The sequence below is a fragment of the Tinamus guttatus genome, unplaced genomic scaffold (genome assembly GCF_059628265.1).
Source record: "Tinamus guttatus ecotype Peru unplaced genomic scaffold, ASM5962826v1 Tinamus_guttatus_pri_ptg000115l, whole genome shotgun sequence".
NCBI lineage: Eukaryota > Metazoa > Chordata > Aves > Tinamiformes > Tinamidae > Tinamus > Tinamus guttatus.
The window spans coordinates 3,667,096-3,955,453 of record NW_028288649.1 but is presented as its reverse complement, the minus strand read 5'-3'; the positions used below and the strand labels follow the sequence as shown (position 1 = coordinate 3,955,453).

Here is a 288,358-nt window from a genome sequence, read left to right as displayed (position 1 = left end):
TTAAATGACAGTTTTCAATGTTGTTAAACTACCATTCAATACTGGGACTGATTTCCTTCAGTGTTGCTTGAGACTATATTTGCTTGACTGTGTATTTTAATTCTTTGGAAATTGCTTAGAAAATGAGAAAATAATATCATTAATTTCATATGAATTTGCTATTTTATGAGAAAATGAATAAGGTTCAACTTGACTGTTCTGGATTTACAGGAAGGAGGGTTCATCTGGCTAGTAAGATTCCTAGAAATTGAGCTAGTCACAATTTCAGAGAGTGAATTTGCATTAGCTACTTTGCCAGGGAAAACATTTTATCCTTCAGTTGCTTTTATAAATAAACACAAAGTTTGATTCACCAGTCCACCTACTCTCTGTTTTGTCAATGGAGTTACAACAGAACAGAAGCAGTTTTATGAAGGGAGTTCATGCTCATTACAGACTGTTAAGTAATGCTTTTTTTTTTTCAGCCCTTCCGCCTAAGAAAATTATTTGTTAGAGTGTCTTATTCCTTCTCCTTACCCCCTTCACTCCAATATGCTCCCAATATCAGCTTGGGTAAGAGCTCTTGCTTGGTTTGCACCTTAACAAGAGCAGTGGGTCACACATCTCCCCAAATGCATTGGATTGGCTGAGACCCTCCCTGTGTGGGGAGCATCTGTATGGGCTGTTCAGGGTTTTGCCCCCAGCAGTGCAAGGAAATTCCCAGTGGGATGATGATACCATTTAAACTAATTAGGTGGCTAATTCTCACAGGTGTACAAAGAGTGCACTCTCTCTGCACTCACAACAGCTCAGTCTGTTTGGTGCTTATCTTCACTACCTTCTGCTAACCTGCTTGCTATGACTCTCACGATACCAAACCCCTCCTGGCATTTTGCATGGACCAGGCTTTCAAAGACCCTCTGTGAACATCAGCCAGAACAAAAAATGATTTGCATCACCCTTGGCTGTTTAACCTCTTTAGGTTAAACCTCGGAAACATTTTGTTTATGAGCTTTTAAAATTTATTTTACATAGTCCTTCAGTTAAACAACACACAACAGAATGAGAAATGATGGCAATTCTGGAGATTATGGATGAGGTTCCCCACTCTTCCCCACTGGTTGCAGCCCATGAGTCATATACTAATTGACTCAGCTAAAACTGACAATTACCAGACCTGTTCACTACTCTGTGTATTACTTCTGAATTTGCAGTTTTACAAAACATTACAAAGTTAACAAATGAGGTACCACTGTTTCGCTGAAATATTAGAATAAACTGCAATGCTGGTAGGTACTTTTTCTTTAAAGGATTTTTGTAAATGGAACTCAGTGGGTCTCCCAATTGCTTTTTCATTACAGATTATGGCTTTTAATGTAAATTTATCACTTACAGTTTAATGCTATGTATAACAAAAATCCCAAGGCTTTCCCTTGAAACTGCACACTCAGTTTATCTAAAAAGAGTTTACACTATTTTGTGTCTTTGAAGTCAGACAACGCAAATACTGGACATAACACAAATATTCCCCCTGTAAAGGGGTTCTCGGTTGGTACCTACAGCGAAATCCTCCTCAATGTACCTGGTGCAAGAGCACTCCTATGCTCAGTAACTTCCAACTGTTTGAGCAATGCCAACAAGTCCTGCTAGATCCTGTCCGTGAACACCTGCTCCTCCGTCGAAGGGATTAATGCTGTTCTTAGCTAGCAATGAGGTGAACAAATGCTTGGCCAGGACCACAGCTGGGTGAGCTACCACCAGAAGCAAGAGTAGCCTGTTCTTTAACTCCTTGGTATCTCTGCTGTGACAGCCAGGAAGGGTCCTGCTCATAAGAGACTGACACCTGCATGAGCTGGGCTCATGCCGTAAAGACTTGCAAAAAAATGACAGTTTCTGACAAGCTGTGGAAACTGCTGCCCTGAGGCAAGCTAGAGAAGGGGACCTATATAAATTGAGCCCAGGATGCAAGAAAAAGCCTTTTCTTTCTCTGGTAACTGGTGCACAGAAAGCTTTCTAGGGCCACTCTGAAACAAACAAGTAGCAGACAATAAACACATGAGCGAATAATAAAGGACGTAGGAGATTTCACACTCATTCAGAAACTCACCAGCTATTCAGTCCCAGGCCTTATAGGGACTTACAGGAGACTCAGTGATGCTCCTTAAACTGGGGGGAAAAGGGAATAAAGATGCCAAAGCCAAGAAATCCTATCTGATGTGCAACCTTGCTTCTTTTCTAGACAGATATAAACCAGTCAAATGCCCCATTTTTAGAAGGATGTTCTTTTCCTACAGAGAACACTCTAGTTGCATGGACATTATGTACCACATAGTATTGTATCTACTGTAAAAAGAAACATCTTCCTTGGTAGTATAAACAATGCACATCTGCACAGTCTGTTAAAGCTAAAGTCATCTCAGGAGCCAGTGACACTTCTAATTCCCAGAAGAATATCAAGTCCTGCAGCGCGATTTCCTCTTCTCTGTATGCTGCCATCTCCCTCTCAGCTTTGTATCTGTTTTCAAATGCTAAATCCCTGTTATTTATAGAGCAGAAATAGATGCAGTTACCTGGGAACACAGGCTGGGAAGATACCACATAGACTTGATTGTCATCATGCACAGCTCGGTCAGCTGAGTAAGCTCTGCGTTATAACTAGTAAGGATTTTAGACTCCATAGTTCAAGCCTGTTTGATGCCAGGCTTTATCCATGACCCTCTTAAGATCATTTTCTTTCCTAGTATATATTTCCTCACTTTCTAGTATTATTGTTAGAGAACAAGTTAACCTCCCTGGCAGGGTAAAACAGACCATGTTCTTCTGGATGTCAGCTTCTCAATTCCTTAGGCAGTCCTTGGAGCCCTTGTCTGTACCTGCATCCACTGAATTGCTTCTTCAATACTGGCAGTCAGAGCTATAAAAAAAATATTCCAGACTTACCTCACCCTACGGAAAACACCTGGAAGTTAAGTTTTGCTACAATGCACAAAATGTAAAGAAAAGCAAAAATTAACCAGAGCCAGGCATAATTTAGAAGCAAAACATAAGATGTCAGTTAATCTAGGTTCAAAACCTACAAATGTGACCTTTTTGATCTCAGCTAGCTCTTAACATCTGGGAAGAGATGTTTAGACATGTTTCTTATTTACTCAACTAAAATAGTTCTCAGTGTTAAAGCATCGTATTACACTTCCTTTGTGTGTATGTGTCTATAAATAGTGTATAATATACACACATTTAAATGCAGTAAAAGACGCATAGAGAATGTGCTTGTATAGACATGCAAGTGCATGTGTGTAAACACAGAAACTCTCTCTCTCTATATATATATACATATGCACCTAGGCATATACCATACCCGCATGAAGATAAATTTAAATATATACACACATGAATACTTCACAGTGGTGCTATTTTAAATGAAGCTGAGTATGCAAATAAGCACAGCCAGACAAAAACAAACAACAACAAAAAACCTTATTCTCTTATACTTAGAAATGAAATTGCAGAAGAAATTGTGTGCAGGGATCCCCCTGCCGCCATCCATCTCGCTTGTAACCTTGCCAAGGTGGTCAAGAGTGACACTGCAGTGACTTTGGCCAAAGTCACCAGCACCTGTACCTCCTGTCATGGCACTGGTGCCCAATCAGGTCATTGAGGGATTCCTTAATCCTCCTTCCCCAGGGGGAATTCTTCATTGCTACAGACTCGGCGCTTTACGCTCCTCACATGTGGTCTCAGCAGCCAAGACTGAAAAAAAAAAAAAGAAAAAAGACTTGCTTTACCTCTGCCTTTTCTGTGTCCTTTGTCAACCAGACTCTTACCACATTTAGCAGCGGGCCTCCATTTTTGCTAGCTTTCCTTATGCTCATGATGTCGCTGTACAGGCTTTTCCTGTTGCCTTCACGTGGCTCAGCAGATCCAAGTCCAGATGAGCTTTTGCCTTCTTAGCTCCCATGCTAAGGCATTGCCTCAATATGCTTCTGCAGGGATCCTCTGCACACATGTATGTGTCACTCTTGGAGTTACATACCTTATTCTTTGCTGAGGACTTAGATGTTAGGACCTAGCTTGTGTTCTACCTGCTCTTTTCCCAGGACTGGGACTGTTATGACTTTTTAAACTCCCTGTCCCTTTGCTCACAAGCAGGAAAAGCTGGTTCTTCATTTTTGGAGCAATTGCCTAGCTGAGGGCTCTGCGGGTGCTCCCTGTCCTCTACCCCAGCTGGCAGGCCCAGTTCTGCATCCAGGTTTGGTGATCGGCCTATGTCCCTCTCCCCTTTCTCTTTAAGCTGTTAAGTAACAGAGGACAAGGCCTACCTTGGTTTCTCATAAAGTCTCATAGCTCAGACAGAAAAAATCATTAGAAGGCCAACATATCTGTTCCATTAAAGTTGATATTTATGCACGGACCGTGAGTGTCATTTCACCTTAATCCACTCTGAGGGCATTTGTGAATCTGAGTCACCTTTCCCTCTCAGAGGTGGGACATGACAATCACTTTTTACAGGCTCAGTTGCTCTCACCTTCCTGCTGAGCACAACCCATGGGTGAAGGTGGTAGACAGGGACCTGATTACACCCCCCTCCCTCTCCATGAGCCAAACCTGTGCACAGCTTGAAGCTGCCAAGACGCCAAACAGCTGCTCAAACGTAGAGCACAAATAGATATTCTGGTCCCTCCTGACCAGAAATGGGCCCCTCTGTCAAGACAGAGCTTGACAGATCCTTGAACATGATGAATTCACAAGACTCATCTCATTTTGTGAATATCCCACTGAATACAGCCACCAAAATTGTGGGGACAGGAGGGCTACATTTCAGGTTAGCATTGTCTAGAGCAAGTTAAACTTTCACATTTTGTGGTCCAAAGGAACTGAGTGGTTTCCACAGCCAGGTAGAACCACATCCATTGCTATATTCTTAATTTTGAAACTTTTTTTTTTCATCTTTATTGGGCTGAGTAGTTGTGTCAGTTCCTTGAGAAATGCTGCTGATCCTGCCAGACTTGAAATGAGAGTGTGACCACACTCCAGGGTGAAAAATAAACCTTGATAAACACAGACTGATGACAGGAGGGAAGAAAAAAAATAATTTGGGGATTGTCATTTTTTTGAAATGGATACACTCAGAATCAGTCTCATACCCACAAGTGATCTAATGCATGAAGTTTGTGGCTGAGTTTGTGACTTAAAAAGAAAAATACTATTTATTTCAAAAAGCCCCAACTGTTATAATGGCCCACGGTAAAGGCCTCAGAAATAAAAACAAGCTTTTACTGAGTTCAGTGAAGGGAAGGCAAAAGCACTGATGGCTTCATGATGATGTTTTTTCGATTTGCCACAACAAATTTAAAGAAGCAATTAGTTTTACTCTGCAGGAGCAAAAGGCAGCCATTGATTGACACGGCTGCCTTACCGTGCACTCTCACTATGGTCAGAATTGCTTCCATTGTTAGTAACACTAATAAAAATCAAGGGTAGAAAGTAAGGACATAAAGATTGGTACCTTTTCTTTTCTTTAAGGAAGTAGACATGACAAGAAAGGTATGGAGAAAAAAAAATCTTACAGGATGGAGTTCAAAACTACCAGAAATAAATTACTATTTCAACTCCTGTAGAAAAACGTTATCATATTTGATGAAAAAGAATATCTTTTCAAAATTTGGGGATAAATACGCAATGCTGTTCAAGAGCATATCCTCAGTATAAGACTCTATATGGTAATTAAGAAACACCTGGAAGCATTAATGCTACCACCTTCACTGAAGTTTTGTGGATTAAAATGGCCTTTTAGTACTTTCCTATGCAATACGGCTTTCTAAGAACAGCCCTCCATACTAGTAGGTACAGGCCTGATTTTGTACCTCTTCAGGTGACCCTCTTCAGTAAAGTAAATTTCTCCCTATTTCTGACCTGAGAGTGTGAGTTCCTAAACCAGGGCTGTTAGAAGGACTGTTTTTTTTTTTTTTCAGTTCTCCTTTATCTGCACTTCCCCAGCTGACTATTCAATATGAATAAACACCAGCATTTGACCCCAAATCCTGTTTGTAAAAAAAAAAAAAAAAAAAAAGAAAAAGAAAAAGAGAGAGAGAGCAGAAGACTATTAAGCAGTGTCAGAAACACACAATCCCCTTCAGCGCTGTGTCTGTGCCAACACTGGCCCCATGCTTCCTCAGTGTCCCAATAACATTTAAATTACCCAGAGCTGCCATTGAAAAATGCAGCAAAATCAACCTCCTCACCAAAAGTGCCCAGTTTGACACAGCTAAGACACAAGGAAATATTAAACACAGCAGCAGCTTTGTAGCAGAGCAGATAGAAACCACTTTTTTTCTATTTTTGTTTTCTTTGCTCTGCTTGATTCTTTTCCATTGCTGCGTTTCACTAGGTAAAAGCATGTGTGTGAGGCCCATGCAATGGCTGCACACACCGGGACAGAGCCAGGCGTGGAGAGCTCTCATCTGTTGCTTTGCAGCGGCACCACATACGGAGCAGACCAGAAAGCCAAACTCTGCCAGAGCCACAAGTCTTGTGGCATTATGTCGACTGCTCACACATAAATCTTCCTCTTACCAGGGAGCTGCTAGTAAATTCCCTAGGGTTCATCCTCTGTTCCTGGCTGCAGTCACGTTCGGACCAACTTACTCTCTCAGTCGACTGGAAGCCTTTCCATTAACTTCAGGTGGATCTGAGGGGAGCCGCTGTCCTCAGCAGCTGCATCAGGCCCCAGCACAGAACTGGGTTTCCAGGGCACGACAACAGGTTGGAGCCCGGCTGTGCAGAAGGAGGGAAGGACAAGCGGGGTGAACACCGTGGGCTCGGGGTGGGCGGCGTGGGGCGGCGCGTCCCGCAGCTGGTGGAGGTCACGCACACCCCGCGCCCCACAGGCGCAGCAGAAGGAGCTCCTGACAGGCAGGAGGACAACCCAGAGCAATCGAGGCACTGACAGAAGGAACCAAACTTGGCAAGTTTGCAGGGTACCACAGCGAGCGTGTTATACTCCCAGGGAAGCTGTTTTTAAGAGAACAAGAGACTGAAGAGACAGTCACGGGTATTTCAGCACTGCATCGTAGCATCAGAGCAAACACGATTCAGAAAATGGATTATACCTGGCATTGTGCTTATAGCCATTTGTTTCCTGTGCTGCACCTTGGAAAGATTAGACCACTGCAAAAACAGAGGCATCATCAATGTGATCAAAGTGACTAATAAAAGTAAATTCAGGAAAGCATAATAGAAGCATTCTGTGACAGGTCCTGGGTGCTTCTTTGCGGCGCTCTGAGCTGACATGGTCAGAGCTCAGTGTTTCTCAGGCTGCTGCAGGAACACCTGAAAAACTTGCCTTCCTCTAGGCAAAACATACCGAGTTACAGAACCATTTGGCTTAGTGCAGGAGTTACTGAGTTTTTAGTAAATAAGATAACAGCAAATCTCAAATTCCAAACTCTGCTTTCTCCTCAGGGTTTACTATCCCTGTATGTTTCCCACTAAGATGTTTTCCCTTCTCTGGTTCCAGCTGTCTATGCCCAGAAAGATAATCCAGCCCAGCTCATATCTTGTCTGTGAGTCATAGCTCCACTTCTGTGGAACTACAGTAACTACTCCCAACCTTCATGTAGTCTTTGACATTGGAAGTGTCCATCATTTATGGTACAAAAATCTGCCATTCCGGTACATGATGGCAACACTTTTATTTTGGGACAAAAAGCCATGCTGCTGTCAGGATCGATAACCCAAGGTAGTGCAGAGCAGAAGAGATAAGTCATGCTCTTCACATGGCCAAAAAGAGCTCACAGAGTGTCTGCCTAGACTTCCTTCCCCTTGCTATTGTGAGCAGGGAAAGAAAGCTCCACCACATCTATCCATCTCTATCCCACACACCTTCACCAAGAAACCTCTGATTTATTCACATTCCTCCTCTCTACATTGCCAATTTTGCTTTTGCTGGTTAAATAAAGCAAGCATTACAATGCAAAAGGATCCTGCCTACCAGGGGTATGACTATCCTCCCTGAAATTGCATCTTAGTTCAGGTCATTCACAGATTTTGTAGCTCCCTCCCCATTGCTCTAGTTCTCTACCTAATGCCCTCGTGTCAGGTTTTCATTGAACCACACACAATTGCTTTGCATTTCCTTGGAGCTTCGTTTAGGCCCCATGTAATATTCAGAGAGCTGGGGCCCCTTCACCGTCCTCCATCTGGACTCCTCAGTAAGTACATTTTCCTGCAGGACTTCGTACTAAGTACATTTCTCAGCAGGACTTAAATGTTATTGCTATTTACAAAGCAACCACACTCTGGAGGGCTTTTACAAGCAGTTGAGGACAAAAATATACCTACCCTGAAGTGTTTACAAGATCAAGTAGGAAGAGAATAGCTTTGTGAAGAAATCACAAGCTGAGATTTTGCAGAGCGAAGTGATGCCCCCTGGGACAAGACTTGCTCCAGAGCAACAGGTGGACCACCATACTCAATTAACCCACGAGGGCCTTTATAACCACGTCTTCCCGGGCTACTCAGACATGCTCTACAAGACTGAAATCCCAGCCCACCCCTTGGCTGCTCCCGTCCTCACTTTGGGCGCTGCAGACACGCTACGGGAAGGAGGAATCGCTGCATGTCCAAGGGCTGCCTCCTGCCCCCATGCTTTGCAGAGCAGGTCTTTAGAAAGACATCAAAAACATTTTTGGTAAGGGCAGGCACAGCAAATGCTGGGACTTCTCTTTCTGCACCTCCCAATTCTAAGCCTGAATTGCACCTCGTTTCCCGCTCCTGCTCCTCTGAAAAGAAACCAAGCAATCATCTTAACAATGGCTCTCTCTATTTTTGATGAGCGTGTGGAGAAAGCTAAACTGCAGAACTAATGAAGAGCCAGCACCCAGTCAGAACAGCGCCTCTGCTTTTTTAATACAAGCCATATTCTGATTAATGCGAGTCAATCCATCCGCAGAACGACACAGGGGTGCTGAACCACACTGATCGAGCCAACGTGCAGCAGTGTCTTCCTGTTATTTTCACCTCTTCAAAGCCTCCCTCCCAGACACCCATTTGAACTCTGCTTAATTCGTGAATTTAAAAGAAAAAAAAAAAAGACTTGGATTGATGCTATAAATAATTCACAGACAGTTTGAACAAGGGCAAAAATCAGAGAGAGCAGATCTATCTCCAGTCTCCATATGTTAAACTGTCAGGGGAGAGTGAAGTCATTTTTGGGAGCAGGTAGGGAGGGGAGAGAATGAGGGTCCAGTGTGATGAAACCAGTTCACCCTGTACTAAAAATGGAGCAGTTCATGTCTGGGGCCAGAAACATTAAAAATATTTGAAAAGTCCTTAATCAATTCACATTGGACCAGACATCCATGCCCATGATGTGTAATAAAACAATTCTGTTGGGGATGGGTATCACACTGCCAAAATGGAAGGAAAACCAGCTGTGTTCTAGTGACAAAGAAGTTGGTGCTGTGGCTTGAAACGAGATGCTGGGAGACTGAACACAGCTTGGAGTCTGACAACTCAGAGCTAACAGGCGACCTAGGGACTGGCATGCAGGATTGTGCGTTATCAATAACTTTTTGGAGCCGTATCTCACAGGCTCTGGTAAAAATAAAAATACAACTGAGATACGATATTTGAATCAACCTAAACCTTGAAGAGGTGAACATCCTAAAACATGTGCAAAAACCCTCTGAAAAATGGTTGGACTGATAGTGGTTTCCAAGAAGAGACTGATTTTTTTTGTGTGTGTGTGTGTATGTGTGTGAGAGAGACTTCTACAGATGTAAAAAAATCTCTGTGAGATGCCCCAAGTTTCCTCACTGCCTGCAGGAGCCGGCCGCACTGGACTAGGTCACAGCCAGAACGCAGCTGAGGAAGGACGAGATGAACCACTGAGGATGGAGCCCACCAAACTATGCAGGTCAACCTAATTGCTGCTAAATATCACTGTCAAAAATAAAACTAACTTTAGCGGTGTTTTTGTTTGAAAACATTGTTACAGCCACATGGGTGGCCCTAGCAGGAAACAGCTAGTGACAAAACTATGACTATAGTCAGGAGCTGTGACATAGGCTTGCTGGGGATGTGAAACACACAGAAAGGATTTGGATCCTTCCTTCCCCCCCCCCCCCCGCCTTTTTTTTTTCTTAATTTTTTAAGTTCTTAGATCTAAATCTTAGGGCACCTAACTAATTAGCCAAATGCTTTGAAACATCTAACCATTTAAATCATTGGAAAATAAACAAAATTGAGTTTGGAAGACTAAACTTAGGTGCTAATTTTTTAAAATTTTGGTCATTACAGTGAGGATGTGAAATATAGCCAAGCTCTTCATTTTTACTTAAGCTCCCTTTCTGTTTCACATTGTCCAGTCTTTTTATCCTGTTGTTTTGTTTCATTGATTTTGAAGCTGATATCAGTTTAACTTGCCTCAGTTTCTTTGAGCCTCTTCTGACAAGAGATGTCGTAAATAATGACCTGTTGCCTAATGGGACACATACTCCTAATTGCATTCAAGAACATTTCCTGAGTTGCTAGCATTACAGACATCCCTTTCCATGTTCTAGTCCACTGTCCAAAGGGAATTCACTTACTGTCCATCATTCTTACACTGAGTGGCAATAGTAATAACAGGAAAAAATAATCTCCAGCCCTGGGAGGATGTCTGTTCAGCTTTGCATGTCTTTACTATAACTCTCTGATTTCTGAGCATATCAGAAGGAAGCAAAAGATGCACTCAAAGCAAGTGAGTGTAATAACATATCCTGCCTCCCTCTTATCTCCTCTCTTCATCCATGGCAGCATCTTTTCAGCCTTTGCCAGAGTTGGTGGCTTTGCACTTAACTACCAAGGAAAAGTCAGCCTTTTGGTAGGGGCTGCCAGCCGTGGGGGTCCTTCTTCCTGAAGAGCGTAGTTCAGATCAGGCCACTCATTAGAGCAAGGCTGGACTGACTATGAAGAGGGCTGCAAAGCCACTGTTTTCTCTCTTGCTGAGGTCATTAACTCTTCAAGGCAAGAGCCACCTCATGAGGACCACAACGATAGCAAAGGAGAGGACCACTTTGTTACTGGACCTTCCAAGAGCTTTGATAATATACACAATACTTACTTTGTTGTCAACATAGACATTATTAACAATAATAAGTAGAAATAAGAGCTCCTAAATATGAATTTCCAGACAAGTGCTTCAATAAACACTGAGCAGACAGATCACAATTAACTTCAAAGGTAGAAGTATCACCTTCTGTATAAGAAAGCTCATTCAACCTAAGCAACAAAAAACGTAAAAAGCAAACATCTGAAAGCACAAGGCCACCTAACTGGCCTTGTGCTGCACCTTAATTAGACAGTGACATGTGTGGGACTGAAAGAAAGTGCGGTCAACCCACAGTGAAGAGGGGTGACCCTTAAGATTTGTCATGACAACAAAACTGACAAACGGGACTTTTGTCTTGTTCTCTCACTTTCTTGGCATGGACACTTGAGGTGCTGCAAATCTAGGACTGAATGCAAGTTGCATTTAACAAGATATTTTGTACTCAATCTGGATTTTGCAACATTCATGTGAATGTGAGACTAATTAAAGACAGTAAAAAGCTGATAACTTTTTAAAAATAATGTAATTACTAAATTATTTTTGCTTTCTGGTTCTTTCAGCAGTCCAATAAATCTCCTCATACAGGCCTATGCTAGCTCCAACAATGCAGTTTCACTATGGCATCAACAAAAATCTATTCACTTCTCCTCTTGTAAATATGGAAGCATCCCTGACTGCTCCACTGAAGGCATTTGGGGTCCAAAGCACTAATACAGGCACCTTCACATGGGGTGAAATCTTTGTGCCCACGCACACAGAGAGCCCAGGGCCCCTCTTGGCCTGGATCTACCGAGTATCCTGAGGCACTATCCCTCTGTAGCCCAGATGCTGGTCAGTCCAGTGGGAAACCACGTGGCAATGACCAAAATGGTTTGGTTGCCTTATATCTGCATGCTCAGCGGATGCAGTGAATGAAACAATAGTTGGCTAGTGAGATTTCTCAGTGACTCTCCAGACAACCCATGTTTCCTGGGGTGCAAGGAATGCAAAATTGGGCTAAGCTCAGGGATGACTTTTCAGCATGGCTCAGCACTGCTCCGCTTTGGTTCCCTGTCAAGTCAATACCTGGCAGCAGCTTCACTGCACGGGCAGCACAGCTAAAACCACCTACTCTTAAGTCCCACCTGAATTAGCAAGTGCTACAGCACTGCGCGAGACAGCCAGTCTTGGAAAGCAACATTTAGGCAAGGCAATTTTTCCAGTAAGAACTTGGTTTCCTAATGCCACTGCCAGCAGTGGACACCCCATAATTAGATGGCCTGAATTTTTCACACTGAGGAATAATGCATTTTGGCTTACCTAATAGTAATTTGATGTCCCCTAAGACTCGCTTGCCTTGCTTTCTTTGCAATCTGTACTAGTGGGACTCATTCTAAAACTGCACTACAGCTCAGCTCACAAACGAGATCTGAAATAAATTTTATAAAATTTATTTATTTATAAAATGTTTACTTTATAAAAAGTATGCACATAAGATCTTCCTGCTTTTGCCATTAAGATAAGCAAGGCAAGTAAGTTTCTTCTTTCTTATGCAGAGCTGCATGATTTACAGGTGGAGCATCTTACAGAAAACCCAAGCACCTGAGCTCTCAGTTTGATTCAATACTTGCAGGTAGCTTGCAGGTTTTTTGCAGTTAATAGGTTGAAATAATAGGCAGGCATTGCCTTAGGGAGGTAGGAACCCACCCTGAGCAAGTTTGCAGGTGATACAAAATTGGGACGAGTGGCCGACACTGCCGAGGGCTGTGCTGCCATTCAGAGGGACCTAGACAGGATGGAGAGTTGGGCAAAGAGGAACCTTCTGAGGTTCAACAAGAACAAGTGCAGGGTCCTGCAGGAATAACCCCAGGCACCAGCACAGATTAGGGGTTGACCTGCTGGAAAGCAGCTCCACGGAGAGGGATTTGGGAGTCCTGGTTGACAACAGGTTAACCATGAGGCAGCAGTGTGCCCTCATGGCCAAGAAGGCCAATGGGATCCTGGCCTGCATCAGGAGGAGCGTTGCCAGCAGGTGGAGACCAGTGATCCTGCCCCTCTGCTCAGCTCTGGTGAGGCCGCACCTGGAGTATTGGGTGCAGGTCTGGGCTCCCCAGCACAAGAGGGACGTGGAGAGGCTTCTAGAGAGGGTCCAGCATGGAGTGACAAAGATACTTAAGGGACTGGAACATCTATCATACGAGGAAAGACTAAGCGAGCTGGGCCTGTTTAGTCTGGAGAAGAGAAGACTGAGAGGGGATCTGATCAACATGTTCAAGTACCTGAGGGGTGAATGTAGGAAGGATGGGGCCAAACTCCTCTCTGTCGTGGCCAGTGACAGGACAAGGTGTAATGCATACAAGTTGAAACACAGGAATTTCCACCTCCATGTGAGGAAGAACTGCTTGACTGTGAGGGTGACAGAGCCCTGGAACAGGCTGCCCAGGGAGGTTGTGGAGTCTCCTTCTCTGGAGATCTTCCAAACCTGTCTGGATGCCGCCCTGTGCCACGTGCTCTGGGTGTCCCTGCATGTGCAGGGGGGTTGGACTAGATGGTCTCTAGAGGTCCCTCCCAACCTTAAACATTCTGTGACTCTGTGAATCTATCAAAATTTTTAACACTTGTATTAGGTATTTTCCTGTACGCGAACAGCAGTGCTTTGTTTCTTCGTGTGTGTTTTTGTTTTGTTTTCTAGGCTGAATTTAACTGAGCTTCACTATTACTCATGCACTTTTTGGGGCATAATTAATGTCACTTAGGGAAGTGATTTCTCCAAGGCACTCGGCATCGGCACTGCGTTCCCATGGGAATTTCTGGAAGTTTCACCACCACACAGGAGTGGAACAGTGCTGAGACGTGGCACGCAGATATCCGTATCTCACATTTCATCTGCAAAATGAGTCCCCTCAGGTAAACCTACAAAACAGTAAACAAAGAAGAAGAGACAACAGCCTTCAACCTTGGAGTGAAACCAAACAGATGTTACACTAAATACTTTTACTTTAGCAGCAGGATATAGGGAGCTGCTGGGGAGCAAAATACAGATTTCTAAAACTCCATGTTATGTTCCCTAGTTTCACCACATTGGAAAAGCTTTCAGAGCATCTCAGGACAGAGTTAAACTGAAGTCCAAATGCCTCAGCGTGCTCTGATACCCCCAGAATACAAGGATATGGTAAAATATTTGAGCCAATGGGGCTCACCAAAAGCAGCAATGCAGGGCTGAGTTCCAAGGCTGCAGGAGAACCCTGTTGTGACCTCCCTGTGACAACCTCCTTGGTGGCGTGAGGGACACCCCGCTCTCCGGAGCCAGCAGCACGCCCTGTCCTACAGGCTGGCAACACCAGCAGTGCCCTGCGGCCCCTGCTTCCCTTGCTCCCTTGACCAAGCCTGCCCTCCACTCGGTGCTTTTGGTCACTCTGGAGATGGTTTCCCTGCGTTCACCCATTTTACACCGATTCCCTCAGGTCAGGCTTTGCAGACCAAGCAGAAAATGCATATTTCTAGATAGTGGAATGAAGAGGCCAAAAAAAAAAAAAAAGTTTTTGTATTGAGATGCTGTTCTATTAGAGAGTGTATCTACAAGGTCATTTTGGTTATTTAATCCATGAACCTGTAAAATTTGGAGCCAGGTTTTACAGAATGCTGCCTGGAAGCTAAATAGCCTTGGGGGGATTATAAAACTCTTTTTCGGATACTCCCACTCCCAAGAAAACCTGCCAGAGATTTTCAGGATTTACAGACCTGACTGGCAGTTACAGCAAAATACAAAAAAAAAAAAAAAAAAAAAAAAAAAGAGAGAGAAATAAAAAAAAAAAAAAAGAAAAAGCTTAGCTCTTATTAAGATGTTATCAGCTTCCTGGCACCTTTCAGGCTTTTGTCTGTCAACAGCACTCTGGAAATGTTCGCATAATCTCTCCTGCATAAAACCTGCCAGGAAGTCATAGATGTGATCAGCCACAGAGGCTGTCAGACATCTCTTAAAATCCAAGTGAAACTCCCAGACTGTCGAGTACAAAACCTGAGGCTGCTCAGACATCAAGCACCACACCAGCAGTGTAATTACACCTAGGCCTGATCATGCATTCCCTTCACACTTAAAGATTTCATTGCAGCTTATTTTGAGGTAAGTTCGAGATGCAGAATGAAGTTTTTCCTTCACCAGGTTCTCTCCACTTGACTTTTTCTGCCTTCACCCTACACTTCCCACCTCGTTTCACTATCCCTAGCGGGCTGCTATGCCAATCTATTGGCCTCAGCAAGGCAGCAGCAATTCAGTATATTATCAAAGCTGGACAGCATTTTTCTCTCCCAGCAGCTGAACTGCTACTCTGCAAACGCCTCTCCTGGGCACCTTGTGTGATACTCTCCTCACCAGGCCACAGGGCTCCTTCACTGATGGCCACATCGGGCCCCTGGTGCCCACGTTTCGGGCTTCCTTGCACAACTCTGCTCGCGGGCACAGCCCAGACCTCTCGCCAACCCTCGCTCCTCTCTCTTCTCGCCCTCGAGATTTCTGTCGCGCTGCCCTTGGAGCAGCACAACTGCAACAACCTCTGCGCAGTGATCAGCTGCCCCGTGTTCACACTCTGCTCCTTTCAACCTGTTTTTGAAACAGTCCCTGTTTCTGCAGTACCTCACTTGTCCTATGGCTTGGTTTATCTAAATTTGACAGGAGATAATCTTGCGGTTTACCTAGACACATGCTTTGTTAAAGCCATTCCTAGCCATTCCTTACCAGCATAAACTTAAACATTTACCAGTGCCTTCAAGAGCAAAGTTTGTGGCTGTAAAATGCTTCATAAACTAAGGACTGCGTGCTAATAATCCATTAGGTTTCTTAAATGTGAATAAACAGCTGCTTCTACATTTGTAAAACAGCAACTATTTTAACAGTGATGTTTAATAGCTATGAAAGTGTTTTGTTGAAATATTCCTTCCTGCTTGCAAACAAGCACTTATTTTCAATAATTGACAATAAATCTCATCAAGAGATTAAGGGAAAACGACCGCTTCAGCCATTAGCTTCAATGGGCACAGATGACAGCACTGATTATCCTTCCGACACGGGCTGCATTTCAGACTAGAGCAAGCGTCGTGTGCACGTCAAAGCAAACATTTTGGACATCAGCAAATGTGACAGATCTGACTGCCAGGGATGAGTAATAGGGGAGAAGGCCAGTGCTTTCCCTTACATGTCTACTCCGTTGATTCAAGACAACAATTCCCTTCCCTCCCTCCTCCAAGGGGGGAGGCTGCTTTGCCAAACGGAGCGGTTTCCCGGGGCTGGGAACAGGCGAGCCTGCAAAGCCGGTCACCGAAGGTCCCGTTGGAAGCAGCAGGCGCTGGATAACAGGCACCCACAAGCACAGAGCCTACGTGGCACCTGTGGCATCACTCGGCTGCTGACTTGGAGGTGGTGAAATAAACCTTCATCAGCCACTGTAGGTACAGGGAGAGCTTCACGGTTGTAAGGAGAGCTGCTGTACAAGGCACAAGGAAGCACATCTTGACTTCTCCTTAGCATGAAAAGGTAGCAACTCCCCCAAATTCCGCACTCTATCCCTGGCATGGGCTGGTGCCCCCTAAAACACTTTGGTGATTGCACCATAAAATTGTCAGTTTCATATGACAAAGCTTGAAGCCTGCTGCGCTGGTGATTGCTGCTCCTTTAGGCTGGTAGCCCTTGGGCTCGGGACTGTCCAAGCCTGGGTGGGAAAGCACAGCTGGGCATTTCACAGCATCTTTTCTGCAGGGGTGACACGGTAGTTTAGAAATCACATGGCAATTTCACAAAAAAAATGATTTTCTCTTTAAAGTGGCATCCAGGGAAAGAAGTTCTCTGGTGAGCTGTGATCAAAGGAAATGGATGATGACAGAGGAGAAATCAAACCTGCTTTTCCAATAGGCTATTTCTCCTTTATGCAGCTTTAAGCTTTCAGCTAAATAAAAGAAAATTTCAGGCTATCTCAAAGGACAACATGGGAGATCCACAGGAAAATCTTCCTGAGGATGCAGAGGAACTGCAGCATGAGGACCAACCAGCAGACAAATGTGGATCTCTTGGCAATTAACAGTCAAGTTAAACTATGTGCACCATGGGATAAATCTCTCACCACATCCTGCCAAATTCTCCAATGCATTTTTTCTGTGATGCTGGGCACATGCATTCAACTGAGGCACCAAAAACTGTAATTCATACTGTGAGCTCACTGCTGCACAGGGCAACACATGTTTTTTCAGGCAGGAATTGGCAAGAACCTGTGAAATAAATACTGCTTTCAGAGAGGTCATACACAGAAAAGCCTCTGCTTTCCATCCTGATCCTTTGGAAATGGGAGAAAAAAAATTGTAAACGGACTGTATCTGCCCTAGCATAGATGAATCATATTGCTTTTCAATAGAGCAGCAGGTTGCCAAGGGACACTCTTCAAGGTTATTGCTATGAGAACCTGAAAAAAAAAAAGACAAACAAAAAATCCCAAAACATCCCTGTTTAAAGATTTTCTACTACTTAGAAAGAAAATGAGGAGGGGGCTGAAAACAGACAGATGAAAACTTGACTTAGTTGTGTGTAGAATTGTATACACAGGGAAATACGAAGCAAATTACATAGCACAATATAAATTATATGAAATTGGTTTTAACAGAGTATTTGTTAACCTCTCCTTTCAACCCCATCCCCGCCCAAGCCCGGATTCACCCGAGGTTTCACTTCGGGATGAACAGCTTTTGCCAGAGGAGTTCAGCAGGAAGCACCACAGCGCAGGAGGCTGCACCTCCGCTGTGCACCCCAATTAGATTACAGCAAATAATGTAAGTCATTCTCTGCATCCTCACCGGAAACTAAATCCACTTTCTCAGCTGACTGCCTCATTCGGGCTCTGTTTTAATGCTCAGAGTGACGGCTGTGAAAGCACATGTTACTTAAAACAAACAAACAAACAAACAAAAAAAACCCCAAATTATTTACAAGCAGAGATTTTCAGTTCATCTCGGGGAATAGGAACTCTAATTCTACAAACAAGCCCTGGATGTTCAGGAAGAAATGAGTCTGCTGAAGCATGTCAACATTTCTACTTAACCCCTACACCCTTCCCTAAGTGAGGGGGTAGGTGCAAATAAAATAGTGACAGAAAGGCTGGGGACGGAATTGGTGGGATACAGGGGAGCAGACAGCCCCTTGTATCTGCACAACCACCTTCCACAACTCGTATCATCTGCATCTTTCTGGGTACCTCTTGGGAGGGGGAGGATTAGCAGACTGTATTAACTCAGAGACTATCAGTCTTATTGCACCCCTTTACTGCCCAACCCCACATCTGCTGCAAAGCCGCTTGCTTTGCTTTGTGTTGCACACTTTGTCACACTCCAAACACTGCAGAGCTCTCTAAATTGACAACAATCCTGTTACCCTGTGTTTTATTTGCATCACGAAGGCTATGGGTAATTCCCTCAGATTGTTCCCCCAGAAACTGCATGCTGTCTGCAGAACCAATAAATAACCAAGACCAAGGTCAGCATTTTTTGCATACATTTTTACAGCTGCTAAGTACTATCAGGTGTATTATATAAATAAATCACGTTCTGCTATGTGACTAACACTGTGGTGTGTAACAGTGCAGAACAACTCGCTCCAGGTGAGCAGTACTCATTAAATGCAATTAATACACAACATCTGTACACTGAAGGGCACAGGAGCTAATTATTAGAAGATACGGGTAGTGTTTATAATTGAGAAATAGAGGCATTAACACGTGAAAGTTCAAGGAGAAGTGGAAATGACACTAATCAGGAGAATGATCCAAGCCAAGCAACACAGCTACAATCACACAGCACTCAAAATGAACAAACGGCACCACTGCCCCCAGTTTTACTAGGGCAGGAAATAAACTGGAAATATGAAGCACCATCGGAACAGGCAGCAATTTCTTTTAAAAAATAGCTGCCTGTTTCATGTGACAGCCATGGGAAACGGTGCTCTAGAGCTCACAGATACGGGGTCAACCCCTCACTGATGCCTTCGGCTGCTTCTGCTGCTCCAAGGCAGCAGAAACCGCATTTCTCTGCTTGAGGATAGTAGGTTCAGTGCTTTTTTCTTAACTTTTTTCTTACAGCTGGATTGCACCCGGTCAGTGTTCCTCATGCTCTGCCTCATGTGTCAATCTGCCTCCCGCCACCTGAAGGCCTGATTCAGAGGAGCATGGTTTGCAATATTTGCCTGGCATATTACCTGGACAACTGTCCTCCTCATGCTGGGGGGGTTTTATACTACTGAAAAGGTTACTGGGGTTTTGTCACTCATTTCTCAGTCAATTCAACATTTTCTATTTGATTGTGCCATGATTTGCATTTCAGAGCTGCAGCTCACTATGCAACACTGCATCGGCACAAAGGTTGAGAGCCAACTAGCTAAAAAAATCAAATACAAAACGCATCACTGGGAAAAATTCGGCCCATGCCTGGCCAAAACAGGAAATCCACTTTAAGAGAAGATGGGGGAGGAAGCTGGAAGTCTATATAAAATCTGCTGTCGTTCCTTCATCTTTCTAGAATATTTGTTAAATGGTAACCAAATAAATCACATGTTTCCACATCAAGTCAAAACAGCAAAGGAAAATGTTTATCAGTCTCACATAATGCTAGAGCAGTGATGTTTAAAAGTAAAGATTCAAGGAAATAAACTCTCCTTGTTTATCATCAATGACAGCAATTAAGTTGTCAAGTGATGGATGAGTGTTTTGATTTCCTCTTCCTGCTGTCATTTTACGTTCAACTTATATTGTATGCCTGCCACTGTTTATTCCTCTACGGTTACACGGCCACTGAGACTGGTTATTAATCAAGAATATTTATGTTTCAAAGCAGTCATGCTGTGAAGGCATGGACATAGCTTACGCCTAACCTTACGTCATCCTCCAAGGCAGACTGTTAATGATGTTAAAAACAACTCTTTTCCCCAAACCAGAAGAGCCTGAGGAAGAGGTAACACATACTCTTAGATATGCAAGCCCTAGCTTAGCTTGTACCTTGCCCAGAGCACTTACATTCACAAAGATCTGCAAAAGAAAACAGGCTAAATATGAAAGAACTGCCTGGAGCTCACCTCACCATTCATTATGGGCAGCTTCAAGCACACTCAGATTCCTGGGGATGCACTGGTCTACGTTACTGTTTTGCCAGTGAACACAGTGCAAGAGCAGCTGCATGAAGTTTCCTGCAAAAAAAAAAAATGGTGATACAGGACACAAACTTACTTGCACTCAAAGTTTTAAAAGCATTCATGCTTTTTGCTAGATCTCTCACCACTTTTGAGCATCACAAAGAAAAATGCCTAATGCTAGACAAAATACAGGCCCTTTTCCAGAGTAAAGACGCAGACAGAGCTGAAAAGAGAAGCCCAATTTTGAAATATTATTTACTCCTGGAGGAGTGCAATGTGTTGTTTCCTCTCTGCATAGAAACAGCTACACAGTTCACAGCAGATCCCAACTCCTTTGAAAGTTTTGCCACTTGTAGCAGAGCTACCAGCAACTTCCTTTGGCTGTAAAATTGATGGGAGCATTAGGAATGATGCTGTCCTATGGGATTCAGACTCCTAATAACATGCTCAGCTCCCCCCTCCTTTAATCAGGGAGGAGTACCATGGGATAAAAGCTTCTTTGTTGCTGTGTGGACCTATACTCCTCAGCAGCTCTACAATTTCAACACGTGGGCATCACAACACAGTTAAGATAGATACCCATATGCAAGACAGGTTTTGGTTTATCCTCTGAGAGGAATGACCATATGCCATAAGGCAAGAAGTTGTAGGCCCATCGGAGACGAGGGAAATGGGTATTTGCCTGATTTTGTCTGCCTTTTTTTCCCCCTCCCCCTCAACTTTAGGCACTGTCCCAGCACCTCTAATTTTGAGAAGCCACAACCCACTTTAGCCATGCTGTGGGAACAAAGAATACTCAATTGCAGCACTTTTGCTAAGATCTAAAAAATACTTCTGCAAGCATCATTGGCATTTTCTAAGAGCAAACTTGTAGGTGGTCTTAAATCATCTGGCGTCATTACACTTGTGAAGAATTTCGCTCCTTGAAATATGTTCAGCCTGTCCTTCTCGCACAAAGTCCCTTCATTAGTCAGAAAAGCAGAGGAAAGAGAGACAAGGCATGCACAAAAAATTAGACATGAAATATTTTAAGTCTTCCAAAACCTGATGAAAGAACGGGTGTAATAAATACAAGTGAATCAGAGCAAGTTGCAGTACTCTGAACTCGCATCAACACATCTTATACATCTCACCCTGCATCAGCCCAACAGAATATATTCACCTTCTGGAAGGATGCAAGTCTTTAGCTAGAGCTAAGAAAAATTAGTATCTAAGAATTCTTGACAACCAAAGACAGAATAGGTTCACCTGTAAGAAAAAAAGGAGACCAATACCTACCTGGCAAGAAGAAAATAAAAATTGTAAGGGAAAAACAAAACAAAACATATGGCTCATATCCAGCAAGCATTTCAAAAATACAACTGCAAGGATTAGTCTGTGGCCTCCAATACGAATTTTAAAGTTAGACAAATGAAAGAAAAAATAACAATGAAGAGTTTTTTTTTTTCTTTTAGTGGATTTTGTTTTACATCTGTACCATCTGTACATTAATACAGTACATCTGTATATGGTAGTTCATATATGACTACAGTCATACTATTATAGCTGGTCACTGATAAAAGAAGTCAAGGTGCTGGTTCTGCAATAGCCAGCTGGAGGTTTCTTTTGCACAGGTTTAAAGTTAAAAACTTTCAATGGAGACTTCTTTCTTGAAGAATTAAAAAAAAAAAAAGAGAGAAATAAAAAGGGGGGGGCTTTTTAATCTCATTCCCCCTTTCACCTCAAATGAGCTAAATTCCTTCAACAGTTCTTCAAACTCAACCTTTTCCTTCATACAGGACTGAGTTTTTTGTACTTCCCTGGACATTGAAGCTAAGTAGTAATATTAACAGATCATTTGAAATCTTCGTTTGTACCAAAAGGGGGAAAGTTATTTTCTTACCACAGAAAGAAGGACTTGAACTAGGTTGTCAATTTTTCCCTTGAGCTGAAATAGCATTTGAAACAACATTAACTTGCACTTAATTTTTAAAATCTATGGTTCCCTGTGAGCTCATACCTGATTGCTAGTGTTTTGCACGTCATCCATTAAAAGCAAACCCAAAAGATAAATTTTAGGAGAGATTCCTGCAATCCCAGAACTTTCAGCTGAGAAACCAAGCAGGAGAAAGCCCATCTCTGCATAGTAATCTCCTACTTGATAAAGATCCTGGACTCTCATTGCAGTCAACAAAAAAAATAACAACAAAGCAATTAAAAGAAGGAAGCATTACCCTCTGAACAGTTATGAAACCACACACAGAGGTGCTAACAGGCTTTGGCTCTTGCCCCAAGCAAGTATCTCCATAACTTACCGGCCTTCTCCCAACAGCAGCAGCGCAAGTGCACGCTCTCCCACTCCACCTGCCCCCTGCTCCTGTAGGGGTGAGCCCCAGCGCTCGCCCTCTCGTCCTCGGGATATCATTTCTCTATGGGCAAGGAGCAGTGGCAGCTGCAGGGAAAGACAGAGGCAGCACAACCCACGCAGGCAGGAAGGAGTTTCTTCATGGGAAACACACTCTATGAAATTACCCCATAAACCAGAGGAGGGCAGCAGGGAGGCATTTGGGCATACCTGATTTGCACATGGTCAATAGCAAGGAAGCTTGAAATGTTATCACTGTTTGAAATCTATTGTGTATTCAGGCAAATGGGCACCAAAAGTCCTCTTTGGGAGATGGCAGTTATCCTGAACAGGTGACAACCTGCGCAGATTACCAATATCATGGCCAAAATACAGACACTGTGCTGCGGCACAGCATTCTGCTACACTCACTTAAATCACACTTCTAACTTGTCTGAAACTATCTAAAAGCATGCCCTGCAATGTAGATATTTATCAGTTCACATTTCCATACCAAGTTCTCTAATGATCTCTTCTAATATACTAAAACCATATATATATATATATATATATAGCAACTTTATACCTACACACACACATATATATATATTTAAGATGGCTTGTTTTTTCAAAGCTATTCCAAAAAAATTCAGAACATCTTCAGTGACTGAGAGACACCATGATAAGCACAAGGACATCACTTTAGAGGTAGATAACAGTAGTAAGCTCTTTGGAAACCTCTTCCTTGTTTTAGGTACTTGATGTCTTGCCATGAGGCCGCAAGAATGAGTAGACAACATCGTATTAAGGCTGGCTTAGGATATTCCAATTCCTTGCTTGAACTACTGCAGATGGCACTCTGGCAGCCATGCAGGCACTTGATTCTGTTTGTAAGTGGATTTACAGTGTTCAAAAGATTACACTTTTGAATAGCAAATAACATAGCATGAAAATAAAAGGAAGGTAGAGATTCCAACTCTTAATAAAAGGTAGAATAGAAGAAAAAGAGTTATTAGCATAAGGAAGAATACTTCACATCTGATTTTTTTCCTTGACAAAGCTCTCCTCCAACAGCATAAAAATCCAATACAGAGACAACTGTAGATAGTTTTTCCCCAGAACGCATGTGAGGGATCCTCTGTGAAGTTCAGCATGAGCTGGCAGCAAAGGCAACAAAAAGGGGGCCACCACAGTCTCAGTGCTTCTTTGCTAGAAAAATTTCCAACCTGAACACTCCCTCACACATACACTGTGAGAGCTCTCCGAAGACACAGAGAGTGGTTGGTACGATCTTTCCTCTAGAAAATTTGTTGGGTATCCACTATGTTATACTCAACACAATGTAAATGCAAAAGGAGAAAAAGAGCTCTGGTGGAAGGAAGGAAACAAGCCCATGTTTCTGCATTTTCCCGGCTTTATTTGGGGTTATTCTTGCATCTATTTACCTACCCACTCAGATGCCAAAACAGATTTTAAAATCTTTTTGATTGATCAAAGTTAGCCAGAATACTTTCCACAAAAGAGAAGTATAGAGTTTTGTAGCATTCAGAAAGTTAAATAGAACCATCTTCAATACAAAGAAATGTTCAGGATTTCACAACCTATGGCAAAGGACAAAAGATCACTGAAGACGGAGCACTTGATGCACTTTACAATCTGGCCCTCAGACTCACCTGCTGCTTTAAACATAGATTTGAAATTGACACTGGTAAATCTTATAACTTGGCCAAAATGGCAGTATCAAAATGTCCAGGTCACTTGACCAGATCACAATTTACAGGTTTACTCTTACACAGCAATGTAAAGTTCATGAAAGTAAGATAAAAACATATGTTTTCAAAGTTGTCAAGAACATTAAGCATATGTGACAGATGGATCTGTGAATTGGAAAACGTCCTCGTCATACAAGTCTTCTGGTAATTCTTCATCTCCATCAGCAAAATATGTGGGGAATGGAGGGTTCTTATTGCAGTCCTTGTAACCAGGCAATTTGGTATCTTTCACCTAAGAAAGTAGAGGAAAAAAAAGGAATTTATTAAATCTGTCTCACAGATAGTCATGCACTAGAGCTCAAAGAAATCACCTTGAATGCATGAGAGACAGTTTTCACACTACTCCCATATATCTGAAGAATTCCATGTCTAATCATCAGTCATTTTAATACCAACTCAACTACAGAATTCAGTATTTTGTACCCAAGTCATTGAAGAGCTTAAAAAAAAAAAAAACTAAAGAACCAATCCCCCATCCCCAACCCAGAATTCATCACTTGTGCCATACTGTGAGAAATCCAAGTTTACTGCTATGAATCCATGGCTCACTATTTCAATATGCTGCTAAAATAAATGTGTAAATAGTGCTGGGTTTAACTATGTTTATCTCATTTATTTTCCTACAGGACATATCAAGTTATATTACGCAGTGTAATCCCTTCAACAACCAAGACATCCTTTTTGCTACTTCTGGCCTGATTTTGCAAAGTGCTTAATTTCACGTGCTGTACCGAGCCGTTCTGACTACTGAGGAACTATTCAGTGAGTGCAAAGATAAGTACTAAGAATTCTTCATGGAACGAGCACCCCGGTTTGTAAAACATGTGCCTTTAAGAAAGCTAATTTCTAAGAAAGATAATGCCACGCAGAAATAACTTTCCTATACTGACCTTTCTACATGTCAAAAGATTTAAAAACTTGTCCTTGAAACTTCAATCTCTGAAGAAAATTAGTAGCTGGAATTATCAGCAAAAAGCAGATTGTCTGAGGTAGAAGATAGACAGCTGGTATCTCTGAGGAACGGAAAGCTACAAATTCTCAAATGATGAAATTTTATTTAAAACCAAATTTTTCATTTCCGAATTGTTACATATGATCTTTCTGTGGGAGCTGTAATAACTCCTTTCAGTCACCACTATATTCAACTGGATTTAAAAAAGTACAAATAGGTTAGGGAGGAAGAGTTTACTGCTCTCTCTCTCTCTTTTTTTTTTTTCCTTTGCTGCTTAAGTAAAGGAATCTTATTACTTTTTTTCGGAAAGAAACCCACCAAAGGCAACCATAATTTACAACAAAATTAAATAAAACAATTTTATGTCTGCTGACAGTTCTGTTCTAACAGCACTGTATTTACCAGATTCACATCTGTATTACTCAAGTCTCTACCAACATCTAAGAGAATTCTTGCAAATGTAGCACACAATATTAGACTTAAACTTCAGCTTATGAAGAAACTTCTATGTTCGATTCTTCCAAATGCAAGTTAAGTTCCAGTCCTGAAGCACGAACTTAGTGCATCAATACCAGTTTGAAAGACCATGTCTCTTTTCCTTCTAAGTTTCAAGACTGCATTATTATTCCTACAAAAGAGAATGAATTTCACTTTACCTCTGAAAGTTTTGATTAGCAACTCAAAAAGCTGTGCCACTTACCTGTCTGCAAGCAATTACTGAATGACTTTCTCTACCTCTATGAAGGACACTGCATACCCAAAGTTTTGCATATCTATTTCCTCATACTCGTATGCATATTTCACGATATTATAAATGAGATTAATAGTATGCACTCATCAAAGTGTACATACAAAGTGTATGCAGACAAGAAGTTTGAATGATCTGGTATGAGTTACACTCTCAGTAATCCTTCTAAAAGCATCTTAATAAGGTAAAGAAATCCCACTGAATGCCCTTTACCTTATTTCTCAGAGTAAAAACTGCAAGCCTGGAAAACAATGCTTCAGTGTAAAAAATTAAAAACTGTACTAAATACCATTTCACTTCCTTCCTTCCCAAACATAAGTTATTTACCTTTTCTTTTAATTTATACTGAAAGTGGCTGCTATATGCAATGGCCTTAGTAATTTTCCATAGTACAGCTGCAGACTCTAACAGATGTACGATTATGCGCAAATATTTAACATACAAATCTCTCAGCTGTTTTTGGACCCTGAGACAAAAATAATATCTATAACTCAAAATGATGGCCCTGACATTATTAAACTTTTTAAAAGTACTTTTCTGCAGGGTAGCATTGACCCATTTCAATATATTAGCATTCTCTTCTAAAGAGTTCTCAAAAAATAGGAGTCTCTATGAAGTCAGAACAAGACTTAACACTCAGTGTTACTAAAGCCCAGTGAATTTAGCTTTCACCCACGGAAGGAATTAGGCTGAGGGTCCAACTGGCTGTTACCATCCTGTAAACACTCATTGTTATAACTTTGTATAACACAATTATTTGGTGTGCGTAAGCACTATATTAATATTAGTATACATAATCTGTGAAGTTTTTAAATTGAGATAAATACTAGAGAATGCAGAAATTGGACTTGGTCATGATTTTGTTACTAAACCTTTAAAACACAGAAATGATTTAGCAGACACTCAGTAAACTGCACGTATTCATCTCCCATATGTTGACAGCTTAATAGTCAGGATAAACAAACACAATTTGAGAAATCTATCATCACAAAGTACTTAATACAGTCTTAAATAAGCATCAAATTTTGATGCTTAAGTCACAGCTCTCACACTTGCACTTTAACGAGGCTTCAGGCTATTCTAGCATCCACAGCAGCAGAATACCAACTCTTGACTAACAGAAAAATCTTTAAATAAATTATTTAAAAAAAAAATTCTTAAGTGCCATATTACCTACTTCAGCTTCTAAGCTACCTTAGAGGTCGTATATGAAATTGAATGCAAGAACTACACCCATTTCAGGCAAGTGTTATTTTGCCTTAAAAACAAAACCAAACAAAAACCCACCACCATTTTAACGTCATTAGTCCACACGTCAAGGCTGTACTTTATTAGATCTGAGCATAGATTCTTTTGAAGTGATGAAGTGAGCTTTTTTGATTAATTTTCCATCTAACTAGAAACATTACTTATGTCAGTTATTCGCTTGCACAGTTCAGTGTGCAATATCAAATGAAAACTGACTTCTAATTAAACCGGGAATCCATCCTAGCGCCCTGCAGTTTTTCTGCTGAAAATTAAACTTGAAGAACTCAAGTGCTTCATCTCAGCCCAGACACAGTGCTGATGCACTAAGTTTCTAAAAATACACAAAATACAGAAGACAAACACATACTTTAAGGGGCACTGTGGTTTTAATGGTTACCAAGCAACAAAGAGTGGGCACTGGACACAAATGCTTTGAGAGGCACAGAGTTAAAAAATATTACCATGATGTTCCACTTACAAGCACAGATAAAGACAGATAGCTCCACATTGCCTAGACATTAGCCCTACCTAATTGCAGGTGGATATTTAGTGGAATGAACAGTAATTATAAAAGCTGCTATCTCACAATTTCTCTCCTCAGCTTCAGGTTCAAACAGCTTTGACATCAATGTATAGAGTCAAAGGCTCTATGTAAATAACAAAATATCAGGGAGGAAGAGCAGTAAGACACAAGCTCAAAAACACCACAGAAAAATGCAGCAAACTGAGAAGAATCAGACATGGGAGACAAACATGCACAACATTGCATGATGTCTTTTTAAATAGTTTCCTCTGTTCTTCAGAAATGTATTTTAAAATGAAAATTCTTGATTCAATATCCAACTCATATGGCTATAACCCTCTCTTCCAATTACCAACTATGAGTGGAGCTGATTTTTTAAAATAATTTCAAACAGCATTGTGTCTTCATGTGAAAGCATAAGTTTATTTGTTACTAAAAATCCATGAACATTTAAAGGAGCTTTGACAAAGATGAGAGTCTTTCAAGTATTACACCATTTTAATCAAGCCGTTCTAAGGCACGAAATCCCTCTCCGCCTCCTCCTCCTCGTGGATCCTTAACCCTGTTTTCTAACAATGACAATAGCTACGACTCTGAAATGTGCTTCACATGCCCGAAAGCCTACTTCAAGATATCTGCACTTTTAAACTGCAGATAACTATGACATGAAATATTTTCAAACACAGGTAAACTGCAAATACAACTAACAGAATTTCTACATGTTAAAATTAACTTTACTTGAAAAAACAACAAAACTATTTTTACTTCTGTTCTTTGGATAAAATTCCAACTACTGCTCACAGTGAGTGAACTGAATGGAAATCACCAGCAAAGACGGCAGGCACTGGAATGGTGGCAGAGCAGAATGCCATTGCCATCAAAATCAGTTACCCTCTTCACATTTTGATGTCAAAGTTGTTTTACTGGATATGCTCTGATGCTTTGGCCCAGCAGTTTCCTATTAACAAGCTGCTTACAGCAATCCTGCTTCCTCAAGCCTCCTCAAGCCAACAGCAGAACTGCTTCCAGAGCAAACCCAGTAACAGGGGTGCTATGGATTCTAGTGAAAGTACTATCTTTGTGAAAAAAGCAAGAGGGGGAGCTGGCCCAATGATGAGAGAAGCACAGCACCCGTGCTGTAAATTATTCTGCCAGGAGAGGTGTACAATGTCTGATTCGCAAGCTGAAGACAGCTTGTTTAAATGAGATCTCCACAGCCTAAATACAAATGGGCAATACTAAGACACGTGACTTTGGTTTAAAAGCAAATAAAGCTACTTCATATTAGAGAATAAATGTCTGCGTTCTTAATCCACTTAAAAGCAGAACCCCCAAAATGAATGCTAAGTCTAGCTGTTAAATGAGCTGCACCTCAGCTGCTCTGTAAAAAAGTCAACTGATACTGAGTATGGCCATGAAATTGGGAATGCTTTCTATTACTTTTAAAGCAGTGCTAGCTGTGTATTTCTGCTCATGAATACAGCCCTTATGTAATATTCCAGAAATCTCACCAACAAGCTAGTGACTCAGATTACTGCTAAAAGAGGATGCCCTAGACCCAAGACACCTACCACGAATTTAGAGCAACTGTGCTGGCTTATCACAGGCTAGATAGGTACAGAACTGTAGTGCAAAGCTAAGAATGAGCTGTTTGGTGTGGGTGGTGATCCACTGTCCCCAGTAATCATTCATAATCTGAAGGTTGCATTCAACCAATGTTTCTCCTACTGTAAGGAGACAGCTGTAGAGATTAACAGTCACTAAATAAGCAATGAGTTAAAGCAAGCAAACGTACCTTCACCAGACAATTTTTGTGACCTGGAACAGACCCATTTACATAAATAATGTCATGTTTTGTGTTGATTCTCCACACCTAGGAGACAGAAAAAAAATACTGAGACTATCTTTAGACAATATTCTCAGCTTTATATGAGCTGGGAATACAAGCTATAATACAAGCTATATACAAGCTACAGTGAAGCACAAACTGATTGATTAAGGGCAGGTAGAACTCTAGGGAAAAAGAATGTTCTGCGTAGACCTAAACTTGCCACAAAACTCAAGTCACTTGCCATGCTAAGTGGATAGTGGTCTAATGCAGGAAAGCTATTAGTTAGCTTAAATGACTTATGATCAGGCTACATACGATAGCTCTTCACCCAGTATAATACCAATTTAAGCTCCCAAGTCTCTCTCTCTCTAACAGCAAGAGCTGTTGTAAAAATCACATGTGACAAATTAAGACAAATATACTCAAGAAAATGCTACTGCAAACATTTTTTTAACTTCTTAATTCTATGAGGTGCTCAACTGAACATGCACATTTTCTAGTTACAAAACATTAGTTTTGATTAGCAGAGAGCAGCAGCACACACTCGCGGGGTGTAGGTTAATATGCTTTGTGTGCAAACAGCAGATTGTGCCTGCAAAGACAGAGAGTGGTAGCAGAAACAGCCCAGGCAGTGCTGCAGGTGTGCACACATCAGAATCGAGGCAGAAACCATAACCCCCTTTTTGCACAGGAACCTGCAAGGCCATTGTAAAGCAGCGACATCAAAGAACACAGAGTTTGGCTGGATTTGAACAAGCAGAACAGGCACTAAGACCTAACTGAAGGGTCTCAATAAACCTGAGTACTTTCCTACTTCAAAGGCAGAGATCAAGGCACACAGTGACAAGCACATTATATGTGGCAGCGTCACCTGTGCCAAAGTACTGCACATATGCATAAGGCAGTTCAGGTGTCTTATTTTCCCCTTTGTAAGCCACAAAAAGGCAGGAGTGCATATTTGCCACTTAGGTCTTTTCAGCTTTCTTACTTAAAGATGCAGCTATGATCCCGAATTCTGAAGCTGACAGGGAATGGTGGATGGTACACCACCACCACCACCACATCCACTGCTTGTCTAGGTAGCCCCCTTTTATATTCTAGTAAACTCACCTTTAATCCAAAGGATGTTCTGTAAATGTTACCCATTTTACCAGGCATTTTCTTTCCACGGTAAACTTTGGAAGCTTTCTAGGTACAAAGAGAGCTCAAAGATTACAAAACTGCAAGACGTACATTTACAAAGCCAAGGGGAGAAGCAAAGAAAATATATTGGTATTTTCAACACTGAAAATATTTAATTAGCATTTTAAATACCTCCAAGTTAAGTATTAAACTATGCATTACCTGAAATATCTTCTTCAATAATAATGCTATAAAAATACTATATCAACCAATAGATATTAGCTTTGCTTGACTAAAATATTTGCAGATTCAGAGAAAAATTTTCACTCGTCATATTTTTACTTGGCAAAGGAATAAAGAGTATAGTTTTCTAAAATCCCTGTCAGCACAAGACTCGTGCCTTTAACATGGAAAGCAGTGACTTGCTAAAACTACATGTGGAGTCCATCACAGAGCTCCAGTGCAGCCCTGACTCAGAAGGCAGCCAAAATTAAGATAACTTGAGCTTCTCCTCTTCCTCCTCTTAAGTTTTATAACAACTTTGCTACAGATGCACACATTTTTGTTAAACATTTATTTTTCAGAATAGAATATAAAATGAAACTCTCTCCACTGCTCCAGTTTCTCTACCTCATTTTCATTTGGAAAACTTGGAGAACAAAGGTAGGGAAAAAAAGGCAGGAATAAGCGTAATAAAATTCACTTTGACAGCACTATCTAGTTACCTTGCCAAGCCAGTATCAGAATTGCCACAATTTAAAGCAGCTGGTAATCTTTTCCAATCCATAAATGCCATAATAAAGGAATTTTTAATTTGGTTTCAGATCACTATTTCACCTATACTGCCAAGTACCAAAATCTGCTCAGCTACATGTTTTACTTGCTACCAATACAGGATATTCATAAATTAAGATATAAGAGAGTAGCTGTCTGCACCATTTCTGCACTGTTCCTTGATTTCTGAACTTCCTCTCAGGAAACTGGTATTCTCTGCTAGCACAGAGTGGACAACACACTGGAAAGCCTGCTTGTCTGTGCTAAAAGGGACAGCTATTTTGAAATAATTAGTTTCAGTGAACATATCGGGGCGAAGTTTATAAACCAGGTTTAAAAAAAAAAAAAAAGGCAAGGAAAAAAGAAAGAAGAGTCCTCACATTGGTAGATATTGCTCCAGGACGCCTGTGAGTTTTAGTTTGGCCATGAGTAGCAGGCTGGCCTTTAAATCCCCATCTTTTCATAACACCTTGAAATCCTTTACCAATTCTGAAAAGAAAATTAAAAAAAAAAACAAATGGGTTAATCATACTTGAATATCCTAGCAACGAACAGTAACTTCAGCCAGACTCCTGATTTCTTGACGTGTAGCAAAGCTCAGCAGTCAGAAGAAAATATTTTAAAATCTATATTTTATATCACAAACATATTCTAGGGCACTGGTTAATGTTTAGAGAGTAAAAAGCACTGGAAGACAGTAAAATAAGCAAAAAGGCTAACAAAGCTCCTTGCTGTGATGCTCCTCAATACCAGTTACTATATTGAAGCTCTCACCAATGTTAAGATGACATATAAGAAAAACAAAATAAATAAGGAAAAACTGAATAATAACCCATACCAAAACTTAATAAAAGATGAAAAGATCTGTTGAAGATCAAGAGATGAAAATCAAGACTGCAAAGAGAAGCATCCAAATAAGCAAACTAGCATTTGTTTACCAAACTACAACAGATTTATCTCATAACAGCCAACTCTAGAAAACAGCTTTATATGTAGTGAAAATACATAAATCTTCTGATCTGGACTCATCTGACACATAAGGTCTAAAACAAAATTACAAATAAATGCTTCTTCAACATCCACACCTTAATCTTTGAGGCAAACGATAATATTACTGCCTTTGGAGTTCTGTGTTTACCGCAGGGACAGACTCAACAAGAAAATTGCCTTACTGTTACACAAAGAAAAAGCAGATTAAAGTATGTTTAAACCTGCAGCACTGTCAGTTTCCAAGAGAAAAAGTCTTTCCACAGGGATTATGGCTGCACCGATTATTTGATTAACTTAAACAAGATGATCCTTTTCCTTCAATTTACAGAAATCCTCTCATGGCTATGGCACAGTCCTGTTAGTTTAAACATTAGAACCTTCCAGCCAAGCCCAAGAAAACAGAACTGTGTGTGAGTATGCACTGCACAGGCTCTATAAATGGGCAACTTTTTGCTGACCCAACAACTTATTAAAGTAATACCATTAATAAGCGGAGAAAACTCCAGAATGCTGAAAACACCATTCCCCACTCTTTCCTCTTCCATTTGGACAGTTCTCCTCTAGAGGATTTGCTTTAGCCAACCAGCCAAACCAGAGTCAAAAGCAGACACAGAAAGAACCTTTAAAAGCAGTGAGACACCAGCAAAAGTGACTCGTACAACCCCAGTGTCTGCCTCCCAGCTCCCCTGTGCCCACATTTAAATCTGCCACAGAACTCCAGGGAAATCTGGCAGAGTAGGATACCTAGATTCATTTATCTGAAATCAAAATCTTTGGTTAGAGTACCTTTTTTTTTTTTCTCTCTCTCTCTCCTTTCTTCTTTTCTGTTCATCTCCTACAACTACAGAGATGCTATAGCACGGTCAAAAGTGTCACCTGTCCCTCTGGCCTGCCAGCCGGCCACTTGGCACACAAGCACCTGGCACGAGCAGCCGGAGCCCTTCCCAGACAGGAGACACTGGTGGATCAAGGGGACATGACAAGGATGGGGGTATGGCCAGGAACTGAGGGCACCTGGCGGAGGGAGGAGCAGGAATATCTGGGATCAGGAGTACAGGACAGAAATCCAAACGCAGTAAAGTTTCGTTACATCAACATCTCATAAATCAAGCTTACTCTAAAAGCTTGCAGTACTGAATAGGGAGAGGTGTAAAAAATGTAAAACAAGAAGTTGTTGGCAATATTATTTGAAAAATATTCGTGTTTTAAGAGTGGCTGAAACTCCATATTCTTCTGCATTTTTAGATTGCTGAGGCACTAGTAACTATAAAATACATAACAGCAACAAGACAGTACGAAAACTTTTATCTATTCTGCAAAAATAATATTTTTCTTTCTTGTTTTATCTACTATAGGCCATGTTTTTCAAACAGACTACTTCTGGCATCTCTAGTTGCAAGATGGAATTAAAAAACTCTCCCAAACCAAGTGCAAGTGGGTCACCCAGCAACAGCTGCGCAGCGGCCAGGGAGAGCAGACTGAGGGCATGATGAATTCCTTAGCTGCAGAGATGCACTTGCAATGCACAGAAAACCACACAAGCAGCTGAAGTGCCCGTTCCAAAAGAAAATAGTACTGTCAACTTTAATCAAGAACCAAATCCCTGATGCAATGAAACCACTTCAATACCTGATTCAGGTGGTCCATTTTTTAAACATGAATGATGCAACATGCTGTAAATTTGTACCTTTTGTAAAATATAATAAAAAACAACGCTCTATCTACTAAACTACAATGTGAAACAGCATCCAACATTGGAAATATTAAGGTCAAGAAAGAAGCAAAGAATTATTTTTTAACTTTTCTTAACATTAATTTTCTATTCAACTTGCAACTCACAATCATTGCTGTGATTTAATGTTCACCATAAGAAGCTACAGTTCTGTTTCATTTTTGTTTTTCAAAAGAAAAATCATACAAGTGTATTATATTATTTAAGCACATCCCAAGCTGAAAAACAATGATGTGGTTTTTCCTAACCTCATCCTTTCTCTTAAAGAAAGTTGGGAACAGTATTAAACTACAGGTTTATGTAAATCAGAAGTAAATTTTAAAATAAAATTAAGAGACTATTAGCACCAGTTTAAAATCAAGCTTTGTAAGAAGGAGTGTTCAGTTAGGCATTTACTAGTCCTGCCAGCATCTCTTATCATTCCAGCAGAGTATCATACCTCTAAACTAAGACCTTCCTGATGCAACTGTGAGCTGCTCTCAGAGAAGTGCTGGATTTCTGTACTATACTCAAAGAAAAACAATTATTATGAATATAAAATTTACCTTTATTTCTAACACAAGATTTTATATTCTTCCAACAACTGTACGAAACAAAATGTTTTTGAAGTCAATATTTATCATATATAAAGAAAGCAGAGGACCTAAGATGCTGGCTGTTTTTGGCAGAAGAAATAATACAGAAAGCCAGAAAGGAGTTTATATATTTTACATTTGTTGTAAACCTTCTGAAAATTAACTAGTACTTGTAAGAATATATTTATGTCAACTTTTGAATAGATGGCAGGTGTCATGTCTTAGTATCAGATTTCTTGATTTCAAAGAGTTTGTCTTTTTACTTTCCTTACATCACTAGAAGTTAATGTACACAGTATAACGGAGAGAAAAAAAAAAAAAAGAAAAAACAGCAATGGGCATAATTCTGCTAGCTCCATATAAACACTTTTCAAAAATATGAAGGCTTGTAAAACCAGGATCTTCATCCAGAACTATGTATTAAACAGAATTAAGATCTACATTTCACTCTGAGAAGGTCAAGTTATATGTGCAGTCTCTCTGATAATCTTATCATCGAAATGTGTTAAAAGTAGAAGGTTTGTCATCCCATTTATACTGTTGAGATTTTCGTATGCCATCTTCTGACTGTTGTCAGAACAAAAATAATCCTTGATTCAAGTCAAGATTTTAGGACAACAGTATTATTAAGCACAGCATCTGAATACGCAAGTTTGTATGAGACCTTAATTAGACTGGAGATATATATATTATCAGTCTTATGCCATACAGGGAATGTCATCCTATCAATCATCTCATTAAAGCATGCTTCCCTATATTCCATAAAGGAGTCATATAGGCAACAATTGGGAATATGCAAAACAATTTTAATGTAAAGGTTAAATGAAATGAAAATAATAGTTCTGGAGAATTAAAAATAGAATTTAATTAGAAACAGTTTTTCTAATCTCACCTGCAGGAAAGCAGCTGTTAAAGTCATTCACATAAGTTTGTATAGAACCTTATTTTCCAGGTTTGATTTAAGTGAAATGCCAGCACTTAATTAGTCAACATTTATTTAGAAAACTACTCGAATACAGCTCTCTAATTAAGCCATGATTTAGTTTGCTGCTAACTCTTCAAATCTAGCTGATTTAAAATACAATTATTTAGATGCTGCAAGGGAGAAGAATTACAGCTTTTTAGTCAAATAATTTTAGAAAATTGTAGAGTATATTTTCAGGCTTGGACTATACTGTTAACCTAGCAAAGGTTTAATAAGCTGCTAACTCTTCATAATCACCACTTACTTACGTTTCAAAGTAAATTACTATTTGCTTTTTCTTTGTATTGGCAGAATTTCTGATAGTCCAATGGCTTCCTGAAATGTCCATGAGACAGGTTAAACAGAGGCAGAAAAGGCAATTTTGCAAAACAACCTCTCATCTAGCAACTACGAAATGTAAGGACTGATCTTTTAAATGGCTTAAAATAGACATTAAGGAAAACATTTCCTGCTGAAGACAGACCACATGCAGGCTATCTACTGTCAGTGTCTAAAAGCTGCTCACACTGGGTTGAACAAATTACAAGACTTAGAATAAAAGCAAACTGCACACATCTTTAAGCCTTCTCGTTTCCATGACAGTGGTTTTCTCACTGAAGTATAAATGAATCAAAACATTTCAAACGAATTCAAAAATTTATTTTCAACGAGAGTTTAAAAGGGGACGATCGAAAAGGGATTCTGATAATCAAATGAAGATACTAACCAAGACTTTTCTGAAATGCAATGAACTAAGAACATCTTCCTAATTTTTGTAACAACCTACACAGGGATGAGGAACCTCTTGTTTTTATTAAACAGGTCCAATATTCTCCACAAAACAATTACTTGAATTATTCTATCCTTTTTGCCTTTCAAAGGAATACCTGCCTGTATTTTAAAAAGGCTGAATCATTTAAAGCAGTGCCATGCAAAGCATTGGGCAAAATGAAGATATTCTCTTAAAAGCTCTTCTGCAAAGGGAAAGCATTTAACTTGAGCAGGTGCAGAATAAACTGCGATGAATTAAAGGCTGCTCACTAAACACAGTTTAGAAGCTACACGAATAATATACCAGGTTCGAGTATTACATAAGCAAGTGTGACATAGAAAAATACTAATTCCAGTCAACGACTCATCTTCCTTAGATCGAAATTTTAGATAGAGTAGATAGATTTTTCAATAGGTTGCCCTCACAGAAGGCATATGAGAACTGGTGACTCTGCTACACTGATATGGTCAGCTTCCCTACATGTACACAGGAATAACAAGGGGAAACGTTTGAACTTTTTAAGTATTACACCAAAAAAGAAGATAATTACAATGCATGATATTTCAACAAAACCCATTAGGCATTATCTCCATTACACAAATAATTGAACAGCAAATGAAAAACGTCATTTTGGTATCATAATATAACAAAAATGTACTTCACTGTAACACTGAGATAACATTTTTGCATCCTCTTGGGCAGGGGAAATTATGCATGTAACAGACGAGGCATGACTAGTCTTTGCAGCAAGGTGCCAGCTATTATTTTGACATCCTCTACCACTTGAGCCCTAACTTGGTATTCACAGTATTCTGAGAGGAAAACATTCCCCCTCACATTAAAGAAAAAGATCATTAGTGGGTTGCTGGCAGAGGAGATGGACGCTAATCTGAGAGAAAGCCATATAGGATTGTGACAATTCTGTTGTCCTGCTAAACGTTTTCACTTTCTTGCTGCTTCTCATTCTGTCCACACACTTTCACCTCTTTCTGCATCTCTTTGCCAAATTAAAATCAAGGACCTCTTCTGAGAGCTGAGGCCTCTCAATATTTATCCCCTAGCTCGACCTACCACATGTGCAGCATTATACACCTCCTGGCCTGTGCTAGGCTTAAGCACCTTAGCTGTTTATCAAGGCTCTCGGTGTTAATCATATACTTGTTACAAGCAACACATGCTCGACCATAGCCCTAAGAGTAGTATTTGTCTAAACATTACTGCTCAAAATTAAAAGTAAGCTTCAGTGGAAAGGAGAATTTGGTATTTACAAACCAATAACTGAATGGACTTCTATTTTCTGCCACTCTCTTTACAACGAAATTTTGGCTTTTGTTAGCCATGAGTTCCAGCCAAGGATGGGAAGGGAAAGCAAGCCATTGGAAAGCGGCACCCTATGCATTTAAAGGGTTAGGAACCTACGTTTTTGCAGTTACATCCACGACCTGCCCTGGGCGGAAGTGAGCAGCATACAGAGGAGTTCCTTCAAGAGAAGAGGAGAGATCATGTTCAACTAAATGCTGAAAGCCACAAATCAGCATTAAATCATTATCTTACTTACAGGGCATGACATAGTCACAGGAAAGGAATGAAACTTCGTCTTGTATTCGTGTATTATTTGCTTCTATTCATAAACCTTCATTACTAATTCATGTGCTTTGTACTTGCTACTAAGCAAGTTTCTCAGTTGCCAGCCCAACTCCAGATGGATAGAAGGGACTTGGCAAGAACATAGAATATGTTCTACTTAAAACTACAAGCACCTGAAAAGTTGGAATGTATTTAAAAAACACATTCCTTAAAAACAGGGTGAAGCAAAAGTTTTGCCAAATCTTCACTCTGTTAAAATATGTCAGTCATATTTCTGAAGCAAAAAAAAAACCCCAAACCTCAGACTACAACTTTATGCCTCAGGAAACAATATTATGAAATTCTTCTCAGTGTCCCTCTCATAATGACTATCAGATAAAATAATGCATGCCATGTTACTTCCAACACTTCAGCCAAGTTTACTCAACGTTAAGACTAGCAAGCTTGGATAAAAACTAGTTTTCTAAGCAATGAAAACAGACTTTCTAGGAAAAAGGAAAAAACACGTTTCTTATCTTCTAAAAAGTGCAGGCTATTTCCTCCCCCCCCCCCCAAAAAAAAATGAAAAGGTTGTTTGTACTCAAAAATAAATAAGAATTCAACATTTTTGGTATAAAAAGAAACGAACATACATTTCCTGAGTTGGACTAAATTTACAAGTGGAGGACATCAAACAACCACGCATGTCGTATTCTGTAGCTCAGAAAGATTACCTGGTTTAATGATGGCATCATTTGTTACATTAAATGATGTAATTTTCTGCTTCCGTGGTACTCCAGCTTCTCTAAAAATTTTCATTTCAGACTCTGATCTCTATAAGGAAGAGTAACCATAGAAAGAAGTAATTTTAAGATACCCAGGGATCAACATTTCACTGAATGTGACTGCAGACTGTCAGAGAAGCAGACATATCATACCGCACTTATCTTGAGAATTTTTAAGTGTATATGAAATAGTTTAAATCTTCTGTATCTGCTTTTTACTTTGTCAGCTAGTTACCATGAAGTTACATCACATGACCAAGAGATTTATGAAGATTCCTAAAATTAAAATAGAGAAACTAGCCATATAGGCTGTACATAAAACACACTACTGCTTTTTCTTGTGTTTAACACTTCTCAAATTGATTTCTAGACATTTCAAAACATTTTTTTTTCAAAGCTGTTAACAATGACTTAGTTCTACATCATCACAAATAATTTTTCTTACACATAATAAAGAAAAACAGACAAATTAGGCCTTACCTTGCAAAATACTCTGGAAAAGCTTAGTTTCTCATGAAACCAAATACAGCTTTTCCGAACAAAGAGGCAGTAAAATGATGAAAAATGAGTTTATGATGCATACTTCTAAGATATATCAACTGCACTCAATACCAAAAGATTGATGATTTAATAAAGAAGAGTCCTTCATTTTAGTGAATTCTGACATAAACTTAAAAACGCTTTAAACGGTTTTCAGCTGTTTTAAACTAGACAGCTCACAGACAAGAGCTGACCACTGAGAGGATACTTGTAAGGGAAAAAAAGATGCAGGAAAACTGAGGCTGCAGGAAAGAGCAATGAAGCTGATTTTTCTTCAAATGAATACTCGTGGAAACCAATTTAAACATCTGCCAGCGCTGTCACACTTGGATAGTCACATCTCAGGTTCACTTCTCAAAAGTTCTGTGCAATTACCCCTCTCCAAAAAAAAAAAAAAAGTTTCTCTGTATTTTCAGAGAAAATAATGTGAATAACTTTTAAAATGTATGTAAGTTGCTTCTGTAAGTTTGAAAGCCAGCATGTTGCCCTTTTTCTTTTTAAAAATATATAAATACGGGTTATGAGAACAGCAGAAGTATTGTGAAGAATGGGAGAAGCAGGATGATAAAGCAGCTCTGACTTAATCAGACACAAAATGCAACTTTTGAATTTATAAACCACCCTTATTTGGGGAGGAAGTATAAACTCAAAGTCTTTGAAGGTTTTTTATTTTTAATTGAAACCAATCTGTTAAAATAATAATACAAAACTTCTCAAATACCATTTTTAGAAAGTCATCTATTAAACACAAAACCCTCACAAAAGGCCACAAAAACTTCATGAATTAGTGACAGATGACCATCAGATTGTGGTAGCCCTATGTAAGATTTAAAATAAATCAAATTCAACTAAATGGCTGCAAAGCAACCCTTTATTTTAACTGCTACATAAATCTGCTTCTTTACATGACAGCAAGTGGAACACTGTGCTCAGCATGCGTGTCTGGAAAGAGCTATCAGAATTGAAAGAAAACATAGTAACTGTGAATGGTTAAAATCACTCACTACTTCTTCAGAGTTTCATTCTTCTACTCGAATAATAGAAACAAATTTTCTTCAAGCAGTGAAGTCACAGATACGTATTTCTACAAACAAAAACCTGAAGTCTTTACAAAGCTTTGCATTACTGCAAAAATATTGAGTGAAATCTCAAGGGTTTATATTTCAAGCTTATTACATCTTTCAGTATTACAGGAAAATGATCATTAAACCAGCAGCATACATGTATATATATATAAATATCTTAAAACATTGACAGAATTGTACTTTTTGAAATATTTTGAATGCGAAAAAAATCAAAATACTCCAATTGCAATAGACTGACATCAATCAAAGTAAGAAGAGAAAAGAGTTATTGCTAAGAATGTAAATATTGCTTGTCATTTAAAAAAAAAACTACACTTAAATAGATGAAACATTCTTTGTTAGCGAAATTAAGGAGGGAATCGTTAGACTGAATTCACTAACATCAGTAGCTGTAGTGAATCTGAGGAAGACAGATGTTCCTATGAGGAACTAACAGAAGATAAACTGCTTACACTAATACAATACAGAGTCAGTCAGCTTTTAATTCTCACATAGACACTTCAGAGAAAAAAAGAAACATACAAAAGTAATAAAGACAGCAATAATTCAAACCTGTATTTAAACCATAGAAAGACAATATCTGCAGGTACCTTAATAACTAAAATTGTTCAGAAACTGTATGCCAGATTCTTTCTTAAAAAATATACACAGTGATGATGGTAACTACTAAGAGCTCTGGCTTATGACAAGTCCTGACTACAGATTTGTCTAAGGATATAGCCAATTTTCTTTATCAAAAAATGGAAGTTTAAGCAAATTAAGAGGAGTAACGAGTTCAATGTGCAAAATGCAATTTCAAAATCATTAGATTTACATGATTTTTTAAAATGTCTTGAACCAACACAGCAGGGAGGAAAAAGCACAACTCTAATTCCTTCAGGGAAAAATGTTACACATTAAAACAGAAATGGATGGAAGTGACAGAATAGACACATGAAATGTCACTGGTAGTGAAACATGATATGAGCCACTAAATAAAGGGAGATACATTAAAATATGTGCCTCTCCAAAAATTACCCCACAAAAGCCAACAAGCTTATCAAATGAAAAAAGAAGTTCCTTTTTCCTTTATCTCCACTAGGAAGATGAGGCAAACAAAAAGCACATGGATTAATTCTGAGTCTTTGGGATAACTTTCTTTCCGAAAGAAGGGGGAAAAAAAAAAGAAATACACATTCTCAAAATACACAGACTTTTGAGCAGTGAAAATAATAATCATAAATCTTACTTTGGAATTGCCTAAGACAAACAAAGACATGTCGGAACACTGTCACAGAGTACACAGCTCTATTTTACAGAATCACACAGAATACAATCTATTTATAAAATTCTCTATGGAATAGAATATTCTCTACAGAGTATCGCTATAGAATATCTATTTTATATAATCACAGAAAAAAGCAGTCCTTTGTTCCTGCCTTGATCTATAATTCCATTTTCCTCCTCAGGATCAACCCCTTTGCTAGGTAGCCATAGTTATTCAAGACTGGGAATTCCACATCAGGTATTTGGAGTATCTAAAACGTGACCATCTTTTGATACTGCTGTTGACAAATACACTCATAGAGCTGTCTGACTGAAAATTTAAGTTTTAAACTTTTTATTTATGGTATAGCTATATGCAAGTGAACAATCTCAACAGATTCATGGCAAAATTGCAACAAAAGCAAATAAACAGTACAAAAGGGTCAACCATAGAACAATCAATCTAAAAACTGAAGGAGCCCCATGACTCCTGATGACAGGAGATTAAAAGATCTTTAACGTGTATTTTGGTGTGTTAAGTCTCCCCACCCACCCAAAAGTGGGGAAGATTCCTGGTGTTTCTATACTGCTAAGGGTTCTGCAGACTCATTACCATAGGATGCTTTGTAACAAAGAAAGAGAAAGTTTCCAAACCTATTGCTTTCTCACAGTAACAAGGGGCAAAAATCTTCAGCAAGTTGTCCTCACTTTCTAGACTCTGGGAAAGAACGATCAGAAATAGGTGAGAAGACACCTAAATTCATGCCACTTAACCAAGAATTGAGACTCCCACTAAAGACACACGCAAAGGTGAATCTGACAAAAGATACATTCCAAAAGCTATGTCTGCAAAAGAATTTGTCAGAGGAAGTTTATTCATGTAATTCTAGTAATGTAATGATGATAAAACAACAACAACAAAAAAAAACAGCCAAAGCAGTTTACTTACCGAAAAAGGAGATCCATTTTTCCCTCCAACAACGAGTCTCGGTGATTTTCCACCTGAATCTTCTTTTGAAATATACTTTAAAACATGGCAATCTTGCACCTTAAAAAAAGAAAATAGAAGTCCAGCAACAGACACATCTGTAACTATTAAGAGTCTATCAAAACAAGTTAAAAAAAAGTCTCAGATTTAATTTCTGTTCTTTTATAAGGAGATGCAGAGAACAAATATAGGAAAGTGATTTTAATCTTTTTTTTTCAAACAACTGAAGACTTACCTTAAAAAAAATCAGGAGAACACAAATACACAAATCATGTTTTCATGAATGCTCTAGAAATTGAATCAACTTTTATAACCACCTTTTTACCTACAGGATGTGTAAAATTCTGACCAAATGCAACTATAAAGCATACAATAACAACAGTTTAAATTACTAACTCTATTCCCTTGTGCTGTAAACATGAAATCCTTCAGAGCCTCAGTCTATTATATGGCAGTAACAGGTTGGCAAAGCAATCTCACATTCATATCTGCCAGAGTAGGTGAAAAAGCAGTTTCAGAGCCACAAAAGCTCTGTAAACCAGGTGAAACCAATTCCCAAGTGCCTGCAGTTGGGATAAAGTGAAGCAGAGAGTGAATCCCAGCTCTCCCTCATGCACACCACGCACAGTTCTGCATCACTGAACATCTGATGTAGAAGGCAGACAGCTCCTAAAAAAAATTAGAGTCTAAAAACAGAGAGCAGGCACAGCATGCTACACATGCTGAAAGAAATCTTTGGGATTCCCTATTCTGCAAATCGAGTTTCATTTTGCCTGGAACTTCTGGTTAACAATCTGAATACAGGTAAGGAGATGAAATTCCACACAATTTATTTCACCTTTAGTAGAGTGACTGCATGTTTCTTTCCTGACTTGGTCCATATTGGCATCATTCCCAATTTTACTGCAACAACACCAACTCTGCGAGAATCTGTAGATCAAAACAGAACAGAAATGAAACTCCACACTCCAACTTTGAAAGAGCTAATCTCATGACCTACAGAAAAACATCCTGCAAAGACTCTTCAGCTCAGACAAGCACAAGATCAGAGGAAACAGAAAAAATAATGATCCCCTGTGCGTAGGCTTGGAATAACTGGCTCTCGTTTTAACATTACAGCAGTAAAGTTCTTTTGTACAAATTGCCTTTGATACAATGTACAATGTTCATCATTAAGATGAGAACAAGTAATGCTTCAGACCCATTTTTGGTGGAAAAAAAATGACTCTCACATAAAATCCTAGAGCCAAATTAACCAAGAGAAAAGGTCTCTGTAGTATATTCCTCCCATTATGACCTTTCCATTTCTTGTCACTGTTACTGTATAGCAGGGACATTCTCTTAGGACTTCTGAGAGTCCACAGCTTGAAAATATAGAACACACAAAATGAATCCCTTTTAACTTTCAAAAATCAAAACACCTCCCAAATAGATAAATAAATGTAATACATCGTATCTCTAAAGAACATTTAAAGTATTACAATATGTTAATTTACAACTTAATTTTTTCATTAAAATCATCACTGCATCAGTGTCATTTTTGCACAATGCAAGATAATAAACAAGTAAATAAAAGTATCCATCAAAAAGACTCCCAAGGATATAAAGTACGTGAACTTGAAAACATTTCTTTCAACGACTGCTAGACTCTGAGGAAGAAGACACATTACTACTTAGCCATTCAAAAGGCTTATGCATGAGAAAACATAAAGATTTTGACTCTTCAAAGGTTCATATCATTTGACAGCAACCAACAACGCGGTCTGTGAATCCACAAGAAAATCCTCAAGGACATAGGAAAACTCAGAACAGAGCATATTTTGTTCCTTGCAGAGGTGAAGATGATTGAGGAAACAGCAAAAAGGATGATACTTTACGGCACACAAGCCTAATGCTACGGAATGCAACAACAGAACAAAAATATTTATGGCATAAGTCTGTTTTTTTCTCCAAAACAGATAGTTTCCCACCTGGTTTCCACTCATTCAACGGCCATGGTTCGTCCTTCAGAGGGCACAGCTTGCTGTCTGTCTGGGCTTTGTACTCTTCTGCAGTTACCTTCTGGAGGAACTTGACATTCTCTTCAGAAAGATGCTCACTCCACCATGTTGCACTGTTAATGTGCCTGGCCACACAGCCCAGCTGTCCCCTACACAATAATGGGAAAAAGTTTAAATTTCTCAACTGTTTACACAGTGTCTCACAATACATATGCTTGTATTAATGCATATGCTTATAATATGCTTCTATCTGAGTAGCATATACTGTATTATGTAATACAGTTAGCAATCATAAAGATCAAAATCACACTCGTAAGCTATTCAACCATCATCTATCAAATTGGCCATCCCTGACCACAACACCTAAGTATTTATCATGCTTGCATCTAATTTCTCAAGTACTCTAAAAATAAACAGAAGGGAGGCAAATAACAATAAATGAGGCAACCACTTCTATGATAAAGTCCCTGGATCTGTGGCTGAAGGGAAAACAGCGGATGTCATTTAATTTGACTTTAGCAAGCCTTTCAGCACGGTCTCCCATAGCATCCTTCTACACAAGCTGGGATGTTGGGGTAAGGATGGGTCAGCAGCCAGATGGGTGAGAACTAGCTGGATCATCAGGCTGCAGCAGTTGTGGTTTGTGCTTTGTGCTCTGCCAGAGGCACAAAATACTCAAAGGAGTATTTGGGGACGCTTGTCCTATTTAATGTCTCTATCCATGGCCCACAAGAAGAGATGATTTGCAACTTAGGAAATTTGCGAATAAAGTAAAATTGAAGAGAGGAGTTAACATGCTTTGGGGCAAAGCTGCCATTCAGAGGCATGGGCAGATGAAGAACCTGACGAATTTCAAAAAGAAGAGATTTGGAACTGGGGCCCAGAGAAGTCAGGCAGTTTCTGTCTTTGAGGACACCAGGATCCTAATGGCCAAAGCCCTGAGCAACCTGGTATGACCTCATGGCTGAACCTTCTTGGAGCAGGAGGTTGAACCGGAGACCCCCTGAGGTCCCTTCTATCCCAACAGCTCTAGTTTAATGTAGCTTAACTACAGCTGTATGCAGCAGTTTATTCATACTGTTGTGATTGCCTTGGGGGGCAAAAATAGGCTTGCATGCCTGTTAATCATCTGCAAGGAAAGTGAAATACATAATTTCACAGTATAATTACATAAGGCTTAAACTGTGCTGCTGGACGATGCTTTGCAGTGGATGAAAAGCACCCCCGTGCCAGCTGCACACTCACGAACGCAGAAACATTTTAAATTACTAAAGTCCTCACAGCACTGAGCACCTTCCCCCGTATTACAGTAAAGATGAATGCAGCCCGCTCCGCGTGCCTAAGGGCATCATCTCTTCTTTGCTGCCAGGCCGCGGCACGCACGTAGCTGCCCGTTACCAACGGGCGGCGACTCAAAGCCCGGGCTCAATCCCGGCGCCGCGACAGGCCCCGCTCCGCTCTCCCCGGCCCCGCTCCGCTCTCCCCCCAGCCTCCCGCTACCTGCTGGCGGGGGCGGCCGCCGCGGCCGCCCAGAGCGGCCTCCCCGGGCCCCAGCCCCACAGCCGGGCCCCCAAGCGCCCCAGCAGCGCCCGAGCCGCCATCACGCGGCCGTTGGCGGCGGCTTCCGGTGCGGCGCGCTCCGCCGGCCCAAAACCCTCCGGAAAAAACGTTCCGGCCTGAGCAGCGCTTCACAGGGGGAAGGTTTCGGGCGGCGCGCGGAGAGGGAGGGGCGAGGCCTCCCAACGGCGGGTGGTGGCCGGGCGCCATTTTGGGGCGTCGCGGGCCCGGGTGGGTGTTGATGTGCGGGGTCTTCTGGCGGCTGCGGGATGTTTGGGGCCGTCCTCCGCGGAGGTGGGGCTGACTCGCGGGAGGTGGCGAGACCTGGGCGGCTTCCTCGGAGGCAGCAGGCGGGGCGTGGGGATCTGCCGAGGCCACCGGGGAAGGTCCTCGCTGCAGAATGTCCCCGAGGATGGTGTCTGACAGTGTGTTGTTCAGGATGCAGCGCTCACCTGCCCATCCCGTGTGACAATGGAGGTCTTATTACTGCTTCCAGGATTTTAGGTGCTGCATCTCTCTCCCCTGTGGCCCTGCAAGGGCTGCTTGAGCCATCAGCCCATGTGCCTAACGGGCTAAGGGCCTTCCTTGGAAAGGCTGCAGAGGAGGGCTTTGGCAAGGACTAGAAGGTCTTGCCCTGTCTTGCTTGTGTGCTAATGTATCTATCTGGAGTGTTTTTGTATTATTCCAGGCTGGGTAGAAAAGGGAAAACTAGGTTAGGATGATTCAGCAACGGTCATGAACCGTTATGTTGTTGCTGTTAATCTCATCCTTAAAGTGGGACCTTAAAATATTCTTGAAGGCTGCAATGTAGAGATCCCCTTTTATGTTTCTGGTTTCATAAGCCAATATGGGCATACATTGAAGCACACAGAGGCCCAGGATCCTCATGAGTTAGTGTTAAGTTTCCCATTGACCTCTATTAAGACTCTTAAGAGAAAACTCACAAGTTAACATAAAAACTCCCAAACAAAGCTAGACATGGTGTATGTCAACCGCCCTCCCTGCTACGTCAGTGGTCCCAGCAGCTTTGCAAAAGCCTGGTGGGTGGTTTTGTTTCCTCTCCAGCCTCCCAGCTTAGCCTGGGGGCAGCCGCTCGCTCTGCCTTAAACCTCTGCCCAAACCGGAGTCCGGCAACATGAGACCAGGACAGAGCCCAGAGTCAGCAGACAGCACTGCGGGTTTGTGCTCATCCTATTGATTGCCCAGAGTGCAGCGGAGCCAGCTCCATTCAGCAGGTACCGCAGGGCTTGATCTGGCAAGCGCCCAGAGGGCATTAGAGGGCCTGTGCATGGCACTGAGCCGGCCTGGGTGCCATCTTGTCTGTCCTAGAGACCCACGTCCCTAGGAAGTAGCAAAATTCTATTTGTTCCCATTTTAACGATGGGGAAACAAGGCACGCAGCAGGATTAACTGACTTGCCAAGTCATGCTGAGTATCCCCAGCTAGAGAAGAGGGCTCTCCTGATGCTAACTAGTCTTTATGCCACACAATGATGCTTTTCTCACTTAGGGTGCTGCAGTAACTTGTAAGTAATGAATGGAACTGCAGATATTTCTGGAGAGGAAAAGTTTAAAGGCCCTGCTATTTGATTTATTATTCTAAGTATTTCTTCATTTGGCCATGCTGATGCAAAATCAACATTTTTTTTTTCCAGTGCATGCAGCTTTTCATGATGCTGAAACGTAATCAGCGCTTGCTGATTTGTGTGTGGCTGTGGCTGGATGACTGCAGGTCTGAATGAAATCAGATTGCAAACTGTCTGCTCTGCAATCAGTAGGACAAGAATTCAAGAGGCTCCTGTATACTACAGTAAAAGGCCTCCTGCACAGCGGTAGAAATTTCCAACAACTTTTGAAAGAGGAGAAGAAACAGAAAAGAAAGAAATCCCAGAATAACTTTCCCTGCCAGTACACTGCCATGAGTATTTTTCAGGAACTTCAGCACTGAGGAAATGAAAATGTCACTTTTGAACCTGCAACTTTGACACGACAGAAGTTGCTTGCATTTCATCTAGTTTGGTGTGGGGATCTCCTAAAATATGCCATGAAATGGGGAGCAGAAAAGAGTGGCAGCAAGTGCCAACAGCTGACAGTTTGCAGTGAACGTGACAAGCAAATGCACAGCTGGCCTGACCACTATCGTTTAGATAGCTCTCTGATGGCTCAGATACCCTGCAGTGAAATGCTGCCCCCACAGCCTTCTCAGCTCTCTGCTGCCTGTAAAAGTAAGACCTATGACAGAAGGAGAATATATCGTGCTGTGGAGTGTGTCTGCCCTATGGCAAGTGGCATTTCCTATAAATAGAAGGGGAAAAAAAAAAAAACCTTTTATCCTAGACACCTTCCATCTTATCTTTCCCGTTCTGAAAGCGCCAGTGTGAATGTACTTGTATGTGCTATATGATTTGAATTGTCTATGCTACTTAGGAATAAAGGGATTTTCTCTAATACTTGTTTCACTCTGGAAAGGACGGAGATGTGTTTAGATGTATATAGCCAGTGTGACTGCAAGACCCGTAATCCCAGGTGATGAAGTTCAGTTTGCATCCTGAGTTGGGTTCTTTGTAGGAGGAATGTGTGTCCCGTGTGTGCAGCTGGAGTGCCAGGCTGAAGGAGGCAACGCTGTTTTGTTCATCAGCAGACATTCTGCTGCAGTACAAGGAGGCTCAACAACCGTGTGCCCTTCCTTACATCGCAATATTCAGCCTGTGAGTAAACCCTGTAGGGCTCCACCATGTACATCTGCTCAGAAACAGGCTCTTCCACTTGCACATTTGTTAGAATAGCACCTCCACAATTTGGAAAACACTGGCTCACACTACTGTTCTCCATTGCACCCAAAAAATAAGAGTTCCTAACAGGTCAAGCTGTGGAAATTTCAACTGTCAGTCAGCTGTGTACCTTTGATATTGAGAGACTAAAATAGAAGGCATGTTTCAAAGGCATACCTATATTATAACTATTATTATTTCATTTCCATTTCATACCTGTAGACCTTTTCATTAAATGCTAGAGAACACTATATTGCTTTTTACATTAAGAACCATACAAGGATAGATTTTACCTTAAGGTCATATATAATTAGCAGTATATTAGACTTTTTTTTTTTCTTTTCAATTGAAGGCTTATTTTTCCCTACTTAACTGAAAGTAGAACTTGACTCAATATTTGACTCAAGAAGTTATATTAACATATCTCAGGCCAATAGGGATTATGAATTTCTTTGAATGTTCTGAGACTTCTGTGTATTGTATCAGATTTTTGAGAGGCAGTAAAAAAGGAAGGCAAGATTGCAGTAGGCAGAGAAGATATTTTTAGATGATCAATTACCTCAAAAGGACAAAATATAGTTTATTATAAAAGACTTTTCAGAATGTAAAGTGATCCATCAAAAGGCAATAGAAGTTTGGGTTTTCATTAAAAATCTGCAAGGGAATTTGACCATAGTTGCCTCAATGCAGAATGGCTTTAAGAAAACCCTAAATAGACAAAACAGGAGGGAAAAAACAATTTCAGAGTTGTATTTATAATTTAATGATATTACCCTGGACAAAGCCCATACTACTTTATTACACTGAGTAACCTGGAGCAACGAGAATAATATTTGAAGCCTAATTAAAAACCCTTTGCTATGCAGCTAGTTTTGCTTTCTGTGCGTCCTATATCAGCTCCCATTCTATTATGTGTATTTTACATGCTGGCATTCTTACAGGTTGAAAGAGATTTCTAATTGATTTATTAATATCATGGAGGTATTCTTTCATATACCTCAAGGGCTCATACAGAGTTGCTGATCCACATCACCATTGATGCTGATTTGGTTTTAAGCAGATTGGGTTGATAAGTTGGATTGTGTGAAGTCAGCAGAAAGAACAGCAAGATCTGCAGTTCCCTTGCAGGCCATTTCCCCACACAAAAACGGTTGGTGCTTTATGTAGCTCGGCCTACAGCAACTGTTGAACACCCATCTGTTGATCTCTGCCTTTTACATGATGCTGCACTGCAGAAGCTCCATGTTAACACCTCTGACAAAGCATTTCTGTAGTTAATCAAAACCATGTAACCACAAACATTTCACAGATCAGTTTAGCCAAAGATGTATGTACCAGGAGAACTATTTCTCTCATCCCTCTCTCCTTCTTTCCCTCCTTCTTTCCTTCTCTCCCTCCCTATATGTACAAGAGGAAAACCATAGCTAAATTCTGGGTCAAGATAAATAAATGCTTTTACTATGGCCTGAAAATGCTAGCATAGTGCAAAAGAGAACTAGCAGAGTGGAGATTCTCCAGCTGTTTCAAATGTTTATTGCTCTTAAAACTTTACAAATATGTTTCTTTTTTGAGGGAAAAAAAAAAGAAAAAAAAGTGGTGTTCAAGACTTTGAAATTTGAACCTATGGAATTTATTCCAGATTGAAACATATTAGTATTTCCCTTCTCTCTCAAAGAAAAAAAGAAAATGTAAATTTAGGATAATGCAAATGTCTCAAGTTGATACCACCTCTTAAATTTTGATTTCAATAGCAGGTGTTAAAACAACATTTACAGAAAGTTACATGCATAAAAATAGATGATGCCCTATAATATAGCCACTTGAATGTATTCACCTGCTACTAACAGAGAAAATGATTTGTTCCCCCATAATACTACAATTTCAGAAAAAAAGGATCTCTCTTAATCTAAACCTGAGAATTCTCACACAGAACCAGAAAATACATTCATCAGGGGATCCCATATGTAACTTTACTGTGACACTGAGGCCTCAAAGATTGCAGGATGGGACTCAAGCTAAAGAAGTATGTAGCAAAGGAAACAAATGGAAGAAAAGTGAAAATGAATCTTCTTCCTCCCTTATCTATGCCAAGGAATTACTAAACAAACTTGGACAATGGACTATTTGGTAAAACACAGAGAGCTGTGTTTGTTATTAATAATTGTAACTCAAGTGCTCAAAATGCTGCCTGGTGGCCTAAAACCTTTGAATGCAAATAATTTCTGATTTTTTTTTTTTTTGCTGAGTAAAAAATACATGCAAGAAAAATGCCAAAGCATCAAGAGACAGCCAGACCATGGAACAATCCAACCCTTAGAAGTGAATTTATTACATGGTCTTCGTGAAGTGTCCTCTCACTCCCTGTGCCACCATTCCCGTACCCACTGGGCATGAGGCGTGTGCTTTGCACCTCACCGAGCAGCTCCACCTGGCCTCGGTGACGGTGCCTTCGAAGAAAGACTTCACTCGGGTTAATAATAATAAAGAAAGGCCCTAACCCACCCTCTGCTGCCATTCAGCTCTCTCAGTCCATGCTTGGGCTTCATCCTTCCAAGGATCTCAAATCCCTTTTTAAGTACTACGGTTGCCCAGTACCATTGCAAGGTACTCAGGAACATATGGCAGTGACCATCATTTTACAGACAGGAAACCTGAGGTGCAGTGAGTTTAAACAGCTTGCTCAAGACTACAAAGTAAGATACTGGAGGGGCAAAGCATACGGAGTGCTTGACTTTTCTGTCACGTGCTGAGAGTAGGGAAGGAAAGAGAAAAGGGTTGGGAATGGGAATTTGAGAAGAGAGATATTCTAGATCAGAAACAAGACATATTGGCAGAACAGGGCTTGAGATACTAGGAAAAATCATGGTAGCTTCTAGCTGAAATACATCTGCAGAGGGACAGATGTACAGTCTCCCGGGACAAGGCCCTGAAAGAACAGTCACCCGTTAAATGAAAATGTGGTTTTGAGATCTATCAGCTGGGACAGCTCCAGACCACTTACACCTATGACCAAGTAATACTGGTGCCAGGAACCTCTGCTGTTCAGCACCCGAGCACCTGAAGGAATCTTTATGAACAGGCGTGGAAGGCTGCGCTGATGGACAGAGGCAAACAGAGCTGAATGTGCTTGGCTATACATTACCTTTGTTTTATGCTACCAAATCATCAATCAAAGCCGAGCCTGTGGAAATTACTTTAAAATGAGAACAAGGAAGCTAAATTTCTATGTTACCTTCAAACTCATTTTGAGATATGTATATCTAAAAACAACAACAAAAAATCTGCTTCTGGCAGAAATTTTCCACAGTGCTCAACGTCAGCTTGACACAGATTCTTCAGGAACTAGCAATAAAAAATGTATTTACTTCAACAAGAGCACAACTCGTCCAAAGCTGTGGAAAACCCTTGCAAAATCCCACCCTAAAATTATTTTTGGTCAAATCTTATTTTATTTTCTACCAAGTTATATCTTTCACTCTTGTCTTTTAGCAATTTAATAAAGCAAATTCCAAACACTTAAGAATCACAACGATCTAGTTTCTTCATTTACATACATATTTCAATGAAGAAATCAATCTACGCTCAATCTATTTATTCTCGTTCCCTTTCCTTCAAACAGTGCCTTGAATATTCTTTTGGAACAAAACCAGACTTTCTGACACACACACGTGATGTGTGTGTGAATGAAGTTTCAAACTACTACTTGTCACAAAATCAGGCCATGCAAACTTTCTGTCAGAAATGTGTCACATAAAGTTGGATATTGAATGTGCGTTTAAAACAACACAAACAAAATAAAAAATCTGGCTGCTCAAAACGCAACCTATTAGAAAGCCAGTCAGTTCATCTGGAGCAAGCAGACACATTTTAAGACATGCAGTCCTGAAGGATCATGCCCTCCAAGCTGGATCTGTTTGCAGCTGCAGCCTGAGCCCGTCATAGTAATTGGATGTGTCAGACTTTTGAGAAGCTGCTAGTCAGGCTACAGCCTAAACGGGCATGTTTAGATACCCCACGTTATGTGCTGCTAACAGTAGAAATGTCCATGCTTTTCTCTTGGAACACTTTATTCCCCTTTTCTTGGAGTACAGAGGTTGACAGCAGGCAGTTTTGTGGCAGGGAGAGAAATAAAGACAACAACTGCAAAACTGTGTTGTTTTTATTTTAGACATGCAAAATACAGTTCATGCATCTGCCATTTGAAAAATCTCTCAGTTCATAGCAGATTAAACCAAAGACGTTTTGGCTATCGACTCTCAATAAATATTTCAAAATGCTTTACAGTGTAAAGATAAGAAATTTAGCAAAATTTCAACAAACCTGTATAAAAACAGATACAGATAACTTTTTATTTCAAGGCGACATGCTGTAATGTAAAGAGTTCACTTTTTTCCGGATATTTTTTCCTCATAAAAAGTTTTCAACAATACAACCGCTTAACAGATTTAAGCCTTTAGGCTACACATGCAAAAAAATGATTATTTTAGTTAAAAATCACCAAAACGTGCTATTCTTTCTTTTTCTTTTTTTCTTTTTTTAAGTACAGTAGCTGTAGATAGTAGCTTTTTTTAAATTTTGTAAAAGAGTGCGGGCAGGTTCATGGAGCTAGTGTCCTGGAAGACTCGTACTCTGACACACATTTTGGTTTTATCCCTTTGCCATTGTAATAGTCCACGACTTGGTTGGGAACTTCAGCCAAAACACTTTTTGCTAGAGCAGCTGGGGATGCCTGCAGGAAATGGTAGAAAACACAAACATTAACCTGTCACTGTGTGAGAAGTGCCACCGGGTCTTATGAGCATCGCTGCCACAAGATCAAGGTAGGATGTATGATACGGGATGATTCAGGAACTCAAAGCGAGGGGCAGTATTGCTGGAATTGCATTTTGCAAGTCAAGTTTGGGCTCGTACCTGTCGCTGCTAACGCTAAAACTATCCCGCCTGACTTGCAGCTCCATCTGGACTGTTTTAAGTTCAGGGCTGGGGAGCTGTTTTCCCCCGTACTGCATTAAGAAGGGCTGCACAAACTGCACCCATCAGCACGCAGAGAGGAAGCCTGTGGAGTTCAACTTGAACGTGAGTGCGCGGCTCAGTGAAAGGGAGGCTGTCGTCAGCTCTCTGATCTCCAGGCTCTGTCATGGGTTTCAATGGCGGGGGAAGTTTTAATTCACATGAAAATATTTTGTTTTCATTGGAATGAAGCCATGTTCACCGGAAGAAATCATGAGGTTTTGGATTTGGCTGTTTCTAAGCATTTTCTGACCCTGTTTCTGTCTGAGCCCGCCACAGATATGCCATGAACAGGCAAATGCTTAATTATGAGTATTAGAGGTTTAGCTAACAGGCTTATCTGCAGTTAGAGCACACGTGTGCCAGAGGTGCCGCTCGGCTGGCGCACGGTAACTCCTCAGCCTGTGGTTAGCCCGTGCTCCTGCACACCAAGTGATTTTTCCCATATTAATAAACACTTCCCTCCTCACTGACTCTTAATATTCTCACCCAGGGTTCAAGACCATCATATCACAAAGTAGCTGGGGTGACTGATGTTTTGCACTATGGTGTGTCATAGGCCCTGATCCTTATACACAAGACTGTGCTGTGATTCCTAGCACACTAATCCAGGACTGCACAAAGGAGAAGGGAGGATTATAAATTCCAGCATTAAATATTGCAGTACTATAAATACAAAGACACTGCTAGCAAAATTAGAAACAAACTTACTCCACCAGTGGTACTGACTTGTGTATATGATTAGTAAGCACTGAAAGGAGACAGTATTTCCTTGCTGAGACATTTATACCAAAATGTTTGTGCAGGCAAAAGTCTGGAACATTTCTGCACAAACAAACTGACATGGCAGAACCCATACTTCGCATGACAGAACAGCAATTTTTCCCAGGTGTTACACAGTAACAGGACCCATTTATTTTAATCCTTCAAAATAAAATTTATGGGCTTTCCGCAGATACTTCGCTGTCACTTAGACGTGCTCTCACTGAAATCATCGGAAAGCCTCCATTTGGAGTCAGGCAGACAGCAACTGATATCTATGCCACTACGGAGAATTAGCCTTCCCGCAGTGTGACGAGGCCACATACACACCTAACCTGCCTGCCTGTCACCCTGCCGGCAATATAGCCCTATGGACAGCATAAAAACAAGGAGCAGGGGAAGAACCTCAGTCACCACCACACGCATACAAGCCCTGGCAATTAGGAGGCTTCACAATGTCTTGTTTTAAAAAATGCTGCGTAGCAGCACTTGCCATCAGCCTCTCTGGATCGCTTGTGCAGTCCACATCTCTGCAAACCGGGCCAACATGCATCTCCCTGTCATCCTCCTGCCGCTGTTCGCTGTCTCTGCCAGTGTCACACGTGTCCAGCAAACGAAGGCCAGCCTTGCAAACCAGGCCCTGCCAAGGCTCAGACACACGGCTACATCACCGCCACCGACGGAGTCAGGTGAGCCACAGAAGTGCCCAGGTAAGCACTCAGAACTCAGCATGCGTGTGAAATAAAAACCCTTTCACTGAGGCTTCAGCTGGCACATTTACTTTGTCCAAGAGTGAAGTTGGCTACGAGTGGCCCCACGTGCAGTTGCTCCTGGCTATGTGGCTTGGCTCAGTGCTAACTCCGAATAGGGACGAGTGTTGCTGTACAGTTTCATCACGGCAGTGATGAGTGTTAGTCCAGGAGCTCTTTCTGGTGGGGCAAATCCCCAAATGGAGACAAGGGGTGATTTCTTGTCTGATAGCCCACTCTATCTGTAACCATATGCATCTTTGTGATGGCAAAGCACTCCCACTTGTAGGCCAGACAGTGCAAATTAGCTTTGCTGTAAATGAGACTCAGAACCAATAACTTTTGAGCTATAAGACGGTTGCAGGGCAATGATGCTGTGTAAAAATTACCTTTCATTGCTCTTTTAACCTAGATGACACATTAATGCTTTACTCTAACATTTTTCCAGCATTCAAATGCTATGCTTGAAGAGCATCCTAGCAATAAACACCTCAAGATTAATAGTTCTCAGCTGATGGCTAATACACAACAATAAGATTAGGTGGCAGCAGAAAAATAGTCCCCTTTGATGGTAATTGGTATATGTTACAAATGACTGTTGATTTAGTTCTATAGCCTCACAACACTTAATCTTTAATTACAATGCATGGTGCAAAACATTGCTCCTTGCAGTGGTAAGAGCCACGCTTTCCACACTCATTTGTGATATGTGTAATTAAGTCACAGTTGTTAGGCTTTTTAATTAAACACAATGCACAGAGAAATGCAATCTACTTGCGTCATCAGATTCGTGCACAGTAAATCTATCATGCATTCTAACAGCAGAAAACTTCAGCTCTTAGAATGTCACAATATTATATAAATGGATGGAGACAGGTGAGTTTCCACTTCTGCATTTCAATCACAGTGATTGTGAGCGCCACAGTTCTGGAGCCCCAGGTGAAGGACACTCGCATTGCTGGGACGGTGATGACTGCAGAGAGCAGGAATTCACTTGAGTTTGCAGAAAACGTTTTCCCTCTCTGTTTTGCGTTGCCCTGTAGTGACTTGCACACGTCACCCCATAGAGTATGGCACAATTTTTAAACATTTTAAACAGCATTTGCTACTAATCACTACAATTATTTTCATCAAAGATACTCCTTAAAGGGAGATAGTCAATAAGGCAAGTATTTGTGAAATATTTGTGGTGCGCTGTATCAGGCAGAAGACTCAGCCCCGAGAGCGAAACTTTCCTTTCTATCTTCAGTGTTAAGCCTGTTTAAGGGGGTACAAAAATTCAGGTATAGCTGTAACTCAGTAAAATGAGTTAAAAGTGCCTTGCTGGATCAGGACCTTTCCTACAGTTAAACTCATCAACTCACAGGGACAGCATTTGGAAATATTATTTTCCATTTCTTTAGACAGATATGAGATTTTGATTTGCAGACTGAGCTGAGAATTGAAGTAATAAAAAAATATTGTTTGGGTTGACTCCAAATTAATTTTGCTCTTTTGTTCCATCAAAATAAAAAATAAAAATAGACACATGCCCAAAGCATTTTCTTCCCTCTTTATGACAGCAGAAGAAGTAATACAGTTTTAGACCTAAATAAATATTTGATTTATCAAAAAAGACTACAAATCTTATATCACTTGATATTTAATCCCTCTATTGAAGTCGTTCAAAATTTTTTCTACTCAATACTTGAACATCCTAAGTAACAAAACCAAATACACTGTACAAGGACAAATGGGATATATCCTTTTAAATGAACATATTTAATTAATTAAAATTGTCAAATGCAATATATTGATTTGTGATAATTCTCCTGTATGACCAGAACAAACGTGACCAAAAAAAAAAAAAAAAAAAGGTTTAAGTCTGCATCTTTCTGTGGGAAAAGAAAATTTAGAATCAAAGCTTTGCACTCATTTCTACCAAGAAAATATATTTCTTTACTTGACCCAAAAGGCATAACCTTTTGCTTGTGCTGAGGGTAAGTAAGCAAGACAGCTGTGAATGTCAGTTTGCTCAGAGAGATATTATGTGGGATACTTACACAATAAAAAATTCAACCAGAAGTAGCTGTTGTTCTGGGTGTTCATCCATTACGCTCAATAAACAGACTAAATATCAAGCAGTATAAGATATATAGGCTTTTGTGATGTAGCAAATACATTATTCATCCCTACAGTTATATTATCTCTGCTACTGAGAGAAAGAGGAAGAAAAATCTCTCTATTTAACACAAGCACTGACTTTATGAGATTGCTATCCTTTCCTAGTACCGGGGAAGTTAATCTACAGCAGCTAAAAATAATACCGACTTGTCATTTGACCAGGGCCAGCAATTAAAATCCCACTTAGAATCACTCACAAGTTAACACTTGAGGCACAATATACTCAGCGCCCAGACAGAACTGCCACCGTCAGCGTTAAGCTACTCAATCAAGGATGATTTCAACTTTGCTAAAAAGTCACAAAGTGAAACTAAAAATAACAAATGCAGCTGGCTTTGCCAGTTCCTTGCTGCAACGTATTTTCAACTAACTGAAAGTAGGTCTAGCACCATCCCATAAATAACCTGCTTCTCCACACGTTTACAACAGGGTACAGCGCAGCACCGCACACTGATGATCTGTCGAAGGAGAACTGCAAGCCGGGAGCAGGTCATGTTCCTACTTTGTTACAGCAGATACTTAATAATTCACTGAGTGGCACCGTTGACATATACATGTAGGTATCTGCAGTCCAGGGGCAGATCTGCAGCCATTTGCCATGGTTCCAATGAGCCAATGGCACCAGGTGAGTTTTACATCATATGAGGACCCATCCTTCACATAAAGGTAGAAAGAGGAAAAGAGGAACAAGTCTGTTTCTCTTATTCCTCAGAAGAGTTTGCAAAAGGAAGATGGGTGTCTAGCTCAAAGATACATATGGCAAAATTGTATTTTGGGGAGAGAAAAGAGCAAGTATTTTGGAAGGAGCAAAAACAAACAAACCAAAACCTCCTGTGGTAACAAGAAAAGCTAGAAAAAATAATTAAATGCAAACTCATGGAAGCCCCAACTCAGAGTTGGAAACTTGTATTGGACAAATCGAGGTCTAAGCATCACTGAGGCATAAGTGCAGTTTGGAAAGGGTAAAATCAAGAAGAGAACAAAAGTCAGAAACACTGGGGGAAAGAACTTTTCGTTCAAATACCGAGAAAATCCTTTGCAGACACCATGATGCATTAAAAAAAAAAAAAAGGAGGTAAGCAGAACTATTTAAATATAACAGAAGGAATGAGGGCAAGGTGGGAAGAGAAAACGAGAAAAATGGAGGGAAAGGGAAGCCATCAGCACCAGAGAGGAACACAACAGTCATTCCATGTCTCCCTGTGCAGGAAAATGGCTCTGGAAAACAAGTCTGTGTGGGGAAAAGCTTCTTGAGTGAGATATTACTGTTTCCACCCAGCTGCTGAGAAAGTCCCTGGGGACAGATGCTGCACTAGAGAGGTGGTGACTGAGGAAGCCAGCGGACATGGCCCAGGGCTTATTTGAGCTTTAGTCATTCCGGCTCTGTCATTCCCCCTGTGCCAGGGCTCGTGCACCGTGCTGGGCTCAGGCAGAGGCGAGCTCTCACTCACACCACTTCCTTGGGTGTGTTCTTGGGTGCAAAGCCTGGGACAGGGTTTGGAGGCAAGCAGCGAGCTCTAGCTGGGTAGTTCTTTCTGGGAAGGCTCAGGAGGCTGAATTTCAATAAGGAAACAGTTTCTCGGGGTACACTGAGTGCAAATTCACATCAAGTTCAGCTGTCTCTGGAAATGGACAGTGTACATGTGTCGGAAGGCAGGGCAGGATGCAGTGACTCTAATGCAGGAGAGTTGCAAAAAGAATGGAAGAAAGACTAGGAAAGATATCCCAGGAAGGAAAATCAAAATAAGGGAGAAAGTAGAGCAATACAGTGTTCATATTATGAGGTAAAACACGTCAGCACAAGAAGCACCAGGATTATGGCCCACCTCTTCCTTTCTCACCCTTCTCAGTTCACTAATGGAGCACGTTTCAGTCTTTATTTGCTTTTCCCCCTTCCTGAGACCATAATGCCATAGGTTTATTCAGTATTTATTCCCACCCAAAGTTAAGCCCAACCCCAGGAACCCCCCTGCCCTACATGGGATGGGTGGCCAGGTCGGCTTACGTGCTTGAAGTTCCTAAATGGCACAAACTGGACGATGTCTCGAAGCACAGGCTCGCCCTTGGGAGACCTCAGGATCCCATCATCACCATCCAACATCTGCATGTCGCTAAAATCGGCGTTGCCCACCCCGACGATGATGACCGACATGGGCAGGTGCGAAGCGTGGACGATGGCCTCCCTGGTGTCAGCCATGTCCGTGATGACGCCGTCCGTCAGGATCAGCAGGATGAAATATTGCTGGAGTTGTTGGACAAGAAATGGAATAACATTAATGCATTTGTTCATCTTAGAAAGCTGCGTGCTCTTTTTTAGTATAGAAGTGTTTCTGGTGATTGCTGCCCGTGAGTTTTTTAAAATAGAAGACAGTGGTTGAAAAGTTAAGTTCATTTCACAGGCAAACATCCTCAGCTGCTAATTTATCCTCTGTTGGGTTTTAGCTCTAGCTCAGGTCATTTCCAGGAGCTGAGAGCGCCAAGGAATGCAGAGTGCAGAGGAGGTTCCTAGATGTCAGGAAACGGAGAGTCAGGACTTTGTCTGGGAAGTCTGGAACAGGTCTGAGCTCAATTTCAGTTCACTAGCTCAATTTCCCATCTGCTACACAATCACTTCTGCTGACAGTTTCTGATGACATTTTTTTCCTTGGGAATGAGTGGGAGGCAGAGAGGAATGGGGTATTGAAGCATTTCAAGCCTGTAGGAGACCTGTCAGGGAGGTTATGACAGCGCGTTGCAGAGGAGCCTTGCTAACAGGCAAGTGGAATTGGTGCAGCCCTCTGCAAACTCCAGGGTGACCCACGGGTGCCAGTGGGAGAAGCAAAACCCCGGGGCAGCTCTATCACACTCTGCACTGTAACGGGTTCTCTGAGGACACGAAGGGCATGTGTGCCTGTGCACAGGGCAGACTACATCCATTTTTGAGACACTTCACACTGAACCCTGAAGAGGGTTTTCCTCATTCTTGTTCAAAGGAGAGCAAGAAATTTTGTGTGCTTGTCATTGCATTCCTAAAACTCCTAGGTCCATTGCACTGGGATCAAATGGTCTGTATAAATTCTTCAATTGGTAATGAGAAGAGCATCTTACCTGGATTCTTTATGAATTTTAGGGCAGCTGGCAGTCATTTAACAAATGTGTGTTAATAAAAAATAAGTAAGTCTTAGAATTTGGTCACTGTGTCCAAGTAATAATACCAACATGCAAAACATCACTAAAGTCTGCATGTATTCAGCTATAACAACTCACACACGGTTGTATTCATTGCCTCCTGTCATAAGAAAAACAAACAAGCATAGAGGCAATTTTATCTTGAAGATTGGTGCCATAAATTAATTTATTTTTCAAAAAAACAAAGTGTAGGGAAGTTTAGGTTGAGGAGGATGAAGTAACTTACTCAATGTGACATTGTTCAGCGACACTACTGGGAACAGAGGCACCTTAAGATTAAGTGGGTATGGAGACTCAAGCAGAGTAATTCCCTATTCTGGAACCAGGACTCTACGTACTAGTCAAGGTCATGGAAGTGACATCAAAATGATAATTACAACCCCAAAGTCATGAACAGAAAAGTTTGGGAACTACTGCCATAACATGACTTCAAATACAGCTCACCACATGAAGAAAGCTTCAGGAAAGCTCCAGGCCTGGTGATCTGTAGCATGTGAGTGTACAGATCTATTCTATTTCTAGACACAGTCATTTTTCCTACTGAGGTACACAAGGATTTCTTACACCCTTGACTCCCACATCACTTCTATATTTATGGATGCTTCAAACCTGATGGCTCACATGCTTTCTCCTGTTCTCTCATCCTCCCTTTCATTCTGTCTGGAAGGCTGAAGGAAAATAAGCTTAAGGTATTTCAATAACACATATTTAAAACATGACCTATGCTTAAGTTTTTCAGCCCAAATATGGAAGTAGCCCAAATATCAGATGGAGGCCTGCAGACTTGTTTCTTGACTTCTAAAATGCATGTAATACTGCTTGTCAGTAAGAGCAAATTGACAACATTATCACTAGTTTTTTAAAGGAAGGACTGGAGAAAAGCCCTAGGAAAACAAAAAGGATTTTAGCACAGCCTCTGCAAGATATTTGAAACTGGGTAGAATCACAGAATGTTAAGGTTGGAAGGGACCTCTAGAGATCATCTAGTCCAACCCCCCTGCACATGCAGGGACGCCTAGAGCACGTGGCACAGGGTGGCATCCAGGTGGGTTTTGAAGATCTCCAGAGAAGGAGACTCCACAACCTCTCTGGGCAGCCTGTTCCAGGGCTCTGTCAGCCTCACAGGAAAGAAGGTCTTCCTCACATGGAGATGGAACTTCTTGTGTTTCAACTTGTACCCTTCACCCCTTATCCTATCACTGGCCACCACCAAGAAGAGTTTGGCCCCATGCTTCCTACATTCACCCCTCAGGTACTTGAACATGTTGATCAGATCCCCTCTCAGCCTTCTCTTCTCCAGACTAAATAGGCCCAGCTTGCTTAGTCTTTCCTCACATGATAGATGTTCCAGTCCCTTAATCATCTTTGTCGCTCTACGCTGGACCCTCTCTAGAAGCTGTACGTCCCTCTTGTGCTGAGGAGCCCAGAGAAGCATTCCCCGGTATGATCAACACTTTTAGGGTTTAACCCCTACATTTTGTTACATTAGTGCTGCTATTTATGTTTTCTTAGTCAAGAATCAGGTGTTTTATAGTAAGAAAGCTCTAAAAGCACAAAACAGAATAGCAGGAGGTGAGTTTCAAACTGGCAACTATCGATGCCATTAAGGTAGGATACACTGCTCCAGCTGACAGAGACTCGAGTTGTCTTCTGTGAAGGCAGTTAATGAAAACTGTAAAGACATGTCTTTCACAGTTTAAAAAGTGCTGCTGTGGTTGTCTAGAAAAAATCCATCATCCAGTAAAAAACAGCAAACACAGCATAGTGCTCATACCGAGGCTTCCTTGGTGTTGGTCTCCTCCGATGCTGATTTTGCCACCTTCTGGATGATGGGAGCAATGTTGGTTGGCCCATACAGCTGCAGCTTCGGAAGGCAGCTCTGATAAGCCTCCACAACTCCTTGGATTCCTAGTATGAAGAGCCACAAAAATAAGAGGCAAGTTAGTGTGGAGTACATCATCAATAACCAGCTTTTGTAAAGTGTAAATAAAAGTTAGGTGTTTAATGAATTAAAACACCACTTAATTAGCAAGAATTAACAATTTGAGATAGCAGAGAAGCTGTCTCTGGATGCCTTGAACCTAACTTGCAACATATAACTCAGCATAACATGCTTCTCCTTCCCAGCAACTTTTAATATGTATTTTCCAGGTATCAGCTTGCAATGTAATAGATTTCATCCTTCTCAGTTCAAGGTGTAAGTGATCCCATGGCTGATCATTATTCATGCTAAAAGAGCAGCCACACATCAGAAATGCTGGCATGTGTCCGTGCTTCTCTTCAGACAAATATTTAGTTTTGTTTATCGTGATAGTTAGAAACAAATTCGTCTTTTGCATATACAACCTAGAGCTGTTAAGAAATTCAATTATCTTGTCAAATACCTTATTCTCCAGTGCGCTAAAAATAATTTTTCATGTTGATTTTGCATAATTGATTAATGGTTGAATTTGACCGTGACCAAAAACTGTGAAATCTAGGAGTAAACAGAAGGATACTTTGCAGTCTACAAAAAAAAAAAAAAAATCAGTAAAGAACTTTTGGTGAAGAAGTAGCTATTTTTTGCTTTTTCATTTCAGGATATATAGCCAGACCAGGGAGAACAGAATTCTGTTGACATACTTGACAGATCACAGACTGGGAATTGGTGTTTTCAATCTTTGAGAAGAAGGATTTCTTGAAGTGATGCACATTAACTTCCACATGCAGAACTCCCAACTTACCAAAAGGATTAGAGGTCTAGAGTTGGAAAAAATGCGACAAACTGAAGAGCTTTGTAAGGGATGCTGAAGAATTAAATGATTTCAGTAAGATCTTAAGCTAGTCTCATTTTCACTGAGTTTTCTCAGTCTTCAGTGAGACTTGCTTACTCATAAGCTTTTACTCAATTATGTTTACAGGATATATGGATGCAGATCCACTACTAATAAATTAGAGAGCTGTAATTACTTTACAAACACACACCTGAACCTCCTAGGTTGAGATGCTGGAGAACAGAGTCTTCCCTCTCTGTAGGTAGTTATAAACACATTTTGCATTGAAGCACAGACAAAAGAGCACTCTCCAATCATATCTATGATTGGCTAAAATGTAATGTTACAAAATTTCCCTTGGTAATTCCAGTGACTAAATTACATATTGGCCCTTTGTTAGCTCTCCATTTTAAATCTGCTAAGGACCTCATTATATGTACTTACTGATCTTGCATAAAGGCCTCACAAATCTTCACTAAGATGATGCCAAGATGCACTGTTTTTTGTCCTGTCCATTAAAATAATACCCAGACTTATCTCCATAAGGCTTATTCCCTTCATTCTGCACAGATTTAGCATGGTTTGTGTCAGAGAGTGGTTTTCAACTTGGTGAAGAGTATGTTCTAGAAACATACATTTCTGTATGCAAAATTAGGTTAATAACTTTTAGAAATATTGACTCTCCTTATGTAGCCTAATCGATTAAGATATGTGAGCTACTTGCTTGGCGACTTTCTTGTCTCCTTTTGTTTTACATAAGCTAACATGGACCTTTCTTCACAATTCAACTACAGTATTTTTTATTGCAAACCATTTTAATAGCTGTGTGCATGTGTATATTTGTATGCGTAAGGATGCATGTGTAAAAGGCTTCATTCAGATTAGAGGTTTTCACTTACTTTCTTTCTCAGACCTTACTTTCACTTACTTTCTTCCATAAAAAGTCTGGCTTAAGGTTAGACCTGGCTTAAGTTTAGGCTTAACTTTAGGCCTCAGGTCCAGTTCACTACTTCTACAAAGACAGGGATTTCATTCCTCAAAAGCAAATCAGGCATACAGTTTCTGTATTGGGCCCAAACTCTGTTTCTCAGATCGGACCAGGATGCTCCTCAGCAATTTACCCATGTTATTTGGCAAGTATGAAAAATATTCCTGGGAAAAATAGCATTGAAAAATAATGCACTTTCTCACTCCTCCTTTCTTGCCCCCAAAAGCAACCTCTCTTCACAGCGTGTGTTGGTGTTACTGCACTCTGTGCCGTCCAATTTAGTCAGAGACAGATTGCAGAACAATTGGCTATAGGAACTAATCAAGCACCCACGACGGACAAGTGACGAGCAAGCTGCAACAGATGATTAAACTACATGTTTTCTGTTCTGTCTCCTTTTATTGCCTTCATCCAACTGGATATTATTTTAAAAGGTATCACTTAGGAAGCTAGGACAAAGGGTTTTCATTACCTTTTAGATGTGCATAAGGATGCTGTAAAATGTCTTCCCTGGCTTTCCATCATGTTGCCACCATCTTTCTGTCACTTCTTAACCCTAAAACTCCTCACAGGTGGTGGTTTAACATATCAGATAACTGAGTCTTATGGAAAGAATGAATCAAGCTTAAGTGTGTAGCAATTACTAACATTGATATAAGCTAAGACAAAGTTCATGAAAAAGCTCCTTCATTTTTTATTCCTTTCATTTCCACAGTTGCACTTATTTTTGCACACACAGCATAGAAGGTAAATTCTCTACTTACAGAGTGCTTTACTGTCCAACTTCTGGCCTGCTGTTGGTACTATATAGATGTGACAGCCTTTTCACATACCACTCAATCAATACAGATCATTATAGATCAATTCCAGGGTGATAAAAGAATTAACCTTGAACTTGAAAGAGTGAGGAAAAAGGGGGACTAAACTGTTTTCTTCATATGGACTGATAAGGTTTCTTTCCTGACTTATGCAAAATAATACAATCTAGATTTCCTAGAGCATCAAGATGTCCCATCAAATTCCAGGAGTTTGTTACACCTAGGAAACAAACCTATATTCGAACACTATATCATATATCTATATCATAAATATATTATCATCTGACTTCTGATGATCTCTGTTAACTGAGATGTTTTAAACAGATCATGCCCTGTGAGAAGGCCACTTCTCTATGTTCAGAATCAGGGAAGCCAACACATTTCAAAACATGATCTGTTTTCCTGGTCGAGACAAAATGCAGAGGTCTGTTCTGCTTGCCCACCTCAACCCCGCACTGTCAGTTTAACTAAAGCCACAACTCCAAGCTGGTTCACAGGTTACAAGACATCTAGATGCAAATATCTAACCCAAACATTTTTAATTCACTGAAAGCAATATTTAAACTGCATAAACACACTAAAAAGTGTAGGTCTTACACCCAATTACAGTTCAAGTATCTGATGGACGTCCAGAGGATGTGGCAGAATGACAATCCCTATACATCAACAAAGCAGGAATACCCACAGTGCCAAAAACAGAGGTCTTGCATTTAGGATGAATGAAATCTGAATTGTTTTAATGACACTTTTTCCTGAATTACTTGTCCTTTCTTCTTTATTCACTTAATTTCTCAGCATCTTAGCTCACATCCTGAGCATATTCTGCTGACCATGTCTGAATTAAGGGCACTGATCAATCTGAAAAGGTCTGAGAGGAGCAACTAGGAAGTCTGAATGAGAAGAGCATTTTGAGTCATTTGTTTCAATGTCTAGATGGCAGCAGAAGGGTAAAAAGGAATAACAGCAACCTGTGGATTTTAGACAGCAACGATCATCTGACCAGCACTCTCATATGTATTCATTGGGGATTACTTGGCAAACTACTTGGAGATTATTGTCCTGTTCTCACCTTTTACAACACGTTGCAAATTTTGGCAGGAGATTCTAGAAAGTAAGCACCAGACACTGGAGGACCTCACTTAAACATAGAAGACCTAAGGCAAATCTGCTAAATAAATCTCTCCTCTGACTACCAAGAATTAGTGACCAGAACACATCACTAGAACACATCAATACATCATGCAGTGTTAAGACAAGCTCCCACTGGCATCGTGGCATTTGCTGCAATGACAGTGTGTTCCCTCCTGCCACAACTGTCCTCAGCTGCTGCCCTGACTCTCTGTTTCTGGCCACTGCTGGGCAGCCTTGCAGCAGGCTACTGGGCTACTGTTGATGTAGGTCTTGCTGAAGAACTGGCTCTGAAAAGAGCACACAGTGTCTTTCATAGTGTTTGCACATCCTACCTTCCTTAGCTATAAACCTATGATGTTGCTGTAGCTGAACCACTATTAAAACCTGAAACAAATCTGAAAGAAGATGGCTTAATTTTCGGAAGTGTCTAGTAATTTGAGGAAGTGCAAGTATTAAATGGCCAACATAACGTACTTTTAAAGGGATCTGTTTTTCAGAAAATAAATGTGTGGCACTTCCTAGGGTTTCTAAAGCTAGTATGACAGCTTGGCATCTGTCAGGTTTTGAAACTCTTGTCTGTTTTCTTAGGAAAAAAAATAACAACAATCAGGAGATACTGTAAGAAATACAACAACAATTTGCATACAGAGAAACTACAGTAATCAGTCTGTCCTAAAGTTGGTATTACCTGCACATTCAGGGTTGTCTTCATTGAAATTGATGGCAAAATCATGAGACACCTGCAGATAAATGGAAAGAAGATAATCTTAGTCCAAAAAATTATTCCAAGTGGGCTTGCACTTAAATACCCTCTATCTTCTTTCTGTGATAAGAAAGGGGTAATTCACATTTTAAGCACTAAACATGGAATAGAGTGTAAGTTGGATACCCTGCAGAAGTGAAGTAACAAGACTTGGAGCGAAGTTGTTAACAACAACAAGAAAAACAAGAAAAAATCACGTAAAGAAACACTGAAGTATATGAGAACCCCCATAAATACAATGTCAGACTGAGTTACTAATGTCAGCCACAGAATAATATATAGAAGAATATATCTGAGGAGAGATTTAACTACAGGCTCTCCTCAGCTCAAAACTCTGTCTGCAGGGAGTGCTAAAGGACATTGAGCTGCAGTATTACGGAACTGTAATAGCACACGCCCAGTCCCATTCCAAATCCTTAATTCACATGTGTGAAAAGTCATGAGACTACTGGGGAAATAATTTGTTCCCCAGAGAGATCAAGAAAATCTCATGAACCCATTATGAAATAATGCTGAAGAAATGCAGAAAGTTTAAAGTCTAACGAAATTAGAGTAGGTTGGGAGAAAACTAACATGAAACCTAAGACTCAACATTTTTCTCAAATTTAGTAAATATCCTATTCTCTCCCTCTCCAAATCTGTAATAAAATGGCACAGAGCTGTTTCTAACAGAAATTACTGTGAACGCAAAGAAGTCACTGATCTTCTAACAAAACAGATGTTATTTCTTTAGCGGCTGTGAAAAGAGTACACTTCTATGTGCCTAAATAATGTAAGACAATGTACCCCCTCGTTCCTGTGCTTCCTTTGCCTGTCTGTCACTTAGAAGTCTGCAGCCACAGCACAGATCTCTCAGAACTGGAAATTTCTTCAGGAATTCTTTTCTTGTTTTCGGGTTTGTTCTTGCCTACATTTCTTTATAACCTCCTTTTTTTTTTTTTCTGCTACTTTTTCTCATCACTGAGAAGACTTCGTTCCTTTTAATCTAAGTTCTGAAGTTCACTTAATTTTCCATTTCTCATTAATTGTTTTGGATGAAGCCCAAATTTGTTTTGTAATGCACAATGTATATATGCATGTATGCATTTTAGTTTGCAAAAAGTAGATATGGCTGAGAGTGAAGGCAAAATTTAGTCATCTGCTACAATAAAACATTTGCTTATGGTAAAGTTGAATTCTAAGGTAAAGTTGAATTCAGACATGTCATCCCAGATGCATATGGGCATTTATATAGATAACTACAGCTCAGTATCATTGAGACTTTAGAGATCTCTGTAAGACCTGCAGAAGTGCCAGCAGTTGTAGACATATGGAAAGCAACTTGCTTCGTACAGTAGAACCTAGATTATTTGCAGGAAAAGATATATCTTTTGGCTGTTGTTTTATTTGCTAGTTCAGATAACTTCAATTTCTAGGACATGGACAGCACAGAGATTGCTCTATAAATAGATACTACACATGGAACACAGGAAGAGTAAACATTTTTTTTAAATGCTATTTGATAGGACTTGTTAAATCCAACAAATTCCAATCAATCTAACTCCCCACAAAACAAATTCTCAAATGTATCAGGGTTAGTCTCTACCTAGAACTAACCATAGCTTTTATAATCATTTATATATTTGTCCTGCAAGTGGCTCTTAAAGGGTGCATTATAGAAGATGAGTTAAGAAAGTTGAGCTTCTGTAATGGCTACAGAAATGCACTGACAATCCCGGTCACGTTGGCTGTCAAAGTCAGAATTCCACATAGCACTGTGCTTGTTTACTACCACAGATATCAAATACATGATTACAGAGAAGCCTCTGTAAAAGCAAGATAATTTGGCTCATTATGGCCATAGAAAGTTTCATGATAGTGAAATGGGAGAATAATCAGAATTTTCCCAGTTCATGCCCCAGAATACCTTTATTTATTCAAAATTAAATAAATAAAGACTTCTACCATGCTGGGAAAGGACTGAAGCAAAAACTCATTGAAGAGTCTGCAGCCAGCTCAGCCCCATTCAGGAGCCCAGTATGTTCATACCAGGTATCAGTTACCTTTGCAAATGCTTTACATGGCCCACTCAGGCTGCCCTATTTGTCCAGGGAAGACAGTGCAGAAAGTCACTACGGATGTTCCTCGCTGAGCAAAGCACAGAAGAGCGGGGCTGTCAGACACACTTCAGAGGTGCTCCGGAGCACTTCTGTTTCCCTGCTCTGGATGTCTCGGCACATTTTGTCCAGCTGGTATCTGCCAGGCTCATGACTAGCTTCAGGCCAAAGGTAATTGCAGCTGTCAAGAATGGTTATGTGAATTTTCACTCTCTGATGATTTTTTTTGTTGTTCAATAGCCTTTCTACTTCCTTCAGGCTTTCTGTATTTTGTATTAACTGTGTCTCAAGAGCAAGAAGGATGGTGATGCATGTATATATATTGCTGGCTTGTTCTTCCAGAGATATGCCTCTTCAGTGATTTTATTTCTTTATTCCTTGTGCATTTGAAATTATAGCTAAAGGAATATCATAATTCTTTTCCAGAGCTATGAATACTGTATTTCAATTACACAATGCAAGTGTGGGCTGGATGCTTTTGTTGTGTTATCTGTTTAAGGATTACACTATACAAACAATTCACCTGGTTCAGAGCTGTGGCACTCTGGCTTTTATTTTCAGAAAAATGTAGGCACCAGATTGGGCCAATAAGGAAAGCCCAAGTTTAGTAAGTGTGCACAATGATCCAAAAAAAAATAGTGTGAGCAATTGGCGCTATTCTGTTGAAGTGAGTGAACTTCATAGGTTGTCATCCGTATTCACCGAGAACAATGTTAAAATTTATCCTGAAGGCAGGAGAGGAAACAAAATGCACGCAGGAGTATTTGGCTGTTTCCAATGCTCCCTGAACAATGTATCAGATTTTAAACAATATATAAGAACAATGTGAAAGACAGAAGTTCTTTGAGCAGCTCAGTGGTGGTTCACAAACAGGAAATCAACAGCTCGCGCAGGCCAATGGCAGATATTTTTAAAGCAGTCTCTCCAAATGCTCAGGACTTGTTCCCCATTCAGGTAAGTAAAACCAATTGTGCTTCATCCTGCCCATGCAGTGTCTTCCCAGCAGTGATCAGAACTGAACTGGTGACCAAACTTCAGCTGCTTGACATGTACAGAAGTCTTCACTGACCTCGGGTTCCAGCTCAGTAGGACTCCAGGTAAAACCCAGCCTTGTCAAAAAATGCACTCGACTCTAAGCAGCTTTGGATCAAACATTCAACATTTTTGTTTTCAATCCAGTGCAGTGTAATGTCCCTCCCTGTCTTTTTAATGTAACATGTCGGGAGTTTCAGGAAAGGCAAACTGCACTGATGCCAGAGGACCTAAAGCTGGCATCCTAATGGCCTTTTTCTGCTGAGAATGACACGGTTCTCATGAGCTCCCAAAAATGATAAGCTAATAAGGAAAAGGAGGCAGAAATGCTATCATCCAGGATGTTGAAGACCAAGTAGTCCTCAGGGGAGACATAACCAGACTCTTGGCTGTTCAGACATCAGTTTGCTAACACAATCTACTTGGGTTCTTTGTATGACGGAACAATTTAATAATCAGATAATCCTGAGCTGCACTAACCCACACAAACACAGAACGAGTGTGTCCACTACTGCCTGGCCAAAAGCTTTCCAAAGAATTAGAGACATTTTACAAAGTCTGCCCCACAACAAAGGCAACTGCCTTATTCATTGCAGAATTTCAGCACAAGCATTTCTGAAGTCATACCAACATCTCCAGACATTCTTATGACCAGTTTATAGAAATGTAACCTTGATTTTGACATAGATAAGAATGTTTCCCTCATGTTAGGACCTAACAAAATTAATTTTCATAGCACGTCCACTGCTAAAGAACTTTCTAATCAAGGCTGACTGGACAGTATAATTTCCTTAACTCATGAGAATTTTTGAGATTTCAAACAAACAAACAAACAGCAACAACAAAAAAAAACAGCTTCTTGACTTAGAAACCTCATAACACAAGCAAACCCCTACCTGAGAATATGTCAAATAAACAAAATACAAAAAAAAAGCCTTATAGCAGATTGACAGAATGTTTTTACACTATGAGAGGCATTTTATTTAAGTATCATCAAAAACATTACTCCATTTTGCCCTCCGCATCTTATTAAACCCTTTTTTACTCTAACTTATCTTCCACTTTTGAAATAATTAGCTGGTGTGAGTCAGAACCCAGACGTTTTTCATTCATGTCACAAATACTAAAATTAGATGCTTCACCTCTTGTAAATCAGTAGTACTTTTCTAGTCTGTTACCCTCCCTGCCCCAAACAACTCTAACTTTCCAGAAACCTCTGCACTGATAGGGCTGGGACCACCTGACAAACAATTTGACAAATTCAACCATGTTTAGACACACACTGTATTACTCATTCAAATACAGATTGTCAAAAATCCATTAACAATAGAGTACGGAAGGCACACAAGCGTAAATGCTGAGATGCACAATGTGGAGCACTTATCTGTGAATAAATTGAGCACGATTAAGCCACTGCCAGTAGGAAAATTAAACATGGGGTGCTTGCATATTTTGTAAAAGCTTAAGACACTAACAAATTTTAAGAACCATCGCTCAAAAGCTATTATTTTCAGAATGCTCATTAATCAAATAGTTTGGGAGCTGGACAGCTTGTGTCCGGCTAAGACCTTATTGTAGACATTTCTGCTTGGCAATGCTTCCTCATTTTATTCTATTTTGTAGCTGATTTTTGAGCATGCTGCTCAGCTTCCCCATCTACATCCACGTCCCGGGGATAAGGTGAAATATTCTGGCTTTTTGCTTGGTCTATTACATGACCTTTTACTGTTTTTTTATTTCTAGGTTTGCACATATTATTCCCCTGAAGCTCCCCCAAAGTGGGGGGAGGACAAGGAGCTCAGTATTTTTCAAGTACGTTAACTCCTCTAGCAAACTAGACCGTTCTGGTTAGGGTCATAAAGGTGCTTGCCTGTTTCTATAAATTCAGTGAGGTTCACTTCAGTGACTCTTCTTAACATAAAATAATAGACAAAGCTTTCATTAGAAAGCAGATAGAAGAACTATTTTAAAACAACCTGCAAATTGTTTCTCACCTATTCAGGGTTTACATCTCTTCTTTAGGAAAGCACTCTTTGTTATTGATAATGCAGCTGTCACGGGGCTGACACAACTCATACTCTTTTCATTTTAACAGTAGCTTTTGTGGTACTGTATGGTTTTGCAGATGCTTTGAGTTCTGCCTCCTAATAAATCAGGGTGGTTAAGCTTTCTTCCCATCTTTTCATTGTGACCTTTTGCAGCAGTGTCTGAATCCGCTTCATCTGCCACCTCTTCACTTTATATCAGACTTCTCAAATACTTCTCATTGTAAAAACAAGTGATGAGTAGAAGACCCTGTTTGTGGAATAACCTGCCTGTTCTGCAAGTTTGACATGTTACAAACACAGCTAGAGAATATTGTTTCCTGAGGTTTACTTAGATCAATAAGCAGAGTTATGTATTTTTTGGGCCTTGAGGAAAAAGACCCTATTGCTGAATACAAGACGATTGATCTCTAGATTTATAAGGAATATTATATATGTTACGTCTGGCTTCCTTCACTCCCACAGATTCCTCACATCACTACAAAAACTGCTGTTTTTCTGATAACAGCTGAAGTGTTTCAAGTGTTTCATTTGGAGCTATAATAAGGGAAAATGGAAGTCTATGTAACATAGCAGTGTGCTCATGAAATAGAAATTCCGTAAAGTATATGTAAAAACATGTTTTTAAAAGGGTTCACTCTCAAGAGATTGAGGAAGAGCCTGTGGTGACGGATATTACCATTTTTCTGAAGTGCTCATGTAGAATAGAGAAGGTTTTCCTCCATGGGGAATAATAATTGGCATAACAACCATTTCTGTTATCATTGTGTGTAGAGGAGCATGGGGAAGCTGGAATATCACAAAATGCACAGCTGGATGCTTCCTTCAGCACCCATCCCAGGCTAACAGCAGAAGCTCAAGAGAGTATGAAGCCAAGTACTGGGCTGTTGTAACACCACAAAATGGACACTCTTTATCCACTATCCGCCCCTAGGAAACCTTGGCGAAAAAGTATTTTAGATGTTATAGCTAATCTGAAAACAGTGGTCTTCAGCCACAAGGAGTTAACTGATCATTAAATGGAGATCCTTTACCCATGATCCATGCTGAATAATGAGCTACAGGCCTTAATTCTACTACAGCTTGTAACTGAGCATGATATAAATATGATCTGAGTGCACTCCCTTACTCTGTTTACTGCTTTTATCAGACTGCCTTCCTCTTGTCCTCTGTTTTATGGTCACACAGGTTGAGAAGCTTTTTTCAGACTTTTATGAACGTTATGCTGTTTTACAGTTGCACAGAAGCTCTTACGGTTCCTAAGAAACTCTTGGCAATGGACTCTGGCAGTTTGTTGTCTACTGGAAGAAATAAAATGTAGCAGCCATGGTGTGCTAAGGACAATGTGCTATGAGCAGGTTAGCTGGAGGCTCAAAAGGAGGCACTCTGATTTAAAATGAAAAGGTGATTTATCTACATGATGGGATCAGAACTTAGAAGTTCTCATAATGATTCGACATAAATTTGTAGATCCATATTGTTACAGTGATGACACGGCTGCCCTTTAATAAAACACAAAACAAGTGAGAGTGGTAGTAACTTTGGCAGAAAGCATCAGAAAACCCCACATTTGGATAGCATGAGATCTTGCTATGCTACCTGTAATGGTAGCACATGCATACAGCAGAGGACAAGACGTCAGGGGAGAAGTTGGGAACACTCTTTTCTGCATTCTTTGTTACTTTCAACTGTATCAATTTCTTCACTGTTTCCTACACATCTTGGCTAAATTCCACATCAAACATTAATCACTGCTGTTTTTAAATTAACTTGATGACACCAGTGTAGACTAAATTACAGAGGGATTTTCTGGTTTATTGGTCTTGACTTATTAATGCATTATGTTGAGGATGACTCCTCACTTACTTAGAGGACACAGCTTTCAATTTAGAAGTGCAGCCAAAGCCAAGCAGGAACTCCGAACAGGTTTATACATTTTAGGTAAGGAGAGCTACCTGTATGAACTGTATAGAATAACACAGGGATGGACCAAAAAACAGCACAGATGACTATTAAATCGTATTCCAGTTCCAGATGGATCTGCCCATGCTAGACAATAAACTAATTCCTTGTCCCTCCGCTCTGGCCCCTGCAGAGTAGCTCTCATCTTCTTTAAAGTTTCATTACATTAGTTAGCTAAGGTATATCATATAATTTTGCTTTTCTCATTTTCTATGACAACTTTCCTTGGTGGGACTAAACATGCTATTCCAGCCCACACTTGTGTTGCCATGGACTCTGTGACTTGTTTTGCTTATTCACTTATGTAATCCATCTTTCCAAATACAGCATTACTTTTCCTGAACTTGTGATCCATCACTCTGTCGCCCTGAGAGGTTAGTAACACACCAGTTTTTTAGGACAGCTCTTGCTGTTATGCAAGAGTCTTTGTCTATATCTTGACTACCAAGTGAGATCTCAGTGCAGATATCTCATTTTCTTAGGAATATCTGCTTGAAAAGTTGTCATGAAAAGTATCCAGATACCAGGTCTGCAAAAGCAGATGTTCTGGTGGTGGTGGACTGTAGAAACACCTGGTTACCAAGGCTCCTTTGCATTGCTTTCCAGCTGCACGTCTTACACCTGAGACACTCTCTGACTATTGGGTGAAGAGGCTGTTGCACAGCACTAACAAAATGTCTTTGCTGGCGACATGTTCGTGTGACCTGTTCATGTTCATGCCACCACGTGATTATTCTGGCTGAAAAAGAAGCAGCCTTATCCCATGAATTCTAATCCATTGCCATGACCAGCAAAGCAGTGCAGAGAGTGTATGGTCAGCCCAGTAACTCTTCCTTCAGGCAGTCTTTCAGGTAAGCACGCATCCCTGCGGCTGCAGGAATTACAAGTTGCCCCATACAATGATGGGCACCTCATAGCTGGTGGAACTGCTGGAACACCACTAGGGTCATGTCTCTGTTTAGGATACTCACAATAGCACTAAGGGCATTTTCAGGGATGGCTGGTATTAGGCATGAAAGAGCAATCTCCTTGTGATTTACACTCCAGCTCATCCCATCTAATACTGCTCTATAGCCCTGGACAGAGAAACACATGTTCACTGCAAAAGGATGGACATTTCAGAAGCAGTTACTGTGCTTCACTAATGTGTCCACTGGTAGAAACTGTTCATTATATTTATTCTCTAAAACACTTTTCCTTATATAACAGGGACAGTTATCAGCTGCTGCTGTACAATAGACACAGATGTTCTGCATGCAATTAGAACATTAAAATCTATATCAAATTTCTGGAAGCTGTCTCTGACTTTGGAAAGCATTAGCATTAGGGTTGCTGTTCAGAAATAGAGCACTGCAAAATGCTCTCTCAGGCACAGTCCACCTTCTCATAACTGCACTTGTTAGCTAAGAAGGCAATGTTGTTAGATGGGTGTTGACTTATCATACACATTCCTGTGCAAGGCAAAGTTGCCTATCAAATATCACTACTGGATACTCATGAAGATATCAGGCACACAAGCCATAGGGACACACCAGTACAACTTTTTGTTTGTTTTGCTTTTCACCTGCTGATTCCTGTTGCATAATGCACTAATGCACACTGCAACCCCTTCTGGGCAGAACTATTTGCATTCGGCCAGAGCTCAGCACCCCTGCTGCAGCCACAGTTATGAAAGGTGCAGATAGCCCAAAACAGGAATCCTTGGGATATTGGATGCGGTCTGCATGACCACAAGTCCAATGTTGCTGTTTTTCAGGCAGTGTGACTTGCAGAAATGCTAAGTAGCTTTAAGTTACTTTTCTGTGCGGGACTACTATTCTGCCCACACGACTGTGTGTATTTCTCCTTACGTTTTCTCCGTTGCACGATCCTCTTCTATTCCACTGTCTTCACTCCAACACTTTCAGATCTGTATATTTATACTGTCCACAACTACTTGCATCATCACTCTGGATCACTCTTGCTCTTTTTTTTTTTAATAAATAAATAACACTTCTTTTTAGCCTGGATACATGCTCTTATATTTCTGTTCCTGATACTGAAGCTCACAGAAATTTGTCCCAGCGCAAAATTCTTCTCAAATATTTATTTTCAAGAAGATGTTAAATCTCTTCAAAATATAGCATCAGGATCAGGACACCAAATGTGTTCTGTCACACTAGAGCTCACAAAGACTCAAAACATGTTTCACTAATGTTGCTCAAAAAATCAGTTTTCCTCTTATTACATTAACATCCATTAACAAAGGCTTGTCAATACTACTAAGTGTTTGGATGGAACACAACTATTTTAGGTCTAATTTAGATTTCTAGTTTCAGTGGATTAGAAAACCAAGAGTAGGAACTGTGACCTCTCCACAGCCTCAGTTGGACCATTTCTTCCTTATCTTGTGCCTAATAATCAAGGAAATGAGAAAAGTCATTTATACACTTACTTTGTATTCTGGGGGTATCCTTGCTCCAAATCCAAAGGCTGGGAACATTTTATCACTGAAAAAGAAAAAAAAATAAAGAGATTCTGCAGAAAAATACATTATGTTACACTAAACATTCACTCTTCTGTAAGGACAAAACCTTTGTTGCAACAAAAATCTAATGAAGTGGAACAACATAGAAAAGGCTTTTAAGTCAAGGGGGGTACATGGCAGATTGGATTGCTAAAATGAATTGCTGACCAGATGGAGGACTGATATGCAAGATGTTTTAGGTGAAGCCCTAATATTCTGGGAAGTTAGAAGTATTTGGAGAATATCTAATAATCAAGGTACCTTGCACTTCTCTCACAATTGCAATAACAGGTACACATTACCTTTTCTGTAGCACTACCTGGCTGAAGGGTGGAACTGAGTTGTCATATTTTAGGAGTAATTTTAGCTTAGGTCTGTGACAACAGATTTTTTTTTTTTTTTAAAGAAATAAGGAAATGCTCTCCCAGCTCAGATCAATGAGTTTACTGAAGAGGTGACTGAGATTAAAGCTATTTCCAAATTTGGCTTCTTACAGCTGTGCATGCACAAAAGAGATTTCCTAAAAAAAATATTAGAAAAGGGGCAGTCTCATACCCAGCAACCTGCAGGTTCCGTAAGGTTTTCCACCTATAGTATAAGTAGCCCCACAAAAATGTGAGACTATTTTGAAATGGGTGCATGTTGAATGATAACCTAGCTAATGTTGTGGCCTTGTCAGTTTGCATCCCAACACGACGGTGAGGTTGTTTTGCCCCAGTTTGATCTTTAGGGACAGAAGTTCCTCACTGAGAAGACCTGGAAACTTCAGGGTTGTTAATACTCTTTCAGAAGTACATTAATGTCTCACGCAGCCCACATGCTGCCAAGTGCCTCTTCCCAGATGGCAATGTGGAAAACAACAAGCTGTAAGGAATGTCTCGTCCCTGAGTCAGCAAAGCACTCGATCACACTCCTGAGGTTAGCAAATCACCCAAACATACACGTGACACTAAAGAGATTCTGAAGCCTCACGAAAGTCACTGCACTGTCCCCTAGTGCGCTGATGAATCCAATTCTTTGTAGGTTTATCTGATTCTGCACCTAGGGTTTCATGGTCCTTGGAAAGGCTCAATTCCTATTACCTTTTTTGGCACTTGCAAAGATTTCCAAGACAGGGTAACAGTTTGAAATGAGTCTGCAAGTCACTTTCATACCGAGTATTAAGTAAGTAACTCCAGACATACTCAGGAAAGATAACTGCACTTATTAGAAATGCCAGGTTGATTCTGCCTGGTACATGCTGTGAAAATCACTGTAATATTTCTGATACGAGATAAACAGAAAATGGATGGGCTTAAAACAAATCAGAAACAAGCCTTGAAGTTAGTAGCTGCAATGACAGGATGGAGAAATACTCACCTTTCCCAGATTACTAGGAAACAGTGATCACTCCTATTTGATGGCTTAGCTCTCATTTTGGTTAAAAGAAATGTAATTGCTGCATATATCTTGAGAGTGCAATACTATGTACCATATGTTACACTGTGGGACAGTGGATCTTGGAAAGTAGGGTGAATATCATTTGCATGGTAATGAAACAAATTTTTTCCAAGAGATGTCAGAAAAAAGTAGCTACTGACATTTTATGCGAACCACCTGCTGATAGCCTTCTCTTTGATGAAACACTCCTGGAAGCAGGGAAGCCCTTACAACTAGACAAAAGGTAGAATCAGGCATGCTATTAGAGGGCAAGAGATAGGAAACCTCTAGAAAATCACCTGAGTGAAGAAAGCATCTTGTTTTACATCAACAGTTAAGCATGGTTGGATTAGGGAATCAAATCCTGTGGAGCTTCAATTTAGTTGATTTGGGGAGAAATAAAGATTAAAAAAGTAACTTAGGTAGAACATAACAGTCTAAGTCTAATAAAGCAATCCCTAAAGCTGACGTTGGCAGCACTTACCCAGTCTAGGAAATGTCTAAATCCATATGGTACCTGTGCTTTGGATGTCAGTATTTCTTGGGTGTAAACAAGTGTAGACACTCTTGTATTTGCACCTCCATTTTCTGTTCTGTTGCGAGTCAGAGACAGCAGTGAGTGATAACTCTAGCACCTGCTCTCTTAGGAGGGAAAAGAGAAGACCTGCCTTTTCCTTCCGATTTCAAGACTCCCACGTTCCCTGCTACACAGTGGCACAAGTCCCCACAGGAAGCTACCCAGAATATGTTAGGACACCTGCCTCTACGTCTGAGTCTCCCATATCTCCTGTTTTTTTGAGCAAGTGCCAGGTACTGCTACAACCACTTTGTGAGAAAATAAACTTTGGTCATATACACAGTCACTCTCAAGAGGAGTTTCCACAGGGTTATTTTTAGGAGGGGAAAAGCACATAAACTCTAGAGAGGATGTAGATCTGTGCTCTACTCCTGTGCTTTCTCTAGCCACATTCTGGGCAACCCAACACTCGGTGGAGGTTTCCCCTTGGAAATTCCTCATTTTCCAGAATTTAGGTATGTGCATCTGCAATCTGACAGAATCTGCTGAGATCAAGCAGATTAGCGAAGGAACTTTTAGGAGCTCCCACAGCTTGATCTTTAAGGTAAGAAGGGATCTTTCTGATCAGTGCTCATCACATCCGTTACACAAAAAATGCAAAATCATGTCACTCTCTGACTACACTGCAAAATTGTGGCTGACTTTCAAAATAAAATCCAACGTTGATGTAAATAATACTTTACACCCTATCAAACAAAGTGTTTTGTTGCTCTAAAAGATACACTCTGCAGTAAGAATGTAGTTTAACTGCTTAGTGACATTTTACAAAGCAAACTGCTCTAGCCTTTCCATTTACATCTCATTTCATCACACGGGTTAAAAAACTGCAGCTCAGCCTGCTACGCTCATTCTGCTTATTCTGTGCTATTAAGACATTGCAGGGAAAAGTGACCTGGTAGGCAGCCAAGGTTTCTCTCTCTTCCAATAGATCCCTTCTGGTATAAAGGCACCAGAGAGCTGCTCTATGAGGGCCTACCACAGCAGCTCGAAGCAGAAAGCAGGGCAGCTTCCCAGCTTCTTGAAGTTACGTCAAGGGTGAGGACATCGGGGACTGAGACCATCAGAAAACGAGAAGGCAACTTCCTCTTGCCTGAAGTGTAAGCTGCAAGTATCAGAGGCTCCAGCTCTGGCTCCTAACCTGGTATTTCAATAGGAAAATGATCTGCTGTAATGATTTTTCTTCCTTTCCAATTTAAACAGACTCAAAGGACTGCAAGTGAGAACCAGATTTATTTTCCTTTGTGATGCTTGTCCAGACATTTAGGCTACATTTATATAGGAAATAAAATGCCCTGGGACCCTGGCTGAGGCACTGGGATGTGGCTGTGCACGTGGCTTAACTGTGAGTGCTCCGGCCTTGCCCTGGCCCACGCTGACCTGCATCTCATGGCCAGTTCCCACAAACAGCACAAGGGCAGCTCTGCTTGAGACGACTCCCAGGGGACCGTTTGGATGTCACCACTTTAATTAAGTTGGGAGGAAGAAAGTTGAGGTATGAGGGCATGGGCAGGTCCTCAGCCTCAGACCAAATAAAGATCTTTTGCTTGTTTTTTTTTAGATGCAGATAAAGAGTCCTGGGCACGTACAAATAAAATACCAGCACCATCCTGCCCGGAGGGGACAGCTAAAGGGACAGGAGAGCAAAGTGAAAATGGAAAAGGAAGGTGGCACTATAAAACCTAAATCTTCCAAACTCAAATCAGAAAAAGAGGATCTTGACTTGGCAGAATCATTATAAAAATTACTGTCACATTTGCTTCACATTTGATGTAGTTTTCTGTTTTACACAGAGTTCCACTGAAATTTAAAATTAGGCATAATTTTCAAAAAGATGGAGTACTTGACATCAAGACTGAAAGCAGAAGGATCAATTAGCCTTGACAGGGACTGCACCTTTTGGAAATTTATCTGAAAAACTCATTTGAATAGCACAGTTTTGGAGTTTTATATCAGATTATATAAGGGCCATGAGTAGGCAAGCAAGCATAGAGGTAAATGACTTCTAGTCCTTTTTTTTTTTTTTCTGCCAATCAGATGTATATGGCTAAAATATATTAAAAAAAACTGTAGATCGGGAATATACTCTAAAATCAGGGATAAGGTTTCAGGTTCATTGTACATAATGGCAAATATACTCTATAATCAGGGATAAGGTTCATTGTACATATAAATTAATGCATACAAAAAGGGATTGTCAGAACTTGAGAACTGCAAAATATAACCATTTAGAAAGAAGTCCTTGAGTAACAGCACTGTGTTAATGTAGTGAATACCAGAAAATAAATTCTGAAAATATCGCATATTTTCCTTTTGTAGCAATGCTCAGTTTTAGTCACTCATCTCTCCAACTACCTAGCAGAAACAGAGAAAACAAATCAATATATTAATGGAGGGAAGAGGTTTCAGTGAGTTGTACTGCAAAGACAGCAGAAGATATGAACAGAGGTGGTAGTAAGGTTTTATAAATTAATACGTGTTACAGAGAATGGTACCCCTTTGTGTTTTGCTAGTAAATCTAGCATTGCTGTAAGATAAGGAATACATTTAAAATAAAGAGATAACACTTAAAAAACATGTCTTATTAACCACTAGTGTTCTGCATCACTGCACCTTGGAGTTCAGCTGTATTCTGAGAATGGTTTGGTATTCCCAGTGACAAGGAGAATTCAGATGAAACTTGAGTGAAGCTTGAGTTTCTCCAAGGTGAAATTATTCTATAATCAGATATTAAAGAGTATGTTACAATTTCCTCTGAAGCTGTTGGCAAAGATGAGGCTGGAGACTCTGAGTTAGACATTCATTCAATAGGCCAACACTTCTTTTTAGAAAGAAAATATCTGCCAGGACTAGTGTCTTTGAAAATTAGTTCTTTTAAAAAAATCTAAATCGGAGCTCTTAAAAAATAAAAAAATGAAAAAAAAAAAAACCTCTTACTCATTCAATATGCTACTTAAATGATCTATAACATGAACTTCTGGCTAGTCACTTACACAGAAGCACTCTTAATAGTGTTCACAAAAACCCTTTGGCAGTTGTTCAGCACAGAAGATACAGATGTGCTCACCTTTAAGCTCCTGAAGCCAATACATCAGCAGGGACTTACCGAACCAACCCTTGGGAGCCTCAGCACGAAAATCTCACTTCATGCTGGCGCTGCGGTGCGAATGACGAAGTGAACCCCCTACCCTGGTGAGGGGGGCTCGGTGGGAAGAAACACTAAAAACTCTTTTTTTTTTTTTTCTTTTTTTTTTGCAAGTGGGCAAGAATCAAATTTACAGCTCTTGGAAATCCTGTAAGGAGTATATCTGGTTAGAAACCCTGGATATGAAACTTGGACTTTTGGTTCTGGGTAAGATCAAAATTACCAGGAATGTATTTTTTAAGCACAAGGCTGGACTCAGCAAAATCAATTATTCTGCCTTTCATTTTCCATTCTGGTCTGAAAAGAAGAAATGGTGACTTTTTGTTCTACATACTTGTCCCATGATAAAATCAGATATCCCCCCTCTGTTTAAAAGATATTTAAAATTGCCAAGTAAAAGAGAAATTCTGTTACACATTTGAGGGAGGCCAAGGGAAGGTAAAAGAAGGCAAGGCAAGGCAAGAGAGAAGGGACAAATGAAATAGAGTCATTTCTAAACTTAATCAAAATTGTAATCTTTCATGTTCAGGAGTGAACTGGAAGAAAATGAGCTGAATTAAGTGTTTCCTTCCAAAATCATAAGAATGAATCATGTTCCTGAGTGTATTATTTAGTAGTTATCTGAGAAGGGCCTGATGCCAATAAATTCTGAATCATAACAGCTTACAGGGATTAGCTGCAGTTCCAATAAAAATATGGAAACCATGTGAAATAGTTAAATATTTCTAGTTTTTGCTTTGCAAGCAGCGCTTGGTAGATAGAGGACATGATCTGCATGACGTAGCAGTACCAAATAAAGGTGTCTAGGTGAAACTGTGTAAGAGGAAGGGCCGAGAGCCGCAGTCCTGCACGGCTGCCTGTGCTCCTCGAGGCCAGGCCGGCCCCAGGAGCTGTGGTCCAGCTCCCGTTCTGCCCGGCCGTCTCGCAGGGCGCACACGAGTGGAGCAGCAGCAGTTCTTCCTCCTCACAGACTGTATTCTCCTCCGAGGGACCGCTACACCGTCACAACGTATGCAGGGCAGGCCAGTGCCAGGTTACATACAACCACATCTCCGGTTTTGGCAGGGCTACTTTAATCAAAGCTCTGCTGCACATGACAGAGCGCGCGATGCACAGTGATTCTTAACGCAGCAGCAGGAATGAACTGATTATCAAACATCTTTGTAACAGAAGGGAGCTGAGAGGGTGTAAATCAACAGAAAACCACTGCAATGACTCCACTGTTTGGTCTATCACAGACAGATATGTTACAAAATCATGTTCAAAATCCCGATATTAAAATGCATTTGCTATCTTTAATTACAGTTCTTTGTCACCTTAGGGGAGCTGGAATCTGCTGAATACAGAGAAACAGATATAGTACAGTAAATGGACTTCAAGAATAAGAGGGAAATGTCTGTCTCACCTGCAAAGGAAATAATTAATGAAGTAGGGGAATACAAATTCCCTAAAGTTAATCACTGAAAAGCATCAGCTCAGGAAATAACAACAAAGCTGAGTCCAGGTACAATAGATTTAAACTTTCCCTTGTTAACCTTCAAAGAATCTCCAAAGAAGCTCTGCAGGGCAAAAGTAGCAAATGAACTCAGAAATTCCTAGACTGAGGGAAAGTAAATACGCTCCACAAAAAGTCACCATAGTCTGAGGGAGAAGTAAATGAAATGGCAGAGACGCATCACTCGCTAGAAGGATCGCCTAGTAAAATGGCATACTCAGGAAGGTGAGACCAAAATGTCAAGCTTCCTTGCTGGATGATAAATAAATTGCAATGACCTGATTTATATCCCCACAGATGACCCAATTCAGTAAATGTGTCTTGAAAAAGAAATAGGAATTCATAACTTGGAATAAATTAGGGAAGGGGATGCTGCAAGAGGCTACAGTGAGTCATATTTAACTTCTCAAATCCAGGCTGTTCAGACAGTCCTATGAATTTTACGGGGTTGCTTCTGAAAGCTTCACTCTACAGTGATTTGGCAGATCTGTGGGGATGCATATGGAAAACTGTACTACAACTAAAAAGATGATTCTCATACACATAGCAATCTTGAAAGTTTAAAAGTTGACACGACTTGAAGACAGTATTGTACCCTTCAGGCTGAATCCCATCACCTAACATACAGATCTTAACAAAACAAGCGAACAAAGAGAGGAGAGCATTTCTTCCTTGAAACACAAGTGAAGCTTTCAAGTTACAGGGGGTATAACTAAGAAAGCACAAGAGCAAAGGCTTTGCTGCATATGCTGAGAACTTTGTTCTTTTTACTGGAAAGGATTGCTCAGAGGCTTTTCCTGCAAGTACTTTCTATAAGAAGAACACAGATGTAACTCTGGGGTCACTAGGGTTATGTTAGCACACACATTCAGGTAGGTATCGACAGACATTTTCTAAGTGCTTTCAAGCTGCAAATGAGATTTCCAAGACGAGCAGGATAAAACTGCTATAGATATCTTATGTGATTTAATGGGGTCAAATGAGATGTTTATGTAATTTTACCAAAATTAAAATGACATTTAGTCATAATGAAGAACGCCACGAAAAAACGTTACAGCCAAAATTGTAAGTGAAATGTACTGATGATCAAATGCTCAGCTAGGCATTATGAAGTATGCAGGGGGAACTGGGCTAAGGCTCTGTTAATCTGCTGGTTTGGAATCTCTGATCAAAGTTAATTTCACAATAAAACCATACAGTTTGGAAATAAAATTCTTATAATAGGTCTACTGAAACAGTATTGTTTCCACAGTTAGGCTATTGATTTATTTTCAGAAACTTGAAATGTATTTCTCCATCATGACAGACACATAAAAGCGAAGAAGATTTTGGTTCATTTGAACCAGGAATGATACCCACAGAACTATGAAGGGGATAGTAGGAATTAAGTGGCAGACAGGTCTGCATAATGCAGAGGGATTGTCTGGCTGTAGCTGAGAGTAACGTGACTCACAAATACTCTGCTAAGGCCTCCTGAGGCCAAAGGTTTCCACTTTCTGCAAAGGAGGAAACTTGCAGGAGAAGATTTTTAAAAATGGTGTTCACTGATGGACTGATGGCTTTCCAAACAGGAATAACTTGCAGCGGAGCTACATGCTTGTGTAATAAAGTGGATGATTAGAACAGATATTTCTTCTATCTGTGCTCATTTATTTATGCAAATAACCAATTTCTACAGCACTAGGTAGTCTATTCTGCTAGTCTATTTTGAGAGTCTTCTATTTCATATATAACTTGTGGGGTTTTGAGTTTATGTCATTCTCTTCAGAAAGAAATGCTGACAGAGAAATTGCAGGCAATGGCACCTGCCTGCATAGTCCTGGCAAGCCTAAATTAGTAGCACAATCTCTTCTTCCTCAGAGACTTCAAGATGACTTGAAAGATAGTAAGGATTGCACAGAAAATCCCTGAAGAAGTCAGACAGAAGGCAGCAGACGTCTCTGAGAAGCACATGGAGAAAAAATTCTTTTGATAAGACACTTGGAAGGAATAGGTCCTGACTGACAGACTGACATGGGAAGTGAGTTCCAGAAAGAGGTGGCAGCATGAGCAAGACACGAAGGTGAAAACTTGGTGAGGAAAAAGCTGAGCTGTAAGAACTGACAGAATCTGACTAGATAAAGGGCACCACAAGAGAAACTGTTACAAAGTCACTATGCCAACACAGTTGTACCCAGCTGATTCACATGGACTAATTGTTGGACAACCTCCTGTGTAGCAGCAATCAGCAAATGCAGCCTCTGCAAAGGCAGGTCCCTAAAGCTCCCTGACTGTACATGGACAGCTGCGCCAGCCTAGGTCCTCAGCACTTAAATCCAAGGATTTTCCATCCAGTTGGATGATTAAAAGTGTTAGTAATTCAATTCCACCAATGTAGTTCAAACCCTGGCTCAACAAAACCCTTCAGAATGTGTTCAACTCTGCCTAAAATAATGCTTAATGCTAAACATATGCTCCAAATTTTACTGTAGAGACTCCATTTTTTGTTTTATGTCTATGTAAACTTGGTCCTATTAAATCACTGAATAAAAAGGTTCATGCTTTTTCCTCCAAGATTTTTAAACTTGTTTAGATATCCTAATCAGTTTTTTTTTTTTTTTGCTTAACAGCCTCCAGAAAGGTTGTTTCTGCATTTAAAATGATAGATATGCTTAATAAGTAAACATGATTTTGTTTATTAATCATAGGTAGATTCAATTTTAATATCTATAGCTCTATGTAGGTATTCTATGAAAAATTAAATGTTGTATGTAGTGTCTGTTATTCTAGGCCTCATTCTTTGCCCCCAGTTTTAATGAATTACTATCATATTACTATCATACCCAAAGGAAGATTCTGCTCTTCTCCTTGTCTTTACCAAAGTTACCAATAAGATATTCATTTCAGATCCCTTCAGTCAAGGTAAATCAGGGTTGTCATCCATAAAACCTGACATTAAGTAGCTTCAGGATGAATAACCTGTTAAGTAATTCTTAAGGATAAGAAGAGGTTATGATTAAAAAACAAACCACAAGGACAATCTGGAAACTCTTTTCCTTTCAAAGCCGAAGGACGTACTGCCATTTACAAGTAGGACCAATTGGTCCATTTCTGTGGAACTTTCACAATGGGTTCAGTGCTGTACAAACGTTGTCCCCTTTCTCCTCCCTATATGACTGCTACCAGCTACCTCCAAGTGAGGCATTTCTGGGATAGATGGACCTTTTATCTCTTATGTTCTGAGCAACCTAGGTTTTCCCATCCTTACCTCTGCACTGAAAGGGATGTGCAAGATTGGGAGCCCTGTTTTTCTTCTGTTGTTGCTGGTTTTGTTTTGGTTTGGTTTTCCTCCTTTCGTTCTTTCCCTTCTTAAATTTCAAGTGTGCTTTATTGTACGAGGAAAGTAAGGTTTGGTACAGGGTTTTTAATCAGAGTGAATGCATTCTGATGCCTAAAAGATTGAAGAAAAATTACTAACTAGCAATTTTTGCATTTAGTCAACTACTGCTGTAATTCATTGATTGCAAAATCTAATATCAAAACTCAGACTGACTTCAATTTTCCTATCTCCTGTGGAATGTGGCCCAATTTTTTATATTTTCAGTATAAACATTTAGCGCTCTAAGCATAAATCGTTCCCGTGCTTTGCAGGCAATAACGTACTCTTTGTTCATTAGTGGTCTTTGGGGAGGTAGCTACATGCGTGTTTTATCGAAGCAGTTTATTTATTAACATACAGATGCCAGTGTGAACATCAGCTTTAAGGAGCCACTTGAATATTTAGAGTTCGGGAGGTTATATCTATAACTCAAAAAGGACATTAGTTTCAGGAAACAGATATAATTCACCTTCTCTGTGTTTCAAGGGCTCTTGGAAATATAAAAAAACCCCACAGTTGTAGTGCCTTTAGGTGTGATCAGACATGCAGATTTAAAATAATTTAGAACTTATTTTTGAAACAGATTTTCAATATGAATAAAACAGGGGTTAATTTTACATATCATTTTACAAATTGCATGATAGAAGAAATGGAATCATGAGATGAAAGCCCAGATCATAATGGGGATAACCCAGCTAGAATAGGAAGTTCCACAAATAGCCAATGCAACAAATATTTAAAGAACTTGAAAACTTGCATCTAACCCTTGTCTTGTTCAATGCATGAAATTGATTCAACACCACAGTAGCCAATTGTCACGTAAATTTGTGAGCCCTTTTTAATAATTTGGACAGCAATTATGAATGTATGTACAAACATAAAACTGTAAAAATCATAAAGAATATATATGTGTATGGTGGAACACTTTAGGAGTGGTGTAAGGTGAACAAGTAACAGTGAGTTCATATTCAGTAAAGCTCTTAATTCTACCTTAGTGCCTTTTATATTTTGTGTAACATTTCACTGTTTGCTTGAGTCAGATTGCATTCACTGGAGTTAGATAATAAGCTCTAGTGCCTTGCTGAAACAGGAGAGAGTTTTTAAGGCAAACATAAATATTTAATGTAATACAATGAAATTCTTAGTAAGTAGGAGAGAAAGGAAAAAAACTAAATGCAGAAACCAGATTTCAAACAGAGGATCAGAATTTCAAGTCCAGCCATAGGCTTTACTCACAACGGGCTTCACCCATAACAGCGTATAATCATTTATGAATCAGCCTTGAGCACTGTGTGCGTGTAGCAGTCCTCATCTTTACAAACAAGCACTTTCCAGCCCAATTCCAGCCTATTTTCCTTTGCCAGAGACAGCTATCACTGCAGAACAAAAGATGAGCTGCACTCATGACTGGTTGGCTCTGTTCCAGCATTGGTAAAACAAATCATTAAAATCAAGCAGCCAGCCTTTTTTAATGAACTATGTGTACTCTTGTTATTGTGACGGATGGCTTTGATCTGCAGAGAGGGAGACTAAGAACCATAAAGGAGAAATCCAATTCTTTTACTGCATGGTTAAGTACTACCCACAAATGTGATATACATATGCATATATGTTATGTATATCTATCTATATATGCATATCTATATATTTGTATATATGCATGTAAAACTCTAGTGTATATACATGTGTATGTATGCCTTATACTCCACATAAATATATAGTTTAACTAATACATAAAACATGATATATACAATAATATTTAGAATAAAAATATCACAATGTAGTATATAATATATACCTATATTTCTAAACCTTCATATATCATATTTATAGGTAACACATTTACATAGGTAAAGAGCTCTAGATACCCATATGACAGATTCACAACACAACTGCCCCTATCCAGGGAAAATCACAGAATTACAGAATGGGTGAGGTTGAAATGGACCTCTAGAGATCACAGAATCACAGAATGGTTGAGGTTTGAAGGGACCTCTAGAGATCATCTAGTCCAACCCCCCTGCTCAAGCAGGGACAAGGCCCCTCAAGCAGGGATCTGTTTTATCTATGAGTACTTCTTTTCCCAAATGTTTCCAGATTACAATATTGAGAACTAGCTCGCCAATGTGCTCACATGCATACAGCAACGCAGTGCTGCCTGGGTGCCGGCTCTTGGCTACACAAGACTGTTCAGACCATCTAGGGAGAATATATGCACAGATGGTGGTGATCAAGTAAATAGATTTTTAAAAGTTCTGGCTAGGCTTGTAACTCTGTCAGCAACCACTTGGGTGGATCTCCGATCAGAGAACTCAATACTAAAATAACTGACATTAAGCCTAAACATGGAATGATGTTGAAGCAGCTCCTCTTGGTATTTAGCATTTTGATAGCTAATGATTTTTCATCTTTTTTATCCATTTATGGATAAAAAGGGCTCCACAGATTTGGTCAATTTCAAGACAAAATTGTATCAGGGACTCTTCAAGAAACTTTGTGAAAATGTTTAACTAGAAATATATATTTCTTATTTATTGCTTTATTAGGCCCTCTTTAAACCTTCATGAATAATTTAGCCTGAAATAAATTTTTCTCCACGGAGCTCTCTGCTTATTTTACCCAACAGTTTCAATAACAAGTTTTTAATGTGTTTTTCCATTTCCAGTATTTCCAAATACATTTAGGAGCCTAATTTCTTAAAACTAATGAATGCTGCTTCTTCTTTTATGATCCATTGCTACTGCTGCTTGGCCACAAATTACAGCACCTACAAACTTTCTCTTCTCTCTTGACAAATCTTGCCATAACCTGAAACAATTCCACTATGTAAAAAGTACTAAGTCTTTTGTACAGGTGAACAGCTCTTCTATTTTTCATGCCATTATCAGATTGGCCTGTTCCTGCAGAACTGTAGCATTTTTGCAATCAGGTTAATAATCAAAGACTATTTCTCACTCTGTGAATGCTGCTGATGAAAGAGTGAACCTTATTCTCTCATGCTTAGCTATGCAGAACAGTGCTATTCACTTAACCGTTTCAGCAATCTCTGAGACATGCAGATAAATGGGCTTTTACATTAACTGCAGTTATTGCACTGTATGAAGGTACGTAAGGTAGCACTTAATCTGGAGCATTAATTACTTAGGGATCCCTTATATTAGCCTGTTATGTATAGAAACCTGAAGTATGTAAAGATTTGGCTTGATCAACTAAACAAACCAGAGCATATAAAAGCAAATTTTGCCTTTTGGATGTGCTATGTATCTTTCTCCCAAATTACAAATAACTACAGTTGATTGAATGTTTACAGAGGTACTTTAAATGTCTTTTTATTACAAGTATAGAAAGGAGTAATACTAATTGCTCTATCAAAGCACTTAGTATTCAACCACTCTGGTATTGGAATACAAAAACCATTGCAAACAACAGACTTTACCTTACTCAACTGTTTTTTTTTATGTAAATACAGAAGACTAGCTTATGTATGGCGTGCACAGAATGAGCGCCTACACTGAACCTGAAGATTATTCTGAGAGTAGGTTTGCTCTTCTTTTTATTCTTCCTTAGAGAAATTATTCTAAATTTTCATTTCCTGTTTGCTAGATTCAATATAAGCAAATATAAAGCCAAGGCCATATTGAATCGACGTGTGGATGGGAATGCATTTACAGTGTCACAACTTCAGAGCATACACAGGTCAAACGCAAACCAGAAAGGTGGTATTTCCCAGGGCAAATGCTGTTTTTTGTTAGACTATACCTCACACATCCTTCACTGTGCAGATTAGCAGTTACAGGCATTTTCTGTAGTACAATAGAACTGAATGATGCTGAAGATTTCATTTAAAAAAATTACCGGACAGTATTTTTCATACTGATTGGAATAAGCTGTATTGCAAAAATAATTTTTTGTGATAAGTATTGTGGGGTTGTACCACCTAACTATTACTCCATCTTAACAAAGTTACCATAAGTGACAGAATCAAACAATCTCTGTGCATAAACCAGCTCTTACATTTTATTTCTTTTCCTGTTTTGAAGCTCACTGAATTATTGTATTAATTATTGTATGACTGGATAATCCCTGACAAATAATCAAATTATTCATGATAAAAAACTGATTTTCTCAGATTCATTGATTACGTTTGACCATCAAACCCTTTCAGGAATTATATTAGCACAGTATTGTATTTTCATTGTTATTCTTAGAGAAGACATTTCATTACCATGCAGATGCAAGTGTTTCTGAGTAGGCTAACTGGTAGATGTGGCATGTAACCTGCAAACCATGGTTATTAAATCCCTCCATGATTTATGCACAAAACATAATTCAAATTGGACTGGCAATCCCACTGTCTTTTTACAACCACTGATTTTTTTTTTTTTTTTGAGATCTGGCATTTACTTATAGCAAAGTGGTGGGTGGATGTCTATTGTGTGTCCCAAGACACTATGTATCACCAATGAAGAAAGAACATTTAAAGGAAATGCACTCAGTAATTAGATTAATAATGGGCAATTAATTTGATAGAGGCAGGCAGCCTGTTTGAAAGCAACAGAAGCATATAACATAATCAAGGCATATTTGGCCCAATTACTTGCATTTGTTTATTTATTTTAAGGCATGTTAGGCACACATATTATCAATGTATTTTAATGCTTATTTCAGAAGGGACCATAATGTTTAATCATAATGTCTGTTGACTATAACACTAAACAGACCTTATATTTACTTCTAAGAATAGAGATGGCCAGCAAACCATTTATTTAGGAATGCTTTTCTGCAGGGTGTCACAGTGCCAAGCAGGCAGCACTGCAAAACAGACTTCAAGTGCAATATTCAAGTGAGAAACCCATGTAATTTCAGCATATGGAAACAGACCTAAAACTTAAGGTATACACCAGCAAAATAGCCAAGAACAAGGCCTTTCACTACCCTAAAGCTAATCTAAATCCACTACCTCCCTCAGACGTGGGTCAGGGTATAGAAATCTTCCTGACGTGCTCTCATATTTGTTAAACATGGAGCTACTGCAGCCGACAGCAAGCGGTCATTGATTTCACACTGCTACAACACCGTCTGAAGAGAACCCTTTTAGCAAATGTGGTTATTTACCTGTCATAGTCTTGGCAAATCTCACCAACAGCTACCAATGCCTTCAAGTACTCATTGGGCTGATAGGGGTGGATGTAGTGCAGGGAGCAGCTGTTTCTAGGATCACCATTTGACGCAGTGAAATCTATAGCTACCTGCAAAAGAAGAGAAGTCAGTATGCCCTGCAGCTGCTCTGGGCAGCAGCATTCCCACACACCCAAGGTGTCTTTCCCAGAACCACTTTTCTGCAGATACTGTAAAAATCAAGCAAAGGTCATGCTACAGTGTCCTCCCTCAATTTATCTTGTGATGGTATTGATTTATTACTTATGTTGTAATAAAAATGAATCAAACTAGCTATCTCTACACTCACATTATTTCAACTCAGGTAATGTACAAGATATAAAGGCTATGTAGTTAAAATGTCCCTATAGATTTAAAAACTACTAAAAATATAAATTAATACTCCGGTTAGGGATATATCTTAGTTATTTTAAAGCTTGTTACATCCGTAGTAACACTACAGATAGGTGTAGGCAACACTCTCCACCTAGTGTTTTTATCTTCAAAGCATATTTTAAACATTAAATAATTAAACTTCCAATTTCATAGGCGGCAGGAAGCTTAAAGGTGAGCTGCAGGGTAAAAATAAAACTTGAATCCTGCACAGGTTTTTGTCCTCAAAAGGCTTACAAAAGGTTAGGGGAAGAAGTCAACACAAAAGAAAAATTTAATGAATCTTTTAAAAATTCATTTCCCCTTCTAAAATTCTCTTTGTACTTCCTACTGAAGATACTCTTGCAGGCATCTGTCTGGATCACAAGCAGAAACAGCATGCACTGGAAAGCCCTTTCCAGGATTTGTGATGCTGCTTTCTGGGAATTCCTAAAAAGGAGCAACAAGAAATGTAAGATGTCTCATAAAAGGGGGAAATAAAGCGCTATTTATAAATGTTCTTATGATTTTGACCAATATCTGGATCTTCAACTGATGAAAATGCACAGGATTCAATTTCCAGTTTTATTCTGCAGTTCACATATGAGGAAGGGCCTTGCTGAGGGCTGCAAAAAGAACTTAGAAAGTCCTGGCTTGCCTCTGCAAACGTGCCACTTCCCCAGCTAGAGTCCCTGTCTGGCTCAAGGATCAGGATCTTACACCGCCAAATATTTTCCTTAGCCCATGAAACCTGCATTAGGAGAAACGAGCTAAATATAGTCGGTACTACTTATTTAGTTCTTTCAGAGTATTTCAAGATTAAATAATTGGAAGCTCTTCAAAAAATTAAAAATGTCTTTCATATTGAAGGTTTTAGTTTGACATGCTATTTTCACTTCACTAAGCTATATTTTTAAACAGGTAACATAAGGGAAACAACTTCAAGATGAAACAAGATATTTTGAGTATCCCTGAACAAAAAGACAGAGTTCCCCTCAACCACCTTTTCTGTTAAAAGTTAAAAGAGAAAAAAAAATCACGCAGAGTCAGTCCACTGTAGCTTTTCCTATTTGTTTTTCCACTTCAGTCACTAGGTAGACGAAACATATTTTTCTCTGGGCTCTAGTTAGCTCAGGAATCCCCCTGTAGCCTTGACCAATGTCATCCCTGGCATGTCAGCCAGGAGAAATGAGCTTGACCCAACTTGCAAATGAGGTGCCCTCTCACCTCCACTTCCCTACACACTGTGCATGCACTGAAGAAGTCATTCTGTTACTTTTCCACACGGATTTTTTTTTCCCCAGATGATAGCATGATTTGACTTGAATAAATCATCAGGCAAACCTCTCAAGTGTTATCTTGCTTATTATGTACATAACCATATGCGTTGCAACATAAATCTTCAGTGCCACAGCTGTCAGAAATGAGCAAGAAACACTAATGGTTTGTGAAACCTGAGGCAAATCCGCGGATACTTGTGGGGATTCAAGACCCTAATTTTTGGGGCACTTATCAAAAAAAAAAAAAAAAAAAAAAGATGTTGGCCAATGTGTGCATGTATTTATTTACTTAAAAATGTGTATCTTTCCCTGATATTATTTTAACCTTAATTATTTGCACTGATTAAAGAAAGCACAAAAATTTCACTGTATGATAGATAAGCAGAGGGCATTTCTGTAAAGTTGTTATAGGCAGACATTTTCACTGATAACCTCAAAACCGATGCTTAATGTGGTTGGACTGAAAGGCACCAGGCAGACCTGGACAAGTCTTCCGTGCAGTGGCTTTTAGCCAAGGCTTCATTATGCTTTTTCCCGAAAACAATGACAAAACACAGGAATAATCAGTGGGTTTCGTGAGCTAGGAAAAAAGTCTGTGGCTAGTGTCTGTGAAAGGAAAAAAAACCCTCCCCAAAATAGCTTCTTTTCTACAAATGGACCTTGCAGCAGAGATCTGCTAATAATCCAGAAATAGCCTAACTTTCTATGATGCTTTTAAGAACTTTGATGCACTACACTTTGTTTTGATCCAAATCTCCCTGATTCCTTATGGGAAGACTTTTTAGAAAGATGCAGTAGTTCCAAAACAACAACGCAGAGCTCTGCTCTTCTAGTGCTCCCTGGCAGGACAAAGGTCTTATGCAAACAAGTAGAAAGAAGATGTGTTAAACCAAGTTAAGCAGGTAGGCTAATATCACATTTGAACTAGTCTTACTGGCAGCAGCTCAGGAATCTTCCCTACAGTAGGTACACTTGATTTTTATCAGGGTATCTTTGACCGTACCAGTTCAAGGCATTTCTACTTCCTCCCACCACTGAGTAAGAACATAACATAGTAGTAACTACATTCTTAGCACATTTTTCCTTCAGCCTTGTAAAAGGGTGGAAACATCCTACGTAGCTTCTGCTAGAGCTGTCAGCAAAGAATCAAGTCTGTCCAACACCGTGACCTGTCTGAGGGAAAATCTGTCAAATATATCTTCCTATTACGGATCTTTTTATGCGTGTTACACACCCTTTCTGCTGTATTTCCCAAAGTGATGGAAATGTCTTCTGACTGGAAACCCATTTGTACTGCCAACTTCTGAACACTTCTTCTACGGCAGGGAACACTCTCTGATAAGAGATATAGGGTTTTGCAATAAGCGCTGCATAAAAGTAACAGCCTGGAATCAGCACTATTGATCTCTGCAGGCAAAAGCTTCTTAATAAATAGTTTCAAAGTGAAGGAAAAGTTTACTTTTGGTTTCTGAGATGTTCACTCTAACCCCAAACTATGTTCCCGAAATAGACATACAAAGCACCCCAAGAACACACAGCATGATGTTACCAAAGCCCTAATTAGTGCCTTAAATTAAGAGGTACATCATAGTAGATTATGTTTTTGTTGTCGGACTCATGCTTGGCATTCTAGTCTCCCCGCCGCAACAAGGCCCTTTGAGAGCACAGCTGTGTCGTCCTGCCAGGACATGGTACGAACTCAACGGGAATGTCACTGGGGTGACAACAATAGCAGTGAATGTGCCAGGACAGTTCCAGATAATTCCAGATCCACTTTCCCATTCCAGTTGAGGAAAAGGAAATCCCAGAAGGCGGAAAAAAATGGCCTACGATGTTTCAGTGGCCTGAATTAACAGAATCAGGACTATGTGGAAAGGAGAGGATGTGATGGGCACAGAAAGCAGAAGAACTTTCCATATCTCCACCGCAGGCTGCACTCTGTTTCCCGGACTGCAAAAGAAATCCCTGATACAGTTTTGGAAACGGCCACGTGGTTCACAACCTTCATGGACTATCACCACTGGGTGCTGCCGAAACTAAGGCAGTAAGAGGTAAAACAGTGCAAACTCAACCTGGGATTACCTTGAAGCAGGATCTCTAGTTTATAAATGAACAGAGCTACCTAGAGGCACAGGGACATCCCCGTGGCTTTCAGGGAGCCCACACAGATCGTGCACTGACAACCTGATCGTAGCTACTGCGCTGCACTTACCACTGAGGGCAGCAGCAACTCAGGGATTTCTGCAGTTCACCGTGTAATGGACCTTTCAACACCCTCATGTCCTCACGGCCCATCCTTACCGACCAGTTTTCTTTATATTCATATTATCAATGGTTTCATTTCATTTCAGTGATTCTTTCCTCTCTATTTCCCCAAATAACCCAAAGCTAATCACTAACAGACCCTTTTGAATATCCAAACTGAGTGCAAGAGAAAACATTCGAAGATCCTGTGCACTCAGAGAAAACAAGAAAACTTCTCCGATGAATAAATTGGGATAAACCCCATTTAAAAAGGCTGGTCCAGCAAAAATAAGACAATCTTTAGTACTGGGTATTCAGATAAATGGTATCTGCTGGCAACATTACCCCATGTAAAATATAATGGAAACAATACTATCAGCCAGATACATTAAGAAATCCATTTAAACACAGCAGTTCTCAACTTGTGATTCACAGACGACTCATGGAAAATCTGTGAGAAATAAGTAAGGTAGAAGCACATTGCAGGAGTCCTCAATGCACTTCATAAGGCCTTGCTCTTCCATTGGAAAACATCTGGGGGAATGAAGAGTCTGTAAATCAGAGCTGTAGCATAACAACATATATGTCCCCAGATACTTTTTAATGTTTATAAAGCTCCTTCTTGTGCTTATGCAAGACATGGGAGAAGAATATTAAGTAGTCTTTGCATGCGCATAATAAACTTACACTGATTAGAAAAGGCTTTTAAATAATTGCCTGAAGACACTACTGTCTCTCTGCAAATGGCAAAATATTTGATATTTGAGTTCTTCCAGGCTTATGTGGGGAGAAGAAGTGTCAGGAAAGATAAAATCAAGGGGTTTCCTGGAATTGGTGAGCTTGAGAGAGAGAGGGGAAATGGGTGTTCCAGGTATATAGGTGAATAAACAGGTGAATAAACAAAATTTGGAGAAAGAGGAAATACAGTATTGCAGAGAGGGAATTGCACACAATGCCTTGCTTAAGAAAATACAGATGAACATCTATCCTTAAAAACAGAAATAGGATCCTCCATTCTTGGTATTATCCAATTTGCCTATGAGTTACACTGGCAAAGCGGATGTATTTATTTCTCAGAAAGTTGATTCATATAGAAGGACACAATCTACTATCATATAGAGCTGTTGTTGCTGATGAAAAAAATTGTTTGGATACAAACATTTCATTTTTTTTTCCAAAACACTTTGGGAAATGAAAGTTTGTCTGGAAAAGCGAAACAGAAGACTGCAGTAATGTGTGATACTTGATACTTGGGAAGAGAAGCATTTTGTTTTATTTTGTTTTTCTTATTTCAAAAGGTTTCCCAACAAGATTATTAGATACAGTCTAGTCAAATCAAAACCAAAATCAGAACAACCTGGCTCATTTGTTATAGGACTTGTGAAGCAAGCAGTGACTGAAGCAGGATGTTACAGGAAAAGTATAAGTTTTCTCCAGAAGAAGAATACTGCCTTGGAAAATCAAATTTTAATCCATGCATCTGTCATGAAATAAAAGTCTCCTAAACTAAACTAGAGCTGAGCCAAAATCACTATTCCCATGCTATGGTATTAAAACAAACATATGGCAATACCCCCAAATCATTTTTTCTCCTGCTCATTAAACACAGCAACTTCTGAAGTAGTTCTAAATTACAACCTCATCCCCCTACAGTGCCATTTGGCTGCTGGTAGTTGTGACTGAGGTACCAAATACCAACATTTACCCCAAACCGATGGTGAGGGGTGCCTGGCTAGAGTGGCTGAAGGTGGGTGAGATGAAATTCCACAGCCCTAGCAAAGAAACTTATCTGAAATGCTTACAGACAAAGTGAAGCTCAAAAGTCAAAGGTCAGTCAGCATTACCACAGGGGCTAATTTATTCCCTTGGCTCTTGGGACTCAGTGCTGCTCAAATGGAGTTGATGAGATTACCCCAGCTCAGCTTCTCACCCTCTGCATGACACTGTCTTTACATCTTTACATTGTGCAATGTGATTGCCACTGCTGCAAAGCATAGGAGGAAATCAAATATGTGAAAGAAAATCCTACAGCATTCGCATAGCTTCATTTGTTGGGCATAATACATTTTGCAAGAAGACCTTAATAATTTATCAGGGAGCGGCATACAAGACCTCTGTGAAAATGATGAATCTAACGGGATTCCCTTTCTTTAATGCAAGATAGAAAAGGAAGACACTTACTGTAAACTGTATTTGGCAGCCTCCCATGATATAATCTAAGAAAGAATGCATCTTGTGAATCTGCAGAAAAGAAAGCAAGATATTCAAATTAACTGTGTACTGCTAAAATACCAACACTTGGAAACAACCTGAGCAAAACGAAACGGAAGGTAGAGGATGCATCAACAGAAGAAGAAAAAAAATGACAGAAAGTACTAAACTATAGAATCAGAGACATCAGAGGGAAATTTGCTATTGGTTTAGGAGGAAATAGAGTATTATTCTATATTCAGAGTTGGAAATGTCAAAATTGGAAGGGAAACACGCAGAAGCCCATACAGTAAGTCTGCAGACTTACAAGCTCTGAATGGCCTATTTCACTGCACAGCGGTAAGCGGAGGACAACAGAAATGAAAATATTTGGGGAGTGTTCATAAAATTTTGAGATTCACCTCATTTTTTTTCTATTTTTTTCTTTTTTTTTAAGTGGATCATTTTCTATTGCTCTTCTAACCCACAGTTCTGATTTGGTGTTTCCATTTCAAACCACCATTGAATATATGACTGAGATCTTAGAAAGGAAGAAGATGAAGAGCAAAACACAGATACCTTGCACTGGTTAAGGATGACAATGCCTGAGTTCTTGTAATTCTTCTTCTTTGCTTTGTACTTGGGGTTTATGCACTCCCACTGTACCTGTGAAAACAGCAGTAAATGCATGAAGGACAATTAACGTACAAATTGAATAATTAACAAAGAGTACCTACTGAATCATTTAGGAAAAAGAAAAAGGAGGAAACTTAATACCAGTGAAAATATGTGAGGGATCATCCTGATGCATTATATAAGCAACAAAACTCTCTGTGTAGTAACTCTGATGTTTTATATTAAGTTTTCATGACCAGAGAAATTATTTTCAGGATTAAAATGATCCCTCAACCCATACTGTTGTCTTTAGATCCTTGAGAGAGAGCAAGAGTTTGTTCTTTGATCACAATAATACAAATAAAAAGTTAAGAAAAGACCTCAGATATGCACATAAAGTTGCGCCAGTAATTACTGATATATTTAAAAGTTGAAATTTTGAAATGCATCCCTAAAAATAGAAATTAAAAAAAGTTGTAAAAATGTTCATAATAGTTATATTTACAAGTATGCAATTTTACAATTGCAATTTTTATGCCTATGTTGTCAGTGAAATATATTGATTTATTCCCATCAAAACATTTCAGTCTTACTGGTTTTCACTTATAATTTTTGGTCTTTCTCGGTTTTCAGGAAGATTGGTGAGGCCAAGGTGTTAGAATCTGAACTCCAATGACTGCAACAATATTCATGCAGGAGCAAAATACACAGATGCATGTTCAAGTATCTGTTAGCACTTGCAAACTCAGATTTTTATGTGTAATGTGGTACTACATAATACTAAGAATATTACTATTTTCTTTCAAGGAGGTGTTTTCAAGTGCTTCGGAGAAGAAAATATTCAAGCTCTAATGTGATGCTGGGTAACATAGAAAATCCATCTCCTGAAGTAACCAGGATGGCCCGTATGGTAAAAAAAAAAAAAAAAAAAAAAAAAAATTGAAATGAAAAACACAACAATAGTTTATTTATAATGAGGATTCTCACATACTGTTTGTCTGAGAAAAGTGCTTAAGCACTTTGCAAAGCATTTTTACCTTACAATCATTATTTGAATGTTTCTGAAATATTTCAGACTTAGAGCACTTTTTTTCCAAATATCAAAAGGGGAAGGAAAAGCCTATGGCTTTAGGGCTACATGAGATCTTTTCTACATGGGGAATGGGGAATATTTTCATTGCTGTGTTTCTGAAGACCTGTGACAGGGCTGAGAACAAGAACAAGAAATAACCAAACTGTAGGAAGCACATCCACTGGCTCTCTCAGTTAGCCTATAGTTCAGTTACTTGTCTAGCAAAATGAATTTTCCAACCGAGAAGACAAGCAGACACAGGTCCACATGTTCAGAGGAAATCCTCCAAAAGCCCTTTTCTCTACTCTATAAAATCAGTCAGGCTTAAAAAACACTCGAGATTTGCTTAGTAGAGAAAGCTCTATGTGGCAGAATACAAGGGTGCAATAAGCTCATCTTTGGGAAAGCAATCTGACAGCTGATAAAAGCCTTGCCCACTCACACCTTGATAGACAGCTTGCCGTCCGGCAAGATGGTTTAGCACGCAGTTATCTTCTAAACTCATTGGAACATAGAAATTGTGCAGTCTCTATACATTAAGAAGAAGATGCAATATAATGGATAGAGAGAAAAAAGTAGAAGCTGAAAGCAGGAGAGAAAACAGTGCATTCCTCTTTTAGACACTGATCTACATGGCGAGGGAGATCTCACTATTTTCCCCTGAGTGTCAAGGTGCATCTACTTAATTTTATCTTCTGCGAACATGAACACTTTTCAGGGAGCATCTTTAGACAACGAAGGCTGACCTGTATAAATCCTTACAGTGTGCTCATAATCCCTCTCCTCTGGGGAAGGATTATGCAAGCCTAATCTACATTTATATGCATGTAACTGGCTTTTAGGAAAAGTTTACATTTTCTGAAGACCAAGGCAACATAAAAAGCTATTTTAGGGGAGGAAGCTGTGTGCCCATGGCCAGCCTGCTCAGCAGGATTGTTGACCTGCATTTTGAGATTTATGGATAACAATTCTCAGCAACTATCTAAAGCTTATTAAAATAGTCCACACACAGGTGACTAACATGTCATGAGCTGATGTACATAAGAAAGCAAAGATAAAAGCAGATTAAGGAATCTCCAGACAGCAGAAAAAAAGAACAATTTTGCTATTAAATCTTAGTCTGATAGTATAGGAAAGGGAAAGGGGCAGGAAAAGGGAAAAATCCTTTCCCACTTCATGTTTGGACTTAAAAAAAATTGTAGTCTGCTTTACATAAAATTCACAGTCGTCTTTAACTACCTGCCAAGATCTAGTTTGAGATGCTTGCATTGTAAAGACAAGCTAAGTTTTCAGTCCGTTCCCACATTCAACTATTGATTTGGCATCTGACATCATTTTTACGAATGCATTTTTGTCTTTTAAATTCAACTTTTAGTTGAGAGGAAACTAATGCAAGAGTCTGCAGTCTGACACTAATGGTAAACGTTGTGAAATTTAAATTCATCATTCTAACAGTCACTTAGCATTTCTTCCATATGTCTGGCAGCTCTGGGCTATGTAAGTTCTATTGCTTTGGTGTTTCTTTCATACTGCAAAATCTAAACCAGCATGTGAAAAATATACTGAATGTAAAAGGAAGTAATTCCAGCTATTCTTCAATGAAACTCAGCAAGCCAATGCTGACACTTTGAAGGTTCTACTCTGTTCTTCGCTGGCATGAGGAGACCCAGGTCCCTCCCTGACAGCTATCCATCTCTGCAGTGAAGGATGCTGCTTCCTCAAATAGTCTTATCCTTCTCTTACATGTTTGCAGCTGATACTTAAAGGGAATTCCCTGATCCCTGCCAATGATAACTGTTCTCTCCCAGTCTGTCCCATTGCCTAATAGACCCTGTTTAATGATCATTAGGAGGTTTTGACGATCCGCTGACAGAACTAGAGCAAAGTACTCTAGCTGGCCACAGAGTCTGCCACACAAAGGAAAAGATAAGCACAAAATCAGGAGGCTTCACTGTGTCTCCTTAGCAACACAGACAGGGAGCCAGACCCGCACTCTGCTCTTTACACTGGCTCCCCACAGCATTCGACACCCAGTTCCAGACTCTGGTTTGCATCCGCAAGACACTCGCTGTCCACATGGTGTGTGAAGGAATGCCTAACACCACGTGCTGAAGGATGCACTTGGCAGTTTTATACCTCTGACTGAAAGGAGCCGAAAACAGAATGTTTTCTGGTCTGAGGCTATGGAAAAATCTCTCCTAAGAACAAAGGCCTACACCTAAGCTACCCATCTCCTCACCCATGTATAAATCTGTTTCTCTAATATGGCCTTCATTATTAGAAATACCTAGCAACACATACACTTGAGCATAAACTACCATCTTCCTCCTCTGCCATTCCCTCCAAGTTTACTAAACCCCTTATATTCAAAGCAGAAACTCTGCTGTAGGTACTTTTTCTCTGGAGAGAAGAAAACCTAAAGAAAAATGCTAAACACCATTTTATGTTACACAAAGGATGTTAATAGAGATTTTCGTGCACAAAGATGGCTTTATAGGGTTTGCACTTAATAGCATATATTCCCTTTAACAGCAACTGTTACTTCTGGAAAAAAGACCAAAAGGAAAAAGAGAGAGACAGCGAGGGTGAAAGAGGAAGGAAGGAAAGGGAATGGGAAATTGTTCTCCAATGAGGAAGAACTTCTTGACTGTGAGGGTGACAGAGCCCTGGAACAGGCTGCCCAGAGAGGTTGTGGAGTCTCCTTCTCTGGAGATCTCCCAAACCTGCCTGGATGCCACCCTGTGCCACGTGCTCTAGGTGTCCCTGCTGGCGCAGGGGGGTGGGACCAGATGATCTCTAGAGGTCCCTTCCAACCCTAAGCATCCCTTGATTCTGTGGCCAGACAGGAACAGTGACATCGTCTCACACAAGCACCCTCTCCTGTGCAGCAGGTGATCCCCCATAATACTTTTTCCAAAGTAACTATATAACTTTCATCAGGATCTGCTCAAACTCCCTACAGCTTGTTCCTGCCTAAAAGCAGGTTTTTGCTGGCTACAAATGCTGACTGAGCTTTGCACATGCATATTTGGGGGCAATACTTGACAGCTTTTAAATGACTGCTACTGTAGTGGTACAAGAGTAAGACAGCCTGTAGGACTGGGCAATGCAAAGGGCCAGGCACGTGAGGCACTGTGCAACACTGAAACACTTCCAGATGGTCCTGCAGCGTGCACCTATACAGACTAGAACACCAAGTGACACACGACTGCACTAACCTCTTATGCCTGTGACAGAATAACCATCCTTTGCTCTAGTTGGAGATGAAAGAGCATAGTGCTTCTCCATCAGAATAAAGAATATACGATTTGTCCTTCTTAGTCGTTTCTGGTACTGTGGACTCCATCTCTTACCTTGTCCAGAAAGCTTTCTGTTTGGGAAGACCTCAGATGCTCTTTTAAAGAAGTTTGCATACGGGATGGAATACACCTCTTTACGATTCTCGCACAGTCCCCTTACCAGCTACGGACATTTATTTAGAAGACTGGGGTACTGTTACAGCATTGGCCTTCTTAACGCTATTCACGCTGGAATCTGCTTTTAAATACACTCAAACTCAGTTTGGATTAAGTTTTAATAGGTACCAATTCAAGAAAGTGCTCTAAAAAGCACACACACAAAAGCCCAGGATATTGCAAGTGGGTCCTGATCCTCTGACTTGACCCTGAGAGAACAAAACAGGTTATTACTTTACAATCAGACCGTGTTCAGAAATTATTTATGATGGGTTAGTCTTTGACTAACATATATATCCAGAGATTTTTAAACACACGAGCAGCGTACCGAAGACATGTAGCAGAATCATAGGATTGCCTAGGGAATAGCCAGACTGCTTAGCATTTATTAAAAACTTCTTTACTCTTTGTTAGTTTTCCTTTATAAATAGAATGTTAATGTAAACTCCAAACAAAGTTCATTAGGAGTTTCTGTTTGATTTTCAGATCACCATAAAGCAGTGACTACAAATTATCAGCAAATTACAAAGCCAACAGTTTTAATTCCCCCTCAGAAAATTTATCAAAACTAACGCCTTTGGGATTAAATAATAATAGCGAATGACAGTTTCTAGAATTAGATATGCCAAATCATTTATCATATGCAATAATTACTATCAACTTCAATTTGCAAAGATCAGACTGACATAAAGAAGTGAAATTATTAATGAGCTAGCAATTCCATTTTCCCTTAGGACTGTAATTCATGAGACATTTAAGAAGTCAATTGGTTTCATCATGACTGGTTCAGGTAGAGCTGGCAGCAATGAATACAGCACATCAGACATGGAGAGAGGTGGAGAATGACCCTCACTCAATAAAAGGCTTTTGGCCAACAGGGGAATGTGGCCAGTCCCTGTCCTGGCAGTGCAGCGCAGGGCTTCAGAGGAACTGAGTATTAGCAGAAAGAAATGTCTGCAGAATGTGAACTGGAAAAAGAGACTGTTACATGGCAGTGAAGGAAGAGCTGCAATTTGAATTTTCAGAGTATCTTGTCCAGGTAACAGTAAAACACACATGAGAAATCAAAAGATCAAGCAAACTTCCAAAGAACAATTAAGCAATATCGCTAGCACCATTACCTGCATGTCTCATGAAAGTTGCTCTGCCGAGCGTGTATGCTGAGACTCTCTCAGTGGTTTTCACCTACCTGTCTCCCTTCCATCGCTCCTCGCATTTCCTTGAATGTCGAGCTAAACTCTCCAATGAAGTCATGCTTGCCATTGGAATCCCAGTCCCACACTATGCACTGGGGAGGGAAAGCAGAAAAGAACAGAGGAAAACTATTTTTCTTCAGATAACAAACATGTTCTATTGAAAAATACTACAGGAGAAATTATGATAGGCATACAGTGGAATGTTTTATCTAGAAGGAAATCACAAGAGATACAAAAAAAACCCATTCTTGTCAAGATCGAAATGAAATGACAAGTGGAATCTCAACAGCTTGCTCTAGCAGCTGTGTGCAATGGTGTTGGCTGATGAAAGCAAGTTCACGCATTTAGAATAATTCCATGTCCACTGCCTACAGTTTCTAACCAGCCTTTTAATATGACTCTACTTAGATTCTTTCACAATAATTCTACCAAGGGTGATAAACATATGAATAATTCAGCCAAAGTTACTTTATGAACACTTTAACCAATCCCTTTTTATCTGACTAGCAAAACTGGTTTGCAAATTACTTACTTTGCAGGTAAGGGAAAAGAAGCTTGAAGTATGAGCAAAATAATCAAACTATATCAGTAGAAGAAAAAGGATAAAAGAAAACTAACGGAAAGCCTACAACAAATTTAATGCACTACAAGTAAGGTCTTACACAAAGTCTCCCATTACAGATTCACACCATGCAACATCCTCCTGTAACAGCAGTAGGTCAATAAATGGCCTCTTCTGCCCAAGATGTTTGTCCATGTAAGGTACCTCAGGCTACTGAGTGCCAAGGAACCTCAGCTGCCTTTGCAGAAGGAATGGAGGTGGTGATTTCACCAAATTCATGCACAGGACTCCTCCAGGCTGTAAGCCACCACATACTTTATCATATAAGTTCCTTTTTTCATAATGCCTTTAGCTTTCTTTTGAACTTTCAACACTGTTCCACTTAGCCTCGGGAAGGAGCTTGGTTTGATGCAAGGAGAATTTCTGTGATCCACACTGTCGATGTACAGCAGCGCTACAAAGGACAGTGCATAGGGAAAGAGTGCAAGCACATCCCATATTGCTCCAGGCATTGACCATCTGAAATAGTTCACTGGTCAGGCAAATCCCTGTTCTTGAGCACTCTCTCATCTTTCCATCTGATCGCCTGGAATTTTGCTATTATTCATGTAGGGATCCCAAAGGTAAGGAGGAACCTGAGATGAAAAAACTATAGTACTTTTTTCTAAGACATAGACATCCTTTTTAACAGCTTTTTTTCCTCAGGGGTCAGTTTTTCAGTTTGACATCTGGCCATAGGAATTAATTGCTAGTCTCTTGACAAACATGTTGTACATATTAATGATTCTGCATTTCAACTGTATGTGAAAATCATACTGAAAACGTCCTAAGGCCCAGAAGTTATTAAAAAAACCCTACCCAGACAGAGAAGATAAGAAGGGAGAGACTTCACAAAATCTAGAATCAGAAGACTTCAGGTGCTAATCAAAGGTTTATTTCCTTAATTTTGAAAAATTTTGAAACACCTATTCTTTGGGGTAGTCCTGTATGCTTCTCACATAAAATCCTCCATAAATATTCCTTTAAGTAAATCTTATCTACCATCTTGCAGATTGCTTAAGTAGATAATTAGTAGTGTACCTACAATCTACAAAAGTCTCATCAATTTAAGGAAGTTCTTCATATTCTGAATTTTAAAGGCTGTAGTAGATCAGTGTTTAGGTAACTGATGGAAAAATTTAATATCTGATCCATTGGTTCCAAGTTCAAATAAAAACTTCTGACTGTCTGTTTCTGGAGGTTGATGGTATTTCGCTGGCTGAAAAGACAAGGGAAAACTTCCCATCCCTGAATGTCCCATTACCCCTCCTGCATCCCTGCTAGCTGCAAGGAAATGAAACATTGCCTCAAGTTCCCTCAATGAACAGCATGTTGCCTGATTAATCCAACAAACCAACACTTGGCAAAAGAGGACATCAAAAGCATCAGTTCTGGGGATGTAGATCTTAATTCCTTCAGCTTTTCTTACTAGTGCCCCAAAATGAAAGATTTCCTTTCAGGCTGAAAATGAACTTTTTCACTGGGAAGAAGCAGAAGCATCTGTTTCAGTACGAAAAAAAAAAAAAACAGATTGATGCAGACGGAACTTCTCCCTGATTTTGTTTCTGTTCAGATGTCTCATCAAAACTGGGTATTCACAATACCCCGAGTACAGTAGAACCTTCTAAATAGATGCAAGGAAAACTGTCTTGGCGCTGCAGCTGTAAAAGCATGGGCTTCCCTGCATTTGTAATGCCTCCCAGAACCTGCCAGCTAGCTTAACCTCACTACCTCTGCATGGACATCAAATTCACTTGCATAATTTCTGATTTTAGCTAATTTCCACAAAAAAGATCATTTAGACTTTAGTAACCATCCTCCAGCCCCCTAAATACTGATCTTCTGCACTGCAGCTTAGATAAGAAATAAAACCATTAAGTACCTCCCCTAAAGTGTGGCAGATTTCCTGTGGGAAAATTAAACCATAAAATGAGAATTCTTACCTCAGATCCAGACCATATTATCCAAACTCAAATATTTTTAAATATCATTTCTGTGACCTGACTTGAGACAAGGAAGAACTGCTTTCAGTTCTCAGATAGTCTCAATATGAGATATCTCAGAAATATCTCAGAAAGTCTCAATATGAGGCTCAGATTGCATTTTCACTGACCAATATTCCCATGTTTTTTATGACAAAATAACTCTTAGTCCTTACCATTCTACTTATTTTTGTCTTGTGAAACATAATAGAGAAAAACCATCACATGGAAGAGCAAATACCAACCAATGTGAGTGCATGTTTGTTCACAGGCACACATAGGTGCTGATACTATTTTCCCTATACACTTTCAAGGAAATGTTTCAAGTGCTTTTCCTCCATCAGGATTTCACAGGGAGACATCTATTTTATACTTAGTGCCCGAGCAGAGAATAGTGGAGAGTCTTGTAACTTAACCTGACAATTTACGAACCAGTCCAAAACATGCTCCGAAGGTTAGCTGTTAATAGACTGGCAGCAAGTCTTACAACTAAATCCTACCTGGAGGCAGCTGACAGCCAGGCCATGGAAATGTACTTCTTGAAAATAATGCATGTTTCCTTCAGCCAGACACACACTGCAGCTTGCCATATACACAAAGACAGCAAAAACTAGACAGTCGTGCTTACACACACAGGTAGATTGAGTAAAGTGAATGCATGATTCACCTTGGCACTACCTGGTCACCTGCCTGAAGAGGCAAAGCGTTGGATGACCCAGTTAATCACGTATGAACTTCCTTAAAGCATATTGCAGATCTGGGATGCAAAGAGACTGGTTTGTTATGGGAGAGAAGGCCAAATCCGTGGTTCATTCTCCAGCTGCTCTGTGCTAGCCGGGAAGGCTGCGTCCTGCAGGAGCCAGGGTCGTCCCCTGAAGAGGAAGGTCCTGGTCCGACCTGGCTCCGATGCAGGTGAGGTCCTGGCACCTGCATCGCTGGTCCTAGCTGTCATATGAAGAATGGCAGTTCTCGTGTGCGCTGTTACTTCCATAGCTACACCCTGAGGCTCAGTAACGAGCTGAAAGGATAACAGCTTTTAAGAAAGAGAATTACCCTTAGTCAGGAACTGCAGGCACTTCAGACACACGGTTTAGCGCAACAGCACTGAACAGGAATGGCTAAATTCTGATCAGAAACTATCTCAGGTAGCTTTTGCCATGCATTTTCGCAGAACAAGTTATTTTTAAGTAGGTAGGAAGGAGAGTGCTCATTTTTGCACCTGAATATAATAAATTACAACTCTGCCAGTTTTAACAGATCTTGGCCATTTAGCTGTTAACCAAAATAACTTCACAGTGATTTTTTAGGTAGAGATTCACATGACACTAACTCTCTCTCCAAGAACCAAAGGCTTGAAGCAGATGTAAATGATCTGGCCACTTCTGCAATCGCGCTGAACTGCAGGTGGTACAATGCGGCAAAAGGCTACAAACAGAAACTCTCTTTTGGTTCAATCTCTGGGATTCATGTCAACATTTAAAAAAAAACTTCAAAAAGGAAAACATAGATTTACTTCACTAATAATAATAATTAAAAGATATTTTATTATCAAAGTAATTTCTTTTTGAACAGTCTGTCTCTCATCCCAGTTATTACTTGATAACGAAGTAAAGCTCCTACTGCACCTCCCTGAAGTATACGTACCCCACTTACCAACTTCAAAGCAGTTCTTTTTATAGGAAAGCCTTTATCCGTTACCTAGCCCTTCTTGGTTATGGGAAAAACTATGCACAACTTCATTACAAAGGCTAAGGCACGTAACATTATCCTGTTTCAGTATTCATGATGTTCCAAAGCCAAATTCTACATTAATGCAAAGCACAATCCTGGATTACATGTTGGAGAAAAATTACATTAGAATTTGGTCTTTCCTGCTTTACAAGAAATTCTTCATGCCAGAGCTTTTTCAAACAAGCTGGTTATCTTTCTGTTTTCTCTTTTCAGTAGTTGGACTTTTTGCAAAAATTTAAAGTTTTTTTTTTTGTTTTTGTGGCTCATTTCAGATTTCCTCTGAAGCTGGGCTTGTGTAAGAAAAGAGTGAAACAGCTGAAATGAACTGTCATTTCTTGTGCATCTCTATCTGGCTGACATAAAGCCTTCTCTAGGGCACTGTGGAGAAAAAAACAAACTTTTTTACTCAGAAAAGGTATCTCTTTAAACTGCTTCAGAACTACTTAAAAAAAAAAAACAGGCTAACGGAGGGAAAGGGCTCACACCATATGCTTATTCTGATATTCTGATAGGGTATTTGCAACCTTAGTAAAGACAAGTTAGAAAAAAATTCCTGACTACAGAGCCTCATTCTTTTTGAGAACTACAGCTTCTGTTCTGCAAAATTTCATTTGCCTTTGTAACAATGAGCAATACATCAGCACACACCAGCGTGGTGTTATGACCTGGCCCTTAAGCAACAGATGACAGCCTGTCTCCACTACAGGCAATGAGATTTTTACCAATTAACTTCACCATGTGCCAGGATTCCATCGACACCTTTGTGCCTCCCATACAGGGATGGTGGTAATTGAGACGTTCAAAGTTCACAGGGTTGCATTGGATTCAGATCCTTTGCCTATGGACACAGAGGGAGAGTTGAGGCAACGCTCACTGACAGCTTTCTCGAGGTTGAGAGACAAGTGATTCAGCATTCCCTTTGATACGCTGCAGTAAGTACAGCACCAAAGGCAAACAAAACACAAAGAAAAATAATCTTCACACAGATCTAAGAACACAAGAGGTTTCACAAGAGGTTTTAATATTATTTGCCTGGGAGAGAAGAAGAGGGATAGGAAATTCTTAGCCAGTTTTCTAAAACAGTTGCAGGTTCTCTGATTCAAGATCATACCAAGTAGTCACGTTTTATTGACAGCTGTGATACAATAGCAGCCAAAGACTATTTCCCTTCTTGTCAAATGCAAAGAGAAACCATTTCCAGAACCAGCATCACTAATGCACTCTCCCTAGCCACTGCTGGAGATCTGAGCACATCTTCACTAGCTCAGCAATGTTGTGTCTTCCTGACAGCTCACAGTAGTAAGAACCAGTAGGGTCATTTCAAAGACAATTACTTGAAATTGTGCCTTACTGATTACGATTATTTGTATTACTAGGGTGACTAGGAGCCTCAGTCATCGATCTTTCACTCTGCTTGGTGCTGATAAATGCACCTTCGAGATACTGCCCTGAAACAGGGAAATATGCTGCACTATGTATTATCATTTAGGGCACAAATTACAATAGCATTTTCTGTGACTCTGTAGGTGACATCTACTTTCCAGCCACAGTTAGATTTATGCAGAAAAAACTTCAGTTTACATAAACACGAAACACAGTTGCTGATCAAGGTCAACGTGTTTGTGAATGCCCAATTTTGTTGGTGTACTGGCCTAAAATAGATGCCTGTGTAGTTATAAAGTATTATCTATAAACTTATTAGAAATTAGACTCTGTCTTTGTTAAGGGCAAAGAATTCCATGTTAATTACATTTCTTGTTTCTGTTTTCTCATCCCAAGTGCCCCTAGCAACATAACATGAAACAAGAAATGAGATTAGCTTTAAGTATCCTGTTTGTATTCATGAAGATTCATTGCCTAACAGATGAGACAGGATAGGAAATTAAAAAGCAACTATGTAGTGGTGACACTGTAGCTGAATCAAGTGGATTCCAATTTTTCAGCCTATGTCTTTGCTTTTTAATATTTCACCACAAAATGTATAGCTTATATATGCATTTTATAAGCATATATAATAAGTATGCGAACAAAAGCACTTTTCAAACACTGCCCTGAAGTTCCTTTTTTTTTGTTTCACCGGTAAGATTGTTAGTGTCTCGCCCAGTTTTCTCCCTGCGTATCGCTCCTCCTAATTCACAGTGTGATCTGCCCCTGTGCAAAGGGATCCCTCTTACAAAACTCTTGTGACGACCCAGTGTCCTGACACACGAGTGCCCCTCCTCGGTACCAGCATGTGTCAGAGATTTGCACTCTTCTGGTTAGAGAACGAAGCCCTGCTCACCAGAACAGGTTTTGCTTAGCAGCAGCCCTGTCTGAGGAACCTACTGGAGAAGCTGCAGACATGGCAGTGAAACTTAACACAACTCATGGGCACGTAACCAAAGAGCTCTTGGCCAGACGGGACTCTATCCAGTTCTCACTGTTCACTCTCAATCGCTAGGAAAAGCTCCAGGTAGCTTTAGCTGGCACCCTGAAAGTCAGCAGATAAAAACCAACCATTGCCTTACACCTAGAACAGAAAAGGAAGACGATGATCCTTGGCAGATAGAGTATAAAATGCTCTTCCTTCCCAGAGCAGCATGAATTTGTCCCCAAACACCACTTGAAATCATGACAAGTGTTTCTACAAAGTGACTGATTACAATGTTCTTTCTGTTGTCAGTCAGTGGGACAGTTAATTACACATCTCTCTTGGATAGCATTCCAATGGAATGAATTCTTAAACAGCACTGGGCTTAACGGCCCTGGACTGGTCACTCTTTTGGTGGATAATATCACAGTATATAATAATAACACAGTATTTATAATACCTCAGTGGAGCTGGATCTTCCCAACTTTGGGTAATTTATAAAACTAAGATTGGCAGGAGTTTTGTCATGGAAATTTTTTGTTTAAAAAAGTGGAATGAAGAAATTCCAAACCTTTATAGAAACAATATTCCAAAATATGTTTCCTTAGGAAAATCAAGGGTTGAAATATTTAGATTTCTAGATCAATTAGAGACAAAGTGCTCTGAATATATATGCTAGTATAACTCAAATAGCTAAAATCAGATTAGAGGTCAAGATTAAAGATTAAAAATAACATTCAGTTCAGGGTAAAGGACTGAGAGAGCAAAGGTCAAAACATTCCTCTCATATGAACATACATGATTTTTAAGCCCATCCTTGTGAAACTTCTACTAAATATTCTGCATTTGTTACAGCATTGCTACATCATTACTGTGTGTGAATAGTCTTATTTCTTCTTTTCTTTTTTTTTTATCTGAACTTCAATTAGCATCTTCATACATGATATTGGTTCAAGGAGAACCCTTCATATATATCCTCTCAATTATTACACGGACTACATATTTAAAAAAAAAAATCAAAAAAACAGTAATTCTCCTTTAGCACAACTCCTAAGTTAGCCTTCAGGCCTGAGTCTTATTTTATCTCCTATGTTGTATTTACTGTTGAATTCTTCTCCTGCGAAGACCCTGAGAGTATCTCTGTGAAAAATCTAAATCACTGCCCTCCCACAAGCTCTTGAAGCACTATAACATCAAAGATTTCCAGTAAGAGTTATATTAAGATCATGACATGGTGTCTGGATCTTTCAGGAAGATTATATACCACTTAAACAGCAGGCATTGTCCTGTTTCTTGGAAGCTTATGAACAAACTAAAAATGTGAAACAGACACTAGAACTGTTGATATATAGCATATCTTCTATATAGCTGTTCGGATCTACTTTTTGTACACATACAGTAACCTACTTTTTTTTATTATTATTATTCTTTTACTGCGTAGAAAACAGGCTTTACCAGACTACATTAACCACCTGCCTAAACCTATGCAGATTTTCTTTGTGCCATCATTTTCTATTTCTTTCCCTACTGCATTCATTCAAGTGTTTTACACATGCTTCCAGTAATAAGACTTTTCAGTAGCTACTCAGTGTTTTCTTGGTTTCTCTCTTTTTTCCTAACAAGGAATGAGAAGTGCTGAGGCCTCTATATGGGTGACATGAACCAGGTGAAAGCCTGACCCTGGTAAGATCATCAAGCACTTTGCCTATAGCATCTAGATCCTTCTATGAAAAATGGGATTTGGGAAAGACAGGACATTGTGAAATGTATACACTGCCTAAATCAGCAGTAAAAGTTATATCCTAATATTGTTTAATACTATTAATTCTTCTCTGGTCCTTGAGCATGGGAACAGGATGTTATGTGCAGGCAGACTCATGAGGAACTCAGTTACATATACCGAAACTAAAATGAAGAATCTGATAGTTTTCTATGAGGGAAACGATATTCCTAGGTGACAAATCACTTGCTGCACACAGATGCTCCAGAAAGAAGCGCAGGCCGAATGGGGAGTGTGACAACTTTTTGCTGAATATGCAAAGCACAGCATGAGGAAACAGCAATTTATTTGATTAATTTAATCTCCCACTTCTGAAATGTCTATGAACAGATAATGACTTTCTTGAAATGATATATTTATTTTGAAGAGTTTCTGTGATTATCCTGTTTCTCACTTGCGATCAATTTGTTGTGTCTATGCAAAGGTTCAAAATTTGGTACAAAACAATCTCAACCAAATTCTGACATATTCACAGCACAGCAAAATGAGAGTCCAAAGTGCCCAGACTCAGTGATGAGAAGGCCAAGATCAAGATTTTCAGAAAGAACAACCCATTCAAATTCCATTTCTTGGCATGTTTTTGAATGACAATAAAATATCATGTTGTTTGTGCCACGCTTATCCTTGAGGTTTCTCTGTCTTCACCCAACTGCTGGATTTTTAACACTAACCTAGCAATTTTGAAAATTTTACAGCAGCCAACCACATCCCAGCTGTAAAAAAAAAAATGCAAATAAGGGTTATAACCTAATGGAGAAACTCCAGAGCGGCTGTAAGTGCTGTATAAATGACGAGAGGATACCTTCAACCATTTGCACAGTGCCAAGACTTTGCCAGAAGATCCTAGCAAAAAGAAAGATGCTGAGCAAGCAGGCCGGGGTCCTGGACTGATGTTGTTATTCAGGCAAGCCCTTAGCTGAAAGGGCTGCAGGGCAAATTTTCCAGTACAGGGTTCAGGCTTCAGATTCTGCTTGGGACTGAAGCTTGCTGTAAAGAAAAAATCTACTGCACCTTTTAAGTACTGCTGCTGCAGTTGAAAAATGCCAAATTATTTCTTCAAAGAATAACAGAGCTGACCCCATTTACCGGCCTAATTCCAGCAAAAGCAATTAAATTTCTACTATCTCAACAACCCCTGCAGTTCAGACCAGCAAGAGCATTTACTCAAGGCTTCCTGCCCTGAACTGCCATGAGCTCTGGGGAGCCCCTGGTCACTCCAGGGACAGCTGCCTACCAGATTTTACCAAGATTTTGTGATTGTTGTTTCCAAAGCAAGTAACGGGCAAGACCTTCACTGCTTGCTTTTCTACCATGAGCTCTCTTCGGCTGAAGAAAATCCAAGTCGAGACCCTTTTGCTCTTACTGTGACCACATTGTTAGGAGGCACTTAAAATACTTAAACTTCCGTTGCAAGCCATGCAGAAGAAAGAAATAAAAACATTTTACGGATATTCCCATTTTCTGTCTCCTCCTCTGCACTTCAAACAAATCCTGAGGGTATAAAGGCCCTATTGAGATTAGAAGAAAGAAAATGGCTGATTCCCTGTGAACTTTCCTTAAAATAAAAATCACACCTTTCAGAATAACCTGTTAGCAAGTTAATATTATTCACTAACACACCCTTTGTCAGGCTGAAGAATGCTGCAGAAAAATATTATAATACTGGGATACTGAAAACAAATTTGTAGAAAAGCTATCTCTGGGTTTAGAGGTAGCTTCCGACAGGGTTCAGACCTTCTGAAAACAGAAGGAAATGCAGTTTTTTTGAAAAATGAGCACAAGAATGTAGCTAGCCCTTTACTGCCAAATTTCCAAAAAATGAAGTCTATGTTTGCACTCCAATTACATGGTAGGAAGTAGCAGTTAGATATCCAAGTATCTCCTCTGAATATGCAACCAGGTACTTAGATTGCATAAATGACCATAATTATGCCACAGATAAGACACCTGGTTAAAACTGAGCTCATAATTCATTCCCTAATGTCAACATTTTGTCAGATTAATGTGCAATTTCCTTTGTGTTTAGCAAAATGATGTAGGTGTGGACATTCTTTCATTACTCTGGTAGGTGAACTACAAAACTATCATTAAAATAATTACCAATGGAAGAAGCAGGGGAATCAAACATTTAATTCAATGTAATTATAACCCCTGTTCCCTCTTAATGTCGGTGATTTATCTCACTAAGATTAAAGGAAATAAGGATACTTAAGTAAAACAAGTGCCTGTATCAATAGACAAAGAAACAGGAACCTATCCATAGAGGAATATTCAGGCAGAATAAAGTGATTAATCTAACTCGACAGTTGACTGTCTCTGAAGACTATTATGAAATACAAGCAAAAAAGAGGAAAATCTAAGTTATAAATACTAATTATATCCTGTCTAACAACCACAACTGGAACTAATAATATCTATGAATATCTTCTCTATTTAATCATGTTTCTTCTCCCAGGTTCCCAAACCCTGTTTGCACATTTATTTGCACATTTTCTCTGTTTAGGTTGCACTGCTTAGAGATATATTTTCTTATACTTACGTAAAGCGCCACCAAACTAATGTATCATTAGCAATAGAGAGAAGGAGAGAAGGAGAAGGAAGAAAAAGCACTGAAAAAACCTGTCAAAACCCACATATTTAATAATAATAATACATTTCTAGTAGAATATTCTGTATTTAGGTATCCTATTAATCTTTGTTTTATAGGAAAACAGGTTTTCCTATAAAAATCAGAAGACACAAAAACATCAGAAGGACTGGAAGAACAAAAAAAGAAAATTGTGAACTGATTAAACATTCTATTTTACCCTGTTAGTAAAAATAAAGAAAAAAAAAACCCCTCTCAAGTTCAAACACAGTTTAACCAGGACACAGGTTTCCTTATTTGTGATGTGTGCACAGGGACTGACATCTGCAGCGAAGTGTTTTAGCAGTTTCCAGTACCCTCGGAGAGCTGCAGAGGATAATGTTATTGAGCCTTATCAGATGCTTCTGACAGGTCACCAACCCAAAGATTTTTGGCTTCGCTGATTTAATTTTCAAGGAAATGAGTGAGAAAAATAAAGGTCTTACTCTGGCAACTAAAACAAAGCAGATTCTCTTACAAATGAGTTCCACAAATGACTTGCTATTCCGTTATCCTGCCCGTTACTGTGTTCAATGGTTTTTTTATTGTGAGCCACATTATCTGAAACCTCTGAAATAGGGTCTGGACTGCAGGTGGCACCATTATGTCATTATGAAATGAAAAAACATTATTCCTCAGACTAGTAAATCTAGGAGGCAGCACGAGGGAGTCTAACCTACTTAGCGAAGTACATTATACATTACGAATATAAGGCGTGCAATCTAATATGAGTTGTATACAGAAAAAAAATCTTTCTTAGGCAAAGATTAGGAGATACCATCTGATACGAACTGTCAACATTAGCTGGAGTAAAACAGCTATATCTGTTACATCAGCTGCAACTCTGCCCCACTGACCCTTCAATGCCATTTGGATATGGCCCCCAGGTTAAAACACCAAGAAAAAGAAAAATCCTGCCAGCAGAGTAACGTAAAGTTTCTTTCTTTAAAACATCTGGTTAGAAGTAGAGCATATATGACCTCTCCATAGCACATTAAATTCAGCTATAGATGTTGATGAAATGAAGAGCAGATTTAATGATGAAAAATCAGGCTGTGACATTTTCAGGAGTGTTGCTGTGGTTCAGGAATGCCATACTGCTTATAAAGTATTGATGAACCTGCACAATTATTGCATTCCCATTTTACAAAAAGAGTAAGCAATGAACCAGGAATATATCCTGAATACAACTATCCTCCTCTTCAACTCTGACCCAATTCTAGCACATTCAAATACCAAGAACTTTGTGATGAAGCTGATAGGAAAAGGATGTTGGCTTCATACCATCCTCTAACAGAGCTGCTTGGAAAGAAGGAACTTTAGCACTGCACATTTCGCTTTGTGCTATGAAACGTATGTTAGACATATGTCTGTATCTAAATCACACAAAAAGTGCACTAACCCTGGCAGCCCTACAATCAGCACAGACCTTTCTCCACCTTCACTTGCATTCATAGAAGAGTTTCCAGTTTGTACTGCCTCCGTTGCGTACAGAAACACCGATTCTCAGGTGACCTCCAGCTTTTGCAGAGCGTTCAAAAGCAGCACCTCTTGGTGTCAAGAAAACCAGCATGAAAGGTGTGGAGCTCAGAGCAGCACTCGCTTCCCATGGGCATACAGCAGGATTTCAGCAGCTTGCTTCACTGTCTTCCCATCTTCTGTAGTATCATCAGGAGCGTTTGTATAAGTCAGCAGCAGCTGTCAGCCTCCCTATAAGCCAGCCCTCACCTACCTAGCTCGATCAATTATTCTAGAGCTTTGTAAGGTCCCCCAGGGAGACCTCCCTTCGACACAGGGGAAACATTGCTGCTAAACAGCCAGCCAGCTGGCAGTCACCGTATTAGAGTGAGGCTGAGCAGTTAGTGGGTCTGCAAGTGAAAAGAAAAGATGATATGCAGGAAAGAACCTCTCCAGAAATATAAAGAGAATTGGTAGGTAAAGTTTTACATGAATGGGCCTGGGGGTACTCAAGGCAATTTGAAATCTCATAGTATTCCAGAAAAGATAGCATTACACAGCATGAAAACTTCTCCTGTGTTTGTCACAGATTTTACTTGCCCATAGTGCAATGATAGGCTTAATTCTGGAAGTGTATAAAGAACTAGCATGGTCCATAATGGGCACTCAATAACTGAAATAGGATCTCAAACTGGAAGTGGATTGCTCATTTTGATGTTATAATTCCATTTCGGTATTGCAGTATGCAAGCATAAGCTGTAATAAAACACCAAATTCAAAGAAAGAGGTCAGTTTGTGAACTGTAAATGCTCAGCATCTGAGTGCTCCACTTGGCTGGAGAATATACATACAAAATGCTTCATATTCTGAAATTATCTCTAGATACCTGAGCACAGGATGTAGTGCCTGGAATTCTTAGAATAATTTGGGGCCAGAGGTTAACTTCTGTGCCTTTGTTCACTCATCCCAAAAAAAGAAAAGGAGGTAACTACTGAAGCTGACTAAGTGTCTTTTACAGATCTGCTAATGAAGACATCTCCAAGAAAGAGCTGCTCTCCCTTTAAAAGGAATCTTTTCATTAAGCATTACCAACTCATCATGATATACTCATATTCCCTTCAGTCAGTGAACAGGCTGGCCATCCTGTATATCTCTAAGATTCTGCTTTTTAAATAAAAAAACATCTTTTCTAATGAGAGCACAGGGGAAAATATCTGCCTCTCCCAGGAGGACTTTTCAGGATTTGAGAACTTCTCTGTACTATAACAGGGCAAACTAATAGGGCTCATATTTCTCTTAGGCACTAAGGGAATAGAAAATAATGTTTCTGCCCTGTAGCTCCGACACTGTTTGCTGCAACTTCCCGTTCTGCCATTTTGCACACTTTTCAGTGATCACCTTGATGCACCAAGAGAGGAGCTATTCTAGGCTTCTGCTCAGTGCCTTGCTCTTATTCTTCTCTGTTGGAGCTGTTTCACTTTGCATAAATCTTTAAGTATTTATTAAGGCGAGGTTTTGAACCTGAGTTTCTCACATCGCAGGAGAGCATTTCAATACTGTATGATAGCCTTTCTCTTGTGCACTCCATCTGATCCAATTATGAAATGTGGATCTGCCTGAACAGAAATAACTGGGAGAAATCATCTCTCAATTAGCCAATGCGCAAATGACTTGTATTCAAACAGGCTTGAATACCACTGGCTGATGTGGTGCTAATTTCTCTGCCTCTTTCTTTCTCTCACTCACTCTCACCAAAAATTCTAACCTTCCTAAAATATTTCTACAAGAAATACGTTCGTTTCCACGCATTTTCAGATATGAACCATCTAAGAAATACATCTGTTTATGCCTAACAGCACTGCTGTTGTGCCAGTGCTCTCTCTTTCTAAGCATGGTTCTAACACTGTCAACTGTGTGATCTCAACCACATGGTTTATGTACAGATTATCACTCATCCTACTCACTAGCACCAGGAAAAAACTGAATTTAAGGTGCAGAATTCCTCCCCCAAGTCGCTTTGCAACATTGTTCCTACACTGAACCAGAAATGTTCTGCCAATTGTCCTAAGTATTATAATATTTTTTAAGCTTGGCATCTTGGAATCCTGTGAATGTATCTCAACACAAACACACGTATATATATATATGTGTATATGTATATATATAAAGCTTTATCTTTATGACTATGGGAAAAAGTGTGAGAAACTGAGTGCCAATGGAAGGTAAGCAATAATTTTGGAAAATATCATGATTCAAAAATCAGAGTTGTGTAAATTTATGAGATCTTATCCGATTTTTTTGAACAATAGTGCATCTGAGTCATGTCACAGTCTAGCCTCCCATTTGCCTAGGAGTCTCCAGGATGGTTGTATTACTTACTTCATATCACAAATATACAGACTAACTCACTGTAAAGTATTTCAAAATCCTTGAAGGCAATGATCTGAATAAATCCAGAATATTAAAGCTATTAAGTAACTATGTTAAGGAGCAATACACCTTAGTTCCACATATTAAAATTATGAAATATATATATTTAATGAATGCACTAGAAAGCCACAAAGAAAACGGTTTCTTTATCTGGGTATGATGCTATGTGAGTCTACTACACACTCACATAAAAATAGCCATAATATTACCATGGCATACCAGTCAGAGTTGAGAAAATAAAATTGAGCTAATAGAAGTATCTTTTGGTGCTCACATTTTGTTAGAAGATCATGTGTTTCAGGAGAACTAAAAAAATACTACAAGAATTAGTCAAAGGCAACAATTAATCACTTCCTACCATGAGCAAAGATTTCTGGCTATCTTTGAAAACAAATAGTTAATTTTGCAGTTAGTTTAGCACAGAGGAGGCTTAGATGTAAATTTAACAGACAAAAATAGTGAACATACAGAAATAACTTCACAAGCCAAAACTTTTCATCAGTGACTTGTGATTTTGACTCCTCCAGCTTAAGGCCCCTCAAGATATACTCAGAAAGTGCTGAGAAATTGAAAAAGTGAATTTTTGTAGAGTGCTCAGATTAGGCACATGAAAATAGGTATTTTTAATCCCATCCCAAAATCTCCAGTGCTTTTTTGTTACAATTATTCAAATCATATCATAATCAAAATCACATGGTTTCACTTTACTTTCTGCTTAGGGACAGGGCTAGGAATAAAGATATCTTTTATATTTCTGCTGTATTGCATATTAATTTGAGGGAAATACTGTTAATGAGGTTATCTGAATTCAAAATGTTAAGGTCACTTACAGTCTAAATAATTACATAATTTGATAATCATCTAGGGTGTCTCAATCTAAAAAATAAGCAAAAGGTCATATAACTACTCTATTTTTTTCCTGGGGATAATTATCAAAATTTAGGGAGGATTATTATCCAATGACTCAGTATAGACCTAGGACTGAATCATATCTGCTCAGGAAGTCTTTTCACTGCTTAAGTAAGACACTTCACTGATGTACCTTCATTATGCTATTAATACAGTGGACATAAAATATTAACACATTTCTGTGTAAGTTAATAGAAAATAATAAAGTCTGCAGAAAAGAAAATATTCTTTAGAAGTAGTGATGTTATTACGTTGGCTAACCCCGAAGCCAGAATTGAAAGAAAAATGGGTAGAAAAAAGAAGTTAAAGTACCACTTGTTAATAACACAATATATTGTCTTTATTTGGGCAGGTGATTGCCCTCCTTTACTTACTGGTGCAGAGAAAACCCAAAAAAGTGACACTCAGGTCTGTATTTGCTCTAAAGCAGTTTTGATACAAAAACTGAGGAACAAGATCAGTAAAATCAAACCCTTTTTGGCAAATCAGGATCTGTCTCTTATCATCTGTGTTATGGACAGATGCAGATGTAACAGTCATTTTCCACTACTAGAAATGCGCAAAACAATGAAGTCCATTTTTGAAAATCACTAAGATGCAACGGACACTCCAGATGAGAAGCAGATTCACATCACTTCTCCAGATAAAACCTATAAACAACATTTCAGAAAAGAAATCTCACTGGAATTTCTTTGCTAGACATGACTATCTATCTGGGAGACAAGCAGGGAAAGCAGAAAAGCTAGAAGAGCCCTGGAAGGCCAAGAACAAAGCCAGGAAAACATTTTGGCTAAAGGCTAATCGCAAATGAACTTGAAAGTATGAGCAGAAAAATTGCCTCCTGCCGCGACACTGCAGTATAGCTAACTGCATGGGTCAACAAGGAGAGCAACTTTTTATTAATAGCTATGCGCTAGAGATGGGTCACAGCTAGAAAGGAAGTAGAGAGGACGGTAACACTCACTTTATTTCAGAGCACATTTTTAATAAGAGCAGAGGAGAGGGAAGGAAAATATGCCGATAATGCTTTTTTTCCCCAGCTACTACTATCTTTTTCTATGTCTCTTCACGGAGAGAAAGAACTAAGCGAAAACCTGATGTTGTGTGTACTGGAGGTTATAGTACATTATTTGGTATATTGTACCAAAAATGTAATGTATTACCATTATGTACAATGTATCACAATGTATTAATGTAATACTACCAAATACATTGCATGAACTTCTTCATTTTGATCCAAACCAATGTTAGAAAAAAACAAAAAAAAAGGAAAAATCAGAAAGGGGCATTGATTTCAATTTCCCAGTTTTAAAATTCAAAAGATATAAAAAAGAGACAAGAACAAGTCTACGAAATGCCACCTTGAATTGTAAAAATTCCATACTAGGTCTTTTTTATGAAACAAGCTGGAAAAACTGATACGAATTCAAATCTTTTCAAGTGACTCAATCAGGAGGCTTTGTTGAAAAATGTTTGGGTGAAAATTTTCACAAACGTTGCTTTGTCCACTGTACTTAGGCTGCCTGGGGGGAAGCATGCTCACCATGAAGTGGAACGAGGCTCAAAGAGGTAAGGAACACACTGCTACCTGGATGCCCTCCTTCAGCACAGCCTCATATTGGCATAAGGAGGCTACTCACTAGGTGCTCTTGTGGGATTGCAATCTTGGACTCTACTGCTGATTTTGCATAGGCACTTTTCTCTACAAAAGATCAAATGGATGCATACAGCTCACAGTCTCTCCAGTAAGATCCTGCATCACTGCATTTTGGGCATACTTTCCTAAAAGTTACAGGCCAAGATTTTTTTTTTAAAAAAGATTAATAGTTCTGGATGTTTTCCACAAGTGAAACTTGCAATATGTGAGATACTATAGCACTGGCTAGCCAGTCAGTAGCATGAATAGATGGACGGGTAAAATACGGTGTCACAGGTCGCTCGACACATGATCATAGGGTGTTTTTCTCTTGGCATTATTTGAAGGGTACTTACTGTATGCATATATTTTCCTTTCTGTCATCTCTGGGACAAAAATGAATTAGCAAAGCTTTCAGCACTAAAACTATGCCTAGGGTTTGCTTAGAAGTCACTGGAACCTGCAGAGTGGGGGCTTGAGAGGGATCAGCCCGTCCGTCGCAGCCACTGGGGGACAGAGCACTGCACAGCAGAACTGATTCCTCTACCTGCCTCTGTTCTTACCGTACTCCATGGAACACAAGTATTTTTGAAAAATTATTAACCACAGGCAGACTTGAGTACCTTTTAAAGAACGCTTAAAAGAATCATCCCCTAGAAAACAAAACAAAACGGTTTTAAAGGAAATCTCTACTATTTGTCTTCAAAGGAATGCCTGCCTATAGAAGCCTAATAAAGGGGTATCCCTTCTTGGTTTATTTCACCTGCTCCCGACTTCAACTTTATTTGTTAAGCTCCTCTGAAAATCTGTCCTTTAACTGACCCACGGTGGCTAGTCTATCAGTGACAATTATGTAATAGCGACCAGAGCAAAGATGCCTTAGGAAGGCAGGAAACAAACTACCAAGGAAATCAGCGCAAGAAGTTGTATATTGGCTCAATAACAGATCAGGCTCTCATTTCTAAGTCGTTAAAGATCAAAGGAAAGAATTCAAATGTCAAGAACTTTACAAGTACATGCTCAATGCTCTGAACAGCCAGGAAAATGGGAGCAAGGCAGCCAATCCTGTTCCTAGGAGAGCATTCAATGAATATTACATGACAGAGATTCAGTATTTTACTTTTGCAGGTCACCTTAAAGCTATGTAGTGTTGAGGATTTAAGGCTCTTAAGGAGATTAAGGGTTCAAGTGCTGTGAACAAACAAATTTAGGCCACTAAAATCACAATTTAAAATTTTAAGATGTGCATGAGATGATTAAAAGTCTGAGTTAGTGATTTTTAATTATTTTGTGCATGTTTTACATATTCATAAGTCTGCTTGGAGGAGCACACTCTGCATCCAGATGAGAAACACCATTCTCTCACAGTCTGACACAGCTGTTGTACAGCAGAAGACAAGGTTTCAGTGACAGGAAATAAAACAACACTGCAGCAGAGTCACAGTATCTAATGCCCACAATAACCTCAGGGGCTGATAGTACCACAGCCTCAGGCCTAACGCCATGGGGCACCTTCTGTTGCCCAACTCTGGGCCACCAGTCTGCTTTATCTCTGCTCCCTTCTCCTGCTCCCTCAGAGCTGTAGGTTTTAATCTGCACTAATGCTCCATTGCTGTAATGGCACAGGGAATGGCCAAACCAGCCTCCCTCATCCAGCCAACAGTGTCAGAGCAGAGCCACCATCCTGGGGCCACCTAAGACTCCCAGGAGGGGAACACGGATGGAGGAGAGACTGAACTGTGGTAAAGGGATCCCCATCCACAAAAAAAGTGGGAAAGTTTGTAGGCTTGCTCATTAAGCCCAGGGCCACGACGAGGCGAAATTTCCCAGGGTCAGGGAGTAGGGACCTAGCAAAGAAAAACTCTCTCCACGGCGACCTAGAAGCACAGGAAAAATTGTTAGGCAATCTGGTTGTACCCATTACCTTTCTTTTTATTGTCAAAATGGGGAAACACAGAATTGAAAAGTTTCCTCACTGCTCTGGTCAATAAAACTCTTTTTTTTTTTTAATAAATTTACCATTAGCCTGGAGCAATGTCCCTGTCCTCTCCCCCAGGTTCCTTCTTATTCACTTATGCCTGCTTGTCATATTGTGAAGAACAGCCACCAAACCTGACAGCTGGTAAAAATTTTACTCTGACATTTAGCCTGGTCATAAGTTGAAGACCTATTTATGACATGACTCTAATGAAGTATTTACTTCACTGTTTTGAAGAGCAGCCTGAAACACTGTTGTCTATGCAAGATATGAATCATGAGTGCCTAATGTCAGCAGCCTACCTTTTAATTAGCCTGTAAAAATAAGCCTTACCAGACATCTAGTCATCAGATTTTCAGATGTTATCCTTGTAACTAGAAACAGATTCATTAAAAAGCAGAAACAGAGGCTACTGAACGGAAATTCTGTTAAGAGTGAGTATTTTTCAAAAAAAGGATATGAGCTAATGCAAACAAGAAAAGAATGCAAAAGATGGTTCTGCACATGTACCCAGGATCTGGGCAAGGGTCTGAAGGTACCCAGCAGAACAGCTATTTTCTACTGCAGCATAGTGCAGGTGCCACAGAACAGCAGAAGACCAGTGTGGCTCATCCATGTATTTATACACAGCACACTTGACAGATTACGGTGCTAAATAATCCCTTGTCTTACAGCCGCTTGTGAAGCTGTATTGGAAGGGAAAAACACATGCATCACGCATACACCAAAATATGCACAATTGAACACGCACATTTTCTCAAATAATTAAATCCTGCACATCTAGAGATCTTTTACAGATTAAAGTCAACAAATTTCACTTTGAAAGCTACAGGCCCAACATCCAACAGCATTCCGCATATGAAAATGTTTTAACTATTACATGGCACTGGCCTCTGTCAGAAGCTAGCGATTGCTCAGAAGAAGATTATACAAGACAAGGCAAAGACACATTCCTCTCTCTCATCATATTCTCCCAGCTCCCGTCAGTCAACATTTCACAGGATCTCCTGAAGCCGGTGAGAGCATTTGATACACGGTGTTATTAGCCAGCCAGTGCAATAATCCTTCATGAATTTGCCTAGTTCATTTTAAACACGTTTGCAGTTCTTGGCCTTCCTGAATTTTCTCTCTTTGCGGATGGGAGCCTTCACATGCATCTGAACGTTTTTGTTAACTGTCTTCCTACCTTTATCTTCAGGCCAGTTGTTGGCAATAAGATCATTCTGTGACATTTTGAAGACAAAACAATCCTGGATGATTTTATGTCATCTGTCATCACTGACAAATTTTGTCACTTCATATTTTTCCCTTTCTCAAGGTCACTCCTGATTACCCCAAACAAAATACGGTCCCAGCAGAGACTGCCAGAGATATTTCTGATAACTCCTTCCATTTAAAAAACTGGCCATTTGTTCTTGTCTTGTTTCTTATCTTTTATTCTAGCATGGGGCCAACAACAGAAATTATGTCACTTACTATGTATTTAACTGCTTTCTGCACAAACATGTGCATGATCTTAGCCTTTATCCTCTTCTGGGACCCAATACAATGATCTAGTCTTCAGAGTGGTCATGTGCCCATTTTTGTTTCCAAATGAAAACAAAAAAAAGAAAAAGAAAAGCAGCAGCTAAAAGTTCATGCACTGTTGGCTTCTGCAGTTACCTGGGACATCTAATTGGAAACGAAGTCCTACATATGTTTCATTTTCATTAAGACTGCAAATTATACTCTTCAGATCTCCGACATATTGCTCTGTAAAATGCCACGTTATTAGTTCAAGTGAAAGGTATCAATGAAAAAACTGCTGCTGCTGTTTTTGTTCTTAAAGTTATCACAAGGTCCCTGTCTCTCCAATACTCTTCTCAATGGCTGAAACATACGATAATTATTTGGAAAAGTGTGGAAAGTTGCGTTAGACCAAATAGATCTTCCTGACATTCCCTGGGGAGTTTTCCTAGTATAGGAGAGAAACTGCCTATCGGTTAATCATGGAATTTCTCAGAAAGAAAATAAATGAAGACACTCATTATGATAGGACTCATTAAGATAGTAAGCCTATGGTCAACAATATTCATTAGTAGATAGTAGGTAATTAGTACATCTGAATACAGCTTTGGCACTTGAGTGTAATAGTAGGGGCTGCTCAAATCACAGAGTCATAGAATAATTAGGATTGGAAAAGACCTTCAAGATCCACGAGTCCAACCGTAAGCCCTTCAACGCCCTGCCTGCTAACCCATGTCCCTAAGTGCCTCCTCTACAGGTTTCTTGAACACTGCCAGGGATGGTGACTCCACCACTTCCCGGGGCAGCCTGCTCTAATGCTTCCCCACTCTTTCTGTGTAGAAATTCTTTCTAAAGTCTAACCTGAACCTCCCCTGGTGCAACTTGAGGCTGTTTCCTCTTGTCCTGTTGTTATTCTGGAGATGTGTTACCAAAGTAGAGGGTGAAAACGGAATACTTCCTTACGGGCTTCCTAAAAATGCACAGAAGGGCTGAAAACATAATTCCACTTCAAAAGTCCATACTTTTCAAGTGACCTAATGTTGCCTCCAGTATCACAAACATTAATTTATATTTAACTCCCTGAAACACTTCCTGTATTTTTTTCCCATAACGAATACACTATTTTGTCTTGAATTTTACTCTGCCACATTCCCTGCGAATATCCCTATTTAAAGCAAATGTATTTTATTCTCTGCAATGCGTAACAACTTTTATGTTGCAGTATGATTGCATATAAACTATAAAGACACAATTTATAAGCAGAATTTTAAGGTAAGCTTTCTATTTAAGTAGCAAAAACATATAGTTGATAGAAAATAATACGTTTATTACAAGATTTAACTACGAGAGAAAAATCTCTAGGTCTATGTAATTTTCAATTTATGCAGGGAAAAAGATATTTGAAAAGAACAAGTTTTTTTATAAGTTGGCTAGACACCAGCCATTGTGATACTTCAACACTTTATGAAAGTCTGAAAATTAGATTGTCTGCAAATTGACTTTAGTCTTCTTTCTGTCTAAACTGAGAGAAATGAAAAAAGGGAGGATGAAAAATAGACTACACATTCATTTACTCTCATTTTGAACATGACGAGATACTGTAAGCCTCATAGCAAATATGCTGGTATTAGATTGATGGATTTTCTTTAGGATATGCAATACTCAGAATTCCCTCACTATAGCATTCAGCTGCTTTACAGGTTTATACCTAAGCTGATTTATTTTGATGAAAGCAGAGATTCTTTTTCTACTTTTAATTCAAATGGTAGCATTTCCTTTTAAACTTCTACAGTAAGCTGCTCTGCAGGTAATACTTGATGTGTGCAATGTTCAGTGGATTATCAATATACCAACTGGAAAATCAGAGAGAATGCAGAGGTCATCTAATTCATCCATCCCCCCTCTACTGCGGAACTGATCCTCGTTACTGGCGCTTGGCTTGGTGGCATTTGAAATGGCCCCAGCGATGGGATTTAGTACTTTATCAGCTATTGCTCTGTGAAGAACCAGACACCTCTGATTTGGATTACAGTAAGCAGCATTTATAGGAACCTCTGTTTCATTTCAGGAAATTAACGTTCACTTTCAAAGATAGCTCACGAGGGTACAGAGAGAGACCTTCGAGACATGTTGCATATTGGTGACTTCCATTACAACGCTGGAGAAGGCCGCATTTACCTGTCGTGAGATGAAACGATGGAGACAAGAAGCAACGGGAAAAAAGCTCAGAATAAATACAATGCACACTTTATTTGGAAGCAACTCTCTTATTTGCAAGAGAGAAGGTGAGAAAACATTGCTCAGATCCTCTAATCCAGAGTAACAAATCCGCAAAGTCCACCTCCTTAGACAACATTTCCTGCCCTTATTTCAAACACTGAATGCTCTTTGCAGTGTCACAGAGAAGTTGCCTCATTCTTGATCCAGAGTTCATGAAACTGTGGGCCTTGGCAAAGAAGGGGAAGCAAAATCTGCTTTTTATACCAAAATTAGGTCTGTCAGAGTCACCCAAGGGAAGAGCACAAGACGACTGTCTCTGGCTACCCTGTTGATTTTATTCATATGAAATCTGTACTCCTCAGCCTTCTACCACCATCTCCACAGGCTTGGGCCCTTTGAGATCTGGATTAGCAGCTATTTTCTTTTGAACCACTGTATATCGGATGATCTCTCCTTTGTGCAATCCACTTGCAGCTCTAAGTGCAGTGGCAACACTTGTTATTTAGATAGCTCTTTCATCTTCCAAGCACTTTATAAACATCAATTAACCTAAATCTAGATTAATTAATCTGACAGTTAGTTTGCCTTATATCCAGCAGTTATAATAATGGAGAGCAACCTAGTGCTTATTAAAGTCAACAAAATGTGTTCCCTTGACTCCAGCAAGAAACAGATCAAGTTCTTTCTTGAGCCTATCTCCCTGTCCTAAATATTCAGCAGAATGTGGAATTCATTGCTCTACCATGAATACAGTCAAGGAAAGAGGCAGGGGGGAAAATGGAAGATGTGAGCTGAGGTTACGCACACCAGGGCTTGATCAGCTTTGTTTTAGCAACCCCCTCGGCCCCCATCCAGAGCTAGGGGTAGGACTGATTGGATCAGTTCTCAAGACGCTCTGATGAATCAGGGTCCCAAACACACTGCTGCGATTAATGAATCCAGGAGGCACTCATACGCTGATTGCTAAATTATATATTAACCCAAACTCATAAAACAGGATGAATACTTGCATAAAATCCCCCATAATCACGGCGCTCCTTGTCGAGTGAGCCACTTGAGTTTTTAACTACAGTGTTCCTGGAACCACAAGCATGTATCAAAAACAAGGAGAATATTAGAGAGAAGGCAAGAGAAACATTTAAGAACAGCAGTATTCTGAAGACTCATTTACTGGAAAAGGAGATCCTACGGCATTTACTCAAGCAGGCCTCAAAGAGATCAGCCTTTACAGCATGCCCTTTATTTTTACCTTTCTGAAAACCTTCAAAATAATGGATCAGTTTTCAGAAGTCAGTTTTAAAACCCCTCCTCTTGTTAAACAGTACAAACTTACACTTTCTTTTACCTTTTATCCAGTGTATTTCTTTATACGAACTGCTGTATTAAACATACAGAATCTCTCAATTCTTTCAATTATTCTAAAGATTTCAGGGAAATACCCTGACCTAATACAAAAGAACTGGGACTTACTGAAAAAGTAAACTGAAAGCATCTTTAGATTCTTTATGATTTACATGCAAAAGCTTGATATTCCCTTTCTTGCTATTTTTTGAAGAGTTCCATAAAAAGGACTCCAAAACCTCTTCAACAACATCAACGTCAAGGTAGGCAAGGAGTGAATAACTGACTTCCCTGGCATTAATTTTGTTAGGAAATTGAGTGGAAAAATGTAGACCTGCATAGTTAATCAGGCATGAATAAAATCACCCAAATAAGTAAACTGTAGCTTTAACCCCAGTTCTCACTGGTTTTTGGACTCATTCTCTATCTACACGGGATTAAAAAAATAAAGAAAAAAAAGACAATAACAAATAATTATTTTATTATGAAATAATATGAAATCCTTCAGTTCAAGCTTTCCTAATTGTTGTTTGATACTGCTTGGTTTGTCCTTTGTGCCACATGCCTTTTAAAACCCTGCACAAATATTATTGCTTTTGACCATAAACCATATCCTTCTACGTTAGTGCTTCAAATAGTATATGACAGATAAACCATGAAAGAATAAAAGCACTAATGGATTTGTCAGAATGTATTACTTATTGCTTGTCTCTTAAGCTTTACTTGGCCTTCTTCATAGGTTCTGCTCAGTTACTTTCACTGCTGGTTTTCAAAGATATTGCATGCTTATTGAAGGATTACAGCTTATAAAATACCTGTATTAGCAGAACTGTAGTCAAGTCTTAAAGGTCTGAAAGCTTATTGAACTAGAAAAAAATACAGCCCATAAACAAGCTTTTTTCCCCTAATGATACAAAGAAATTTTTGTCATTTTGTGTGAAAAGTTTAAGACTCTAAAGAAATCAGAAAGAAACACCACTACGGCTATTACAGAAAGGCCTGTCACTCAAAATTCCATACATAGCCTAGGATCAGACCCCAGGAAAAAGATTAAGTGATTGCCTATTTTCACCTAGCATAACATCAAAATCTTTCTTGCTAAGGAAAGGCAGGCTGTACAGCCCCTATTAATATTGCAAGCAAGGACCACATATAACAGCAGCAACAAGGCAGAAAACACACTGTAGATTATTAATTTAAGCAAAGTGCAGATCTCTCCAGAAGATCCTGTTAACAATGATTTACCATAAAAATATTGCCTATGAAAATTCACATTGAAAAGGCCTAGGTACTGCTATTTAGAAAGATCTTATTATTAAAATGAATTGAAAATCACGATGATCTTGATGACCCTGTAATGTATCTCAATCCACTGGGGCCTACAAATGTATGCAGACAGACCCCTTGCCAGCAAACCAAACATATAATCCCTGTGCAAAATGTAGTAGCTCCTCTAGTACATCCAAAGGTCAGAGCCAAGGAAGTCAACAGGATGTAAGAAAGAATGGGGAGCAATGGCAGAATCAGCCTTTAACCTCCCTTGGAAGTGCCCAATAAAAGGCAACCATTCTGTGGTTACCCACCAGCAGCCTATCCTTTCTGTACAACGTCTCAGGGCTTCATGTTGCAAGAATCATTCACATACCTGGAGGCCCTATGATCTCCTGGTAGTGCCCAATGATGCCAGCTCTAGCCATAGCTGGATACACATGAATAAGCACTAGGAGAATCTGGACTGTATTCTGTAACCTAGTAATAGGCAGAGATGAAGCAATAAACAAATAAACAAATTGACAACAATGATGCAGTCCCAGCATATGGGAAAGGTTTTTGAATGGCAGGAAAGTGTCTAATGTGCATTTTTCTTTTGAAAATTTCACCTGTACTGGTGAGGGATGGAAAGAATGTTCTAAATAGACATGACAGGTACCTCCCTTTCCTTGCAGTTTCTTCAACTACTTCATCTGTAGGTATCTTTTTCTTCCATTTTCCCTCAACTTTTTCTTCAGAGCAGAATTTCTTTCAGCAAGGTTTTCTATACAGTCTCAACAGAATACATTCTTAACCCGTACGTGTGTACCACAGAGTCTGCGCCACTACAGCAACTTGTCACATGTTTATTCATCAAGTATTACAATAAATAATTGTAATACCTGTTTTTTCCATGTATATTGCCACAATTTTCCTAGAACAAGAACCACCTACAACTATTTGAATAGATGGACAGTACATTATAGCCCTCGTGCAGTTTTTTCAGTTATAACCTATGTGAACTGAAGCTAGTATTTACATATCAGAAAGGCAATGCAGTAATTTTGGATCAGAGAGATTTTTTTCCCTTTGACATATACAAACTTGGTACTGTTAGCATTAACAGAAGTTATGACTGGCACTGAAGTGTGACTAGGCTTCTCAGGTGGCTTCAGTGCCTGGCATGAAAAGCTCAGTAGGTTCATAAATGCAATGTATCATTTTCACAATAAAACCAAGAGCAGCAGAAATCGCTGTAAAGTTTTACAAGGCACCCTGGGAGGAATAAAAAAATAACTGCTCTCTGCACCACGGCTAAATAAAGCAAAATTGTTTTTTTTTTTAAAAGCCCATGAGGAATTCAAATTAACAGACTTTGTAAAGGGTGCTGGCAAAGACTTTTTAAAGGAGACCCTAATTACTGGTTGCTTTGATTTTAGTGACCTTGCACATCTTATCTTCTTAAACAGACATTTTTAACTGGAAGGTTTCAAAAGCTCAGACAGCGCAAAGGCTGCTTTGGGTGCAAGACTTACCAAAGGGCAAACGTCTGTAAGTTACGCTGTATTGTTTTAGTGTGTTTTTGTAATGTTAGTCCCCACTCCCCGTAACATAAACCAAACCACATGTAATTTCAGTGGCGGGGGGAAAGGACAAGAGTCCAGAGCTCCAAACAGCTGCGGAGGTGCACATGTAGAGCATGAGGGAGCCCCAGGAAGTGAGCAGTGCAATGTGTCTGCTGCTAAGAAGGTCTTCTCTCATTTGCAGAATTTACAAAAACTGACATTTTCCCTCCAAGCATCCCTGCTGCCTCCTAAAACCTTAACTTGGCTTATGCCTTGTAGAGTATGTTAAAAAGAAACAGTTGGTACAGTCACAAAATCATCCAGCCTTAGGCAATTACTGTGCAGTGATTAGACAATCCTGGTGAGAAGCCGGTGCTCAGCAAGGCAGCTGGAGTACACTAAAAGTCTCCACATTAAGCACTGCTCAGGGAATTCTTCCCATGCTTAGCAGTAACATATTGCTGTATACTTTAGGAAGTGAAACAAAGCATTTAAAGTCAGATCTTCAAAAGCACTGAAGAACAGAATGCATAGTCAATGTAAATCGAAGCACAAACATTCATACAGTGCTAAACCCTTCACCTCTCTAAATGCTCTAACTGCCATTCTTCTCTCCTTGCTGCCACCAAATGCCCAAGTTATAGTCCACACAGAAAGCAAACAGAATTGTCATCTGAAAAGTGCTATATGCCACCTGTTAAACACAACTGATTTGAGAGGCTGCTCTAGAACAGCAGCCTCACCTTAAACCCACCAAAAGGGGTAAGGAGACTGAATTGGAAAGAAGCTTCAAGGTTCATTCTTATTTTACACTATAATTAATTTTAAAATATTTATGTGCTCATAGTGACCTGGTGCACATCCCACTAATTAGAGCTTTTCCGTGAATGTCTAAACTGTAGTCTTGGGGCAAATACTCAGATACCTAAGTCAGGGCCCACAAACACTTACATACCCAAATGAAAGCACACATGCTTTGAAAAAAAAAGAAAAAAAAATCTTCATAAAGACACTGTTTTGAAAATTAATAGGATCATAAAGTCCATTCCTTCCTGGTTCTTTTCTTTCCCCTTAAGCCCCTTTCCCCTGAATTTTCCCTCACTTTTCCCTTTTCTTCTCTATAGGTAATCCCAGTGAACTACTCTTGTTCCTCCTCACTTTTCCCTCTTTATCTTATCTTTTGGCAGCATCATCTGCAAACATAAATTCAGCTGCTGTCTCTGCTCATAACCCAAAGGCCTTCCTCCATTATTCCCAAACCCACTTTGCACCTAATGTTAAGCACCAGCAGGTTTTTCTGGTACCTTCTCACCTCAGGCTCAGAGGTCGAGGCATGGTGCCCTCTCCAGAACCATGGTCCTCTGCCCTCATGGACCTGACACTTGCCCTGCTGTTCCAGACATCACATTTCCTTTGCATTTCTTCTTAAAGGCCAAAGTGATCTAAGAGGCCATGTTTACACAATGTGGTGAAGACAGCTCTGTGCTAACTGGCTTGACATCTGAGTAGCAAAACTATGACCATCTTTAGTCCCAGCCCAAAGTCTAGGCGCAGGTTACTGTGAGGCCATGCTCAAGAAGTTGGCTTAAACTATAAGAGCAGGCACAACAGAGTGCTGATGCTCTAAGGGACTATGGGATCTAAGCTGGGTTGGTGGCCTGGGATCTTGTGTCCAGGTAAAGCCAGGGCACGACTTTCTGCATCTGCTTGCATAAGGCACATCCACAGAGAGCAGTTTTGCTAGAGAAGACTGATAAAATGTCTGTTACATTACATCTATTCTCCAGCCTCTCGGCATCTCACATTTTGAGGATATCATGCTCTTCAGCATTTTGACATCTTCAGCTTTTGACCACCATTCATTCTTGCAGGATGCTGCAGTAGATTTAATATTTCTACCTGCTGCTTTAGCCTCATCACCTGTATCTAAATATCTGAAGAGTGGCTTCAAACCAGATCAAACAAGACTTGCCTGTCCTCCCTTTCCAACCCTTTCACGGTGCTCCCCATTCAAAAGCAAAAGCTGAGCTCCCAGCTCTGCCTAAGCCTCGATGTGAGCAGGCTCCACTCCTCCAGAGCTAACACTTTGTTGTAAAGCCCAGTCTTCAGAGGCACCAAACATTATATTGGTCATCGCCCTCAAGCATCTTTTGAGTCTGTCATTTTGCTACCTCTGAATAGTTGCTGCCTTTTTTTTTTTCTCTCTTTTTCTCTTTTTCTTTTTTCCCTCCTCTGGAAGATTTACATTGCTTATACAATACAGGCTGATTTGCTTGTCTTCTGTGTTTTAGGCAACTAAACTCACTGATATTTAATCTACCCAGGAAATTTATAAAATTGCATCCTCCCAGGATAACAGCCATTATCCTGACACTTCACATTACTGTCATCCTATATATGCTACAATAACAAACTCCTCCACATTTCTTCATTTGCATTAGAAGTCCTCTTTAGTCAATACTGTTAATTTTATTTGCGTTATATAATGGAGGAAAATCTTTTCCCCTGTGCTCATTCCCTTTTTCATCTGCTATGACTGTATCAGTCTTACTGATCATGCCAAACACAACTGGTTTGACCATTTACCACCTAAGGGACAGATGCAAAGATCTTTTACTTAAGTTTCCTTGAATCACTTGAGTTCTCAGCTTCCCTCCAATCTCTCAGATGCATCTATCCCAAATACCTTTCCTGGAGGCTTTCCTGGCCTCCTAGCCATCCTGTGTTCCATCCACTTCTACCTTTAGTTTTTCTTGCTACCTTTTCTCATTCTTTTCTCAGCCTTCCTCACTCTTTCAGTGCTTCTTTTTACCTTAGACTCTTCACACCACCATTTAATGATTGCCTAGAAATGCAAAAGGAGACACAAAGAAGAGACATCTTTTCTTCCCTGGTCTATCTACTCTACCATAAAAAAGGTGTATACACGAACACTGTGTCTGCATCACTGCTGTTCGGTAACTGTGCTGATTTTGCAAAGCCAATAAATGAGAGTCATCACAACTAGTGTTCATAACTCCTTGCTCCTTTTCCACCCATTTGTGGCACTGCAATATGTTCCAGACAGAAACATGTAATTTTATTTTCTCTACTTGCAGACCATGTGTTGCAGTATATGTAAGGAGTGAAAAATAATAATACAGAACATTATGAAGCTGTAATGATACGAGAGGTTACAGGGAACAGGAAAAAAATTATTAGCCAGTTCATTAAGATCACAGAGAGAAAAAAAAAAAAGACCAGTTTGAGGGTCCAAGATCTTTTCATTAGGTCTGAAAGACTCAACAGACATTGGGGACAATGCTCTTTGTTTAACATTCTTTAATTTAGTTTTAAACTTAATCTGATTAGAAGATCTGAAATATCAGGTTCTGCCTTGACTTCACCTAAATTAGCCAGAGGAAGACAGATTTTTCAACATGTGCCCAACCAACAGTCTTTCTGCTGACTAATAACAGTGTTGTTACTATGCCACATGTCTCTGTGGCCATCCATTCTTCATACACAAAAACAGACCTCATAATTCAATATTTTTCTTACAGAGGGAGTCCAGATATAAAAGCAAGAAACTGGTAGTGAAAATGGTGGCAAGGTTGCTGTTCCCCTTTTACCAGTTCAATGACGATGGGTTTAAATTATCCAAATGATTGGCACAAACAGCCCCATCATTTTTTTCAGGTTACTGAACCCACTTCTGTGCATCACTTTACCACTTTATTTGTGGTAATCATAAAATTGCTGTATGATCATCATTTCTGCCAAAGACAGCAGTGCAGAGTAGCAAACTTTAATCAAATATAGAAGTGAAGTCTTGTTTACTACAAGTAAAACTAATTGAACTGTAGGAACACCTTCTGACCTTCAGTCTGCGGTCCTGGTCTCCACTGCACAGAGAATTTACAGACACTTTAAAGGTCTTCCATGCTGGATTTAAGTTATTCATCACAACCTAGAAATGAAAAAAATAAAAAATAGAAAGAAGGAAAGCCTTTAACATTTGCAAATTTCTAAATAGTATTTATCAAAAGCCATAGTTTTCAATACATTCCTATGAAAGAGAAAAAGGAAAAAGGTAGAGCTCAGCTGGAGGTTTGCAGAATGACATGCATGGGCTATGTGCCCTGCAGCGGCCTGCAGTTTTCAACACATCTGCTTCAGAAAGCCTCAGAAAGAAGCACTTGTAGGGGAATGGATCTGTGCACAGATCTGTCGCACCGCGGTGACTGTCCCAGCACTGCCACAACTCAGTGTGGGACTAACTCATGAAGAGAAGGCAGTTGGATACTTCTCTGAACTGGAAAATATGGAAAGAGTGCAGATGGATTAGGTAATAGGGATGTGCATCAGTTTAGGGATGGGGTCTTACTTGGCTGGAAGAATTCAAAGGATCTATATCAGACAGAAGCATATCCTAGTATACCTGCTGCAGTTCCACGCCATAGTCCTAAATGCTGCTCTTTTTAGATAGTGGCGGTCATTGACATGGAAGCAGTAATGAAATTATGACATGGGAAAGAAATAAAAAGCACCCATATTACAAGCCTTTTGATCATCACCTGGGAGGAGGCAGTGCTGACAATACAGCATTAATGGGAAAATACGATAACATTTGGTCTAAATATAATATATAAATATAATATATAAATATATATATAAATATATATATAAATATAATATATAAAAATACTCTCCTTCAAACTGGAGAATTTTCTTCCAGTTTAATTAAAGTTGGGCTTCAATATCACGCTCCCTCTATCTTGCGTCAGTCAAGACCTGCTGCCCATTAGTCAATAATTACCCAAGACACAAAAGCGGGTACGTGCAATGCCTGTTGTGACACAGAAAGCAAAACTATTCCTCACTACAGCCCACCAATGTGTCCTTGGAAAGTAAATCCAGGGCAATTCCTCACCTCAGTCCTGTGGACAAGCTGTTGAGTTGCATCATCATTCATGCGAAAAATCTCCAGAAAAGGATCAGATTTGCTGAAAAAATCCTAAAATAAAATATAGAACAAGTTACTCTTAAGACTTCTTTGAACTTTTCAGGTACATGGAATCTGTGCTTTCCTGACTGGTAATGAAAAAGGAAACAGGAGCGTGGTTTCAGAGAGACCTCCTGGTGTTCCTCAGCAATATTTCATCCTTATTCCACAAGGACTTTCACAGTGGTGCTGCTGTTCTCAGCCTGGCTATTCAAACATGGGAGGCAGAACTGATGTTTTCCTTTCTTTCTCTGTCTTATGCCCAAGCTCGGTTCCTGCATTTTAGTCCCTTCATCCACCTAGCTCAGTTCTTTCTGCCCTCCACACCCGTTTGATCTTTTGGCATCAGTTTTATCATACTAGATCCTTTGAAGCATATTCCCTGATGTAACACTATGTAGTATTTACTATATAGTTACTAAATAGTAACACTATGTAAGTGTTACTATAAAATTGATTGTGCTATGAATAGTTCTACCATTTTACCCCACAAAATGCCTAGCATACTCATTCTTGACTATATGGATTGCTTTGGGGATGGGAAAAACTTTGGGTAATCTCTTAGCCAGTGTTTGGGTACATCGGTTTGGTTGAATGTGTCATCAGGGCATTGTCGCTGTTCCACAACTGCAAAAAGCAACCAAAGAGATCAGGGCTTTGAAAAAAGACAGATGAATCTGAATGTCTGGGGAAAGCAGTAAGACTCCAAACCACGAAGCCTTAGGCAAGGCTTGGGCAAGGCAACTTAAGGTCTTCCACGAGTCCTGAGGATGAGGCTTATCAATGTTGCTGTGCTCGTAGAGCGTTGCTTTATAAATGATCCATTTCTTTTTCTGCTACAGAAAACTCAGTGGTATGTTTGTCCATTTGTTCCAACTACAAGGTTATAATGTATTTAACGGAAGAGTGAAGGTTCTGCACAAAACCCAACAAGATGTGTAACTCAGGTGATTGCCCTTAGGCAGATTTAGCACCTAGACTCCACACAGCTCCTCAAACTGACAGTATGTAGGGGGCTTCGGTTACCAATTCTGCCAGACTCCCATATAGCAGACTGGCCAGGCAGAGAGTGGGGGATCTAATTCCACTAATGATACCAAAACCTGGAGTGCACAGTGTTAGAAAAGATTGAGCTGCCTCTTCAAACTCAGAAATTCATTGTTTAAAGCTTAGTGTTAAGAGATTCTTTAGCAAACTCGATTTTGATTCAGAAAACTATCCAAAAGAAAACACCCCAGAAGGATACATCCAAAGAATTTCCTCTGCAGGGCTCAAAATTCAGAAAGGAAACCAACATTTTGTGCAAGAAAACTCAAAGTAAACTATAGTGGTTTGCACTCTCTTATAGTCTCAATCCCAGCTGAGTATCATGAAAACAGGAACAACAAGCATCAGCACAAGTGAAGCAATTTTTAATATGGGGGTTTAATAACCAAGGCAATATCAACTAAAGGGAAAGGTTTTAACTCTGGATATTCACTCACAGCATCCCCTCCAACGTAAAATAACCTCTACTTTTCAGACAGACAAACCAAAATCCTTCAACATTAAAGATGCTTCATAACAACTCTGAATTGATATGCTGAAGTAACAGTGTATTTCATAGTTGTTAATATTTTCAAGGCTTTTCTTTTTCAGTCATTATTCTGAAACCAGCTTTGTTTTATTTCATAAGAACATCTTCTGAAAGAATAGCAGCAATAAACTTTTAATGTTTTGATATTTTAATAACATTTAAATGATTAATGTAATGCATTTACGAGTCGTGTAATGAACATTGTTTTTTTCAGTTTGTGCAGCAGTTGCACAGTATTATCTTAAGTAAACAACTAAAATTAAAAAAACTAAACATCTCGATTTCTGACCACTCAGCTACACATCTCTTTTACTGCCTGCATTTTCAGAGCAAAACACTTCTTAAAAATCAGTTTGGGGGTCAAATCAAAGGTCTCTAATAAAGGGGCTGAAGCAGCCAAAAACACTAATCAATTTTAAGTCTTTTCAAGTAGCAAAATGCAATGTTCAAGGATTTTTTTTTAGTACTTTGGTATAAGGAAAATACAAAATGAAGTGGTAACAGCTTGTATTTTGTAGACATCTGCTGGAGAATCTTTTTCAATTTGTGATAAGAATCTTTCTCGGAACAAGAGGAACCATTTCCCTGCCTCAGCGCTCAAAATTTATTACAGCTATGATAAAAATGTAGCTGCTTCTTATGGTAATTATGACACAGCTATTAATGAGATACAACCTTTCCAAAAGTTATTGTTCCATTATGAAGTGTTCTCAGTGGATCTCTTGAAACAAAGGTTTGCCCTCTGAGCTTCTAGGCTTCAATAAAATATGAAAATGTGGTTGCACCCTCCAGCCAAGCACCACAATAAAAATACAACCTTTACGCCTGTGAAGTTAGTTAAGCAAAAGAAACTTGCATACCTGTGACTTTCCTGTAATTTTCAGCCATATCTTACAGTAAAAAATCTAGAAGAATTTGCTTGTTTTATGGCTTCTCTACATCTACTGTATTTTTATAGGATATAATAAAGAAGCAAACAAACCTGCCCTGCCTATTAAATTACAGTAACACATTTTCTTGAACCTGCCAAAAATGTGTTGCTTACATTTTTTCATCACTGGGGGTATTTATTTTAATACAGAGTATCTGAAAAATAGTATTTTTAAGGGAATGACCTAGTTAGAGCCACTACATTACTGAGGGACAGCTCTGTTTCATGGCACCTTCTCTCCGTTCTCCAAAGCTACCTGCACACGGCGTGGGGAACACCCACGTCCTCCGGCTCGGGAGGCCAGCGAGCGCACCCTGGGCTGCAGGGATGATCCCGCACCATTTCCTGAACGACTGCTCCCACAGGCTTCCTCCCTCCTGCAGGAGACCCCCAGGGCAGCCACAGGCCTCACTCTGCTTCGCTGATGTGACCTTCTCTCTACTCAGCCCTTTGCCACTCTGAGTAGGAAAAGACCTGCAAAGCCGGGCCTCGGATTTCAGCAGACTGGCTCTTCTTAGTTCTCTGATGGTTTTTTTGGACCTTTGTGAAACATGAATCACTCATCCTTTTATTTATTTATTTACTTATTTTACCAAAGGTTGAACTATGCAATTCAAGTATTTTCAAGCCTTAACAACAATAATTACTAATAGTCCCTGGAGACCACTGATGTCAAAGTTCATTATCAATCCTTAAAAAAAAAAAAAGCCTCTTCTTATATTGGCAGACTTCTTTCAAATCTAAGAGACTTTCAGTGATTTTTGTCAACTGAGGATAGGATGTTTGACTCAGATAACACATGGTGAGTCACTGCCTGGGTTGCACATAGCCCTGTCCAGGAAATGTTTATTAAATGAGGCCCACCTAGACTAAACATGTTAAAATGGCAAGAGTCACAATGTGCTTGTCATGTTTCATAATCATAGTCCCTAGTTTATCTCCAAAAATAAAAGTGTTTCAACCCCCTAAAGAAATGTGTTGCAACACCTCTCTACATCTCTAGCCCGGACAGCCGCGTCTTAGTGCAGATGCATATTCTGGAAGTATCCTTTTACTTAATATCAACAAGAGCTATAAGCAAGCAATGGTATTTACACCAGACTGCATTTATATCTGTGGCAAAGAAAGGCCTCAGTGACATCTTATGTTGCACATTTCCTTTCCTTTTTCTAGATGTTGCAACATGTGGATTGGGAAAGCACTCATATGCAGCTTGAGAAATCCAAGTCTAAAAATGGTTGTCCATGGAGAACTTGCTAAACCTACTTTTTAACATCTGAAAAAATTCTGTGATTGGAATCACTAAGAATCCAGCATCTCTGAATGAAGGGGTACTTCATCTTTCAGATAAAAAAACAAATCGAGTCCCTGATCATTTATGGTCATTAGTGATGCTGAACATAGTAGTGCTGTTTACCTGTAGGTTCAAAATACATTCCAGCACTAGTCATCGCTTTCTGCTTCCCTGAGTATTCCTGGGAGTTTCAACTGAAAATGCTATTCATCAGTTATGGCCTGATTTTGAAAACCTGATGAATGTTTCCAGAAGTACTCTGAAGGACTTGATTACGCTATCACCTGGTAGCACAAGCTTAGAGCATCAGAATGTTCTTGCCACAAACTTTTGCCATTACCATCTCTGTCAAATTATAATCAGCTTCACATACAGGAAGGGACTATATCCTAATGGCAGATACTGTAATTCAGAGCAATTTTAATCATTGGATTTTCAATTACATGTAAAGCCCTGTTATCTGGAAGGTGGTCATGGCCTCATGACTCCAATTAATTACAAAGATATTCCCTAGATTACCTCAAATAATTATGTGCCTTCTATAACACTAAAATAACAGGTGGTGTTCCTTTGACAAGCAAAGTCATCTGGATTTCTTGGGTTGAAAGTTGCTAGAGGTACTTACTATATAAATTTTGCTAAGTAACAATGGATAATATCTTCAGAAAGAAACATTTCTTAAAATGAAAAGTAGTGTTATATAGTGCAGGGATTTTTTATAAATAAGAGAAAAAGTATTAAACAAATATACAGTACTCTTTTTCTCATTTTCAGGCTATATTTTGTTGAATGAAAAACGTGTATTGATTAAGCTGTTAGCAAGTTTTCCAGCTTTGTTCTAAGATGCTTCCTTCAACTATAACATCTCTGACTACTTATAGAAAGCTCACTTAACTAAGCACTTCTCATCTGTGGCATTTTAAATAATTAAATTGTCTTATTTTAATTATACTCCCTTGAGTTTATTTTAATTACTTCACAAGTTGAGGAAAGCCTCATTGTGAACACCGGCCTGAAATCTCTGATGTGCTTAATAATATCGGGCAAAAAAAAAATCCGTGGGGGGAAAATCTCATCAAACTCTATTTGCAAGCATTCTTATATCTTCCACCAAGGTTAATATCAAGCAGCTTACCTTATCATCCAATTTCCGTGCACTGAAAGAAAGTTCAACGTAGTCATCATTGCCAGATAATTCCTCAGCAATCACCTAAATGGAAATCTCCATTGAATTTTGCATGGTATATAGCAAAGAGGGAAAAAGATGGCATTTCACATTGGGAAGACTGGAGACGCCATTAGGAAACTGCAGTGTGATACGAGACAAGGTAAGAGGCCTCTCCTTGCAATCACGAAGGACTAAGTGTCCAGTTACTCCACTGCTCACTTGATGGGTAGCAACTTGTTAAGGCTCCAAATCTGAAACACATCTCATCACAAAATTATACCCTGGCAATCAGTTTTTTCATGGACTGACATCAATGTCTACCATTGAGCCCTTCCTCCTGACAACGAACTCTTCCTCAGGTAGGACACCAGAGAATTTGACATAGTCTAACTACATCTAAAGGAATAAAAAAGCTATACAGGAGTGGTATTATTTGGGCCTGAAGCTTAGGCTACTCTTACACCATTTCAGTGTAATTCAGCATGCTAAATAAAAATAGAAGTGAAGCCACCTGTAATTAGTTGCTACAATACCTAGATCTACAGTAGGAGGGTTCTCCTGGTACTGTTTGACTGCAATACAGTGGCAAAACCCTCACTGTACATTCACTTGCAAGAGTGATGCTGAAATAATTTAGTGTAGTTCCTTCGGTTGTCTTGAGCTATGCTGATAATTATGTCAGTCACTGTGCTCTGTGATTTTGATTAAAGCCAAACCAAGCCACAAACAAAACAGCAAAATACCCTCCTTGCTGGCCACTGAAACACATCAGCGGAGAGGAGGTATTAACCAAAGCTGGGCTATTTGGCTTTAAAATGTTCTTTGAAACAAACCACATCTTATCCTATTTGGCAGTTATAAAACCATTTCTTATTGCAAGTATCCTCCCCACAGATTAAATCACCCCAAAGAACACAGCTGTATCATGCCCACAACCACTTTCTGCAATAACATCAATTCCCCAGACAGGATCAAACTGTCTCCCTTGTACAGACTTCTGGTCTGCAGGGAGTCACTGGGAAATCCCAGTGTATTCTCTAAATCAGCTCAAGGCTGCTCTGGTTAGCGCCGCAATCCCTAACTGCAGTGTAATACCCTCACTGCCCAAGTACACAGCTCCCAGGAATTACCCAGGCTGTCTACAGCTTCACTAAACAGCATCTTTGGGGATTTTTAAGGCCCTTTTTTCTTTTCAATTTTAAGAGAAACTAGCTTAGGCTCACAGCAATAAACTGGTATTCCCCCATGCCAAAAGCTCGCATGCAGCCATGTACATGCACAAATGCCTCACTGGGCATTACAGCCCAGTCACACTATGCACCAGTATGTACCTGCGCTTTACAAGCTCCAGGCAAGCGTGAGCTTGCTGAAAACACAGCCCACAGAGCCTGACAAAACGTTTCCATGCTGTCTGACAGCTTAAAGGATCACATGCTGTGTATCCTGGCCAGTGTGCTGAGATTTGCACACCCAGTTTCACAAACACGTTCAACGGAAAATAATGAGCCCTCTCTTGTAATGGTTGACAGACTTCTATCTGGAGAGGGATTTTTTTTTTAAATCTCATCACCACATAATAAATATGTATTGATGAGACATTCCACGGCCAAAACCACAATAAAACTAAGAAAACCACTCTGAGGTAGGAACTTTCAAAATCCTGGGCAAAATTCATAATTCAGGAAGTTAAGCAAGTTAGGAAACTGATATTTGTAAATTCAACATTTGACAGGCACCTATGAGCCCTGGGACCAGAAATAATGAAAAATGATCCTTTTTGATTCACTCTGTTGAGAGAGTAAGCTTTTCACAGAGTCATTTTTGCTTGAGTTCATTTTTCTCTTGTTTGTATAAAGTCTGCCTGCTTTGTAGTACCACTGTCTAGAAGCCAAAACAGGTAACTGTGGTCTTTGTTTCATGGTTATCACCCAGTGTTAGGCCAGCAGGGATGATTTCTCTCATGTCCTGTATATCGCAGATCATTATTTTTTTTTCCACAACAATCTGCTAGGAAGTCCAATCATTTCAGTTGAACTAAACCATTCATGCTTTCACAAGACTGAGCTGCTTAGTGTCCCTGGCAGAAGAAGAGGGGTGTCCAGAATGGGACTGGAGAATTGAAATATGCCCTTATAATCCCTGCAGGCAAAATGCATCACTTATTTAGTGAGCGAAACTCTTTCATGGTTCTGCTCAGTCTGAACAAGGGGGAATTCCTTTCTAAAGCCAAACCAAGAATGGGTTTCACCTTGCACATTGAGCAAATCGCTTCTCAGCCAGGCATCAAGGAAGACAGCTAGGAAACAAAATGCCCTGGGCTCCCTAAAGGATTGTTTCTTAGAGCTGCTGTGTCTTCCGGGGCTATGTCCAATCTCTAATGCTTCAGAAGGCAGGAAAAAAAAACCCAACCTATCAACCAACCAACCAACCAACAACAACAACAAAAAAAAACCCAGTCAAACAAAGAGAAACCCATTTGGCTAATTGCATAGCAAAGGGAAAAAAATCTTTTTTAACCCCATCAGGCAAACTCAGCACAGAGTGCTGCAGTAAAGTATTTTATTATAGCCACTGTCTTAATGAAGAGCTAGAATATCACAACCAAGCTAGATTCAGTGCAGAAAAGCATGATCTCCCAATAATCCAGGAAAGAGATGTTTTAATTATCAGATTTTAGGATGCATCCAATCCAAAACTGTATGAAAACCTAAAAATGAAAATACCTAATCCCATTGAAATTCTGCATTTTTTTTTTGTTATTTTGGGGCAGGATGGCTTCTGACGTTTTTTAAGGAAGTAGAAAAAGTCCGAAGGCCTCGAAACACAAGATGCCTTCACCATTCTAACAGTGACCATATAAGATTTGCATTTAATTTCATGAAGAACAAGGTAAGTTGAACCATTCACATGCAACACCTTAAATGCAGACAGAGGCATGTCAAAATGGATCAAAATGAACACTAGAGTTTCAAATAAAATTAAGGAGGACAACATTCATGCTGTCAGCAAAGTGCCTTAATATTAGGAAATATTATATGGTTTCTGTAAAAAGACGTGCATTATTTGTTACCATTTTTTTACCATAAATATTTGTCAGAAACAGTAAAGGAATCTTTTAAATAAACAACTTAAATGCATTTCTCAATTAAGGATTGTGCTGGTAACTTAGGAGGATGCTTTCATGCAGACTTAGCCACACTAGATGTTTTCAAGTAAAAGGAAAAAAAACAGTGTATTTAGGATTGACTTACTGTTATGGATGATTTCCCTGCTGTGTTCCCATGTTTGAGTAAGGACTTGGAGAGTTTCCTCTGAGAAACAATCTGCACAAAAATCAAAACAATTGGGAAAAATTAGAAACTGTAATAAATACATGACTTATTATGATTTCAATGTTATGTTGTCTTTTCCTTTTTCTTTTTTTTTTTTTTTTTTTTTTTGTATCAAGGTAGAGCCTTGATCCAAGGAAATCAAAGTCTGAATTGAACAGAAAGCATTTATTTTACTATAAAAACACAACAACTCTGAAATCAGAACAAACACAAGCAATCTGTCCCTTACTTTTAGTTCTAAATTAGTCCCCTTTCTTACCACCTCACCTGGAACACAATGCTGCAAATAAACTTGCCCATTAACATTTACAAATGTACCTCAAATAAATGTTATCAGAGCTACAATGACAAAAGAATCTGTTTCCTGCCACAGTGATGATTACATTTCCATAACAATTTTGAAACCTTTAAAACCAGACTTGCAAAAATACCAGAAAAATACAGTGCAGGAAAAAAAAATCAATATTTCATAATCAGCAAGCTACAGTTGATGTCCCAGTATTTCAGATCCCTCATGTTGGTAAAGTTTATGACATATTAAAATGTTATTTATTGGAAAACTCCAAAGTGCCAACAGATGTAGAGGTACCTCCAAACACAGCTTACATTCCCAACTAATATTACTTGCAATGTCACAACTTTGGAGCAGGATCATGGTGGGCCAGGTGCTGTGCAGACACTGAACAGATCGTCTCTGCCCTAGGGAAGAACCCCACACTCTGGCACTTGGCTTTTACACTACGATCAGTCCTTTCCTTCACCTAACATTACCAGGATAGCTTCACTCAGATGGCTAATGGGTAACACCTCACAAAAAAATGGTCCACAAACAGATACAAAACTATGTCTTTGGCAAAATACACAGAAATATTCATTGCAAAGAGAGGCAATCATCAAGGCTAAAGAATAGCTCCAAACACTTTATTGGACTCCTGGGCATCACGTGTATTTTAATGATAAGCCCAGTCAGTAGGTAACAGCCAAAATCAGAGCAATGCAAAATCATGGCCAGCCACAACAAGCCACTATGAGACAGGAGGGAAAACACAGCCCTGACATAAACTCTAGCTTTGCACCATCTCACAGAAGGAATTTGACACCATAAACTGCAATGGCAAAAGTCCAAAGGTGATCCTGTTTTGCATCATCTGAGCAAGGAGGCTACAGTGGTTCACTTCAATACAGCAGGTGACAAGCAAGGTCTTTAAAGAGGTTATCGTCTTCCCAACCCCTCCATGCAGAATCAACATATTTCTGTCCGATTTAACAGGTATTTTATAACCTATCCATGAGTGAAGCACAACAGGCTGTGCACACTGCCAGACTCAGATCCCTGCAGACAGAGTTCCCTTCACACCTGCAAAGACCTGAGGCATGTCTTCAGCTTCCACTGAACATTAGGGAAACTTCAACAGCTCATGCAGATTTCATTCTTTTCATAGTGCTTTTGAGTAAGGCTCCTTGTCATTCCTCCCCTTGTCCACCTTTCATAGACCACAGGATTTGATGGAAAATCCTCTTGTCCAGCTCCCTAGGCCTAAAGCACGGTCATTCCTGACAGACATGTCTCCAATCAGGTCTAAAGCTCTCTGAAGGCACAGAGAAACCACCTCCTCTGGCAAATTATTATGTTATTTGATATCTTTACTGTAGGTATATTTTCCTAACAGCTAACCTGACTCTCTGCAATTTAAGCCCATTGTTTCTGTCTAATCCACCATAAATAAGACAGATAATGTTCTTGCTTTCATCTTTTAGGCTCATTTATCTCAAGACCAATACCATCTTTCCACAGTTCTCTTTAGACTACACGACCCAACTTTGTTGTCTCTTTCCTTTTTGACCAAATTTTCCAGACCTCAAACTGCTTTCCCCAGTTCTCTTCCTTTCACTTTCCTTTGCAGAGCAGCCGGTCCTCATTGCTCCCTGACAGATGCCATTGCTAGATCACATAAATAAAACTAGTCCCCTAAGCCATCAGCATCACTGTGATGCAGTGAGCACTCTCCATGTATAAACATGTGTTTGTGGACAAAGGCCTAATGCTTGTTAATTAAGTGGCCAGTAAAATGAATCTTCCATCTGGCAGCAATGTGCCAACATCACTGCTTCAAAGGGCAAATAGTAATTTAGGATCAGCAGACCATCATTGTGATAACTGACAAGGAATTATTTTTTTTCCAGCAGTACATTGCCCATTTTGCTTGTGCCTTGTACAAAAAGCAGCTCTCGGTGGCTATAGCAGCCACATTTTCAGAAACTGCTATCAGTTACATATCATATTGATGGTGTATCTGAGTATCACTGTAAAATGCATTTGAGTCCTGGCTGCCAACAACCGAGTCCTAAACAGGGACCGTTCGTCAGTCTGGGAAACATCTGCCATCATCAAGGCAGACAGCAGAACTCAGCATCGGGCCTCCTGCTCAGGGTGACACCTTGCAAAAGCTACACCACCAGAAGCTGTCAAATCAAACACGACCTCTCAGTACGATATATGAGCAGGAGGCCCCATGCCATATTTTGTCTAGATTCAGGAAAAATTCACGTTTATTTCTTTGCTTGAATTAGACATATGTAATACCTAGTTGTACATGGACACAACATCAGCATATTGTTTTGCTAAAGGCTTTTGAACGTGTTCCTGCCATCACTGTATGTCTTAGAAATTTTTGCTCCATTTTAAATCATAAGTTACAGCTAAAAGATGATTTCTGTGCCGCCAGGGTCATTTCCCAGGGCCTTTTAGCAATGACAATTAAGGATCTATGATTCATTTCAGCTAAAACAGACCTCTCATAAATAACGACCAAAACCTTCATGGATTACGGCCACAGCTCTTTCTCGATTTATGCACTGTGACACCTGCCTTTAGGGACGTATGAACACGGGTCTCTGATTTTGACTGCAGCAAAGACTGGGCAAACAGTCTCAGTGGCATGTAAAGGTGTATGCAACTTAGCTTCCTGCTTACTGCGTAAATGTTACAGATTAGGATCATTTTTAGTTCATGGTACCCTGCTGTGCTCAGCATTGCTCAAATCAAATTGAGACAAGTCCTAGTCCAGACTGTTCAGCACTGTACAGCAACCTGCCTTTATAAAACATCAGGTGATTTGATTTTTCCTTTCAGCTCTCCAGTGTTTTCCACAAAAGGTGCAAAAACACACAGTTGGCTTAACCTAAAGCATCTTTTATCTTAGCTCTGCTCTTTTCTTGACAAGTATTGCTGAATTTACACCATATTTATGTAGGCAGAATGGTACAACCAAAGTGGGTAGGCAAATGTTTAGAGCTTAACATTTGAGAAACACAAACCTTAAAGCTTGTCAATTAGAATATTAGTGTAGCCCAACTCATTTAAGTCAACTGTAAACTTCTAAATACCCACAAATAAATGGATGGACTTGAATCATGTTTCACTTGTGCAAGTAAATAATCAATTTAAGCGGGGTAGAAGAAGAAGGTTTGCTCTGTCTCACAATCTAAAGACTGGCCCTTCTTATTCATACATTTATCTTTAGTTTGCCCTATAATGAAGCAAGATTTACAGGACTGTGATGCCCATGTGTCTCTCCTGTTGTCTATCCCCTAGCTTCTTTCGAACCCACCAAATTATTTCCAGAAATGGTAACACAGGTTCAGAGATGCCCCATGCTCCATTTCGACACAAAGAGAGACCAGGCAGTAGGTGGCTATCAGGGTCCTTACTCATGAAGGTTTGGGGACAAGTCCAGTCCTTCACAGATACCAAATATATGTCCTTAATAAAGGAAGCTTCCTTCCTGATCACAGGATTTCTTGTTTCCTCTTGGTAGTACCAGTTTGACTACTCTAATCATCATTCCTTTATACATGATACTTTCTGTAACATACTCACCACTCTTCAGGATTTCTTTTGATCCCTATAGTATTGATCAGTTCACTGCCTATTTACAGCTGAACTACAGCTCTCCCTGTCTTTGTTAAAGAACTGTGGCTGAAAACAGTCAAATCAAAATAGAACACTGTGAAAAAAGACAGCTATATCACAAGAGCAAATAATAATATTATAGGAAATAGCTTATTGATAGCATAAAACATCTTTGGATTTCATTAGTATGTAGTGTGTGTAGCCCTTTTACAATTAGTTATTATTATAACTCTCTGGAACAGAACAGAAACAGTTCTCTACAACAGAAAACTAAATTTTAAATTACTTGTCTAGATTGCCACAGTAATTGAAATAGAGGATTACATATGTAAAACAAAGCAGTGCAAACTGTGCAAGTAATTCCATTAACTGTGGTTGGCAAGATTCATCTATAACTGAAAATCTCACAGCTTTTGTGTTCCTGCTGCAATGTGAAGAGGCAGCCGAGGGCTCTCTGCGAACTGAGGTGTTGAAGTGCGGAGGGAAAGGGAAAGAGCTGCACGGACGGCACACTTGTGCTCTGAGTCATCCCCCATAGAAAATGATATCCTTATCTAATCAAGCGCATCATTTATCCCACTAATGAATAGAGGAACATCATCGGTAGGAGATCAAAGGCCAAGTAAGGTATTTAGATATTAAGGAGCACAGAGACATCTAAGGAGATGCAGGTATCCAGAAACCTTGAAAATTCCGACCTTACAACTTTTGCCCCACAGAAACAGTCTATTAAAGAGCTATTCTCATACAGACTATCTCAGTTAAAATAATTTGAGTGCAATCATGGCTCTTCTAACATTTATCCAATACAAAAGCAATGGGATTTGCAATGGCTGAAATTTCATTAACGAACAATCAGAATTTTCAAGTCTATAACCCGCTAATGATACCATTAAAAGTATTAATGGAGACAATAATATTTCTTATTGAGAAGAAATCTTTGCAATATGACTTTTATACATGTGCATTTATGGGAGATGTTAATCCTTTAAATAATACTGCAACAGGTTCTTGACAGGAAAAGACATTTCTCTGCAGAGTTTTCGCTACAGGTTCCATACTTGTTGAGCAAGTAAAGGAGCCGTGAATTGTAACAATATTTAACATTTCTCTGAATTAAAAGAAAGCAAACAAGGCATGGAAGCACGGATTTGGTAGAAACCAATTGTGTCAAGTAATGTAAGAAAAACTACTCCCTTCCCTGCAGAGCTGTGATGTTAGCATTTAGGAAATAACAATTTTACTGGTTCTTAAACAGGAATCTTGACTGTCTTGACAGCATAATTTTGTTCAGTAAAACAAACTTGTCAGAAAATGATTATTTACTGAAATCATTTTTAAGAGTTCTTAGGTATTAGCCTGAGACGTCTGGGTAAAACTTCAGAGAAAAAAAAAATTATGAGAACCTCCTAACACTTAATTCTTGTGTTGTTGAGAAGTGGATTTGGAATATTAGAAAGTTTAAGCCTCTACTGTACTAAATAATGTATTTTGAATGCATTATAAATTTAATGCGATATAAAATTGAACAATTCTTTAAAAAAGAGCTATAAAGAGGCTCAGAAAACACACAGGCAGTAATACAAAGGCAGAAAAGGGCTTGAATTTGCAATTATCCCCTTCTAGCTGAATATCCAGGCAATTAGACTATTCCTGTTTTGACAGCGTTTGTCCAAGATGTTTGGTTTTTGTTAGGTTTTGATGGACAGCAAAAAAAAAAAATCACTCTCTTGCCCCTTGGTTAAAATGATCACACTCTGTGCACTCGAGTCTATGGAATGATTCCAGAAGCACAAACGAAGGAAAAGACTCTCTAAGTGCTTAAAAGCAAACCAATCAGCCAGCCAACTTCTCCCAACCCCTTAGAGAGTCATCTGCTATTATTTTATATGAAGAGCAACTCTTAAGCCTAACTGCTTTAAGGAAATGTCTCTATTTAGTGCCTTGACTTTTTCCCAATTACGCACAGCAGGTATACGTCCATGACCATCCATTCTACTTGTGTATAGGTGGGCAGCATATGAAACGCCGGCCGCTGGAGCTACTGTTTGCATCCAGCTGTAACGGGTGATTGCATGCCAGAATGGTGCTAACTGCAGCACTTACTAGTAAAGAAGGATACAGAGTTGGCTCAACTCTGCAAGAGCTAAGAGTAGTATGTCCCTAGACAGTGGATGTTCAAGACCTAACCAGTCACTGCCCTTCTCACTCTTTCGGGACACATTTATTTCAGCATTTGGGAGAAGACTGTTTTATTCAGTCATGAAGTTGATGTAGAGCAACAAACTCATGTCAAAATTAGCTCAGGAAAAGCCATGGTTCTGTTACCATCATAAAAAATGCAGTAATTACATAGAGCTTACAAGTATGGCTGCAAGCTCTGTATCTACTAGCCTGTGTTGCAAGATGTTGAGTCCTGGAGTTGAGGAATATTTCTGGTTAAAAAACTAGAAAACTGAGAGAAAAAGCACCACCACCAAAAAATGCGGTAATGTTATCAGAGACTGCAAGGCTACAGTTGTACTTTCAGGTTTCACACACTTATTTTTTCTTAGTTACCATTAAAATTACACTGCAACCAACCCAACTGTGTACTATTTATAGAGATCAAATCATTATAAAGACATGCTTTTGCTACAGGCAGCAGCAATGACATGTTTTCTATTATTTTTAAGCCAATTATGGGAGAGAAGAATTTCTTTTCTATGTTTCTTGCTCTTCTGGGTGTTACAGGAGTAGCTTAATTTCACTGATTGCAGCTCCAAAACATCCACAAGAAATCTGTCAGAAAGGACAACCTTCACTACGCATTCAAAGGATCCTAAATACCAATACCTTCACGTTGAGCTTTCAAGTCAGGAAATACATGTATTTCTTGTTACTTCTTTGAGTGAGAATTTTCCCCTTTCAGCATGTTTGGCCCTAGGACTTTGACTTTTCTTGAAAAACAGAAAGGAGAGGGGGAAAAAAAGGTTGTGTGGGGTTTGGAAGGAACAGCAAGAAGGTGATAAATGGAAAGTGAAAGCTTTGCAGCATCTTCTATGCCAAGCAATCACATTCAGCTTACAAGCTTATGTAGAAGGACCCCAAAAGATAGTCTAAATGAGAGCACTGCCTCCTCTCATTGATACGCAAGCTACCCCAGACCACAGAGCGCATTGCCAATTGAAACTCAGCTCCGTGAAAGCGAGACCAACTTCAGTATTGCTACTATGGCCAGATCTGTGTTATGAGATGCTGCAAAACACAAAAGCTGCCAGTTAAAACCAAACTCCGCGATGCCTGGGACACTGTAGCGCACTGCCAGTCAGCAATATAGGATTTTGCTGCAGCCCTGGTTCTGCCAACTGCTAGATATTGATCCTTTCGGTAGGAGTGATCACCCTTAAATTTAGTCATCTAAAAAGTTCAGTATCTACTCTAAGCCAGCTGTCTAGGCTCTCTTGATAACTGATGGGGAGAGACGGGTATCTCCTGAAGGCAATTTATCCTAATCTATGATGGGTGTCTCAGGCGGAATGAATCACCTACTGGAACTGTCTGTTTCTCTCTACTGACTAAAGATGGAAATTATAAGACTGAGAATTAGATCTAGACACCTAACTTTTAGAATGACAGAGAGCCACAGAAACGAATCCAACCCTCTCTCTCTATTTGCCAAATCACTAGGCACTAGCCTATGGGAATAAAATATATTTGTAAGAATTCCTTGGATTGGGAACTTGCTTTAAATCCCATATAATGTTAGGCACAATAACTTTCTCCTCAGCAGTCTCTCTGTCTCTCAACACTGCTAAAGGAACCTATGCTCTTACTGTACATGACCAATTGTAGGTGCTCAGCTTCCTAAAGCTCTGGCTGACTTGAAGCTGCACTGCAACAGTAAGTCAAACCAGCAGAACTTCTTAATTATCTAGCTCAAAGCGCTGATTAAGAATTTTGTCATGACTGACAAATTTTATCCATCAGTCTTATAACAAGCAATGTATTTCACATAGGAACAAAAGAACAACAACCAGGGGAAAAATACAGCAAAAAAACCTACTTGTCCAAGAGTGCATTCCATACCACCAAGAAAATCTGCTTCCTTCAGCCCATTGTGATTGCTGCTAATGTCATGGACCTCAAACCGCAGGCGCTGCACCTCTTCGAAGTAGAAGTCCACCGTGAACAGCTTGGAGAAGACAGGATTTATGCAGGTTCGAATCACTTCTGTCCTGTCCACCTGCCAAAAGAGAGATCATATAAGTGGCTTCTTTTTCTGCTAGTGATGGACTACGATGAGTTTCTCAAATACAGGTTGCTTACTTATCGGAAATGATAGGTGTGACTGCGGCCATGGATCATTTCCACGGTGATGACTGAGTGCATTAGGCTGCTGGGTGGCAGAAGCAGGAGCTGCACATAGGCAAAACAACAGTCCTGTGCTGGGGCACAGCTAAGCAATGCTTGAAAGACAATTCTAGAGACCGTGCAACAGCAGGCTGTAGTGGCACAGTGTATGAACGCATACACGAATGCAAGGAAAGCGTGTGATCAACAGAGAAAGGCTGACAGAGATCAAGCCACAACTGTCTCCACTGCAGTGAAGAATTCATTGAAATGCCGGACTTTTCGGAGTTCTGAACACAGTGGCAGTCTGTGAAAGATAAATTTACGTTCAAAAACACCTACAGTGCAATTCAGCTATGACCAGCAGAGCTACATTAAGGATGAATTCGACCAGTAGGAATTTAAAAAGAAATAAATCTTATGTATGCCTCAAGAATCCAAAGAAGTTTTAATTAAATTCCTACAAGACTTCATCAAGCTGGTCTTATTTTAAAATTTAAAATTTAATGAGAAGTCAGTGGGCAAAAAGTCTAGTCTGATCAAGCTATCTTGCCTCAGCAAGGAAACTCCCCTCCGCTGAACCACAGTAACCGAACCAGGACCTGTTTTTACAGCAACTAAGACAACCTTAACTAACGTACCCCAGTTTGGCTTGGGTATGACTTGCCACATACACAATTCATTACTGTGGTGCACCAGCGGGCGAACTTTTCTTCCCTGTGGTAATTTAATTACTTTGGAGCACTTATTCATCTCTTTAGAAGTCATTGATTTCATGTAACAAAGGCAATAGCGACAACCACAAAGACCCTTTCAGTTCTTTCTCTATCACAAGCAATTTTAACTCTTGCACCTAAATACAGGAAGAACTCCCTAACCATAGCAACATTAAACCCCTCTTAAATTTATCAGGGAGGTTATAAAAGACTAGCAAACTCAAAGCAAAAGCAACACCCCCAAGTAATTACTCATTTTGGACAACTCCCATTATTAAGGAGCAGAGAACTAGATCCAAGGCAAACCACATGTTTTAGAAATACATCAATTTTTCACTTCAACAAGTTACATTACAAGAATGTGATGGATTATATGTTGCATATTCCTACCTCTAAGCCTTGTGCTCAGCTTGTTTTTCAGTGTTCTTAAACTATAGAGGCTGGATTTCTTATTTTGGAAATAGGCTTTTGCAACTTTTCAATGTGATGTGATGCATTATTGGTGACACTATAAGCAATGTACTTTATTTCCTTTTTTCCCACTACCTTGCCTTCATGTAGAAATAAAGCTAGTAATTCTGCACAATTCCAGGAGCTGATCCTAAAATGAAGTAGGACTTGGGCATGTCAGTCACTGAGCAGGAGGTGGTTTTTATACCATGGAGGGGACAAATTAAATTGCTCCAAGGAAGAGCAATGAGAACTGTTTGCCTGATTCCTGATCAGGAGCATCTGTTGTGAGCAAAAAAATGACAGCCACTTGCTCCACATCTCAGAGTTTACAGCTCATCAGCCTCGGTCGTAGTTATTGGCAAGGACACAAAGAATCAAGTAAATCACATGCAGGAAAAAAAAAAGAGAGCAGTTCCCAGTAACACAGATTTACTGTAGTACTCAAGAAAGGTGTCAGATTGACAGCTTGAACAGCTGAAATCCTTCAATTAACCATCAAGCAGATGCTACTAGTCATCGAACAGATGCAAACCAGCGCTACCATTGCCGTCTCCTCGCTCAGCTTTGTCAATGCGCTGACTACACCAAGACAAGAACATCACAAAAAGGAAAGAAGCCTTATTTATTTACTTCAGCTCTTAATCTCGTCGCTTAGACTACCCAAAAATGATGGTGCTGGTAACAGTGAGGCAAAGCGCAATAAGAATAATTCAAGTGAAAAAGGATACCAGCTGCCTTCCTTCAGCTGCCCAGCCTATGTCAGCAAATTTTTGCTGTCTAAGTGGCCTGAATTCACCACTGATACAATATGAAGCATTCCTTTCTTAAGACGACCAGTCAGTTAAATGGCATTTTTATAACTAATGTTCCAAGCAGAGCAATTTGCAGCTGTCACTGACATCTCTCCTGAGCTGAGTGATTCTCCACTTACAGAGGAGCCATCACTTTAGGGAAGAGTTCACCAACAGATTCAATAAGCAAAACATTTAAATGATCTGTTTTAAACTTTACTTTATAGTCGTACCTTAATTTAGTTCAATCTCCTAAACTGATTCCTTATAAGTGTATAATTTAATGGTAATTGAGTGGTTTGAATAGCTTTATTAGTGTGGCAGATCTCCCCAGGCACTAACTAGAGCTTCTCTGTCATGTCTTCTCATCTCCAGTATCCTGCTGCTCCCGTCTTCCAGTGTGAAACGTGGCAAGATTTAGACCTGTATTAAACATGAGTAAAACATATGACTGTTCAAGGGAGTCGAGTGCATGAAAAGGGAGACACAGGTCTGCACATAGTGACATTAAGAATTTCAGTCTCACATAGCAACAGGACACTGCTTTTTCCAGCCTGTGATTGACTGACACCTTTCCCTTGACAGACACTGTACTGGAATAAAGCCATTGTACTGAATTTCCCCAGTCTTCACACATTACTGAGATGATACATCATGCCAGCATGTCAGAATACTGGACTGCATGAGAAAAATCTATATAGAAAGAAACAGTGCCAAAAGCCCCACAAATGGTATAAAATTCTTCATGCAGTCAGCATGTGTCAGCAGTCAGCAGTGTACAATGGCATTAGCCCCATTAGTCCTAACTTGTCTTCAAACTGCTTTGTCAGCATGTTTCACAGTTTGCCTGCCTTTGGCTAGAAGGTCTAGCAGGCTCCTCAGCATGCAAAGCTTGCATTTATTTCCTCCCTTTACTGTATAGCAGGATTGTGCACTGATGAACAGCTTGTGTTTCTCATGTCAGGAAAGTAGTGGTGAACAGACAATTCAATAAATCCACTATCTCTCAGGGAATGATTTGAGAGGAAAGGTGCTATACGAAAATAAGACATAATCTATATCTGAATTTACAACTTATTAGAAGCTGGTCCTTCTTGAGCATTGCTGCCCTAATGTTTAATTTTATAACCTTAAGGTTCCCTAACAAATGCAGGATGAGTGTGAAGCCTCGAGAGAAACTAGTGGGAATACTACTAGATACAGCTTCCGACATCAAAGAGGTCACAGCCTAAAATGCTGCCAACATCAGGAAAAGGCCGACTTGTTTTTGATCCAAACCAGTCATCTCAGTACCTGCCAAACCTGCTGCATTCAAAGTAAAATCTAGTAATATGCTCCATGCTAACACAAAACATGGCCCACATCAGTTTGCAAAGATGTCAGCCTTATATCCTATCACCTTAATTCCACCGGTACTATCACAGGCTTCCACTAACATGGATGATGAAGGCTCAGACACCTAAAGAAAATACACTGTTGCTTTGCAACTAAAAATTCAGAAGGTAAGAACTGAGCTTGAGTGCACTCCCAAACACAATGAAGAACACTAGCGACCTGTTAAATCTCCATTTCTTTTGCTGGGGAGAGCTTTTAAGTCCAACAGCAGCCTGTTATAAACAAGTGACACTTTCACTTCTGGTCTTGTTACAAAAACAACAACTAACAGCTAGTAAGCTTTCACTGACAGAGAAGTAATTCAGCAGTTAAAGTGGAGCAGGAGTTAAAGCAGGAGTTAAAGTGTGGGCTGAGGATCTCCTCTCTGTTCACTACCTTTAGCTTTAAAGTGAAGCACAGGAAAAACAGCCAGCCCAAGGGGAGATTTTTTTTTCTTTTCTTATCAAAATTCTTAGAAGTAGAAGCTATTACATATGCAAGGAATGAACAATGATTATGTAGAAGCTCGTTCTGTTACCTGGTGTCTGCGGCTTTAAAGTGATTATAAAACACTGCTTTCACAGTATGCCCCTGGGAACCAGGGAAACAGAATTATCTCTAGGATCTGAAGCTTCTCACCTCAAGGCAATGCTTTAGCATTTAACACAGATCAGCTCTGTGGAAAGCTCAGTGTCCTAGGTGGATAACTGGTACCTATTTGTTGTTCATCGTAGTTCTGGCAAGCATACAAATAAGTAGCATGAACCACTAAATTTTCAATGTCTGTTACTCAACATCTTGGAGACTAAGAGCAAGGAAGAGGCAGAAGGAGTCAAACAGCAGGGGAGAATTCACTGTCTTTTCATCAATAAAAGATTCCTTCTGGTGATATTTTAATTGCATTCATGAAACAGCATGAGAATGCAATAGTTAATAAGGAGATGCCTCATGAACAAAGAAAAAGCTCTGGACTGCAAAATTGTTGGCTGAGAACCTGCACAGACACTCCATTTCCTTAAGTGATTTTAAAATACCAGTTGAAGAGCCATAAACATGCAAATTCCATTAAAAAGACAGACGATGTAGGCATTCAGCCCAAAGTGTGAACACTCACTGTGACTGCTATGTTTTTAGCAAGCTCTTAGGCCATCAAAAAATCCATGTTCCCTATATATTTTATATACCGGGGGGGGGGAAAAAAAAGGAAGTATTTTCAGGAGAAGCCAACACAAAATGCTGATTAACACTATAAAAAATCACATTTGTCAGCTGAGATGGCAAGATGTACAGAGGTGAAGGGGTAGCATCACTTTTAGGATCTTTACACAAACAGTACCAACCTCTCCTGGGGCAGGCAAAAATTGTTGACATTAATCCAGTAGCTGAATAAGACAGGAGCTTCAGCTAGGATAGGAAAGAGTCACGCTTGGTCCCTCAGTATAAAGAAAGCAGGAGCTAAACTGTTTGGGAGCCCTTGTGCAAAGGGGGCTCCTTGTTTCCTGCACCAGAAGAGATCTCTGGGGAATGGAGAGCACCCACATTCACCTTGGGGAGCATTTGGGGCAGAGCACTGACCCCCTTGTAGACTGCATGAAGACACTGGAGAGCACAAAGGGAAGCCTCCCACTCACCGTCCTGCAGGAAACTCCAGGTTCAGGGATCACCTAGTGCATTAGCAAATACTCACACCTGCCCTGCGTGCACTGCTTACTCTCCCCTGGAAAGGAATGCTTTCATTTTATTCAAATAGTGTCTCGTGTCACACAACCCAAGGGTGTTTTAACTGGAATCATGATTTTTAGTCACTATAGAGGCTGGAATAAGCAAACCAACCAAAATTGTTCCTGTGGAACAATCCCACTGGATCTTTGATGACTTTCTAGATGATACACTGGTGAGACACCGTCTGCTTCACTACTGCTAGAAGAACTATTTTGCCATAATTCTAGAACAGTTTTAGTAGGATTACATTGGTGTAATATGGGTAGAGTCTAATCCACTGTTTTCTACAAAAAATATTTAAAACAAACAGATAAATAACAAATAAATAAATAAAACCCACACATGCAAACCCACAATTGTACAATGAAAGACTTCAAAATTTAATTTGGCCTAGCAATGAAGTGCAAAGCATCTAAAATGTATTCTTAGTTAGAAACTGCACAAGACACATGGTTTAACACAGATGAAGAGTCATACTTCTGGTGCACCAACAAATACAGAAATGGTTAGGATTTTTTCAGCAAAAGTATATTTCATTGGGTCATGAACTTAGGTTAAACAGGAAACAGCCCGTCTGCTAGCCACAGAGTTTTGATAAGACTTCTGCTTGGAAAGGTTTGGAGAAAAACCCCAGCCGTTCACCCAGGACATCAGAGACTCGGCGCAAGGTCTGCTCGATTCAGATCGAGAACTCCAGCTCTGGTCCTGCACATCAAACAGCCACCAGGTTGCTGGCTATTCTGCGTCATTTCTCTCAGTGTTCTGCTTTCTGTAAATTATAAAACAGTCACTGTCCCAGAGAAACATACTGCAACCCAGATGACTTTAACCTTTCCTGAACTGTAAGAAGTGCCTTAAAATGGCTCATTCTGTCTTCGGTTCGCTTAAAACACGATGCAGCACCACAGCTCCAGGCAGTGGGGAACACCAGCTAACAGCAAACACCAGAGCCTGCCCCACCACACAGCACGCAGGGCCAGGACGGGTCACCAGGACTCCCACACAGCAGCGTCTCTGCGTCGCTTTGAGCTCACGTACAAGTGAGCTCCTGCAGCCAAACGTACACAAACCAACCACTTTGCTAACCCTCCACCTGCCACAGCCTCCTCGGGGAGCCCCATGGCTCAGCGCGGCTGCTGCCCTTGCCCCGGCTCCTCCAGTCTGCCGGCTGCTCTCAGGGAGGCCGCACACGCAGCAAGGGCTCGAGCTGCTGCGCTCACACCAGGCTCCCGAGGAGCTCCTCACCCAGCAAAGGAGAAACCCTCCACCGTGGCATCTGCAGATGCTTTCACCCAGCCAGTCCAGCCTGAGGGAGCCATAGTAAGACATGGTTTGCTCTCTTCATCTGCCTGCAGTGAACTAAGATTTGGAATTAAATGGACTAGCACCCCGGCCTGGTTCCTATAACTGAGAACAAACATAAATACTGCTGCTTCTCTGAGCCTAATTGCAGAACTTACGCTTTGTGTAAAAACTCTAAGATATCAAGCTGTTTTCGTCTGACAACCTTGGGTCATAAAGGACTAAATTCCTTGCAGCAGCTCCTGCATTGTGAATATTCCAGCCAATTTGTAAGATGGTTACAGAACACTTCAGTGAACCTGAAAAGCACAGAGTATATAATCAACTCCCTGACCTAAGACCTAAATTAAGGTCTTCCCAATGAATAGCGATTAAGTGGACTGAAGAGTATCCATGAAGGACCATGGTACATTCGTGAGATAGCAAGAACGGCCTCTTCTTAACGATTTTTTTTACCTTTAACACGTGAATACTTGTAATTTGGAATTTTTTTGAGCTGTTAAAGAGATCACAAGGACAAGCCCAAAGAGAGAACGTTGCTTCAGGTAGTCATAAAAGACTTGAGTAACTTCTTCATGATGAAGTGATCTTCCTACAAAATGGCACCGGGATTTTCTCTCTCCTAAGAGCCATGGCAGCCCCTGGCACCTCCAGGCCTAGGCAGGCGGTATGGCCAGTGCTTCATACCCCTCTTATCACTGCCCTGGGGAGGGCTCCCTCCTTGGTGGAGAGGACTGTAAAGGTCCTTTCACCCCTACTGTTGCTTAATCAGTGATGCTGTCCTTGTAATTAGTCATGAACTATCGGTCGTACTTTTGAGTCTCAGGTTCTCAAGCAACTAGCTGCTTTAGAACATTGACTTTTACAGTAGTAAGAATTGTTCAACTTCACGTGAGGTACATGAAGTAATTACACTTGAGCATAGAATCAGTCTGTGAGTTGGAATGGACCCTCCCCAAAAGGAATTGTGACTTAGTGTAAATATTAAGCCAGATCTTTGATGCCCTTTCTTATCTGAGGAGGGCAGATAGCTCCAGCTTCATAACAGGAATCTCTGTGCCGACAACATGCTGCACTTACAGTGTCAGCAGTGACGGGAGACTTTCCACAGGTGCCTGAGGATTCCTTTCCACCTCTGAAATCTGCTTCCTCCTCTTTGATGTAAACTGCCACTGTCCCTTTGGTTTTCCTGGCAGCTACCAGGTTTGGCAATTTACAGCAGTTCAAGGACCAACTTTATGCATTAACACCTGTGTTAAATGGATGAACATGAGTAAAGGATCAGAAAAGGACTGAGCAGCCCCAAGAGCCTTGAGCTAGCCTGCTCAAGCTTTCATCTACAGAAACTGATTCCTTTTGCTCACATTAGTCGTTTTGGGCTTTCCAGCATTTATTTTAAATTTTTTACTTTCAAAAGAAGCTCTAAGTATTCCTTTAACTCACAGTACAATAAATAATCTTGCCTGCATGACAGCAAGAAAAATTCCATAACATGACTGTTATTTGAAATGAGAAGGAAATCTACTTTGCTTCAGTAATTTATTCTTTAATTAACTGACTATAAATAGTGATTTGATAATTTATTTATGCTGATAAAGATCTGCCACAGATACTCAGGTAAGTTAAGCGTAACTAATATGGATTCTCATATAGGCTAATGAATTATGTCAATTGATATAGAGGCCCAGTCAAGTTGTTAGCTGTTAGTTTAAAAATTCATTTGCTAATGAAGTGCTCATAATTGCAGATTTATTAATTTACTGTAATGCTGTAATTCAACTGCTAAATCAATTATAACACTGAAGCATTAAGCAGCAGGAGGGCAATGCGCTATTATGCAAGATACACACTGTTTTACCAGATTTTCCTGAATTCCCATGCCAGAAGAAAGTATTTGTAATGTCCATTAAAACAAGTCCAGTCTTCCCACAGAACTGACATTTTGACCACGTATAGGAAAGCAGCGTATTTCCAGGAACTTTTCTAAAATCCCTGTCCATTCTAAACACCTCTCTCTCTTTTCCTTCACACATAAATCTTATTAAACTTGCCAACAGGGTTACCATTTGCTGAATCCATGCAGGCCCAACAGTTTGCTTCATTTGCCAGCAAAAACAAAGGAAGCCTCTGCATGAACTGCCACCAAACTCAGGATAAGAGTATGGGGCAATATTCATTTTTCAGGCCATTTACACCCACAAGCAAATATTCCTGGCATCAAATGACAGACAACTTATTAAAAATGCAGGACAGCAGGTTCAGCTGAGCTGTATCACAGTTTTGCAGACAGCATGCTATAATGCCTCCAGCCCAGGCACTTAGTTTGGACTAGTCTTGAAGCACCTCAGTGAGTTATGGTTACTATATTTACTTGGGAATGTCTATTCAAAAAACAAAAAGCTGGAAAACAAAAGCTTTGTAGTCAAGCCTAGAGTACCTGCATTAGTGCTCAAGAGTATACAAGCTTAACTTGAGATGACGGCAATTCCTCCTTGCTCCGAGGACGCGCGCAGCGAGGCCTGGTTGGCTGCATGGGGCGGCCATGTTCTGCCGGGCCTGACTTGCTCCCGCAATGACTGTGGGCAGTGACCAACTCCCTGGAACGGCTGCAGGCTCTCCTGGAAAGCCTTGTGCCTTTGCTCTGCTCACAAGCAATCGCTTGCCGGCGTGTCCCAGATACACAGGGTACACGCAGCACACGTACAAGTTCACCTCTTACATTCACAGGGGTGGTTGGTATATACAGAGTTGTGAAGTGGGTTCAAATGTGCATAGCACTTCAAATCCACCCCGTTCACACCTGTCAGCACCAGTAGGGATGCTGAGTGTTTAATTTTTGACTAATGAGTGCACAATTTGATCATAAATGACAAGTGTTACTATTTTAGGTACTTCCTTTAAGTGAAAGCCGCCCTACTACCCACTCCTATCTCATCCCAGCATGTTCTACATGTTGTAAATACTCACCTATTGGATAAGTTATGCACACTGCATAATAACTCAACATTACTCTGCCATTTCTATTACTTTAGGGCTGGGATCTTCAGAGGAGTGCCTGAATCCTATGAGTCCCCTGACAGCTTCAGCTTCTTGCTATTTAAGACCACAAGAAGAGAAAAATTAGTCACTTCCCAAACCTATACGGCAGCTTTGAGCTCCTCATCTGCCACTTTATCTGGAACCGGAACAGATGCAAGATAGTACACAGATTTATATTGTGTGTTAGCAAAACAACTTGTTAATGTCTACAAAAGTTCATTTGCCGTGAAAGAAAAACTGATTTAGCACTTATGTCTGCTTTTGCAAGAGCACCATAATTATATCAATTAATTAAACACATCATTCCATTTCACAGAGGGAGTTTTCATATTTGAGAAGATGCTGACATTATTCAGCAATGTTTTTGCAGTGCTTCTTCATTTTTTTTCCGACCTTCATTTTACTTACATGTAGTTAGAATTAACCAATATCCCATGCCTGTGGGTTCTCTATTTATTTCCCAACTAATCTCATTGCCCTCTGGTCCTGTCAGTCAGAGCTCTTATTACTTCCTGCTTTATGGCACAGGCTTCAGATGTACAATACAGAGGCCATCAGGCAATAGAGCAGCAAAGAGCTAATTAAACCTTTACTTACTAACTCAGCCTGAAAATGTGGTTATAATTCCACGGCCCAAACAAAATTCACTTCAAGCTTTATTTGCTTGTTTAGCCTGTAAACTTTGGGAAACACAAGTATGTAGTAGCATGAAGAGAAGTGCCTAAGACAAGGTATATTCAACCACAGCAAATTTACACCTTTCAGTTGTTTTCTTCAGCCTTTTATATTACTGCACATCAGAAGGGGAATGGAGTTTGGGATTTACACATGATGGTATGCAGGGTATGTAAGATATCACTGATCACTTTAAAGAAAAACACCTTCATGTTCCAGAATCTGTATATTCCACTATGAGCTATTTATACCATCAAATAAGAAGACAGAATAGCTGGTGTTGGTGCAGAAGAATAAGGGTTAGGGAAGAGCGACATTGGGAGGAAGCTCCCACAACACCATCATGACTGCAACACACTTCTTCCTGGTATTTTATTGCCATTCATGCAGAATAAAGAGAGAGTGGCATGAAAGAATAATTTTCATATACCCTGCTCTGTTTGTTTTCAAATGGATAAAACCAAGTGAGGCAGATGGCAATCATGAGAAAACATATGTCATTGTATAGAAACAATATACAGACAATTGTTCTTCAAACAATCAGCATTGCCAGAAGGCAAGCTTGTTTTACATTAAGAGCTGCCCTTTCTATATTTTTATTTTTTATTTTTTTAAATAGGGTAACCTTTTATTTCACATCAGAAGAAAGCAGCTCAAGAATGGCTTTCTTCATCCAGGCATGCTTAAAAATAGGAAGAAAACAGTGCAATCAATTACCCACTGAGACACATGGTCTTTCGCCTCTTCGTATCAGCCTTCTACCTTTGCTTTTACTTTATCAGTAATAAAAGATGATTTCACATTTCCAGAAGTTGGCAGATTATTTTATTCTTGCCTCCAACATCACTTGCTACATTCGCACAAAAAAAATCTCTTTGGATTAAATACTCAACTGTGGCTTTCCTCTTTATGGTATGTCCTTTGAGATATGTACAGTCTGATTTTTAGGGTTGCTGAGCTCCCAGGTTACAACTCATTCTCAAGAGGACTGTAAGAACCCAGTTCTTTTGAAGGTCACATCTGAATCCCACAATAGGAGAACAGTCACAAGCCCAATTTGTAGGTCTCCTGCCAGAGCACTGAGTTCCTCCTTGGCAAAAGAGGTTGTGGAGTCTCCCTTCTCTGGAGATACTTAAAACCTGCCTGGACGTGATCCTGTGCAGTGTGCCCCAGGTGAGCACAGGGGTTGGACTAGATGATCTCTTATGACCTCAACCCTTTTGTGAATGAGTCCAAAATTTCAGGATTTTAGACTGTGGCATACTGGCCTTGAATCTCAGGGATACTCTTTGGCAGTCTATCCCATTTGTTCATGTCAGCAGCAATGCCTAGGACTAGCGTGAAACTAATTAGTGAAAACTAAAATACAGAGTTGGCAATCATTATAGCTACAGAAACCTGCTAGTGCTTATGTATTAGGGTCTCCCTATTATAATTTAAATAGATTTAATGCTAGCTACCAAAAACTTTGCTGGAATTAGCATGCAACTGTCGGGATGCTTTTAGTCATTCAAATCATAACAGTATGATGTCTAATGAACCTTTTGGAATGCAAATCACTTATGTCAAATTCAGGATCAGGTCTCAGGGAAGGAGGGAAGGGAGCAAAATCTGCCACTAGCCCAGCTCAGCATTAGAAAAGGCTGTTTGGCTCCATTAACTGTGTAAAGATGCTGCAGAGAATCATTAAGTGCTAATCTAATGTGTGAAAACTTGTGCATGGTGCTGTCACAAAATTTTTAAGGAACAAGTGTGTCAAAACACATAGGCAGCTCAATAGAGAACACCTCAGCCACAACCAACTGTGATCCTCATGAAACAAAAAAGCTGATGAATTGAATTCAGCATCCAGAAGCCTGCAAAATGAGTACAGGTCTATATACGGTTTATGAAGAAAACACACTCTGAGTCCAAAACTATGCGACACCGAAGTGAATAAGGACAAGCAATCTGATTGTGGTCTCCTCATCATCCTATTTAAATCTGCATTCTGTTTTTTTAATCATAGACTCCTTAAGTCAAGAACTGGCTCTTCTCATATATGCGGACACATGCCTATAATTTACCAACAGACTGAGTATTTCATCACAGGCAGTGGTAAGAGAAGCTCAGAGGTGACCTTATCACTGTAACTCCCTGAAAGGAAGCTGTAGTGAGGTGAGGGTCCATCTCTTCTCCAGAATAACTACAGACAGAACAAGAGGAAATGGCCTCAGACTATGCTAGGTGAAGTTCAGGTTAGATATTAAAAAAAAAAAAAACTACATGGAAAGAGTGGTGAAGTGTTGGACAGGCTGCTCAGGGAAGTGGTGGAGTCTCAGTCCCTGGCAGTGTTCAAGAAGTGTGAAGATGAGGCACTTAGGAACACGGTTTAGCAGGCAGGGTGTTGAAGGGCTTATGGTTGGACTTGATGATCTGGAAGGTCTTTTCCAACCATAGTGATTCTATGATGCTATAACAGGGATGGGTAGATAATAAGGAGGACACCTGGGCAGCTGCAATCATTTCCACTGACATGGGAGTGCACATCTCACACGGCAGCACTAATGTGGCCAAAAGGCATTTACTACTGATTCCCTGCCAGTAAATCCATGAGACCACTCATATTGAAGGCTGAGGTATCAATATTCAGAACCGCATACAGTAAAGCCACAGCATGGAAAGATATTCCTCAATCATTGATACTCTTCTAACTTTCAGCAAAAGCTACTAAAACAGGTTTGCTATCATGTCTTTCTACCCAGTCTTATTTTTCATTCTTGTACTGCTCTATTTATCTTATGGAAAATTATTTTACCAGTGCACAATATAAAATCTTCTAGACTTTGTAAGGCTCATCAGAAACCAAGTTTTCACAGAACAGTAAGCAATGTTGCTAGCTGAACCCTAATTTAGCAATGAATTTATGCACATCCCTTCATTTAAGTGCATGAGACCTCTCCCCAGTTTTAATGGATGACCAGATTGCAGAAGGGTAATGAAGCACTTGTTCGGTGACTTGGAGCACTTTGTAGTATTTTAATTATCCACCTGTGTAATGCTTAGGAGTCATCTTTGCTAACGGTTACAGTATTGCTCTTTAAATTGCACGAGTCCCATTTTAATTAGTCATTTCTGGGTGCAATTTTCAAACCTCTGAAGTGACAAAGACCGAGCAATTATCTCAACAGCTTAAATCAAGCTTGCTACAGTTCTAATTGGACCTTCAGTTGGTAATTCTACACACCATAGAAGACATCCTCCTTAATGCAGGAGTGTTATCCAGCCTAATAGTGATGCTGATGCTTATTTTCAGGGACAAATCATCTTGTGGGGAAAGCTGCTCCAGCAGGGCAAAGATGCCCAATTTCAGCAGTCTAACTAGTGTGGTCTACCAGGCAGAGAAGTTCAAAGGAGCTGGGCACTTAGGACCACTATCAGGCTTGCTTTTTGGGACATTTCTTTCAAGCTATAAACCCACTCATTAATACAAAAGAAAAAGAAAAAAACCTCATGAACAATAGATTTATTATCCAGCAGACATGTACAGTTCTTGACAACTGCTCCCACTCTACATGGAGGTGACAGTACTTTGTAATCTTTACCTTTTTTTATTATTATTTTTAACCTCATCTGTATTTTTAAAAAAATTATATTCTACAAAAAAAGGGCCTTATGTAGAATAGTTTTTCATCTATCCTAATCAGGAAACTTTAAGAAAAAGGGCTGAAGATTTCAGTCATTTTTCCTCTACAGGGAAGACTTGTTTCTAAATGCAGCTTCTTAATTGTAATGTGGCATGTAATTAATGTAAGGGAAAAGCAGTCGATTAATCAGTCAATTTCGAAAAAATCTTTGGAGCATTACCTTAGATTTTTTCCCTTCTGCAAAATAAACCCATTTCACTATACATCCAAACTCTTAATATATCACTGATCTTCTCACAACATGACACAAGTGTGTAAACAGTCTCAGAAAAATAATTTGGAAGATCTGGGCCAACTTATTTTTTAGAAGACAACTTATGTAAAAATCTCTACACGAAAGCACATTTTACAGATTTTTCCTCAGTTATAAAACCAAATACAGAATAAGAAAGAAAAAAAAGTCAAAACTTTTAGGGAAAAAAAAAGACATCAGAAAGTTTCTGAAGTGGCTGTTTCTATCAAGCTACCAAATTGCTGAGACGTTCTTCAGTTTCAGTCAACTGCAATGCAAAATTGAGCTGGCGATGCTTGGATGATGCCCTGTATGTATTAGGAAAAATCACACAGGGTCTGCCCATTTCAGATTTCAAAATTTAAGTTGAAAATCTGCTTAGCTCTCAATTCCTAAGGACAAAACGCCACATGGGTGATTGCTATGGTGAATAAGCCAGATACCTGAGATGCAGAAGGAAGGGGCCTGCAGAGATGTACTCCTAGACTGAACAACAAGGATAACAAGAAAATAATATAGTCTCCATATTAGATAGTATGTAGTCTCTTCTGGGAGATCATTTTGCTTCTTTACTTACCTAAAAAGACAGTGATACCACAAATAAAGCATGAATATATTCAAACAAAGCAAGAATGTAATTATTGTCTAGTAAAAGGGACAGATTATTTATGGTCTACTGTAGTAACAATCTGAAAATTCAAAACTTTGTGTGATGGCATTGCTCATCTCACAAGAACCAGGCCTAGCATCTTGGTGAAATATTCTGAAGGCTAAAATATTCCCACATGACACATTTCATTACAAGAAGTAGGAGTTTTTTCAAGGTAGTACAAAGTGCCATGGGAAGATTGTCAGGTGGCATATGGAGTATCTGAGCAGTGCATGCAGGAGTGCACATAATGGTTAGGAGGCTCTGAGCAGCACTGCGAGGAGTGGCCAGAAAGCAAGCAAGATGATGTCTCTGCACTGGTTACAACGCACTGAGCAGCTACAAGAAAAGACTTGTTCAAACTGGATTTAGGTGCTTCTGGTGACAAACAGCAAAACAAATCATCAGGATCATACAGTGTTCACTTGTTCACAGCAGATGTATATTTACGACAGAGTTAGCTCAGAGAACGCATATCCAACGTGTTCTCCAGCAAATATAGCCTTGCAGGCTGAAAGGAGAAAGGTGCTTTTCAAATACTGAGGTTGAGTGTTTCATAAAACTCCTGAAGAGCAGGGAGCCTGAACACTCTCTTCCTGAGTATTAAACAACTACCCACACCTTCTGTCAGGTACATCTGTTATTGCCAACCATATCGTCAACACATCTATTTGCAACTTCACACATTTTTAATTCACATCACCTGCAAACTGTGTGCACACACTACTATCCCCACCTGCTTCCTCCAAATTCAACCACATACAACGTACAGAGAAGCTTCATGCGAAACAGTGAGCCAGATTCTTGGCCAGACTGCAATGAAGGCCACAGATTCTTGGCCAGACTGCAATGAAGGCTCCTTTGCCTATGGCTCCAGGTTTGGTGTGTGTAAGCCAGTTCTGATCAAGAAATCCAGCCTCTGGCTTAAGACATCCATAAACTCGCTCTCTGAGAAATGCTGAGGAGCTATACAAAAGGAGGCAGTGGCCAATATTTGCCCTGCTTCCAACACCTTTTACTTTGCAACCATCTTTGGCCACAACAGAAGAAAAGCTACTGGATCAAGGTGAACCTTTGGTCAGACTTTGGTCATTTTCTTGTGAGAACTGTCAGCAGCCCAAGGGCTTTGGTAGCCAACCTTAGCTAACCCTCTTCACAAAGAGGAAGGCAGAGCCTGAGTGTGTCCCACCAAACCCTGACTGCTCCTGAGGGATCTGGGCAGTCCAGATGCTGTCAGGATGCTGCTCTGCCCCACACTGGTAGGCACAAACTGGTGGACATCAGGAAGGCAGGTTGCCCACTGTAGACCTCTAAACTACAGGCCCCAAGTTGAACACACCACGACAGGCTAATTTTCATGAAGAAGAAAAAACAAGAAAAAGTCAGGAGAGGCAGCTAAGCTGCCACAAAGCCTCTTGCATGCGGAAGCATATTTAGATATGTCTTGGATTTTCACACGTGTCGAATCTGCTTTGAAATCTGCTTTCCTGACAAAAACTGCTAACCAAAGTGTTATTAGCCATCCAATAAAGCACTTATTAATTATACACAACGTTTACCAACATTGCATCTTAAGCACTGAGTTTTTCTCCCCATTTTTAACTTATAGTTGGAGAAACTTATCACCTGGATACACCGGTGCTTCAGTAAGTGTCAACATAAGCAGGAATTACGTGACGGAAGGATAGTATTGACATATAGGAAATAAAGTCATATGGCTGCTCAGTAAAATCCCCAAAAGCAAATGATGCCTGTCTTAAAGAAGAGATGGCAAACTACAATACTCCTTAGTGTTCAGTGGATACGCAACCCACCCGCATTATAGAACAGTACAATCTGTTTTGTTTTCTGTTTTAAATGACTGTCTCTGTACTGAACTTGGAAAGGCAAAAGAAAATTTTGTGCCTGTAGAGACTTTTCTGCATTAAGAGTAATGTCTTGTCTTGCAGTGGTATGGGGAGCACAAGCCCACTGTGCCCATACCAAACATACAATCATAAAGCTCATGTCAACATATTATAAAATATTGCTCCTTGTCCTCCTTAATCTTCAAGAAAGATGATAAAAATATCTTTGCAGAAGTCATTACTACAAAGATTTACTTCGGTGCATCTCATCAGTTAGGGAGAGAAATGGATTAAATTTAGATGCAGATTCCAGGCACACCATGGGAATTCAGAGACGGCACCAGAGGGAACGGGGGTGTTTGGCTTTTCGTGAGACAACACAAACAAAAGCCTAAATGGTTCCAGGGTGATAAAGCACTCCTGGAAAACCTGTACCTCAGAAAATGTGTGCTGTAACAACTACTCATTCCTCTGCAACACAGAGGCATCGTGCTCAGCACAGAGAATTTAACCTCTAGTAACTTAAGATATATGTAAGTACGCTGTGAACAGTATGTAATGAGTCTGGGAAATAGTGAGTTTTAATGAGCTAAAGAGTAACTCCAGTAGAATTCAGCCTACTTTACTTCCCTCTCGACTACAAACACTGCAAGAGTTTGTTCCATTAGACTGTTTGTTCCCAATAAACAGGAAGAAAATTCTGTTAAATGCAATACTATATAGGCAACAAAATGCTCATTATTTTATGGAAAAAAATCTCCACTTTGATGGATGAAAATAATAATAAAAAAATCTCTCAGTAAGCTTAAAAAAACAGTAACACAAAAATATTGCAAGAAATATGGACACAGCCTTGGTTAAACTCATCTTTGTACAGTTACTTGAGCTAGGGAGCTACTGAAAGTGACTGATATTTTCTAGTCTGTATCTACCAAATTACAACTGAAAGTTTGTTACAGAAATTCTTAAATATGTATGTAGAATATGCCCCTTCAGAAATAGGCACTTTCAGTTATATTTGCGAAGGTGTGGGACACTTCACTTAGAGAAGGAAGCTTTCACTGCATCTGAATCAGACCGGGCTAATATAGTTTTTGCCTTCTTTAATATTTCTGTCCAAATCTACACTCAGCTTTACAGGAATAAACCTAATTGCAGTGCCCTTACACTGTGCAGGGTTCCCACTCTTCAACATATCCAATTCACCCAACACATTTGCGTGTTAGTCAGAAATATATTGAGCTACCAATAGAATTGGTAATTCCCCAAATGCATAAAACAAAGGCAAAATACCTAGGAGATACAGCCAAACTTCCTCTGTGGGCTCAAAACCCTTCACCTATCGTTTTCCATGCAGCTATTCACCTCTCAGGGCCTACTGACATCTCACCTAGTCCATGCTGAGCAAGGAAAAATACTCAGAAACATGAAACCTGCTCGTTCACTGTTGCTGGCCAGTGTGTGCGCACCCACGTCTGAGGCGACACTACGGTTCCACAGGGCTCTCCCCTCCCTTCTTCCCACTCTGTCAAACCTGAATGCCAAGGACAACAAGGTAACAAAATCCATATACGCTCCTTTGGCTTCAAAAAAAAAGAAAATCAAAGAGTGACATTGGAAAGAGGGGAAAAAAGTGTTTTTCTCTCTGTTTCAGATTAGCAGAGGTACTACCTAACTCCCACAGTGTTTCCACCAAGTGTCAAAAATATCTCACATACCTGACAACTATAAGACATATTAGGTATCAGCATTTTACCAAACTTTTGAGTGCTGATTACTGATCTCTACACAACAGGAACAGGGGCCTAATGGAAGTGTAAAATTCTTGATATTTAGTTTCTTAACAAGTTAGTGTCACACTAGTTACCAAATATTTCACTTGGATTTTGTGCCCATAACAGAAGATTTCCTACTTTTGGAAAGATGAAAGACTAGGATAAATTAAAAGGGGAAATTAAAGAACAGCTTTATATATAAAACTTCTTTTCTCTGAGAGCTAAAGGAAAAAAGTCACTTCCTCTCATTCCTTCCCCCCTTCCTCCCCTTGCAGAAGGGAACTGATTTAACCTCATTTAGTGCTCTCGAGGAAGAAATCATTCAGCCATGAGCTTCCCAGGGAGCTTCCGCGTGCTGTACAAAAGCCCAAAATGTCATCACATTTACAAAGGAACAGAGCCTCTGACTCAAAAGGCTCCAGTGTAGCCCCTGGGCAGAGCTGCAGGTTTCTTCCTCACAGGGTGAATACTTTATTGTCAGGATAATATGCATGTGCCCATTGGTGAGAGGAGGCACCCATGGCTTGAGAGATGAAGCGGCTCCTGGCCTAGATCCAAACACATGATGCACATGGTACATTTTACAGCCAGGTATTCACATTTCATTTCTATCTCTCTGAGCTGATTCACTGAGCACCTTAATACATACCACATGGACGATGAGTTTACCCAGGATCAAAAGGACTCGGTCTCAGCTTTGTTGGAGATCTTTCAGAGGGCCTAAGCATATTCCTGAAGCTGCAAAACAGCTCACTCTCAATGAGCTGGACTAATGGTGTCGTGGAACCAGGTCACTCGAGAAACCAGCAAATCCCACAGCTCTGAGCACCCGAAACCTCTCCTAGCTTTGAAAAGCCTCAGCTTCAATGTCTTTAAAGTGGTGTCACCATCTACAGAGCTACCAAGCCTGAACCATGAGACAGCCAGACAACCCTCCCAAGCAGCTGAATCTTGCATGCACACTGCCCCCCGTTGCATCTGGAGCTGCTCAGCTCTAGTCCTATGTTGGGAGCTGCTCACGTCTAGTCCCACATGAACACATGGCTGCAAGCAGCAGTGAAGCTCAGTCACTGCCAGCCAACTTCCTCGCCGCCCAGCATCTCTGCCCATGTTATGTCATGCCTTCCCCGTGCACACAGCCTTTTAGTTGCCTTTGGGGGGACTACAAACAATGGTGTGACAAACCACAACCATCAGGTGCTGCTCACAGCTCTTCCCAAATTGCTCTAGATTCCTCAAGTGGCTATTCTTTCCCTTGGGAGAGGACAACATTGGTGCACCTATCTTGAGACAGGCTTGAAGAGTGACTCTGACCTTTCTGGAAACACACACACACACACACACACAAAAAAAAAAAAAAAAAGGCATGTGAATGAGCGGCCTTTCTGGAAATTTTAGTCCTTGTCTCTGAATTCCCTCACCTAATCATTTAGCAAAAGCTCTCTACCTCAGGCTTGTGCCTATACTGATATTTGGTGTTACTGGTAAGCAAAGTAAACGCATTGGCTAATTCCCAGTGAATAGTTCCAGCCATAAAACTGCTCTTTCACCACTTACTTCACTTAGGAAGTGGGTTGGGTTTCCACAAGTTCTGCCGGCTGAAGGGCAATGTCAGCTGTATCCTTCAGGAGCTGCTTGATGGTATAGATATTCTGGCAATACATAACAACATAAATACTCACTACATAAATCCGGCCTGTGCTCATTCCCTACTGACATTGCTTTGTCTTGAAATAGTTTTGCTGGAGGTGAAGAGCAAACATATGTTACAGCAATTACACTTGCAGTGCTGCACAGGTGGCTAAATCCATCATCATATGGAACACACTGTAGGCAAACTAGCTGTGAAAAAGCACCATGCCAAACTAATACAGGCATCAATACACAGAATGAAAAAAAAAGAGCCACCTCTCTATAATTAAATGCAACAAAACATACAATTCATGAATGCTATATATATAAAATCTGAATTCAAGGAAGGGTATGAAGGAGAAGGGGGAAGGGAGATGGGGATATAAAATTCAGAGGTACTACTCACAACTCCCTGTCACAGACTCCCACTGCTTGAATGAAGAGTTGACCTGCCTTGGTTGGGCACATTTCTCTTTCTACTATGGGTATGTAGTATCCTCTATGTGTGTCCTTTCAGAACTGGAATACGTGGCAACCTAACCATGAATTCCCCACAAGTTTGCATGTGCATGCGTGTACACGCATGAAGAGTGTTTGTATATTATAAAGAATCTACACTTTGGTTATTTGTGTTTCTGAAATCTAGGTAGTCCTTTATGCTTGGCATTGGGCTAAAAGAAAACACAACTGCCAGATGGAAAGGGTCCACATAAAGAAGGCAAAAAAGTTGAGAAAAAGTTCTTAGCATTGTCTAACAAAGTCTCTGCTGACAGTATTTCTTCATTCTCTTTCAGCAGGATCATCAGAAGATTAAAAATCCAATTGAAACATAATAGAATACAAAATGAGGCTTTGTAATCTCATCTGTTTGAGTTACCTCTCAATGGGCCAGGATAAGCACATAAACAGAGCCCTCTCTTCACACATCCGTCTTCGTGGAGGTTCCTTCATACCTGCCCAATGCCATTTTAAAAAGTAGGAGCCCCACTTTTTACCCCCCAAAATACTGCTGTATCAGACACCCCTAAGAGGGGCTTTCTGCTCAGCAGAGAGACTTCAGGACAGGTAATGCCAGGGTCCCGAAGCAAATCCAAGATGATTACAAATTCTGTTGTACATAATCTAGTCTAGCAAGTTCAAAAGATGGCATTCTGCGTACATTTTAAACATACTCACAATTTCTTTTTCCAGTTGACAAGCAAGAGGACATCACACTACAGGGGCCGGCAAACAATGAGTATTCCTAGCATGAAAATAGACTCCTCATGATATCCTTTCAAACAACAGGAAAATTGTAAGGAAAGTAGGGGAAGCACCTTCCAACAGGCCTGGTACCTGAGCCATCGACAGATGACCCAAGGAGAAAGATGCTTCTAAATCACTTTTGTTCTAATCTATTTTTATGCCCTTTCTTTCAAACATGAGAACCATTTTTCTCTTCACCTCTCTCCCAATTAACAAACAGGACAAAAACAAAGTCATGCAACTTCACGGGGATCAACAGATGAATCATTTCCTTCCATTATTCATCTCCAGTGGAGTATTTGTAGTATATGCATTAAACATGAAGATGTAATTCAGAATCATTTATGCCCTATTCATAGAAAGACTTAAGTGCTTTGCCAGAGAAACGCAGAACACCCAAAGTAGCTAATTCTATACTCTCATCCTTCATTTTCCATTATCCAACCTTCACAGAGTTTCTGTATAAGCATGGCCAGAAACATCTTCCACACACACATTAAGCTGCAGTCTGACACTTACCAGAATAGACCCAAAATCCAGACAAAAACTTGTGACAGTACCACAATATATATATAATCTGATTAATAAAACAGTATAAAATTGCAGCATGGAAGGACTTGACTCTAGCGAAGTACTCAATTACAAGTTCAGTCTCAAGCACATCCTTAAGTCTGTCCCTGTTCAACAAAATATATAGTCAAGCTCAATTGATGCCCAAGAGGTTTAAATACATAATTAATTATTTTATAAAATTAAGTTGAAGGGAAAAAACATTGTTTAAATCTAACATGAATTACCCTTCAGCTCAGTCTGTGCTCCCAGGGGTTTGGTGAAGTTAGTTGGCAGCTCCAGGCTTAAAAACTCGTCCTAAAAAGCCCATTCTAGATACAATCAGAAGAGAATAGCTGTCACCTTAGTTCACATCTTAAGAAGAGGAAGAGTACATGCATTACCAGAGAAATACCTGCTTTTGGTCTGCTTTGCACCTCTGCTAAGGGGCTGTGCTCTCTCAACTCTGCTGCCCTGGTTGCAGAGCCCAGGCTTACAGCCGTAGACAAATCAATTGTATCTTACTCGGTTTCAGCAAAAAGAAGAGAAAAGATGCATCTGCTAAGGCCTGAAGAAATTCTGGGCAACACCGTCAAAAGAGAAATCCAAAAGGATAAAGAGATAAAATCAGCCCCATTCGCACTGCCTAATGAAAATCTGGATTAGTGTTTTATGCAGAAAGATAGAATTCAGCTGCTGCCTCTCTCTCAAAGCACCATTGAGTATAAATTAGATCAAACTGTATTAAATTCAGCCAGGTTACATTCTAAATTTAAATTGATCTTGTTTGGTCAGCTTTAATAATAATTGTCCCTAAGGTATCCTGGGAAGATAATACCTGAACGATTTCATCTGCATTCATTCTCTTATCGTTTTACTTGTGCAGTTTCCTTAAGGGAAGCTCACTGGGAACATTTATGCTTTGCAATCTCTCTGCCTGGCTTTCACACCATGTGCTCCCCAATAGTCTTCAAGCACCTGAATCACAGTTTCTGTAAATATGAAGAAATAACTGTAGCTTTTACTTCTTTTTAAAACTGGAGACTAAAATCAAACATGAAACCAGTCTGCTAACCCAAATACATAAAAATCATCCTCTTTTAGGCCCTAAGTTATACCGAGCTTTGACTGGTGTTTTAGTGACCCTTCCCTCAGCAAAGCAGTCACTCAAATGCTCAAATACAATTAAACCCAAGTGAAATCAGTGTGGTTAAAAACAGGCATTTAAAAACTAGTGCATAGTAAAGCATTTTAATAAATATGGCTGTTTGGCTGAAGTAGAATTTTCATACATATAAATACCACTGGCCTCATATTTCATTTAAAGGCAGCTCCCATTATAAGGAATAGTGATGATAAACCCTACTTCTATTACTATCATTAGCAATGAGTGAAATAGTTATAAGCTTGTATTATTTAAACATGAAGTGTTGTAATTTAAATTCAAATGAAATCATTTTCATACTTTCACAATTCACAGTTCTTGGCAATGTTTTTCCTCCAAATAACCTCTACTCTCAGAACCTCTTAAAACTGTCCCTGCGCTGTGCAAAACTAGAGCATGGCTCGTGTCACAGAACATACACCCCGGTGGCATCTGTGATCCCAAGCAAAAACATGTGAAATACTTCCAGAATGTGAATTCAAGCCAGATGTGCAGAACAGACTCATGTGCTCATGGGTTTTCTTTATACTCCCCTCCTCTCAGAACCTAAATCAAACCAATCAAACTGGAATCACAGATTTGATTCAGGCATGGCTGCGTGCCAGACAGAACCCTGTTACAAACTATATTACTTTTTAATAAACGTAAGATGAAATATTTATGTCATCTTTTCCTAGAGTTGTCAATTGTACCAGATGACCTGCTGGATGACCTGAAAATCAGGGACAGTTATTACATATTCTCAGATCCGAAGAGAAACGAAGGCAAGGAGGCAGAGCTGCAGGAATTGCAGAAATAAAACACAGAAAAGCCTGGACAGCATTTCCAAGCAAATGGACTCTATGCATTATTCTGCATGGCACTTGCTGCTCCATTAAAATCTAATCTAACGAGCTCCCAGAAGCTTCTGTCTGATGTCACAGAGGCTCTCCGAGCTGGTACTTTTTAGTACTCAATAATTTAAATACTGTATTAGCACATTTAATGGGTGTTCCTTGACTGGTAGCAAGCCATAGATTACTGGTTATTTGAAGGACAAGTCTAAATGGCTAAAAGTTTGGTTTAGGGCAAAATATCCATGGATGGGAAGAGATTCAAAGCCCCCAAATAAGCAAATATTTCATATCTTAAAAACAAAACAAAAAAAACTTGTTTTATAGTGTTTTAGGGTCTTAAAGACTACATCAAATTAAAGAATTAAGAGCCAGGCACAGGAACACTAACTGCCTACGTGAGGAGACCATTCCTGACCCATTAAGTGCAGTGCTGAGCATAAGCATCATGTAAGCATCAATACAATTAAAAAGCTTCCAAGCTCCCAAAGGGTCAGAGGAACTCTGAAGAACAGTAACTTGTGAGGGGGGACTGATTTTCATGAACTTCCACATCTTGGGATGCTACAAGGTTCTTTTTCCTTTCAGATCCAGAGCTCAACAAGCCAGAGGTGGGTAGAAAAGAGTCAGCCCTTCCAGTTACCTGTGCAAACACAAGAGAGCGCAGAAGGGTGACGGGATGGGAGGATGGCTCTGAGTTGCTGCTTCATGCTGAAGCCTTTTTCCTCGCTGGCAGATTGAAGTTAGTGGTGTTAAGCCAGAGGAGCTGACAGAGACGGAAGTAGAATTGAAAATGGGGGCTTGCTTCCACTGGAGAGCAGTTCAGAGCCCCCCCTAACCAGCAGGAACAGAGCGGTCTACGGAGGTACCAGCTCAACCCCAAAATCGATAGCATCACGCTGGTGCTGGGGGCTTATTAGTTTAGCTACATTGCTTCCTGACCCAATCTGTCTTCAACCCAGATATCTCTGCATTATAGATTAGCTGGACAGAACTGGCAGCTGCTGCTGTACACTAGAAGATAGAGAAAAAAAGGAGAAAAACTTGTCCAAGGTCTTATGGCTTGCAGCAGAATAGCAGCAGAGGCCAAACTCCACTGAAGTGCCATTCCCCCTGCCATACTTCCTCCAAGATACTATTTTAGCCAATTAGATATGATTGATTAGATAGTTTTGTTTCTCTGCAGAAAAATAGGTTCTGCTCTTGCAAGGCAGAATGGTCTTTCTGGGAGAGCTATCAGGAAATGAAAGTAGACCACAGAAAGGTTTAGTAGGGACCCTACAGGGTAGCTAGTGAACACATTTTTAGTAGCCGACAAAAAACGGCTACTAAATTACTTTAGTAGTAGTAGTAGCAACAGTACTAAAGTATCTAGTAGTAAGTTAAATTACTTTAAAATCTCCTGCTAACGAAAGTACTTCGGGGACTTGCTGAAGGCCTACAAGTGGGACCTACCACCCAAACTCAGTGCTCCAAGGAAATCTGGGACTCGCATTATTTCCAATGTCCAAAATTCATGGCAAATCCCTTCTGAGGAAAATTTTAACCACAACTCACATTTAGAAGTGTAAAAAGCCTCTCTGAAACAGGACTGCCATTCCGAGTCCCACCAGCCCACTCTGGGGCACTTCTACTGGCAGGATTATTCAGAATACTGCATTCTTGCGCCACAATTTATATGGCGCCTGAAGCAATCAATTGCACAAAGCAAGCCATACAAAACTATGTGCCTGCCTTGAGAAACAGACTGTTTACTCTCTGCAATGCCTTTTTTAAAATCAACAACCTCAGTGGCAAGGCTTTCAATTTACAAACATTTAGCAAGGGAGAGAAAAGAGGGGACCAAGGAAAATTGCACAAGGAAGCACAGCCCATCACTGCTGTATAACTTTCGCCTTCTGCAATACTGTTCACACAAAGATTTCCCTTTACAACTATTAATCAGCAGGATTTACTCTTGCTTTTAACTGTACAGAACTAGATGGAAATTAGCAAACTGTGATGTAATTTTAATTGCATTAATATGCAATAAAAGTCTGCTCTTGGCAGAAAGTGCTATTACACTACCACTTATGGCTTTAAATATTAAATACATCTCTTTTTTAGAGCTGCTCTTATAATTACACATTTTATTTTCTACCATATATTTGTCTTCCTAAAAGCATTCTGGAAAACAGTGATGACTTTCAGGCTGGCCAGATTTCATTCTTCTTAATACAGCCAAGTTAGATTTAATTTGAAATCTGACATCATCTTAAAATATTAATAAGATCATTGCCGTTTTACAGTGTATATTCATCTTGATGACTGAAAGGAGTTAGATAAAATTGCTCCAGGTTTTAGGTGTCTTAGAGGCATCTGAAAAAAATGATGTGTAAAAATCATATCAATATGCTGATGAATCTAAATCACCTTGTTAGTAGAGAAATGGGAATAACACAGGAGTTGAAAGTGTGGATTTTGTTGCCAATTACCATCAAAGACTCCCTGAAGCCCATCCAAAGGGAGAAGGTTGCTGGAACTCCCTGCAAGGGATAGCAGAGATTGCACCCTCCCTCGGGAGGGTCCTGCCCTGCTGCAGAGCTTCTGCAGCAGTTTCATACATGCAGCCCTGGCTGTGCTGCCTTTCCAAGGACAAAAACAGCGGCAGCAGCAGAGCTGGCCAAGGCAGAGCATCCCTGGCATGTGCTCGGCAACTCTTGGGATGGACAGCAACCTTTTCCAGGGGGTGTTTGCAAATTGCTTTCCTACCTGAACCATTTCTCTGAGCTTCATTTCGGTGGCTGCTGCTGTGACAGATCAGCGGTTGAGAAGAACATAGTCAAATCTGTGGCATAACAGCTCAGAAATGTGAAAAGCTGTTAAGCTCCTTTTCAAATAGTGAAGGTTTGAACAACAGAGCCACCATGCAAAAGTAGAGTCCACGTACAGGATTAGCAGTGCAAGGGTAGATGGAGCTTCTCCGTATGGCTGAATGAAAAGGCATAAAAATGGGTTTAATTTGGAGAAGTGTGTACGTGAACACTTACTGCCAGCAAACAACACTGCAAAAAACAAAGAGGGAAAAAGACCCTGGAAAGAGGAGCGGAAACTCAGCCTTTTCCCCTAGACTGCTAAGAGAGAAAGAGAAAAAGGTTGGAATATAGAGCAAGGAAAATGCCCGCTTTTATATGATTCCTCCTGTGGCTCATGAAACCAAACTTCGCATACAATTACTGCACAAAAACTTAGACTGGATCAAAAATGTGCAATTCTTCCTCTGATTTTTTCCTCTGCACATAAAAGTAACACACAGGCCACAGGACCCTAGACCAGCAGCACGTGGTGCGATGCCTCAGCGCAGGACAGGAGGAGCGCCGCAGATGGGAAGGAGAAGGCTCAAGAGTCTGGCAGACACAGCCCAGTTAAATATTAATTATTTTAACCATGGACGTTGCCAATTCAAACTCCACTGGGAGGAAAATGGTGTTGCTTCCTGGTATATAGAAGCTGTATAAAAAGAAAAAGACAACTACCCATTCAATCACCACTTCTGTTTATCCGCTAGTGCAGCTTTCTGTATTACAGAAACACAGCTGATCACTCTTAGGAAAAAATACACTGGAGACGGATGAGAGCGCACCAGAAATTGAGCACCTCAGATTTTCTAGTTGATTCCAGTAATACTCAAGTTGATATTAGTTGTTCTGCTTATACAAAATCTTTTTGCAGATGTTTGTCAGAGAGAAGCAGACAATTAATTTGTTTTATCAAGGGTGATTGTCAATGTAGCATACCAAAGATGTTAATATTTACCCTAGAATATGATGCACTTGCTAAAAGTAACACATAACTGTATGGTAGATAATATTTTTAGATATCTAAAATCATTAGATTATTTTCTATGGAGAATTTTCAAAAGGATGGATCAGCTGGAAGACAGAAAGTAATCCTTCTCTTTATCTGTAATTTCCATTTACATGACTTCCAATGGAAGACAAATGCTGTGCAAGTTAAGGGCAAAACCATTTCGGCATTGACCACGTCCTCAGAATTTTGTTATTTGGCTTCAAAGTACGTAAGATCAGGTCCCAAATGCACAAGATAGCTATGCACAAAGCTGTTATGAACCTCAGAAACTGTATTTAAAACATTACTTAAACCTAACATACTTTCCTAGCAAAAATACAATAAATAGTTCTTGAATTCAGAGGCAACTATTTTGACTGAATCAGGCAAGACATTCTCACAGGTCCCTGTGAACACTGTCAACACAGAGGTAGCTCGGGAAAGTGGTGGTGCTTCCAGGAGAAATAGAAAACTGTAATTCAAAGCATCTCTAATTGCTTGTCTTAGGGAAGAACGGTGCCTAATTCTGCCACTTTTCATTCCTGTAAGTGGGCCATCACTCAAGAATGCATTTAGCACTAATAGATCTTTTAAAATAGAGATGCCTTCCAAAGCACCAGCCCAGAGCCACACATACAGTTACTAAGTACCACCCACACTAGGTTTGTGGACCTTGAAGCCGATGGCTGTTCTCATTTCTGACACTGCTGTGAAGGGAAAGAGTGGCAAGAGCCCTACAAGGCCAGAAGCACCGGAACACCCGTGGGTGCAGGAACCCCAGCACTGCGCCTGTCATCAGCGTCAACCGATCCGATGGTAACAGAGCAAGACCTGCTGTGCACCGGGGCCAAAGAGCTAAGTAGCCACTGCAGGGCTGTTTTGTCTGAGGTAAAAAAAATATTCATTGTTCTATGGGTTTATCTTTACATAGGCACACTTAAACTTTTAGTATTTTATAAGTAAATGTCTGCACACATTGAATGTAAGTATTCATTATATAAGGGAGTTTATTTCAGGACTGTATTTAAAACTACAAACATTGTTAAACTAGGAAACAATTAAAAACCTTGGGGAAAAGTGCTATAAAAGAATATGCATTTATCAGATCCCATCTGGTTGCGAAAGTATGCGCACACTGTATTTAAAAAATAAATAAATAAAAAGATACTTTATCCCTTGGGAATGCCAAACACTGTTCTTCATGAATATGTATAATTAGATGTTCTCTGTGAGTGAGAAGTAGTAATTAATTCAGTGTTAAACATCACAACCTATTACTTGAACTCCATGGCAACCAACATTGCCAAAAGAGAAAATGAAATTTCAAAACCTATTTTTAAATTATTATACTTACACATTTCCCAAAATTTCAAAGCAAGCTTGTACTATCTCTGAATACAGACAATTGAAGTCAATATCTCCAATTACGATTTTTATTTTTATTAAAACAAAAAGATGATGGCAGTGAATTAAGGCTTCTATGATATTCAGGATCTGAAGGTACAAAGCAGGAACGCTAGCCAACATTCACAGTAGTCACAGCATGGTATGCGCAGCACTCTTAGGGATGTAATTTTAGTGTTTTTTACAGTTTCAGCCACATCTCTCTCACCGATAGCTACATCTGACCAGGCCACCACATGGGTCTTTAAGTTTCTGACCTTTACTACTCTGACTAGTGATTTTTGTCCTCGTATTCACTAAGGGTGAAGGTAGGTTGCAGAATGCCACTGCTGATCAACATGCTTCTGAAATCTGAATAGCAAGGTTTAAATATGGAAATTTGCATTTTCCTCCTTGGGTATTGGGTAATGCCAGCGAGAGCTACCACCAAGTTCACAGCGCTTAGCTTATGAAGGTGAGTGACAGCAAAATAAAAAGCAATGGCACTCAGGAAGGGAAGCTTCAGCACACCCAGAGAATTAGTCTTAGATCTCTAGGAACACAGTTCTAAGGGAAAAGGGTAATAAAGAAAGTGGCATTCCCTAAGAACAAAAATAGTAATGACACAAACACAAAGCATCCTGCAGGGGAAAATAAAGACAGAACATGTAGTTAGAGAAGAATCTGATCAAAATCAGTACTTGAAACACAAAACAGTTTAAAAGTACCACGTCAGTCTATTTGGGACAAGTAAAAAATAAAATATGAGCTGGTACTTTCCAAGCCGGGAAAGACAAGGCCAAGATGAGACACCATACACAAAGACCATCAAGAATGACAAGACACTCTCCTGTAAGTATTAACAGAACATAGAAACCCCAGAAAAACATCTGTCTACTACTCCATGAAAACAGTCTCTTCCTAGGGATACCACCTGGAAGGATGAAACTTGTAATACCTGTTTCTCATCATCATTTCCTAAACATAAACCAGCTCTCATAATACCAGCAATAGATGGTGAGGCATCAGTTTGCAATAAGGAAAGAAAAGGACTAGAGAACACCTTGGTAAGTCGCACATTTGCAGTTTCATGTGACTGTTTTGGGGTACAGGGACATCCCAGAAGACAGGAAAATGGCAACTAGAAAAAGGAAAAACGACAGAGCTACAGACCCAACAGCTGACCTGCAACAGAATTCATAATCAAACTATTTGTAAGTGTCAAAAAAAGAGAGAAAAAAAAAAAACAGCCAGTATGGATTTGTCAAGAAGACAGCTTTTCAAACCAAATTCATTTCCTTCTATGATCGGTAAGGGCCTTTTGGGATAGAGGAAAAGCAATAGCTGTCATATTGGTTTCCTTAAGTAATGCTTGACTTTTATTTCATGTGAGGTTCTCTTTAGCAAGGAGGAAATATTAGGATGTTCCAAAACTGGTTGGGACTTTATATATACTGAAGATCAGAAATGAAAATTTGAATAATCCTGTCAAACGGGAAAAACGGTCTGAAGTTCAACAGTGCACATACCACTTCTGAGCGGTATGAAGTCCTGCAGCTCAGCAGGAATAAACAGGCACATCAGTGTAAGACAGGGAATACCTGGCTACAGGGAAAGCCATCTGTAAATCGCTAATGCAGCAGGTCACAGCTGTTCCATCACATTGTCATGAAAAAGATGATCACTACAGAGAGACATATGATGAGAAGTACAGCTTCTGAGGTAGAGAAGGATTTACTTCGTGTTTCACTTTGCCCAGTCTGGGGCACTACCTTTCAAGACAGCTGTGACAACCTTAACTATGTCCACAGGCAGAATGGTGAAGAATCATCGCAGGTTTGGAAAACATGACTTATAAGACAGAACAAACTGAGTTTGCTGTCCTGAAAAGCCTGGCAACAAATAACAGAAACAGCTACTTCAAAAGAGGAGGAAAAGGTCTGCTCTTCGTGCCCAGAGTATTTAAGTGCTGAAACCACAAGCAAAACTAAGGCTACATAGAACAGGATTATGAAACCAGCTGAAAGAGTAACACAACACCAGAACAGAGGCCTGGGGAAGCTCTGATGTCTCCAACGCTATCTTAAGGGAGAGACATCTGCTTTAGAGTAGAGAAGATGGACTAGGTCCTGACATCCTTTCCAGATCTGCAAAGGCCAGATAAAGATTACTTTACAAGAGGGAAAAACAGGGGAACATATCCAAAAAGGAGCCAAACCTAGATGATCTGCTGAGAATACTCAGTTTCAATGGGAATTGTCTGACATGTCTCAGTCCTTCCTAGAACATGAAGGGAACCAGCACAACCCTAGTGCAAAGATAAGCGCTGTCTTTTGACACTCAGCTACGGCTGACACAGGCAGTGCCTCACTGCTGCCTACGGTTACATCAAAACACATTTTGTGTGTCACTGATGGCCAGAGTAGGCTTCACTGAAGCACCAGACACAGTCAGAAAGAGGAGTTTAGTTAGACCCAAGCCACAGGTGAGTGGCTGAGTAAAAGAACTACAAGCATAGGGGAGCTCACACCATCTACTGCCTTGCCGAGCCGCTTCCTGAGCGAGCGTGGGCAGAGGCCGCAGCCGTCGCCTGCAGAGATCCGAGGGCAGCAGCAATCCCCCTCTCCCAGCCCCAAAAGGCAGCTCTCTTGGGTTTCAAGTCAAGTTCTCCTCGCGTTTCTGTTCTTTCTATGATATTTCTCAATAAAGTTTGAAGGATGATTTTCCCTTTCATGTAACGACACTTATTTTCTCAAAAAAGAGAATTTCTGACGTTAATTGGACAAGAGTCAGAGTTCTCCCAGCAGGCTCCTGGGTATGATGGGAAATCATGGAGACAGGTGAGATTTCTGCCAAATTTCCTCTCAAGCAGATCCAAGAATAACAAGTTACAGCAATTAGTCACATATTTACATTCTGCTCAAAAGTGAGACTTTACAAATATATCCTGCCAGCGGAGATTTAAAAGAGCGATCAGAATCTCTCCTCTGCCTGAGGAGAAGCCATTGCCAGAAGATGCCAGGGGAACCTGGGGTTGACAGCGATTACATTACGGATGCACCTCATGTACTAGTGAAACCACAGAGCACACTGGTCTGCAACGCACTGATACTCCAAGGCAGCTCTTCAGCAGACGGAAGATGGCCCGGCTCCATGGACTGCAGGGAGCTATGCAAGTTTACACGAGCTGATGACTTGCATTTACATTTTCATTAGACTCCTGTGTGAAGGAACCTCCAAAGTCTTTATGGGAGTAATCAATCAAAGAGCAAACCTGCTGAAAGTGCTAGGATACTGCGGCGCCCGACACCACGCTGAAAGGGAGTGAATGAAACCCTCATCAACGTGCTGTCTGTGCCACGGCCAGTATTGTTGTTTATTTGCTTTTCTATGACTACTGTTTTGCTATAGCCTCTAGAATAAGCATCACCTAGAAGATGATTCATTTCTTGATGGTTAGCCCCACTGCAATATATTTTTATATAAGTGAAATGAACTGCATTCTATTCCTCCATAGGGAGGTATCATTAAAATTTACCAACCGGGATTTCATTTATTGTTACTCTTTAAGCTCAGGGAAAGATAAATTATAACCCTGAGAACAGCATGTAAGTGTGGAAGAAAAGAAGAAAGAAAGCAAATAAGAGAAAAACCATGGAAGATGCTCCTATGCTCCTATCCATAGCCTAGCACCCTAGTCCAAACAAGTATGATGGCGTAAGACATTTGGGTGAACTGAGATGAAGCTGGTGGCACAGCTCATATAGATCCCATCGCCCCTGCTTCTGTGGTTAGCCTGTGACAGGCAAAGTCTGTGGTACCTAACTTCTAAGTGCTGCATGAAATAAGCACGCCAGTGCCCAAATCACACACGCAGGTGACATCATTCCACGGTCCCTGATCTGCAGTAGTTTAGACTAGGAATGACGGAATGCACTGTAAGAAACTGCCAGGCCTGAGCCAAACCATTGCTTTCATAAACCTCTCCTTTCAGTCAGAAGCAAATGTGTGTTACTGCGGAGTGTACCCTCTGCCTTTGATTGGCCTGATTTGCAGCTAAATTTTAAGAACAGATTTTACAATATTAATAAAATGGCAAGAAAGGCCATGCCAAGGTCATAAAGTAATAAGATCCTAAAGCAATAAGCCAATGCCAAAGTCATCAAAAATAATTTCCCTTTGAGTTTTCTTAGGGAATATATTCCTTGGAAGAAAAATAAAAATGCCATTAAGTTTCAGGTTTTTTTTTTTTTATCACATAAAAGGATGCTCACAGATGAAGTGACATGAACAACACAAAGCCATCCATCTTCTCATATCACATTTTCTTTAAATTCTTTCTTTTTTGTTCCAAAATAATATGCTACAAGATGTAGAAATAAGTACAGAATAAGTTACAATAATGTCAGTTGACCAGTTACCAGTTGTCTCCTCAGGGTCAGCTACGTTGGTCCCTGCCTATATTTATCCTGAACAACTCCAGATGTGGGTCTCCTTGCTTTCCGATGCAGGGAAAGCAGGGAAGAACACAGTTAAGCACACTCAGGAAAACTGAACTGGAAGTGCCAGCAGATCCATAGAAAGCCTCTGGGCTTTCAAAACCACTAGGTATCAAAGCCTTGTCCTTCTCTGCAAGAGCCTCTTGATCAAGTCTGGAGAACTTTGGCTAGTTCCAAACTTGAAAGAGGGAAAGAAGCCTCAAAACTGACTTCCTGCAAGTTTGTTGAAAATTAGACACTTGAAGTAGCACTTGGAGTACAAGAAAGCTGCATTCATCTCACCCACCGGTATCTCCATGGGCCTATTTCAAGAGTGCAGACTTGTAGGCATGTAAATATTCTGTTCTCTCATCATTTATATTTCAATTTTATATGATGCAGAATTAACATTTCTCCTCATGTACCAGGAAAAAAAAAACAACATGGCAGGACAATGTAAAATACTCATCATTTTATGATAAGTGATAGTGTTACTGCATATTAAGTATGCTTATGTAACACAGCCCATTAACTAACACACTCATGCATTTAAAAGATTTATAATAGTTACTACGTGAAACACAATTCTCCGCTTAGGAGATGGCAGAACTAGGAGTGCCTGTGTAACTCTTCATCAATATATTCACTTACTGAGTTTTTTTTTTTCACCTGGACTTTGCCTCATTCACTGCACAAAGAGAGATGGTGCTCACTTAAAGAGCATCTCTGCAGTCTTTTTGTTTTCTTCTCACTGTTCAGCATGTTCTGCCATGTCTAATTTACTGTATGTAATGAAAGCCTGGCTCTCAAGACATTATTAATTTGATGGGATTTGCTGTGCTGCTCAGCACAGTAGTAACCAAATTCTCTACAAACAGTGGCAAGTTTATCTGCTAAAACTAAAGAAATACCGATTAAACACAAGCATACACCTTGAAACCATCTTATTAATTTGGCATACATGTGCAGATTTTCCTGGAGACAGCAAAGATTATTCCCTTCACCAAATTTCAGCTTGGAAACAGTATCAACAGTGCCAATGCATTTTTGATTATCAGCAATCAACACGCTGCATTATTAATTCCCTCTAGCAGAAGGTTTGATTAGAGCAGAGAAGTAGCCAGAGAAACTCTGTTCATATCTAGCACGTTTTACATCATGGGTTACTCTGCACAAATTTGATTCCAAATGCTGGTTTCGTGAGTGTATTTTGCCCTAACCTAGTTATTACATCACTCAACTTCTGTGGCCCAAATTTTCCCAAGAAATAATTTACCACAAGGCTTACACCAGGCTTGGAGAAGTATCAACCTAATAGAAGCAGTCTGGCAAAAATCACAAGCAGCTGAAGACAAGTTTCTAGCACAGAAAGCATCAAGGGGTGTTTACGGTCCTAGCTGTGCTTTTATCAATATGAGTGTGCTTCAGCAGTTCTTGGTAAGCTCATTGCAGTGTAATAACACACCAAAGCACTGTGGTGGACTCAGCTGCAAAGCATTCTTAGCACAGAGGCACTGATAACTAACCCAAGTGGTGTTCATCTTGTAAAACTAGAATTAGAATTTTATTTAAATTAGAATTTTAATAACTGCCGCTGAGGACAGCACAGAAGAGAAAGGACAGAACGGACTATACTACAGGAAAGCAATCCATCCTCAAAATTGAGAAAGAAAAAAAAACTAGAAAAAGCAAAAACAACTTTGGGTGAAGACACTATCAGCAAATTTTGCTTGACTGGAACACCAGAGAAATGAGGGGTTGAAATCTGCTTCCTCTTCGCCTCAGTAAACTGAAATTCATAAGAAATTGCAATTCTGTTGTCATCTGAAATAATACGTCTAGCTTCAAAAAGTCTTGGCTGGTTGACTTTGTTGTTGCTTTAAAATAGGCATATTCAAAGTCAGGAGAACTGGCTTTAAGAAATGCAGTGTATTTCCTGGGAGGCTCAACATACTCTTTTTCCTGATTAGTTCCCCCTTGTTATTATGTTGGCCACGACTGTTCTATAGTGTTCCATATCAGACTGATGAGGGTTAAGAAATCTATTAAAGGAGGATTTAGTAGCCCGTTTCTTCTGGCCTCTGGCCTATTTTCATAAGACATTAAACTATGCACGGCTGACCCAGAGCAATATTTAAGAGTAATACAGTCACCAAGATATAGCCCCCGCACTTCTAAAATTGAAGGGAACGCATTCAGCTAGAAACATAGATAAATCTGAACATAAACCATTAAAACTCTGCCTACAGCAGAAACCTTCTGTAGTAAGAAACATAATGTAGGAAAACTTTGTTTCATATTCATTTAGATTTCAGCAGTTACAGCACAATGAGTTGGCCCTTTTCCAGCGAATACATCCTGGGAGACTGTTCAAGAAAAAATGATAAATAGAGCAGTGAACTGATATTTCCATGTCAGTGGGAGGAAGACAAGCGAGACATCAGGCTGGCAGTGTTGCTGCCATGATAAAAGAATATTTAATAGTAACCAACTATAAAACTCAAATTAAGGCGTGAAAGCCAAACGAGAATCAGTTTGACAAATACCACGACAGCAATGTAAGCGTAAATCATCCATTACTCTCATTTGCTAGGGGAGGGAGAGCTTATCTGATTTATGCATCCCGTTTGTAAGAGGTGGTGCCAAGTAGCAAAGCTGGAAGTTCAAAGTCTCTAGAGCTGTGCGCTGCACAGCTAGTGGAAACAACATCCCACTAGCCCCAAAGTTTCTCTGATTTCTCACGCTCTTTCAGCACAAGATGACAAGTTCATGGAGACCCAAGGTGACTACAGACACCAGAACGGAGGTCGAGGACATACCCACCTTTGTGCCAGGACCACCCCTTTTCCACCCGCAGCTGCCTCCCTGCTCTCATCTGTTCTGCCCTTCTCCCTTTCCTTGTCTCTCCTCCCAGCACCTCCAGTCTTTTTGCAGAGGGCATAAAGCCTTCCAAAAGAGCAGAGTTAGGGATGTAAGAGAGCACCCTCCTCCTTTAAACGGAAGGGCATCTGTATTGCCATTTTTCCACAACTATCACATTCAGATCCTCCCCTCTCATTTGGCCCGCTCTCAAAAAACCCAGCTCTGCTCTACACAGTATATGCTGAGAAACAGAACTTGACATTTGATTACTTTTCTTCTAACGTCATGGGAGGTACTGGGCTAAAGAGCTAGTGCTTTTATATCTATCCAAAATACATTTTTATCTATTCAAATGAATGATTAGGATACTCCAAAAGCACAAAGCATTACAATGGAGAAAACACAAAGTCAGAAAACCTGATAAAGACACAATTACTTTGCATTTGCAAGTCCCCCTAATACAGACCAATTTTAATTCCATCTTTTTAGAAGATAAAATTCCAATAAATATGCATGCGTGTCATATTTTGGGGGTAAAAAATGATGAAAGGTACTCGCAAGACAAGCAGCAGCTCATTACTGAGAAACCCATTCCCCGGTTCAGCAAAGCAAATTTTACTCTTTTACTCTTTTCTGCATATATTTAACACCCTTAAGAAGACAAGTTTCTAGATACATACTTAGAGAACAGAATTTCTGTACTGCTTTTTTGGCTCAGTCTCTTTTGGAATGAGGAAAAAAAATCACTATAATTATTTCAATTTCAGTTGCGTTCAGTGGGTCCCACCTGGGGATTTGCTCTACTACATGCTGCTCTAAAGACCATGAATGGAAATGAAACAAAAAATGGGGAGATGGAGGGATGGCATGGGGGCTAATCTAGCGAAGGCGTCTTGCTTTTCTTAAGCAGCTAAATAGCATGAAACAGCTCTCATCACTGCAGGGAGCTTTACAGGCATCATAAGGGGTTACCATTTGGACAAGGTAGTGTAAAGCATCCTCTTTCAGGAGCAAGATGTATGTATGAAAAGAAAGGCAAATTTGCATTGTTGCTGCTGGTGCCTGATTCTCTATCCATGTGCAAGTTAGCTGGGGGGAGAAGGGGGAGCCATCAAACTCCAAAGACTTACCAGCCTCAGAAGAAGGTATATTATTTTTTTTCTGACTTTCATACAAGAGAGCTGGACCTTGAATCTTTTTTTTAAATATAGAAAGAAAATCTCAGAATCTTTCTCTTACATTTTCTCAGGATAGACCTGGCTAAAGCTACCTAAAGCCAAGTATACAATGGCAACAATGGCATTTGTCTCTCCCCTGGGATTCAGCGCAGGATCTAGAAATGATATAGATGGGTCAAAAAGCAAGGGTGTGTGGAAAGCACCATTCAACTCTACTACTGCTTCCTCCTCACCATGTTATATAAAGGGACTTACCAGGTCTGTGATGGGACACAACTATGAGGAATAAACCTTGCAGTACTCAAGCAGACCACCTACAGACACCTGAGGTAAAGTGAGGGCTGCATCAGGTCAGGCAGGGTTCTAATTTCCTCAGTGGTTTCTGCATCAAGCTCTCTTCCCCTCGGTGTCAGAAAACCAGTTTGAAGTGCATTCATTGACTAGAGGGTATTTCTTTTGTTTTGCTTTATAGCTTTAAGATAGCAGTTCTTCAGCAGTTCACTGCCTTCCCCTTACAAAGAAACAAGTACAAACTTCAGTGTAGTCCTACTGCAGGATACCTAGTCTAGCAAGCAGACTTCCTCTCTGAAACCTGATCTTTAAGGCTAGTAAAAAACTATAATTTATAAGTGATTGGTTGGTACAAAGCCATAAGATTTGCAAATAAAGTATGCAGGAACAGAGTGGAATTTTGCTATGTCTGTGTAAATTATGCATGTTTCTTATTAAATCAAATCCCTTTAACTCCCCTCCTCCTCCCCCCATCATCTATTACACAACTTGTCATCTCTTATTTACATGCCATATGATACACAACCCAAACAGAGAGGGCAAACTTCCACAATATGTGCAGGAAAGGGAGATATTTACATGTAAGACATGAATATGCATTAGCAGGCGACACATTCCGGCGACATATTTTAAAGGCAAGACTGTTTATTTTGACAAGCTCATTGCTCGAAATGCCACCAGGAGCCCCCGCCATGCCGCACGGCGGGAGCCGGAGCTCTGCCTGAAGTCACACCGCGTCTCAGCAAGACCCGAGAGACACCGCTCAGCCCGTGTCAAAAACGGGGGCTGAAATGGAAGTCGCAACACTTGGAGATGGGAGCAAAAAGAATACGTCCTGTGGGGAAAGGGAGCACCCGCCCTATTGTGTTTTCTTTCCTCCTCCTTTACTTTTTGCTCAACATAACCTCTTTGGGAGAATGGGAGAATAGAGAACTCAGAATCAATGTCTTGTGGAAAAGGCACCACTTCTAAAATGAAAATGCAAACAGTTCTTCTCATTTCTGAAATGAGAATGTGAAAAATTGCCTCTAAGGGAAAGAGGAGAACCAGAAATTCTTCTGCATTCCCCTCTTTCTTTTTTTTCCTTTTTTGTCCCTGTTTTTCTTTCAAGCGAATAAGGAGGCCCAAAAAGATCAGGTTCTCACCTCAGACTTAAAGCTGAGCTTCATTCAAGCCCCTTCTGTTCCACAGATTTCTTGTGTAACCTTGAGCAATCATCTAGACTGCCAATCCCCATCTGTGCAAAGAGCAGAACTGTACTTTTTGGTCTCACAGAGCTAATGCATTTATACTTGCATTAAGAGAACAGGTAGACAAATGCTATGTGATTGAGGCATGCAAGCTAGGCAGATAAGGAAAGGCCTCATGGTCAAGGCGCTGTATGCTGAAATCCAGGCTCTGCCACTGACCAAGTTCATGTGGTCTTAGGTTTAATTCTCAGTTGCGCATCCATCAGTACACGGGAACAATGCTTATCTTCCTTTTTAAAATGCCTGAAAAAAAACTGATTATAGAGTTTCTGGCACTGCTGATGAAAGCTAAGATGGAGATTGCTGTCTTTGTTGCTGTAAAAATGGAAACATCAGTTTTCCATTAAGTTTTCAGGCTTTCGTATAAAAACGTAAAAACAAACATATATTTCTTTCAGCCAAAATGTTGCAACATATGGCTGCTTGAAAGGCACTCAGTAAAGTGTTTTTCAATTTAAAGATACGCAGGGAAGTGTTCTCCTCTCAAATTTTTAAGATAACAGATATTTCTCACAATCCATCAGCTTCCCCTACTCAGGCACACTTTGCAAACACGTGGTGAAGCACAAAAACACCACACAACGCGCACACACACAACCACAGTGAGACAAATACTCTTCCTTCCAGCTTTCTCTTTTGAGTCTCTCCTACATTGAGGTGACTGTTTCTTAACAGACTTACCCTCCCTCTTCCTTTTCTTTCCTACACCCTCTTCCCTCCGCACATCTCGGCCCTCTTTGTACCTTTGTTCCGAGCTTGTGAGCGGCTGTTATGAAGTGCATCTTCCTAGCACCAACAGAAGGAAGAAGGCTTTTGTGGTTGAGCCGATCCAGTTCAACTCATAATGTGTCTTAATTCAACTATGAGTGCAATTTTGCAGCCAGTCTTCTTATCATTCACTCTTACTACAGCTCACATCGTGGTGCACATTCTTTTTACATGAAATGAAACTGGAAGATGCACCCCAGGAGCACAGCTTCCTGTGCTGGGATCACTCTAGGCAAACCAGAGCCTATGTAGGAAACGCCCCAAAACACTTAGAGCATGAACATCGGGTTTCTGCACAAACTGGTTTGCTCTACAAATTTCACTCCAATTGGTCTGTGCCATTTTCTAATACAGATAAATCCTGAAGGAGCAACAAAGTCTGCAAAAGCAAGTTAAACTGGAAAGACTCCTAATTTCAGAGATAATTTTGAGCTATAGAGTGAGGGTCCTCAGTCAGTCCTGTTCAGTCAAGTGATATTTGTGTATACAGAAGTGTGAAAAAGAAAATCTGTTTTTTCTCCTGTGATACAGTAAGGAGACACTGTGCTTCATAATCCTGTCTGCCAAATCCATGAGCTGTGTCACAATAGATCCAATCCATTGCTTTGACTTGCATTTTGACTTTGCCCCATTTTGACTGGGGCAGTTCATGCCATTCACACTGGGATCAGGACCAAGGATAAAAGATAAGGCCAACCAAGCAATACGTTAAGAGAAGTTGTTTTTTGAGGAGAGAGAGATGCCAAATACTGAATAGACAAGATACTCCTTAGAGGGTAAACAGCCCCGAGCCGAGCTGAACTGCTTAGCAGGATATCTGGGCCTGGCTTCCTGATCCTAATGTGGGAGAGAATATTCCCACTGCATTAAACATTCGAGGGATTTCTGCTTTTCTGGGTAGGAAAGGAAATATGATTTCATTATGGTTTGCAGTTCATACCGAATACTCAGGAGAACACCGCAGCTGGAGTGGCATGAACCCATAAAACAGGTCTCAAACTGACAGTAATTGATTTTTACGTATAGTAATATATCCTCTTTCCTTTAAATGAATGCCCTGAGAATCAGAGAAGAAAAATCACCATGAAAAAGGAGCTTATTTTGTTTCAGAAAAAGGGAGACCTATCACACGCTGTTATCCAATATTTCCCCTCATAATCCCTGTACTTCATATTTCTCTTTGAGAAGTCTACATGCAAAACATCTCTTAGAAACATCAAGAAGGAACCAAAACCAAAACAAAATAAACAAAACACCCCAAACGTGCTAGTTTTGTAGGCTGCAGTCAGAGACACTACAAACATGTGAAGTACACACATTTTTAAATGCAGACCCTGTAATTGCAGCATATTCCCTTCTTTTCATTTCAGTCCGTTTCACAGTACACTCCTTACCGTACACCTCAGGAACAGGAATCCTAACACAGTCTTTGCTGAATCATAGGCTTTTTTTGTTTGTTTGTAATATATAAAGTTCTGCATAGCATGTCAAAACAGAGAAACAGAATTAACTTAAGTGCCATAAACAACAGCAAGAACCCCACAAGCTTGCATTTATTCCTGCAGCCAAGGCTAATGAAAACTCTAGCTTTTCTTACACAGTAGATGCACAGAATCTTCTTTTATAGTCAATTATACTGTCAAGCTAGACCAAAGCACACAAGCATATACTAAGTAGAAAATCCTACGCATGTAGAAGGATTGCCTAAATACCTTCAAAGACCTTCTTCGGCATTAATTTTACTACCTGTAATGGAACTGTTATGAGGAAATCTTTTCTTACCTTGATATTATACAAGAATTAAATAAGGTAAGAAGAGCAAGTCTGTGAATGTGATTTTCTCAGAAAATGTTGAGAACTTATAAGAGATATTGTTAGAGAATATGCAGCTGAGATAAGATTAATAGGTATTTCATGCATTTCTGGATCAAAATATCTCCTCTTCACTCGAGTCATTATGTTATCACACAGGACAGGAAAGGAAATACAATTCCGGATTCTTACCAAGAAAGCAGTAACGGGAAATTGTAACAGCAGTAGCATTTTCTTTCAGTTCACAATAACCCCGTATCAGTCCTAAACATGCAAACACTTAAATCAAAATACCTCACTGTCCCGTGAAAATTAACCTTGCTGACTTGGACAGGCCTTTTCGCAGTAATAAAACAGACACAGGTGCTTCTACCTAACTCTAAAAATCAAGAGACACATGATGAATTCACAATTCACATAACTTATGATGAACACATAAACTTAAATATATATCCTCAAAATTGGTGGAAGAATAAATGGTAGTTTAGTAACAAATTCTGTGTCACCACCTAATCATTTGGAATACAACTTCTGCCAAAAAAAAAGAAAAACAAACAAAGAAGAAAAAACACATCACAAGGACAGGAATAACATAAAAAGAAAAACAAAACAATAAAACAAAACAAAAAAGAAAAAGAAGTGAACCTAGCATTTTAGTGTTCAGTTCTGGGGCAGAATAGTCTATTCATGATGTCCTGTGGCAAGGCTTGCTTAAGCCACCTTCAGAGCTGTTCTCCCACACCACATAACCCCTGTCAACTGCCATCCTCACCTCACCTCTGAATTTCATGGGAGCAAGTGTGAGCACTGCCACCAGGTGAACCAGACCCAGGAACTCACCCAGTGGAGAACAGCCCACAGGAAAACCAAAGCACCCTCTTCCCTGCAGTTATTCCTCAGCTAAGTTGCTTCCCCAAAGCAGGGACCAACTGTGGTGCCAAAGAGCCCAAGGAGGACAAGAGGAATGTCACCAAGGAGGTGGAGAGAGAAACACAGTCGGAGAGGACGCGCCAGCACTTGGTTTCTCCAACTCATTGCTTCGCAAACACCAGCATTTGTTTAAGGGTGATAGTCCCCTGATGAAACCACCTCTAAAACAGCAGAATAGCCACAAACCCTATGGTCGCAAAAACTGCAGACCATGGATTGACCTCAGTTTGAGAAAGCTGCTCAGCGGGAAGCTTCCTTTCTGCAGTCACTGGGATGTCACTGCATATGCACCAACTTGTGCTCTCTGAGCTAGGAGCGGGCATAAACATTTGCAGAATCACTATCAAATAACTATATTCTCCTTAAACAGATCTCCATACAGTCTGTAGGAAGATTCAGAGCAATTATATATTTCATGACTAATTATTCTAATCAAACTCCTCACTGGCAACACATTAGTGATTCAGACAGAAAACATAATATTAAAATTTCACATTCTCCTCCTCCACACTTCAGCAAAGCCTTTAACGTGTCGTAGGCTTTATTTATCTCAAACCAAAGCCTAACATTTTGTGATGCTAAAAAGCAAAACCAACAAAGGAAATAACTGCCCTGTATCACTTTACGTAGGCTAGCAAAGCATCATTGCTTATCGGTATTCATGCAGGGCATTCCAACACCACCCAGGAAGTCTTCATTAAAACAACATCAGGAAGTCTTCATTAAAACAACATTCTGGTCTGAAGACAAGTCCTCAGGGTAGCAATTTCCAGATGTGAGACTATACAGGCCAGACCCTATCCATAAACCACCTGAAAATAAAAGTATATTTATTTCTTTTAAAACTTTTAAATCGCTTTTATTGACTTAACAAACTTCTTTTATATATGAGCCAAGGAGAAAGGAAGCTACAGAGAAATATGTGAAATAAAATGCTTAATAAATCAAGAGAGCCATGCTCATTTCTTAGGTGCTGTCCCTACAGTGGCTGGCCCTGTAAGACCAGAAGCCCATAAGCTGCAGCTGGATTGACTAGGAATTGGAAGTACTTCAAAGCCCAAACAGCTCAGCACCACGTTGCTCAAATCAATTCTTCACCAAGCACTCAAACAAAGAGAAAGAAACATTTAAATTACCCTATAAAATGCTGGCCCAGAGTTCCAGTTGTTTCTAAAATAAGATATAGATGCCCTTAAAAGTCTGAAGAAGCCTTTTAATCTCCAATTGCTCTTCACTGTTTATGCCACAAAAAGCTAGAACAAGATAGCCTTGGATAAGTCAAACCAGAAGTTTAATATTTTCTGATAAATACATTTTTAATTAAATCTATATATGTTTTTCTGAAGAGATTTTGTTCTCTTTTCTCCCCACTCCAAGCAAAAACTGTCACTTCAGGGTGAGCTAATCCTTTACCTCAGCTGTATCAGAATTACTACTACTGAAAGGCTTATTATAATGATTCATATTGTGAGAGAAACCACACATGTAGATGAGGATCATACTGTGCTAGGCATATAAAACAGAAAAGATACTTCCTGCCCCTAAGAGCTTACTTACAATTTAATTAGCTTATAAACAAACACCACAACAGTGTTGCAAACAATTGGGAAAAAAAATCCCTAGAGCAGAAGGACTATTTCAAAATCAACTTTGCAAGCACATATCATTAGATTAATATGATGATTTGCCACATTGGATACAATGTCCGCATGGAGGTTTAAGGACCACCTTTAGCAGGAGTGATGAAGAATGTGCCCCTCATACCTGCATTTACTGGAATCCATCACACAAATCACACTGCAGACACACCAAGAACAATCATGTTCATAGAGAGAGTTTGAAACTATTGCAAAAAGGCAGGAGGATCTAGTAAAAAATAATGGTTGTGTAAACCTCAGTGAAGTATGATCCAGACTGAAGTCTGGGCCAAATGGGGTCCTTCAGGTTACTTCAGTGAGAAGGAAAACTAGAGTTAGGGTCAGATAGCTTTGATGCATCTCCTTTAAAATGTTCATAAAGAAGTCAAAGGACAGAAGTATTTCCCTCCTCGCAGTTATTAACGTCCCTCAGCCAACGCATAAAACAAAAAGCCTATGGCTTCTCGTTGGACCACCTCAGGCTGTACTAAAGTTTCCACACCTACCTCTCTACAGATACCATTTAATTTTGCATCTACAGAAATAGCATCCCTTTCACCCTTCCTCTCCTCTTCACACATACACACTATCCCAAAATGGCCCACTCGAGCGCCTCCAGGCAGATCATTCAGGACTTTCAGTAGCTGTGTACTTGGGAAGTCTTGGATTTGAGAAGACGTTTTCCCAGAGCTGTCACAAAATAATGATGGTTACAAGTATATGTTTGGTTTTGGACTTGGGTCATTGGCTGAAGGAAATACAGAGCTGTAATGAGATCAGCAATCGCACTCTTAAAATGAATAAAAACCAGCAGTCACACCACTAAAATGCTCAGCCAACTGCTTTTCATCTTCTTTCCTTTACGTTTCATGTAGGAACAGAAACTGCTAGCATAAAACTGACTTTTGAATGGTAATCATAGCATGCCCCTTGGTTAGCACTTTGCCAGCCACCATTCTGCAAATGAGTTATATAATTACCTCCTTTACAGACATGGTGTGTTATAGGATTACTTCCTTTATAGGTGAGGGACGAAAGAGTTGAAAGGAAAGGAAAAGGCAGAGACAGGCAGATGGTCAGTAAATTATGTATTCTCACCACAAAAATCCCCAGGAGTAGCCAAATTATACAGCAGCTCACAAGAGACACCAAAATAAAGGTTTGTGCTCTTTAAATAGACCGACCTCCCGGTGGAATCATCAGAAAAGCCAGAGAGATATACTGAAGGGGAAGAAAAACAATAATAATTCATCCCATCTGCCGTGTTCCAGTTACACGGACAAGAGCACACAGCTGCTTTAAAGGAGGGTATACAGCTACAAAGAGTGACATACTACAACAGCACAAATTCTCGCTTCTATCACTGTGGCAGAATCTTATTTAAAAATACTTCCAACACGATTAAAGTGTATTAAAAATTTAACTTCCTAGGTTTCAAAGTTTATTAAAGATGCATGTATTCCTGGGACTTCTTAGTATTACCTTCCAAAAATAACACAAAGGTAAGCCACGGACACTCAGCGTAGCAGAGAGTACACAGTTCTCCTAAATTATGAAGGAAAACTGTAGGCTTTTGAAGGGTTCCTGAAAGGGGAAAATGATTCCTTTCGTCCTTAAAGTCCAAACTAGTTAAAATGAGAGGTTAACATAATAAAAGAAAATCTCAAGCATAAAATATTAATTCGATGAAACTAGTCAATAACAGTTGCACTAGTACTAGTTCCACTCTTAGGAGGAATTTTGAATTGCAGGAGAAATCTGAACTTCCAATAAGTATTAAGTCTCAATCTCTGCTACAGTGTCCAGAGTTTCCAGTATTGACAGAGAATCTCAACATATTCCTAGTGTAAAACCTAAGATAAACCCAACAAGCAAAGTCCTCTATAATTCTCCAAAAGCGGCCTCATCACAGAGGTATTGGGTTAAACAGGGGGTAACATCAAGTAACTTCCAGCAACCTAAGGAATAAAAAAGGGACAATCCTCACAAAATGCATAGATAGTTTGTTTTTTTTGTTTGTTTGTTTGTTTGTTTTTTAAGAGAGAGAAATAATATTAATGTAAAGACAGTAAAGGATCTGCTTTGTGATTTATAATTAAGGAACAAAGGAAGAAAATAAGAACAAAAATAAATATGGAGTGAACTATATACAGAATACTGAAACTCTGGAGGACAACCAACAGTGGAAACATAGTAACTTCAAAACCAGAGACAGAGACAGGAATTTATAATATATTTTTCTATGAAGAATAGGAAGGACACACACAGAATACATATGACATGTAAATGTTAGCTGGGAGAAGTGCAAATGATTTTAAAACATCAAATGGCACTGTCAGTGGGAAAAAAAAATGCAACCACAGTAAAACAAGTCATGCAACCATCTATGAAAAAATAGCAGAGGAGTGATGTTATTAGAAAACAGTCCAGTTAGAGTGGCAGCAAAATATATAAGATGTAAGCTCTTAATCTTACACATGTAACAAGGCTACAACAGACTAATCAGTCCTCAAACAGCATTTAGGCTAAATACAACAGGATACAGTGATCATGATGTTTCCCTATAGAACTATATAACAGTGATAAAAACCAGGAACCAAATTCTACACCAAAAAAATACACGGATGATCTTGCTAGCACAAGAGTAAAATAATGATATTTTCTAAACACTTGAAAACACTCATATTTTCCCTTTGCTTAGGTAGATCATGACAAATTGGGATTACCGCACCAGACAGTTTTCTGCTTAAAAAAAAAAAAAACCATCTTTTTCAAGAGTGTGCAGGAGTGGAATAACAACTGAGCATCTCACAAAACAGTAAGATTTACCTTAGATAGCTGCACTTTATATTTCATGATGAATTTAGATTCCAGTTATACATAAACAGGCTGAACACCACACTATGTGTTAGAAATCATTGATCGGGAACTGCAGCAACGATTCCAGTTTCAGTGACATAAACACCCTTCCAAGGAACACCAAGAATTGTCTCATCGCACACTTTGCCATCCTGAAAGGGGGCCTTTTGAACAACATGGGGGTAAATCTGTCAAACAAGATTGCCAGGGAACCCCATACCCAAGGAGTACAGATTTTGCACAGGCCACCAAGTTTCATAGTGTGTAACACTAGAGATGAGGCTGGTAGAATTAGGCTGTTTTGATGTTGGTAACAGTAGTATGGTGGTGGCACCCACTCTAAGTTCTCTCCTAGGAATATGGGAATTTTGCAGCCCCCACTGGGCTGAACTACTCCCCTGAATACTGCCTGCGAACACCCCCTTCTGGGATCTCCCTTTGGAGACTGCCCAGGCTAGGAGAAACAACGACACAAGCAGAAACAGCAATTCTAGGCATTTTACTGAGGCCTGGTCTTAGCTTCCCGAGGGAGAATGCAGAGCTCCCAAAGCAACACAGCAACCCAGGCACAGGAGCACTGCTTCGGTCAACGAACTGCTGTGCAAGCTGCGAGCTCGCAGGCCCCAAGCCCCTTTTTCTTAGTTAGGAATATTCAAAAAAGAGAGACAGAAACCTACCTCTCATAAAGCAGTCACTGACCTTTCTTTTTTTTAAAGGAAATCATGGTGGGAGATGGCACGCTCAGCTCTGTATTCTGCTTCCGAGCACCCACCAGTGCCAAGTACAGAACAGATACTACAAGGATACAGGAAAGCTCAATTCAGAGCTATGCATGCTGCCCTGATTGCATGCAAAATGGTAACATTTTCGAGAGAGAAAGAGAGAAAAAAAAAATCCCCCTCCCTCCCCCCCCAAAAAAAACACTCAAAGACTGGAAGTATCAACAAATAAGGCAGAATTTCTGCATGGAAATTGGACACTTAAATTCTCAGTTAGCTTTTATCGAGTCTATATTCTATCTCGATTACAGCACACCTAATACAACATGATTTTGCCCTGTACCAAACATGATAGAAGACAAATTGTATCAGAATAGAGCCTAGTGAGAAAAAAAGATCACTTGAGATCTGTACAAATTTTGTCCATTGGTCTTATTTTTAACAAAACAGTTGCTTCTCCTGGCATAAGCTTAAACTCCACCAATTCATACCAATAGCATGGTATCTTGCTACCCACTGTTTTTAAAGCAAACCCTCTTAGTGAACTCTGATCAATCAATACTGGCACAACCCAAAGAACATCCTAAATCAGCTTGCTTTCCTGGATGGGCTATTCTCAGTCCTTCATGACTGCACTTCCCATCCTAGAACCTGAGGGAATCAGTTCATGCTAGGGCCCAGCATCCCTCCCAGTAGGAGGTTTGGGATGCTGGCAATCCGCCACTCACTGGTCAGATGCTGTAGGTTAAAAATTAATGTACTGAATCAATAAAGCAAATTATCTATGTACAATCCAGCTCCAAAGGCTCCTGCTCACTGGAGGTTTATCACAATCTGGCAGAGCACTGAAGTCAAGTCAGGCTTAAAAATCTATCCTGGATATGTGTGAAGTTTGTGTATCTATAATAAACAGCTCATGAGGCAAACACATCGCTGAGCTAATCTGAAATGTGCATCTGTCTGTCCATGATAAAAGCCTTCATCTGCGTGTAAAATTTTACACCGATGGGTAGATAATTAAACTGCCTGAGAAAGTGGGCAAAAAGGATCAAGAATGTATTTTTATGAGTGTTGGGCTATGCCGATGGCAGTAGGATAACTCCTCCCAGGCAGAACTGCAGTGGTTTCCTCCCAGCTGACGCCAGTCAAGGGAGACCCAAAGCAGCTGGACAGGCTTAACAGTGGCAGCACATTTCCGTCACACTCCACACACTGGGGCTGGGTTTCTGTTTGAGCTCTCCTCAGGGCTGCCTAGCCACATGAACTAGTGAAATTCTGTGCTACCTCTTCACAAGGAGTTGAAACTATGGGTGTTTTGGGCGGTTTTTGAGAGTTTTGTTTTTTTTTTTTTTTTTTTTGCTAGTTTAATCAGCAGCATTTATCTAATAATTTATTATCAGCAACCTGCTTCCATCCCTTTGCTGAAAGACACTGAGAAAGCTCCTCAAAGGACCTTATCCTTCCCTACAACCAATTATTTTATCTTGGCCTGCAAGGGAGAAACAGCTGTGGAAGACCTACCACAACCTGGATATTCTTGGGCAAGTAACTTGGCTTCTGTCCCACAGGGATACTTCAGACAACAAGGATACCTCTCCTTCCCGTAAGCTGTTATCCGAGGAGGTCTTCATCCACTAAAAGGCCACTGTTATTTGCTTGTCTACAGGAAAACACACACGTCCTTCCACTACAGATCTTTAAAGAAAGTTATGCTCTTTTCTTCTTGCAGCAGCAGAAAATCATTCCCAGCTAGCTACAAAAAAGAGAGTCTTCACAAGCCCTCTGACCTATTCCTAACCCTATATATAGTCTGGATAAAACAAAGAAAACCAATAATACCATAAACCAGTTTTCAGTCTCGGAGATGTAAGAGACAACTTCACACCTAATCTGTAGACATATAAACTGTGATAGATAAATGAGCCAGTCATCCAGCCTTGACAAAACACTGGGCACTGCAAAACCTCTCTTTTCTATCGTGCTTTGATAATTCTGAAAATATTGTGATTTTTTGACCTACTCACAAACTAAAGCTACAAGGATTGATCTGACTTAAAAAGTGAATATTACAAAACAGTTGTTTTACTAATGTTACTAAGAACATGCTTTCAAAATCACAGCTTCCATGGAAAGTTATTGTAAGAAAGAGTCAAGAAAGGTCTGTGATGCTTGAAGTGAGAATTATAGAGTAGGCAGCATGGCTACAGGCAGTATTTCTAAATATCTTAACATCATTAGAAATACTGATGAAAATGCAATAATAGCAAAGAAGCACTCACAAGTGAGGGAAAAATATAATTTGAGTACCATGTTCCTCAGGCAAAAAAGTGGACTAATAAATCATATACTTTATCAGCTCTCATATTTTGATACAATGTATAAACATAAAAATGGATGAGACTCCCCCTCCTCCCCATTGTTTTTCTTCATATTTCATGTCTACAACCAAATTACTCGACATTCACAGGAGCAAAATTTTCAAGCAGCCTAAAAACCATCAAGAGGGTTTTTCTGTGTGTGTTGTTTTTGTTTTTTTAAACCAGCAGCACAAGTGTTTGCAAGGACACTCAGAAATCTGGTAATTAAGTACTTCAGCCAGCTCTCTCCTCCACAGGTACAAATGAGAGGACCAAAAAACAGCATTTCTTGCAAAAACACTGAGTTGCACTAAGTGAAGACGGTAGCTGGAGTATCGCTATATAGAAACTGTTCACAAGAAGTGAACAGTGCTCTTGAATCATTTTGACAACCTCCAATCCAAGAGATGCTAAACTAAGATGCAAACAATATCCTGGCCCTCAGATTTTTATCTAATCTAGTAGAGTATTAAACTGTTTTTTAAGCAGGTGACTATTTCCTAACTTGTAAGATTGATTATATGATCCCAAAGGTCTTTTCATTCTGTAATTTCCATGGCTGCTCCCGGGGCGGATTTACCAAGCAGACAGATCCCACAGGAGGCTCTGGCCGCTCAGTGAGGGAGAGCCCCTGCAGCTCGTGCCACCCCTACGCGCCAAGTGCTTCCAGCTTCCCAGGAATGCGCCCGTGCAGGCACTCAAACTGCTAGAGAAGCCTCTTCCCTCTGGCAGGGCAGGAAGGGCAGGCATGCGGAGGGCCCTCGTTGGACGGACACAGCCAGACCCCGGCCGCCTCCGACTGCTGCTGCAGGAGGGGGTCCCGCTGGCTCGAACACGAGCGCGCAGGGAGCAAGCAGACTTACAGAGCGCACGTTCTCTCTCTCTCCCCTTTACACACTTATATCTCTGACACTGACTGCTGTCTGAGCAGGGGGATATTATGATATGTCATCTATACTGTCTTAAAGTGACAGCATTTGCCTTCAGTTGAGACAACCCGATTTGAATGCGCTCAAATTTAAAGACCATTTGATTTGAAAAGGCAGAGGAAAAAAGAGCACTGAGGCTACGCCTCACTGCTGAGACAAGAAGGGAGCTCGAAAGAAAGCAGCAGTGATGGATGAAGGTGAAAAAGAGAGCTGTTAGAAAATGGATTTAAAATAAAGAATCACTTATTCTACCTGGGGTGTACTTAAAAAACGATGTAGTCCATTTCTTTTCTCTGAACTTGGCACACATGACAATGTCTTCCACTATCAGCTTCTAATCATTTATTTACCAACACGAAAGATTTAAGGCCTTTCGTTTTCAGACTTCTGACTTTGCATAAGAAGTTGTGGAAGACTAGGGACAGGAAGAGAGTCATATTTCTTTTTAAAAAGCAGAATGGCATAAAATGCAATTCCATGTTTCAAGTTTATATGTGCACATTCAAAACAAATGCACTCTGTGCACTGGAAGCTGGACAGATTATGAGATGTTTGAAAGGCAGAAGGTAAAACTGCACAGGAGATCCCCATCTGCCCTGATTATACTGAAATGGACTTTCAATGAGCACCTGCTTATTTCCTAAAAACAAACCAATCAAACAAAAAAAAAATACTGTATAGAGCAAGGAAGAGTTTAAAAGAAAAAAAAAAAAAGAAAAAAAAATACTAAATTTGTTTAATCTGGTTTTCCCTCAGAAGACAGCTGTTGATTTGCTATCAGCATCAGAGGTCTACTCTGCTTAAACTGTTGTGGAGTAAGACCTTGTTCATCTTGAGAATGGTTATTGAAGGTTTTCTTTTTTTTTGGTTGGTTGGTTGGTTCGTTAGTTGGTTTTGCTTCCTTTTGTTTCTGATTGAATGCCAAGAGCTTTTCAATAGACAGACCCTTGGAACAGAGGATGCCTGCGAAATATTAAAGTTGAGAAAAGTAAGATATCCAATTAGATAAACTCAGGCTGAAAATGGGCCAACACAAAATATTCAATTAGCTTGCAGCCTGACCCCACAGACTGCCGGGGATGATTCAAACAGACGAGCTGTCTTTGTCATTCTCACCACACAGAAAGACTTTGAGGAAGCTTCTCATCGCAAGAAAGCAGAGACTAAAATAAGTCTTGGCAGCAGCACAGGTTACAAAGCAAATAGGTATAGGTATTTAAGCAGACAATAATTTCTGAACCATTGCAATGACAAAACCTTTGAAAACTGTTGCTATAACATGGTTTAAACAACCTTTCACATTAATCCATCCTCCTAGACTGTATGGCTAGGATAGATAGTATAGGCTTAAAATGAATCTAGCAAAATGAATCTAGTAAGAACTACTTAAAGAACTGTCTGTTCCAGAACTTTGTGAAAGTTTAATGTAAATATATATACATATAAAAAAAATTGATCAAATTTATGGAAGAAAAATGCACCAACATTTGTTAGCTCCCATTATGCAAACTCTTGTCCCTCGGCTGGCAGGGCAAACTGGAAAGACACCATTACACCTCCTTGATCACATACACTTCTCAGTGTCACCAAGCAGCAAGACAGGGGTTCAGACAAGCCTCAAGTCTGATTCTGCATGGCTGCTGGTTTTGGTAGGTTTTTTCTGATAATTAAAATGTTCAGTTCCATACAAATGCTTCATGTATGATTGTGTTCATCTACATGAACTGAGAAGAATATATTTAGTTACATACATTCTCCTCAATGCTTTTGAAGTTATTCTGGAACAGTTCATGGCAGTCATGAAACATGTCAGCCCACAAACTCCCCAATTTCATGGCTTACTGGCTATCTCCCTTCCCTCTCTGTTGTGGGCTGGAACAGGCACAGAGGGATAAAATGAGAGAGATTTTTAGGTATCCATTGAAACAAAGTCTTCCTTAAGGTCTTCACTTTAGGCTTCTCCCATGCTAGGAAGGGCCAGGGAATTTCACCCATGTTCCAATATGCTGTGGAGCAAAATAATGCAGCAGGTGCTAGACAGGGAAATCAAGAGCTGGAGCAAGGGAGAAGGCAGGAAGAGGAGGTAGGAGAAGGAAGAATTAATTCAGAAAGGAAGCAAAGAGAGAGTAGGACTAACAGGAAAACAAATAAAAGGGAAGAGCAAGACTGTGTCCTGCCTGCAGCTTGATTTCTAGGTAGAAAACTTAGTGGGGTCCGCTCGTATTCTACAGATTGACTAGTTTAATGCATTTTTAGACTAACTGATCTCTTCTGTTTTTCTGCAAAGCTCTGTAAAGGGCGAGTGGTCAAACCACAACAACAAGCAAGCAACCTCCCCAAAAGAAAACAAACAAACCAAAAAGAAAAAAAAAAAAAAACAGAAATCTGTTTTGGCCAAAGAAAACCTTCTGTTTCAGCTTTCTAATCAAATCAAGCTGATCTTTGAACCCACTATCATCCTGAACAGCAAGCCAGTGCCTTTTATTTGAAAAGTTGAGGGAGCTTCCTGCCTGCTTTTGTTAAAGCTCACTAAATTTCACTCAGTTTGTGACTTCAGTCAACATTTCAATAAATAAACCTATTTCAATAAATATACCGCTTTATCTAAAAAAATTCACCCACCTCTACTAACACAAATTTTAACCATCCACATCTTGTCTTTGGGAGCTTCCTTATTTATTTGCTGTGCACTTTGAATTTAATAAGAAGTTTTTGAGAGGAAAAAGAGACTCCAGCAGGCTGGACAAATGCACAAGGCAGCAGCCACTCTATGTGCTATTGTTGCAGGAAGCTGTTAGAACACAACTAAAGGACTCACTTTGCCACTTGTTCCCTTCCTCTTCATTATTATCAGAAGTGGCTACCACCTTCCAGAGCCACTCTTCTGTTTTCATAGCTACAGACCTCATATACTCTCTGGCTACATCAGGTTATATTACACTTCCTGATCTCATGCAAATCTTGTATGACCACACAGCCCAGCAACCTACCAAACTTCCAAAGTAATAGGTGTATTTATCACCTATTACTATTTACTATTACTAAATAGGTAATTTATCACCACACACCTTTGCCTGTTTTCCACTACCCCGTTTAGCCATCCACCATCCTGAACCTTAGTCCAATAATTAAACTCCTTAACGTGGTCAAATGAAAAGTGGCAACTAAGTGATTCTAATAAACAAACAATTCTGCAACTGTACTTGCCTGAAACTAAGGCCAAAATTTAGCCCCAGATCAGCAAATTTTAGGACATAAGGATGGCATAATCTGGATTTCTGCTGTGTCACACCCTGTTGTCTCTGGCAGGAAAAGCAAACGACATCCAAGAGAAGCAGCAAGCTGCCAGCTTTCCAGTGATTAACACTGTATCATTTCAGTTCTAGATTTGTTGAGAGGGACTTTTGAACCAGCATTAATATACATCTCTTGTACACCCAAGAGAGGGGGAGGAAGAGGAGAGAAAAGGCTTATTTAGGAAAACTTGAGATGATGTTACACTACACTTCAACCCCGAAAGAAAAAGTTCTGTAATAAATCTTTATGATGAAAGTGGTGCTGCCAGACAGACACGGAAACAAGTGAAAGAAAAATCTAGAGTTCCACTCCTCTGTGTTACCATTCAGTGATGTCTCTGCTAAATACACTCACTTCACCAATAGCTAGATTTCTTTTTTTTTTTTTTTTTTTTTTTTTTTTTAAATTACTAGTCTGTTTGCAACCTCAGGTCTTGCTGGATCAATGATTGTCATCAGCAGAAGATTCTTCCAGCCAAATTATGTCTTCAGCTATACCTGAGTGACTCTGCTCAATTCTACTCAGCAATCGGAACTTAATTAAAAATTCTGCTGAGAACGTGTGGCCCAGCATAGGAAGCGGCTCATCATGTCACAGCTGTATTAGCGCTGCTGCACTGATGGGAACATGAACTAATAAAAACATTTTTGTTCATTCTGAAATGAATACCCTGGACTTTCATTAGACACTGGAAGCACCTGATGTGAGATAAGGATCGGATCAGTGAGCTGATCCGTTTTGCAAGATTATTCTAGTCAGATGATCATTTTCCAAATTAAAAAACTCATCGAATAAAGGGCATCTCAGCTGCAACTTAAAAAATATATATGTTAGATCTACTTACCCTGCCTGTAATATGCAGGGAGTTATTCAGAGAATTGAAATGGCTGCAAAGTTTTGGGTCTTTCCATTATAAACGCAAAGATTTCGCTCATTTTGACCTATAATCCATTGCTTGGTTAATTTCTACTATTTGAGTGATTCTAAACAGAGAGAGAATAGCTAAATACTCCTTTCTACATGGCTAAGTACAATTACCTTTTTTTTGATCAACAAGTATAGTACGTTAAATTTCACTACGTGAAGACACTGCCTTTGTAGTAGCATTAGGACAACCATGAGAGATGTGTTTGCACTTATAGAGTGGTTTTCTGCCAAAGGCCCATCTAGTGGCTCCATGGCAGTTACCTAGGAAAAGCAAGACTACTACTACAAAACCTGGATTTCATATATTGGTGATGATCCTGAATTGGAAAAAAAAAAAAAAAAAAAAAAAAAATCAGAGGTCCCCAAGTCAAAATGAATAGTTTTCCAAAAATTCATTTGGGAAAAAAATTCTCAAAGTCTGACAGACTCAACTGAAAATGCAAAATTAAGAGACACATCAATCTACAACTTTGTTTTCTGCATATGCTTACAGATAGCTTCTTTGGTAACTGTGAATGTTATTTTGAATACTGAAGCTGTTAAAGAGTGAGAGATGAATACTCACATGAATACTCACTCAAATTAAGAGAAGATTTAGATTTGACATGTTCCTAATTTTGGCATGCTTACTTTACACAAAAACCTCACAGATTTGGGCTTGATTAGCACAGACACTCAAATAAAACTTTTAGCTAAAATAACCAATAATATTTTGTTAAAATGTAACATTGAGTTCTAACAGATTTTAGATTGCATGTCCCTAGGACATCTTGTTTCCATTACACAAACATGTAATTTCTAAAATTAACTAAAATAATATGAGGTAGGATTATAATTAAACACACAATACATGATACAAGGCGAGTTGATTAGGTAAAGAGATTAGTTTAAGCTACTAATGTCAACTGTGAATTCAGCTGTAAAATTCAAAATGTGCAAATCAAACTAGGCTGTTGCTGAATTCTTTACCAACTATTAATGCTTTTTTCTTCCATGGCATTTTTCTTCTTTAGTTTTGAGAGCATTTTATAATGGTCACTATCATTACCTCTGGTATTATACAGCTTTTATGAAACAAGAGTGCCTACAGGGAAAAGCTCTATATCATTTTACTTTCTTATCATCCTCATTTTTAATCTAGACTCCAACAAGGAGAAGTTCAAAATATCATTAAGGGTCTGGTTTCAAGCGTGTTAGAGTTAATGGAAAATCTCCCTCCAATCTTAAAAAAAAGATTTCGCCCCAGGCTTCAAATCACTTTTTCTCTTTATTGCACTTGCTATTTGAACTTTACCTGAGCTTCACTATATAATCCCTAAAGCAGCAGAAGAATCATTTTTACTTTATTAGACACTCACCTCAAACCACTGGCCGTGGGACTGCATTTTAAGGATGACGCAAGGATCCGGCTTTGAGAGGGCATCCCTGTCTGAAATGCCTTTGCATGCAACTCGCAGCTCCACTTTAGTCAGGCATGGGCTGTTAAAAATTCCCAGGGTATTGGCTGCTGATTCATAGATGTTGCTCATTTTCTTCATTCCTTTTTCTGTAAGGAGAAAGAGGGCCCATTAAGAACAACATACGCACAATACAAACCTTCCTTCCATGAGGAAACCAAGAATGTTCTGCTAACGAATGGAACCTGTAACTGTGAAAAAAGATCCAGAGCAAAAGAAAAAACAGAAATAAATATTTTTTTAAAGAAGAAATCAAAGGAGTGCCTATAGAAGACAGAAATGTATTATCTTTCACATTTAGAAATAAGCCAACTTCAGAATGAAACTTTCCACTGTCCCTACACCTCAAGTTGACCTTCAGTTTACAGGTCTGTTCCTGCTTTTGCAGCCACATTTCACTGGGCCAAAGGACAACAGTAATTGTGAACTGTTTTCCTGATAGCACCTCATTTTAGTTATTTCTCTGTACACCAGCTAAAAGCACACTCCATTTTACCCCAAATTTTTGCACAAACCCAAGAGAAGGCAGTGCTTTTCATATTGAACTTAAATTCCAAAACACGTTTCCCTCCATGGCCACGTTTGCAGCAGACCATTACGTCCCCCCGAGGAAGGAGCTGAGCTGGGTCGTGTGGGCAGGAGCGCAGCAGAGCTACACGTCTGACCCCTGGAAATCCATACCTCCATAGGAGAAAAACTACCCTTATCCTCTCCTTCCCCCAAAAGCAAAAGCTGCAAAAAAAAAAAAAAACAAAAAACAAAAACAAAAAAAAAACAAAAAAAAAACCATTTGACACTTTTTAGAGGGCAGATTCAAGTTATCAGATTATTAATGGGCTTTCTGTGGCCTGTTTAAATCCTCTTCATTGTCTCTTGCACAACACCCAATTCTCAGAGGTTAATGGTTTTTAAAAACTGCTTTGATGAAAGTTAACTTTCAGCGAAATGGAATTGGAATACCAACTCTGAGAATTAGAAAAAAGTCTTGAAAATACAGCTTTCCTTTTAACTATAAAGGCAAAACTAGAAAGATATTTCCAAATTCAAAGTAAGAAGAAGTGGTGATACCATGTGGAGCTCTCAGAAACACAGATGAGCTTTAGAAATGTGAGCCTGAATGATGAAGCAGACCTGCTCTCCCTGCAGATAAGAACATAGCACCTATTTAAAACAGTTCTTCTAATCAGTACTCACCAAGTTTATTAGTGGGTTTGGTTTGCTTTTCCTCCTCTCTCCCCAGTCTCTCCTGAGAGAACCCTCAGGCTGTTGGGTTCTGTACGAGTCTAAATCAAATGGATATGGACAAACTCAAATCTCTCCTTCGGGCTCCGGATCTACAGGCATGTAGCCTCAAAGTAAAACAGCCTTCCTTGGAGACCCCACCATAGTAGGGGGTGTCTAACAGCCCAAAATCTTGACAGCCTCCTTCAGGCCTTCCCATTACCTGCAAATTCTACCATCTTAAATTATATTCCCTTGTATTTACCCCCTAGGAAAGAAACATGATCAGGAAAAACAAAGCAAAATATGGAGAAGATATTGTAATTAGGTCCTCTTAAAGAGCCAAAAGAGTGCATTCAACTTCCGCACAGAAATAAACCAGTTTAAGTTAGTCGGGACACTCAACACTTCGGTGTCTTCGGCAGGGGGGGAGCACCTTGCCATTAGCTTCAGTGCAGGCAAGATCACGGCCTGAGGCTGAAACCAAGGCAGGCAAGATCACGGCCTGAGGCTGAAACCAAGGCAGGCAAGATCACGGCCTGAGGTTGAAACCAAGGGCAAGCGAACGGCGCCCGCCCAAAGCGGAGGCGCCCTCCCGACCTGAGGGCCCTCTGCGGCCGAGAGGGGCCTGGCGCCTGCTGCACCAACCACGCAGCACAGTCCAAGGCCCAGCATTCATCACAAGACTCTTCTTTTTAAATCTACTTCTAATATATCCACAAAATATGATGTTACCCTGCTTTCCGTCTATTCAGATTACAGAAAGAGAATTAGAAGCCAATGGGACAGGGGAAAGGGAGGAACTGTTGCCTAATTATTCATCATCCGATAATCCCATTTCCTTCAGAAAAAGCTGCTCAACAACCTCATCCCACACATTTACAAGACATTTTTACACGTTGCCCTTTCCAAATTGAAAGTCATTTGAAAATTGGGTTAATTCTGTCTCATGCACATCTTATACCATTAATGAAATGTCATCCTTTGTGCAGAAATGGGCTGGTGATTTAATTAAACTGGATGATTTCAATACTAATGAGAAGCAGGGAGAAGTAGCAGAACGAGAGGGAGAGGGGTATTTTTCTTCGTCTCGCAATAATTATATATTGGGGATTTTGGTTTTTTTGGTGAACAGCGGGTAAGTATAAAGTTATATTTCTTTTTATCACTACATACTTTAGCTTTTACAAGTTCTAAATTTATCAACAGAAAAGATCAAGCCATTCTTTTGTCTCATTATATTCTTCTTTTAATATAATCACCAGTTTGGGCTGTTGAACTGATGTCATGTTACCAGGAAGCTAGGGATCTGAAAAACAGCTTTGGAGCCTACCAAAAGTAGCTTTTTAAGAAAAGTATTATTTTTACATAAGCTTAGACAAAGCTTGCGTAAGAAGCCTTTTGTCAATTAGCTGGCTTCACTGCTGATGGAGGAATAAATTAGAGTATTCATTTTTCCTTGCTACCAACTTTTCCCTCTTCCCTTCATTAGCACCTCGTTATTCTTTCAAGCCCCACACAGCTCTTCTGTTCACTAATTAAGAATTATATCTCTGAGGGAGAAAGCATGGAGTAGATATGAAAGCAAACAAACTAAATGATAGGTCACATACTACTGAACTTTCTCCTTCACTGCTGCATGCATTCTTTCATTTCTTGTTGAAAACAGGAAAACGGCATCTCGATCTGTATAGGCTACCCACACTTCACTCCCACACAAACTCATTAGCCAGCGTTAGACTGCGCAGAACAAGAAGGCAAGAATGGGCCTCGTGTTTTCACCCTTCAATGATGAAATGACAAGGAAGAAGGCAGTACCACTTGTAAATAAATAAATAAAATGTTTGCTGTCTTAAAGTTATTGTGCTGCAATAAAAGCATGTGCTAAGCCAACAGCAACAAAAACTGTGTAAGAGACCTTGATAGCACCATGTACCCAACAAAATATGAAGAGTTGGGATGATTTTGGAAGACAGTTCCAACCTCCAATATAGGAAATTTTTCTCAGAGATTCAGAGCTTATTTAGTAGAAACTGGGTTCTTTTGACATTTTTAAGAGATTTGGGGAAAGTTGTTGCAAAATAGTAGCCTACATCAGCTCTTGGAGAGCCTCACCATAAAATTCTAAGCAGGCCCTGAAATAAATCTAACAGTACCTGTAGCCAAATTGCAGATTTCCTCCTGCCTGACCTATCATTTTGCTTTCCTGCACACTCCCTCAGCAAGTGCATCTATCTCAAAGTTTATCTGCAAGCTTCTCTATAGCCCCTTGTAAAGACTCAGGGGAGCACCCTGCTCAGCCTCACCTTCAGTTCATATCATAAATGGGTAGGAAATGGGAAAGATGTTGAGATTAAAGACAGTAACTAGTGCATCCTGCCTTTGGAAGTAGGGCTGTTACTTAGAAACCTGTACTCCGGATCAAAGTACACGCAGATGGATTGTGAGGTTGGGGGTTTCCTGTCGCCATATGTTGAGGGCTGTGTCTGAATCATTTGTTTCACTGGTGTCCTGGTAATGAAAAGAAGGAATGAAAAGGAGCCTACAGTATGTGTATGCTTCTGCACTAGTAACCACCAAGACTCCACTTCTGAAAAGCTAAATGATATTTACAGTCTATGCAGCAGTGGGAAGTGATGATGGTAGGGTGGTATGATATAAGACCTGTGAATAAACCCCTCCACATTAGGGCAACACCTATAAGCATTGAAAGTTGTAGCACTAACTGCTATCTATTTATAAATTATAGGCTGGAGAGACATTCAGCCTTTGGAATTCAGGAGCGGCTGAACTCTCTAAATAGAGGGCTTTGAACCTATAGTTAGTGGCTCTTCAAGGCTGTATGGTCTTGTAAAATTAAATATGAAAAACAAGTCTGCTGTCAGCAGATTAAAATTCATAAACTAGGACTGTGAGCTTCTGCTGGAAAACATTTAGTGCTCCACAGATTGAAAGAGATTGAAACCCACCTTTCCACACTATTAAGAATTGCAACTCTAGCAGCACTAGAAATACATTATTATCTAGATTTCTTCTAGAGTCTCACTTTGTGTTAAAACTAGCAAAATGAAAGGTATAAGTAGTGACACTCATTTTTTAGGTACAACCAATAACTTCAATTGGTAAGGATGGTCTGCATAAATAAAATGCAACTTTTAAAGTAATATATTAACTTTCTTACACAGTCTGATCTGAGATCCACAGAAGTCAGTGGGAAGAAACATCCACTGATTTCAATAAAGGGGTTCTGTTTCATGGTTTCCAACCCCAAGAGATCACATCTTTCCCCTATGTATTTTATTATTTAGCAACACAGTAATGAAAAATAATAATCAATAACAGAGGTTTCCAACATGTCAGAGTTGTCTCTTGAGACCTGACCCACACTTCTCTGAACATACCCAGTGGATTCAGCATATGTTTCTCAGGCCTTCAAGATTTTCTGTGCTTCTATCATAATTTTGTGTAGCAAAACTAAGTTACACAAAGCAGAGTAACAGGAAGATTTTTTAAAAAATATTAAAAAAAGACAGAGAGAGACAAAAAGAATGAGACTGTTGGATTTTCGGGTGCACAAGTTTAAAAGGGTTCCTCTGTTTAGTTGCCTGTTCAACTCCATCAGAACACATACCAATATCCTTGTAGGAAATCACTGCCAGTTGAGACCAACAATCATTTTTCTTTAAGGAATTTGTGAAATTTGTGACTGGGCATTCCCAGTCTCACTGGATTACTCTGACTCATCAGGGCTCCCCTGGTTGTGTAGAGCAAAGCCCATTCCCTCCTGTTCATCTTTGTGGGCACAGAATAAGCTGTGCACAGATGGCTATAGGTGGGAAGACATACTACACCAGACTACGGGCTCATGTCGATTCAGCAAGTTGGTTAAATGAATTAATTAAATAAGCTTTCTCATGAGCCTAAGACACGTAGCTTGCACAATGCCCCAGATAGGCAAGAAAGCCCAGAGAACAGACATCTTTACCATGAATATATGCCTGTGATTGAGGATTACAGATCAAACAAAGAAAATAACCTTCACCTTCTCAGACAAAAATCTGGGATTTGGACTAAAATCTTACCTGCGAGAGGAAAACACTGGACAGTAGCTCAGGAAGGTCATGCCAAGGTCAGAAGGCCGTGGTCTCTTGGCTTTTCCCTGTGCACTTCTGGAAAGTGCTTGACCCAACTTATTTCTGGCTACCAATCGGTATCTTAAACATAACTCAGTTGCCTATCTTGGACTGACCCACAGAATCCTGATTATCAGCTGTATCTCTAATTGTTGCATAAGACTCTCCTCCTAAAAATAACAAAAATGAATTAACGGCATCAGCTGCCATATAAATTGCTGCAGAAGTTTAAATGATCACAGCTAATAAAGACAAAATGCCAGTTGTCCAAATTAATTAGAGTATAAATTACAATGTAAAGAAAAGTGCATAGGTTCGCCAGCCCCTTCCAAAGAATAGTTCATGAAATTCAAAATAGGATTTTTACCTCTTCCCTTTGATTCTCTGGCTCATGCAACAATTAACAAGGACTATATCAGGTTACACCTACATAAATTAGAAAGGCCTCATTCACAAAATAAGCACTAATAATAAATTCAGAAAGGAAAATAGGTCTGGAGAATCTCCAGCAGTGTTATTTTGGTGTAATTTGCTTGGACAGAAAAGAAGGTTCAGAACAAAGTGCTAGCAAGGTATAGAAAATATAAAAATACTGGCAGTTCAAAGGACTTGTTACCATAGATCCAGCTGGCTCAGTTACAAGGGGCTACAAGAAAGTCACTGATGAGACATCTAATAAAGACATCTAACACATGACAGAAGATGGCCTTAACCAGACAACTTCATTTCAGTTAAAGGAGGGAAAAGAAGAGAGAAAAAAATAACACACAATAACACTGTATAAGGCAGAGAGAAAACAGACTGACTCATCTATATCCTGCCACGCCGTAACAGCTAGCCCCACTGCCATCTCCTTCACCTCAGCCTTGTTTCCTTAAATATGCTCTCCAAAACCTTCACTTGAAACTCAGAGATGCCAAACAAAACCACTAAATAGCTCCTGTTCCCTCTTCCATATTTTGTTCAAGAAAACATAAAACAAAGTGATTTCTTTTAATTTCACTTCTATTTTCAAAGCCGTTAGAACGGACACTGATAGCCTTCTCTCACAACTGTGTTAAAAATGTTTTTAAAGAAGTGAGGAAAGAAATATAGAAGTTCATACTATCCTATAACAACACGTTTCCAAGTGCTTAGTTTTTACATACTGTACTGAATAACAAGAAGTCCCTGTAAAATTTTGGTTGCTGAGGAGGTACATGATATGAGTACAAGATTGACTACTGGGTCTCAGGAGCCCACTGTACTGCTATTTAGATGATTTTTAGAGGCAATGCAAGTATGGGGGCAAGATATTGCTATACAGAAAAGTTCGTGATCCAGTAAAAAGTTTGTCTTAGTACGGCTGTGCGGTTTCACCAAAAAACAGCTCACTACATGGAAGCACAGGGTCTAAACTGCCAGCATGGATTCACATACCACACCTGCAGCTAAGTAATACATAAGCCCTGTAAGTCACTAAAGTGTAATTGAATCTGTCTCTGAACAATTTAACAGTGTCCTAACATGTGATACATATTTACTTGTCACTAAAAGCCAATAAGATGTTTTTAAACTTTTCGCATCTCAGTTCACTGCTGGCACTAAGCAATTATCAAAAAAATTACAGAAATAAAAAAAAATGCATCTACTATAGGGATATGCTTTCTCCTTTTTAAAATCACAGTTACTGAATGGAAAAGTATTCATCCTAATAAGACAAATTCTGAAGCATTATGTATCAGTTACTTATCTGAGAATCTTAAAAAAAAAAAAAAGCTTAATCACACCATACTTTCACCATACATCTTTCACCATACTTTTCAAGATAGACAAAACTGGAAGAAAATGAAATGATTCCAGCACTCTGAATCACAATTCTGCTACCAAACCTTCCCAGCTGAGAGCCTTCAGAATATATTTGGGACAAAATAATTGTTTTGAAAAATCTAAGCAGTTCTGAACAAGAAGGATAAAGAGTCTAAGACTTCACTGTGTTAATCCTCACATCATCATCTACACACATTTAAAATGCATTTGAAATGATAATAACCTACTACTGACTTTGCAAAACCACACAGATTACCAGCTACAAGGAAATGAAAATGCACTTTGCATTCCTCAGTTATACTCAATTACCCTGAAGTATGTATATAAACACATATAATGCTTGGAAGAGTTTATCCATTTACCAAGATAGCATATTGCAAACTGCTCATTTTACTCAACAGATGGCTGCAACGGCTTTTCCTGCAGCTTAAAAATGATCCTAGAAGAAAACACTGGTTTCTGCCTCTAGTCCAAAGATGGGAACATCAAGAATGAAAGTGAGGAAGAACTTCCAATTTGTCACTCAGTTCCTCCATTTGCAATGCCAACAGTAAGTAAAGTTACGGAAAGTTGATTTGAGGCCCCTTAGCAGCGTGAACAAAATGGATTTTGTTGGCTACTGAATCACACTCCTGAGACCAAGCTCAGCCTAAACTAGGACTGTGCCTTAAAGCCAAGGCTGCTGTGACTGTCAGGTGGGAGAGGAGCCAGGAGAAGAGGGCCCAACACTGCTGTGACAAGTCACTCCCACGCTCTCTTGTGTGGGGTTTCTGAAGGCCAGTGGTCATGCTGTGAGCAAGCCAGATAAGGGCAGAAGGGCGCCAGACCTAGATGAAAGGGCAGAAGGGCGCCAGGCCTAGCTGAAAGGGTGGAAGGACTGCTGACTAAGAGATAAGGAGATCTTGCGGAGAGTCAGATAAGGAGGCAAAGAGTTGAGACAAACAAGTAGAGGGGGACGGTCGTTAAATGTGAGGACACGTGGGCACTGTTAGTTAGCCTCTGTTAGTTAGCCTATCACACTGTATAGTTAGACGCATGGACGCGGGGTCTTGACCAATCATTGTAAAGAAGCGCTCGCGTGTACGGGGAAATCTTGCATAGAATTTCGTTGACGCAAATAAGAGCTAACCTATCCTGAGCTCAAGCTTTGCAATATGCATGAACCTAATTAAGCTATGTATAAAAGTGCACACTGAGTGTTCAATAAACGAGTCTTGTCGATGACCATATGGTGTCGCAGTCTCCCTTTCTCCTACACTCTTGCTCCACAGTAGTTGCTCCCCAAACACACTTGCCCCCTCAGGTTGGGAACAGCCTGGGCCGGGGCCTGCTCTGCCTGTTGGCTGCAGGCACCACATAACTTAGGCCAAACAGGCACTACCTGTTGGGCCTACCAGCAGCTGGGGCGGCCAGGCATCCGAACCTACAGCAGCTCCCTGAAGCACAAGCAACTCTGCCAACAAAACTGCACTTTTATTTGAAGGGTTCATTTCTTTTCTAGGTTTGTTTTCACTAGGTCTGTCTGACTGGAGACAGATAAATGGAGATTTGTCTGTATCCCCTGCCATACTGCTATAGTTTCCATCTCAAAGCAACAACAACAAAACACCCAACAACCTATGAACATACACAGCAATTGTGCTTTCCCGGTGAAATCCAAATGTCACCTTCAGCTTTGTTGGCATTTATGGATAACAAAAGGGTAAAATAATTCATCTCTGCTGAGTATTATGGAGTTTCTGTGTGTGTGTGCGCACGCACGGCTCTAGGTGACTCTGCATGTGCTAGATGATCTCCAAAGGTCCCTTCCAACCCTTATAATTCTATGATTCTATGTGGTGGCAGTGGAGCATTTTTTCTGTTCCTAAATAATGCACACAGAAATGCAGTAAAATCCAGTAAGAATTTTTGTCATTAGTATTGGCAGAAGTTCCACTGCCAACAGGCATACAAAATAAAAGCATAAAACTTTCTGATCTTGGCAATACTACCCAGTAGGAGATCATTTCATAAAGTTCACATTAAGCAAACACTAAGCAAAATCTAAGATTTGGCCACATATTGCAGAGGACTTCACCTACATTCATATGTCTTTAAAGGACAAATTTATAGAGTAAGTCACCCACTAGAGCTGCTATCAAAAATAACAGCGAGAAAGCAGTCCCAATAACCCCAAAGTGATGGCACTCTACTGAGAAGGGATGCAAGAGAATGGTGTTGAAATCCCTGCCAGATGTTCCCACTTCACAGTAAGTGCAGTGGTCAGACTATCCAAGACATCATGCTCTGTGAACTGAAAGTTTAAAGGGATTCTTGGGTTTTCTCTCCAAACCGGCAAAATCGATAATTCTGCAAAGCAGCTGTGGTAGGGAAACTCATTCATCTGCTGTTGTAGGAAGTTTAAGGACAGGAAATTTCAACTGGCAATCAGTCTTCAGTTGTTCAAAACATTCTTTTGTATCAATACAAGGGAGAAAATAACATAAAAGCAAGGATCCATTACACATCAGAAAAAGTCCACTGAGTTTCATTCAAGGATTTATCTTTATATTTAAGTGAACAGGTAACAACGTGCAATTGTGTTTCAGAGCTGCTGGTCTCCAATATTCTTAAGACTATGCCTTCCAGGAAATGCATTTGAGGAGTTTAAGTTATTTACTGTGTTCCTTGTGTAAAACAGTGTTCCTTGAAAAGAATATATACTCTTTAGAAATCACAAGAGGTTTTTTTCTGCACTACAAAAAGAAAAAAAAAAGAAAAAAAAAAGAGAAAATAAAAAGTAAGAGCCCGAGGTGGCTGTGAATTTAGATTAAAAGTGAACGTTATTTTCAATTGATAGGAAATACTGATACTTTAGCTGATAGGAAAGGGATCCTTCCATACATGCACTGGCATGACCGCACTCATCACTCTGGACATAATTCCACAGCAAGGACAGAATGAAATCTGCACAGCACATCAAGAGCACTGTGGATGCTCGGTAAATATTTTGCAGTGAAAACACATGCAGAAACAGAGAGAACACTACATGCACTGTGAAGACTATAACCTGAGACAACACACAAAACTTTCAAAACAAAAACACATAAAGCTTTCTATGAAGAAAGGACAAATATGATTGATCTCCCAAACAGAAATGTTCCTGTACTGTTGATAAACACATACACCACAACTGTAAAATGCCAGGGAGACCACACAGACAAGGAACCAGCACAGACCACCACGAGGAAGCACATTCACCAGCTGAATGCAGAGAGAAGATAATCCTGACAGTAAGGACAGCTGCAATAGCAAATGCAAAGGATGGAGGAAAGAAAATAAACATTTCACTTGAGCACACTCACAGGTGAATATCCAAGTTGCCGGTTGTCTGAAACATCAAAAATAGTTGCAAGTTCTATAAGCTTGAGAAAGGGAGCTGTCAGCACTTCCCTTACAAGTGATGCTCAGAGTCCTGGAAAAATAAAGGTGTAAATCTGCAACATCTGGTTGTGCCTGCCATTCCTTTCACACATGCTGCACGCCTCGCACCTTACTGAGAACATCTACCAACACATTCTTGTTCTCACCTCCAAAAAGCAGAAACACTGAAACAAGCCTGCCCAGAACTGCTCAGCTCATGGAGAGATTGACATTCCCAAAGACACTCTACAGAAAAGTAGAAACCCACAAAGAAGTTCTGGCAGACATGCTATGATACAAAAATGAACCTGCGATGACTAAACAGGGCTCTATGCACCCCCAAAAGCTGCCCAAAATTAAGAACATGCTACAACCTGGTCACTGTTAAGAGCACAAAGCAATGACTTCCCTCTTTAAGTACTTATATCTGTTTTTTAACTTTAAAACTAAAAGAAAACCCATTGCATTCTACACATGCATTTCCACAATTAGCCAGTATACATATGGACAATAACCAAAATACCCCTGTACAGACATTGATGTGACAACCAGATTGTTCTCTGAATACTTCAAATAGTCAGGATGTTTTAAAAATGCTCTGTGTTTATCTGCCTTACCCCTGCTCTACATTGATCCAGTACAGACAGGTCCAATGATGACAGAGATTTTTTTTTCCAAGACTTTTCAAGAATGGTGTCATCATAACTTTGTATAACTACTTGTTTGATGCATTAATATGTTTCAGTTTACACAGGTGTAAGGGAAATCCAGACAGAAGATATCTGAAAAGCTTTAATGAGTATGCAACCCAAGGTTCCCCTGTGCTAGCAGATTTAGCTTTTATTTTCTTGTCTGTTGCCAGGACTCCCAACAGACAAAGTTGCTCGAAGGGGAGGAAACATAAACAAGAAAAGAAAAATGAGGAAAGCTAAAGAGCATGGTTTGTCATAAATGCGTATCATCCCAATATCAAAAGTATATTCTCAATAATCTCAATAATCTTTAAGTGTTTCAATAACCTGGTAAACATTTTCCTCCCTTTCCACTTCGGATAGGTCTGTGCTATTCAAAATCGGCCTTGGGCACCTAAGGAAAGATGTATTATAACATTCTAATACCTTGTGAAAACATCTGCCCTTTCTGTATCTTCCTGTTATTTCATCCGTCAAAAGCACTGGCTGCCAATTACAAGCATTACAGCAACTGGAACTGACCTGGCAAATGATGAATGACCTTATTTATGCCATGGAGCAAAGATGCAAATTTTACCTATTCTTTCTACCTCTGCAAGAAAGAGATTATACAATAACCAGGTGTTAAACTGCTGCTGCACCAGCTCTGTAATGAGACTGAATGTGCAGCCACGTCACTGTTTTAAATTGCTTCAACTTTGGAGTAAATACATCAACAAAGACTGAAACGGAATATTAAGTTAGCATAATACATCAAAGTAATCTGCTGGTGTGCTACAGGAAAATAATTTCCATACTTCATTGAAGAATTCTTCAAATGACTCACTTGTGTAATATGTTATTAAATGAAGCACCTAAAGAGGGGTATCTTAAACATGAACTTAATTGGAGGCAGAAAGAGTACAAAGATTTAATACTTACAGGAGAAAAATCCTACTTCTTATTATGAGACTTAGCACAAGCTAGAAAACCTGGCAAGCAAATAAATTTCCTAGCTGAATTATCCTTTGTGCAGGATCTCAATTTCCCCTTGTCAGGTACATGGGCACTTTGCAACATGTTAAGAGAACTGCTTCATTCAAGTGATTATTGCATTTTTTTTTTTAAAGCAGCCACTTCAGGTATGAAGTCTCAGCTTGTTTTTTCTTTTTTTTTCAGCATCTGAGCAGTTTATGTTCTCTCCATCTCTGTTAAGTACTTTATCTTTTCCACCTTAGGTTTGTATCAAGACAACACTTCCACATGAGACAAGTTTTCCAAAATAAATTTCAGAGCAACCTGAATATCCCTACATTATGTTGGACAGTTATGTATATGCCAAAGGAATTCTTTAATTCTAAACATGCTACTGTTTTTCTGCCACCTTCTCAGAAAAAGTTATGCCCAAAATATTGCTCTAGATTAAGTGTGCACTATTGCACATTTAATGCATAGAAATTGTCTCAGAGTAGTTCAGAAGGGACCTCTGGAGCTCCCTCTTCCAATTGCTAATTCAAAGCAGCACCATTAGAGCAGACTACTCAGGACACTGTCCATCGAGTTCTGAACATCTCCAAGGATAGAGATCCCAAAGCCTCTCCAGGCCTCTGTTTGACCACTCTCCCTGCAAAAAACTTACCAGAGTGACTGGAATAGTCTGATACCACTCATTTTATCACTGTACTTCCAAAAGGAGTCTGGCTCCTCCTTCTCTATACCCTCCCCTGAGGTGACTGATGGCAGCGCTAAGACCACCCTCACCTCCCTCTTGCCTTCTGCCCTCAACACCGAAGAAACCTCCTCCTAGGATCTTTCCAGGGCTCTCTGGGACTTTACCAACTTAGTCAGCAGATAAAAATCTGAAGAACACATCCAGTTAACTCAGTTAAAGCAATTTAGGATAAAGAAGGAAAAGGACCACTACCATTTCCTGGATGCTATGGGCAGAAAACAAGGTTTAAAAGACAATACCTTAATCAAGAAGCACAAACTAAGAGCTTCACATGTGAAGCTGTTTACAGGATGCATCGCAGCTTTGGTTGGGCGGACAAAACTGGGAGCTCCCAACGTCTCTCATTGACACATTGCCCACAGAGCAACTCTTAATACAGGGACAAGAGTCTCTCATGGGGGCCTAATACTTCCCAAGCATTCCTGTAATGAGCACTCAAGAAAGGTAACACAGAGAAGCGTGGGTCTAATTCGGGTTGTTTTAGAGATACTTCTGAGGAAAAAAGAGGCTTCTTAGAACACCGTGATGAGTAAGGAAGACGTTTACATCATTTGTTTAAAATTGCTTCTACTCCTTGGTATTTCTGGAGTTCTTGAGTAACTCCATTCAGTCAGCGAACATATTAATTCAGACATATAGTGTCTTCAGGGCTATTTTGTTTTCCACTGCTACATTCAAAGATTGCACTGAGGAAGTGAAATATTTAAACCTGTTTTTACCTCCCAAGTGTTTCCAATTGGTTATAACTTCTCTCTGCAATATTTTAAAATTAAAACTTTAATTAAAGTTGCAATCATGAAGGTATTAATCTTTCTGTGTTTCTCAGGTTTTCTCTCTACATGTGCTGCTCTCTCTGTACAGTTACAGCTTCTTATTGCAGGGGACAGACTAGGTTGAGAACGTCACAGTTTTCTAGGAAAAAAAAAAACAAAAAAAACAACAACAAAAACCCACTAGCGTCTCCACATCAGCCCGATGCCTGAGATGTAAGGACTTCAAATCTGCCCATTATATGAAATCGCTTAGGAAAACCCAGAGATGTTTGGAAACTAAGAGCCTTCATTCACCTGCACCAGCCTGTCTGTTAACAATGTCACAGTTTTGTTATTTGCTAGACAGGTTCTAATTTGCAAATTTGCCAGAGCCCTCCCTGGCTCATCTATGCTGGCCTTTCTTCAGCAGTAAAATCAATAACCAAAAAACTAGCCCAGAGCAGAAGCTCTGTTTTGTTTTATCTTTGATTTTTTCACTTTTGAAATCTTTTCCTTGTCTGTTTGTTTTCTAGTCTTTTCAAAACAAAAGTCTCAAACCTCCCTAAGAGCAAGATAAAATCTTCAGGTCACCAAAATTTTATTTTATTCTCCCCATTTGCCAATGGGGAGTTAACTCTACCCTTAGAATATGTCAAAGCCTGCATGTAAGTTTTCCTGCCTAAAGAGGAACAGAAAATATTTCCTAAAAAACTATCAAGTAGGACAAAAAAGTGCCCGAATACCAGTCTATTTCTCATCTAGTATTCAGGCTTTTTTAAAAATTGAAATATGTATTTCATAGCAAGAATTTAAATATGTGTATATACACACACACAGATACACACACACTAAAGTATTTCAATCACTCCATTTGCAGTGATTTAATTTCTGGAAATGCTAATCTTCATTTATAATCTAAAGGAAAAATCTTTGAAATTATCCCTCATACACACTGCGAACTCCTAAGATGACATACCACAGACTCAAAACCAGGGGAAACTCTGTTATATTCTGTCATTACCTCTTTTTTTTTTTTTTTTTTCTAAATGCAAAAAAAGTACATCAGTGAATACAAATATCAATCTGCAAAGCTCTATTACCTGACTAACAACCAGCAGCCAATTAGCTCATATGAGAAGAAAACAAGCATTTACTGGAAAGGAGGAAACACTTCAATCTAGTCTGGGTTAGCCAGTGGTCTGACCTTATCTTGCGTGGTACTAAACAGGCAACTTATTATCAAAATTAGGACCTGTCATCAAGAGCAACTGTGAGTCTTTCTTCATATTTAAAAGATTTTGTTTTAAGAGGCTGAAAGAGGCTAGGAAAGCCATTTATATATTCTTCATTACTAAGCTTTTTACAGTCCTAGTCTTTGCACTTATAACACTTTCTGGTTATAAACCTACTGCCTTTTTTTTTTCTCCTTCTTTTCTCTTTTACAACTCTCATCCATAAGAAATTGGCTCTTTCAGTCTGTGTCATCCCTTCCACAATCTACATTTTAAAGTAAGGGAAAATATCTTTAGTTAGTAGGCAAATTCAGCCAGACATATCCTTTTCCAATAGAGCTTTCCCCTTCATGCTGTTTGTATTTAACTAAATCATCTTCGGGATTTTCTACACTCCATCACTAATCACTTAGACCAACAAATGCTTTAGGCACCAATTACTGCCCTGGCTCCCCCACTCACAAATTCCCCGTCAAGACACAATTTACACATGGAGTGAGAACCTCCTCCCCTGACTTGATGCCTGCAGGACTCCAATAAGAGATCCTTCAAGTAATCATCAAGACAGCAAATGACTCTGCTCTTCAAAAAAAAAGCATCCCAGTCTTTCTAAACACTGAGAAGGCAAGGCTAAAGCTCTTCTTTTTACCTGAGGGGAAAAAATAAATAAATAAATAGGCAGTCTCTTCCGACCAATTAGGGGAGATAAATGCTCTGCTGCTGCTCTTGTGAAACCAAGGGGGCAGTGGGGAAGAAAGGAACTCTTTCCAGCAGCCAGTGATGTGGCCTAAGGTAAGACTTGGGGTATTCATTGCCCTCTATTGCCAACATGGTAGCGCTGTGACTGAAATCATATGACATCCTACAGCTTCCTACAATCAAAATGGACCAACCGTCTCCTTTGGATTTGACAGTGAGGACTACACATGGCCAGTCCTACATTCAGCATAAAATACCTAGCTGCAGCTCGTAACGCACTAACCCAGCTATTCTGGGGAGTTCAGCTGAGAGCACTGATGTCAATACAGCGAGCACGCGGTCGAGGAGCCCTGCCGAAGCCAAGGGAGAGGAGAGGACGCGTGCACCTTCAGAGGTGGCTGTGAGCACAGCAAGCGCGCCCTGCCGCTCAGCAGCCTGCTAGCAGGATTGCAGGCACCGGGCACAGTGCAGGACTGAAACCCTGCACAGGGCAGAACCCAAGATTCCCCCTCAAAAATCAGATTTAGCAGTGGTTCTTGGGAAACTTTCATTCAGCAAACTGTACACTTCTGATTCATCCACTGTATTTATTTTTCTTTGCCAAACTTATGGCCCTGACTCTCAAAGATCCTTTCCATCCTGTCTCTTCCTTGGGCAGCTTCCAAATCTTCTTTTTTTAATTTTTTGGGCAGCAATGCAAGGACATTCACACTGCCAGCTTGGGACAGACAAGTTTGCTGCTCCAGGGTGAGCTTTAGTAGACAAGAGCTGGAGCTCAGGGGACGCACAAAGTGCAGCACTGTCATTCTCCATCTCTGCCAGGAACGGGGCGCGTGGAGATGCCTTGGGAAGCACTAGGCTGCCAAGAGAGGTGAACACAGCTCTGGAATGCTGAGTCAGCTAGATCCAGGGAAGTTAAACTCCACCATTTCTGGAGCAGGCTGCAAGTTGTGTGATGATTGCTATAGATCATAATTACAACAGGCCTCCTTATTCCTCCCAAAAGTGAGGAAATTTCAGAGCAGCAAACAACAAAACACTGTTAAAGGAGCCCCCCCCCCTTCTATGCTACTGAAAGAAAATCTGCTCTCTATGAGATTTTAGCCACACAAGGTCAAATCAGAATGAAGAAGTATCTAGTCACAAGTACACAATAAAAATGGAAATCAATATTTATTGAAGAATGTTGTTTGCTACTTAAATTTTATTGAACAGCAAGCACACTGGGCACATTACCACCTTCTTCACAGACATTCTGCAGAGAGAGACAAAAATCCATTTTATCAAGTATCCATTCAAAACTATTTGCTCAGTTATAATTATTTAATGGCTACAAAATGGTACCTCCTCAGTGTCTTTTGGGATTGCAATGACTCTCCAAGACAGAGACTTCTCTCATTTACTGAGGTGACTTGATTTGAGAGTATTACCCCTAGAAGGGCTGCTGCACACTGAGCAAGATCAGATCCTTACAGTAATTTTGCCAGAGATATATGGGAATGGGATACATCTCAGTAGATACACTTCTTAGCAGTAACCATTTTCCAAGCAAATCAAAATGAATTTATCCTCTTTTTTACATTAATATCCTTTGATTAAAGGAGAGGAATACAGCTATGCAGATTTTCAAATCCTTAAAGTGTTCTCCAATGACATCCTAACACTGAAGTGCTATGATTCTTCCATTGCTGTTACATACAGCTTGTGCTACCAAATGCTTTGGTCTTTGTTATTCCCTTGATTATGGGAGAAATTGATTTTTCACCTAGTTATAGATCATATACAACACTGTAAATTACATTAGGAGATTGGAACATAAATCTTTACTGCCCATGATTTCTTTTTTTCTCCACACGAAAAGACTAAGAAATTGCATAAAAACACAAATTAACAGCGAATCAACTAGACAAATGCCTATAAAATACTTTTTTCCCCCCACCTCTTATGATTGACTCTGAGAAACAAACTGAAAAAAAGTCCTTCTAAAAGACAAGGCTACTTGTCTGCATTGAAGCGAACCTTTGACATGTCTTGCCATCAGTTAGGTCAGAGAAGGAAGAAATCACAGGCCAAATATTACCTGAATTCTCAGCCTCCTCCAAAGCCTACTGAATTCAACGCCAAGAGGCAGCAGAGTCCCTCTGCCACAGGATTTTGCAGCACTTGGTGCAAGAAAGCCGTGGCATGAGCCAGCTATAAGCCTGTATACTCAAAAGGAGCAGTAAAGTTAGTGCCTAAAATGGCAATGGCCCCACTTAGCTTTTTTTTTTTTTTTTCCCTGGCATTTCCCAATCCTCAAGTATTTGGCATTGCCACCTTAACTGTGGGCTGTATTTTTAAAAGGGGAGGCTGAGAGATTTTTATCTGTCATATTTCATAAATTATGTAACTATAAATTAGAAAGCAAAGCATAAACAGCCAATCCATTCCAGAAAACATTTGATGGTACCAAACACAAACAAGGCTTCAGCAAGACCGAGTTTCTTGCTACACAGACATTTGTCAGTCAAGCTACTGCAGCAGCTGAGAGCAGCCACAGCCTCTCCTCATCCGCAGAGCACAGCGAAGTAAAGGCTGTGATGAGACGTAGCCTGCAAGCACGGTCTCTGCTTGTGCCATGGAGCTTCTCCCACCCCCTTTCAGATACATCCCCATGCAGGCACGCTGCAGTGCAGCTAACTACCTGATGACAGCTGCATGCTATGCAATGAGGTATCTAGAGTGAGGAGGTGCTGTCTTTTGTATCTATTAATTTTTAAATCAGATGTACAGCAGATGTACAGCATTGCTAGATGTACAGCAATGGTAAAAAAATAAATAAATAAATGGGAAATTTTAGGTTCCATTGCAGACTACAGAAAGAAACACAACTTCTTTACTCATTCCTCCTACACTGTTTTCGCCAACCTCTCCCTGTGCTGTTTCTTCTGCCCTTAGCTTGGTTTCAATCTCTGCTCTTCATCCGGTTTAATAAGACCAAATTCACATCCAGTTTCCTTGTTCTGCTGCCAGCCTCTCTGATATCCCTTGCACAACAGTTTCATTTTGTTGTTGTTGTTTCTTTCCCTGTACACAGCTCTTGCTTCATTCTGCCAAGAGAGGAGAAGACAGCGCAACTGGCAGCAGCAGGGAGTCTGGAAGCGCCAAGAGAAGCCACCACACACAAATCCTGGCCTAATCCCTGCAGCTCTGGCCTGAAGTTTGTTAAGTGGTGGGGATGCAAAGACACATACGTAGCCTGGGTGAGCACCCTAGCTCCGCGTGCCCAGTCCAGTCCAAGGTGCTTTTTATATTCACCTTTTGGGGTTGAAACAGAAGACTGAATTCTCTTCTCTAAAACACAGAAAGCCTAGTTTTGCTCAAACAAGAGAGCACTGCGTTTTATTTTTATTTTATATTTTATGTATATTTTATATTTTAAAGTGATATATATATATATATATATCACTTGTCTGGAGCCTAAGTTGAGGCCAGTTGAGGGGTGTTTTGGCTGTCCTTTATAGTTAGGAGGCATCATTTGGCATGAGACCCAAACTCGACTCTTAAAGTTATCAAAGCCAAACAGAGCAGAGAAGGAAATCTCGCAGCGCGCACTGTGGGATGGCACAGGCACCGTCAGGGCAAGGGCGGGCAGAGCACCAGCCCCTTCCCAGGTCACAGCCACTCCGAAGCAGCATCATGCTTGAGGTTAACATCAAATTATGCCTACGTTAAAGAGAGTCATTTCTCTCCCTCTCCCCAACACAGCAGAAGACAACCAGCCAAATCCCTGAAGCTTGTGGGTGCTTTTGATTCTTCAAAATAACACACTAACTTTCATCATCCCTCGAGATGAACTTTTGTTGGCCTTACTGCCTGAAATAATTGCATGTGACTCATCAATTTGCACGGGACACCGAAAGGCTCTCCATACTTTGAAGAAATTAAGTGCCTAATTTAATCTATGTGTCTTCCTCTTTTTTTTTTTAATTATTCATTTATCCGCGAGAACAGAAGGTTGCAGGTCTGCAGTTATTTATAGATACAGAAGCGGAGGATGAGCCAGAAGCCACTTGCCATTTTTGTTTATTTTGCTGGGCAAACTTAGTGGGTGCACAAAGCGAGAAAGGTCCCAACTCCCTCTTTTCACCTGCTCCCCCAAATCCAAACTCAACAACAAAAACCCACAAGCCAAAACAGTCAAGCAATGATATCGTATGAGAGAACAACAGCCTCTGTGCCAGAACTGTCACAAGGTTTGTGGTGGTACCTGGCTATCACCTGACACCCTTACACCCTAAGAAGTGCTGGGCTATCAGTCAGTCCCAATGGGGCACATGTCAAATGGTAGCAATAGGAGCTATCCAACCTGTTCACAACTGTGGCATAAACTCAATAAATCTTTTTAATGTTAAGGTATTTGACAGTTCAGCTTTTCTTACAGCAGTATAAAGGAGCAGCTCATGCAGACAGGTACCCTCACAAAGGTCTGGCCCAGGAAACATCTTCCCAGTTAAAGAGTTGGCCTAGAGGGTAGAGAGTGCATTCCCAAATACAAAGCAAAAAGTAATACACCTTCAAATGTTCTTTAGAAAGAACACCCACACAAGGAACACCCGTTTTATGGAGGTTTAAAAGAAAATGGTCGTTTGTTAGTTGCTGTGGTTTTGCTCGGTTTAATATTATCGATGAATGCAATAGATAGAATGAAAACTTAGCAGGATGCTAACATTTTACAATATGCAAGCAATTACGAAAAGTCATGCTGTTTTGGAAAAAAAAAAATCCTATAATTTCAGTGTGAACTTAGTGACTCTCCCCAAGTTAAATCCGTCAGATTCTTATCCACACTGAAATTGTGATCACAGGCACCAGACGGTTGGGGTAGCTACTACAGGGTAAGTGTGCAGGAAAAAATAATGGCATTGACCTTATCTAAAGCTTCCTGGCGGAAAATCCAGTCTTTCTTCTCTGGGTATTCTTTTGAGCTCTCTATTTGCTGTGTCTGGAGGAAAGCAGGATTCTGGCCTGCGCTCTCAAGTCCACTCCCACCACAACTATTAACCCATCCAGTTTATTTAGACTGCCTTTGAGCAACGCTGCCAGTACCTCTGAACCTTCCTGCCTCCATCCCAGCCTCCCTACAGGCTGGTCATCTCGCACACAGTCAAAGCTAAACCTTGGGAAGGATTTTCCGTGCGCACCCACACCAAGACAAGATGATTTCTTTTTATTTGTGTACCAGGAGCGGAATAGGATGTGAAAGAAGTTATGGCTACCAGCTTGCAGCCACCTACAGCACCAGCACAACAGCAGCCGGGTTTAGAGCACGCAAACAGGTCTTGCTTGGAAGAGGGAATCCAATTCCAATCTCTCTATTGCTCATCTCAAGCATTTATTACACTTGACAGGCTACGAGGAAGGGCAGTCAGATTGATCCCAGGATTATAGCATTGGAACTAATGGGAACTGTTATAAAATTTTAATATATGCCATCTTCCAGACTAAAGGAGACTCCAGGGGGAAGCGACCTTTGAGTGCACAAATCTTAGTAACATGTTAACAGTGGGGTTACTTTTTTCAATACAAAAAAAGAAGGACAAAATTAGGGAAACTATTATAGTTGTACCATATAAAAATAACTCAAGCATAAATTTAAAAGTATTTTTAGACTCAGATGAATTTATTGGTTATACATATATATATATATAAAAGGCACAGGGCCAAATAAAACACTGATATAATTGTCATTGATTTCCAGCAAAACTGTGCCAAACAGCAACAGCTACGGAAATAGCTCTGTAAGCGTCATCTCAACTTCTGATTATCCACCCACTGTATTGACACTCTTTTCAGCAGCACAGTCCTGCTTCAAGCCTTCATTCACATTCACTATTAGGAAAACACAGCCTGCACCAAACAAGCAGTCTATCTTTCACAAAACAATTTCATGGAAAACAAAATTATTTGAGATTAAATTTACCAAATAGTTTTGACTCAAGCAGGAGATGGGAAAAAAAAATCAGAGTAATTTAGATTGCCAGTGACAATGGTCAAATCCCAAGGACGGAAATATTTAAGAAATACTTAAGAAATCTAAACCTCCTAATTTCAAAATTTCAGAAGTATTTAGCCAAAGAAATATTTTGTGCTGACTGAGAACAAGTTTGGTTTCCATTAAACATGCACAGAAGTCCTATTTTACACCAACTGCTCAGTTCACCCTGGCAATCTTTTTTCCCCCACCCATAAGCCCATTGCGTATGTGTCTCTGCCCAAACTTACATCCACAATGACTCTAAGCCTTCCCATAACGGCAGGAAAATTAAGAAGCCTGCAACTGAAATCATCCAATATGGTTTCAAAAAATAAAAGACACAGCCGGTATACTCAAATATGTCATTCAAGAAGTAATTCAACAGTGCCTTTAGGGGAACCACGCTCCCAAAACGGATCAGCTTCAAAGAGATCAATAGTTCCTTTGACATCAAGGATAGTTCTTATTTAACCCAGAATATGCTCCACAGAATCATATAGTATTCCCAGTGCTTTTTATTAAAAGTTCAGAATATAATAGGAAAGTTACATGAATTCTTTTTTCTGGCATTTGAATTCCCTACGAAAATAAGTGTCTGGCACCCACTGAGGAGTTGGCAATTAATTTTATCAACACCCGTAATCACAGCGTGTTTAATTTAAACTGACTTGGCAAACACTTAATCTACAACACTAATATCATAAATGAAATACATACAGCCCTTAACTACAAAGGTCATACCCTAAAAGTCTTTTCACTTAAGAGAGTCATCCTTAAAAACAGCACTGGGAAGAGAAGGTATATGTTCTTTTATGACTTTGGGAAAAATCCATGCTTTTTTCTGTTTTTACCAACTCTGCAGTGGTTGTCCTGCAAGGGGGCAATGACCCCAACTAAGTCTATAGCAGATACTTTGCACTATGTGATACCATTTGCCGAGATTTCCTGTTTACTTTCCAAATCAATTCTCCGGTCACATGTGTCTGCACCACACACGAGACACGGGGCTTCAGTTTTATAAGCACACAAGGCGTAACTATTGAACCAGGTTACATAACTAAACTAGGATGAGCAGGTTTAGACAGGCATTTGCATTTGAGAAAGGCAAAAAACAAGCAAAAGCAAAGGTGTGGTCACATGTGCCTCAGTTATTGTCTAGCTAAAATTTTGCCACAGAATCACAGAATGGTTGAGGTTGGAAGGGACCTCTAGAAAACACCTAGTCCAACCTCCCTGCACACACATGGACACCCAGAGCACGTGGCACAGGGTGGCATCCAGGCAGGTTTGAAAGATCTCCACAGGAGGAGACTCCACAGCCTCTCTGGGCAGTCTGTTCCAGGACTCTGTCACCCTCACAGCAAAGAGGTTCTTCCTCATATGGAGGTGGAACTTCCTGTGTTTTAACTTACACCTGTTACCCCTCGTCCCATCACTGGCCAACACAGAGAAGAGCCTGGCCCCATCCTCCCTACATTCACCCCTCAGGTACTTGAACATGTTGATCAGATCCCCTCTCAGCCTTCTCTTCTCCAGACTAAATAGCCCCACCTCGCTTAGTCTTTCCTCGCACGATAGATGCTCCAGTCCCTTAATCATCTTTGTCGCTCTCCGCTGGACCCTCTCTAGAAGCTCCACGTCCCTCTTGTGCTGGGGAGCCCAGAACTGCACCCAGTGCTCCAGGTGCGGCCTCACCAGAGCTGAGCAGAGGGGCAGGATCCCCTCCCTTGGCCTGCTGGCAACGCTCCTCCTGATGCAGACCAGGATCCCATTGGCCTTCTTGGCCACGAGGGTGCATTGCTGCTTTGTGTTTACCTGTTGTCAACCAGGACTCCCAAATTGCTCTCTGCAGAGCTGCTTTCCAGCAGGTCAACCCCTAATCTGTACTGGGAAAAGTCATTAAACACAGAGCAAGGTCAGCTCTACACTGCTTTGGTACCTGGCCTCCCACTGATTTCACCATGTGCTGACACAGGACTTGGGCAAATAGCTAATTCTGTATATGCCCGTCATTAATTTTTCTTTTAGAAAAAGTTTAGACCAGGGAATGTTGTTCTGAATGAGAGTGCAGGAGAAAAAGATTTGGAAAAGCCAACTTGATGTTCCCACAAAGCTTCAGCAAGTCCCTGCACCCTGCTTATCACCATGTCTGCATGGAACTAGGGGCGAGAAATAAGATAGCTCCCCCAGATGACATGAGGAAGAAGGGATTACACAGACATGGATCTTGGGTTTGCACCTTCCATATTAATTTAATGCCTGAGCTAAAATTCTATTTCCAACCCAATACTCTAACATCAACTCTGGCCACAGTGGGCTGTTCTTCAGTTGTTTTTTGTAGGCATCGTTGAAATGCTGTTAGCGCCAGCTGTGACTCAGAGCTCAGTGTTTTGCAGCGCCTTTGCCTTCCACATGGTTTATTTCCCAATTATCTTTTCTAATCCTGCTCATCCATTCTATACCTCACCCTGGAGTCTCAGCAAGAAACGTCTTCCATTATTTACAGCAACAAGCAGACACCACTCCCCTTCCCGCCATAGGATACAAACACCCATTAGCCAAGCAGACTGTACAATACAGAGCTTCAAACAACCACAACAAACTCCATACAATGACTTTTCCACAGCACTTTGGACCATCCTACAGAGGGAGGCATGGCTATATAATTAGCAATATGAATCAAAATCCTGAAAACTGCGTTACCTTAATACTTGACTTTGCCATGAAAAATTGCCAAAGCATGTATTCAGGCTTAGTAATTTCTTTAAAAATTGGTTTCTCATTATCTACTTACCTAAATAACAATTTTACCCTTTTCTGAACATAGATTATTAAATTAGAATAGGTTTAACATTTTCTCTTCCTGCAAATGAGTTCCTTGAGACTCAGGAGAGCAGAACATGCCTGGTGGAACAGAGCAATTCAGTTACTTGATTAAAAGGACCGGGCAGCTCAACAAATAGGACCACCAAAGGTCCTGTATTGAAGGTTTCATGTGCCAGCCTTTTAATTTCCAAATGACATTCAATAAAGGCAGTGAATTAACTAATCAAAAGGACTTGCACGAGCAAGTCAGGTATGGCTGAACTTAAACTAAGGGAGAAAAGCATGTGTGTAGCTTGTATAAGAAGGATGGTAACTATACACTTGCCCCTTTAGTGCTTTAGAAGGATGGTATCTGTTGGGCTCCTATACCAGCTCTTCAGTGACACATTGGGAATACTTAGGTAGGGAAATGGGATAAAACAACGACTTACTGGGATACTCCCTTCACCACTTCTAATTATTTGTACCAGCACTCCCAGATCCCTATTTTCAGAATGCCTGTTTCACATTTCAAAACTATATTCAAGAAACCAAATTAGCTGTCTTACAAAGGAAGTAATGGCATTGTCAGTACCAAAAAAGGAAAAAAAAGGCACCTCAGGCACAAACATATCTAGGATCCCATTACTATGTCAATTATGAGCAGTTCTCCCCACTGCTAGTATCTAGAGGCAATGCAATTCAGCAGTATTAGGAACAGGGCATTAGCAGTCGACGGTTACTCTACCAGTTACATAACACCCTGTAATCATTTTCCAAATGTGCCTCGAACAGGGAGGGACGTGACACAGGCACTCTAAAGGTGTTCAGAGCATGTTCCTCAAACACTGCACAAAGCTGAGAAGGTGGCCTTTGACATAAGGGGCATTAACGGGCTCATTTCACGAGGTTGTCAAGGGCATCACAGAGACATTTTTCCATGTTTCTTTTTAATAGACAGCATCCTCACGCACTTCCACATCATCGTCGAGTTACTTTATTTCACCCGGGCATTAGTGGGTGGCCATGCAACAGAGCTAGCGGCAGGATCGCTCTATGCTGTACGGCCCCGGGGGCAGCAGCGCCTGCCTCGTGTCGCCTGCTCACAGCTAACCTGCCATCTTCCCCCCAGTGTTCGCTATACAAATGCAGGCCGAGCTCCTGGCACCAGCAAAGTCACTGCAGTGAACTCCACACCTGCGAGGAGCCCACATGTCAGCACCGGCCGTGAGGCACAGCTCCTTCTTAGGATTCAAAATTAATCTTGCACTTGTTTAGTCTTTAAAATCGGTGCTGTCAATAGGTCTTCCCTCTCCTCCTTTTGGGATTCATGAGCAGCATCTGACAGGACTACTCACAGACTCACTGATTACAGTCTCTCATAAAGGAAACCACCTCTCCCTAAAACTGCTTTTTCTTTCTAAAACACCCACCAGTCATAACATTCCCTCTGCTATGACAGTGTGCACACCGTTTATATTTTAGTTACCTCTATTAACATAAAGAGAGTTAAATGATGCACAGCAGGGGCTGGGCCTTTAGTCTCCATGCACTTTAAACCAGCCTTCCCTTTCAGATGACAGATCCAGGTCAGAGAAGGACTAAAATAGGACACTATTACCACGCACGGCACCAGGACGGAGCGGAGCCCTTGGCGAGCCCCGACTTCGCCACGCTCGTCTCTGCGACGCTTCAATGGAGCCAAACACAGAGATTCTTTGGGGCTCTTCTATTCCCTCCATTTGCAGCCCTGTCTGGTATACAGTCCTGTAAAGAAAACGCTGTTTTGCGGATAGGTTGGGTTCACTGCAATCAGCAAAGCGCAAGGCCCGAGGACAGAGCTGCAGAAACATTTATGCAATGAAATGACCAAGTAGAGGGGGAAGGAGGGTGTCCACCAACCTCCCCTCACCTCACAAAGAGGCAGCCCTACGGGGAGACCCATTTGCAAGTTTTATTTAGCAATTTACTATAGACACAGTAACAGTCTCACTGGAAACTAGAAAGGGTTTTCAGTTCTGTTTCTATGGCTGCCACAGATGAGACAATGAGTCACTGCAGAAATCCTTCCCCGCTTCCTTGTACTGCTGTGGCTAACCTACTTCACCACCACAGTAGTGGAATATTCTGAACTTTTCCTTCCCCGCCTCCATTTCCCCCCAGAGCTGCAAGTTTGGTTTTACCACAGAAAACCCATATATTATTTACACCAACCCCTAGAAAGGATACAACTAGATGAGAACCTTATCACAAATACAGAACGCCAGCTACGCAGGCAGCGCGAGGCCTCGCAGAGCGGCCACCTGCAGCTCTGGGCCTGCAACCAGTTGAGGGGCAGAAGAACAAGCTGGATATTCTGCGCGGGGAGGGCAATAATAATTCCCCTGCAAGGTTTGAAGGCAAGCCTATAGCTTCTTTAAGGGACAGGAAAGACTTCTATATAGACTACAAATAAGATGTTCCGTAACAACAAATTTACTAGATCCACAACTAAGTGCTTCCAAAGGTTAACTACTCTCATAAAAGAAACTGTACTGAAAGACTCTGGTTTAAAGAATATTTCCAGTTGACATATAATTGGCTTACAAGCCAATTGGCTTGTTTTACTTTTAACATAATGAGTCTGGAGTTGTCTTGCTAAGAGATCCATTAGTTCTTGCAGCAACACTGCCTTTTAATAGCATATTTCATGTGGAGAAACACGCAAATAGGAAAAAATAGCACTTCAGAAATTATTTAAAACATCTTTGCAGACTCCTGCTTCTTTAAAGTGTGCTAGAGGTATTTTAAAAGGGGAGGAATGGGAAAAAAGGATGCAAAACATTTTATGGCTACCCTCCTATGTGGCATTAAATTCCTGCTGATAAAAAAAGAAAAATTGCTCTTGGCTTGGAAAATATTGCTCCTGGACTCCAGCTTTCTTTTATAGATAAAGATAGGTGGTTTAAAAAAAAAAAAAAAAAAAAAAGTGAGAAAACAAGAGAGATGAAGGGAAGAAGAATGAATTTTGAATGAAGACCCGCAGTTTGGCTGCCAGAACATTACCAGCATTACACGGTGCATGAGGGTGAAGGGAAGGGGAATTCAAACCAAGCAACAACCAGCAGCTTTGGGACCATGGCTCGGCAGGACTTGCTGGGCTTTTTGAACAGTTTACATAGAGAGATCTTTTCTGCATGGTTTTGACTACTTGAAAATAGCTTTTGGCTTGGCCAGCAGGCCCCAGCAAAGCCCAATCAGGTGAAGCTGCTTTAGCTGCTAAGACTAGCTTCTAATTACGTAAAAGTTTTTAAAATAACCAAAGCGTGATCAAGTTTGCCTTTGCCTGCACCTAGAAGCTTTTGTTAGGATATCGAAGCGAAGGAACCTTCCTACCATGCTCATAACTTATACTAGACTAAACTTACTGCCAGTATAGTTTTATCAGAACAAGCAAAAAGCATTTCTGCACACTTTTAACTTCGTTGGAATAGACATAAGATTTATGTGGTGGTGATAAATCAGAGGCTCTAAACAGATGCGGTCTCCTGTAGGCAGCCATTTAAATTTCTCCTAATTGCTTTCCTATAGCTCCACTGGTAAAATGTATTTTCTAATCTCCTTTCAGCAAAGTTAGTGGGTTATGGGCTAATTCAAACCCACCACGACATGTAAAGCAGGTTAAAATACTCTGATTTATTGTTAAATAAGAAACTGGAAAATTCTTATAAATCTCTCTGAAATCTATAAGCCAAATTTAGAAAACAGTTGGGAGGACCATTGAGATGCAGTCTCTGACACTGGCAGCTATCAGCAGGCGACTTCAGCTTCAGAGAACATCTGTCTGCAGCCAAAGATTTCTGCTTCCAACACGCAACTCGGATTTCAGACAACCTATAGGAAGTGCAAGTTAGGTAAAAGCACGAACATGGAGAAACTCACAGTGTCTTGCAAGTCCTCTTTGTAGAGGGTTCAGAGCCCGGTAACTCCTTTTCCTGTGCTTGGAATTACTGGTGGTATTTGTGGGAAGAGGTTCACTGGAGTTCAGGTAGCTAAAAGCCTTACTGAGCTTATTATTTATTAGCAGTAGCAACAAAAGCAACACTAATATGCACGAATTGTCCGGTGGTGTTCCCCTGCCCCTTGCCATGGTGAATGATTTGGAAGTCAATTACCACACTGAAACACAGGTGAATCCCACAAGGTTATTTTTATTTTTGACTCATTGAAATATCCTAGTAAAACCAATATTAGGGCATCATATAGGAATACCCAACCTGCTAAAATCATTGTATAATACCACCAAAATATGCTTGAGGTTAATGATGAAGAATCAAAAAGACAAAATAAAACACCTTTCCATGAGTTCTTTGCATACATTTTCGCACCACTTAAGACCCAACTGCTATGTCTTAAACTCCAGGAGTTAAAGCAGACTTACTTTCTCCTTTAAGCACCCAGTAACAGGCCAACAGTGAGGACAGGCGAACCCATGGGAGAAAGAATGACCAAAAGCGGTGCCACAGCAGGGCTGGGCTGCAGCCGATGCTCATTTGGAGCCCATTTAGCTCCACATAAGCTCAACACCTCCTGTTTTCCACCAGGACCCAACCTCCCCACGCCGGTCTCACTTAGATCAGTTTTCCCTCTCAGGCCCAGCCCAGGGACCCGTGGGGCTCAGCAGGGTCTCACTGCTCACCCGCAGCTGCCTGGCTTCTGAGGCAACGAGCAAAGGGGATGCTGACCCCTAAACACCACTCACTGCGCAGGCACCGGGCTTTACAAATACCATATGGTATTTGAAGGAAAGGATAGGCTAACTGTGCACAAATACCATGTAGTATTTGAAGGAAAGGACAGGCTAGCTGTGCACTGCAACGTGGTTTAAGTCACTGTCTTCGATATTGTCCCAAGTATTCATTGGGCTGCCAGGCTGGAAAATGCCAAAGCACTAAAGGTTTTTAGGCTGTTGTTGACTACAATAGGAGCACGAAGGGTTGCGGTCATGATAACGTATTCAGCTCAAAAGAGAAGAAAATTGAAGACATGATTTAAAAAAACCCTTAGGCACTAAAGCTCCGACTGTCCATTTATGAAGCTGACAAAGAAGCTTACTCCCCTTGTCTACTCCCCTATAAAAATTAAAAATAAAGATCTTAATTTCAAAGTATAAGAAAGACTGAGAGGGGAAAGCAAAAAAGATGATTTAATGGATTTTTCTACATGTATTATGCAAAGCAATTTTTTAGCCTAGCAAGAGGTACTGCAGTTTACCTAAATTGACTCTTGAGGGTATTATACTTAGAATGAATGTTTAATAGATGTTAGCTCAGTTGATGAAGTAAATAGCTCGTGGAAGACAAATAGCTCTAAATCTCTTCATAAATTGTAATTTTTCCATAAGTGCTACTATAGAGCCCAAAAGCTTACCCTGCACTACTGAAATATCACACTTGCCTGCCACGTAGTACGTTAGAATAGAAATGAAACAGAATTTTTGAATCAAACTTTCCACTCTCTTTGCAATATGCATAAAATATAACACAGCATTTTTTTTAGGGAAGATGTGTATTTACAGATGGCAGCGTGCTGGACTGGAAGCCCAAACATCCTTGTTCTGGTGCCGCACACTGCCAGAGATCCCTGGTATGATCGCAGGCAAATTATATAACCCTGTTGTTCCTTAGCTCCCAATTAGTCCCGTTTGGGTAGGATTGCAGAATGACAGCATTGTTTCTGACTCATTCAAAGACTGAGGCGGTGCAAACCAAGGATGCATTTCATAAAAAACAGGAGCAACAGCATTCAGCATTTGTGAGAATCCACATGTTGGTTAGACAGTGGCAAAGGCAGTGTTTTTAGTTTGTTTGTTTGTTTTTTAACCTTTTCTTTCTTTTCTTGTTGTTTCAGCCTTCCAAAGTGCCTGTTCCTTCTGTAGGGATTAAAACCTGCTCCCAAACAAGCAACTCAAAAGTGAGACCACGGCAGAAAATTGTGTCGAAAATGCCGCCCTGCGCGGCTGCCCCTCGGTCTCTCTCTGTTGCTACCGGCCTACAAACTCCTCAGCAGAAACAGGAGAGATTCATCACTTGCCCTCATACCTAGTAGTATCCTCTGCTACAGCATTAGTGTTTGGAGTTTCTTGAACGGAGTAGAGAGTTGTTTTTTTTTGTTGTTGTTGTTTTGTTTTTTTGGAGAAGAGGAATGAAAGTGGGAGAAAAGTTTCACCCCAAGCTATTTATGAGTTCTACCTATAGCTTACAGACTGCACCAATGGGTATTTTGACTAAGAACAGTAAGGAAAAGCAGCTAAGTCACAAGCAGGTCAAACTTACAAAACCTTTCGTTGTCAAATCTCCTAGCACATTACATGATAAATTCCCAGAAAAGAGATAGACTGTACCTTTTCCTGTCTCACTTGCTGTTTTCAAATTATTTCACACGCATTAAATAGTTCAGAGCATGATGCTTAAGTTAGAATGAATCAACAAAAGCCTCTCAACATCTTTGCCTCCCTTCTCTTATTCATGAAAGGTGTCACAAAGCCACAGATTCCTAAAGTACAGGCTGTCGACTCTGAAGTCGATGGGAACGTCAGCAGTGGAACAAGGATTTTGTCTTTTCTTCGAAGCATTAGCTAGGACTTCTTTTTCAGCCTATCCTTGCTCCTTGCCCACAACAGCAAAATCGTCTAATTGCCTCTCTCCTGCTACATCAGAAAACTCACCGCAACATTAAGGCTGCAAAACCAGTGCTCTCAGACCACACTACTTTTCTCTGAATACCTCGGAAGTGACTAATGGAGCCCAGAGACAAGGCCAAAAAATGGCCTGAAAAACCCGCATCGCTGAATCCCATCATGCTCAAAGCTCGTTCTGTCTCTTCTGTTTGAGGTCAGAATGCGCTAGAAGTGTATCCGGATGCTGGAAGCAGCAAGGACAACCTAACAAACCATTTAAAACAGGAACAGCCTCGTCCTACAGGCCTCACACCAGCATCCTCAAGATGTTTACCTGAGAGAGAAGGAAGAAATCTTACCACAAGAGTTCTTTGCTACTAGGGCCAAGGTTGGGGCACATCAGAATCAGCTTACGGAAACTGATTTTTTGTTCTAACTTACATCGTAACCAAGTCAAGGAAACCACGATCGATAAAATATTACATTCAACCGAAGTTTCTTGGCAACAGCTGCAAGAAAAATCAAGCTCTCTAGCTTTCCCATATCTTTCAAAAAACAAGGCACTGCCACTTGTGCCCATCTTGGGCACTCTGGTGCCAACCCACACAGCAGTACCTAGTCAAAAGGGAAGGGAAGCTCCTATTTTGTAGAGAAGTTAAGATCAGCTACGACAGGAGCCACTTGCTGTATCCATCTTCCCTGGTTTTCTCTCATGAACTGCAGGGAAATGGACCATAGCAAAGAGAGTGTTTGATCAATTTGAAATTTCATTCAGCTCCAATATAGCCTCTGGTCACAGATATAAAACTGCACCCTTTGGAAAATTAGTATCTGACAAATCATGGATGGCCACCGGGAAATGGATACAAGACCCTAAGAGAATCACTCGCCTGCTAAATGGGTTGTTAAACATAACCACTTTCACAATAAAGCACTGCCAAGACATAAATGCAAATAAGTAAATTAATGACTATATAACAACTTACTGTGAAAAATGCTTTATCTAAGAAGGTAATAAAATTGAAGGCATGTAAAAATCTGCTTTTCACTAGTTAAGATCCAAACTGCTTGCAAAATATACTTGGCTTCATCATCATTGCATGTACAAGTCACATTTCATCTTATTCAGTACAGAGCAGGTTTAGAATTTCTTAATACTGATTGTGTGAGTAAAACCAGCAGGAACAGGCTTATTTCTTAAGCACGTTGACTAGAATTTAACAAGACAAGGAAAGAAATTTGTGTATTAACAGCATGAGCAGTAACATGTAGAAATTAAAGGCATGTTTAGGACAGCAAATGAACCTTCCTGTTGCTCAACTGCCTTCTGACAACACTGGAGTGTTTAAACCAGAGATGTCTCCATTGTCTTTCATCTGCCACCGGGGGAAGCTGGAGCACTGGATCAAGAATCCAGTCCTGTCACCCATTCCACTGATTGTTTCCCAAATCAAAACTAACAGAAATACTAAAAAGACTACTGCAATTTCACCACCTTCAAACTGAATTCCTTACTCAAAGGAACTCCGGTGCATAAGATAGTCCTTAATGATTTGAATACTTACATCTTATGCCCAAAGGAGAAACAAAAGATGACTGAGGCACCAGCCACCTTGTTGGCACCTGATAAGCACATATGCAACTAAGCCCACTGATTAAGCAACACCTTTTAAATAAAGGGACAACAGTCTCTGCCTATTTATAAGCAGGAGGTCTGTCAAACTCTACCCATCTCCAGCAGTACAACTAGGATGGCTCTTGGCAAAGATGCCAGACTAATAGTCACACATAAAAACAAGCTATAGAGAGCACTTCCAGATCTCTAGAGCAAGCATGCGTGTACCTACACAGACACACACTTGCCATTGGCTAAACTACAACTGCAAAAGGAGCACAAAGAAGGGCATGAGAGACTAGCATACAAGTCAGTGCCACTAGCTGCTGCACACTAGTCGAATTCAAGGAAGGAGATAAACAAAAAACTAAACAAACAAAAAAATGCTCACTCACCAACCTATTTACACAATTCATTAACTCCTACTGCCTTATGCTGAAAGCACATTGGTTTCCCTGACCACAGAGATTAACCATTTAAGAAAATTTAACCTCCTGCATAGAAAGGATCAAACATAAGTCAGCTTTCTGCAAAATTTTATAAAATCACAAATATATCAATTTCCCCAAGACTAAATAAACTGTATCTCAAAAACTCCTGGTATTTGTTTTAAGTTCTTAAAGCTTCCTGATGATGGACGTGTGTGCTTCAAGAATTTGTTCCAGTTTCACTGCGCTTTCAGTAAGAGAGCTTTTTCTTGAGTTTGACCATATCGTCCATTGCAGATAACAAATATTCTAGTTACGTAAATTTGCAGATCCAAAAGAGACTGAGCTCTATTTCCTGACATTCAAGCCAGACATGATTCTAGCACCAGTGAAGGCAACATGTGATGTGCAAAGCATAACTTAAGAGTCAGGACTTTAACCACTGCTTTTCTTCCAACCACTTGCAACTTCTGATCCTTCCAGCCCTCACCAAATAGCTCCATACTGCCTTTCCCAGAAAAACTCACCTTTCTATAAAAATCTGTTCTGATTTTTCCTTCCCTCCAGTGTTACCTACTAGACTCTGACTCTCTCCTCATTCTCAAGCAGTATAAAATATAGCAAGCTCGTGTAAAGAGTTACTCAAAATAACTTGCATCTCCACATTTCGGCTCAGCTGCTCCTTGACTCTTTGCAAGCTCTCGTAGCTTAGGCAGTCTGTGTCAGCGCAGCTTGTCATGGTGTAAGACCAGGCAAAGAACTAATTATAAAGCATATTAGTGTCAAACGTAAATGAGATCACACTGACAGGATCCAGCGTATCATTTTGACACTGCAGAGGTGTGTAACCTTGGATAAAAGTTCTGTTGAAACTGCTAGCTCGTGTGCAGCACTAATCTAGGCAAAAACAGTAAAATCAAGGAATCAGAAGACAGCAACTCAGCTCCAGAGAACCAGCCTGTGCAAGAAGCTGGAGAAGGCAATTTTCTCCCACTCTTGACACTGCCTGGCCAGCAAAGACTAAAGAGCTGCCTTACATGGGGGTCAGGTGCTCTTATTCGGCCATGTAGCTCACACATCCTAGTTAACTCCTGTGTATCTGAGTCCATAAAAAACTGTTTTAAAGTTATGTAAATCCCACCCACAAAGTCTCTTCATGCACAATGAGGTCCCTGAACAAAGTCAGTGCCTAAGAGAAGCAGCAGTACAGTTAGATTTCCACTCTAGATATGTAAGGTTGGACACACGATTTCAAAGAGCAACTGGCATTCGAGTCCTTAGACTACTGACCAGGTGTGTGCGAGAGCCCTTAAAATTGCCCTGTTACAAATGAAGAAAGGAAATAAAGTCAATATTCATATCAAGTTCCCATGACCTGAGCAATTTATTTTCATGTGCAAAAATTGGAATACCATCTCTCCTCCCTGTCCATGGAAGACATTTAAACGTTAATCACCTCTTTAACAAAATTCCCCTTGTAGTCAACATTATCCAGTGTTTTGTTAATACTTGTTTTTCAGTTTGATTAGCTCTGCTTTTTGCTCTCGCATGTGTTTTGAATTGACAGAGAAGCAATTATATCTACTGTTTCAGCTCTACCTGATGAGCTCTCTTCTTCATACAAATAATTCCATATAAACTAGATACTTCTCATTTATCTGATCACTATGCAAAGCCAAGCCTATCTGGCCAAGTATCTGGCAGGATCTCCAAGCCATTTTTAATCCATGTGAAACTTAATGATCCCCAAAACTTTGTTGGTAAATTAACAATCCAGCCAAAGCGTCTGCAGAGTATCTGTTAGCAGCACATGATGCAGAAAGGCAACACTTACAGCAGGGTCCCGCCAGCAATATGCAACTCCATCAGCTGGTAAATGCAGTGGTAACAGCAGCAGTTTTTCATAGCAGTTAATGCCAAATAAGAAACAGCTGTCCACATTATTTAGCACACTGTCATCTCCGGCTTATTCATTTATGAACGTTTTTTACTGGCATGCACATCCATGTGCCAGTCGTTTACAGCCTTCATGTAACAAGAAAGATATCATTTTAGTGAAGATACCTTTTGCATAATTTTATTCAAAAACACACTCTGCATGTACCAAAATAACCTGTTACTTATCGACAGAATCCTTCTAGATAGCAACTACTGTATTAAGAACCCTCTTCCTTCACATTTCACTGTGGCTCTGCATAATGCATTGCTGAAGAACATGATCCTCCCCTGAAATCTCTGGGCACTGTGATGCGGTAAGGGAAATCCCCTGAAGCAAACATGCAAGGAAACCAGTACAAGAAATGAATTCTAAATGTCACCTATGTCCTGGGTACAGCCGATAGCCAACCACTACCCTTTGCTGCCTGGGAGCTGGGTGTCTTGTACCCTTTTCCATCTGTGCATCAACTCCATCCTGCTGCCCAGCGACTCACAATCCAAATAGCACTGAGTGGTTAATCACAGTAAATAACCCACAAAAGGAAATCACAGCAGGCAGGCACGCAGCAAAGCACGTGTTAACTGCATGGCTGTCCCAGCAGCGCAGCTTCCACACCTCACAGCGCTAATCCACCAAGAAAGCTTTTCCTTGCTTGGGATACATCCACTTTCAACTTGTGGCATATTGACCTACTCCCTACTATCTCCATTCTGCAGCTACTTATAACCCTTGCTGAGCTATGAATGACACTTACAAGCAAATTAAACACAGTAGATACTGTGCAAGCTGCCTTGTGCACAGCTCTGCCTAGGAATCACTGCTCTAGCACAAGCAGTCAGGCTGCTGAGGACCTTCCTGGCACCCCAACACAAGATGCTTCTTGCAATCCGTTCAATCGGGCTACCAGAGAAGCTGCTAGACTTTTCTTATCCTCCTTTGAAAGGCTTGGGTAGAAAACATGAGTATTAAAGGAGACACTGGGCAGGAGCTAAAGGTTGGACATCAAACTTTGCCTGGACACCAGGGCACCAAATTCCTTCTGGCCAGCCAAGCTCCTGTAACATAACTAAGCCCACTTAGTGGGGTTTTGCAGACTTTTGCAGCCTAGGAAGATGCCACCAGTGGTGACAGACAGGTAAGAGCAGCATTTTCCTTGCCACGCGAGCGCATCCCCCCGCTCGCAGCAGCTTGCCCTGCCGCCCCAGGCCCCGCAGCAACCCGGGCTCGCCAGCTCTGCCCGCGGAGCTTCCCCACCGCGCTCGCGCTCTGCTGTCCTCGCGCGCCCCCGCGCGCTCCCGCGGCACTTCTCACACGGGGCCCTTTTTTACCCAGCGAATTAACCCGTGGGTTCATTCAGACGCTGTTCTGACCCAGTGAATTAACCCGTGGGTTCGTTCAGACGCTGTTCTGACCCGAGCGGGAAACCGCTCAGTTTCACGACAACGTCCGAACGAACCCACGGGCAATGCCGTGTTCCGCCCTGCGTTTAACGGCATGTGCAAATCCCCTCATATCTCGTTTTTACAGTGCATGTGGTCTCCAAACGCCTGCACCGAAGGATTTTACAAGTGCTTTACACAGCACTGCACGCAGCTGGACACTTTATAGGGATGCTGGCTCTGCGCGCTCCGAGCTATGATTCAGCAAAGCACTCCATTTATTCACACTCGGGCCCAGTTTTTAAGCACGCTCTTAGCTCCTGTTATCTCTGCTAGATTTTTCTAGGGCACAAATGCCAATTTCAAACTTCTGTCTGTCTCCAGGGGTCTGCGCTGTTAAAGGACACACACACCATCTAAAAATGAATTCTGGTTCTAAACCAAAGCTGAAAGAGAAACTTCACAACTCTATAGCATTTGTCACCTAAAACAGCAAGGAGAGGAAAAATTGATACTGTCTCTTCTTGACAGTTTTTGGTAAACACAGAAATTAGAACTAGCTGACTAGTGAGAAACAGCATGATGGGTTTTGCCTGCTTAGAACGAAGTCTACATGGAATAAGTGTCCTTCGGTGTCAGCAACCAGCAGCAAGGGCACATACAAGTGCTCAGGGTGAGGACATTTCACCCCCAAGTGCAGACAGGAGCGAAGCTGCTTGAGCTACGTGCCCAGCTATGCAGTGATTTCGCAGTCAGGCACCTTTTAGAAAAGCTAAGACTTAGGCTCTCTTTACAAGACCGTGTCTCACTTTTTAGTACAAAAAATACAATTGCGTGGTGGTCTGAAACACCAAGAAAAAAAGAAGAATAAATAAAAATCAAAGTATTTTCAAAGCAAAGCCAGCACAGTTCTTTGTAGGCATGTATCCTTCTTGCTAAAGTTAAAACTCCCTGCTTGGAGCAAAATATGCTACAGCAGGTGACGCTAAATTTTATTTTGGCTATTTAGGTAAAGCATTGCTGCCTAACAATTGCATCAGGAATCATAACACTGGCTGCTGGCTGCTCACATCCAAACTCCTCTCCATGACCATCCGTCAGAAAGCTCTCTTTCGGCGTGCTACCACATGCTTTACTTTCCCTCTTCCCCTCATGTTTAGAAAAGCACCAAGTCTAGAAAAATGGAAACACCAACATCTACCACCTATCAGAAGTGCCTAAGTTACAGGAAACCGTATAGTAGAAAAGCAAACTTTAAACTTCAGATGTTGTTAGCCAACTATTGCACATAGTACCTAGAAATTCCTGTATCTTGCTTTGACACAAGCTAAAAAACCTATACCAAAGAAGGTAGCCAATATAGGTGCCAGTCTAAAGCTTGTGCTATCTGCCTCGATCCGCCTTCTCTCGTAGGTGACTTGGCAGGACACTTAGCTTCTCTGTGCCCATGGTATTTTCCTACCTCATCCCTATGGGGACAAATTAGCACTTGTGATAACAAATACAGCTGCCATGGCAAGTGTTTTCTGTCAAACAGCATTTGACTCTTACCAACACACTGCATATTCCGTTAGCTTTTCTGAGTATCAAGAACTCCAAGCTTTGGCACGCTATTAAAAAGTTAGTTGGAACACATTAACTTTCTGCTCAATGTACAAATACCCAATACTGATTAATAGAATTAGTTCCTCATAATTCACCTCACTGCTCTATCTTGAACCAGAATATGTTTAAAAACCCAATCCTAGAAATATGTGTCCTCTGAGAACAGAGATCCCAGGAGATGAACAGTTAGGCTTGATAGCCTGGCTAAACAAACTGATAATGCTCTTTGTGTTAACAATAAGAAGCTAAAATATTACGTAAAACTTAATTTAGTGATACACAGTTTGTCATCTGTGGTCCTAGCCTAAGTTCTTCGATAGACTTACGGCAAAGGAAACCATGTATCTAAGCTTCCAACGTGGTTATGAGGTTAGGAATCCTAAAACATCTATCTATAAACACACTGGATTTACATGCACCTATTTGTGCTGGACCAATTGTCAGTGACGGGAAAGCACTACTGAACTACCAAAGCTAAACAGAGTTAGGCTGATAAGCCCTGCTTTTGTGTTCAAAGCCAATTGCCCCAAACACAGTAAATGCACCTGCCCATCAGAAATTATTTTGGGGCCATCTGAAACTTTCCAGTAGCATTTGAACTTCACAGAATATCATTCAGTGCCTTCTTTTTCCCACCCAAAGAACTAGACTTGCCATTCCAAGTGGGGTTTCTTTTTTTTTTTCAATAGTTTCTTGTTTCTTTTACTTTCTGTCACATCTTACAGAAAAGCATTTTTAAAGCAACATTTGCAGTTGCAGCAACAAATGAAGCCCCATAAATACCTGACACCCAAGAAGCTTACTAGAACCCTACACAAGGGTTTCCTGTCAGATATCTTAATGGGGGGGGGAAAGCAATGACAACAAAAAGCCAACAGAGACAAGGAAGCAGCAACAAGTCCACAATCGCTCACCTTTGCAGCACTTGATAACCCGAAAGTTGTTCTGTGCTCAGAGTGCAAGATTTTTGCACAGTCACATAAGAAGGGGGATCTTGAGTGAGGAGATGATGATTGCGTGGGTGTCTGTATGTCTCCCGCTACAGCCGCCCCTCTGGGGCTTGGCTAGAGGTTCTCAGGCACAACTAGGAATTACCACAAATAAGGAACAAAACACATTTCAGTAAGAAAATAGGTGGCTTTACCTGGTGCTGCCATCAAAATATTCATTTCTGTGAATTTTAGTCAGAATCTCTAGTTAAAGCATCACCCATTTCTCTGTTTAGTTTTCTCTACTAAAATACAACCCTCTCCCCCTCGTGCATCTCAGCTTTACCAGTCTCACTCCTTGAAAAGGAGCACCTCAAGGGATTTTACTTTAAAGTACTTCAGCCGGACGGGTGCAAACAGGACCCAGGTGCCAAGTTACCTAACAGCACCCGTACTGCACACCGCAGCCAACAACCCTCAGCACAATTTTATAGGTCTTAATCAGCCAAAAACTCCCTGCTGAGTTCAGCGAGGGAGATCTAATCAATCACAGGCTGCAAAAGCCGGATCCGTATTTCTCCTTTCAATGAAAAGGTTTATTTTGAGCTCCGCGAGCATCGCGTTCCACGAAGGAGGCAAGCCCGTAACTCTCGCTGTAGCGACACCGGGACTTTGTGCCTTGCACTTAACCTGCCCACCACTGAAGTTGGTCATATTAGCCAGCAAAAAGAATGGATGTGGGAAAAAATAAAATAAAATCACAAATAACGAGCCTACTCTGTGGATGTAAGCTTTATATTACAACTAAAAGGAGAAGCGGGGCGGGGGGGAACAAGCAGTATGGGCAGCGGAGAACTCGCGGCTCTTTAAAGAAAGTCACCTGCCTTGGATTAAATAGGGGGGAAAGGATAAAAAGAAAACAACTCCAGTTCCCCCTGAAGTTGCTAGGAGGGGACGGTTTCCAGACGCCGCCGCCTGGAAGAGCAGCCCGCGGCGATGCCGCTTCGCCCGCCCGGGGCTCGCCCCGCTCCGCCGCGCGCCTCCGCGCCCGCCCCGTCCCGGGCCGTTACTAACGGCCGCGCCAACGGCCGCGCGAGGCTCCCTCCCTCCCTCCCGCCGCCGCCCCAGCTTCGCCCCTACCTGGGTGCGGGCGGCGGGGAGCGCCCTCCGCGCGGCGCTCTCAGCGGCTGGCGGCAGGGCAGCAGCGCGGAGCCTCCGGCAGCGCCAGCCCCATGTGAGGAGGAGCGCGGGAGCCGGCGGCTCCACCAGCGCCGCCGCCGCGCAGGGGAGGGCCGGGCAGCGCCGGGAGGGGGCGGGCGCGCCTTGACGCGCCGGGCGCCCCGCGCCCCCTCCCCGCGCCCGGAGCCGCCCGGCCCCGGCGCGGCGGCGGGGCCGGGGAGCCCGCGGCAGCGCCCCCTGCGGGCCCCGGCGGCCGCGCAGCCTCCGCCGCGGGGGCGCGTGCCGGGGAGCGCCGCGTCCCCTCCGCTCCCGTCCCGTCCTGTCCTGTCCCTGCTGGGCCCCGCTCCCTGCCCCGGCGGCCGGCAGAGCTGGGCTTCGCCTCCCACTCCAGTCCCGCCTGTGAAAGGCCGAGGGGAGCGGGCCGCGGAGGGCGTCGAAGCCCGCGCATGAGGCAGCGGCGGGCAGCACCGCAGCGGAGAGGTGCCTGCGGGACGGCCAAGGCGTCCCTGGGCCAGGATCCCGCTCCCTGAGGCGCTGGGCGCTGCTTGGCCCCAGCGAGGGAGCGCCTGTGCCCAGCCTTGTCCCGCTGGCAGTGCCAGGGCAGCGGGGAGCACCCTGGCCGTGCAGCCCAGGCCAGGTCGGTGCTGCGGGTGCTCTGGGTCTCCCCTCCCGCACACCCCTTCCCCTCCAGCCTGGCTCAGTAATGCTGAGGGGTCTCCTGTTTCGGCTAATGTGATCCCCAGGTGGGAGAATACCTTTCTCCCTGCGCTGCTGAGAAACCATGAGCACGGGATTAAGCACGAGCCCAGCCGTTGTTTCCAATAAACCTTATCAATGCAAGCGAGCATATGGCTCTGCTGAGCGCAGGCCGTGCTCTCTGCACGCAGGAGAGGGCCCCAGGTAGCAGCGCTGTCTTGCAGGGAAGCAGGACGTGGCCGCTTGCCCAGGGGACATGGTTACTCCCAGCAGCAGGGCTCGCATCAATTATGCAGTGCCCTACAGATGTCCTAAGGGGCAGGAGGGACAGGACAGCCCCGGCCAGCAGGAAAATCGTTCTTATCGTTAACACATGGCACGAGGATCTGGGACACTGGGGAGCACTCCTTGACTTTGCCCACCCATGGCGACCGCTCAGTCCCTGCTCCAGCTGTGGCGATGCTGAGGTGCCTTCCTGCGAAGGGCTTGGCCACCCTCCCAGGGATCCTCAGATGATGCCCAGAACTGTGCCTGCACTTCTCGGTTAAACACGTGCCTAAATATTTGTGGGATACAGCATCTCCGTGCCGCTGCTCCCCACCTGAATACTCTAATTTCTCCTCCCTCCCTCCCGACAGTTTGATGAAGATAAATTCACCAGCCTCTGAGAGGCTCGCAGACCTGACAGTGACAGAGCTCCCGCAGCATAGGCATGGAGAGAGGGCTGCTGCGGTTGCGTGCAGTCCTCCCCCAAACACGGGTGAAGACACAACGTATTGAAAGGAAGCTTCCAAGGAAGCGAAAGGAGCACAAACCATTCTTGCACCCACAACTTCATGTCAGGTGTTTGCTGAGCTGGCAGGTCCTGCACAGCTGCTCCAGTCACTGCGAGGTGCGAGGCGAGGAGCGCAGGCAGGCGCATGCGTCCTGCAGCCCGGAGCAGGGGCGCTCGGCACAAGCTTTCCACATTAAAAACACCAGTAACAACTGGCAGGATAGCTGCATCCTGCTGCCAGGAAGCCCTGGGTCTCTAATTAGAGACTTTAACATCACGCTGCCAGCATTGAAAGCACATGTGAGAAATACATACTGTAAACCTGAATTTTCCTCAGTGCGGGTAAAGTGCAAATTAAGAGCAGCAGTTTACCGAGCATTTCACACAAAACATGCTGATCAGTAATTTGTTCACTGCAGAAAAATCAAAGACCAGTCACTGTATTTATGCACCTCACAGAAGTAAACTTAATTTACCTTTATAGTACATAACTCACTGCCACAAACACTGATGTCCCTTGTCTTTTCCACTTAGTTCTTCTCTGTTACTGTTCTTTGCAAATGTAAAGGCTGAGATTTTCTTCCTCATTTAGAACACATAGTGCCTTATATCCCAACTACAGAACTAATCAAGTTCTCCAGAATGCCAAGGTTTCCCTTAGTTGTACCTGAACCTTGCAAATCCTTGAGTTTAGTAACAGCAGTTGAAGCTCAAAGAGAAGCAAGCATTGAAATCCACTCATCAAGCACCCGGAGGAGGGCCACCTGTGCTTACTAATTGCTCGGGAGGAAGCTGCAAGGAAGGAAAAGGATCCAACCCAGGCCCGTGCTTGACCGATTCAGGATGAATGCTGAAAATGGGGTTTCTGTCCTCTACCTCAGGCTGCAGCATTCAAGTCACACTGCCCACTCCAAAGCACGGATATAGCAACGGCCTTGAGCATCACCCCATATGATATTAACCCACAGCCCACACAGCTACGCGCCTTGACAGTTCCTCTGCTTGCTAATGTTATCTGCTAGCTCCTGCTAATACTGCTCAGCACCCTGCTTAGCAGGACAGGGAGCTGCTGTAAGGGACAGAGCTCCTAGGAGTACCTGCTTCCTCCTGTGGGTGGCATCAGAATCTCTTCAGTGGGCGAGAGCTTGTTCAGAAGAGAGAGGAGAGAGGTGCTCCTCTCTACCGACAGCTCGCCTCCCTGTGATGCAGGGAGCTGAGAAGGAGTTTGAATCCAATGAATGACCGAGAGCGGTCAGAATTAGCATCGCTCTGCCAGCCCTCTTCATTCCAACAAATAAAGATTACCAGACCTTGCATGCGTGGCTGTGCACACTACAGATGTAGAGGAGGATGCAAATGTATCATTAAAACTCCTGGCTTCTACAGCTTCAGCAAAATCAGAACTTTATCACCACCAGGAGCAATTTCATATCCTTTTATGCAGGTCTTGGTGAGACAGCTACAACCTGGCATTTGTGAGTGAATCTGTCACAGCGCTCCTGCAGGACACAGAAGCACAGACACAAGCCAAAATGTTAGAGGCCACAGATTTAAACAGCTTTTCTGAACGTTTCCACTGGTATCCAGAGCAGGGTTGTCCTGCACTCTCACACTGTCAAGCTGCAGCTGTCAGTGGTTGTTTCTGGTAGCTGAAGAGCTCAGCAAAGACCTTTTCATGTTTATGGGATGAATGAGCGTGTCCCTCCGAGCCGACACACGCTCTCACACACTCAGGAGCTGATGTCCAAAGCAGCGTGTGTGCACCTGCTGAGTAAGTGACTGCCTTGCTTACCTGTGGAGTACAACGCCGTCGATACTTAGCTCACTGATTTGTGCATTTCTTGAGTGTGAAAGTTGAGAATATAAAGCTTGTTCTTGTCCTAATTTTAGAATATTTTCTCCAGGGTTCAAGCGATGACTTGTACTGTTAAGCTGCCTGTAGTACAAAGGGATGCAGCTTGGACCCTAACCACAGTAAGGCTTAGTAGGCTTTTACCCAGCAATCATCACCAACAGTAACAGGGAAGGGGAAAGAAACTTTAAAACACATCAGGAAAAACGTTTCCCTTTTTTTTTTTTTTTTTTTAAACTGTTTTAAAAGCCATTTGGTTGCCGTAAATCAGTGTCTGCTGTCTTTGCAAGGTCTACCCAACATTCATACTTTGTTAAGAATCCCAGAATCCCAGAATCCCAGAATGGTTGAGGTTGGAAGGGACCTCTAGAGACCATCTAGTCCAACCCCCTGCTCCAGCAGGGACACCCAGAGCATGTGGCACAGGGTGGCATCCAGGCGGGTTATGAAGATCTCCACAGAAGGAGACTCCACAGCCTCTCTGGGCAGCCTGTTCCAGGGCTGTGACACTCCCACATGGAGATGGAGCTTCCTGTGTTTAGGCTTTCACCCGTTACCCCTTGTTCTGTCACCGGCCACCACAGAGAAGAGCCTGGCCCCATCCTCCCTACATTCTCCCCTCAGGTATTTGTACATATTCATCAGATCTCCTCTCAGTCTTCTCTTCTCCAGACTAAACAGGCCCATCTCTCTCAGCCTTTCCTCATAAGATAGATACTACAGTCCCTTAATCATCTTTGTTGCTCTATGCTGGACCCTTTCTAGAAGCTCCACGTCCCTCTTGTGCTGGGGAGCCCAGAACTGCACCCAGTGCTCCAGGTGCGGCCTCACCAGAGCTGAGTAGAGGGGCAGGATCCCCTCCCTTGGCCTGCTGGCAACACCATGGTTAACATGGTTGCTTGCCAACAGCCTGGATTAATTGCCTTAGAGACCAAATAGATGATCTGCAGTGACTAGTGAGGTGGGACATCTTTGTTTTAAACCTTAGGTACCTGGAGGAAAGCTGACAATCCGACAGCACTAATCAACTAGTTCCTGAAAATCAGTTTCTTTTAACTTGTTTCCAGGATCAGTAACCACATACAGAGCCCTAAAATTTAGCTCTCATCAGTCGTGATCTATCATTTCTCCATTTCCTTCTGTGTTTTTTTTAAGAAATCCCTACTTCAAAAAAAAAAAAAAAAAAGATATGTTTTCCCAAGATTGTGTTATGAATCTGTGGATGCAAGAGTGGTCCAGAGTAGGTGGCACAGAGACTTGTGTGTTTTTTTTTTCTTGTCAGCAGTGATGCTATTTTTAGGTTTGTATAAGGTCCTAACATATGTCATGGTTAGTCACAATAGATGTGCCTTGGCAGCTTTGATTCTGCTCAGAGAGGAGCTGATCTCCACTGAGTCCAGGAAATTATTCTAAAACTCTTCATTTTGGCAGCAGCATTTTAACCAGCAATTCCCAAGAGCCTTTGCCAGCACATCAATGCCTTGAACTAAACATACGAGAGAAAACAAAAATGACAAGAGATTAAAAAAAAAAAGATCTGGGGCCAGAGTTACGGCTTTGGATCAGAATGGTTGTACATACCAGCTAGGCGATCCTGTGACGTGTGCCAGTGCCTGAACCCTTGCCATGGATAAGAACCTTGAAACTCAGCGCTGCCTTGTTACTCATCCTCTACACAAACATTTCAGTGACTTCGGAGGGCTGAGCTTCTCTTTAAGGTACAGATGGCAAATGTGCCCTCAATTCCCACAGGCCACCCATGCACTGCTAAAGGACACGTCTGAGGTTTTATTTCCCCTGTCAGAAAAGCCCTGTGTTTTCACTGTGAGGTAGTTAAAAGGCACTCAGAACTGTGAAGGAACAATGACAATTTTACCTTGGCTAAGAGTAGGCAAATTAATCTGTGGCTGGGAACGCAGCGCTTGCCCCTCCCAGACCCCTGACACAGACCTTGCGTCAGGCTTGGCTCGAGCAGAGCTCGTTGAAAATCTTGCAGCTGGAGATTGTCCCATTGGAAGGTGCTCATTTTCTTTGAAACAAAACTTGCCAAAACCTGTACCCATGAGGTCAATTTTTGCTTATTGCAGAAAAGGGCGAAGGAAAGATTTTTCATAAGTTTAAAGTATTCATTCCAAAAAAATCATTTTTTTCATTTTGATCAATTTTCTGTTTCAATTTTTATTACCTATTTCATTATTATTGCTATAGGCAATATTGAAAATTAAAACACAAAAAATGTCTTCTGACACCTTAGTAAACAAAGTAATTTACAGTATTTTTTCAAAAATTTTCATACGCTTTCCCCCATTTTACTTCGACTGTTAAACAAAACAAAGGTAGTAATTCCCCAGGGAAAGAAATCCAGAACTCGCGGCAATACTCAACTTCTCTCTGCTACTCTTCATCCCCCCTTGTTGGGGCAGGCATGTTTGAGGGATTACGACTCCTGCAACAACGACGCGCCATGAGCTTGATCTGGTGTGTTGCTTTTTCATCATCCCTCAACAGCAGGATCTAGCGGATAAAAAGCTACTGGAATCCTCTTGTCATTTCATTGGTGGTGCTTTAAGCATATCGGCTTCAGCCAAGGCGAGATCCGCCCATCCGGAGCACATATTTGTGGCACACCGTGGCCAAAAAGCTGGCACAGCGGGTGCCTCTGGGATCAAGTGCTGGGTAACGTGATGGAGGAGGCACTTCACACTCACCCGAGGGCAGGTGCTGTGCTTTCTAGACAGGATTTTTTGGCACAGGACCCTGCTAAGTGACATCCTCTGTCCCCTCTGTCACTGTTGCCTTGCAGGGACTCAGGCCACGGCATGGAGACTGACTGCCGCCCTGCAGCTCCCAGGGGACAAGACTTATCTAGAGCAGGACAATCACAAGCGATAACCAGCATGGAAATCGATGCCATGGACTTGGCAAGGCTGTATTAACTTCAGTGTCACCCGCTATCTGACATCCCTGGGAAGTGCCGCCGAGTGAAAGACTGGCAGAGAGACAAAAACATCCTCACCACTCGAAGAAAAAGATCTGCCTTTGAAAAAATGATAAAAGGGAGATAATCACAGAACGTGGTATGGGCTGGTGGCTTCGAGACGGAAAAAAATAGCTCCAGCTTTGCCTGGCCAGCTGGCTGGGCAGTTCCCAAGCCATTGTGCTATTTTTCCTGAGAGCAAAGTATAGGATGAAGAAGGTCACAGCCTAAAAGAAGCTGAGAATATTTGGTCCATCAAAGGCTTGCTTTTAGATGAAATTCGACATTTTACATAGAAAGAAAGGTTCAGTTTAAATGCATTTTGCTAAGCAAGTGTAAAGATTAAGTTCGGTGCAACACTTTGGCCATGCTGATGCTGAAATGTGCTCTGCCATTTGCCATTCCTGCTGCTTCCTGCTGGATTTTCAGCTACTCAATAGCATGTGCGTTTCTATCACTCTGTCCATTAGCAATTGATTATGCCAGCCTCATGCTATTTTCCTTGGAAAGGAAAACTCTAAAGCTTGTTTAACAGTAAGTGTCTGCTGCTTTTTTCTCAACAAAATTGGCTGAGAGAAAGAACATCTTTTGTTAAAAATAATGGTTTGCTTAAAAACACCCAGCTTCTTTTGTGTTGAAGATTCACACACAGTAGGAAACTATCTCAGTGTTTCAGTAATAAAAGGTCTCTGCTGTCAGGGTCAGAGGTGTTTCTTTACAACGTGCCATGGTTCCTGGCAAATCCTGCAGCCCTGACATCATATGAGACATTAAATATCCCATATTCCCCATACACTACAGTCTGTGGTTTGTTTTTATGAGAACATGAATAAGGCGGCACTATAGCAGATGTGAAATTACCAATAAAAATACACTCAGAACCCTTAAATATCTTGTTATCTTCACCATTAAAGACACAGCTCTCTCTCTATAACAAGATAGGTGATGTGAGGTAAAGTCCTTCACTATCACAACAAAAAACTATTGTATGTCTCTTCTCAAGAATATCACAGAGAAAAAAACAGTTTTTTTCTCTAGGTTTAGACTCTTCTGATGCAAAGACGAGACTTCTAATTGCTCAGAGTGTTCAACAGAAAGAGGGGAAATTTTAATGTTGCTGGTGAATTCCAACATTATTGGTATGATTCTTTAATATTTTTGTTACTTTTCATTTTAAACTGCATGCACAGCTCCACGACGCCAAAATCCAGCCCAGATCTCTTGCAGACGTGCTATCGAGTAATGCCTTGCTTGTAGCAATAGCGATTACGGAGAGCATGGCTGCTTCTCTCCCACCCTTGGAAACCAGTGGGAAACCAGTTCTGATGCATGGTGCAAGTTAAGAGGGGCCACAAAGGCCGTATTCTGGAAAGGAGATGGGTTGGCTTTGCTACCGGAGGAGATGGAAAAACATTCTGGCCTATTTTCTTTCTACTGTGGGCAAAACTAGAAAGCCTTTGGAATACCCTGCAAACGAGGAAAGTTTAGAGAAGGCCGTAATTTTATCGACTACCCTTGCAAAGCAACTAAAGAATCAGAATTAAATACATTAATGCCTGGCTGTGCGCATTTGCAGGCTAGTCACAGTGACATCTGGGCCACCACTGCTTTCCGTAGCTGACACAGAAGCGCTCACAGCTGCTTCAGTTTTGCATTGTGCAACATTATTGGTATGTGCATCTGCAATGTTGCTGTTACTCAGAGCAGCTTCTACTCTTTACCCCTCGCTCTTTGAAGAGGCTGCCGGTGACCTGGAACAGGTCGGAGAAGACAGATTTCCAGAGAACAAACTGTGAAACGGGCAGCTCTTAACAAGGTTCAGGAGCTCACAGGTATGGATATATCCACAAAGGGACTAGTAGGAACTCTGTGAGAAATACAGGACTGATGGAGAGTGGATTTTTCTCTCCTTTCTTAAAAACAGGATTTAGTTCTACTAAACTTGAAGTTAAATGTTTGTTTGTCATGAAAGCTAGCCTGATACCAGCTCCCCTCCTGCAAAGCATAAATCAGTAAGATAACTGCTAAGTGTAAGTATTACAAGTGACACACAGGGATCCCAACAGAAAATGAAGCTCTCTGTGTTGGGGCTTCATAGGAATAAAATAAACAGCCAGTCCTCATTCCAAAGGAGAGGGAATGTTGAAAGCATTTCTTAGGTAGCAAATCAATGGCAGAAGCCAAAGAAGATCTATAGCTTTCAAGTGCTCCTCCTCACCCAGCACCCGCTATGCCAAACTGCCAAGAACAGCTGAGCCCTCCCAGCTGCTTTCCAGCACGGAGGAGAGCGCACCGTTACGCAGCCGCCCTTGTTCGAGGGGAGGAGAAGCTCTGCAGTCTGCATGTGCAGTCACCCCAGTGAACACGCCAGCCGCTTTGAGCAATCTGAGTTTCCACCTTGTTAAAGGACTGGGACGGGTGCCAGATTTTCAGAAAAGAGGCACAAAAGAGCTGCCTGAAATACAGATGTGCACAACACTTTCCACTTTTGGATAGGGAGAGCTATAGCGGGGACACAGTGAGGAGGATGCCACATGTGCGCAGAGATGCCTGAGCCACCCTGCCAACTCTTGTGGCTAGTGGCCTAAGAAAATGACTTGAAGGTCCAGCACAGTGGCAGTGGGTGGAAGGGACCTTCTGGGAAGGGAATAATATGCACTAAATGTGTGTTTACCCAAGAAGATGCATGAAATGCGTCACGTGTGTTAAACTAGTAACTCAGGAAGCCGAGCGCTGACGGCTTCTCTCCTGTTGTTTTGCTCCTAGCAACAGCAGAAATGTTTTTAAATCCGAGTGACTGACAGTGCTTCAGGAGAAAAACAAAAACAGGCTTTGTGGGACTAGTATAAGGTCACCCTTAGAGGGGATCCTTGCTCTGACGGATTTCAAGAGTGCTCTGCAGAACCTAATGGAGATCACTCCCAATTAATCACACAAAAAGACAAGGGTCTGAGAAAGCACAATACTTATAAACTCATCTTCCAGAATTAGTAACTATTCAAAAATGAAGGTGTTCAGAAGGAGTGCAAAATTTCCTGGGGCCTCAGGAGGTTCCAACCAATATCTGACAGGTGCTAGGAGGAAATTTTGTCCACGCACAAGTTATTTTTTATTAATCACCTACCCACTGATTCAGTGGAGGCATTCGACTAGGGGAGATGCTGGAACGAGATGAACCATTGGTCTGATTCAGCACAAAAGTTCTTACATGCTGCTTTATTAAGGTTTTCCCCAAAGCACTGATTTTTTTTCTACCTGCTGTTAGTTCATATAGAAGTGAAACAGAAAAGAAAAAAAGGCAGGAGTGAAGGTAGGGGGAGAAAGAGCAATAACAGGCGATGACAGCCTTAGACTGCTGCGTGTGTTTTCAGCCTATAACAGGGCTTCCAAAAATGAGCTCTCTGATGTTACAGTTTTTCAGTCATCTTGTGTCGTACATAAAAGGACAGAGGAATCCTTAGAGTTCCTACAGGAAGGCTTTCCTTTGTACTGTGGCTGACACTGCTGAGCTCAGAGTTTTCTGCATAGCTGCTGAAGATGGAGGCCGAAGGTAACAAGAAGAGCTTCAAGGGCGCTTTGATTTATAGCTAAGTTTTAATGAGAAAGGGTTATCTCCCACTGTGCCCTTTTTTTTTTTTTTTTTCCGTTTTTTGCAAGTTAACAAAATATTTTGAAGAGTCCACCTGGACACATCTGAAATGACACCTATGAAGAAGATATTTGCAAAAAGCAATTTATATATAACACCTTTCTTAAATCAAAAATGTTAGCTGAGGTTTAAATTCATTAGTAAAATGAATGCCTTAAAATAGTGCTGTTGCTCCATGCAGGAAGCCTATGGAAAAATCAGAAATTCATTAGTTTATCCTTTTTAGGTGCTTTTTTATCTTCTCTGTATGTGTCCTGCCTCTTTTGATGAATCTTGCCTTAGGCAGCTCTTCTGGACTTCTATTTTTTTCTCTATCTCTTTCCTCCCCATAACTGCTAACTCTTCTTTTCCAACTCTGTCTCACTAACTTTGGGTTTGAGTTAATTTTCCTTCCCAAAAAATATTCAGGACTATCAGCATTATCGTTAATGACATATTTTATCATTTTATTAACAATCTTTCATTATGCATCTGCTGTACTGCTGAAGTCGATTAGGAAAATAATTACCTTCCTGTGCATGAGCAGCAAATTGGCTTACCTCCAGAAACAGGTGTTCCCCTCGAAGACTCTTCTCTAAAAACAACAACTTGAAGCATTCTGAATACAGTTGATCCTATTTAGTGGGTCCTTCCTGGCCTTCCCAGTGTTCATTTCCCATGGCAAATGCTACGCCATCACTGGTGAATCACTGGGGCCGGCAGCTTCTGTCAAAAGGTTTGCACTTGTTTCCTGGAGGGGAGCCCACATCATCTGTTATCCACAGATTCCCCTCAAGGATCATCATTAGCAACAGTCAACAGAAAATAAAGAGCCTGTTGCTTCCTATATCCCACACTCCAGCCATGCATCTATCCCGAAGTCTTTCCAGAGCCTTAGAAAGCTTCCAAAGCAATGAGCAGCTGCCCGGGCCCTGAGGGCGCCCACGGCCCTCCCCGGCCCTGCCCAACCCCAGGGGCCTCCTCCACACTCGCCCAGTTCCACGTCCCTCTTTCGGCCCGGCCCAGGGGGAGCCTCGTCCCACGACATCACAGTGGTGCCAGGCTCCATCTTCTGCCTGGCACGGGCCTCCCGGTCCTGACCTACAGGCAACTGCCGCAGCCCATTCCTGTCCCTGCAGCACTGCCCGGTGCCAGGGGCTGCCCCGGTTGCTCTGCTCCCTTGTTGGGTGATGAGACAGGCCATGGCAGGAAGGACAGCCTGCTGCCATCAGGAGCTCCTGCTAGCATCAGCCCATGGGAGCACCTGGTCATGACCACCTGACCACCATAACATCTGTGTATGCTGAAAACACTCGTTAACACTGATGGGCTAAACAAAAGCTTTCATTTCTGGGCATAGATTCTACCAAACTCCTACCAAAGAGGAGTTATTAAATGAAGGGCCTACCCCAGCTATGGGCACAAACAAATACAGATCTTTGGTAAGAAATGAAAGGGAAAAGTTGAACAGGATTTCAAGAGCATGAGGGTATTGTGGCTCTTCAGCTAGCAAGTTGATTTTCCTGCTCCAGCTCAATTCAGAAGTTTTAATTATTGGCTGAACTCCATGGGCCTCCTTTCTTCTCCTGGTGAAGATGGTGCTTCTAGGCTTCATGGGCAGCCACACTTGCCCCAAGGAAGTCTCTGTAAGAGCCCTCTCAAATGCTACAGAATAAGACGAGGCACAACTCGGGGCATGTACAATGGGAACATCATCTGCTACTTATGTTCCACAGCCTGGATCCCTGTCGGTCTTGATTCAGCCAGGATTTTCTTTACCAGTGAGGACCTGCCTGACTGGAAGAGTGGAAGCAAATATCCACAGCACCAACCACCTCCTTGAGAGCAAGTGCCCCCTTAGCCAGCCATCTCCAGCGCAGTGCCAGGGTTCCTCAACAGCAGATTTTGACCAACAACTGATACGAGCTATTTCTGTCAGAGTTCCCAGGTGCTGCTCACAACTGCATGAAAGCTGAGCATGCAGCACGTTCCTACCTCGGCTGGAGATCTCCTCCCCAGACCATCTGTCTTTCACTTTCTTATTACTGCCTCCTCTCAAGAGGGTGGAGTGGTGGGGGTTGATCACCACCATGCCACACACCCGTCACGTTCCCAGACTCTCCTTTTGAGCTTCCCTCCAGCCCTGCTCCTGCTGCTCTGCTAACACCAGTCATTTTCCATCAGCCTTACGTGGTGCATTGCGAAAGGTGAGACTTCCATGTCCCTGCCAGGGCCACCTCCCACAGCTCCCTGCCCAAGTGGGCTCTGCTTCTCGGGCAGCCCCCCAGCCATAGAGAGCACACACTGCTCGTGGTGACGGGTAAGTACTCACCACCTCTACATCAAACACTTTTTACTGTTTCTTTCAAGTTTTATTAATGTTTATTAACTCCTGTTGACATCTTGCCAAATGCATTCTTTGGAGAATTGCAAAATAATTAGGAGGCATCCTCTCTCTCCCCCTTTGCTTTTCTTTTTTTTCCCCTGCTGATGCTGCACAAGCTCAATATTAAGGGAAAGTGTAATTCATTATCCACAAACAGTTCACAACCCAAATATGCTGCCACCTGCACACATCTATTTTCAGAAGCCTATTGAAGTATTCTGCCTTATGAAGTTCTTCTCCTTAGAAGCATGACAACAACAAAAAAAAAGGCTGTGGAAACTTGCGAGTAAAGGATGACTAACCCCTAACTCCAGCCTTGGGAAGGTGATGGGTCTGCATTTAATTTTATCTACTGGCTACAGAGTAGCACGGAAAGAGTTTACTCCCTTTAGTCTGGAGTTGCCACTGTAACAATAATATCAGCAGCACTTGGAAAACTTTTTCCATTTCTAAAGCAATTTACATCCATTAACACTTTAATCCCTGCAACTCTACAAACAATGGTATCAAAATAAGGAAAACTGAAGCAACATACTCCTGAGGAATCACCAGACCAGCAATTATAATTCAGGAGCTCCACATCTGTCCACACTTCTGTGTCCACAGTCTGCCAGTTCCTCAGATAATATTGCATTTGTTGCGTTTTTCCTCCCACACATAGATAAGACCTCATCTGCAAGTAAAAAAAAGATAATTAGGTTCTAACAAGGAGTCTGGACAAAACAAAACAAAACTACTCAGAATGCAGCCAAACAGTAATGTAATATAACTTCCACATGATTACAAAGAAGAAAGCTAAGATTCTACCCTATGGTCCATAGTTAGCTGTCAAAATGGACAGGTGTTAGACAGACATATCCACAGATAGGAGTGGGAATACACATCACAAGCAGATTTTGAAATGTCCTTACTTTTACTGTTTGGGCACTACCTAAAGGTATCCTCTACCTATGCATAAATCATAGAATCATACAATGCTTAAGACATCATACAATCATAGAATCATAGAATGCTTAAGGTTGGAAGGGACCTCTAGAGGTCATCTAGTCCAACCCCCCTGCTCACGCAGGGTCACCTAGAGCACGTGGCACAGGACTGTGTCCAAGCGGGTTTTGAAGATCTCCAGAGAAGGAGACTCCACAACCTCTCTGGGCAGCCTGTTCCAGGGCTCTGTCACCCTCACTGTTAAGAATTTTGAGCCAAAATTACTGGTGAAGAACCTATGTCTGCTGTCTTCTCATGCCAAAGAATGACCTGCCAGTTCTGCCTGGCTCAACTTACATTCCGAAAGGGTCTTCCCCAAGGAGGTGACTCGACTGAGTGGACTGCATCTCTCTGCTTACTGCATGTTATTATTCTATAATTCATGTCTACCAGGTAAAACTGAGTGGCTGTGGTAACTGAGTGGTAAAACAGAGTGATAGCTGTTTCAGGATAACTACCTCTGTGTACACTTCACTCCAGGAAAAAAAAAAAAAGCTTTCCAAATCTTTATGTCTTTCCTTCTAAAGGGCAATGGGTATTCTGAAATACAGTAACTTCTATTCTGTGGTGGATGATTCCCATACATCCATACATATGGGAAGCGTTCCTATATGACTACAAAGAATAGTTTGTTCCTGTTGTCTTTTTGGGCAGCACTGTCTTGAGCTTCCTGTAAATTCATCACACAGTTCTACAAATGGAAAGCAAACTTATGTATCAGCAATAAACCTTTCACATCACTGCTTGAAGACAAACCCAACATTTTCTGATGCTGTCCAGAGAACACATCTAGAGATGAGAAACAGGAGTAGAGCATGAGCAGGTTATTCTGTTTTTCAGCTCACTTAAACCTTTATGTGCTGCCAGTAAACTCTGCTGTATGCTCTCTGGATAATAACAAAAGGCAAAATGAGGATCCTGCTACTGTTGGAGATGTGTTGACTTCCAAGAGTGAGACAGAGCAGGAGACATAGAAACAGAGAAAATAGTTTCTCCCAAACTACCAATGCTTTCCTTAATACTACAATAGTACAAAGTTTCATTTACTCTGGAATTTCATTTTTAAAACAGTGTTTTTTTTCTTACCCATTCTCTAGGAAATACAGAGCACTCTCATTAGTTGAGCACATTCACAATTTTGGGTTAAGTTACTTAGTACATTATTTTTAATCCATCTGGCTGCAGCCAGTCTGCTAACAACTCTTGGCATTACGAGGGCACAGATGCACCCCATGTGTTTACTAGCATTCTCAGATGGACCTATGTGGCTCTTCATGGCTCTTCTCTACTCTGCATACGATGGAGTAAAACCCTATTGCAGGTCCGTGGAGTCAGTGATTATTACACAAGCAAGAAAACAAAAAACTTCTTACTATTCCTTGCAACCACAAAGCTGCTATGCATGAAGGTTTGCTCATTATTTTTATGCTAAGGGAAGAACTGTGTTCTGAAGGTTTAAGGGATACATAGAGAAGAATTGTCTGGGAAAGTACACTGAGGGATTGATGAAGGACCATCTTTTGGTCTTTTGTTGACAGTCTCGCAGAATGGCAAAAGCCTTGCCAATAACATGAGCACTCCCTGATTGGCTACCTGTGGCCTACTAGTTTGGCCACGCTGTTTCCAAAAGAGACGCCAACAGCCCTGAAGAAAAGCTACAATTCCTTCATACTTCATTCCATCCTTCATTCCATCCATATGCAGTTAAAAGAATTGGCCAGCTGCTCTGGAGAGTGAATAGAGTAAGGAAAGGCAATCCTATCCTATCCGGATATCCTAATCCGTATCCTCATCTTGGCACTTGGAGTACCTGTGGACCCTGCACTTCTTACCAGCTCCAAAATCCAAACAAGAGTGATGAGAGAAAAATCAAAGGCCCTTCTCTCAATTTGTTCCAATAAAAATGCTAAAAGATTTTCCTGAAGCAAATCAAGATACACACGGATGACAGTAGGGCACAGAATTGCATTTGATGAACTGTATGGTCTGCTTTCCCATTCAGCAATGACTTTTGCTCAGTATTATGGTCTGATCATAGGTCATTAATGGAAGCTTTGAGCTGTTATAATAACTCGGCAGCACTCTCTAGGTGATAGAGTGAGTATCTCGTTTATTGATTCATTTAATTTCTCTCTGGGCATTTCCTGAGCATGTATCCTCAGAGGATCTGAGCTGGCTAATGGTATCTTTCCATTCCATCATTCAAAATGGCTAAGAAATGCTTAGCATCTTCATTCTACCTTCCTCCTGATGAGGAGCTGTTTCTTTTATGTAAAGTGTTAATGTGTCATTATTTTATAATTGAAATATGTAGGAAAGGTTTTCTTCTTTCAGCCAGCTATTTAAAATAACTAGCAATGTGTGATGTATACTTTTAGAGGCTGTCAGGCAATGCTATTTTTGATGATACAGTATGTCTGTTTTCCCTTACCCCGTAGGAAGACATCAGTACTGGAACACATGTATTTGCCACCCAAATGTGAGGTCTTTGGGAAACATCAGGAGAAGTAACAAAACATACACAGAAGAACTGCACAGTTTAACAGTCCCTATCACAAGCCTGATCCCTTAACAGAAAGCAAGTCTTTCATGGCTTACTTTATCAAGGAAATTATTGTCTTCCTGAGCCTTAGTCTATTCCTGGTCTCCCCGAAATGAGTGACATTCAATCAGACGTCATGCACTTCTCTTATTAGCGTTGTTGCTGTTATGGGATCAGAAAAAAAGAGTCTTCTAATAAATTACCATTCTAATACCAGTATCAGTGTGACAAAGTAGCAGGGAGAAGTATAATTTGTGAGCTGATTTGTCGTGAGATAGCTGTAGGCGTATGGAGTAGGCGTATAATACAAGCACTAGCACTGTGTTGTGATTCATTTTATAGATCTTAATATAAACTAAGAAGGAAAACACATTTATTAAGAACTGGTGTATGCCCATCTCTTGTGGGGACACACAATAAGTAGAGGAGGGGTGAAACTCTTCTTGTGTGGAGCTGCAGCTCCCCTTCGCAGCCATCCAAGCAGGGAGGTCTAACACATGACTGGGCGCTCTCTGCTCTTGGTACCAGCAAGTAACATTGTGCCAAATGTGTTCACAGGTTGCTTAAGTTATGATGCAACGGACAGCTAAGCTCAGTTTAGCATTTCACAAATGCAAATTTCATTGTTCTGCAGTTAAAGAAAAAAAGGAAAGACTTAGTAAAATGAAATAAAATCCCAGACAGACATCACCCCAAGAAGGATGCTAATGTCTCTTGGAACAACAGCTGGCAAAGATCCTCCTGTAAAGGGTGCAAGTTATTGGAAAGGTCCGGATCTGACCTTTCCTCTGGTCATGACATAAAAGCTCTTCAGGGTAAACGCATAGGTTCAAATCCAGCATGTGATCCTGACAAGCTATATGATGACTTACAGAAAGCAAGTAGGTGCTTGCAATTTGGTCAGCTCCTACTGGGCCAAACACATGTACCACAAAAAGAGACCACTTGTTGGAAAACCCAAGAAGGTTTTCCCAAAGCCTTGGGACCTGCTCCCCTCCCTCCCTGCATGGTCTGACAAAGCTGCCCCACTGGCTGTGTTCTGGCAGACAGAGGATGAGCCTCAGCACCAACACAGCCTATTGGAAAGCAAGTTGCTCTAATTCTGGCTTCTGAAGCTCAAATACTTCTCCTGATCATTCCCAGATGAACCTCCTCTGACTTCTCCGGAACTAGAGTAGGAATGAATTTAACCCACTGAATCCCAGGAAACAATAGCTGAACCAGAAGCTAGATAAGAATTTCTTTCCCATTGGTGCCGTGTAATAAGACCTTCTGTAAAAGGTATCTGTGGCCACGCATCTCCTGACACACCAGCACTGCCCTTCCCTGGCAGAGTGACCTGCTGCTGGATAGTGGCTTGCCATGCGGTGGACAGCAAACTGTACGGACAGCAGGATATTCAAGAATCCAACTAAGTATATTACTGATCCAAGATATCCCTGAAGTCTCTGTATGCTGCAGGCCAGCAGCAGGGACTCTTACCACACAGGATATGGTCACAGTGAATCGCACTTCACCTGCAGTCATTTCAGACAAGCGCACACCCTAAGGTGACAAGGCACCTAAGTACAGCCAGCGGATACCAACAGCTCTTTCCCTCCTCTTTTTGGTGTTGGGAGCTCACAGTTCTTCACCCAGCTGGTGGAAAAGCAGAGGCCTTGCCTCCAAGGCAGGGGTTATACAACAGGCTTCTGGTTCAGTAAATGAACCGCTGGCGGGTGCCTGCCCAGTTTCATTACTACACAGCCAAGAACCTTACTGTTATTTGTGGTAGAGCAATATTCAGCCAAAGTTCCTGTTTGCTGCACAAAATCAGTGAGATATATGGTGCCTAAATGGCCTTGGAACTTAAAAGAAAATATTGCTAACATGTCAATGATGCCTCCATGCTCACTGGAGCCTGATTTTCTTTGCACAGAACTGTAATCGAGTTTCATCGAACTGATTTTGGCCACGTACTGTGTGAAATGTTTTCAGCCTGTCAATATTCTGCAATTAGGAAGTGGCCTGAATTGAGCTATATATGAGAGAAAGTTCTGCTCTTTACACAGGAGTGGACACCTGCAGATTTGTGGTTTCATGAATATGAAAGCTGCACAATATGTGTGGCTGCAGATACACACCTCCCTACAAAATTTCCAGTCTTCTCCGTTGACAAAAGATTTCACAGTGAGTAGATTTTGTTGCCAAGTTCATAATCTTTTAGAACTGTTGGTGCAGACAGTTCCACAGCAATAGCTGAATTCCTCTTCTAGGAAGGTCATCCCTAAGTTTTCAAAAACAGCTGAAGAGCCTCGGCCCCCAATTTGTCTTGCAGAACTGCAGAGTGCTGAACTGTGCCAGCTGCCAGAGAGCACCATCACGCTGCTGCCAAAGCGAAGGTGATGAAACTGCAGTGGAGAATGACCTGCATTTTGTATTTTACATCCTTTTTTGCTGTCTGGGCCAGCTCTGCCTGCAATAGCAAAGTCAGGGGCTCTGAAGGGTTGGCAGGAGATGAGCTGCAAAAGGCATGGAGAATTTTAAGCCCAAGGGGCAAGGAGAAAGTTGTTTAGCTCTGGGTGGAAACACGATGTGAATCAGGAGCTGGTAGGAGAGGGGATGTTTTCTCTGCAGAGAAGGGGGAAGGGCTGATGAAAATTTTGTGAAAAAATACATTTGGGGGTTGCAGATTTCTCCAGAGTGTTGTAGATAATATTCAGTCAATTCCATAGCTTACAAAATATCCTTCTTGTATAGCCTTTCACCCTACCATGGGGAAAGCTCTTAGCTGTGAGCCATATAACTACAGAAATAAACAGCCTAACAACTGACAAATATTTGGCTTTTGCTATACTATGCCGACCTTTTCTTTCCTTTTACAAACCTTGAATTACTTTTACTTTTGTGTACATATAGGATAGTTTACAAATTCTGTATATATGGTGGTTGGTATGTATCATATATAAAGTCTGGCACATAGGCATATGCATAGATGTAGTTACAAACTTCCTTGGCCAGTGAGCAAATCACAGGCATGTTTCCACGTCCAAATGACTTGAGACCCCAAATTTCGGAATGATGGGCTCTTTGAAACCATGTCCCTGTGTCACTTTCTACCAACAGGGCAGCAGAGGGAGCACGTCGGAGAAACGTAGCGAGCACAGGTACATGCAGCACACTGCATTTACTTTGTACTTAGCACAATTGCTTACATGATGTGATTCCCCAATAGGCAGCTTGTCAGTTTGGCTGTTTTAATGGATTACTCCTTCACAAATGAGTTTCTTTATTTCAGTGGGCTTTTGTTATTAATTTCTGCAGAAGAGTGAGCTGACTCAGTGATTTGGTCATGCATTCAACCCACTGCACGTTATAGGTTTAGTCAGGAAACAGGAGGGCACACACGGTTTGATTTGGGATTTTCAGTCTCATGCGCATAGCTCAGGACCACTGCAACTTAATTACTTACTAAAGTCAAGAATGCAAGTGCTGAGTAGGAATGAACAATATTTTCCCCAAAGTCCCCCCTGCAGTCAGCATCTACTCAAAAGTGCTTTACAGTTTCTTGTTTTTGTGCCAGGGAGTAAGCTGCAGCACATCATTATAAGGGGCAAAATACTTTTTCTTCACATTTCCAAGTCCTCTAGCATTTTAAACTGAGTAAAAACCTCAATTTATCTCATTAATCTAATATCACACATTTCCACAGCTGCTTGAGACTTTTCTTGCATCCCTCCCATACCCATACACACATTAAAATTTTCTTTTCAGTTGTACTACAGTAGAATTTCTTTAACAGAGATATCTGCTTTATACAAAGCATCTGATGGAGCTGTTGGCCTAGAAACATTTCTAGCAGCCATCCTTGAACATGTGGCCAGTTACATAATAAAATAGCTATTGAATTTGACCTGGGTGTGTTTGCATACTGATAGGTCATTTTCTCTGCAGGATGACTAGATCCAAACACATAACTGAGGATTAACAGATCATGAACAGAACAAGTGAAACTACCATCTCTGTATGTCAGCAGTATACAGTTTCCTGCACCCTGAAATCATTTGTGGTAAATGTACTGCTGTGCTGGGCCAAACCATTTCTCTATACGACCCAGCTATTTCACAGAAGTTGTATCAAAGGTTTCTCGTTCATCTGGCATCACCAGTGCCAAGGAAAGAACTAGATGTGGAGGAGGAAGGAGTCTACAAGGTCATTGCCACATCCTGAAGTGTTCCCCAAAGTTAGGGCAAGGAGTGACATTTCCAGCCATGCCACTCCAGGCAAGGTCCACGTAAGCTGGTGGTGTGCTGGCCCCTTCTTTCTGAATCCACCTCTTCCCATGACAGAATCATTTAGAGCAGCAGTTACCAGAACAAAGTCAACACCATTCCCTGGAAATACCACCCCCATCTTAATACCTGTCCCCTCCAGTCCTATGGAGGACAAGGGGATTCAGCAGTAAGCTAATTTCTTCACCACAATCTTGTGCAACTGTAAGTTTAGCCTTAAGTCCATCAGTGGACCTGACCCACCAGCAAATTAGCACAGTCACCGGGAGCCATCAAACCTCAACCTCCCTTCAGGGCCCTGGAGGATTCAGAAACAAATCACATCCTTTATGCTCACTTTGCAGAGTCATCACCTACCTGCAACTCTACTTTTTCTGAGCAGAAGGACTTGCATCCTACCCAAACTCTCTATATAATACTGACGCATTGAAATCATGGTTTTACTACTGGGCAGGATTTACCGGATTCAGGAAGGAATTATTTTACTCACTCTCACCTTCTCCAGCACTAAGTTAATCCTACCCCTTTCCCTGGCAGGGTGCCTCTAGTCAGCTTACAGACCATATACGTGACACTGACCTGTGGAAACAAGAACTTTTACCCTAATTTGTGAGCCATTCTGAACGGATCAGTGAATTATTACAGTGTTCTCTACCTCTCACAGCCTAATCACGGCACTCATCTGCATCTGTCTTTATCAGGGTGAACACAACACTAGTAATGCCAGTATTGTAAAAGCCAGTGCTTTTCTAGTCAGGATAGAGAGCAGGGGAAGGCTGCAGCAGGAGTCCTGTTGCCTTGGACTTCAAATTTCCTGTTCCCTCATTTCCACTTCCAGATGTTTGTTTTATAAATTAAATTACTGCTCTTGATAATGTGACAGGTCTTACTGGGCAGAAGTGCTATTCTGAAAGGCTCACCTGTCTGGGTTCATCGCAGCTAAAGCAGGGAGGAGATACGCAGGCTGCCGATTAGCTTTGGAAAGTGGAAAATCTCAAGAGTAAAAGCTCCCTACAATCCTCCAGAACTTATTGAGACTTTTTTTTTTTTTTTGCAGGAGCTCCTGAAAATGTTTAGGATGGGAGCTGGACTTGTACTCCTACCTTAAAACCACTCAAATAATTCAACCTTAGCTGTCTTGATAGCTTTGCAAAGGAAGTTTATCACCATTTGAATGCAATACAAGCCTCTTGTAACAAATAGAATATTGCAAAAATCCTCCAGTGGTTTTAAATAAAGAAAATCAATTTGAAATTGAGAAAGATTCTCCAAACTTGCTGGGAACATCTTAGAGGATCTTGCTGATAAGCAGACTACTTGCATAACATTCAGTAAAAAAAAGCCAAAATATGAGTAGGAATTTTTTTCTTTGAGTGATCATTGCAGATAAATTCCCTCCCTTTTAATTATTCACCAGTCAGTCAAGTCCAAACATGGAACATCTTAACAACAACAACTTGTTATGTGGACACAAAAATCTTTCATGATCTTTACAAACTCTGGTGCTATCTTGGAAATACAGACTGAATGTTTGCAGAATCACAAATTGCTAATTAAGCTGATAAATTTATATCTGCTCCTTTTCACAGGGACAGAGCTTACAAACTTTTGTGGAGAGGTGGATATGAATGGAGCATCTATTTCACTACCATGTATTAGAATACAGAAGTAACACTTACTGCTCTGAGGCTATAAGCAGAGTTTTTTGGTCCACACTCTTTCAAACTCGGTTATGTGTCAGGAATGTACCCTTGTCCTCAAAGTAACAACAACAAAACCCTAAGTCGTCAGGTGCCCCAAAGTACACCTTACCACCCACAGCCTTTTGAATAAGTACTCAGCACAGCCCAGCAGAAGCAGCAATCTCAGGTCAAGCCTTCATAACAGAAGAAAAGTTTCAGCCTATAAGAGTGTCTCTTTCTAATTTACCTAGAGAAAAGGTGTGTCCATATATCTAAACCTCTAAGTGTTCAAAACCCTTTGACTGATTACAAAAATGAGAAGTAGGGTCAATTGATCTATACAGCAGGCACACTCAACATTAAGACACAAATTTCATGTTGATCCTGTACCTGAGAAGCTTGAGATTTCAGTAGAAAAGTTCGAGCTTAAAGACAAAACCAAATAAACTACGATATCTTTATGGAGAAAAAGGAAGATGGAACAGTGCTCATTTTAATAAACACATCCAGCTAATGAGTTCAAACCAAAGTTGATGTACTGATTTCTAGAAATATCCCATAGGGACAATTTTGGAAAATGCTAAAATGAAAATAATGTATTATGCTTCTATACTTACCCTAAAGAGTCACTCATTGATTTCAGTTCTCAGCTATTCACTCCTGCCGCACGCTGAAGGAAAGCGTTCCAACAAACAGGTTAGCTACAAAGCAGTAAATAAAATGTGAACCACTAGAAAACAGTCAGAATTGAAAACAAACAAACACACAGCAACAACAACAACAAAACATGTTCTCTCAAAGTGGAACACAATAGATTTTTCTCTAGGAGAAACTTGCAAGAAGAGATGGAAGAAAGTGCCCAAGACACATAAATCAGCTGGTCCTGCAAAATTTTGGTCACTTTGGGTTAAAATGCATACAAAGCTTCAGACATATTCTTTGGACTTGCAGCCCAAATTTAGGCATTCAGTTCACACAGATCTTCCTGGTTAATCTTTTAAAGGTACTCCCATCTACTCTACAGTTGCACATTAATATTGATTTCTTATGTATATGTGATTATTTTGAGGTTAAACAGGTCAATCTTTTTACAGTGTTACATATGGAATATACAAGGCTCACTCCCATACATATATATATATATTTATGCTCTGATGTATGTTAACAGAATTACGGAATGTTTGGGGATATCATTGGTCCAATGCCCTCTGCTCAAGCTGTGTCAGCTAGAACAGCTTGCACAGGATTGTGTCCAGCTGGGTTTTGATTACCTCCAAGGACAGGTCCTACACAACCACCCTGGGCAACTTGTTCCAGGGTTCAACCTCCTGCCCGGTCAAAAATGTTCACATATGTTTAAACAGAATGTCCTGTATTTCACTTTGTAACCGTTCCATCTTGTCCTGTCACCAGTCACCACTGTGATCCTGTTTATATATCAGCTTTTTCCCTTAAGGATGGAAGAGACTTCCACTAACCAGCAATGAGCAAGAGTTATATGAGGAGGCAAGTAAGGTCAATCAGTCCTGTCAAACAGCATCAATCAGTTGCATAAGTGTGGAGTCAACTGGACAATTTAACTGAACACAGAAAACGCTCTGGAGACATTTTCATTTTAATTCAGTTTTTCACAGTGGGTTCAGCGGTGACTCTGTATCAAAAAGTTCATCCTCCCTTCATCCACAAAGCAGCCCACCCAGAAAAGATTATTCCTGATGATGCTGAAAGACAATGAAAAGTGACAAGATGTTCTACCAGCTTTTGTTCCAGCAATATGAATAATGAAAGACATTACTACATATAATACGATCTGATGATAAATGGTCCTATGGTATTGGTGGGAAACAGCTCTCCTGTGCTGCTGAAGTAACTTTTGTAGGTGGTGAACCTCCAAAGTGCATTTGGAAGGGAGCTCGACAGGGGTTTGAGAAGCTAGTGTAGAAGTCACGACATCTAATCCCTTTCCAATTATTCCAACGGTGCTGGGAAATCACTTTGGCTCTAAAGGATGAGCAGTGATAGATTAGTGGAGAGTGCCTCTAGAAGCTCACTGAAGTCAGAAGAGATTAAATATGTAACAGCACCTGAGATTTAATTTGTATCTTTTTGCCCTCTCTGAGATTTCTTCCCAGTTTTCAGAGTCTAACCTTTCTCTTCTGGTTATTAAGCAGGGCCTCCCTGGAAGGAGAGACGGTAGAGGGAATGCCTTATCTCAAAGCAAGTGAAGGATCCCTCCTTAATGCGGCAAGTTCTGTTCCCTCTTCACTTTGCAGCCCTGTTCCTGTTTGTTGAAATCTCAGTTTGCTGAGATCTGTTCAGATCAATCAATCAGATCTGAGATCTGATCTCAGTTTGATCCAAGTCTGTTGGTTGTATGTGAACCACATTAGAAGCTAGAGACATAGTATTAACCCATTAAATATAGGCAAATAAAACAACATCATGCACCTGGGGCTGGCGCTGAACCTGAAATAAGAGAGTTTGAGTGCAGTGGAATTGATCTCGTTCTTTCATAAAATTTCGCTTTGCATAAAATTATGCACCAATAAATCAATCCAGCGCTTCCATTAGTTGAGTGTCCAGCAAACGCAACTGGTCATTAGATTCTGGAACCTGTATGGCTGCTACATGGACAGCTGCACTAAATGTTAGTTGCTGGTAGACCATCTGCAAGGCATGTCACTATAAATTAATTTATGGCAAATGGGAGGCAAAATTCTCTAGAGTCGGAGTAAATTATACTCACAATTTGAAAAGCTTTTCCTCCTTAACGATTGCAGCAACCCTGAAGATTGTCAAGAACAAACAAACACAGATGTTTCCCAGTTTTGCATATTGCTTGGTCATGGCCAAAATTTAATAAGAGTCCAGAATCTACTTTTGGTAAAAGGCCATGAGTACTTTTTCTGGATACTTCTCCAACTGTTTGAACATGATCCCAATAGATCTTCCACCCCAGGCAAATCTCCTCCCAGTTGAATTTCATCCACAGCAACAAACTGAGACATGGCAAGAACAAACACAAAGTAGTCTATTAATAATGTTTATGTTTGGAACATGCATTTATGCTCTTAACTATGTCTGTTACCAGGACTTTTTCATATTCTGGAGCGGACTTTTCAGATGCCCCAAAGTTATTTAAAAAGATCATAGTTTGACACCATTTTATTTTGACTGAAATAAACAGTATCAAATTAAATTATTTTTTCTGTTGAGGCTAGACACTGGTCTAATGTCTGCCGTGCTACAATCAAGCTTAATATGACTGACTTGACAAAGCAAATTTCAAGGTGGAAGTGGGAATGGTGGCATTCTCTGGAGAGACATGGATGGGAAAGAAAACTTTTTCTCCTAAATAATTGTGAATTCTAAATAAGTCACCACCAGCTCCTCTCCACAGTGAAATAATGTGATGCGTTACTTTCTGCACTTCCCTGGTGAGTACTGAACTGGAAACACATGCACTGACAAAAACATAATGGGTCTCTCACATTTGTATATTATTATCTATATGCTCTGACTAAAATCAGGGTTTTTTAAAAAAATTAAACCAGAAATAAAATTGGCTTTTCCTCCACACTTTTTTTCTGATTTCAGAATACCAGTTCAAGACACAAAACTGTAAAACGCATTGGCATCCAAACAGTGAAGGACGGATGGTGCAGTGCAGCCTCCCTCCCCATTTAGGGCTGGTTACTCAGTCTGCTAAGTCAAGTTATTGGCCTGACAGTGATGGCTTCACATGTGGTGCCAGGGATCTCCAGGCAAGTCCAGCGCAGAGAGGCAGGGCTGAGCAGGGCAGGAGGAGCAAGATGAGCACAGCCAGGCGAAGCTGCAGCCACGAAGCAGCGCAGAGGAGGACGGGGAGGACAGCCCGAGCAACGCTGCAGCTAAAGGGGACACCCCTCATCAGTCCTCCCACATCATATGCGATCATCATATGAAACAGTGACAAACTCCAAGATTTTTATCTAATAAAATGTCACTCTGAGAAATTCTTCAAAAATTTCCCATTAAAATATAATGTGAAGAGGTACTTACCAGAGAAAGCAAAAGGTTTACGCAGAACTTAACACTGAACTTATATACCAGAAACACAGATACGCCTGTTTTTCACAGAATAAAACTATTGAAAAATTAAAGGCTTTTCTCAAAATAGTCCTTGCTGAACAAAGCCCAAGATATTTATCAAGATGCATTCCTAGTCGATGGAGTTTGAAGAAGTTTAAGACAAGGCATCTTGATTTCTAAATATTTATTTGAATCAAAGCTCTGAACCATGACAGGTAAAAGCATCAAAGAATGTAAAATGTATTAAAAAAGAGAGCCTGTGGGTAAAATATGAGGCCACCCGACATCTTGTAGTTACCTATGACAGCTTAATAACCTTCCAGAGTTATAACAGATGTGGCAAGGATTCCTCCAGAACATTAGTTCCTGGCCATACCAACCAAAGAATATGAATGGTTTTATACTGACACTTGCAGAAAAACTTGCAGCCTTCTCCTCCCCTATTACAAATACCACAACTCCATACCAGGATATCCAAACAACCCCATTGTTGCAAGTGCCACTTTTTGGAAAAGATTGCCACAGGAATGGAATATACCCTGTGTTACACATCCATACCAGAGCCCTGCTTCTGGCGCTAATATTCATGGGAATGAGTCAAAGAGCACTATAACAGAGGGCCCACAATTATGAGAGACATAGCAAATTTTCTTTGCTCTGGCTGTCTTTTTGAACTCTTTTTATCTGCACTTTCACAGTGATATATTGTTTTCGTATGTTAGGAGGAGCTGACAATTCCTTTAACGTATTTCTTCGCTCTCCCGCAAAGCGAACTTGACAGGTTAGCTAGCTTGACAAAGCCAGTTTCAAGGTGAAAGTGGTGGCATTCTCTGAAGAATTAGTGGTGAGAAGGAAAACCTTTTCTCCTAAATAATTCTGAGTTCAAAGTAAGTTGCCACCAGCTCCTCTCTGCAGTGAAATAATCAGATGCGCAACTTTCTGCACCTCCCTGGTAAGTTCTGGACTGGAAACATATGCACTGACAAAATCATAATGCTTCTCCCACATTTATATGTTAGTATCTGCATGCTCTCACTAAAATATGAAAAACCTTAGCAAGAAGGCCTAGAAAAGTCTTTACATCCACTGCCACCAGAAGCTGCAATTTCAAAATTGCTATATATAGAGCTTGGCAAGAAAAACAAAATCAGGTACCCTCAATTCGGAAAGGAGCAGTCTGTCTATTTCTATCTGCCTCTTTGAAATACTAAGTCATAAACTCTCAGAAATAAAATACGATTGCACTGATTATGTAATTTAGGAAGCTGCATGAGAAACCGCAGGAAGCAACAATTCTATATTAAAAAGAGTTCACAAGGAAAGAAAGTACGGCAGATACAGCCAGGCTTAATTAAACATGTCAAAAGTGAAAAAAAAAATCTGGAGGCAAGCTTGGTGTTAAACACATGAGTCTTTTGAGAAGTCGCAGGTGACAAATACAGCACAGCAGCAAACTGTGGCCCTCCAAGAGGAAAGGAGCCTACTAATCACGACAATCATTATTATTGGTTTTATTTTCGATGATATATAGTACCAATACAAGGGAGGCTTGTAGAGGCCTGGGGGTGCCCATGATGACCCTCGTCTCAGGGGGAGATGTGTACAGCAAACTACAGTCCCCACGGATGTGCTGCTGGCCTGGCTCCAAGCCAGGAGCAGTCTCAAGCCCATGGCCTCCTGGGCAGTCTGCTGACAAGAGCAGTTGCTTTTGCTTAAGTCAGACTTGCAGCGGAAGGAGGAATTCCTAAGCAGGGTAAAAACTTGCTGCAGGCTGCCTATGTGAGATTCCCTCAGGAGGAGCCCGCTGGAGGGGTTCACCCAGGTGGCTGAGGAGCTTCCCTCGGGGCTGGTCTCTCCACAGGCCCCAGTCAGCTCTCACACAGAAGCCCAGGGGATGGCTACAGAAAACACGCTCCCTTTTCAGTACCAGGCCTGTTGTTACAGCCACTGGCTCTCAGGCCTACTCCTGGCCACCCAAATTCAACACGTTCCACTATTAAACCTAGAAGCTTAATGTTAGGAAATTGCTTTGGAGAATTGTCACCAGCTCAGCGGGAGCTAATGAGGGCACGGAGTCGTCCTAGTCACAGTTCTCCAGGAGACTGTGGACTGTATAGTTAATTCATCACACAAAAAGCAAAGGGGAAATTAAGATGTCTCAAATAAAAAGCAGTGGAGAATGGGAAGGTTTGGTCCTGGCTCCAGTTCTCTAGCTCTGTCATGACATACCAATGCTATTATCTGTCCTCACATTGCTTATTCTTAAAAAATGCTAAAACCTCCCTATCTTTTCTCTGCTGGTAACTTATCATTACTGGCAACTGGCCACCAGGTTAAAAATATCGAGTGGCAGTATCCCATGCTGCTTTCAGCTCAAAAATCCTTTCTTACCAAAAAAAAAGTCTTTTGACACAATGTAAAATTCCTTCCTTTGACTATGTGTTTACCCTGAAGCTCATTGATCCTTTACGGTCAGAGGCATAGTTAGATGGGATTAGAAATGTCACCAAAATCCATGGAAATGTTGCATTAAAACACCTGAATAACAAGATTTATTATGTTACTTAGAACAAAAGTTACACTAACTATTGCAAGTTCATTGATCCCTCCCTTTCCTTGTCTGAATCCAAGTGATGCTATCTCACTACACTTACTCAAGAAAATTAACAGTTTATCTGTCTAAAGCACTGAAGATCTGTGTAGTTCCTCTCTCAGATATTTAAGAATTAAGAATTTTTAAGAATTCACTTTTCCCTATCACAGAACAAAGCTCTTCTGTAGGCACTCTTAACATGTGGCAGTAAAGTGCCATATGCAAAACCTGCGTGACGGCAACATAACTCTTAGGAACAATTTTACTGAAAATCTGTTCATTAATTCTTTCACAGAATTGATTAAATGAAGAGATATCACTAAGCTATCCCAAAAGATTACGCACAGATCTTGGTGAAGGATAGATCATATCAAGAAAACAGCTTATGTTCCATATGTTTCTCCCACAAGAGCAAAGTTTGCTTTTCTTGTGAAAAACTGAAATTGCCACAGGAGTACACCCCAATCCCTGGCCGTAATCTGGGCATGCACAGAAGGGAGGAAAGAATGTAGAGTAACTTCTTTTCTGCTAGAGAACAAATTGCTGATGAAGCACTATGTTCCCAAATAGCCAGCACTAAATGCCTTTCACTGGAAAAAGAATGAAAAAATGAACTCCGCAATCATGGCAATGTCAAGGTTTTAGGGAGTAAAAAGGGTCTTGTGAACAGGGCTATGTAGGCCTACTACTTGTTTAAAGTACTTGCTTAAAGTACTTTAAAGTTTGTAATATGTCTACTTATCTTGTCATGGCCACAGAGGGCATGAAAACAGCAGAGATGATCTAAGGTGGAAAGTCATCCACCTGAGGTACGTGGCAGGGGCACTTCTGTGATCTGGATGAGATGGCAAGAAGTCGGTGAGGGAGGCAGGCGCCTCACCTGGGTGATTAGAAAAAAGCACCATCAAGCTTTTCAGGGAAACTGGTCCTGGCTAACGCATCCAGCCATCCTTTGATTCCCTCTTCTTCAACAAATATTCTCCCTTGCCTCAAAATTACACTCTCTATGCCAATAAGAAAAGATGTGTGATCTTATTTTTCGTAAGTATCGCCAGAAATACTATTCAACTGGTTCTGTTTAAAAATACACTCTCCTATTCTCGAAGAGGTAAAAATTCCTTGAATGTTGGTAATTTTTGCGGAACTACTTTTGAAGATTTTCAACCAGTATGAAACCACCACCAATCACAGAAAAAAAAATATGTAAAGTGTCCTTCTTTCCACCTCATCATCTTTCTGAGGATCCTCTTTCCTAGAATGGGAAGTGACTAGGGAGTTTATGCTAAGCTACATCCTTTTAAGAGCACACAAAGTCCAGTCCATATCAAGCTATCTGAGTTTTGACACCAAGTCAAGGGAACTTGGGAAAGGGAGGAGGAAATGAACCAGTCTGCTGAGGAGGAAATGCTCCAGGTTTGGGTGGCCAGTAGCCAGGTCACAGCACCACTAACATCACCCACAGTGCTACATTGCATATATTATCAGGTATGCAGGCACATACATTCAGCGTCTGCAGGACCAGACCTGGCCTCAGGAATGACAATCCTTCAACAATAGGCATCAGGAAAAACTTTCTTCCAAATCCTGAAGGTCGTTTACTAGTATCTTTCATTTCTTGTTTATAAATTAGGATTCAGAGAATAACGTATATTATGTTTCAGGCACAAAATGTTTCTCGATTCTGAAGGGCTTACTTATATCTGATGTCGTCTTTCATATGGAAATCAGGCAGTATTTTTTCCACTGAACAAACCTAATGTTCAGCTTGTAAGAAAATCTACATTTACACACCCCTAAGAAATGCAACCCCCCATCATTTCCAAACTAATTTTGGAACACAATCTGATCTTTGGTGATTAAGTGATAGATGCACTGCCACCTACCGTCTATACAAACCCAACAGGCTGCAGGAAATGTTTGTCCTCTGCTCCTGCAGGATTTCTGCATTTTGTTTAGGTAAAGGTCATTCAAAGTGGCTGCTATAAACCAGCATAGCACAGCTGGTGGGTTTCTGTTTTCTTACTAAACAGAACCTGGAATTCCCAAAGTTTTTGGCTTTCCGTGTTTTGGGAAGATAAAATTCTGGTTCGAGAGGCCAGCTAACTGGAAACAGCCCAGAATCACCTAAGACTGTTTACTTCTGTGAGAAGAATGAAGAATCAGGAACACAACAGAAAAAGCAAGCCTCAATGCCAAGCTTCACAGAAATCACATGTGCTCAGTACCTAAAAATGGACCAATCACTGTCCTGACTCCCTGATCCAGATCAGTGTTAAACAACTGTGACCTGAGGATGCCGCTTCAGAAAATTCACACCAATGGTTCAGTTGAGTAATACAATACACATATCCAAATAAATCTTTTGTCTTATTGTTGCATTGCATGTAATCCACAGTGAAATTTTAACTCAAAGTACTTTGATCTTTTTTTTTTTCTCCTCCTCTGAACATTTATATTGGAGATTTCCAATATAAATGGCACTTGAATATTTGCAAAAGGGTGATGTACACAGGAGGAGGAACAGAACAGGACATTCATGTAGAAACTGGTTTGGATCCACATCTGCTGTAGAATGTCCCAGTCACATCATCTACAAACAGAAGGGTAACAAGGGACCTGGGGAACCAGTTACATGGCACTAATAGCAAGAGATCAAAAGTGAGTTAAGGACTGGCTAACCTAATTTTAATGAAGATACTGACTTACAAGTTTCTCCAGATGTGTCAGCAAGGGCCATCTGCTCCGCAGGGGAAGGGGAGCTGCAAGCTGAGGGTGACCCCAGTGCAGGCCGTGCTAACAGGCAGCATCTTCCAGGGCTCGCAGAACTGGGGCTGCTCGTGGGGCCCAACCAGGAGCTCCAGCCAGGAGCAGAAGGAGCCAGGGCCAGAGCCAGGGCTGGAGACAAACCTACAAGCCCAGCTCCATGCAGGAGACACAGCCAGAGGCAGGCCTGGGGACAGGCACATCTACCACCCAGCATCAGTGTCAGCCACAGGAGAGCTAACACGCTTCAGAAACCTAGCAGCTGCCATCAGGAGATCAAGAGAAGCAGTCACCTACACGTCTGCTCCGGGAGGAGAAGCCTTTCTTGTGTTTGTACCTCTCAGCAGCGTTAAGCTGACTAAATGCAAACAGGCTTCCGAAACCTCCCTGCAAACTGAATTTGATCATGTTTTGTACAACAAAAATAAAAAGCATCCCTTTCCCTGTGTTTCATTTGCATCTAACAGTTGCAGTGCTGAAGGGCACTAAGTGTTGCTGAGCTGAGTGTTAGTCAAACGTTGATGTTTGACCCTGTGGAATACAAATTAATTCTAAAATGCTGCCATGAAGGACATACTAAATGAAAAACCTCTGTAGGAAAAGATATGCACAAGGCATTACTTGCATACAGCTGAGGTACCTGGGATCATTTCATGCTTCTTTAATCTTGCAGTGAATTTTTGAGAATTTGTGCATTTTTTGACTCATTTGGTTTTCCATTTCCATTATGATTTTATTTGTTGTTTTTAAATATAATTCAGTTCTCTACAGCCCCAGGGCAGTCTGTGCTGTCCTTGAGTAGCTCTTCAAAAATCTCTGAAATACACGTATGCAGGTCAGCTCTGTGCAGTATAAATGTTCAACCCTGGACTCAGCTAGTTCAGAGCAAAATTCTGGTTGCTTTCTAGAGAAGTGAGTGGCAACAGTCTGAAGTCAATGGGAAAACATCTGTTTACTCCAGTGCAGTTTAGAGGCTGCCCAGAGAGGTTGTGGAGTCTCCTTCTCTGGAGATCTTCCAAACCCACCTGGACGCCACCCTGTGCCACGTGCTCTGGGTGTCCCTGCTGGAGCAGGGGGGTTGGACTAGGTGATCTCTAGAGGTCCCTTCCAACCTCAACCATTCTGTGAGTCTGGGATTCTGTGAGGCAGGATTCCAGCACAATTACCCTCAGGGATTATTAATACAATATGAAGCTGCTCAATCTTTAGGCTCCAGGTTGCTAGCATTCCTGCAACATTTTTAGCATCGGTTAATTATAACCTATAAAAAGAGAGATAGTGGTGGCAGGTTGTTTCTTCCTCTGGCATATTTCTTGTCCACATCACTAGACAGGCAGGGATGGCTTTTCCTCGTGGAAAATAAGAAAATACAGAGGAAGCAGCCATAGAGCTACGCAAAACCTCAAGGGTGAAGATGAGCAGCACGTAATTGAGTCAGGCTTTAGTGGTGAGGGGCCACCAAGCTGCCTGGAGGCTGGAGCACAAGGTGTATGAGGGGAAGCTGAGAGAGATGGATTCATCCAGCCTCAGGGAGACCTCACTGTTGCCTGCAAATTCCTGCTGGAAAGGTGCAGAGAAGACAAAACCAGTCTCTCTAGATATGCGCAATAGGAGGAGGAGAGGCAACAGCCACAAGCTGGAAATTAGGAAATTTCCATCAGATACAAGAAAAAAGATTTTACTGAGAGGATGGTCAAACACTGGAACAGGAGCCCAGAGAGACTGTGGGATCTTCATCCTTGGAGACACTCAGCTCTCAGTTGGACTAGAAATCCCCAGAGGTGCCTTCCAAACCCAGCGATTCTGGGCAGCTATGCCAACATGCCCTCCCCTGGGGAGAGCTGGAAACGCTCTCAGCATTGTCACGTTGGTGTCGTGCTCATTAGAGGAATGAAGATTTATTCTTCCTCAGACTGAGAGGAAAGAAAAAGAAGCACAGTGGGAAGTTGCTTTTATATGGTGCATCTCACTGCATCTCACCACCACTCCAAAGCAACCCAGTGAGCTACCCTTGCCACTGTCTCCAGGGCAAGGCTACCCCTACTTCACAGTATGTGGATATAGCTACAAATCAAATCCAGCCTAGAGTATTTTCCAAAGTTATCCATAATGCATCAGCCCTGCAACAGGCCATTGGCACCTTGCATCAGCACTGCTCAGCACTTCAGGTCTTACTGTAAAAGTTTATGAATGCTGTAATTTTGATGACTGGGTTTATAATTTTGCCCCAGGCAACACTTACAGGGCACTGCTACACTCAGAAAACTATTTTTTACAGTCAATATACATGTATTTTTTGCCAAGGACCTCCAAAATTTTCTTTGAGAAGTGTCTGATCCTTGCATTTATTCCCTAAACCAAAATAATCATCAGCCCAAGGCACATAATCAGTCCTGCAGCAACCAACCGATCTCGTAGACAGCTAATTCTTTCAGTTGAGGAATAAGTAAAGGGAGACAATGAATTGTTCAGGAAAAAAAAATCCATGCAAAATTCCTTGACCCAAGATAAAATGCAGAAGAGCAGGGACACTATATGTGCAACAATTCCCAAACTTTTTCTGAGACCCACGTAGATAAATGACAGAAGCAGTGAATCATCTGGACAATTTGAGGCATGTGAATGCAATTAAGCAGATGTCTTTCTGAACTGAGGCCAGTCTTGAACTATACCCTGTCCTTTACCTGTCCCACTTGCACTGATCTGAATATTGCCCCCTCCTGTGTGGCAGATCAGGGGAGCTAAACAGATTTCACTGATACCACGAGCAGGTGCCTGTCCCCTACACGGGGCACGTGAGCGTAACTCCATGCAGCCCCTCCGTCCCACTGCAGCTGATTGAGGCCTTGAGGCCAATCCTGGCCAGTGGCAGCAAAGTTGGGTGATGGCCCCATCTCCACATCTTAATCAGGTGGTGCAGGCACCTGAGGTACCATCCAAAATCACCTCCCTTCTCTTACTGTTGCCCTCCCCAGAGTGAGATACCGTACTCTTAAAGTAGATATAATGCAGCTCATTACTCTGACTGATCAGAAATAAAACAAACAAACAAACAAAAAAACCCCAGGTGCTTCCTAGTGACAGCATAATAAAACAGCTCTTAATCTTATAGTGCCACAGCCACTTTCACACAAGGTCAATTGCACCTATAATTAATTTACGCAAACTGAACCCTCAGCTGCCACCTTAATTCAGACTCGCAAAGGCAGAGGCTGCACAAAACTGTATTGGTAATTAATTTGTCAAGCAAATGCTAGGGAAGAACAACACTGGTAATCTCTACCATAGATATTCAAATGAAACTTCTTGCCTGAGTATTTTAATGTCAAAAAAAGTGAAATGGTGGTAGGGCAGAAGAATCGGAGTCTTCTGCCAGCTAGTTCTTGAGGGGAAGTGACTGTCGTGTCAGGTACCGTGTAAGCACACGTTCTCACGATGGACTTTCCTGGGCAGATTTTGGCATAGAAAGTGAATATGAGATTATATATACCCATCCTATGTACAATGATTCTGGAATGACACAGAATGCTACAACGCAACCAGAAAAGATCCATATCAGAAACTTGGTATCTCATTCCTAAAGGAAAGATACAGATCAATTATGGGACATATCAATCACGCTATAGTTCTTTGCAAAAAAAAAAAAAAAAAAAAAAAAAGGCAGGACTGGTCACCTTGCACCCTCGTTCTCACCAATGCCACAAATGCTCTTCTATCTTATGAGTTATGAGAAACACATATTCACAACAGAAGACCGGACATCCTGCATCACTACATAGAGAGAGGAAGAGTTAATAGCAGCAAAACAGTTGATTCAGTATCTGTGAGTCCTGCCAGTTTGGAAACCACTGCCACATGAAATAGGCCTTCTCAATACCAAGCTTATTCATTTTTCCTGGCTTGTGTGCCCTAGGATGATGCACTGTGCCAGACCAGTGTATTTCTGAATGAGTGCTGATAAAGCAAGCAGAGCTCTTATCTAATTAGGGGGGCATAAATGTCAGCCATAAATACTTAATACATTCTCTGTCATTAATGCCACTAGTCTCTCTCTCCTTTTTCCTCCATCAGGCATTTCCTCTTGATGTGTGTTTTTGTAAAAATGATGAGTGGTATCTCGTCACTGCTGAATGTTATTAAGGATAACCAGTCAATGACTTCTTCAGGTCTTGCTGTTACTAACTGGCATTTTAGTGGAGATAACAAAATCCATAAGTGTGAAAAGAAAAAATTGAACCTTTCAAATATTCAAGACAAAGTTTCCGGAAGAAAATAAATGGCTATTCTTTTTAACTCATGCTAATAGAGCATTGCAAGCTGGAGACACCAACACATGTTGTCACTGACATTTTCAATGAGGACTAAATCAGCTGAAACACAGGATCAATTGTTCCAAAACTGCTGCACAAAAAATAGCTATCTGTCTAGCCAAGAATCCTTGAAAAGAAATATGTCCTTTGGGGAAAATATGTAAGAAGAGAAGGAAGATAATTTGGAAGAAACCTGCTCACTGTTTGCATCTCTTTTTAATTAGTTTATAGGCCAATTCGTAACAGTTTTCCTGCATGTATAATTTTGTTCTATTTCATGCAAATGAAGATTTTCCACTAAACAGTATTAATGTTTAATCTTTTTTTTTTGACCTATATGAATTTATTATTGTTGGAATACATTTTGGCAGCAAAGTTTTCCACAGGTTAATGATGCTGTGTAGACATACACAAACTCCCACCAGTATAATACTTTTGTCATCATTTCTGTTTAGTGCCTTTTTCTCTTATGAAACCTCAACCTCTCTGCATGCCTCATATTTTATTCTACCTTGATTTAATTCTCCAGAATTCACCCACAAACAGGAAGAAGCACTTCCAGAATGTTATGCCTTCCAACATTAAATCCACTGCAAAGAGACAAAAAGCAATAATAACAGAAAACAACTATCTGTGTTGTACAGCCATGTAGAAATGATTCAAGACTAGACCAGTAAAACTTGTTGCTAGTCTTTACAAGAGCTTGCTTAATAAAGCTCTGATTGTGCAGTTTGAGTCCTGATTTTGATACACACTATTTCACAATAATTCTTATCGCTACTAGTTACTATTCTGGTTGTAGTTCCTCATTGTCTGTAACACATAATAGCTCCTCCAGAACAGAGCATAACGAAACAATGAAAACAAAAAAAAAAGAGGGAAGTAAAAGTAAAATGGAGCATTTGGAAGAGGCAGACAGGAAATATACTTTATATAGGGCTGAAAAGTACAAAGTCTTTGAAAATAGTGAGAAGAGATGAGAGGATGCATAGATCCTGGAACAGCAACCCTCCCACAAAACTTTCACAAAAGCCCATACATATAGATATATATCTGTATATACATGAAACAAAAACCAACCAACCAAAAAACTCACAAGATCAGATAGAACAGAAACACCTGCTGCTGCTTTACAGACACCTGTTGATCAGATTTGACTTTTCAGTAGACAAATTGATGAATACGGGATCTCTGAGAGGCCGGGAATGGGAACTTGCTCCATGGTGAATGACTTGGGGCTATGACGATGGATGGGCTTGTTCAGCTTTGCCAGGCGCAGCCATGGTGGGTTTCTGTCAACAGGAAGATGGAGCAAAAAGATTTCTCGAACTTATCAGCCTAAAATGTACAGCCAGGGAACTGGAGCTGTTTGGATACCCAGCCACTTCATAAGTTGCTGAAGAGGTTAAGAACTGTTTTGCCACAGTATTATTATCATAAATGCTGATGCAGTTTTTAAGTGTATGTAAATGAGAGATGCGGAAAGCCTGACGTGAACTAGAAATTTTACCGCTGTATCCAACTATGAGTAAGGAAAACATTATCAAAATACATATCCCTGCCTGCTACAGGATAGGTCTTCAGCGGAGTGAATACACAGAATTTATATTCACACTGGATGGGTAACTTCAAAAGGACAAAAAGCAGACGGGCTTCCACAGGACACAGGTTTTGTGATCCAGAGGAGGGACCAACGGCCAAGAGATCTGGCTTTGAAATTCCATCTCTTTCCCTCATTCCTGGGATATTATCAACAGGTCATCTCTTCTCTTTGCCTTGCTTTCCTTGTGGGGAAAGCTGGTGTTGATGCACATATGATGGGCATGTGACAATCCTAATTTAATTACCAGTTGAAAATCTTTTCAGGATCTCATATGAGAATGTTACAGAAGTGCTCTAGGTATAGACTGTCTACATAGGCTTATGAGGGTGAGAACCAACCTGCTATTTGCTTAACAAAAAATGTATTTACTCGCAGCTTGGATTAGTTCGTTCCCCTCTCAAGAGAGAAAGTTTGAGCTACTAACTGTTGGGAAACTTGAAAATCATCTCTGTGGCAAGTGAAAACCAGCTGTGTGGCCATTATGTTATCACTAGATTAGAAATGCAGTACAGAGATTGCCAAAATGCCACTTGGCTGATGCTTCAAACACAAGCACAAATACGGTATCGAAATTCAGTAAGGAAGTAGACCACTTCCAAAGCACAGCAATTATATCCTGAACTCCACACAGTAATTGTTTGATGGTTTTCAGCTGTAAAAATATGCTAATGGCATCAACAAACAAAGAGAAAAAAGACTTTGGAACAACGATGAATACAGACAAAACAGCCCAGTGAAGCAAAGACGTTTCCAGATTGCAGCCAGACACGAGCAAGGAAGCATTGCTGTGACTTGCCTTAAAACAAGGAAATGAGTGCCAAGCAATAGACCTTAAAGCTGTACCTACCCAGAGAGAAAAACTCAGCATTAGAGAGAAGGAATGTGAAGTG

At 40.7% G+C, this 288,358-nt stretch overlaps 2 protein-coding genes across 3 annotated transcripts; both read right to left on the bottom strand.

Annotated features, from left to right (window-relative positions):
* Positions 1-24,086: 24,086 nt before the first annotated feature.
* MRPL3 (mitochondrial ribosomal protein L3) lies at positions 24,087-46,361 on the bottom strand. The gene is made up of 10 exons (XM_088521126.1): positions 46,246-46,361; positions 44,716-44,894; positions 43,584-43,675; positions 42,707-42,805; positions 38,837-38,936; positions 37,956-38,016; positions 31,884-31,992; positions 30,718-30,795; positions 29,572-29,649; positions 24,087-24,537 (listed from the first exon to the last, which is right to left on the bottom strand). The coding sequence occupies exons 1-10, from the start codon at positions 46,344-46,346 to the stop codon at positions 24,388-24,390; spliced, it is 1,047 nt and encodes a 348-aa protein (XP_088377252.1). The 5' UTR covers positions 46,347-46,361; the 3' UTR covers positions 24,087-24,387.
* A 7,228-nt stretch (positions 46,362-53,589) lies between these two features.
* CPNE4 (copine 4) lies at positions 53,590-249,161 on the bottom strand. Of its 2 annotated transcripts, XM_088521122.1 has the most exons (16): positions 249,142-249,161; positions 210,033-210,220; positions 153,198-153,377; positions 145,159-145,230; positions 141,875-141,949; positions 136,867-136,950; positions 135,814-135,903; positions 104,584-104,682; positions 98,832-98,918; positions 98,244-98,303; positions 92,125-92,258; positions 76,947-77,001; positions 67,303-67,354; positions 62,699-62,832; positions 59,762-59,998; positions 53,590-53,801 (listed from the first exon to the last, which is right to left on the bottom strand). In XM_088521122.1, exons 2-16 carry the CDS (start codon positions 210,210-210,212, stop codon positions 53,670-53,672), a joined length of 1,671 nt encoding a protein of 556 aa, XP_088377248.1. In that variant the 5' UTR covers positions 210,213-210,220; positions 249,142-249,161; the 3' UTR covers positions 53,590-53,669. The 2 variants fall into 2 exon arrangements, with proteins under 2 accessions (XP_088377248.1, XP_088377249.1); XM_088521123.1 differs by lacking the exon at positions 59,762-59,998.
* Positions 249,162-288,358: the final 39,197 nt, after the last annotated feature.

What these genes read in the sequence shown, in the direction of transcription:
- MRPL3 (XM_088521126.1), bottom strand. Translation starts at nt 46,346, where the DNA reads ATGGCGGCTCGGGCGCTGCTGGGGCGCTTGGGGGCCCGGCTGTGGGGC. An exon ending in TGATGCCATCATTAAACCAG is followed by an intron (nt 38,017 to 38,836) that starts GTAATCTTTCTG and finishes CTTCTCTTGAAG; the next exon opens with GAACTCCTCTGTATGCTGCT. An exon ending in CTGGAGCAATATCTACCAAT is followed by an intron (nt 30,796 to 31,883) that starts GTGAGGACTCTT and finishes CTTTGTACCTAG; the next exon opens with AAAGCTTCCAAAGTTTACCG.
- CPNE4 (XM_088521122.1), bottom strand. Translation starts at nt 210,212, where the DNA reads ATGAAGAAAATGAGCAACATCTATGAATCAGCAGCCAATACCCTGGGA. An exon ending in CCCACGGCCAGTGGTTTGAG is followed by an intron (nt 153,378 to 210,032) that starts GTGAGTGTCTAA and finishes CTCTTTTGGCAG; the next exon opens with GTGGACAGGACAGAAGTGAT. An exon ending in ACCAGGACCGCAGACTGAAG is followed by an intron (nt 104,683 to 135,813) that starts GTCAGAAGGTGT and finishes TTCCCTCCCCAG; the next exon opens with TGCATAGTGTGGGACTGGGA.